The sequence below is a fragment of the Myodes glareolus genome, chromosome 3 (genome assembly GCF_982192425.1).
Source record: "Myodes glareolus chromosome 3, mMyoGla1.1, whole genome shotgun sequence".
NCBI lineage: Eukaryota > Metazoa > Chordata > Mammalia > Rodentia > Cricetidae > Myodes > Myodes glareolus.
Genome location: NC_142028.1, coordinates 35,555,828 through 35,780,505, shown reverse-complemented (window position 1 = coordinate 35,780,505; position 224,678 = coordinate 35,555,828). Strand labels below are relative to the sequence as shown.

The following is a 224,678-nucleotide window of genomic DNA, read 5'->3' as shown; positions in this document are numbered from 1 at the left end:
TAGACAGAGTTCTCAAGAGATGGAATGCATGGCAAAGAATCTAAGGAATGGTCAACGTCCTTAGGGAAATGCAAATTAAAACTTCTTTGAGATTTCCTCTTATCCCAATCACAGTGGCCAAGATCAATAAAACAAATGGCAACACGTGCCGCCGAGAATTCAGGGAGAGAGGAACGTTTATCTATTGCTGGGGGGAGTGAGAACATTTATGGCCTCTGCGGAAAGGAGTGCGGCAGATCCTCGGGAGGCTAGGAATAGATCTACTTCAAGATCCAGATCTACCACACTTGGGCATACAGCCAAGGGCTCTGCGTCTGCTGCAGAGATGCTCACTCAGTCATGTTCACTGCTGCTCTGCTCACAACAGCCAGAAACTGGAAACAGCCTGGATGTCTATAAACTGTATGAATGGATAACGAAAATGTAGTACATTTGCACAATGGAATATTATTCAGCTGTTAGGAAAAGTGAAATTATGAAATTTGCAGGTAAATGGATGAAGCTAGAAACAGTCATCCTGAATGAAGTAACCCAGACCCAAAAAAAGGACGAATATTGCCTCTTTTCTCTTATAGGTGGGTGCTAGTTTTAAGTTTTCCACATGGTGCTACAATCTGAATAACCACAGAAGTTAGCTACCTAGTAAGGGACCAGGGCAAAAGAGAGGCTTTCCCAAGGAAAGGCAAGTAAATACAATGTTCTAGAAAGAAATGGGGAAACTAGAAGAGGAGGATTAGCTAGGGAGAGGAATGGGGAGGACGGTAAAAACAGGGAGCACGGGATAGACAATTAACACCAAAGGCCGTCTGAAAAACCACATGGGAACCTGCCACTGCTTCCTCAAATAAATACATACATGCAACAAAGAACTCAAATAGCAGAGCGCACTCAAATAGTGCCCCAACTAGACAGCTTATACCACCAAGTAAAACCTTCAGGGTCATGAATGGGTCGCATATTGTTGCGTCATTGGCCAAAGGAATCCCATGGAACTCCTCAAACATCAAAGGCTATTGGTTGTTTTCCACAACCTGATGGTGAGGACCTTTTGCTGAGGACAACACATCACCAAACATGGAAAAGCTGAATTGGTACCCACCTAGAAGCTTCATCCCTACTAAGTAATGTTTGACCTCAGTTACCTTACATGCTACGGAGGAGAAAGGGAACCATCAATGTCAGGCAGCTATGAACCCTGTGATCTACTACAGTGACCTGTCTGCAAGATGCACTGGTACAATGGTGGTGCAAATGTTATGGGTGCAACTGGCCACTTTGTTTACATTTAAGACCCAGTCTATGACATGGAACCCATCCCTGGTGTTGCTAAAGTGGTCAAGAACCTGAGACTACCCAGGTGGTGGTGGCACACACCTTTAATCCCAGGGCTAGGGAGGCAGAAGCAGGTGGATCTCTCTGAGTTCAAGGCCAGCCTGGTCTACAAAGTGAGTTCCAGGACGGCTAGGGCTCCACGGAGAAACCTATTTTGAAAAAGTTAAAAAAAAAAATACTCTGAGACGAGAAAGGGCAAGGGCATGTAGGAAAACTTACCGTTATTCTACTACAGGAGAATAACAATAAAAGGACCCCTAATGACATACTGCTATTACCATAGACCAGGGCCTCGCCCAGGCCACACCACAGAAGCTTCTCTTAACACAGAGACCCACAGCTGGACAATAGTGAGAGACTCTGGAGCACTCAGTCCTAAACGGGATGTAGTCATCAAACCCCTCCCCGCAAGGCTCAGGAAGCTATGTGGAAGAGGAGGCAGAGAGATTGTAAAAGCCAGAGGGGAGGGATAATTCCAAGCAAACCCTGCCTTCCAGACAGAACAGTACTGATGCACACATGAACTCATAGAGACTGGAGCGCACACAAGATCGACACAGGTCCACGCTAGATAGGGGCCTAGCACTGAAAGAGGAAGTGGATCCAGGGTCCCGCCCCTAATCAGGAGACTACTTGAAACCGATACCTGTTGACAAAGGAAAAATCAATTTTCTCCAAAGGAGTCTCACTTAATATATCAACCACTCTCCAGGACAGGACATGGCCAGAAGCAGTTGACCAACACAAATGTCCCCCACGTTTTGTTTTGGGGTTTTCTTTGAGGGTTTATCTTTTTGTTTCATTTTGTTTTGTTTGATAATTTTGCCTTATTTTGATTGTTTGCTTTGACCTTATTTTGGGGGGTTGAGAGAAAGGGAGAGAGCGAATATGACGTTGGATGGGTAGGGAGGTGGGGAGAAATTGGAGGAAGGGAAATATGATTAAAATACGTTGTATGAAAAATTATAAGTAAAAATTTTCAAAAAAATTTAAATACATTGATTTGAGTTTTTAGGGGGCTGGGATGGTTCCACACGTGCCATGGCATATGCGTGGACATAGGAGGATAACTTGTGACAGTCAGCTCTTTCCTTCCACCACACATGGCCCTAAGATCAAACTCAGGTCATCAGGCGTGGCAGCAAATGCCTTTATCCACTGAGCCATCTTGCCAGCCTCCAGTAGGTCTTACAGCGAGGTCCCCAGAAGGCAGAGCCTGATATGGTCTGGTGGGTGGACTGGGGACTGGAGGAAGTGAAACAGCGAAACTAGAAGAGGTTGCTTTTGTCCGTGGAGGATGCTCCCCGCATCAATATCCATCCACTAGCCAAGGCTCATCCCCGGGCATCCTGTGTAAAAATCCACTGGGTACAGTGTCTGAGGATCAGAGTTGGGGGCAGGTTAGCTGAGGAGTTGAGATGGCAGAATCTGAAGGTGTCTGCTTCCAAGACCACTCACTCCATGATGCTATGGACTGACTTGTGTTTCCCTAACATTCCCATGTTGAAATCCTATCTCTCAGGGTGATTGCACCAGGAGGTAGGACCTTCAAGGAGACAATCAAGGTTAACTGGGGTCAAGAAGATGGTCTCAATCCAGAAAGAATGTGTCCTTACCAAAGGAGAGGACAGAAGCATGTGCACAGAGAAAGGTTAAAGGAGAGTACAGGGAGAAGCCAGTCAGCCATCAGCCATGGCCCTTGCAGGAGCCAGCCCTGCTGGCACTTTGGTCTTGGTCTTCAAGCCTCTTGAGCCAAGAAAAAGAAAAAAGTGGTCTGTGTTGTTTAAGCCACCCAGACTGTGGTGTTTTATGGTGGCCTTCACAGACTGGGACCCAAGGCTAATGGCAGGGGATCGCAGTTTCCCCACACCCACTGCGTGAGTGTCCTGGTCTGGCAGCTGGCCTCCTCAGCTCTAACACAGCAAAGTAAGCTGGGGTGCAGCTCAGTGGTATAGTGCTTTCCCAGCATGCAGGAAGTTCTGGGCTTGGCCCCCAGTGCCATAAAACAAACAAACCATAAACGAAACTTTTATGGCATAGGCTTGGAGGAAGTAGGGGTCTACCACTCCCTCCAAGTCTTCTTGGTTCCAGGGGCCAGCCTGCTTGCTGAGGGGTCAGTACAGGACCACATATAGCAGAAGCCACTGAACTCGTTGGCCACCACCTCTCAGAGATGGAATATATGGTAGGGATGTGTGCCCAGATGGCTTGGGTTACTACTAACTGAGCCAGCACAGAGCAATGCCTACGCCTCAAGAGCTTGAATTACATTTTGAAAGTCAATCAAGAGATTAAACGAGGAAGGTTCCAGTGACTGAACCTTGCATTAATCACAGATTGGGACCCAACCGTGCCCCAATTAGGGCCCCACAGAGGGAGTAACCTCCTTAATGCTTGGAAGTTGGGTATAAGAAGTCACAGGCCTCTTTGTCACTTGCCCTCCAGTGAGTGACATTTTGTTTGTTCTGCATCTGTTTTTGTTTTGTTTTGTTTTTTGTTTTTGTTTTTTTCCTCCTAGTAGTTGATACCAAGATTATCCAGTTTGGGACCACTCTCTGAGGCTCTGAGAGCTGGAGAAGCCCCCAGAGGGCATCAGACATCATGTGTAAGAAACTGAACTTCAGAGCAAGAAAAAAAATTTGATCCAAGGTCACCAGGGAAATTGTCGCATGCCCAGCACCTACTTTGGACAGGGTCTAGGATGGACTCTTCCATTCATACTGTTCCTATGGGCAAGGGAGAAGTGTGCTGCCCATGGCTCAGGCTTGTACTTGGGGACCCTCGACAGGAGCTCAGGCCTTCCTAGTAGAGAGCGGCACCAAATGAGAGAGATCACAGGTCCTGCGCCCCTACCCATGTCAGACCCTGGGTCACAGGCACTGTTTAGCAATTCGTTAGCAGAGCAACCCGCCTGGGACACAGGGCACATGGACACCAGCTCCTGGCCAGCTCCATACCCATTGCAAGAAGAGCAGCCACCATGTGAAGCAACGATTGCCACATGCACAGAACCCAGCGTCTTAAGATCAGGCCACAGGGACTCAGGGGACCCAAGGTCTGGCGCAAAGGCTCATATGACCAGGATCGGCATTGAGCAAGAGTTTGGGTCAAGGGTTTGCCAGTCAGAGGCTGCAGTAAACAGTACTGGGCTCCTTGGATACAGACAAAGCAAGCCTGGTCCATGGAGTAGCAGCCACAGCACATGGCAGTGGATCTATCGGATTCGATGGGTACACAGGCTTTCACATATTCCCAGCATTCCCAGGATGCATGAGATGTCATCACTTCCTCTTACAGCTGAGGAATCGAGGCCAGGCACAGGGCCTGGCAAGACAAGACCTCAGGTTACTAAATGCAGAGATAAGAGTTCAAGACTTTCTCCATAGTGGCTCCTGAGAAGATGGGATGGAGTGGAATGGGATCATCAGATTGCGTTCGCCCAGGGTCCTTATTACAGCCCCTCCAGGTTCTCAGCCTGGCCCAGGGGACAAATGGAGGACAGTCAAGCCTACGGTGTCATGCCCTATCCTACCCACTTGGCAGCCTAGTGACTTCAGCCAAGTCTTTTGACCTGCCCTTGACCTGAATGAATCATTTCCTCATACCTGGAGGAGGTACAAGCGCCACAGGGCTGCAGGCTGCCAGGAGAATACAGTCAGCCCATTGCTGCCCCTGGAAACCCTGTTGGAGACGCCAGAAATGGTTGTCTTCCCAAGGATACTTTTAAATATTTTTTAAAATCACAAAAATACTTTGAATATGTGTATAGTATATGTGTACGTATGTATATAGTATATTTTTACATATACATATGTATATCCCAGATACATTTTTTTGGAATACACATACGCTTTACACACAAATGCACTCAGTTAATTGGCATACTGATGGTCAGGTTTTTTACTATGTAAGACAATGTACATGTGTGCAGGTGCATGTATATGTGGACATATTCAGAGACCAGAGGACAACCTTGGATGCCATCTTCAGGAATGCCCCTCACCTCCTTCGACACATGATCTCTCACTGGCCTGGAGTGCACCAGTTTGGATAGACTGGTTGGCCAGCCAACCCCAAGGATCCGACATGCTCAGTGGCCTTTACATGGGTTCTGGGGCTTGAACTCAGGTCCTCATGCTTGTGAGCAAGTCTGTACCAGATGAACTATCTCCCTGGCCCTTATTGGTGATTTTAATCAACTCAGACTGCTGCTGTCCTGAGAGACCAGGATTCAGTGGCTCGATATAAGACCTACAGTCACAAATGAGTCGACAGTTTCACGAGTAGAGAACACAGTACAGTGTTCTGTTGCCATGACAAAGCCGAGTAATCACTGTACATGGAGGGAAGGTTCATGTGGGCTCACAGTTTCAGGTGTTGCAGCCTCTGTTTGGTTGCCCGCATTGCTTTTCAGCAGTAGTGGGGCAGAACATAATGGCGGGGATCAGGGGCTTGACTCACAGCATCCAGTAAGCAAGAGAGCAGGAGGAGAGGTTAAGATCCCACCGTCCCTAAGGATTTGCTCTTTTACTCATTGCTATGGCAGGATACCTGACAGAAGCATCTTAGGAGAAGACAACTTTCTCTTGACTCCCAGTTAGAGGTTAGAGTCCGTCATAGTGGGGCAGGCATGGCAGCAGACATGAGGCAGTTACTTCCTCTGCGTCTTTCGTCAGTGAGCAGTGAGGCTCAACTTGGGAGCTTCTTCTTTTATTCATTCTGGAACCCCAGCCTAGGAGATGGTGCCACCCACCTTTAGAGTGGTTAACCTAATCTAAATAATAATTTCTCACAGATGTGCCCAGATGTGTCTCTATGGTGATTCTAAATCCTGTCCAGTTGGCAATTATCAACTATCTCAGTCTCCCTGGGCATAAACCCAATGACCAAACTTGCTCCCACTAAACCACCCCTTAAAAGTTCCATTATTTCGCTAGAATATATAGTTATAGAAAAGCACTGGGAAGGCTAGAACAGGAGCATCAAGTGGAGAGAAGGAAGAAGGGGCTAAAGGAAGAAGGGATAAAGACTACCAGGAGGGATAACTTACACTAAGGGCTATATGAGGGGCTGTATAGAAACCCTCTACTGTGGAAGTGTCTTAAAATATATACACATATTAAATAAATCTAAATGGACTGTCAAATAGCAAGGGAGATAATATCCCAACTAAACATCTTCTGCCACCAAATGAAACATCCAGGGCCTGAAATGGGTTACATCTAATTGAGTTGTTGATCAAAGGGTCCCCATGGAAACCCCTAAACAACCCAGGATATTGCCCAGGCTATTGAAGGTACTCTGCATGCTACCAGAAGAGAAAGGTAGGCACCAGCCCAGCTACAGACCCTGTGATCTACGATGGTGTCCTGCCTGCATGATACACTACTGCAATAATGGCACAAACATTGTACAAGCAACCAACTACTATGTGCTTGGATTTAAGGCTTACTCCACGAAATGAAACCAATGACTGACATTGTAAAAGTGGACAAAACCCTGAGACTAGGCAGGGCAGTGGTGGCACATGCCTTTAATCCCAGCATTTGAGAGGCAAAGGCAGGCGGATCTATGTGAGTCTGAGGCCAGCCTGGCCTGCAAAGTGAGTTCCAGGACAGCCAGGGCTGTTACACAGAGAAACCCTGTCTTGGAAAACAAAACAAAAAACAACAATAATAACAAAACCTGAGACTAGAAAGGCCGTAGATTTAAGGGAAAACCAAATACTATTGTTCTGCTAAAGGAACATCGCAGTAAGATTAACTCCTAATGGCACACTGCTATGTACATGTATATGTATATGTGTATGTATATGTACATGTACATGTATATGTATATCAGTGTCTCACTGAGCCATCATCAGAGAAACTTCCCCTTGCAGGAGATGGGAACAAATTCAGAGACCCACAACTGGACAAGGTGCAGAGAGAGACTGGAGCACTCAGTCCTAAAGGGACGTCTTTATCCAGTCCCTCCCCTCAGGGCTCAGGGAACTATGCGGAAGAGGAACGGAAAGATTGTGAGAGCCAGAGGGTTTGGGTGACGTCAAGGAAACAGTGTCTTCCAGACGCAGGAGGACTGACGCACATCTGAACTCACAGAGACTGTGGCAGCGTGCGGTGCGCAGATCCTGCACAGCTTCAAGACAGACGGGTTCCAGCACCGAGAGGGGGAAGTGGATACAATCTCCCATCCCTAATAAAGAAGTTCTCTCCAATTGACAATTGCTTGCAAAGGAAAAAAAAACAGTTCTATACAACAGAGTTTCACTAGGAATTTAAACCATGCTTGAGGGCAGGCCCCATGCCCAGAATAGATGGCCAACACAAAACAAACTCAGCGGCATTTTTGTAGACTTTTTTTGTTTCATATTGCTTCATTTGGACAATTTTTATACAGAATTTTTTCTTGTATATTATGGTTTCTAATTTTGTGTTTTTATGGGTTTTGTTTTGTGTGTTTCTTGTGCTTCTTTTATTTTTTGATTCTGTTTTTTTTGTTGTTGTTATTGTTGTTGTTTTTTGATTTGCCCGTTTGTTTTCTAAAGGGAGAAAAAGAAGGCACAGAGTTGGATGGGTGGGAAAGTGGGAAGGGATCTGGGATGACCTGAAGGAGGGGAAACTGTAATCAGGATGTATTGTTGAATTTTCAATTAAAATAAAATATCATAATGAAACTCACAAGGGGGAAAAACGGGTCCATCATCTCTCAATGGCTCTGTCCTGGAGTCCAGCTTCAACACAAGGACCTCTGGGAAGATACCAGATCTAAACTGCATCAGTCACTGTCTTCCGAACTCATACATCTACCGAACATGGAGCCCCGCATATGCCATTGGATGTGTCAAAGCCCATTGTAAATGTCCCCACCTCACAGAAGCCACCCTTGGTTTATTATCTCCATTACCATGTTCTCAAGCCTGTGTCCTAGCATTGTGAGCCAACCTGCGCTGGGATATATCGGGCAAAGGGGAATCCAGTTTTGTGGCCAAGGAGAGCCCAGCCTCACCTCACACAGCTCTCGGCCTCGTTCTGACTGTGGCCCTGGACAGAAATCACAGCCTCTTGGCTGCTCCACATCCTTTATTGTAAAACAGGAATGGTGGCCCCCTTCCTCTCCAGGGGACTGGAAAGCTGGTGGGCTCTGAGAATCCACAGGCCCAAAGGAGGACAGAGGGCCTGGCCTCTCTGAGGTATCAATGCCTGCCATCAGTGCGTGGGGGCAGGGCTTGTCTATGCATGACCCCATCTGAGGCTGGTGACAGCTCCTGCCGAGGTGCTCACAGCTCCACCATCCTTACTGAGGGCTGAGCTAAAGCTCAGAGAAGTGATGTAACTAGCTGAAAGCTGCACAGCAAGGAAGAGGTGGAACTAGGATTCCAACCCCGGTCTGTCCGAAGAAGCTCATTTACATGCTGTCCACCAGTGCTATCACACTCATCTCTAAAATGCACAGCCTAGCATGGCAGAGATGCAATGATGCCTGTAGAATGACGGTCGCTAAGACACCCCTGTCCTGTAGGATGGCGGTCTCTGAGACACACACACACACACACACACACACACACACACACACACACCCTGTCCTGTAGGATAGCAGTTCCTGAGACACCCCATCCAGGAACCAAAACCTTCCAGCTGCACCCTTGCGCATAAACAGGAGCCCTTTTATCCAAGGTTTGATGCAGATGCCCACACTGGCAAACGTGGGTGCCTGCTGGAAATGGCTGCAGGGTGATTCTGTCATCTTCAGGCCTTTGCTTAGTTCTGAGACCTTATTTTTGTTTGGACTGGGAAAGGAGGCAGTGACTCCTCATGTCTCCTGTGAAAAATGGTTGCGTCTCTTCCCTTTACAATTCATCTTATTACAGGGAGGGGGAAAAGTCAAGAGAGAATAAACGAATCCATTGCAGCTCTTCATTTCAAACTGAGGAGAGGGGAACTAGAAATGAGCAGCCTGTAGACTGACCACCCAGAGACGGCGCCCTTCATAAAAGACACCCCAACATAACCTGTCTAAGTGGATACACACACATAATTTTAACCAAGATTCTGTTTGAAATTCCGCTCCATCCTCTGAAAATGCTTTAGTTCTTACACTCAGCTTTTCCTGTTTTGTTCTTTTTGAGACAGGGTCTTATGTAAACCAGGCTAGCTCCAAACTTGCTATGCAGCCAAGGATGACCTTGAACTCCCAATTTCCCCTGCTTCCATCTCCCACGTGTTAGAATTACACGTGTGGACCCCCACACCTGGCTTAAAATTTTTTATGTTAAGAATGCTTTCAGCCAGGTTTAATAGCACCCACCTGGGGGAGGGGCAGTGAGATGATTTCTGTTAGTTCAGTGCCAGCCTGGGCTACATAGACAGTCTCTGTCTCAATAATAATGATATAATAATAATAATAATAATAATAATAATAATAATAATAATAATAAAATCGCTGCTCATTTTAGACATAGCACACACTGAAGCCACCGGGAGGAGTGTACACTGTTGTGGCTGGTCTCAAGCGCGTCCTCCACAGTCAGGCCTGTGTCTATGCAATCAGAGAACACCCGAGCACAAAAATGAGCACATTAAAAGTTTGTCTTTCATGGGGAAAGATCTTCACTAACCCCACATCAGACAGAGGTCTGATCTCCAAAATATACAAAGAACTCAAGGAATTGAACACCAAAAGATCACAGAACTCAATAAAAAAAAATGGAGTACAGACCTAGACAGAGGAATTTAAAGTGGCTGAAAGACATTTAAGGAAATGATCAACATCCTTAGGCACCAGAGAAATGCAAATCAAAACAACTCTGAGATTCCATCTTACACCTGTAAGAATGGCCAAGATCAAAAACACTGATGACAACTTATGCTGGAGAGGTTGTGGGGTAAAGGGAACACTTCTGCATTGCTGGTGGGAATGCAAGCTGGTACAACCTCTTTGGATGTCAGTGTGGTAATTTCTCAGAAAATTAGGAAACAACCTTCCTCAAGACCCAGCAATACCACTTTTGGGCATATATCCAAAGGATGCTCAGTCGTGCCACAAGGACATGTGCTCAACTATGTTCATAGCAGCATTGTTTGTCATAGCCAGAACCTGGAAACAACCTAAATGCCCCTTGACCAAAGAATGGATAAGGAAAATGTGGTCCATTTACACAATGGAGTACTATACAGCAGAAAAAAATGATGACATCTTGAATTTTGCAGGAAAATGGATGGAGCTAGAAAACATTATTTTGAGTGAGGTAACCCAGACACAGAAAGACAGTTATCACATGTACTCACTCATAGGTGGTTTTTATTTTTTTCCTAATAAAACATTTATTTCAACATGCCCACTCATAATTAAGAACATTCTTCCTTTTGGAATATAACCTCATTTTTCACTTATCTGTCTGATATTTATTCGCTGGAGGAAAACCAATTGTTATGTACTTTAAATTACAAAAGAGAAATCTTAAAATCAGCAACATAAATATAGAGGTGGCAATAAATTTTAGAAAGTGCAGTATCTTATATTACTCTTTCAAAATTTAATGTATTTCAAATTTTTATTTGGATGATTTATTTTAGCACTTCCCCTTGTCTGTGCTGTAGAGGAAACTGGAAGGAAAATTCCTGATTGAGTGATCATAGGTGGTTTTTAAACACAAAGCAAAGAAAGCCAGCCTACAAACCACAATCTCAGAGAACTTGGACAACAATGAGGACCCTAAGAGAGACTTACATAGATCTAATCTACATGGGAAGTAGAAAGTAGAAAAAGACAAGATCTACTGAGTAAATTGGGAGCATGGGGGCTTTGGGAAAGGGTTGAAGCGGGGAGAGGAGAGGCAGAAAGGGGAGCAGAGAAAAATGTAGAGCTCAATAAAAATCAGTTTAAAAAAAGAGTTAGTCTGCCTCCTGAGTGCTGGGATTAAAGACGAGCGCCATAAAAAAAAAAAAGGAGTTAGTCTTTAAAAATGTATGTATGTGAGTCTGTGTGTGTCTATGTGTGTGCATCTGTGTGTTTGTGTCTGTGTGTGTGTCTGTGTGTCTGTGTCCATGTGTCTGTGTGTTTCTTCTAGCTTAGATGGGTATATATTTGGGGTGGGGCATCAGGAAGCTGAAAGAGGGTCTCAAGACCCTTCCCCCTGGCACTTGATCATGGCTGCCACTGGCAACTCAGTGACAGAGTTTTGTCCCTGGAGGTCACACCCAAGTGGGAAACAGCTCTTTTCCAGGGTCCCCAGACTCCAATGTCTATCCCAGGTCTGTGTCACCATCAGCAGCTCAGTAACTTTCAGGCCCATCCCATCCTTCCTCCCCAGGCTTTCTGTGCCATCCATTTCTGAGCTGCCTCCTAGAGCAGCCCACCTCTGTTGCCATGGAAGCAAAGGGGATGCTGGGAATTCTCCCTTTGGGAGAATTCTCCCACTTTCTTGGGCCTTTTACATTCATAAGAACAAGTCAGAAATTGCCAGGTTTGGTGTTATAGGCTAGACTCAGAAGCTGAAGACGGGAGCATTCCAATTCCTAATGCCAAGTTAATGAGTTCCTGTCTCGAACCATTTAAAAAGTGTTTAAAGGTCTGGGTGGGAGCTGAGAGACAAGTGTAAAACACTTGCTGTCCAAGTGGAAGGAACACGTTTAGATCCCCAGAAACCATGGAAAAGATGAGTAGGCCATGTAGCCTCCTGCAATCCCCATTCACAGAACAAGCTGGCTAGTCAGACTAGCAGACATCATGAGCTCTAAGTTCAATGAGAGAGCCTACCTCACCATAGGAGGTAAGAAGTGATGTATTAAAACATCAAGCATCAACCTCAGGCCTCTACACACATGTGCACATACATAGATGAACACCCATACACATGTAAATACACACACAGGAGGGATATAGAGGAGTGATAGAAAACCTACCTAGCATGCTGGAGGCTCTAAGATCAATCCCTAGTACAATTTTATGAGAGAGAGACTGAGAGAAGAGAGAGAGAGAGAGAGAGATCAGAATGAATGCACGCACTCTCCTGGCAAGAACATCAGCCTGCACTGAACCAGAGATGTCCACAGAGCTTCGTGATGCTCCCCTCCCTTCTCCACCCTCCTCAGTTACCAGTCATGGTCATCCCCTTCCTGTCACCCTTGCCCAACTCTTTTGAGACCTTACACTACAGGATGAAGGATCTTGGGGACCCCAGCGGGGACCTTAAGCCACTACTATCCACACTGGGCTGAGACATGTGGTGTGAAAGTGTCCCCAAAGGACCCTGCACTGTGAACTCCATCCCAGGACTGTGGTGTGGAGAGGCGAGGCTCATGCAAACACTGTACTCTGAGCCTAACAGCCACTACTATCTTCATCAGAGCAACCGTGAATCAGGCCTGTTGCCAATCCCTTATGGAATGGGTGATGAGACCGTAGTCTCAGGAGGTGTTAGGGAACATCGAAGGGGAAGGTTCACTGAAGGTTCCATCTATGCAGCTACAGCGACATGGTCAGTTATGCTGTGGGGAGACTTCAGAGTGATACGATTTTTCGGGGGCTCACCTATGCCCCTTTAAGTGACCATTTCACCTGAGCTCTGTAAACCCAGTGAGCTCATGGGGTTGCCAAGCTGGGCTTGATTGGAGCCATTGCTTTGGTCTGTCACTGGTGCCCTATCTGGGGTAAGAAGACGTTTGCTCATGTGTCAGCAGAGACAGTTCACACACAGGGACCTTTAGAAGTGATTTAGGTCATGAGGGCTCTATCCCAGCAAGGGTACTGAGTTTATTACTAATAGAAAGATGAACTTGCCCCTATGCCCCCTTTCCCTTTCCCTCTACCCATCCCTCCACCTCTCTCTTTCCAAGTGATATTCTCCATCATGTTATGGCATAGCACAAACCCTCATCTGGTTCACCCCTTAGATCTTGCATCCTCCAGCCTTCAGAACCTTCTGTTCTTCATAAGCAATCAAGCTTCGGCTATCCCATTGTAGCAAATGAAACCAAATTACAGCAGAGAGTATTAACATGCTACAGGACCGGGTCTGTGCCTGTCTCGGTCCTGACTGCGCAGAAGCAATCCTCCACTAAAAGCCGCACAGCCAAGTAGTGACCGTCTAACCCGACATCCCACCTCCACCAGCAGAGTGTGGAAGTCCCTGCTAGGATGGACCAACTGAGCCAGGGCAGCAAGGGTGCACTCGGTGTCTTTGGTTCCAACGGGATAATGGGTAAGCCGGGTGAGGCTGTGTGCTCCTTTTCCACATCACAACCACACTGAAGCACCTTCGGGGGCTCCTATGTCCTCCGTGATACTGTCAGAATGTCCCACTCTTCAAGACCCTCCCCATCTAACTTCAGCTGCCTCCTGCCTCACCTCTTGTCCCCCAAATTCCAGCCAAACAAAGCCTGACTCAGCTGTCCGTACCCGACTCATCATCCAAGACCAGAGTCCTCCTCATTTTCCCCATCTCACTTTGACTCCCATCCTCGGGAAAAGCAAAACCTCAGCTACCATAGGACTTGTTCTGACTCTAGACTGGGACCTCTTGGTGGTGCATTGCATTGGCTTTATTTCTATATTCTCAATGGCCCGAGTTCCCAAAGCACCAAGGAGGCAGCGTCTCTGCTTACAGTGAAGACCTAGCAACTGTGTCCAAACGTTTCATGAATTCAAGTTTGCAGGGCAGCGAAGGCAGAGTGCAACGTGAACTCACTCGAACGTGAGTGGCATAAGTGTTCCTCAGACACAATACCACCTCTGACCTCCCGGTGCAAGGAGGAGCCTTAGTCCACCTGGGGGTGTTTGGGGGGCACCCCTTCCAGATGAAGCACTCGCAGCATCTTTACTAAATTTTATTTTCTAGTCATCCGGAGTCATGGCAGCCACGTGAATAAGCTTTGGACAGAATGGCAAAGACAGCACACAGGCAGGTGGCCTCGTGATAAGTCCCTTCCTTCCTTCCTTCCTTTCTGAGTGTGTGGCCTCATCAAGCCTGTTGATGCTGATGCGGAGTGGGAGGGGAGCCCACCTCACAAGACTCCTCCTGTCTGGACAGGAGGGGAAGCAGCCCCCAGGTTGCTGAGGAGACGCGTGTGTTGTGGGCTCTTGGGAAACACTGGGGCCAGGGAGGAGGGAGCAGTCGGCCATCGCGGGCGCCTTAAGCAAGCTCCAGGCAGTTGCTCCATCCACAGAACAGGGCGATGAGGCCCCAGGGTGGGGCGTTGCATCATATTCTTAGAAAGCTGTCTCTGTACCCACATTTCCATCTGGGGCCTTGACAGGCTTTCTTTAATTGCTACTTTTTCACTTCCAAGTTTCTGAGGACAAATCTGGACACAGCTGTGGTGAAATTGACAGTTATTAGCCAACCTTCCCGGGCAGTTAATCAGAGCTGTGTATGGCTGCGACTCTTGTGGGTGATCTTTGGGGAATTCACACACTCTCCTCCGCAGAGGGGATGACTCTGGCCCTCAGAGAAACTGAGGCAAACAGGGAGATTAAGCAGTTTGCCCCTAGCCACACGGTGTGTATGCATGGTGGAGCCCGGAGTGGACTCTGCTTTGCTCTGAGACTGTTAACTGTCCTTTAGCTCTGCCCACCCAGAGAGACAGTGACCTGGCCTGTGGGGTCAGACTGTGATAGTGTTGGAGCAATGCTGTGGACCCCTTATTGTCAGAGGTGCCCTTTCTCTTCTCTCTCCAAGACTCAGTTTTCCCATCTGTAGAGTGGGAAGCTTGAACAAACCACTGGTTATCAAGTTTTGATTTTCCCTTGTGCTTTTATTTGCTAGGGGTGCAACCTAGGGCCCTGTTCACACTGAACCATGCTTTCTCACTGAGGAACAGACCTTCTCTCTCTCTCTCTCTCTCTCTCTCTCTCTCTCTCTCTCTCTCTCTCTCTCTGAGACAAAGTCTCTATATAGCCCTGAATGATCTGGAACTCACTGTGTGGACTACCTCAGACTTAAGAGCTCTGCCTGCCTCTGCCTCCTGAGTGCTGGGGTTAAAGGTATTTGCCACCACACTGGGCTCTGTCTTCACTTCCTAAACACCAGAATGTTTCACGCTAAAGTTGGCTGCAAACAGGCAGGAGGAAGCTCTGTGGGATGAGGAGACCTTCGCAGACAGGACTGTGGCAACAGCTGTGCAGTTCTGTGTGTTTTCTAATAGACTGTGCACTTACAATAAGGGAATTTTATGGTCTGTAAACTATACTCTAATCAGGCTATAAAGAACAAAAGGAATGCTCTTTGGAACACCAGTATTCAGCCCCCGGGCTCCAGGGATTCTTAAAAACCCAGTGGCTGCACCAAGGTGGATGGCCTCACTCCTGGCCCTTTCAGGGTGCTGAGAACGTAGACCAGAAGGTTCCACTTAGGCTCCCATCCCACCTTGTGCCACCTGCCCAGCTCCCTCCCAGCCCCAGAGGGAGCTGGAGGCTCTCGAGTCCTTGCTGGAAGAGAGAGCGACCGAAGGAAGAGCTCCTGTGGACCGTCCTCAGAAATAATTTTCAGTTTTGTTTTGTTTTATCGTGTGTGTGTGTGTGTGTGTGAGAGAGAGAGAGAGAGAGAGAGAGAGAGAGAGAGAGGCAGGCTAGAAGAGGGTATCAGATCCCCTGGAGCTGGAGTTACAGGTTAAGCTGTAACTTAAGCAGTTAAGTTAAGCAGTTAAGCTGCCAGATGTGAATTCTGGAAATCAAACCTAGGTCCTCCACAAGAACAGCCAGGGCTCTTAACCCCTGGGCCACCTCTCCAACCCTCCCTGTGGATCTTTTACCTGAGACAGTCTGGAAGTGGGTAGGTGTGTCCACGACTAACCCTCTGCTCCTTCCAGCATTGATCTAGTGATCTCCAGCAGGTGTGTGATAATGGGCTGTTGACTATAAAGCAGTGAGGGAGGGAGTGAATGACTGAATGAGTGAGTGAATGAATGAATGAGTGGATGATTGACTCAGTACCTCTCCTGAGACCGTAGAGAGAATGTATCTGCAAGTACGGGCACATTGGATGTTGCTCCAAACACCAGACTTGCAAGAAGCAGCCAGCTGAGCAGAGGGCATAATTCACTGGGAAGGTGACAAGATGAGCAACCAAAGCCAGGCCTTGGGGTGGCAGAGGGATCAGGTGACAAGGGCAACCGAAGTCATGCCTTGGGGTGCATCTAGGTCTAGTAACGACTTGCCTCTTGTTTCTTTTTCTTTTCCTTTCTTTTTAACCGTACAGGGGATCAAACTCAGGGCCTACATACTAGGCAAGCTCCCTGGCACTGAACTATGTCCCTGGCCCTCCCTTTGGGCAGCCACCTCAGGATTACAAGGCTCTAACCGTTTGGCAGTCTTGCATTATTCCCTTGAGGTACAAATTCTGAAAGGGCCTCTGATGGGCATCGTGTGAGCCCCAGACCCTCCCTTGGCCAAAACTCATTGGGTGCCTATCCTAACAGTCCTGTGAGGACAGCAACTAATGACAGGCTGAGGAGTGGGCCTCTGAGCCAAACATGGGCTCTGATTTTGCAAGAAAAGGAGAAAAATGCTGGGCAGATCAAAATAACTTGTCTCCTCTACCCACCCAGTGGAAAGTTCCACCGTGACAGAAGATGAGAGTGTCTAAATCAAGAGCAGGGGGTTCAAAATGCCAGGTAAGCTGGGGCCCCGAGCATGGGACACGCCTGGGGTCGCAGTCGGTGCAGGAGCAGATGGAACTGTAGACAGGCTAGAAATGGAAGCCAAAGAGAACTGGATGAACACATTTCTTCTCTCTCCCTTTATACTTCTTGACTAAGTTACTGACTTGATACCGACGGTCTCATCTACACCAGGGCTATTTCCTCCATCCTAAAACCTTTAGGAGCCCTGTGGCTTTGATGAAAAAGTGTCTGAGGGGATGGTCTGAGACAGGCACACTGACGGTGCTTACCCGTAAGCCCCAGTTTTAACTTAGATCAAGAGTGAATAGGAACTGGGTGGTGGTGGTGCACACCTTTAATCCCAGCACTTGGGAGGCAGAGACAGGCTGATCTCTGTGAGTTCAAAGCCATCCTGGACTATGGAGTGAGTTCCAGGACAGCCAGGACTACACAAAGAAACCCTGTCTTGAGGAGAGGGGGTGGGGGGAAGAAGAGTAAATAGGAATGGATGAAGTCGACAAACACCTCCATTGTGCATGCTACATATCTGTTTTTTGATCAGTCAAGGGTCCACAGGAGAAAACTGTTGACCCATTTGGTGGTGGAAACAACCGAGGTTGAAATGACTGACCCACTGATGAGAGGCAGGATTCAAATTTGAACCCAAGACTGACTAGCTCCAAAGACCCTGCTTTAGTCTCTGTAACTATTCTCAGACAGCGCCACCTCTCCAGACTTCCTCAGCTACAAACAACAAGGAACTGAGAGGACCAGCCCTCTGGGTAGATTGAGAAGGAACACTCTAGGTGGGGGCAGCCATCGTGGCCAGGTGGCGGGGTGAGGGTGTGTGTGTGTGTGTGTGTGTGTGTGTGATGTGGTCTTCACATCTGAAGACAACTGGCTAAAGAATCTCTTCAGCTAGAGAACCAACTCTCTGTGAGCTGGAGATGAGGCAGAGCCTGTGAGTCACCACCCTCTGTCTGCCACCTAAAGGAAAGAGATAACCCCTGCCTGGCCCCCCAACCCCTGCTCTCCACCCTTAGGAGTGTCTGTCTTAGGCCCGACACACTCGGAGTCAATCTGGAGTACGTGCTCAATCACACAGACTCCGCAAACAATGCAGGGAAATAAAGTTCTGACAGGAAACGTCATCATATTGACTCACGTCAGGCCCATCCATAAAACAACTGGGGTACCTGGGCCAGCTCAGGGCGCAGGCCTGGGCCTCTCTCCTGAGCCGGGAGGAAGTAGGTGCTGCTGCGGGAAGGACAGCTTCCCCTGCTCTCTGGTCGGGGCTCTGTATTATTCGTCAAAAGAGGAAAAAAAAATACTTTTTTTTTAAAAGAACGAGTCCCAGATCATTGTGGTCTCCATGCCTCGTCTCAGAGGCCTATTGCAAAAGCCCCTCTTCAGACCAAGGAGTTTTGCAAGCCATTTGCCCTGTTCAGGAGAGAAACACGGCCCTCTCCGGGGACCTGTGTCTTCATCTGTCCTCCTTGGCAAAGCGGGCCCTGCTGTGGCCTTGATCCAAGTCTATTCTCGGACACGAGAGGCTGCAGAACGCAGGACTGAAGTGCGCAATGCATGCAGTTACCTAGGACCTCGGATTCCTCATCTGCAGAGTGGGACTGAAGCAAGAGCCCAGGTGTAGATCGCTCGGCACCACGTGTCCTTTCCTGACCTTTCCTGAGCAGCAGCCTGGAAGCACAGCCTGGGTGGAAAGACTACCCAGCCTTTATCCAGAGAGCTTGGGCTAGTCCCTCTCTGCTGTGACCTCATCCGGCAGCAGTGGCCTGCCAGCCTCCCAGGCTGTGACAGGACTATAGGAAATGTCTGTCCCTCAGGCTCCGGACACTGACCTGGGAAGGATCTGAGGACCAAGGTGATATATCTGCCTACTGCCTTGGCACCCCTCAGTTGTGCAATGGTCCCTTTTCTGTCCTGAAATTCGAGCGACTGAGAGTTAAGGCAAGTCCGCGTCCCCTCTTGGTGGCTGAGAATTGAGCTGGTAGCTCTGGGTGGAAGACACTAGAAGTACAGCAGGTAACTTCATGTCCTTCGAGAGTGCAACCAGGCGCCTTCCAGGCCCCAGTCCTTGCACAGCTTTGGAATATCGCATGCCTCTGCCATGCCTAGCACTGGTTAGGCCTTTGTGTGATAACATGCTAACTCTGCTCTCGCCGTCGATTGCCACACGTGGAGGCCAAGGTTCCCTCTCAAGACCACGCTCTGAACAGGCCACTCCCCTGCTCCGGCACTCCCAAGTAATCTCCCAGACTCCTTGATTTAGCCGGCAAGTTTCCTTGAATCCTGGCCTCTACTGAGCTTACCAGCTTTCTGCCACTGTGCTACAGACTCATCCAAGCACCTGCAGGCCCCTAACCCTATCATGGTTCCCACCCGGTGCCTCATGATCTTTTCATCTTTCTGGAATATTCCATTGAACTTATATTTACCCCTCAAGACCAGCTCAAATGTTTCCCTTTCTATAAAGACAGCCCTAAACCATTGTCCAAAAATGTTACTTTCTCCTCTGTTTCCTCACATGCCCTGGGCATGGTCCCACCTCTTCTGCTGCCTTAGATTCACACCAGGAGTGCAATAGGGTAAGGCCTTGGTCTGCTTTATCACCAGCCTCCCAGCCTGCAGGTCAGCCTAGCGAGCAGAGGTATTGACTGGAGGGAGACAGGCCTGGAGAGGGTGTTTGCAGGCCTGGCGCTGACCTCCTTCTGAACTCCTCCTACAGGAAGTGGCAAACACTGATGCTCTCCAGTTTCTTCTTCAAAACCTTCTTCAGCACAGAACGCTAGCCTGAGGCTGGAATGTTCCTCAAAACCTAAGCAAGGTGTGTGAGGCTGGGGAAAGAGCTGTACACAGTTGAGGAGAGGCGAGGGGTGTCAGGACTCAGGCTGGGTTGCACCCTAACCTGTCCAGCTCTCAGGAGGCCGTGCTGCTCCTACACCCCTGCCTGGCATCTATAAGAGTGTGGCAGAAACTGACTTTCCAAAGTTAGGTGAGACTGTAGAGGTCAAAGGTTGTTCAGACTCCAGGGGCCATTTTCAAGCCTTCTGCTCTGGACTTTTTCTGTGTGGAGGCCAGAGGGTCAATCTTGAGTTTTGTTATTCAGGTGCTAGCTCCCCACCCCAACCCCTCCTCATCCTCATCCTCTTCCTCCTCTTCCTCCCCTTCTTCTGTGTCACCGGTGCTATCTGAACTGGAACTCACTCTGTAGACCAGGATGGCTGACCTGAAGCTCACAGAGATCTGCCTCCCTCTGCTTCAAACGTGCTGGAATTAAAGTCATGCCCTACCACCCCTGGTCATCTTTTTTTCTCTTCTTATTTTAGACTTCATCTCTGACTGGCCTGAAGGTCACTGCCGTGTAGGCAAAGCTGACTGACTGGCCAGAGAGCCCCAGGGATCCCCCTGTCTGTGCCTTCGGAGACCCTGGAGTTACAAATCTCCCCCACCGTGACCAGAGGGTTGTGATCCGGTCCTCTTCTGTGCAAGGCCAACACTGCTGACTGGACTGCCTTCCAGCCCTACTAGCTATCCCAGACACCTCACTGCCTCAGGCAGCGTTCCTTCCTACAACAGCAACCGGGCAAGCTGTCCCAGCATCAGGACTCTTGCAGAAGCTCAAAGGTACCGCCCCTGTCTATGGGCTGAGCCAGCGTCGCCTAGAAGCCCCATTAACTTGTTTGTCCACTGGGTCTGTGTGGCCAGCGCCCCATGCCAGCCGCTGCATGCCTGCATTTTAAAAGGTTTTAATGTGTCACTGTTTAACTCTTCCGGGGGAGATATTTTCTTGGCGATAGCGATATTTTGTAAATAATATACTTATTTGGTATCGGGACCGTGGGGAAAGGCAAGGTCAGTACGCAGCTCGCGAAGCTCCTCTGCAGCCCAGGTCGGGCAGGAGGGCAGAAGAAGGCTCCTGAGGCCTGAGGGTCTACAGTGGGTCCGACCAGGCAGTGTTTGGGACACGTCTACGGATCATGACCTGTTGAGGCAAGTGTGAAGACATATTAAAGGAAATCAAAAACAAGTGGCTGAGAAATTCCAGCTGTTGAAAAAAAAAACAAAGGCAGCCAGCCTAGGACTGTGCACTCGGCCTCCCCAGGAGACCTCCCCTCCCAACCCAAGCACACTTGACTTTGCTTCACCTGACTTTCCACCACTAATACACAATGAACTGCAGGTGTGGCCTTTGTTTCGTTGATTTTTTTTGTTTGGTTTTTCTGGGACAGGATCACACGGGAGTCTAGACTGGCCTCGAACTCAATATGCATTCAAGGATGGCCCTGGACCCCTAATCTTCCTGCCTACACCTCCCAAATCCTGGGATTGCAAGTATGCACTCCCATGCCAGGATAATGTGGTGGCGGGGATGGAGCTCAGGGCAAAGAACCCAGGGAATTTACTGTCTGGCTAGACCCAGGTGGGTGATCTCCACCTGGGAAAGTGGAGGACAAGAAAAAAAGCAGGGTTTCCCAAGATTCAGATAGCTGGGACTGGGCCCTTCAGTCTATGACTCTCCAAACATGCTACAGACTACAGATGAGGAGCCCATGGCAGCAGGACAAGGAACAGAGGCACAGAGCAATGACTAGAGGAGTGGAAGCAAGCAGTGGTGGGATGGTCCAGCGGGGGGGGGGGGGGGGGGGGGGGGCATCCAAGCAGCAGTTAGTTAGCACTGCTCCTCAACTGGGGGACGGGAGTTGACAACCACAGGGGATTTCTTTCCCACTCAGTAAATATTCAGAGCAGTAGTTTCACTCCTTGGTTGTTGATTTGGCTGCCTAGTGGCTTGCATGCTTGTTTGGTCGGTTGGCTTGTTGATAGACTAATGATTCAGTTGGTTGGTGGATTGGTTGGTTGGTTAATTGGTTAGTTGGTTGGTTAATTGGCTGGGGGTTTGGTTGGTTGGATGATTGATTGTTCAGTTGGTTAGGTATTCCATTGGTTAGTTAGTTGATCAGTTGGTTAATTAGTTGATGGATTGGTTATTCAGATCATTGGTTAGTTGGTAGGTTGAATGTTCCTTTAGTTGTTTGTTCAGTTGGTTGTCTAGTTGTTTAATTGGTTGATTGTACAGTTGGTTGGGTGGTTTGTCTATAGTTCAGCATGTTAGTTGGTTGGTTGGCTTATTAGTTGGTTTATAATTCAGTTAGTTGGTTGGTTGGTTAATTGGTTAGTTGGTTGGGTTAATTGGCTGGTTGGTTAATTGGCTGGTGGTTTGGTTGGTTGGATGGTTATTGATTGTTCAGTTGGTTATGTATTCCATTGGTTGGTTGGTTGATTGGTTGGTTAATTAGTTGATGGATTGGTTATTCAGTTCATTGGTTAGTTGGTGGGTTGGATGTTCCTTTAGTGTTTGTTCAATTGGTTGTCTAGTAGTTTAATTAGTTGATTGTACAATTGGTTGAGTGGTTTGTCTGTTGTTCATCAGGTTAGTTGGTTGGTTGATTGGTTAGTTGGTTTTGTGACTCAGCTAGTTGATTGGTTGGTGGGTGGGTGTATGGTTCATCTGGTTGGTTAGTTGGTTGGTTGGTTGGTTGGTGGGTGGGTGGGTGGGTTGGGGGGTTATCAGTATGGACAAATATTAGGTTCTGTTGCCTATTTGAAGTATTTTCTGTACTTAAGAAAATTCCATCAGAGGCTGGGATGTAGCTTAGTGGTGGGGCACTTGCCTAACATGTAAAAGACCATGGTGTCCATCTCCAGTACTACAGAGAGGAGGAGTGGCAAGAGTGGGGGAAATGGAGAGGGCCAGGGCAGCAGTTCCAGAACCAATCTGCTTCCCACTTACACAAAAGCATTAGTCCATTGCAGAGAGATTTATTCAGGCCCCCTCTTACAGCCCTGTATCCAGACCCCCTCTTACAGCCCTGTATCTGGGCCCCCTCTTACAGCCCTGTATCTGGGCCCCCTCTTACAGCCCTGTATCCGGGCCCCCTCTTACAGCCCTATGTAGGCCATTTGATGATCCTTGTTAAAGTCCATGTAATTTGTCCACAAAGGAGTTTCACTTTAGTGCCACAGTCATGGATGTGGTAGGGTGTTACCCACCAGGGACTGTGCACATCTCACACACACACGCACACACACACACACACACACACACACACACACACACACACAGGCAACTGGCTCCCCTGCCTCACCATGAACAGGCTGGAAGCACCTAGAAAGTTCTCAAGGTCTCTTGGGCTGCCAGCATGCCTCCCAGTCTCCATCAGATCTGGCCTTTGCCGATGGCTGGCGATAGGGCTCCTCCATGGGCCAACCTCCTCTGCCTTGCTTTTCAGCAAACATTCCAGGGGGGTTGATCAGCCTGTGGTTAATGCAGATTGTCATTCATTTCATCTGTATCACAGCCTGGAAGCAAAAAAGCAAAACAAACAGAAAGCTGTGGGGAAAAAAAAAGAACCTAAATTAAGTCATAAAGGCACAGAGTGTCTGGTTGAATTTGTGAAAACAGATTTGCTAATTCCTTTGTCCTCTATGCTGCTCAGGTGCCAGCATGGAGGCGGCATACTTTTCTGATAGGAAGACCAGGGCGGCTCCAGACTGTTTCTGCCTTCCTGAACTCTGCTGGGGTCCTCCATGGCTCTCTGGAAGGAAGGGGTTCAGTGGGCACAAAAGCCAATAGGGCCTAAACTTCCTGCGGATCCCAGGCTGCATGATCACAAGGCAGGCTCTTTGAAGAGAACCTTTCCACTCAGCAGAGCCCCAAGCTGATGGGGTACTGGGGAGCAATTTTGAGGATGCTCTGAGCCAGAGTAGGCCTAACAGAAGGCCTGCCTCTCCCCTGTCAGGAGCCAGGCCCTGTGCAGGCCGCTTACATTCTGTCCCTTTATCCTCAGAGCGAGCCAGGTGGGGTAGCGCTCCTCAGGTGGCCTTCTTTCTCTGCAGATTCTCCATGACTCAAAAACATTCAGGGCAAAGGATGGCACCTGTACTGAACATACACAGATGTTTTCCCACGTGGTTGTTCCCTAAGCACAGGAGATTGTTCATCCCTTCGACATGTGCACGCCATTCAGCATTTCATGTAACCAAGCAGATTTAAGGGTCTCAGGAAGAAGTTCACAGGTTCTGGGCAAATACACCCTAATGCTACACAACCGGTGTAGGAGTCCCAGAGATATGGGGGAGGGGAGGGCCTATCCTCATCGGTCAAATGAGCGACATGAAGCTTCAGCAAGTCACCCTGTTCTCAGGGTCACTGTGCCTGGGATCAGAGCTGGTTGTGAGTTATGTTAGTAGCAGCCAGGGGCCCAACTCTGAGGTGTGCTGGCAGTGGTCAAAGAACCCTCAGCCTTGGTATCCTGCTTCATCTTCCTGCACCGGGGTTTCTCTATGTCTCACCAGCCTGTTGGTACAAATGAGTCACCTAGCCAGCCAGAGCCCAGCCCCACCCCTGCCCCCACTCACCTGGTACTTTGGCACCCACCTCAGCACTTCAAAGAGCAGGAGTCCCTAAGTCCTTCATGGACTCTCCTTCTTCAAGGTTTACTCCGGAGAGGGTGCTGTCAAGGAATCTGGCAGAGGGGGCCTTCCGGGACCCACTAGAAGGAGGGAACCAGGGCTCTGGTAGCCATTTGTGTGAACAACCTCACTGCTACCCCCACCCTCTGGGACCTTTGCTTTTCTTATCTCTAGAGGAGAGGGGTCCTTTTGGGTCTCAGTATGTCCTCCGAACAGCTACAGACTGTGACATGGGTCCTCAGTGAGACATACTAATAGTTACACCACATAGCCAATGTGCAGTGGGAAAGGGAATAAGGCTATGGTGGGAAGGGACACTCCTGGCTGGGGGAGAAGCCTGTACCACCAGTCACACAGGACTTAACTGGCCAGGTTCTCTGCTCTGGGTTTTCACTAGCTCTACCCACTTGTTCCCCCAAGCCAAGTGGGGCAGGAACAAGCAAAAATGAGGCTCTGACCAAGCCACTGATCTGAAGTCACTAAGCTAATGAAGAGTGGGCTCCTGTAGAAGTAGATCTGAGGAACACTCTTGAATGTGGTCTTTCTGGGAGACCCAGCACTGAGGAATCAGCTCGGCTCAAGTGATCTCCAGTAGAAGCCCTTGCTACATTGACTGCAGTTCTTAGGACAGGATCTCCCCACCCACGCTGTCAGCAGCATAGGAATCCCCTCAGTTCCAGCAGGAACCCGGGGGAGGGGGGGGGGTACTTTCACTCTGGAGCTGGGGAAGCAGCTCCATTGGTAGAACACTTGCCTGGCATGTTCTGTTCCTAGCACTGCATAAAGTAGGTGTGGGATGCAAGCCTGTAATCCCAGAACACGGGAAGCAAAAGCGAAAAGTCAGAAGTTTGGGGCTGGAGAGATGGCTTAGTGGTTGAGAGCATTGACTGCTCTTTCAGAGGACCTTGGTTCAGGTCCCAGCGCCCACATGGCAGCTCACAACTGTCTGGAATTCTAGTTCCAGGGGATCTGACACCCATGGCAAAACATCAATGCACATATAAAATAAAAACAAATAAGTTTTTTTTTAAAAAAAAGACAGCATTCCACAGGATCAGTTTACTTTAAGAAAAGAAAGAAAGAAAGAAAGAAAGGAAGAAAGAAAGAAAGAAAGAAAGAAAGGAGGGAGGGAGGGAGGGAGGGAGGGAGGGAGGGAGGAAAGAAGGAAGGAAGGAAGGAAGAAAGGAAGAAATCAGAAGTGTAAGGACATCTGCACCTACTCAGGGAGTTGGAGCCAGCTTGGCTACATGAGACTATCTCAGAAAGAGGAGAGAGGGACAGAGGGACAGAGAGAGAGAGAATTAGCATCAGTGAGGTTGGGTAACCTTTCTATCCTGAGTGACCATTTCAGGGGGGACCAAAATGCCCCATCTCCTGCTTGTCTTGTAAGCTTTGCACACAGTAGGTGTTCAGTAAACATTTGGGAACAAATTCAGGAAGTGGTTCCTCTGGCTGTGCTGTGTATGCACATAAGTATGCATGCGTGTGTGCATGTGTATGTTCTTGTGTGGAGGTGTTGGCACACGTGTGCCTCAGTGTACATGTAGTGTATGTGTTCTTGTATAGGAGTGTTGGCACTTGTATGTCACAGTTCACATGTACTGTGCGTATCTGTGTGTGTGTTCTTGGATGTGAGTGTTGGCACATGTGTGCCACAGTGCACATATACTCATATGTACTGTGCGTATCTGTGTGTGTTCTTGCATGTGAGTGTTGGCACATGTGTGTCACAGTGCACATGTACTGTGCGTATCTGTTCTTGTATATGAGTGTTGGCACATGTGTACCACAGTGCACTTACAGAGGATGAACTTCAGGTGTTGGTCCCACTTTTCTACTTTGTTTGCGGCATAGACGGTCTCGTTGTTCTTGCACAAGCCAGACTAGCTGGCCTTCCATTCATTCCCCTGTCTCTGCTTCCCATCTCCTAGTAGTGAATGCTGGGATTGCCACCATCCAGGCTACTGCTTTTACGTGCATGCCGGGGACCTGAACTCAGCTCTTCAGTCTTGTGTACCTGCCCAGTGGGCCTTCTCCCCAGCCCCTTCTGCTGGTCTCCAGCAGATGTCAGTGTCTTGGATGATCCTGTAAAAGCCTAAAGAATTGCACTATAAGAGGCTGGGCCACCTGCCTGGCAGGCAAGGGGCCCTGGGTACCCTCCCCAGCACTGCAAACATACCTAAGGAAAGAAACCTAAAGAACATACATGATGAGACCCAATGTTCCAGGGCCTTGCAGGCAGCAAGAGTGTGCCCCTTAAACCTGCCTTTCTTTGCAGTATGTTTTGACTCCGAAAAATGTCTTGAGGCCAACTGTGGTGGCCCAAATCTTTAATCCCAGCACTGAGGCAAAAGCAAGCAGATCTCTGAGTTTTGAGACCAGCCTGGTCTACAAAGCAAGTTCCAGAACAGCCAGGACTACACAGAGAAACCTGTCTGGGGGTGGGGGGTGAGGGGTGGGGGAGAATTAAGAGTCTTGAGGCTGGAGAGATGGCTCAGGGGCTAAGAGCACACACTGCTTTTCCAGAAGACCTGCATTTTCTTCCTAGCGTATCAGGTGACTCACACCTGCCTGGAACTCCAGCTCCAGGTGCAGCTACCCTCCTCTGCCCCTCCCCCCACCATGCTGCACTCGCACGCCAGATGTATCTGCTTTATTTTTATTTTCTTTATTATTTTTTTTTAATTTTTTAAAATATTGTTTTAAAATAGAAGTTGCCAAGTGTGGTGGTGCACGCTTTTAATTCCAGCACTCAGGAAGCAAAGACAGGCGAAACTCTGTGTGTTTGAGGCCAGCCTGGTCTACAGAGCAAGTCCCAGGCTAGCCAAGGCTACCTGGTAAGACCCTGTCTCAAAACCAAGCAAATCAGTCTTTTCCGATTGAGGGGTTTGGAGACGATCCGAGCTGGAGTTTGAATTTACGTTTCCTCGAATCCCAGAGAGGAAGAACTTTTATGTTACACATTAGTCACTTCCATGGCTTCTTCTGGGGATTATCTGTTCCCAATTTACTAATTTACAGCGAAAAATGTCACTGCCAAAGGGACCGGATACATGTGTCCTGCTGCCAGCACTTGAGCTCCCTGTAGGCACAGCACAGACCACAAAAAGCCAAATCAAATCAGAGTGATGCTTGGTAGGCAAGAGGCTCAGGGTGGGGGTGGGGAGCTGGTGAGGAGACTCTAGTGGTCAATAGCACCGGAGACCTGCCTCTATCCGCTTTCTTGCGTGTCCAGCCTCTCTTCAGATGGACATTTGAGTATTAGAAATATGACTGTAGGTGCGTTCCTCTAAGCCCAGCACTAACTCCTCCTCTCTGAGCAGAACAGGTAGGTGTCCAAGGCCAGCCCAACCCCGGCTAAGTAAAGAGCCAGCCTGAGCTACACAGAACTCATCTCAGAATAAGGATCAATGAATACAACCGCACTCAGAGCAAGCCCCAGTTGTCCTAACTGCTCAAGAGACTGAGGCAGGAGGATGGCTTGAACCCAAGAGTTTGAGAACAGCCTGAACAACAGAGACAGAGAGGGACAGAGGAGGAGAGAGACGGAAGACGATGGCTCTCTCTGGTTGAACACACCCCCACCCATCCCCCTTTTATTCCCTTCTGGTTTTATTACTTAAAGACAGGTTCTCACTCTGTAGCCCCAGCTGGCCTGGAATTCATGTTGATCTAGCGTCTCTTCCAAGCCATGCACTTGACCTCTCAGAAGATAAACTGAGCCCTCTTTGCCTCCTCAGCTGCACACCCATTCCCAGATCATTTACAGAGCACAGCTGATACCTTTGGGGTGTCAGCCTTCCTGGTTGGTCACAATCAGAAGTAGTGTTGGGGTCTGTGACACCTGACGCCGTGTTCCTTGCACAGAACAACTGTGCTCAGCGCCTGTAGATTTCCTTTGCTTGGTCTCCAGACCGCTCTCTGACCTCTGCACGGTTAAGTAAGACTCACTGTGACTGAGGCCTTGAGCGTGCAAAGGGAGGGGGGAAGAATGAGAAGAGCCTGACCAGCGTAAAGTTCTGGGTTCAAATCCCAGCACCACAGCGAGGGGAGGAACCAGAGAGGGACTCTCGGAGGGGGTGAGTGTAAAGGACCGTTCATGGAAGTGGAAGGAAACAGGATGTGGGGTGGGCAAGCCTGGGGCCCTCTTGCCTGCAGCTCCTAACAGCCTCTTCCGCAGGGCCCTGGGCCCTCTGGCTTGTTCTCCACCCCAGGCCGCCACAGTCCAAACCAGTCTGAGTCACTCCGCCTCCAGCCTTCCAGGTGTGCTTTTGTGTAAAAATCCAAATTCCTAAGGACACCAGGTGAAGCCCTTCACAGAGTGGCCCCAACTGTTCCTTCCAGCTCAGAGACTTAGATTCCAGTTCTGGTCAGCCACAGCTTTGGTTATCAGATCCTTTTGGCCTGTCTGGGCCTGGCTCCTCATCTGTGGAAGAGGCGCTTTGGGTCCTCTGTCTTGCAGGGCTGTTGACTCTGTAAAGGGGTTTTCTAATAATGAACCACGCAAGCATTATAATAACAGGACAATGGCATCAATGGTGCTTATAAATACGATTACTCCTGGGCTGGCGGGAGGGCATCAGCGGATAAAGGCCCTTGCAGCCAAGCCTAACCATCTGGGTTCAATTCCTGCGAGATGTCCTCTGGCCTCCCACGTGAGCATCCCACACACACTCACAGATACATAAAGAAATGAAACTTTAAGATTTTAATATAATTATTTCTATTCGAATATAAATATAAAAACTAAAATCTTGAAGCTACTTGAAGCCCCAGTCAGGAAGCAAGGGTGGTAGCCATGACCTCTCTGGGCAGAATTTTAAAGCCCAAGATGAAGACGTGGTAGACTCTGTCACGCAAAGCCTTAAGGGGCTCTGACGAGGCCGTGCAGTAAGGTAAACACACACGACGACCAGGCCGGGTACAGCTCAGGTCTGAGCTGTGCTACCCTACAGCTGTGTGACCTACAGCAAGTTAGGGATCACCTACTGTCCCTGAGAGTTTCTGTGGAACATGGCAGGACTGGGAGGGTGTGACTATTGCAAGCCTCTTAGTCACGAGGATCACGAGCTGTATGGGAAGAGGGATTGGACAAGAGGTGGGTGCTGGCCCTCTGAGCCTCAGTTTTTTAATCTAACAATGCAAAAAGGGGAAACTGAGGCCTCCTGTGACAAGCATGCTGGGTGTTCCATGAGTGTTTGTATCTGTCCCAGCCTGACAAGGGGCATAGACACCAGCTCCATGGTCTTGGCAGAAAGCATGGCATTTGGCCCGCTCTGTAGACAGCTAAGGCAGGCGCTCAGAGAAGGAAAAGAGTCTGAGGAAGGTCCTGGAACACGTGACCGGCTGCTTCTCCCATCAGCAGCTCTTAAACAAACAGCATGCTTCCTCTGCTTGCAAGTCCTGGGGACCGCACATGAGGAATTTTTTTCTCTCCTCCTTTTTTTGCTGATTAAGTTCCCCCAAAACCCCCTTAAGAATTTTAATAAGAAATGCAAAAATCAACAAAAGTGCAGCAAAGCCTTTCCTGTTATTAAATAAGGGAAAGTAAATATTGCAGATCGGACATATTTCATAAGAGGATGTTATGTTTGGGTGGGAAAAAAATGACAGAGAAAAGAAAAGGCTAATTTGCTTTCTGGCAAATGTGTCTTTGCTGAAATTTGGTTTCAAATCTGATGACTGGGGCATTATCACCGGCTTTCCTGGAATTTAGGCCTTTGACATATGAGGTGTGTATGCTCCAAAAAGCAGGAAAACTGGGGTTTGGACTTCTGTCCTGTAAACACAGAAGAGAATTCTTTAGTCACCCAGGAAATTATGATCCTTCAGAGGCTACGTGGTCACAACAACCTGAAACAGAGAACAGTTGGACTTTTAAGACTGAGAGATGACATCCTAAACTGACAGCGGTACAGTCTCAGCACAGGGACGAGGACAGCTGCTGCTGCTGCTGCTGCTGCTGCTGCTGCTGCTGCTGCTGCTGCTGCTGCTGCTGCTGCTGCAGAACAAGGCTTTGAACTCTGCCTCTGCTTCTGCTTCTCTGTGTCACCTCAGGTAAAGTACACAGCTATTCTCCCTCTCGCTTTTCTCCTCTTTAAGATGGAGAAGGGTTCCTGGCAACGCAGCTTAGAGGGTGAGAAAGCTGACTGCTCTTGCTGAGGACCCGGGCTCAATTCCCAGTGCCCACACGGCAGCTCGCAGCCGTCTGTAACTCCAGTGCCAGGAGGCTCGAGCATTCTCTCCTGGCTCCACAGACACCGCATGCCTGTGGTGCACATACACACATGCAGGCAAACACCCATACACATAAAATAAACCAAACAAAACCCAAAAGAATGAAAATGAATGAGCTGAGTGAGCAAATGCCCTTTACTAAGAGCAGTGGGGTGAGCACACGGTGCTGTTCTGGTTGCTATGGAGGGACTCCTGGTGGAAGCAGCTTCCAGGAGGAAGGGTTTGTCTTTGCTCACAGTTTCAGGGATTGTGGTCAGGTCTGCGCTGGGTGCCTGCAGCTTCTCACACCACAGTAGAACAGAAGGCAGGAGCCTCATGAGCCACTTCTGCTAGCTATGCCACTCCCTAAAGTGCCATGGCCTCCCAAAACAGCCACTAGGCAGAGGCCGCATGCGCAAGTACATGAGCTAGAGCAGAACACTACACGGGCAAAGCCTAATATGCAAATGTACGGTCTAGAACAGAACACTATGCGGGCAAAGCCTAAGGGTAAGGAATAAAAGAGCAGAAAAAATAGGCTTCTGCAGGCAACATGCTCAGCTCACTATGACAACTGGAAAGGAGGGAAAATGTAAGAGAAAAAGGTCACACAGCCATGCACCTAAGAGTGGAATGCGCTCTGAGGCATGAAGAAGAGGTGACGATGCTGCTACGCATGCCTCAGCTATCCAACCTGCACACCTCGGCCGTCCGGTCTAGCCTGTTGCACGATAAAGCCATGCGCTCTAGCCTGCTACACATCAAAATACAACCTGCTGCCTCCATCTGCCATTGACCAAAGCATCTTTATGTGGCACCTGGGGTCACATGACTGCCTCTTTCTCTGTCCTGATCAGCAGAACACTGACACTGTGATTTGGCATGCTGGTTAGCACAGTCCTGGAAAACAAAAAGCAAAAGTGAAAAGTGAGTTTACTTTCTGGCTAGAGCACCTGGCACAAGAAAGCGGGTGCCGCCCTGCAAGGGCACGTGTTGAGAAATGGTCCGCGTGACCAGGGCTTCAGAGAAAATGGCCAAAGCAAAGGACAGCAGGCAACGGGGCCCAGGGTGTGGCGCTGCCAGCCAGCAGCTAACAAGATAGAACTATATGGTCCTGGCTTCCTCTGTCCTCTGTATGTCGTCCCTATCCCCGTCCCCGCCCCACTCCCTCCCCCGCCCAGGGTCCTGATGGTCTCACCAGCCACATCCATCTCCCCAGAAGGAGTGACAGAAGCAAGGGGGTGGGGGTACCTGGGCCCAGAAAATGCTTGGGAATGGGACCTCACCAACTACAAATCTCAAAATGTGTTTGTAGGACCAGAACTGGGGCTTGTCCTTCCCAGCTATCCTCAGGCCTCAGAACGCTGTTGCTGCCTTTAGCGCCCAGACAAGAAAGCCAGGTTTGGTGTCATCCTATTTGAATTTCCTTCCCTAAAGTATCCTTTGTATTTACATAAACAATAGAAAAAATACTACGGCAATCACTCGTATATCTATCACCTGGTTAATTGCGATGGTTTACGCTTGTTCTGTTTTTTATTTTAAGAAATAAAGTATTAGAAACAAAGTTTAAGTCCCTTTATCCACCGCCAAGTACCATAGAATACTGGGCATTGATATATGAACAAATCTTTTTATACATCCAGTGTGTAATGTTGTATGTTTTAGTTTTCAAAAATAAGATGTATATTATCTTGCTTTTATCATATATTTGAAATTTGTCTATCAATACATTTCTGTAGATACATATTAATAACAGTCAGTTTGGGTTTCTTTTTCCTGCTGCACAGTATTCTACTATATGTGTCTATGGTACATTTTTGAACGTGCCTTTCCTTCTAAGGAGGATCAATTAGGTTCTCTTTGTCTCTCTCTTTCTCTCTCTCTCTCTCTCTTCTCTCTTGGTTTTTTGTTGTTGTTGTTATTTTGTTTTGCTTTTCAAGACAGGGTTTATCTGTAGCTTTGGAGCCTCTCCTGAAACTAGTTCTTGTAGACCAGGTTGGCCTTGAACTCAAAAAGATCCATCTGTCTCTGCCTCCCAAGTGCTGGGGTTAAAGGTGTGTGCCACCACCACCAGCCGGTTGTCTCTCTTTTAAAAACAAACAAACAAAAAACCCTACATGTTACCCATTTTGATTTAAAGGAGTAAGAGGGCCGGAGAGATGTGTCAGCATGGGAGAGTTCTGGCTGTTCTTCCAAGGGACCTGAGTTACATTCCCAGCACCCACACCCAGTGGCTCAACTGCCTGTCACTCCAGCGCCAGTGGGTCCAATAGCCTGTTCTGGCTTCCCAAGCAGTTCAGCGAGTGCACACAGAGATGGCACTCACTGATCTGTCCTGCGGAGGACTGGAGTACAATTCCCGGCACCCACATAAAGCAGCTCACAATTGCCTGAAAGTCATACACAGACACATATGTAGACACAGTTTTAAAAAGGAAAACCTTTGTGTCTCTTTGGGTATGGACACACAAGTTTCTCTAAGAAACTGACCCCACAGTAAGAGATATTTGATTGTTAAATGAAGGCATGAGATAGGTAGGAGCAACAATTTTGGGATCCAGCACCCCCTCTAATGTGTCCCCACCTCTGTGTGACCTTGAACGAGTAATACGAGTGTTGCGATCTCTAACTCGGAGGCTCAGTGTCCCTCTAAAAAGCACCAGGAATGGTGGCTTATTTCCCTCAATAGTACTATGGTGGTTTGGGGTTATTTTGGTTTGGTTTTTGCTTTTCTGGCAACCACGATAGGCTGGAGGGTAGGCTGGATACCCTTTCCAACAAACCAGAACCTTGGGAACTCCGGGCTCACTGCTCGCCACAGGGCTCCACTTCCTAACTAGCAAGTTAAGGCGAACCTCTACTTTCCAGCTCGTGACATGGGCATGTGGCCAACACGTTTCCAGCTGCACAGGCCTACATGGGTCTCTCCTTTCCTAAGGCTCAACAGATTCTCCCTCAAAGCTGTGAAGGGGAGAAGGCTCGCCAGCAGGGTGAGGCTGGGCCACGTCCCGAGTTGGGTAGATTTGGTGATTGCCCGCAGCTCTGGCTGTTTGGGTTGTGGGTGGTGCTCAGCAGCAAGGGAGGCTTTCCGGAGTGAATGCCTCCATCTGGAATGGTCGAAATTTGCTGAAATACCGCCATCTGGTGGTCGCAACGCAACACTGCAGGGCCCGGCCTCCCAGAAAAACAATGGGGCGACAGGGGTGCCCAGCCCTGCTCAGAAATGCAGCCGGCTCCCCATTGTCTGCAGGGTAAAGTCCGAAAGCCAAGCCTGGAATTCAAGCGCCTCCACAATCGGCCCCGCCTTAACTATCCGGCTTTATCTCGGCTCCGACCTCCTGCCCTGGCCAGGTCCAGCTCCTCCCTGAACCTTCAAGTTGGGTTCAGCGTCTCACTAGGGCCAGCCCGGTGCCCAGACTGCCATCAGCCCAGCTTCTAGGCTACCTCTTCCAGGAAGCCTCCCTGATCCCTCAGTGCATCAAGGTCCCCTACTTCCCTTCCACCAACTCTTACACAGTCACTTTCAACACTGAATGCTGTGTGTTGGATGCTGGAGCCAAGTCCTAGTGATCCATGCGGCCATTGAGGTTGGGTGCCCATCTAACCTGCTCTGCTCCCAGTCACCTGCTACAGAGACAGAGGTGCTTGCACCCAATTTCCAGGCCTGCTATGACAACCACATAATAGTCCCAGGAGAGGTGACGAGGATGGCTAGAGAAAACACAGGACATCCAGTAGATCTTGAACTTCAGGTTAGAAAACGACTGAATCTAGACACCGTGAGGCGTGCGGGTAATCTGAGCATTTAAGACGCAACATCAGAAGTTTAAGGTTCTCCTCTGCTACGTGCAGAGTTTGAAGCCAGCAACACCAGACTGTTTCAAACTCCGTCCTCTGACAAAAGGAGGGGGCAACAACTTTCTTTCTTCTTTCTTTTTTTCAGTATATTTCAAAAATTACATGATGATTCCATTCATGGCTCACATTAAGGCTTAGAGACAGAAGCAGGTGGCTCTCTGAGTCCAAGGCCAGCCTGGTCAAAAGATCAAGGTCCAGGACAGCAGAGGCTACACAGAGAAGCCTTGTCAGAAATAAATAAATAAATAAATAAATATAATTTTAAAAAAAGACTTGGTGTCCATTTCCAGCTGTGTTTATGTTTATAGTATAGTAAACACTTGGCTTTTCTACTGTTAGAAGTGTTTGTTTTAGTCTATAAAAAATAGTTTGCCAGGGGCTGGAGGGATGGCTCAGAGGTTAAGAGCACTGACTGGTCTTCCATAGGTTCTGAGCTCAATTCCCAGCAACCACATGGTGGTTCAAAAATCATCTATAATAGGATCTGGTGCCCTCTTCAGGCATGCAGGCAATGAGGCAGAACAATGCATACATACAAATAAATAAATAAATAAATAAATAAATAAATAAATAAATAAATCTTAAAAGAGACTAGTTTGCCTACCAAGGACTAAGATTCCACAGATCTCCCTACCTGGTAAGACTTTTGTTTATGCAAAGCACTCCCCCACCCCACCCCACCTGTGACGCACACTATGCCACTTTGTGGCCTGCAGCTCCAAGCCCTTTCTTTCCTTGTCTTTGCCATGAAGTCTTTCAAAACTAACCAATAACAAAAGTCTGTGAGTTCAGACTCCAGCCAATGGGGCAGAGGCAGAGTCATCACCTGCTGTGAAGCTCCTGCTCCCACATGCTTGCTAGCCTAGTGTGGATCTCGACACACCCTTTGTGCCAAAAGGAATCGCACTGCCAAGCTACTTTCGCTTCATTCATGTGTCCCCCTTATGCGACACCTAGACAATTTTCTGTTTGTTTCCAGCACTACTCTGGAATTCTGAAATGTGTGTGTGTGTGGAGCGTGCGTGCGTGTGTGTGTGTGTGTGTGTGTGTGTGTGCGCGTGTGTGTGTGTGTCCTCAAAACGAAGGCCTCACCTTTGCAGTCCCTCACAGATTCACACACACCCATAGTCAGCCATGTGCACACGATTTCTTCGTACACTCCTGTGTTTTTCATTTGTGATTGGAGGGTTTCAAATGCCTCCAGCAGAGTGCTGAAGGGCCGCAGTGTTGCTCAGCCAGGAAAAGCGATTTGCTGAAGGAAACACGGCTCAGATAAGCCCCTGGCATGCATCAGTTACTTCACTGTTGGCCGCAAGTTCAGTGTTAATGAATCAACAGCAGATAATACAGAGGGTGGCTTTAAATAGAACCACCAGGACGAAACAGGGTGATATTGACCACAGGATGAAAAAGCTGTGATTACAGGCTGCCAGAAGCCAGCCCAGTGTTCTCCTGGGAGGAACAGGTCAATATTTGCTAACTTTATAGAATACACATGACTACCAAAAATAGAATCAACTACTACATAGTCAATACGAGTGTGTGTGCTGTGTTACATGTGTATAATACATTAACAGACACATACTGGAATATCATGGGTGAGTCTTTAAGGGATGTTTGGGGTTCTTGATTTCTTATTTTTTTAATTTTAGATTTACTTATTTTATGCATATGAGTGTTTTGCCTACATGTATGTCTGTGTACCACATGTGTGACGGGGGCCAGAAAAGGGCATCAGGTCCTCTAAAACTGAAGTTACAGATGGCTGTGAGCCACCATGTAAGTTCTGCAAACAGAACCCACATTCTCTAAAAGAGTACTCTTCAACATCAACCACCTCTTCAGCCCCTCTTGTTTTTGTTGGGTTTTGTTTGTTTGTTTGTTTGGTTGGTTGGTTGGTTGGTTGGTTGGTTTGGCTTTTCACAACAGGGTTTCTCAGTGTAGCCCTGGCTGTCCTGGAACTCACTCTCTAAACCAGGCTAACCTTAAACTCAAAAATCTGCCTGCCTCTGCCTCCCAAAGGAATGTTGTGATCAAAGGCTAGCACCACTACGCCTGCTTTGCATTGCTCTTTGCCTGGCCTTGAACTCACAGCCTCAAGGAATGCTAGCCCCTCTGCTTTCCCAGTAACTGTGGCTGTAAAATACTCTCCACCATGCCTGGGTAGGGGTTATTTTCATATACTTCACCAAGGAAATCAAAGTCGGGATGTGAAGAGTATGAAAGAAACAAGCTATAAAAGGTTGGAAGTTTGAGGAATAAGTTTTAGCTTGTTTGGCTTGTTTTTAATGGACCCCGAGGCCTCTGAATGCTGGGCAAATGGCTCTACCACTGAGTCACACTCCCGCCTGAGGAAAAGAAAATTTAAGACGTGATCTCACTATAGTCTTGGCTGAACTGAAACTTGCTAAGTAGACCAGGCTGGCCTTGAATTCACAGAGATTTGGCTACTAACCCTTACCAAGTGCTAGGAGTAAAGTCATGTGCCAAGGTCAAAAACACTGATGACAACTTATGCTGGAGAGGTTGTGGGGTAAAGGGAACACTTCTGCATTGCTGGTGGGAATGCAAGCTGGTACAACCTCTTTGGATGTCAGTGTGGCAATTTCTCAGAAAATTAGGAAACAACCTTAAGATCCAGTAATACCACTTTTGAGTATATATTCAAAGGATGCTCAATCGTGCCACAAGGACATGTGCTCAACTATGTTCATAGCAGCATTGTTTGTCATAGCCAGAACCTGGAAACAACCTAAATGCCCCTCAAACAAAGAATGGATAAGGAAAATGTGATCCATTTACACAATGGAGTACTACACAGCAGAAAAAATGATATCTTGAATTTTACAGGAAAATGGATGGAGCTAGAAAACATCATATTGAGTGAGGTAACCCAAACCCAGAAAGACAATTATCACATGTACTAACTCATAAGTGGTTTTTAAACATAAAGCAAAGAAAACCAGCCCACAAATCACAATCCCATAGAACCTAGACAACAATGAGGACCCTAAGAGAGACATACATGGATCTAATCTACATGAGTAGAAGAAAAAGACAAAATCTCCTGAGTAAATTGGGAGCATGGGGACCTTGGGAGAGAGTTAAAGGGGAGTGGAGAGGCAGGGAGGGGAGCAGAGAAAAAATGTAGAGCTCAACAAAAATCAATAATAATAATAAAAAGCATGCAACACACACCTGGCAGAGATTATCTTTTTACTGCTTGTATTCTTTGTTCTTGCTTTTTAAAATATCTTTTGTGTATTCTTTGACAATTTCATCCATGTATACAGTATACCTTGATTAAAGCCACCCCCAACTCTCCTCTCCCCCTCACACTCTCCCACATACCCCCTGCTCATTATCTTTTTTGGTAATCATCTGATCCAATTAGTGCCACCTGCTAGAATGCTAACTGATCCTCTGGGTCTGATCATGTCCAAGTCATGTGTAAGTAATCATGAATGCCATGGGCTCTGTCACGTCCAGAAGACAGCATTTCACAGCCCTCTTCCCCATCATCTGCTCCCCGCCCCCCTTCCCCATTGTTTCTTCTGCTTCGGCAGGCAGGAGTTAATACATATATCCCATTTAAGGCTGAGCCCTCGATAGCAACTTGTTCTCAGCATTTTGACCACTAACCACTGCCCACTGGAGAACGGCGCTTCTCTGACAATGGGTGAGGGCAGCACTAATCTGTGGGTGTAACCAAAATATGTAGTAGTTTGACATCCCCGTTTAACAAGACAGCCGTAGTAGGTTTCTCCTGAGGCCCTATGACCTCCTGGGACACAGGCTTTTGATCAGGTTTCCAGTACTAGGCATGAATTCTTTACTGTCAGTTGTCGCCATAACCCTCATGCCATTATTGCACCAGTGGGCACATCTTCCCTGGTAGGTCATTATTGTTACATGTAGGGTTCATTACTGACAGCCTGGGCTACACAGTGAGTTGCAGGCAAACCAAAGCTTATACCGTGAGATTTATATAGCCTTAAATGGGAAAATGGGGGGGGGTGTTTTGAGGGATTGTGAGGATCAAGGCAGGATATATGACCCTCGTAAACATCCTCCATTAGATTCAGCATGGTGGGGTGGGACAGAATGAACCAGCTGCAATACTGTGCGCAGGCGCGCTGCTCTAGGACGCGGCGGGTCGGTTCTGCGGCTGCGCAAACGACTGGTTTGTTTGGTTTTTTTTTTCTTTTGCGGCTTCATTGCTTGACGGCTGTAGCACCGCCCCCCAGGTTGCCCGGGTAACGGTGAGCGCGCGTGGTCGCGGAAGGTAAGGCTGACTGGAGACCGGGCGCCGGAGGCCTGACGGTCCCATGTGTCCCCGTGCCGAGCGTGTAAGCGGCCTCGGGCGCGAGTGGGGTGGGGGTCTGACTGTCACTCAGGCGCCCATGGGCACAGCATCCTGCGGGCAGCCGAGCACTCTGCTTGGCTGACAGGTTCCGGCTGCCCCGACCCAAGCTGGTCTGCCTTGGCCCTCAGCCCTGCACCTCAGCCCGGGAGCTGTGTGTGCAGTGAGGAACACAGACGCAAATGGGTTTTCAAATGATGAGGCGCCCACGAGGGCTGAGGATGAGGCTGAGTTGGCAGCGTGCTTCTATGCCCAGCACCGGATCAGATCGAGCGTGCTGGCCCACCTGTAACCGCAACGTTTGAGAGGTGGAGGCAAGAGGATCAACTGTTTTTAAGGCCACGTGTCAAGTGTGAAGTCAGTCTGGGCTACATGTGGCCTCGTCTCAGAAATGAAAACAAATAACTGATAAGAGATCACGGGTGAGGTTTGCTGTAAGGGAGGCTTGTTTGGCACCTGCTCCAAGAGTGTTGGAAAACTAAATGCTCTTTATTGCTTGTGCTTGGATTGACATTTTGGAGCATCTAAAAGGGGTCAGGCTGACCATTGGATGTGATGGTTCATGGATTTGGCCCCAGCACGTGGAAGGCTGAGGCAGAGAGATCATAATGAGTGTAAAGCTAACCAAAACTACGTAGCAACACCAAAACTTGTAAATGTAAGTTAGGCTAGCAGATCAGGGAGGGGAAGAATAAAGGACAGGCCTAGCTTTTGGTGGACAGAAATACGCTCTGTGGTGCTTTGGTGCCAGGCGTGCCCAGTTTTGGGAAGTGAAGAGGTAACAGTCTTCACAGGTACACTCAGCCCTGAGTCACTTTGATCACCTGTACAAGGGGAATAAGAATAATGCCAAGACTGGGACTGTGCCTCCTTCCATAGAGCGTTTTCTTTGAATGAACCAGGCCCTGGGTTCATGCCCCCAGCATTTAGAAAAAAGCAAATCACAGCCTTTGCATCCAGTCCTCCACACGACTGACCTGGTCGGCCCAAGACATTAAATGTGCCTTGGACACATTAATGATGTACACGGTAATGATGCCTCCTCTCTGCTTAGGTACCTACTTACTGCTTGGTTTTTTTGAGATAAGGTGTCCCTCTACCCAGGCTGACCTGGACTCAGAACAATCCTCCAGTCTTAGTCTGAACACTAGGATTACAGGCATGCCCCACCACATCAGGTCTTACCTTTGCATTCCCTAGTAACAGCATTGAGCAAATGGCTGACCTCGGCTTCTTTATGGAATAAGGACCGTTCTCCAGTGCCATTTGTGTGTGTATGGCCCCGTTGGTATCTGGAACCCTGAACCTGCTGACGATGGTTTCCATTTTTCCTTCACATCAGGGTGTTCTGCTGGCATGGCAACGAGAAGAGTTTCCCTCTCTTTTTTTTAAAGCTATTTTTATTTTGTCTGTGGGAGTATTTTGCCCACATATGTGTGCTGTGCACCACATGCAAGAACAGACCAGCTGCTTGTATTTTAACCTCAGTCAAGAAGCAGAGTGTGGCTTCTGGGTTCGCTTTCGCCTTTTTCTGTGCTCTGAGACCCCAGTCTGTGGATGGTGCCTCCCACATCCAGAGTTGGGCTTCCCATCTCAGCTCGTCTAACCTAGACATGCTCAGAGGCCTGCCCCTTCTGTAGAGTCTGTCAGACTGACAGTCGTCATATCTAGTTACAGTGCTCTCGGGTGAACAGCCCTTCAGCTCCCTTACCGTGCAATAGCCATGGTCATAAATGCTATTCAGCATTATACATGTCATGCACAGTAATGCTCAGGTATGTTCATTGAAAAGCCTAAGAACTTAACTTACTTTGGTGTGTTCCTGTGTGCAACACTGTCAGTTCTAAGAAGACACATCCTGGTGATTTCTTTCATAGACATATATACACACATATATGCTGACATGTATGTATGTGCCCTATGACGTGCAACACTTGAGTGTCTTCCTGAGGAGGCCAGAAGAGTGTGTCTGATCCCCTGTAACTGGAGTTTTAGGTGGGTGTAAGGTACCGTGTGCATGCTGGGAATTGAACCCAGGTCTTCTGGAAGAGCACCCAATGCTTTAACTGCTAAGAATCTTTCCACTCCCATGAATCTTTCCACTCCCGTGCATGGGTATCTTTGTTGCTCACTTGTTACTTGGTCTAACTTCCTAGGTCTGTTTCCCTCTCCTTATTGAGGTTTCTGGCTCTATGAGAAGTTCCATGAAGCCGTCATCATATCTTGACCAAGGCTTGTCATTTCTCTTATTATTATTTATTATTATTATTTTGCCAGTGTTTGTCTGCCTTTATGTCTTATCTCTGCACCACAAGCATGCAGTGCCCACAGAGACCAGAAGAGGGCATTAGGTCCTTGGGACTGGAGTTAAAGATGGCCAGGAGCTGCCATGTGAGTGCTGAGAATGGAACCTGAGTCCTCTAAAATCAGCTAGTGCTCCCGCCACATCATTTCTTTTTAATGGTCATGAAATGTTGAAGCCACCCCCTCCTCAGGCTCAACTCTCCCTTGCCTAATGGATGCTAGTTTGAGGTCAGGAGCACCCAGATCATCGTATTTTGTTCTTTGTGAGAGGTTATGTATGTGACCTTTAAGCTCCACATAACTTCTCAGTTTAACTAATGTGCAGACCTGACCCTAGATAGCTGCAGGTTCGAATCCCCCACCCGTCTGGTGACAGCATTTCTGTCAACTGGACTATACACATTTGTGTGGACTATGTGTGACTCAGTAGTGCTTCCTACTGTTAGCTATTACCTGGCAGCAGCTCTGTGTTACATCCAACTTGCTTTCGTGTGTGTTCCACACTTGTTTTATCTCCTTGGGTCAGTGTGAGACCCAGAATAGACAGGTGTTGCCTTCAGCTTCCTTGGCTCTTTCCGGGTAATTCCTTGCCTGGTTGGTGGCTGTGTGGCATCTCACACAGACCTAGTCCATAGTGAACAGATACATCGTATGCCTGAGCAGGACCCAGAGAGAGGACCTGAGCTCTGGCCCCACAGCCCCGTGCTTATCCAGCACACCCTTTAGAGGCCTCACTGACCCGAATGTTCCATTGGCTGTGACGTGACATTGCTGGCACTCACTTCATAACCATTATACCCAGTATTTGGGTAGTGCCACTGTGCCAAGCACTCTTGTAGTTGGCATTTTCTTTGGGCTGCCAACCAGGTCCCAAATAAAGACACAGAGACTTACTAATTATTATTGTTTTTGTTTGTTTGTTTTTCGAGACAGGGTTTCTCTGTAGCTTTGGAGGCTGTCCTGGAACTAGCTCTTGTAGACCAGGCTGGCCTTGAACTCACAGAGATCTGCCTGCCTCTGCCTCCCAAGTGCTGGGATTAAAGGCATGTGTCACCACCACCTGGTGAGACTTACTAATTATGAATGCTCAGCCTTAGCTTAGGCTTGTCCCTCTAGCTCTTTTAACTTAATTTAACCTGTTTCTGTCCCTCTACATTTTACATCAGGGCTTTTTATCTTTTTTTCATCTGTATGTCCTACGTCCCTGCTTCCTCTGTATCTGGCTGGCTGGCCCCTGGCATCTATCACTCTATCATCTCGTTTTCTTTCTTCTTAAGCCTAAATTCCTCCTGCTACTTACTTTCCCTGCCCAGAAGTTCCACCTATACCTCCTTATTTGCTATTGGCCGTTCATATTTTTATTAGACCAATCAGGTGCCTTAGGCAGGCAAGGTAAAACAACAACACATCTTTACATGGTTAAACAAATATACCACAGCACACTCTATGAGCCCTGACTGTAAGGCTGGTTTTCTCTCCTTTTACAGAGGAGCTAAATCCCCAAGAGGCTGGGGGAACTTTTGCCCAAGGTTTCACAACTAAGGGGCAGCAGCTTCCTGATTTTAGTGTGTACACTGCAGAAGCTAGCCCTAGGCAGATTACAGCACAGCCAGTCTGACTTCAGAATTGCTGCACACACCCACTGGCATTTGGTGGAACATAACTGGCCCTTAAATCACTCAGACCTCAAATCCCAGCACTTAGGAAGTAGAAGCAGATGGTCCAGAAGTTCATGAAACTTCACCTACATAGTGAATTCATCAGCCTGCATTACACAAGATCTTGTCTCAATTAAGCAAACAAATAAAAAAAAAATGAATAAGCAGAAAGCCCTGAGAAGTGACTGCCCCAGGTCTTACGAGTACCTTAAGGTCGGTCTTTGGAAGATGGAGGTCTAACTAGACTCACCCACTGAGGACACATTCTTGCTTGGTTTTAGCTTCACATCCCCAGTACCTCTGATTAGCAGTTCCTGGGAGTCTCTGAATGCCTCTTGATCAAGGAAAGGAAAGTATGTGTCCTTAAAGGCAAGAATCCTCAGGTGTGAGGTAGGCCTTGGTGCTGCCAGCTTCAGTTAAGGTGATGGCACTAGCTTCTTGGAGGTCTCAGGCTCTGGGATATCTGGGATACCCCAGGTGACCCATCTGTGCCGTCATGTCCTTGTCACATGGAGTCTTCTAGTTCGTTGTTTTACAGCTGCTCTGCCTTCCCCCAGAAACCACATGACCGGGTTCTGAGTGTGCTAGCCCTGTTGGTCCGTGGTTTTGACTGGTTCTCCTCTCCCCTCTAGAGGCCTATTACCCTTGAAGAATGGCAGAGGCAGTCTTCCGTGCCCCCAAGAGGAAAAGACGAGTATATGAGAGTTATGAGTCACCGCTGCCCATCCCCTTTGGTGAGGACCAAGGTTCCAGGAAGGAATTCCGAATATTCCGAGCTGAAATGATCAGCAACAACGTGGTAGTGAGGGGTGTGGAGGACATGCAGCAGCTGTATGGGAAGGTGAGCCACCCCTCCCAACCTCAGCTCTGAGGCTGAGGACTAGACACGCCTCGCCACAAACCCTCATCCCAACACCACGTAAGATGAAGCCATGTATATTAAAGACAAACAAGTCATTTACAGAAATGTAATGGGTAAAAACTGAAGATCACCCCCACCGACCTCTGTCCTTCACCAGTGGATTAGGGCCTGTGGGAAGTTCCCTAAGATCTCTGCTCTCTTTCCGTCCTGGGGACTTGTTGGATGAGGACAGTTTTGAACTTGAAGTGGTGGCTGGCTCCCCCCACCTTCTCCCAGTCCACTCCCCATATCCTTTTTATCACTGGGGCATTTTAAAATGCAGCCTTATGGAGAGACCACTCAGCAGTGAAGAGCAGAGATTCCTCTCCCAGAGGGCCTACATCCAATTCACAGCACCAGTCTGGCCTCTCACAGCCATCTGTAATTCCAGTCCAGATGGCCCAGTGCCCTCTCCTGGCCTCTGAAGGCAGCAGGCACACATGGTATAGACATACATCCAGATAAAACACCCATCCACATGAAATTTAAGGAATGGATTTTTTTGTTTGTTTTTGTTTTGGTGTTTTGTTTTGTTTTGTCTTTGTTTTTATTTTTTGAGACAGGGTTTCTCTGTGTAGTCCTGGCTATCCTGGAACCTGCTCTATAGGCCAGGCTGGCCCCAAACTCAGAGATCTGCCTGCCTCTGTCTCCCTAGTGCTGGGATTAAAGGTGTGCACCACCACCACCGCCTAGCAAAAGTAACTTTTTTAAGCAGCCCGCATGAGGTGTAGCTGATAGCCAAGAGTTCACCCCTCACAAGCATACCTTTCATAGTGACATTCTGAACCTATAGAGGGGCTCCCTATCACCACAGTCTAGTCTTAGTATTTGTGTGTTTGCTTTGGTGCTGGGGGTTGGCCCAAGGGCCTTGTATTCTATATCTGAGCTGTACCTGCCAGCCCCACTGTGGTCACTCATGCCTGTGACACCGAGCCCTGCTCGCAACCCAGGTCAGGACAACTGGTGGATACCCTGCCTCTCTTCCACCTTCTCTAGAGTTTGCAGTAAGGTCAATGGGCTCTGGTGCATTAAGGCCTGACTGGTCCCTGCCTGCCTTCAGCTCACTGCTGAGGCCTTTGTTCACAGTGTGCAAGGTGGGATGAGGCTTTTCCTAGGCTGGGTACTTTTTAATCATCTATTATAATTTGATTTTTTTCTGCTTGTTGATAGTCAAAAGCAGGGAAAGTGTGTAATTTGGAGGAATCAGCAGGAAAGAGAAGGATACTTCTAGTCCAGAGTAGGATGTAATCCAAGGCATACCTCCTGCCCCCACATCCAGTGCACTCCTGGCCACATGTGAGAAGAAGCTGCCTCTGCTGGCTCTGGTGCCTTCAGGATGCCAGACACAAGCCGAAGTGGTTCCCATTAGATGGGCGAGCTGGTACTGGAATCTGTGGGGCTTGGAGATGATCTATGAGTAAAGTACGTGAGGTCCTAAGTTCAGACCCCGGGTACCCATGGGAAACACTCAACATTGCTGGCATGCAGATATGTGCACGCGTGCACCTGCTCTTCCACGTGTGTACACATATACATGAACACCTTCATACACCACACATCACAGGGGTGGGAATGTATGCACATTAGAGAATCAAGGAAACATGGGGCTGTTGAATAGTCCTAACAACTGAGCATTGACCATGTTTTCTTCTTGGAAGGGTTACTTTGGAAAAGGCATTCTTTCAAGAAGCCGTCCTAATTTCACGATCTCCAATCCTAAGCTGGCTGCCAAATGGAAAGGTAAGCCCTGCAGCTTTCATTTGATGCTTACATGTCCTGGTGAGATGGTAGGTTCTGGAAGAGAGGCACACTGACAGTGCTCCTGCCTGGAAGGTCACCTACAAGAATTACAGCAAAACAGTTTGACTAAGAATGGCTCAGTACTTAGCCCAGGCTGGCCTTGAACTCAGGCTCTCCCAAGTACCAGCAGATCAGACAGAAAGATCCTTCTGGTTCTTGGAAATGTGTTTCACATTCCTTGGAATAGTCACAAGTCCTGCTCACACACACTGCCCTGATTTCCATCCTTTGCTCCTCAGAAGACGGGAAAGTGTTATTCTGGCTTTTTTGTTATGCCTTGCCTGGCAGGATGCTGTGAATGAAGTTCTGCCTGCCTGTGCTACTGTCAGAATGAGCCTGGGGTTTTATTTGCAGAGGTAGAATTTGCAATAGCCTAGGCGTTGTTGAACTTACTGTGGGCAGTTTGGTGAATAAAAATGCTTGCCACCAACCCTTATGACCTGAGTTAGATCTCTCGGGCCCTGTGTTAGTCAGGGTTCTATAGAGCAACAGAATTGATAGAATGAGTGTCTGTGTGTCTGTGTGTCTGTGTGTGTGTGTGTGTGTCTGTGTGTGTGTGTCTGTGTGTGTGTGTGAGAGAGAGAGATTGATTGATGCATATATATATATATATATGCATGTATATGAGTAAATATATTTTATATTTTCAATATATATATGGGATTTATTAGTGTGGCTTACAGGCTATGGTCCAGCTAATCCAACAGTGGCTGTCTGTCTCCTGACAGAAAGTCCAAGAATTCAGTAGTTCAGTTCACGATGCTAATGTCTCAGTCAGTCTTTAGTATACATGGGAATCCTAAGAAAGTGGTCTCCAGTGCCAGCAAAGGGACGCCTCAGCAGCAGGGTGGAGGAACTGCCAGTAAGAATGGGGGCTAGCAGGTGTAAAGCACAAGCTTCCTTCTTTCATGTCCTCTTTATGTGAGTGGCCACCAGAAGGTGTGGCCCAGATTTAGGGTGGGGGGTCTTCCCACCACAAATAATCCAGTCACGAAAATTCCCTCACCTGTGTGCCCAGCTGCTTGGGTTTTAGTTAATTCCAAAAATAGGCATCACAGACCCATATGGTGGAAGGAGTCATTACTGCAGGTTGTCCTGACCTCCACACGTGAAATGGCATGTACACACCTACACACACAAATAAATGGAGTTTAAAATTTAAAACTAATTATTGTACATGACTCCTTAATTTACAATTCTTTTCTTCTAATACATTTTCCAAGGCATCCTCATAATTAAATAATACCAGTAAGTTAAGACATAAAAGAATTGCCAGGCATAGTGGTATTTGCCTTTCATCCCAGCACTTGGGAGGCAAAGGCAAGTGGATTTCTGTGAGTTCATAGGTCAACCTGATCTCCATAGTGAGTTCCAGGACAGCCAGGGATACATAGTGAGACCATGTCTTGAAAGAGAAAAAAATAAATAGAATTTCTTTAAAGCTAACTTCAGTGATTCTCAACCCTCCTAAGGCTGCGACCCTTTAATACAGCTCCTCATGTTGTGGTGACCCCAACCATAAAATTATTTTGTTTCTTCTTCATAACTATAATTTTACTACTGTTATGAATCATAATGCAAGTATGTGATATACAGGATATCTGACATGTGACCCCCACAGGGGTCATGCCCCACAGATTGAGAACCACTGGTATTGCGGCTCAGACCTATAATCCCAGCAAGTAGGAAGCTGAGACAGGAGGATTACCAGCTAGAGACCTGTCTCAACAGGGAAAAAAAAATGAGGGGAAGGGCTGTAAAATGATTCATGTAAGAAAGTATAAAAATTACCCACACTGAGGTATTAATTCAGCACCTGGTCAGAATACCAAAAGCCTAACAGTGTGTTGAATTGGTGAGGCCATGGCAAACCTCCATCGCCACAGGTAGGGGTGTGCGTGTGTGCATATGTGTGTGCGTGCGTGCGCGCGTGTGTGTGTGTGTGTGTGTGAGCGCAGTCGCGCATTTATGTACTTCAGCACTTACAAAGGGAATTTAACCATACTTAGAAAAATTATATTTGTATTCTCCCTGTAACCCAGATTCATCTTAACAATACACTGGAACAAATAGGAAGAAAAGTATCGCAGACTGTTCTCTGAGACCCTGTTTGTAATACTTGAACAGATACAACCCAGTTGAGGGAGGAGGGTGATGATTGGAAGCACTAGTGTGTTCATGTAAAGAAATACATAAGCTGGGCAGTGGTGGTGCACACCTTTAATTCCAGCACTTGGAGGCAGAGGCAGGCAGATTTCTGAGTTCGGAGCCAAGCTTGGTCTACAAAGTGAATTTCAGGACAGCCAGGGCTGCACAGAGAAACCTGTCTTGACAAACCAAAAATAAAAAAGAAGAAAAAACAAAATGTAGATTAGAATAGGGTTGAGGGCTTACTGTGATGTTACTATATGAGAGGGTAAGGCTGTGAGCTATGGGTGATACAAAATGGAGACCTAAGAATATGTATTTGGGGGCTAAAGAGATGGCTAAGCCATCAAGAGCACTGACTGCTCCTGCAGAGGACATGGGTTCAGTTCCCAGCTCCCACATGGCAGCTCCCAATCGTCTGCAACACCAGCCCCAGGGGAGCCAGTGTCCTTTTCTGGGCTCTGCATGCACATGGCGCACAGGCATTCATGCAGACAAAACACTGATACACAATATTAAACAATTTTTAACGGCAATCCATACTTAGTGTTTTTGAAGATGAAAGGGTTTGAGGAGGTAGATATTATACTGGACTTAAAAATTACACAAATGCACATGTGTGGTTAGGTTACACATTGTTAGTACAACTTCTATGTTTTGTATCAGATGAAAAGTAAGGATAAGACCAAGCATGGCTGTGCAGTTCTGTAATCCTAGTATTTGGGAGGCTGCAAGGAGGATTGTGAATTGAAGGCAGCCTAGGCTACCTGCTAATGGACCCTGTCTAAATAAATAAATACTGGAATGAACACATAAGCCAGGTGTGGTGACACACACAGAAATCTTAGCGCTGGAGGCACTGAGACGGGATTATTGCTGTGATTTTGAGGCTACCGTCTTACATAGCAAGACCCTGTCACTCAGAGGTACAGGATTTGCCTAGTGTGGTGCAAAAGCAGTGTGGTGAAGCCCAGGAGTGAGGCCAAGCTCTGCCTTAGACAGCTCATCGATACATTGTATACTTCTGAAACTTAAGTGTTTCAAAGTAATTCTTCCTTTGTAGAAATATTAGGAGCTGGAAAGAGGCCTGGCCATTAAGAGCACTTTTGTTTCCCAGGACCTGAGTTTGGTTCCCTGCTCCCAACATTCTGAACTCCAGCTCCAGGAGATCAGACTCCCTCTTCTAGGTGCTCGCCCCCACACCCCAAGTCTCCCCACCACACACACAGTGCACATAAATAAAAATTTTAAAATCTTAAAGCCAGTCACAGTAGTGTACACCTTTAATCCCAGTACTCTGGAGGCAAAGACAGGATGAACTCTGTGAATTCAAGGCCAACCTGATCTACATAGAAAGTTCCAGGCCAACCAAGGCTACATAATGTGACTGTGCCTCAAGATAAATAAATAAATACTTCTTTTTGTTTGTTTGTTTTGGCTTTTTTGGGGGGGGGCTCTTTGTTTTTTCAAAACAGGGTTTCCCTATGTAACAACTCTGGGTGTCCTGAAACTCAATTTGTAGATCAGGCTGGCCTTGAACTCACAGAGATCCTCCTACTTCCACCTTCCAAGTACCAGGATTAAAGGTGTGTGCCACCACCACCCAGCAAGGTTTTTTTTCTTAAATTGGCTAGGTATATCCAGTTGGTTATATATACCGTGGTGATGCCTGTCAGTCACCTATTGTTCAACCCTCATGAAAGAGACTTTGACCATTTTCTCCTGTCAGAATGTCTCCACTTCGTATACTGCCCCTAGAATCCATCCCTCCTCCTCAGTAGACTCGTTGCTGCCTCCCTAAATTGAACAGCCTCCTGTCAAGCCTCCTTAACCTGCAGATGAGACTTATCTTAGTGTTCTATTTCTTTGAAGAGATGCCATGACCATAGCAACTCCTATAAAGGAAAACATTTAAATAGGGCTACCTTACAGTTCAGAGGTTTGGTCCATTGTCATTATGGCAGGGAGCATGCTGGCAGACATGCTGGAGAGGTAGCTAACAGTTCTACATCCAGCAGGGAGAGAGTCTGGGCTTGGAATGGGCTCTTTGAAACCTCAAAGCCAGCGACAAACTTTCTCTGCCACGCTTCCTAATCCTTTCTAATAGTGCCTCATCCTGGTGACCAAGTATTCAAATCTGTGAGCCTATGGGGCCATTCTCATTCAGACCACCACAGTGCTGAGTTTAAGAAAGGAGACAGCTTTCCTCAAGGCAGAAAGAGGGGGACCTAGGAGTAAAAGCAAGGCCGCTGAATGACTTGAAACACACTTTAGAAGAAAGGACTGGTCCTACGTGGCGCCCAGCAGTAGAGCTGGAGCCCCCAGCCCCATACCCCAAACTGCACCACCATCAAGGGTCTCTGCAGCCCTTCCTGCTAAGCTCATACACAGGGCCCAAGTGTTCTGGCGGATGAACGGTCCCCTCACATATCTATGCTTCTGAGCTGGGGCTAAAGCTCTGAGGGCCCATCTGAGCCAGCAGGAGGATGTGGGTGCAGGGGAGGGTGGCGGTCAGAACAAGCCGGCTGTGGCCAATACATATCACCATCCAAATGTGTGACTGGATCTCGAAATTACCTGTCTTCTTAAAGTGGGTTCTGTTCCCTCTAAGGAAGTCTGTCTGGCTAATAGAACGTCTCTCTGTTCCAGGTGTGCAGACAGACATGCCTATCATCACCTCAGAGAAGTAAGTGAGGGCGACCGTGGCTCTGGTGCAGCTGTGTTTTGGGGCTGGTGTTAAGATAGTCTGTGTGACACAACCTTGTCCCTTTGTTTTCTCCTGATAGAGGATAATACTTGAAAACCGAGACTGAACTTAATGTGGCTCAAATCCCATCTGAAATGTGTTGCTTATTCAGGTCACCCTCCCAAAACACCAACCGCTGTCGAGAATGTCTTATGAAGCCCAGAGACGCCGAGACTTGGGTTCTGAGTAGGCCTCCCACCCGTGTGGGCAGATGGTCCTGCCTTCTTGCTTGCTCTACACACTGTAGAACCAGAGGGTTTCACAGAAGTCCCCATCAGCCCCTCTTAGACATTCTGGAAGCATTTCCTCTGGCTCCTCAGGCACCTCTATGATGCCCATCTAATCCCAACGTACCCTTGGTCCTGCCCATGCATTACCTTTCCTGTTAATTTCTCCCCACTACAGTCCCCTCTACTGCCCACATGTTGGGTCTACAGCCCTTTTCTCTGTACTATCTCTCACTTACTTGGGTTTGAAGTCAGTTCCAGGATATCAAGGCCACACCTGGCGTCTCTGTAGCCTGGACTTAGTGATCCCTTGATAAAACTGGGCCTAAGTGATGGCTCATACCTGTAATCTCAGCACTGAGACATGATTGCTCTGAGTACAAGGCCAGCTTGGTCTACATAGTGAGTTCTAGTCCAGCCTGGGCTACAGGGTAAACCCCTTGTTTTGGTCAGGGTCACTATTGCTGTGATGAAACACCATGACCAAGCAGCTTGGGGAGGAAAGGGTTTATTTGGCTTACACTTCCACATTACTGTTCATCATGGAATGAAGTCAGGACAGAAACTCAAGCAGGAGGCAGGAGCTGATGCAGAGGCCTTGGAGGAGTGCTGCTTACTGGCTTGTTCCACATGGCTTTCTCAGCCTGCTTTCTTATAGAACCCAGGACCACCGGCCTAGGGATGGCACCACTCACAATAGACTAGGCCCTCCCCCATCAATCATTAATTAAGAAAATGCTCTACAGACTTGCCTACAGCCCTGTCTTATGGAGGCATTTTCTTAATTGAGGTTCCCCCCTCTCAGATGGTTCTAGCCTGTGTCAAATTGACATTTTATACTAGCCAACACATCCCTTTCTCATAAACAAAATAGGGGTCTATTCCTCCCAACTCTTATTGTTTATGCTCTAGTTCAGATCCCAGCCCCTCTGTAGAGCCTCACAATGGTAGACTCTCACAACCCTGTGCCCTGCTGGCAACAGAGTGTCAGGGAGACTTGTTCCCAGGTTAGGCTGGGAGTGGGACTTAGAACTTGGCAGAGCCCCCATCCCAAGAGGGCCACAGTACACAGGTCACTGTACTCAAAGCTAGGATTCAGAAACAAGACAGACTGAAGATCCCTCCTCATCAGTCTTGCTGTGTAGATGACGTGAGGTCAGCCTGTCTGAGGAAGTGAGTCCCACCTCCCCAAAGAGCACCACTCAGCAGCACTACAGTGTCTGCAGCATGAGGGCCCCGCAGTGTTTCCTCTTCTCATGTGTGTTACCTTCGGCTGCCAGCCCAAAGGATTGCAGACTCCGTGATGCAAAATAACAGAAGTGGGTCTTCAGTTCTAGAAGCCAACGACCAAAATGAAGGTTTTGGCAGGGCTACCTCCCTCTGGAGGGCACGGGAGGGCTTTTCCTGCTAATCGCGACTTACAATGATATCTGCAGTCCTCAGTCTTCTTGACCAGTCCCTGCTTCCAACAGTGTGTGTGTGTGTGTCCTTGACTGTCTATATTTCTTCCTTCTGTTAAGTACACCAGTCCAGATGACCTCATCTTAAATTGAAAAGATACACTAATGGACTAGCTTTCTCGTGACTAAGTGGGCTCAGCTCCAGAGTGAGAGGCATTGACACACGAGAACAATAAAGCAGCTATTCACGGCCCTGATGCTGGTGCATGTTTATAAGAGGTGCTGTGTACGTGATAGACGTCTCTCAGGTCTCCTAAGTCATCACCAGCCCGTGAATATCCAACCCCTCAGTCCCCTTGATGTCCATGTTCTGCAGGTGAGGAACTGAACCATAGGAAGTTAAGTTCCTCACTTGGTCACAGAGGTTGGAAGACTGTCACTCAAGGAAGTGATGATCAATTGAAGTAACATCTTGGCATCTGTTTTTGTTGTTTTTGGTTTTCCTGGGTTTCTCTGTATAACTTTGGAGTCTGTTCTGGAACTCGCTCTGTAGACCAGGCTGACTCCAAACTCAAAAAAATCTGCCTGCTTCTGCCTCCCAAGTGCTGGGATTCGAGATCAGAATTGGGCCTTCCAGAGCCAGCTCTGGAGTGGCCCAGATAATAGACAGGATGGTCGATCAGGAAGAGGAGGGTGTCTGGCCAGTGGAAGAGGCATGGTCAGGGCCTGGAGCCTGAGAGGTGTGGGGTTCATGCCACCTTGAGTGAGTTTGCTTCAAGTCCTAGCTGCGCCCCCTCCCTCTGCCCTTTTCCCTTCTGCTCCCTGACACCTAACTCTTCTCTGTTCCAGGAGACTTTTTAAGGAGTTCAGCCAATAGGAGGACATCACTCTGGGACCCACATGCCACACACCTAGGCTATTTGCTGTCTGTCTCTTTCATCTCTGGCCTTACTTGGGATTTCTTCTGCACAATCCTGTGGCCACTCATGTTGCAGTATTAGGTCATCTGAGAGAGGACAAGGTGGGAGTGCGGTGGTTGTGGCATGTGACAGAAGAGTCAGGTCCAGGGCCACGTGTAGGTTTTAATACATTGTGCACCGAGACAGACTGAGCTGTGTTTTATGCTACCCCTGAAGCCCTTGCAGTATGAAATCAGATGTGTAACTTCCTACCCAGGAAGTGTTGCACACTTCACAAGCCTCCTCTCAGTTCACCCTGTCACAACCCCCTAATGTGCCACCCTGAGTTTGTAGGTGGGTTCCTGAGCCTGAAAAGGGAGGGTCACACAGCATACATGAGTTCAGGCTAAATCTCAACGTGCAATAAATGAATAATGAATCCTCCATGTTTTGTACTGTAATTCTACAGGTTTTAGAGTAGTCTTGCCATGTTTCAGTCTTTAAATATAAGATTCAACCCAGCCTGGTGTAGCAGGCCCGTGATACCAGCTACCCAAGAAACTGAGGCAGAAGAATTGGCAAGTTCAAGTCCAGCCTGGGCAACTCAGAAAGACACTGTCTCCAAAAACAGTAAATAAATAAAAATAAAAAGAAGGTGGGGATAATGCCCAGTGGTAGAATACTTGCCCTTGCTTGTGGCCCTAGGTCCAATCCCCAGAACAGCAATAAATGAATGAGTCAAAGATTCAGTCCCAATGTACAGGGATGTACTGCTGTCCAGGGTGCCAGCCTCCAGCAGCACAGGGCCCTGGAAGGAACCCACGGAATTGGCGGCATAAGCTAAGACTTTTCTATCTGAGGGGTTAGGGAAAAAGACACACACTCCCTTGATGGCTTCCTTCTTTATTCTCTGTTCTCATGTTCTTTCCGTGTTCTTTCTCAGTTGTATGTAGCTTATATACCCCAACAAAGTTTTTCGGGCAATATGGGAATGACAATGTAGTTACATCCTATTTTTCAAGTAAATTATTATAATGTTAAACATTATGTATTACAGGTGAAAAATATGTTATCCCAAGATCCCACATACATTTATATCCAAGCAACTTGTTATAGGTTAACTATGTGGGCAAGCAAAGTGTTCTTCTCAGTTAGGTCTTTTACTGGCAGGCTGCATTTTGTAGTTACAAAGAAAGGGCCAATTATTTTATTACTTATCTTAAAAGATAATCTTAAAGGAATCCCAAATCTAAAGTTTTATATATGAAAAAGAATCAACCAGCTCCTCTTTAAATCTTTAGGGTACATACCCACCCATTAATAGTTTTTTATCAGGAGACTGAGGGCAGAAATGGGTATAAGGAATTAGTCATCACCTTTGGTCATCAGCCAGTCCTAGCAAGAAAGGCGCGTCAGCTAATGATAATTGGGCTGCTTTGTTCTCATTCCCTGGCCTTAACAGTTCCACATTCAGCTACGTGCCTTTCTAAAGTTTTCGATTGTCCTCTCGGGTTTTTTCACCTCAAAGCTTTCTGGCAAGAACATATTAGTCTGACTTTGTTATCTTCAAAGCTTTGTTTCAGCTGTGATGCACTGCGAAACCGAGCACATCTCCCAACATTAAGGTTAAAAGAATTTAAACTATCTGGGCTACTGGGACTCAGTTGCTAGTCTGTGCAGCTCCTTAGGTGAAACTCACAGGCCCTAGCTGTGCAACAGATCCTTGTATTTATTTTTATTCATCAAAACCCTGTATAGGCTACCATTATTATTATTATCAATTTAAACAGTGCAGCTTAGGAAGGGGTCATCTTGACAACCCACAGATAAAAATGCCCAGTAGAGTGGGATGTTTCCAAGAGATAAACTCACTATATTACAGGGAGTGGAGATCTCCCCACATCCACTCACACTAGATACCAGAGGAATATTGCAGTAACTAGCATGTAAAGGCACAGCAATGGGACAGCTCAGCCCTGGAGGAAAGGTGTCCTGACTACTGGGAAGCCAGGCTACCTGAAGCTGGGGTGCTGTGGGGGATGGTCTCCCCACAGGATATAGGGATCCTGCTCCTCTCCTGGGGAGCAGCTACAGCTGAGTTCTGCTCTGTTCCCTTACAGAAGCGTCCCAGCAGAGCTATCTGATTCTTCCCTGGCTAACACTCTGCTCCGGGAAACCCCCTGCAGAACTGTAGCATCTCCTCTGGGCTCCCCCTGCCAAAATGTAGCATCTTCTCCGGGCTCCGAAGGAAAAGTTGTTACTTTTCCTCCCCTGGCCTTGCTCAGACCTTAAGCAGGGTCCTAGCAAGGTTCTTCTGTTCAGCTCCTCCTTGCTGAGGCCCCCTAGGGAGGTCTGAGCAAGGTTTCTCAGCTCAGTCCCCTAAGGGACATCCCAGCCAGGTTCTTCTGCTTTGTACTGGCGAATGAAGGTCATCACCCAAGACTCTTTTGAGAAAGAGATATATTTGGGGAGGAGGAGTCCAGGAGAGTGGCTGCCTCTACCTACCACTTAAGGGCAGCTCTTAACTGAGGTGGTGGAGAGGCTTATATAGGGCTTTTTATGGGAGGAGTTTTTCCAGGGAGACAGGGGATTGGTCAGTTTAGCTGGTCAAGCAGAAATGGCTCTGATTTCATGGCCCAACTGTTTCTTTCACTGGTCCTTTTTAACTTTTTGACTTTAATCTTTGGACCAGGACTTATTTCTTTCACTGACTCTAATTCTAGGGAGAAAGTGTGTTTCTTTGACACTAGTTTCCGTGCCAGGGCACATGTCTTTAGTCCTGGGTTCAGGGATAAAAATGTTTCTTTCACTGGCTCTGGGTTCAGAGTCAGGGTGCTCAGGGATTGGTCAGTTTCCTGCTCCAGTTGTCCCTTTTACCCTACACCAACACCATAAACTTCAACTGCCACCTGCTGCTCCTCTGGCATGGCCACCAGCAGGGATATATGTTCATCTGTGTGTAGGAAGACCAATGTGAACAGCTTGGGGTTCTGATGAGCCAAGGGGAAGCATTCTTTCTGGGTACAAAAGGCAGTTTGCCTGCTGGATTGTATAGAGATGTGACAGTTCATGCACCCTGATATATCCAGGCATCTGAGCACACAGGTGTAATAAGGGGAGGAATGAAATTACGTGTGTCTTCTTGGGCAAGGGCAGAGCCATGGATGTTGGCTGCTGAGGTCAGCCTTCTGCTGGTCTTTGGTCTGCAGCAGGTTCTGATGTCACAGGAACACAGCCCAGCAATGTCCTGATAACAGCACTGTTGTCTTCACCATAGCCTTTGTACCTTGGCGAGTGCTCAGCCCTTGGAGTGTATAAATTTAATGTATTACTATACTCTCAAGATTCTGTGTGTGTGGTGGCGGCTAATCTTGAATGTCAGCTTGACATATGGGAAGAGGAAACCTCGGTTGATAGCTTCTGTCAGAATAGTCTACAGGGCATTTTCTCAACAGCTAACTGATGGAGGAGGGTCTAGACCACTGTGGGTGGTGCCATCCCTAGTCAGGTGGGCCTGAGCTGTGTAGGAAAGCTGGCTGACCATGAGCTAGAGAGTGAGCTGGTAAACAAAGTTGCTCCAACGCTTTTCCTTCCATTCCAGCCTCCGGGTCCTGCCTGGAGCTCCTGCCCCAGCTTCCTCATGGTGCCTGTAAGCTCTAAGGTGAAATAAACCCCATCCTCCCCAAGTTACCTTTGGTCAGAGTGTTTCATTCCAACAGAAAGCAAAGTCAAGCTGTATATAAGGCAAATCATTTTCCGTATCCAGTGATGTTCTTGGGTGCTGTGAAAACCATTGATTCAAATTCACTTTCCAATGCTATAAACAAAGGACCTTCCTTATACTATGAAAGGGGTGCCTTAAGGAACAATGTGATAACCAAGATTAAAAATAAGTCAAAATGGATCCCAGTATAAGGTGATATTTTCTCTGCCTTATTTACCAGCATCTCTTGGTTTTAAATTACATAAGTTTTCACTCTTTGTTAAGTGGGGATTGATTTTGTCAAAGTAAGCAAATGATATGAAAGGGCCAGTGATACATTCTTGTTGCTGCACAGTTAGATGTGGGAGAATGTGAAGGAGGCAAGCTCTGCCTGTGATCCACCGTTCAGGAAAACTCAACATCTTGGCAGGCCATCTTGTAGGCTTTTTGGTCATTTTGTTGTCTTAGAGTTGAGACGGGCGTGTTATTGCCGATGTTCCTGTTGGCAGGTATCAGCATCGAGTGGACTGGGCCATGGACTTCATGCGTAGACAGGGCCAGGATGAGAGCACTCTGCAGAAGATCCTCAGAGACTACACAGAACCACTGGAGCCCCCTTGCAGAAAGGGGAAAGAAGAGGCCCCACAGCATGATCCACTCAGCTCCGAGACGACCGCCTCCCTGGAAGGCAGAGTGGGAAAGGACAAACTCTCTATGACCCCTGGAGGCGCTGGACGATCAGATGGTGAGGGTCTCAGCACACACTCAGACTGCCTACAGGAGGGGCCTGGCCATGCCACACTCACTGTGGCTAGTCTATCTAGCCTTAATGGACATGTGATAGAGGGCACCACAGTTCTGCCCCAGGTCCCCTGCCAGGAAACCCTCCCTCCCCAGGGTGGCCTTTGGCCTGAAGACAGCAGCCAGGCAGCAGGAGAGCAAAGGGCTGCTCACGAGTATGTCCTCGTTGAGGAAGAGCTGTGTGATGTCCAGGAGGAGGAGGCCTCAGATGAGAAGGTATGTAGAACCAAGGGCCATGCTCCCTCATCTGGGCTTCAGTTACCATCAGCCAGTGTGAGAATGCTGCTGTCAGTCTTGGCTTTGTAAAGAGAGAGTCCGCGTCCATTGCAGTTCTCACTGTGCTGTGTTAAGGTCCCCCCCTCCCCGCTTTGCTATCTGTCACTGTTAGTCTCTCTGGCACAGACTTTGCTGTGACTGGATGCAGATAGGAAGGGTATAGCAATGAGGTCAGTGCTACCCACTGTTGCAGCGTCCTCCAGGACTTTTGGGGCATGTCCCCTGGAAATACAAGACTGTCCGTCATTTCTCCAGAGCCACCTGCTGCTGGCCAGCAGGAGATGTGTGCCCACTGGGCCCGCATGGCGCTGCTGAGGCCGCCACTGAAGCACAGCCCCCATTGCACAGCAGGTGTGAGGACAGTTTCCACTAAAATTTAAATTTAAATTTTTTTTTTTTTAGAACTTAGTTAAAACAAGTAATTCTCTGTGTCTTGTTTGGGAGAAGAAACACAGTGTAATTGCCAGATCTCGGGTATAGCTAAAAGAATGAAGATTTTGATACCTAAGAACAGGTACACAGCTTGGGAGTGGGAGACACTGTTCAGCAGTGGAGTTAGCACTTCTGTGGGACAATCCATGGGATAGTGTTAGCAACAGAAAAACCAGACCCTCCTTTTCCACGAAGGTTGTTTTACACAGCAGTGTGTCAGCATTGAGTGTATGAAGAAGTGTTTGTTTGTGGATTCAGTCTTTGTGACAGGTGGTGCTCACCTGTGTGCAGGTGGTTGATTCTCTTCCTTTCTTCCTTCCTTGTAGTTGCTGCAAAGAAAGAGACTGGTGTGCAGGAGAAACCCATACAGGATCTTTGAGTACCTGCAGCTCAGCCTAGAAGAGGTATGTATGTATCTCGCTGTCTCAGCCCTGGGTGAGTCTAGCCCTGTGTGTTGTGCACCTGAACCCTCCTCAGAGAGCAGTTCTACACAGAATGCTAAGTGTTGAAACACCTGCCGGGATGCTGTCCTCAGCTCTTCCATTGGCTCTGAGAGTGTGTTGGAGCTTGGCTGTAGCTCACAGAAATCACTGAAATAGTGTGTGAGAGCCCCAGGTTCAAACCCTCAGCCAGGAAAGAATAGGAGCATTGAGCATTTAAGGGGTTTATATGAGACTTCCCCTTCTTTCCTTTTCTCTCTTCTCCCCCTCTTTTTCTTCCTCCTCATAGCCCAGGCTAGCCTAAATTCACAGCCTTTCTGCCTTGGGTGTCCTGGGATTCGGGTATGTACCACCACACCCAACTTGAGCTCTTTTCTCATCAAGGTTTCAGAATATTGTCGGGTTTTTCTGTTGTTTGTTTGTTTTGAGGCAGGGTTTCACAGTATAGCTCTGGCTGCCCAAGAACTCATTATATAGACAGTTGTCCTCAAACACATAGATCCCCTTGACAGCCTCCTGAGTGCTGTGATTGAAGGTGTGCATTCATGCCCAGCTAATTTTCATCAACTTTTTAAAAATTTATCTTTATTAAGATCTAATTAGCATACATGTTTATTCATTTGAAGTATGTAACTCAGGCTGGCAACAAAGGTCATTGACCAAGTACCTGCCTGGTATTCACAAAGCCCTGGGTCAATCCCCAATACTGAAAAAATAAATAAATAAAAATACACAGTCTACCTGGTGTGGCCACATGTGCCTGTGGACCCTGTTACTTGGGAGGCTGAAGATGGGTGATCATTTGAGCCCAGAAATTCAAAGTCAGACTCTTTCAAAAAAAAAAAAAAAGTGAGAATTAGAGTTTTTTAAATTGCAGAACACACTGTTTTTAATATGCTCTGTGGATCTGATCACGTACTGCCTGCTGAGTGAGTTGGTTCTAGGCTTTTCCGTCTGCAGAATCACTTGGCGTGCTCCCCTCACTGAATTAGCTACATTCTGAAGTGTCCTCCAAAAAAACGACATCACACTGCCCCTCTGATGTCTTCCTCTAGCTTGTGATCCCACGCAGTTGGGACCCTCCCTTCTTGCTCCCATTCCTCTGCACACAACTATCTTTCTGCTGTTGGAGGCAGTGGGCCCTTCCTGGGCTTCTCAGGTAGCTCTGCAGCTCCGCAGCTAGTGATAGACATGTAGGTCTCTGGAGAGTGTTGTGTTCATCCCCAGTGGTCCCTCCAGGGCTGTGTCTGTAACCCTCCGTTCCCTGGTCCATGCTTCTCTCTTCCTTGCAGGAAGGCCAGTGATAGAAATCTGAATGGGGAGGGCTGTTGGGGACATCACCTTATCTTTTATTTTTTCACATGAGTCTGATGGTCTACCTTGAAATTCAGTAGCCACTGGCCTCATGTGACTGTTTCCATTTAAACTAATTAAACTTGAATAAGTTCAAATTTTCATTATCCAGTTGCCCCAGCCACATTCCTTCCTATCAGTCAGGCACATGTGACCTCTGTGCTGGATGCTGCATAGAACATTTCTAGTTTCTTGGACAGGAGAGGCTGGGGCGACAATGAAATGAGCCAGCATCATACTCCATCAATTTGAGTAGCTACAATTCCACCACAGAAATTTATGATCAGTTATATTACTATTAAAATACTGATCCTAACTATAAAATTACTTCCACCACAACCTTTTGATTTTTTTTCTTTTTTGAGACAGGGTTTCTCTATGTAACCCTAGCTGTCCTGGAACTCACTCTATAAACCAGGCTAGCCTCAAAGTCACAAGAGATTCACCTGCCTCTGCCTCCCGAGTGCTGTGATTAAAGGCATGCGCCACCACCGCCTGGCTTGAATGGCTTTTTTGAGAGCTCGGATTTTTCTCCTTTGCCATATTTAAGGCCAGCTTCACTGTGTATGCATGTAAGAACTTCCCCTGAGTGGCGCTGAGGGTCTGCTTGGTTCAGACCATGCTCGTGTACCAGCAGGAAAAAGAGAGGATCAGCTCTCCCTGGCGTTGGTCTTTAACTTCTTTAGGAAACATGAGAATCATGAGAAAGTGCTGCTGCTGCTGGGGCCGAACCAGGCCTTTGTGTAAGCTGGGCAAGAGGAGGAGGCACTGACCTACCCTAGCCCAAGAACAAAACAGTTGAAATGTTGTAAAAGACAAGGTTAGAATAGTTAAAAGTTTAAGAATGAAAAGATTGGCCCAAAGAGACTAAAGCAGACCACCTGTATGTAAGACGGGATGTCAGTATTCAGTGAAAATCTCATTTCCTGTCAGTGAAGAAAAGACAATGGATCCACAGTGTTTGGGCATCTCATTAACCATGTGGAAAGAGACCTGCAGTCCTGCTTCCTAGTGTATGCCAGAATACAGCTCAGGGCAGTTAAAGAGAGAGCTGCCCGGCATGGTGGCACATGCCTGTAAGTGGAGGCAAAAAGATCAGGAGTTGAAGGTCAGCTGTTTCACATGAATTTGGGTTTGTTTTTTTACTTTAAAATTTAAGTCAGCATACAAAGTATGCTTCATTATGTTCATACGTGTGTGTCAGTATATTTTATTTCTGTTCTAATCTCATTGCCCCCTTCACTCTACTACCCCGCCCTTTGTCCCCTTATTGAATCCCTTGCTGCCCTCAGATAAACACCCCCTGCACTCACCTGGATCCCATTACCTTCTTTTCTTTCCTGCCGCCCCCCAAGATCTTAGCTTCCTCTCACTCACCGCATCCTTTCTCTTGTTATGACTAACACACAAAAATGTAGATATAGAGTCTACATTTGATGGGGGGACCTGCAGAATTTGGACTTCTGAAGCAGGCTGATTTTGCTTCACATAATAATCTCCGTTTTTCTGCAAATGTATTGTTTCATTTTTATTTCTGGTCGAATGAAATCCCGTTGTTCGTGTGTACCGTATTGTTTGTGTGTACTGTATTGTTCGTGTGTGCCATGACTCCTTTATCCTTTGCACAGGGTAGTCATCCTTAGGTGGTGAGAGCAGCATTGTAAACCCTGTGCTTGACTGTTGGGAGAAGGGAAGCTGGTGGGGCCTTGGGGGAATGACGCCAGCAGGGCTGTGTCCCTCCCATTGTGGTCTTTTGTTCAGCCAGCATTTCCTATAGGAGGAGCCAAGACCTCCTTTGTGGTGGACAGGGCAGGGTAGGTGCTGGAGATAAGAGCAGGAAAAAGACCTCCCTCATCCTCCCTGTTCTGGGGATCTGCACAGTTGGGACAGGGGTAGGGAGCCCCTGTGCAGCGCCTACCCCATCTGCCTCACCTGCACCATCCGCTCCAGATACCGGGGTTGCACTGTGCTTGTTCCATTTCATGGAAGAGGGAACATCCACAGTGGTGCTCATTGGCCCATGATTATGTGGGCTCAGCTCCAGGGCTTCAAGAGGAAGTCACACATAATGAGAACAATGGAATAGTGTGTGTGCTGGTCTCAGTGTCTCTGCTAAGGACCGATTTGTATTATCTCGAGTCCTCATATAGCCCTAGATCCTGTTGTGAGCTCTCTGATGGGGAAGAAACTGAACCTCAGGTTGGTTAAGTTCCTTGCTCAAGATCAGTACTTGGACCTCAGCCCTCTGACTCTACAGCCTGAACTCTGAAGCATTTGCTGTGAACTGCCAATGATAAATGGCAATAAATAAGATAGCGGTGATTGGGATCATACCTCTGTGGCACGGCATTTGATTAGCGTGCCTGCAACCCCGGGTTTGCTCCCCGCCGTGTTAAAGATAGAAGTGAACTAATAGACAAAGATAAATGGTTCTGAGCAAGGTAGACCACACCTCTAATCCCAGCCCTGGGAGGCAGAAGCAGAGGAATGTCTGTGAAGTCCAGGTCAGCTTGATGTATATATCAAGTTCCAGGACAGACAGGGATACACAGTAAAACCCTGTCTCAAAAAACAGAAAAGATAAGTAGGGAGAAAATGCTGACCTCATCAACATAGCACACAAGAGGTAGCATTCCTTTGGTTTTCTGATAGTAACATTCCGGGATGTTTCCCTGAGAGGGTTATAGTGAAAGTCAGATATGGCATGTGTCAGGTGCCTCTCCTGGAAGGCATGCAGCTACGTGCGCATCTCTCACCCAGGATGCGACATCCTGGGTAGACTTGGCCCCAGTTTAGCTTCTGTTTCTCTCTGTTGGCCTGGCACGGAATGACAGGTGCGTTTGTTTGTTTGTTTGTCCTCTAAATTTAAAAAATGAGCTCCAGCGAAATTTGGTTTGACTGTTGCTTGTAGAATGGTGTAGCTTACTAAGGGGAAGCTTCCCCTCTGCTTGTTGAACGTAACAATTCTCTTTGAGTTCACGTTCAGAATCAGATATCACATTAACTTAATGCAAATGCAAAGCCCTTGTGCATGTCCCTCCTGGTGGGAGTTCTTGACTCTTCGGTAGCTTACATTCCCTCCCCCACAGCAAGTTTTCTTCTCTCTAAATTATTGACACCATCATAAATTACGAATTCACAGTGACTGCATCACCTGAGTGGCTTTTGCCTGTCCCTCTGTTGGACGCTGACAGCTGTAACACAGATAGCATCTTCCACAGCCGGCGTCTTCCCTGTCAGGCTCTTGAACCATGCTCATGGCTAACTACCATTTGGCTGATTCTCTGTGTGTGTGTGCTCTCTCTCTCTCTCTCTCTCTCTCTCTCTCTCTCTCTCTCTCTCTCTCTCTCTCTCTGTCTTCCATTTAGGAGTCTTGTGATCCTAAGATCCTAGGAGTCATGGCTACTCCATAGCTTTGGTAAGGTCTGCCTTTGAGAACTGGCTTTCCAGTGCTGTGGGCCCTGACCTGAGTAAGCCCTGTGATGGGAAAACTATCATCAGGATCACTTCCACCTGAGCACCCAAAAGGGGAAGCTTGCTGGTGATGCTAGCTTTGCAGAGATAAGGGTTAAGGGCACTGGCTCTTACCCTCAGGAGGACCTGAGCTCTGTTCCCAGTACCCACATGGTGGCTCCAGTTCCTGGAAATCTTATGCCCCCTTCTGGCCTCCTTGGATTCCTGGCACACATGTGATACACTTACATACATACATGCAGGCAAAATACCCATATGCATAAAATAACAATTGAAAATAAAAGCAATTTAAACCACCTCAATGGGGGCTGGAGAGATGGCTCAGTGGTTAAGAGCACTGACTGCTCTTCCAGAGGTCCTGAGTTCAATTCCCAGCAACCACATGGTGGCTCACAACCATCTGTAATGAGATTTGGTGCCCTCCTCTGACATGTGGGCATACATAGAGGCAGAATGTTGTATACATTATAAATAAATAAATCTTTAAAAAAAATAAAATAAACCACCTCAATGAAAGCTTGTACCCAGGTCTGCTAGACCTTACTCCATCTCCACTCTGATCCTCTGAGGCTGATCCTTTTTTTTTTTTTTTTCACCTTTCTGAACCAAGAAATACAAATTTGGCAAAATGAAGGGAACAGATTTATCTTTTCCATTGTGTTTCTGGTCACCTGGTCCATCCAAAAACTACAGTGTTCAGTAGTAATAAAGGTGAAGGCAAGGGTAAGGCCAACACGAGGTTGTGGGGCCTGTGGGGCTGTGGGTAGCACTGAGAGAACCAGACCAGCCTCAGGACAGGTGGGCCCTGGAAAGCAAGACAAGGCTGTGGGGCCTGTGGGGCCGTGGGCAGCAGAGAGAACCAGACCAGCCTCAGGACAGGTGGGCCCTGGAAAGCAAGACAAGGCTGTGGGACCTGTGGGGCCGTGGGCAGCAGAGAGAACCAGACCAGCCTCAGGACAGGTGGGCCCTGGAAAGCAAGCCCAGCAGGTGCAGAACACCCAGTGGATCTAACTGTCTGTGCCTAAGCCAAGGCAGGAACCCGGGTTCCTTTCCTTCTTTTAACACAGCATTGAACCCTCACCAAAGGAGAGCTAGACACTCTCACAGGCTGAGGGACAACATCAGGCTGCTCTGCCTGCTGTGATCTGGAGAAGACAGGCAGAAGAGTTGCTCGAGCCTGCGGTGAGGACAGGGCCTTTAACATGGTAGACAGCAAGAGTGGAAGGGCTGGGCGTGTTCCAGAGCAGGACTGAGACACCGTGCCTGCTCTGAACAGTATCTCTATGAGAATAACTGTTTCCCTGTGGCAGGTGTTTGACTCTTTCACTCTTTGCTCTTTGGGGCCACCACCCAGCTCCCAATGAGTGCACTGAGACTTATTATTACTTATAAATGCCCAGCCTTAGCTTGACTTCTTTCTAGCCAGCTTTTCTTAACTTAAATCATCCCATCTACCTTTTGCCTCTGGGCTTTTACCTTTCTCTGGTCTATATTCCTTCCTTTCCTTCTTACTCCATGGCTGGCTGGGTGGCTGCCCCTGACATCCTCCTCTCCTCCTTTTCTCTGTTCCTCCCTCTTCTCCTTCTCTTCTATTTATTTTCTCTGCCTGGCAGCCCTGTCTGGTTCTCTCTCCTGCCTCACTATTGACCAGTCAGCTCTTTATTAGACCAATCACGTGTTTTAGACAGGCAAAGTAACACAGCTTCGCAGAGTTAAACAAATACAACATTAGAATGTAACACATCATTGCATCATTAAACAAATATCCCACAGCATAAAGGAATGTAACACATTTAAAACCAATATTCCACAACATTTTCCAATGAGTGAGATTACTGGTGCTATTTCGCAATCACCGTGAGGTCTGGCTGTGATGGGCTCTGCCATGGTCTCACCAGAGGCTTTGGGCTTTTCTGCCCCTACCTGTGTCCTCCCCACCTAGCAGGAACATGAATGAGGCAGACAGCTTTTTGAGTTTAAGATCTAAGACCTCCAGACAGCATTGGAGAGCTGCAGCTGTGGAGAGCATCAGCCCAGTGGCTCTGGATGGTTCCGAGGAAGTCACTGAGGGGCTAAGGCCCTGCACCCTCTCATCTCTGGACACTTCTGCACCTTTCAGCTTTCTGGTCCCTTGTTGCTACATGTACCCCAGGTTAAGACAAGAGGGGACAGTGAGGAAAAGCCAAGTCCTGTTTGTACTCAAGGGCCCTCCTGCCCTGCACCTGGAGGCAGGGACTGTTTGTAATTATTTGTGGGCAGCGTGTCTCATGCCTTTTCAAACACTTTGATGTTAGGAAAGTCAGATTGGGATATAGTTTGGTAGGGTAGTTCAGCCATGCAGGAGGAGGTCCTCAGTCTGCAGCACTTCAGTCAGTGAACCACAAAGTACGCCAGTGTCACTAAAGCTGTCTTTTAGTGCTGCCCACCACCCCATCTCCTGGGCGCCTGAGACCTGAGGGCCGTAGTAAATCCTGACTGCCTGGGGCAAAAGCCACAACATGTAGCTGTTGGGACTGGATTAGCGTTTGGAAGCATGTTGGCTTCATCAGAAAGCTATTGTTATTTCTGTTGGGTGATGCTGGGGTGAACCATGGGCGTGCAAGGTAAGGTTGCTTACCTGCCCACCCTAAAAGACTGCTTCTAATGGGAGCTTTCCCTGCTCTGTTGTAGGCTTTCTTCCTGGCATACGCCCTGGGATGTTTAAGTATTTACTATGAAAAGGTAAGTTTCTGTATGCACATAATCTCACAGTTCCCCTGTTCAGTAGGTTGAGCCCCTTCCCATAGAGCTGTAGCACAAATGTGTCAACTTTGACTGGAAAAAAAGTAGGAATTATCTTTTTCCTATAAGTTTTGGGTTTGGAGCCTCAGCTGGAGCAGTTCAGGCACAAGCCAGGGTGAACCTTTTAGGGTATGTCTTTCTCAGAACCTGTGGGAAGTGCAAGGAGAAGGAAACCTGTGTCTGGATGGTACTAAAATCACCAGCAAAAAGCAAAGATCTGCAGGCCAGGAGCAGCTCAGGAGCAGAGTGCCTGCTTGGCATGTTTGAGGCCTTGTTCCATCCCCAGCACTGGGAGAATGATCAAGGTCACCGATGTGACTTTAAATTCAATGGTTTTTGTTTGTTTGGATTTTTTATATTTTGGTTTTGTTTTTGTTTAATTTTTATATGTATAGGCATTTTGCCTGCATGTTTGTGCAGCCCATTCGTGTTTGATCCTCGGAGTCCACAGAAGGCCTTGGTCTCCTGGAACTGGAGCACAGACAGTTGCGCTGCCGTGCAGATGCTGAGAATGGACCGTGCTCTTACTTACGGCAGAGCCATTTCTCCAGTCCCTTGCTTTTGTTTTTGAGTTGAGATCTCCCTCTGTAGCCTAGGCAGGCCTGAAACTCACTAAGTGCTGGAATTACCTGTGTGAGCCCAGCTTGCCTGTGCTGTTTCCGATCCTTTCTGCCTCTTAGTAGGAGTTGCATTAACAAGCTAACTGAGGCTCAGGAAAAATAAGTAACTTAGCCAAGGCCTCCTGGCTAGTGTGGTTAGAATCAGCTGGTTAACCCGTATCTGGGTGACTTCAAAATCTATGGTTTCACCTTGGCCAGGGTGTTGCCACTGCTGATCTCTAGGCAGATGAAGAAGGGGTGGCCTGTCACTGGACATCCTTTGTCCCTATTTTCCTTGATGTAATGCCTATTCAAAGTAGGTAAGATACAAGAAAGAAGGCAAACGGCAGAGAAAGTGCTTGTGTCTGCTTCTTAGGGAATCCCCAGGCACCCTGCTGGGACTCCATCTTCTTAGGGAAACTTAGTGAGGAATTGAAGCCACACATACAGGGACAAAAACTAACCCTAGGTGTTTATAAGAGCTATTTGTGACCTAGGGACAGAGTCCAGGGCCTTGTTGACGCTAAGCACATGCTCTACCAGTGAGCCATGGCCCAGCCATATTGAGCCTAGGCTACAAAGGGAGATCTCAACTCAAAAACAAAAGCAAGGGACTGGAGAAATGGCTCTGCCATAAGTAAGAGCACGGTCCATTCTCAGCATCCACACGGCAGCGCAACTGTCTGTGCTCCAGTTCCAGGAGACCAAGGCCTTCTGTGGACTCCGAGGACCAAACACGAATGGGCTGCACACCTATACACCTAAAAGTCAAACAAACAAAAAAAGCTTAGGCTGAGCTGAACTGAGCACTGAGTCTCACAGAATGACTGAGACCCAGCCAGCTAAAGGGTTAATTCTTTACCAAGCAATAGAATCAGGAAAGGCTTGCCAGGAGGTGGTGGAACACGCCTTTAATCCCAGCACTTGGGAGGCAGAGGCAGGCGGATCTCTGTGAGTTTGAGGCCAGTCTGGTCTACAACTGCTAATTCCAGGACGGGCTCCAAAGCTACAGAGAAACCCTGTCTCAAAAAACCAAAAAAAAAAAAAAAAAAAAGAATCAGGAAAGGCTCTTTTCAAACCCGTCCAGTTACTTGTGACTGTTTTCTGAAGGAACCTGAAAAGCATTCTTGTTCTGTTCAAGTCCCCTCTCTGGACACAGCTGGGTTATGCTACACCCTCAGGTGCCTGAACACAGCTGGGTTAGCACTGTACGGCTTGCTGTGCCCACAGCTGGGTTTTCAGACTGCGCCGTCAGGTGGCCATTCTCCTATCTGAAAGCTGAGATGGAGCCAGGAATTGTCTTTGGGTCTTGAATGAAAATTTCACTTACAGAATTATTTTTTACTCTCCCACACCTGGCCTGGCGTTGCAGTAGTTGCTTACTAAAGGGCAGTGTATGCTAACACACTCCAATGGGCCTGTTGTACTGGAGTTTAACATCACACGCTGGTTTCTTTGCCAGAATGTCATTACCCAGATCCCCACCTTTTTACATGGCCTCTGACCCCTTGACCTTTGAAAAGTTTTTGCACCCTATAAGCCTCTCCACCAATCCAAATCAGACCAAATCAACTTGAATTAGAAAAAGCCCAGATTTAATGGGTAAAACCCTAGATGGTTTTCAGAAGAGGTGAGTGAGAGCCTTGGGTGGGAGCTACATGGGTCGTTGGAGACTTTTCTGGTAGTCCATGGGAAGCAGATACGAGAAGACTGCAAGTTCAAGGCTAGCCTAGGCTACAGCTGTGAGACTCTGTCTCAAAAAAAAAAAAAAAACTGTCCCCACACCCACAAAAACAATTCTAATAATATGTGCACAGCTTTTTTAACTGCACATATGTAGGGCAGCTGGGCTGTAGCTCAGTGGTAGAACACTTGCCTAAGTGTGCACAAGACCTGTTTTGCATACCCAGCACTGAAGGGGGAAAAGTGTGATTAAATTAACATGACCCAAATTACCAAGGTTGCTCATGTTGCTTTCTCTTGCTTGAGATGGACCTCACAGTAGCACCTGTGTTACGAGGAGCCATACATAGTGGTTGCTGTCGCATAGTCAGTGTGGGTCAGGTCTCCTGAATGAAGCCCCTCTTGTTTGTCTCCATTGCTGCTGTGGTACCATGCTAATGTAGATGTGTGCTCGCTCACCGAGTGGGAGTGAAGACACACAAACTAATGTCTTTTTTTCAAACAACAACTTTAGGAGCCTTTAACAATAGTAAAGCTCTGGCGAGCCTTCACCGCGGTTCAGCCCACCTTCAGGACTACCTACATGGCCTACCACTACTTCCGAAGCAAAGGCTGGGTGCCCAAAGTGGGGCTCAAGTACGGAACAGATCTGTGTGAGTAGCTCTTGGTGTGTGTGTGGCAGATTCGAGAACAGGGTCAGCCTGTTTTGTCTGGGAGGTTGGGCTAGCTATCTGTGCTGTTGATGATTTGGATATGAATGCTGGGTATTTGGATGGGATGGGTTAAGTGCACAGAGTGAGAAGGCAGTGTGTTGGGGACTCTGCAAAGCAGACGCCGGCTTTTCTAATCTCAGACGAGAGTTCCGTTGTATTGCTGATTGCACCTCAGTCATGGTCTTGTGTGATTTTGGTCAGGCCTGCGTCCTTGCAGCTTCGCTTGCCTCATCCTCCAAATGAGAAGAGTCCTGGAGTTGCGATGATGGCCCCAGCTGTCGTTTATTGAACACACTCTCGGGTGTGTGCTGTACATCGTGTGACACTCATTCCTCATGGCAGCCTTTGCTGTCCTGTGTGCCCTGGTGTGCAGGCTCACGGGCACTTCACGTCACTGCCTCTGCGGGGGTCCCCTGGGGCTGTGAGCTTATGTGAGAGAGTTGTATCCGGGAAGGGCTTGCTGGGCAGAGCAAACAGTGAGAATAGAGGCGAAGGCCAGTCTCAGGAACTACACAGAGGCAAGAGTGTGGAGAACACGGGTCCTGAGGGTCAGGCTGGGCCCGGATCTGGGATTTGGAAAAATGAAAAGTCTTTGAAGTGACCTGGTCTAGTGGGACCCTCTGTGTGCTCACTTACCAGTGCCTGAAGAGGCCCGGAATGGAGGAGAAACTGGGTGGTGACGCTGGGCCTGACCACCCACCCGCAGAGCAGTGGCGCTGTGTAGAGGAACCTGGTGGCTTCTAGACCCTGGCTGGTATTTGTGCTGTGTTCAGTGTCTGGTGGAGGCTCAGCTTGAGAGTTCTCATCTGAAATGCTTGGCCACAGAAGCATTTTGGGTTTCAGGCACTTACAGGGCAAGGTTTCATGGCAAAGGACTTTAAGTTTAAACACAGACATCACTGTGGTTTGTGTCTACCTTGAACACTAGGCTGGACTTAATTAATATTCTTCGTCTTTTTAATGGTTTATGCATAAACATATCTTCATGTTGTGGAAGTTTCTAGTTGTGGCATATCAGCACTCAGCAAGCTTCAGACTGGAGACAGGGGTAGAACTGGTAAGCTTTGGCCTTTTGTGTCTGAGGCCCTGATTGTGATCACCAGCAAGGAAAAATTCAGATATCTGTGCCTCAGAGATTGGTGACGCTCTCTCTGTTTACAAGAGGGGACAGGCAGTCCTGGGGTACAGGAGCACTATGCCAGCCCCTGGGAGCTGTAGGTGATAGTGACCCTCTATCCAGCTCTAGAATCAGATAAGTCGCCAAATCCCATTTCCATACTGGTCATATGAATGAGTGTTTTCTGGGTCTTTTCATAAGCATTTGTGGGACTTGGATAAAGAATTCAAGGTATTTGAGAGACCTGAAAGTTACAGCCTTTCAGGTCATGAGGCCGTCACAGCTTGTTCCATATGTTTCTGCACCTTTTAGAATAACCCAAAAAAGCCAATGCAGTCTTTAGAATTCCTAATGCTGGGGCTGGAGAGGTGGCTCAGTGGTTCAGGGACCTGGGTTTGTTTCCCAGCACCCACACGGTGGATCACACCCATCTGTGACTCCAGTTCCAGAGAATCTTACTTCCTCTTGAGCCTCTGCTGGACACCAAGCATACGTGTGGTGCACAAAAACGCATGCAAGCAAAATATCCATATAATAAAAAATTAAAAATAAATCAAAATTGTAATGCTCTAAAGTAGATCGTGCTTAACCTGGTGCTACTAGAATTCTCTCCCAGATTGTGGCATAAGCATCATCCACCCCTGCTTGTGTCCTAGTGTCCCTGTGAGGAACCGAAGAACAATCTGCCAAAGCTCACTCTGGGGAGCAGTCAGTTGACTGGGGTTTTTTGTGGTTTTTTGTTGTTCTTGTTATAGGTGAGGGGCTACTTACAGTGCTGTGGGTGCTCCTTTCCCCCCAACAGGCCACACCTAGAAAGGATGAGGGTTCATCACGTAGACCCATAGATGGGCCCCACCCCACACTATACCCTAGTCTTCCCAGGCCTATATACACTAGTCCCTCCCCTAGGCCACATGTAATTAAGGCGGAGTTGCATACAGCAGGTGGTAGGGAGTGCTGGGTACTCAGGTGAGGGTCTCATGACCATCCCCACCCCTCCATGGTGGGCATAAACAGTCAACAAGCTTGACTGAGATCACCCATTTCCAAGGGGGCACAGCTGAACCCCCCAGAGGGTTGCCTGGCTCCGAGGATAGTCACTCACAACACCTGGAATTGTGGGATAGTCTTCAGGGTACCAGCAGCCCAGAAATCTCCTTCTGCACAGCAGCCGGTAGGTTGCTATGAGCCCATCCCTGTTTCTTCCACCCTGGATGACACACAGGCTGATGGGGTGAGCTGTGCTTGTTGCTGGAGGTATTAGTCCCAGATCATCTTTGAGCTGAGGATGGCCTTGTTTTGTTTCTTTTGACTTCCTCTCATCCTCACTGCTGTGATCACAGCCACTCCACCTACCTAACAGGTCTCCACCATTCTCATCCTGAGAGCGGAATAGGAGTTGAAGCAATCAGCCAGGCTGCCCAGTATGGTGAGAGGCAGCATGGATAACAGAGCTCCTGGGTTCACAGCTGGATCTACTTCTTATCGACTACGCAAGCTTATCTGGTTTCTTCATTCGCCTGAGCTCTGTCTTATCACCATCATGTGATGCTGAGGAAGCATCTTTGTAGAGCACTTCTGGAAAGGGCTGGCTGAGGCGTGTCCACGTGACTCATGACTTCCTCAAAGCATTGAGCCCCCCCCCCAAATGTGGGGTGAAGATACAAATTTGGTTCCAGACATGGATTCAGAGGGTAGAGAGAACCTTCATTTCTTGAAGCACCCTTGGATGCTTAATTTTTTGTTTGTGTCTTGAAATGGAGTTTCATCGTGTAACCCAGGCCTCTCTCACAGCTGAACTACCCTCCTGGCCCAGCTTCCCGCCTAGCTCGGATTACATGCGTGTGTCACTGTGCCCAACAATGCCCTCATTTTAGTCTCTTGGAAAGCAGTTCAGAGAGGTAATTGGTCTAAAGTCTCACATCCTGAGTTGTCAGAGATTAGGCAGGAAGCAATGGTCCTGGGTCCACCTTCATCCCATTGCTGTACCCCCAAAAGCAGAGAGTTGTTTGAATGTATTTGGATGTTTACTTGATGGGAACTGAGATGCGGAAACAGAAACACTGCATATAAGAAATGAGTACTCAAATGGCAGTGTGACCACAGAAAATAGACTAGAAAACAACAGCTAGGTGAAGGGGTTCTGCAGTGTTCTGGGGGTCCTGAACTGGTTCCAGGATCACTGTCTTCCAAAAGGAAATTGTAGCTATTGCTCAAGGGAAACGAACTTTCCTTGACCTTTCCTTTAATGGGGAGTAAAGGAGCAGCCAGTGTCACGGGGCTAGCATGTGGCAGCAATAGTGGCATAGCCGGAGGTTACTTACAGATTTTGGCCTTCGGTGCTTGGCCGTAGCATTCATTGTTTGTTTATTTAAGGCCTAGGGGCTTAGTATAGAGTTCCCTTTTATTTTACATGAAATCCCATAAACATCTCCAGTTAGCTCCAGATGAACTCTGACAGGTGCTCAGGGTCCCAGGCTTCTGGTTGCTGTCTTCAGCACAGGCTCTTAGGATCACTCACTAAGTGCTAAACTCATGGCACATGACACAGCACAGGCCAGGCTGGCTGCTCAGGAACTGCCTGGAGGAAGCGAGATGGCCATAGCGGGCAGCTAGCCAGTACCTGCCACCAAAGGGTCCCTGCAGAGGTGTACAGTCCTTAGGCCCAGACTCCTTCAATGAGAGACACTTTTTGATCAGTGCAGTCTGGCTTCACTCCTTCATGTGTAAGATCCCCACGAGAAAGGCAGTCTGGTCACTGGGCAGAGTGTGTGGTTATGGATCTTTTATAGCCTCTTGGCTGAATTTCTTTCTTATTTATTTTAGCTTTTATTTCTGTGTGTGCATGAGCTCAGGTTTGCAAGGGCACATGTGCCATGGTGTGGGCACAGTGTATGGGCACTCATACCAAGCATTTTTACCTGCTGAGACATTTTGCCAGCCCAAGCATGTGAGTGTGTGCAATACATGCATGTGACTGTAGTCAAGCATGCATCAGGAGGTCATAGGAGGGTGTCAGGTGGCTTCTTCTGTCATTCTTTGCCTTATTTCCTTGAGACAGGGTCTCCCAGTGAACCAGAACAGAAGCTCATTGTTTTGGCTGGTCTGGCCAGCAAGCTCACGAGATCCACCTCCCACCTCCCACACCCCACAGCACACCACACCCCAGCCCCTCCATCCCTGCTGCTGGGGTTACAGGCATGTATAACCATAACCTACCTTTATGTGGTGTTGGGGTTTGAAACTCAGGGTCCTCATACTCAAACAGTGCTCTTACCACTGAGCCATCTCCCCAGGACCTGGATTTCTACACTTAGGTAACCCAAAGGCTGAGAAGTGACCCTTGGCTTCCCCTAAAATAAGCTGGAAGTTTGCTCATCTGCTATGCTCACCTGCCACAGCAGAGGGGGCTACCCTCGCTCTGAGTTTGGTTGACTTGAAACAAATCACAAATACTGTACATTTTATGGACTTCATGGTTTTCCTACCATGTTACACACATGGAGAAAGACAAGACCCACTTGTGAGTAGGAGTATGGCCTGGGCAGAGTGAATCACTGGACTCAGTCCCAACACCTGAAGGAAGCCAAAAAAGAATGGCTTGTGTTTAACCTGGGAGCTGCTTATGGGGTGGACAAGGATGTCGAGGTTTGGCAGCGGATCTGACTGACTTCTTTGTTTCTGGGAAGGAGTTTGGATGTGAAGCCAGCTCGGGGGCAGAGAGCAGGGTGTCCTCGTGCAGAGAGCGGGGTGCTTGCCTCACTCTGGCCTGGCTGTGATGGGCTAATGTCTCCTTTCTCCCCTTTGCAGTGCTGTATCGGAAAGGCCCTCCGTTTTACCACGCAAGGTTTGGAAAATTTTTAAATTAATTGAAAAAACACAAGGAAATTTCTGGCTTCAAGTTTCATTTTCAATGTCTCAGAAACAATTAAAAGTCATATTCCTAGCCAGATGGTAGTGCCAGCGCACACCTTTAATCCCAGCACTCAGGAGGCAGAGGCAGGCAAATCTCTGAGTTCAAGACCAGCCTGATCTACAAAGGGAGTTCCAGGACAGCTGGGGCTGCACGGTGAAACCCTGTCTCAAAAACTAAAGACTAAAAACAGTGGTATTGCTAGAACTAGAGAGATGACTTAGTGGTTAAGAGCACTGGCTGCTTTTCCAGAGGATGCAGGTTCAGTTCTCAGCACCCACGTGGTATCTTTCAACAAGAGGACCCAATATCTTCTGTCATCCACAGGCACCAAGCATGAATGTGGTACACAAACACACGCAGGCAAACACCTATATTACTTTTTCAATAGTTTTTTTTTTATTTTAAGTACATTGGTGTTTTGCCTGCATATGTGTCTGCATAAGGGCATCAGATCCCCTGGAACAGGAGTTACAGACAGTTGTGAGCTGCCATGTGGGTGCTGGGAATTGAACCGCACCGGAGTACTATAGAAGAGCAACCAGTGCTCTTAACCACTGAGCAATCTCTCCAGCCCAAACATAATACTTATAAAAATAAAATATATTTCTTTAAAAAGTCATATTTTCGGCCAAGTGTGGTAGCTCATGTCTTTAACCCCAGCACTCTGAAGAGGAGGCAGGTGAAGCTCTATAAGTTTGAGGCCAACCTGGTCTGCATAGCAAGTTCCAGGCTAGCCAGGACTACAGAGTGAGACTCTGTTTTGCACTGTATACATTATGTATGTGTTAAACACCAGGTTAGTCTGTGTGCAGTCTTCAGAGCATTCAAGCAGTTGTATGAATTGATACTTTCACCTAGAAAGAAACACTTCTATTCCTGTCAGTAAGCATACGACCATCCTGGAGCGGGTAGCTTCCCATCCGGTTTGTCATTAGTAATTCTCTTTAATGGTCTGAGCTCTTAGCAACACTGAGAAATTCTTGTGTCTTGGTTTTAGTGGGACACACTGCTCTCTGAACAAGGTGATTTGGGGTTTCCCAGGATGCCTCTCTTGTCTCCTAGCTATTCTGTCATCGTTGAGCTTGTGGACGACAACTTCGAGGGCCCCGTCCGCAGGCCTTTCAGCTGGAAGTCGCTGGCTGCCTTGAGCAGAGTCTCGGGGAATGTCTCTAAGGTAACACGGCTTTAGCCTTGCCTGTCTTTTACCTAGTTCCTTTGTTTTTCTCTTAAACATAGAGAATTTTTTAAAACTGGAAATGGAGGAGATGGAGAGATGTTTCCATGGTTAAGAGCACTTGCTGCTCTTGCAGAGAACCTGAGTTCAGCCCAGCATCCACATCAGACAACTCACAAGCCCTGTAATTCCAGCTCCAGAGGATACAACACCCTCTTCTGGCCTCTGTTGGCACCTGCACTCACATGGCACACATATACAGAGGCACACTTACACATGAACAAAACTAAGGACTTGTTTCGTTTTGTTTGTTTTTTCAAGTTATTTGGGGCCCAGAGCTCACACTGCTCTTCATTCCAGAGAACTCACATCAGGCAACTCACAGCTGCCTGTAACTCCAGCTCCAGGAGATCCGGTGTCCTCTTCCAAACTCCACAGGCACCTGCATTCACATGCACGTACCTACACACAGACACAAAGATAGACACATAGTTAAAAATAAAATAACAAATAGTTGAACTATTTGTGCAACTGAGCATGGTGTATATGCCTGTAAGCCCAGCACTTGAAAACTGGAGACAAGAGGATCCTGGGTCTAAGTCAGCCTGTCTCCCTCATCTGAACACATATGTAGTGTGTGTGTGTTCCATCTTATCCGTGTAATCAGCCTGTCTACTTTGTCACATGTTCACACCCTCTTGACAATTGGAAAAGCCAGGTCTTTAGAGAAGAGCCAGATCCAGGCAGTGGGCAGTGGGCAGTGTGCTGCAGGTACACACCACAGTGTATGTATCCAGTGTACATAGAGATGGGCGCACACCACAGTGTGTGTATCCAGTGTACACAGGGACAGGCAGGGGTGCCTGTTCCTCTCCACACACTGGCACATGAGGTCTCTTTGTTTTCCTGCAGGAGCTGATGCTGTGCTACTTGATTAAGCCCTCTTCCATGACTAGCGAGGACATGGAGACCCCAGAATGCATGAAGAGGATTCAGGTTCAGGTGTGTGCATGCAGAACTAGGGCCACAGCCTCCCGAGAGTCTGCTCACACTGCATCTTCTGGAAGGATCTTTTCATGACAGAAAGCTTCTTCTGGCCCTCTAAACCTCACTCCCTTTCTTCCCCCTGAACCTGGTAGACTCCACCATTCCAGAGCACCAGGCTCTCTCTTGTTTTCCCCTCTCCTGCTGTAGCCAGGCCAGGTCCCCCAAGGTCCCGCACCCAGAGACTAGCCGTCTCTCCCTTCTCAAACTTCTTCAGTGTTGAGAGTGAAAACACAGGGCCTCGCACACACCAAGTGCCTGTTCTGCCACTGAGCCTCGCATGCCCACACATCTCACTCCCTTACTCCCGCATGGAGCCAGGCGCCTTCCCATACTGGCTGTTTTTCCTCTGCTAGTGCTGCCAACCAAGTTCATCATTGGGTCCCCGGTGCTTGTTGCTGTTTCTGTACCTTCCCCTTTGCCCGCTGCCCAGAAGACTTCCCACACCAACCAGTGTGGCCTTGTTTTCCTTCCCTCTGGAGGTTGCAGTTGCATCCTCCTTGGTCCCAGTCGGAGCCCCCCATCAGTCTCCAGGGCCCCAGTGCCACCTCCCTCCATTTGTTCTGATCTTCTCTAGGTTGGTGGTTCATAAAATGTCAACCAAAGTTCACCTCTCACTTCATGGCTGACCAACAAGTACCAGTGCCCCTCAGACCACCAGTCCTAGGGTCAGGCACTAGCCTTTGTCGCTGCTGTGTGCTGGGACACTAGTTCAGTGGTGACAGTGGACAGGTTCCTGTGTGAGGGTCATAGGGTCACATGCCTGGGACTCCCATTTCTTTTTCTGACGCCCAGCCCTCTTGCTTGGTTGCAGGAAGTGATTCTCAGTCGATGGGTTTCTTCACGAGAGAGAAGTGACCAAGATGAGCTTTGACCTTTCGACCTCAGAGTCCACAGTCCATGGGCAGCTCTGAACATGCATGCGTTATCAATCTTCCTGGAGAAGCATCCGCATGTTTAGGGGTCACAGCCTCATATTCTGTGGCTTTAAGTGGAAAATCTACTCCTGTGACTCAGCTCACCCAAGGACTTCAACCAGTAACCCAAATGATTGAAAATCAGTGATGGTCTGGAAGCCTTGAAAAACTGAATGACTGATGCATTCTCAATGAACTCGTTATTTAACATGTTTGCTTGCTGAACACAAAATTCTACAGTATTAGCTATTTAAAATGTGTCTTGTGCCGGGTGGTGGCACACGCCTTTAAATCCAGCACTCGGGAGGCAGAGGCAGGCGGATCTCTGTGAGTTGGAGGCCAGCCTGGTCTACAAGAGCTAGTTCCAGGACAGGCTCCAAAGCTATAAAGAAACCCTGTCTCGAAAAACCACAAAAAAAAAAAAAATGCATCTTGTACCAGGCCATGGTGTCGCACACCTATAATCCCAGCACTTGGGAAACAGAGGCAGACAGATCTCTGAGTTCAAGTCCAGCCTGGTCTACAAAGTGAGTTTGTTTTTGTTTTTTTTTAATGTGTCTTGCTTTTACTTTGAAGAACTTTTTATATAATAAAGATAAGCAGTGAAGCTTTTGGAAAGATAACGAATACAGTTTACATTTAGCAGAATATGACATTGATCCCCTTGTCCCGTGGGTTAGAGAGCAGAGAAGCTGAGGGGCATTCGGGCATCTTAGTCAATCTTTGTGTTTCTCTAGCAGAATACCTGATGATAGCACATAAAGAAAAAGGCTTATTTGGTTCGTCATTTTCGTGGCTGGAAAGTCCAAACAGCATGGCACAGGTCTGGCACTTGACGGCATTCTAATATTCTGGAGAAATGGAAAGGGGTATGAACCAAGACAAGACTTGGCTGTCGGGATACCAGTCTCTGGGGAGCTAACCCATCCTTTAAGAACTGCATTAATCCCTTACAAGGGTGAAGCTACGATTTGATTATCTCCCTTGAGGAACTTGGCCCCTCGGTGCTGTTAACAGTAAATTAAGCATCAGCAGGTTTTGGTATACTTTTACAATATTGCCTGCCAGGGGTGAGGACTTGAGGGTGGTCCTGCAAGGGGGTTTGAGCACCACACTGTGGGTTAGGGGAAATGGAAGAGAAGCGTCTGAGGCTCATCCAGGCCCATGTGAGCAGTTGATGATCCCAAAGTGGCCAGCTGAAACCATCAGTGACATTTCAAAAAGAAAACAGGCGTGTATGCTAATCGCTGTGACCTGTGGCCACCAGCTCCCTGACTCCATGCAGCCTGCTCATGGTGCCACATCCTTGTATGCATCTGTCTAGACCTCCTGCCTTCACACATGTGTGATCTGAAGAGCAGGTTCAGGAGTGCAGCACTTCCCTGCCCCGGACTCCCAGTGAGAGCACCAGTGGGCTGTACAGACGTGTTTGCTCCGAGTTCGTTTTGGTGACTTGGTGTGTGTGTGTGTGTGTGTGTGTGTGTGTGTGTGTGTGTGTGTGTGTGTGTGTGTCATTTTTACCATCATGTGCTTCCCCCTAGGCTCCTGAGTGGAGATTTTCTTGTTTTGAGTCATCAATTTTCAGAACTTTGAAAGTGAACCAAAAGCTTGAGGACCAACCACTTCACACTTCACTCAGTCCTGCTCAGTGCTTGGATGCCCTGCCGTCCGAGCTCTTCCAGGGATGCTGCATCCCGCGCTGTCACCCTGCCTCAGCCAATCTCAGGTGCCTTATCCACACGTGCCTCCAAGTATACAGGCTTCAGTAACCGGGTGGTATGGAAAGCCCAGGTACCACTTGGCACTGGAAGATGTGGGGGAGCATCCTGGACTGGGCACACTGGGCAACCGCCTGCAAAGAGAGGCATTGGGTTTGCTACCACTGTGAAGGGAAGGAGAAGGCAGCATTGCAGAGGTGCTGTCTTCTCACTTGGTTTGGTTGGAACTGCTGGGGATTCAAGCCTTGCCCATTCAGCGCTTACGGATGATAGGTCCCCAGCCCCAGAAGCAGCATCTCTACTCAAGCCTGTGTGGAAATGTTTCTTCTTTGCGTGGTGACTTGGCCATCGTATAGCAAGCCACGTGCTCTGCAGCGTTACCATAGAGCCCTTGGGGTGCTAGACTGAAATACCAGCCGGGGTGTTGATTCAATACTACCTGTGGCTTTCAGCCAAGAGTGTCAGCTTACCCTTGGATGAAACTAATGTGCAAGACGAGACATTTGTTTAAAAAACCCAAGTTCATCAAGATTAGAAGTCTGCCCTGTGACAAAGCCACCTTCAGGACTTTCCACAAGTGAGATGTCATAAGTTAACTCAGCAGAATTCCCTCCCCACACCTTCAGAGTCTCAGATTCACAGGAGTCTCTTCCAGGTGGGCATTTACACACAAATAAATGCTCAGGGTTGAAGATCAGGGGACTTGCAGGAGTCGCCTCACTCCTTCCATCAGGTGCCCCAGAGATCAAACTCGGGTCATAAAGATTAGCCACAAGTATTCTTGCCTATTGAAACCCACCAGCCTAAACTCAAGATGTTTAACACACCAGTTTATCTTAAGCATGTTGTTTTGAAGCTAGGCAGTGGTGGCGCACACCTTTAATCCCAGGAGGCAGAGGCAGGCAGATCTCTATGAGTTCAAGGCCAGCCTGGTCTAGTTCCAGGACAGGCTCCAAAGCTACAAAGAAACCCTGTCTTGAAAGAAAAAAAGAAGCATGTTGTTTTGTAAAGTACTAGAAGGTTGAAAAGCGGGTTGACCATTGTGCAAAATATAGGGATCTCTAGCCTAAGAACACATAATGGGGAGGAAAGCTTTGTAAACCTGCTAAAGTAATGGCTGGTGTGTGAATTTCTTTATGTGAAAAGCTTCTAGTAGCTTGAATAATTGGTGTCTTCATATGAATTTTTTTTTAAAAAAAAAATCTCTTTTTTATATTTATTTATTTATCATATATACAATTTTCTCAATATTCTGTCTGTGTGTATGTCTGCAGGCCAAAAGAGGGCTGTGAGGGTTGTGAGCCACCATGTGGTTGCGGGAATTGAACTCAGGACCTTTGAAAGAGCAAGCAATGCTCTTAACCACTGAGCCATCTCTCCAGCCACCTTCATATGAATTTTTGAGACACAGGATGCAGGGTTCTGCTAGGTTACTTGAGCTGGCCTCAACTTGTCCTCCTGATCAGCTTCCCCTCACCATGCTGGCTAAGTTTCCACACCGCATTTTATCAGCGATAGTTTGTCCTAAAGTCTGCCCGAGTGTCACACACACTACGTAAGTTCTGCCGCTGACATCCAGCCCCTTCTAACCTATTTCCATGGCATATTCTGATAAAATCGAATCAGAAGGTCTGAGTTCCCATTCTATGTCAGTACCACGGACGTGGGTAGCCTTGGACTTGCTATACAAGCACGAGGACCTGGATTTGAATCCCAGCAGCCAGGTGCACAGCCAGGCACGGCCCAGGAGAAGGGAGACAGGCAAATCTGGAGAGCTCTCTAGCTGGCCAGCAGAGCCCAAATGGTGAGCCTCCAGTTCAGTGAGAGAGTCTGGCTCCATCCCAGTCACCTCGGTTTCCAGTGAAGTCTTAACTGTTGTGTGGGATCTGTATGGGAAGCTTTGTTTTTCTTTAAAGTTCCTGAATTTATAAATGCAAATTTGGTGTGGAGGGACATCTACTCCCTCTACCCCACCCCTCAAATTACCTACCTATACTGTAGCATTCACCAGGCACCTCTGTAGAAACAAGTTGCTATCTTTATTGCTAGTGTGTATCATAAGGCATGGGGCACAGTGGACAAGAAAGGGTGGCGGAGAATGATACACACATGGGACACTGATAATCTTTTGTATGCTGACCAAAACAATAAATAAATAAAAAATAAGGTAGGGTCTAATCCAGTATGCTAAAAGACTCTCAAGAGCTCCTGGGGAAGCAGAGGCCATCTCCAGACCTAGAGTCTGTGGTGGCTCATGTGCACTGATTGCCAACAACATCTAGAACCACCTAGAAGACAAACCTCTGGCAGGAAAAGCCCATCCTAAGTAATAAACCACACAGTGCAAGGTCGGGTGTCCTGGACAGAATACAAAGGAGGAATCGAGCTGAGCACCAGGGTCCATCTCTCTGCTTCCTGACTGCGGGATTCAATGCATTCAGCTGCCTCAGTCCTGCCTCTGTGACTTCCCCACCATGATGGACTGTCCCCTCAAACCAAGAGCCAGAATAAACCCCTCCTCTGAGACTTTTGTCAGAGTAGGGAAATGATGAGGGGAATGGCTAATATAGGTGGTAATGAGATTCTCTTGTGTTCGCACAGCTCCAGGTCAGCAGACCAGGGCTGGTTCCCAAGAAAGCCACCCAACTGGGGAGCGAGTGTGATGAGACAGGAGACTAACTGGAGGTTTCTCTCCTGCCCACCAGTTCCCGCGTAAACACTCAGAGGCTTAATATTAATTACAAATTGTTTGGCCTGTTAGCTCAGACTTATTATTAGCTAGCTTATAACTTAACCCATTTCTGTTATTCTGTATTTTACCATGAGGCTCATGGATTGTTACCTCACATCTTGCTTGGTTTCTGGCGTCTCACAGACTCCACCTTCCCTTTATCTTTGCTTGGATTTCCCACCTGGCTCTATTCTGCCTGGCTATTGGCCAAATCAGCTTCTTTATCAATGGTAATAAAACATTCACAGCATACAGAGTGACATCCCACATCAGAAGAGGAATCTGTTTCAATGTGGTCAACACCAAGGACAGATATCTAGGATCTAAGTTTTACCTGTGAGGTGCTAAGGACAGTCTCAGGGTTGAGAAAGGGCCAGGTGTTCACAGAAGCCATCATACTGGGGGCCAGGTCAAGTTATCATTGCTTGAGGGGTGCAGTTTGGATGTCCCGTGATATGGTATTGTTGGGTGTCCTGTCAGTCATGGGGTGTTGACTATCTTATCAGTCATGGTTGCTGGCTGTTATGCCCAAATTCCAGAACCCAAATCACGACCACGAGATTCACTCCAATCCAAGAACAAAGAATCTTTACTCATGCCGGGTAGTGCATTCCTTTACTCCCAGCACTCGAGAGTCAGAGGCAGGTAGATCTCTGTGAGTTTGAGGCCAGCCTGGTCTACAAGAGCTAGTTCCAGGACAGGCTCCAAAGCTACAGAGAAACCCTGTCTCGAAAAACCAAAAAAAAAGTCTTTATTCACTAGTTAACTCAGGTCCCTCTGTCTTTCTGAAGTGACAGCAGCAGCAGCAACTACAGCTGCTGCAGCAACGGAACAAAGGAAAGGAACCAGGAGCAGCAAAAATTGGGGGTTTATATAGGGGTAAAGGCTCAGGGAATTCCAAGCCTCAAGCCTTGTGATTGGCTGCCCCCTAGTGGCGTGAGGGGGAATTTCAGTCTTCCAGGCTTGAGGTTGGCAGCCTACCCTCAGGATGGGCTTACCAGGCCTGAGGGGAATTCCCAACTGCCAGTAACTGCCTGGGACTTTGATTGGTCTTTTTACCCTGCTCAGGGATTGGTTGGTTTCTAGTTAGGGGAAGAAATGCTTCCATTTCTGGGGCCAAACTGTGTTTCTTTTTGTAGTTCTTTCTGCCTCTTTAACCCTAATTTTGGGGCCAAGGCAAGTTTCTTTGGTATGTCCCGAACCTAGGGACTTAGGGCATTTCTTTGGTCCTAGTTTTCAGACTTAGGGCTTTTCTTTGGCTCCCGGTTTGGGGACAAAGTGCCAACTCCCAAGGCTCCTGCCCCGTTTTCAGGTTGTGTTTCTTTCCCTGGGTCAGGGCTTAGATCCTAGCAGTTCGGGGACTGTGTGGGGGCTCCAGATCAGGTATTTTCTAGGGCCTATGTAACAGGAAGGCCATTTGTTTATCCTGGCTGCCCAGCTAGCTTAACCCTGAAATAACCACATAGACACTATTAATTAAATCACTGCTTGGCCCATTAGCTCTATTTTCTTATTGTTTAATTCTTACATCTTAATTTAACTCATTTCTATTCATCTGTGTATCGCCACTTGGCAGTGGCTTACCGGGTAAGATTCCCAGCATTTGTCTCTGGTGGATCCATGGTGTCTCTCTGACTCTGCTGTCTTCCTCCCAGAATTCAGTTCCATCTTCCCTACCTACCTAAGTTCTGCCCTATCAACAGGCCAAGGCAGTTTCTTTATTCACTAATGAAAGCAACACATAGACAGAGGACCTCCTACACCAGGACTGGGTCTCTCATTGGCTGTCTTGTCAGTGTTCATGGGGTGTTAGATGTCCTATCAGTCATGGGATATTGGGTGTTCTGTCAGTCATGAGGTGTTGGGTATGCTTTCATGGGGTACTGAGTGTTGGGTGTCCTGCTTTTAGTTTGTTCTCCCTAGAATTTGAGATCATCTAGGGAAGGAAAGAAACCCAAGGAGAGAACAGGTCAGAGAGAAATGAGGTCTGTTAGAGCAGTGGCTAGCTCCGTCAGAAGAGAGTGAAGGACAGTTTCAATGGTGCTTTCATTATACTTGGGCGTTTCGTCATTTTAATTTTGAATTATTATTTTATTTAATGTGTATGGGTATTTTGCCTGCATGTATGTCTGTCCACCTTGTGCCTGGTGCCCACATCAGCCCAAAGAGGGAGTTGTATCCCCAGGAACTGGAACAGGTGGTTGTGAGTTGCCATGCGGGAACTGGGAATTTACCAAGTCCTCTGCAAGAGGAACAAGTGCTCTTAGTGGCTGAGCCATCTCTCCAGACTGTGTTATATTTGTTTCTGTTTTGTTTTATTATTCTTGACAATCCAGAGGTTACTGTGCAAATAGATTTTCTACCATTTGGCTGTATCCACAGCCTTCCCGTGCAGACGTAAGTAAGACATGCTCGCTTACATCTCCAGAACCTGTGTCTCCCTCTCCTACTGTCAATACCCTCTCTGGTCCCTCTCTGGTCAGTCATTCTTTTCAGTCACTTCAAAAAGTAAATGTGTTCAGTTTAAACTAATTGATACAAAGTGTTTTCTTTGATCAGTGAATAAGGTTCTTCCACTGTGGTAGTAGCAGATTCTCAGCTTAAAAACACAACTGTTGGAGAAATTTAGTTGTAAGGAATGTTGTGGGCTGGAGAGATGGCTCAGAGGTTAAGAGCATTGCCTGCTCTTCCAAAGGTCTTGAGTTTAATTCCCAGCAACCACATGGTGGCTCACAGCCATCTGTAATGAGATCTGGTGCCCCCTTCTGGCCTGCAGGCATACACACAGACAGAATATTGTGTACATAATAAATAAATATTTTTAAAAAAAGAATGCTGCTGTTGTTTTTTAAACCCAGGGCAATTTAATTTTTTTCTTTTGTTTTCTTTTTGTTTTTTGTTTTGTTTTGTTGTTGTTTTGGTGTTTCAAAACAGAGTTTCTCTGTAGCTTTGGAGCCTGTCCTGGAACTAGCTCTTGTAGATCAGGCTGGCCTCAAACACAGAGATCCACCTGCCTCTGCTGGGATCAAAGGTGTGTGCCACCACTGCCCGGCTTTAACTTTTTTTATTTTTTTGGGAGTGTGGTACAGGGGGCTGAACCTAGGGTCTCTTACATGATAGATAGACAGGTGGTTCTTCCACTGAACTGTATACTCAGTGATTTTATTAGTTTTGTAAATTTTTATTAATTTTACAAGTTTTTATAATAATACTTAAAGGAAACTATACATCAGTTTTATTAGCCACAGTAAATTAATTACAGATAGAAATCTGCAGTACTATTTAAAGGTAGTAAACCTGAATGTCCTGTCCCAACCGCCCTCTCATGCAGCATTCAGCACAAACTGCCTAAGAGGGCATTGTCACTGGATCGGGGTGGTCAGCCACGTGGAAGCCCCTCTCCTGGATGGCCCTGTAGAGCGTGATGTACTTGGAGGCCAGACGCGTCCTCGGGATCACGTACTTCTCTGTGAACGCCCTCTTGTCCAGCTGTTCTTTGCCTTCCATGGCGAGGACACAGTTAATGAAGGCGAGGGCAAAGCTGGAGCAGTTGTGATGGTTTTCTTCATACCTTGAGAAAAGAGTGAGCCCCAGTGACGTGAGGCAGCCTCACTGCTCCTGGGCTGGCCTTGAACCCCTGCCGCAGCAGAGGCCTCCATGCTGGCCCCTGAGAATGTGCTCGATGGTAAAGGCACCTACCACCAAGCCTAACAATCTCCAGGTCTCACATAGAGGAGAGAACCAACTCTTCCAAGATGTCCTCTGAGCTCCACACATGTGCTGTGGCGCACACATTCAGAGGCACGCAAAATAAATGAATAAAATGTATTTCTTCAAAATTTTAAATGGAGACCAGGCACGGAGACTCGCATCTTTTACAAAACAAAGTTTCTTTGTGTAACAGTCCTGGCTGTCCTGGAACTCCCTTTGTAGACCAGGCTGGCCTAGAATTTACAGAGATTCACCTGCCTTTGCCTCCCGAGTGCTGGTATTAAAGGCATGTGCCACCACCACCCAGCAAGACATCTTTACTCCCAGAACTAAGGAGGCAGAGGCAGGCAGATCCTTGTGAGTTGGAAACCAGCCTGATCTACAGAATGGGTTCCAAGATAGCCAAGGTTATGCAGAGAAACATAATATGGATTTTCTGTGTATGTTTAAAAATACAGTCTCGTACCTGGGCATAGTGACATTCTTCTTTAATCCCAGTACTCTGGAGGTTGAGGCAGGAGAATGGTTATCCTGTTGCCAGCGTGGGCTACACAGTGAGACCTTGTCTTGGGAAAAAAAATTATTAAAAAAAAATTTACTACAGGATGGCTCGGCAGTTAAGAACACTGTCTGATCTTCAGGAGGACCCAGGTTCAGTTCCCAGCACCACACAGCTGTTTATGGCAGCTGAAAGTCCAGCTCTAGGGGACCCAACCCCTCATCGCTCCTTTTCAGGCACTGTGTGCGTATAGTGCACTTATACTCGGGCAAAACAGCCATATGCATTTAAAATAAACAAAAAATTTTAAATAAATCTTAAAAATAGCCAGGTGCTGATGACACACACCTTTAATCCCAGCACTCAGGAGGCAGAGGCAGGCGGATCTCTGTGAGTTCAAGGTCAGCCTGGTCTATAAGAGCTAGCTCCAAGACAGCTAGGGCTGTTGCACAGAGGAACTATCTCAAAAAAACAAAAGTAACAATAATAATAATAATAAATCCTAAAAATAGAAGCTTCCTCCCACATCTGTGAACTGACTAAGCAGACACAAAGTCCTCAGGGCACTGTCTGTGTGCAGTGACAGCCATCGCTTCGCCCTCCAGCGTTTGCCGCCCCTCTCCTCAGAAAACTTCCAGGGCTCCAGACCCTTGTCCGTTGCTTTTCTAATGATTGTGGCTTTATCTGGGCCCTGAGGGGCCTGTCCAGCCTTGTGCCCCTGTGGGAAGGCGGGTGACAGCAGGACATCAGGCTGCTGCTCACCTCTCCAAGGAGTGAAAGGCACAGATTGGGCGGGACGGAAGCCAGGCTAGAAACCCCAAGGCCCATCCCAAGAGCCCCACTTCCTCCAGCCAGACCCCACTTGCCCAAGTTCCACAGCTCCCTCTCAAGAGAGCGCCATCATCTGGACAACCAAGTATCCAATCACATGAATCTTGGAGGGACATTTTCTAATAACTGGATTTAACTGTTCTCTTAGATTGACAGTCTCAAGGCAGACGGACTGTACTTGACATACCACAGTGACTGCAGAGCAATAAGGATGCCATTTTCATGACAAGGGTTGGCAGTGGCTCGCCGTCTTTCTGGACACCTACCTGTGAGGCAGCCAGGCCGGCGAAGTGGAGAAGTCTTCCAGGTACGCATCCCACTGGTCCATGAGTCCGAACATGCTGGGCGGCACCAGTGGGACGCTGAGACTCTGCTCCCATCCTGCCTCGTCGCGCTGTATGCCATCTGCGTTGTAATTATACACGACTCCTGCAAACCCAAAGCAAAGGCACTCTGGCGGGTGCTCAGAAAGTGACAGTAGCCATAGATCCTGTCATCTGAGTCACGTTTGTCTACAGCTATCAGACAAGTCCATTTGAGGCAGTGGTTCTCACCCTTCCTAAGGCTGCACCCCTTTGATACAGTTCCTCATGTTGTGACGACCCCCAACCAGAAAGTTATTTTGTAGCTATTTCATAACTATAATTTTGCTACTGTTATAAAGCATAATGTAAATATCTGATGTTCAGTATATCTGTGACTCCCCAGTGGGGCACAACCCACAGATTGAGAACCCTGATCTAGCGAGCTCTAGAGGGTTTTTTTTCTTTAAAAAGTTTCTATTGTTGGGGTCAAACCCAGGGCCTCATGAAAGTAGGCAAGTGTCCCGCCACTCTGTCTCCCGGGAGTAGCTCAGTGGCCTCTAAGCTAAATCCTGCCCACCGACCATGGTGGGTCATTTGCTTTTGACCCAGACTCAGGCTCAGGCTAGGCCAGTGCTCTGACACGGCCACCCCAGTCCACTTTTCTAAAGCCAAAGACTGCAGACCTCATCAGTCACATTTTATTCTTCAAGCCTAGAGTACGGGGACCCAGCGTAGTGGGGAGACTCAGCATAGTAGGGGACTCAGCTTAGTGGGAGACTCAGCGTAGTGGGGAACTCAGGGTAGTGGGTTGTGAGAGTTGGGAACCAAAAGCCGATAGCAATTTGATTCAAACACAAGAACTGAGATCTTGGTCAACTCAACTTTTTTTTTTTTCCCCGAGATAGGGTTCCTCTGAAACAGTCTCGACTGTCCTGGAACTCACTCTGTAGACAAGGCTGACCTCAGACTTACAGGGATCTGCCCGCCTCTGCCTCCCAAGTGCTGGGACTAAAGGTGTGTGCCACCACCACCCTTCTCAACTCAACTTCTAACCATCTGTTTCTTTCTCTTTAAATTCAGCACAGAAGTGTGCAGGTTTGTGACGCTCTGAGAAAGCATTAGACCTTCCCAGGGGCCAGGGGTGTGGCTCAGCGGTGGCATGGGTTGATCAAGCAAGAGGCCCTGCCTGAGTTCCATCCCAGCACCACTACAGTGTCCCTAGTCTTCCAAATCCACAGACTGGAAGGAGCGCTGGCTTGCCAGTCACAGGACTTGCTTGGGTTGCAGTAGGAGATGCAAGGAAGGCAGAATGGTTTGCTGCTGCTGTGACATCATGCTGTCTGGAAACCCTCCTTTTCCCTTAATGGTGTTGTGGGGTTTTCTTAGGCTGAAAAAATGCAGGAAGTGCTCACCACGTGTGTTAGTGAGTCCAACGTGGAGGTCAGACTTTCCATCGTACTCCCTGAAACAGAGGGGTGATAGTTTGGTAAGAAGTCTTGCCACATAGCCCAGGCTGTCCCAGAGCTCAGGATCTTCCTGCCTCAGAGCCCAGGGCAGCTGCAACAGCAAATGTGCCATTGTGCCTAATAACAAGCTCTTCGTGCCACACTTGATTATGAAGCATGGGCATTTGAAAGAGCAGGGTGTGCACCCTACCCCACCCCACCCCTGTAGGCTGCACCAGGCCTCGCCATTGGTTGCAGGCTGGCTAAAGACTACAGCAGAAGCAGAACTCAGGACCCCCACGCCCCCCACAGTGTCTTATGGTGGAGGAACTTTCTACACCCCTCCGGGAGTTCACTCACTACCCCACCAGCTGAAGTGGGTGAGAGGGGCCTGGAGGCAGCTCAGAGACTCTCAGCCTTCTTCACCGCAGCTCAGCGCAGCCCGCGGCCCCTGCACCCCCTGCACTGCTGTTTCTTACCGTTACTCTGTTGGCTTGAGAGTTTTCTGGTTTGGGTTGCTTAGTTCTGGGGTCAAACCCAGGGCCTTACTCGTGTTCAGCATATGCCACCTCTGTCCTACACACACCCTTAAAATTGTTCTTTTTAGTTTGTTTTTGTTTCGGACAAAGGCACACCACGTAGCCCAAGCTGGCCTTGAACCTGTAACCCAGCATCAAATGTTCTGTTACTGAACATTAACAAAATAATAAACTTGTGGCACTTTCTGGCCTGTGTCTAAGGTACCATGATTAGGTTCTCACACCCTGCTCAGGAGGTCATTCCGAGGAGGGCACAGTCCTGGAGTTAGATCTCAGATCTGGATATCTAGTTCTTCAGTAAAGCACGCAACTCCAGCTTTATGATGGCCAAGAGTCCCCCCCAGGGACTGTTTTGACTTACAGAGACCTGGTGGGCTCAGAGGCTACAGTGAGCAGGAACGTGTCTGTAGCTATGCTGGCCTCGCCACGCTGGTCGCTCGGTGATCTTCATTCCCTAGCTCCATCTTAGCCAGATTGCCCTCCCTCCCATAAATTCTCAGGCGTGTGACAGTTAGCCAGGTGTTGACTCTGGGTCGTGTCGAGTCAGGCTGGCAACACAGGAAAGCATGAGGCTCTGCTCCCCTGGCTTGCTTTTAGAAGGGTCATTTCTGTGTCAGTTTGGCAAAACTGAGTTTTCTTTAGTTTGTTATACTGGAGACTGAAGTCTAACAAATTTTAATCACTTGATAAGTACAAAGGGTAATGTTGGTATATGTTGGTGGTCTGACCACCCTTCTCCTATAGCTCCTTTCCACAGATTATGGGAAGACCTCCTCTGCAGTTGTGGCAGAGCCCTTGACGTGGTGAGTGGAGCTCAGGCTGAGGCTTGGCACCTCCCACTGACCAGGCACCTTTGTGCAGTCTGCAGCCCGCACAGCCATAAGGAACAGGGCTGACCAACCTCATTCAGACCCTGGGGTCACTGCTCATTCTCCATTTGTCACAAGGTTTTTGTTTTTTATTTTTTTGTTTTGTTTGCTTGCTTTGGTTTGGTTTTTGGTTTTTCGAGACAGAGTTTCTCTGTGTAGCAGCTTTAGCTGTCCTGGAACTAGCTCTTATAGACTAAGCTGGGCTTGAACTCACAGAGATCTACCTGCCTCTGCCTCCCGAGTGCTGGAATTAAAGGCTTGTACTACCAGCTTTGTCACAAGTTTTGTGGGACTGAAGGCAGACTTGGAAACGTGGATGAAAGGGAAGAACTCGGTTTGGAGAATCCGGTGGGAGGGGCTGCCATGGTTTCTGCAAACACAGTATACAACCAGGGTCCACATCTCTTTTCTCATTCTGCCATGTCAGAAAGGACCATGCCCGTCAGTATTAGCATTTGCCAGAGAGTAAACAGGTTCTCATTACAACAAGAGAGGAGAGTGGAGCATCAGACTTCTTTGTCAATGATGTCATAACCTTTTTTGAGAACATGAGTCTGGAAAGGACCCTGTCATTAGGAGTCTAAGGAAGCTAGTACTGAGAGAGTCAGGAATTCAAGGCCAGCCTGAGCTACATAGCAAGTTAAAGGCCAGCCTGGGCTAAGTTACCAACAACTAAAAGTTAAAAGAAGATTTTGAAGCAGAACAGAGATGATGGAAGATGGAGATTTGGATCTCCCCAAAGGAAAGAGGAGCCCCAGGGAAGCTGAATATTTGAATAATGTCAAATATATTTTTATTAAAATATAATTGTATGAATTTAAAAATAACCTACTTATACGTGGATTTTCCTGGTTCTTTCTTAATATTGTAAGTTTTTAAGATTTATTTATGACTACAGGTGTTTTGCCTGAATATGTGTGTGTGTGTGTGTGTGTGTGCAGTGCCTACAGAAGCCAGACAAGAGTCGGATCCCCTGGGACTGGAGTTACAGGCGGTCATGAGACATCATGGAGGTGCTGGGAGCTGAACTTGGGTCCTCTGGAAGAGCAGTCAGCATTCTTTCAACAGCAGAACTGTCTCTCCAGCCTTAACATTTGGCTCCTGCTGTTGAGTTTTCAGAGTTAACACTAAATTAACTTTGCACTTCCAGGGGGAAAAAAAAGTATACTGGTTTTTTTTTTATTGGAATTTTTATTAATCTGCAAGTTTTAACTCTTGGAAGAGCTGCATGTCTGTGATCTTAGCACTCAAGACACTGAGGCATGAGGATCACATGTTCAAGACCACCCCAGTCAACATCGCAAGCTCCAGGCCAGTCTGTCACACAGCAAGGACCTGTCTGTCTCAAGGGAAAAGCTAAGGGCCGAGGAGCTAGAAGTACAGCTCAGCACTGGGCACTGGCACAGAACACAGGTTGTGTGAGGCTTTGGGTTTGACCTCTAGCGCTGTAGGGAAGAGGAAATACAAAGAAGGAAAAGGGGAGGAACCCTTAGACTTCACTGTTGATTGCATTCACCTCCATCAAGAACCGTGTCTCAGGGATTGTACTTTGCTCTGCACACTGTACCTGCTTGCCACCTAAGTATAAACTGTAAGCAGTGTTTCTCCGGTAACATACACTTCCAGGTTACCCCCAGTCAGTCGCTCAGCACACGCCTTTTTCCTAAAATCAGGTATCTTCATACACCACGCACGGTCTTTTGCATACTACATAAAAGTGTACACGAAACCCAGGACCTTCCCAAGGCAGGCAAGCCAAGCACCCTCACCCCGCATCACCCACTCCAATGGATAAACAGGCTTGAAGCTGAAGGCATAAGGACCATAGTCCATCCTAAGCAACCCACACACACTGCAGAGCCTGGCACATGTCCTCCAAAGCCGGTGTAAGGACTGACACACAGCAGGAAACACATGCACGGTACAACTCGAGCCACTGTACCTAAGGAACGTCCCTCTCGTGGGTTTCAGGAGGAAGGCGCATTTCTCTTGATGCCCATTGGAGAACGGGTCTGAGATGCTGATAGGTGCGTCCTCTATCCTGGTGGAGCCCACGTCTCCCTGGCACAGGGGGCAGCATTGGGGTACACTGAAACTGTAGATGGACCTCTCGCAGTGCCTGAACTTAATTAGAGGCTTTCCGGACCGTGCGAAGTGCATCCCTCTGATGCCTGGGCCACCAGCCCGGGTTTCTGGCCACTTCCTGTTCTTCGTCACACAGCTGGTAAACACACACCACCTGCGTAACCTGATCGACGGTGACATCATCATGGATGGAAGCTTCAAAAGCTAAGCCAGGTAGATTAAACAGTAACCAGGCTCTAGCCGCTGGGTTCTTAAAGAGCTAGTGTTCATTTGAGCTGCCTTACCGAGTTTCTTTGTAGACGCTGCACTTTCGTAGCCCCGCTTTCCCATGCAACCCGCCTCTCCGTCCTTCAACCTTTACGAATAGGACCAACAGGAGGCCCATTGCGACCTCCTTCCTGTTGGAAGAGATAAATTGTTAGAGTCCATTTCCAGTGTTCGGCGGCCTCAGGGTTCATCAGAGAGTCATCGGATAAACAGGGCGCTTCCTCCCTCTCCTCTGGCTGGCAGCCGGCACTGAGGAGACTGAGAACTCTGAAAGAAATCATGGGCAGTGTGCTGCCTGACTCAGTCCTCCTTCAGAAAAGGGACAGTCTCAAGCCCCAAATTATTCATTAGATAAGTCTTTGTGTCCTGAGCCAATTGAATGGGACTTGAGAGAGGAAGTAAGTCCTGACCTTAAGGAAAAGGGAGCAAGAATTCCTTGTGATTATGGGGACTTTAAAGCTACTGTCTTATGTCAAGTCAGCAGGAGGCCATTTTTGCCTTTTCCCTATGCTTAGTGTCCTGTCTCCAGAACGGTATATTAAAATCTGCTTTGTGGTGATGCACACCTTTAATCCTAGCTCTCGGGAGGCAAAGACAGGCAGCAGAAGACTAGCATGGTCTACAGAGTGAGTTCCAGGAAACACAGAAATCCTGGCTCAAAAAAAACAAAACAAAACAAAAAAAAAAACTGCTTTGTTTTCACTAGTCTCCTGAATCTGTTATCTTACTTCCTACACTTCCTTCCTCTCTCTTTCCCAGATAAACAAACTGTAATTTTTTCCCTAAAGGTGCATTTCCCCCAGACATATTCATCTTACAATGAATATAAGAACAAAAGCCAAACCAGTGTACATTAAATAATAGTAAAAAAAAAATGAAATCTGTCTCAGAAGGAAGGGGGCTCTTGCTGAGCACCCGTCCGAGAGACCAGCAGGACAAGATGCTCTCAAGGCCACCAACCAGGGTCCTGGCAGAGTGGCCACTTGATCTCAGCAGTCATCCTCAAGTACTTGAAATAGCTCAAGGGGGTTTTGTTGCTGTTGCTTTTCTTTCTTTTTTCCTTTAGCATTTAGAGTAGCCAGGCCTGTCTTGTAGCAGGCAGAGCTATGAGACAGAGGAGGAAGGATGTAGGGACCCAGGCATCGGCCTTGCTCCACACACAGCATTCACAGGTAATGGGTGCAGTGGCACCTGGAAGGTAAGGAAGGGAACTTGTTTCGAAGTTAGCCATCCTCCTCGGAGTTGTGTTCCTGGCTGTGTACCAAGGCCTTACAGAATGCTGCATTTTCATCAAACTCTATTGAGATGTGCCAGCTACAAACGACCTGTGTCCTTCTGTCACCAGCAGGGTGGGTCTGCCTGACCGCTGGTCGTGGAGCAGCTCCCTCACATACCCTCAGGAGAGGACTGGAGACAGCTGAGGAAGGCAGAGTTGTCTTTAAAGAAGTTAGGCGGCTGAGGCCTGCTGTTTTTTCTCGAAGTCCCTGTGGGCAGCCCTGTTGTTTCAGCTTTGAAGCTTGAAACCCACAGAGAAAGTCTCTCGGGAGTGTCGGCAGCAGATGCTTCCCTGAGCAGACTCCTCTAAGTCATCTTGCCTCTGGTTCTTTGTCAGTTTTCTCTAGAATGACCAGTTTGCAGGGGTTTTTTTTTTCTTTTTTCTTTTTTTCTTGGTTTTTTGAGACAGGGTTTCCCTGTGTAACAGTCCTAGCTGTCCTGGAACTAGCTCTTGTAGACCAGGCTGGCCTCGAACTCACAGGGATTCACCTGCCTCTGCCTCCTGAATGCTGGGATTAAAGGCGTGCACCACCACTGCCTGGTTCAGTTTTATTTCTTATTGTTTGCTTCCCAGTGCCTTCACCTTCAGATTTCAGTGACTCTTCCTCTTCTGCTGTGTGGTCTAGACTCTCCTCATCTTCATCTTCTAGACAGCTGCTCTCCTGGCAGGGGCCTGGAGTCTCTGTATAGGATGCTAAGGGAGGGTTAGAGTTTGCACAGGGAAGGACCAAATGTCTTCGATGCTGCCAGCCAAGGGAATGTCAGCCTGCCTGCTCATGGCAAGTGCAGAGGCCACACAATTCCTCTGGCACTTCTCAGACCACACTCAACTGGATGAGCTTGGCAGAGGGACAGCACAGTTTGCTTCCGTGGTAAAAGGAGAGAGCCACTATCTAAATCACTTACTGAGGGGCATGGTGAAGATGTGTAGTGATTTTTTGCCATTAACTGTCTTAGTAGAAGTTGATATTGATTTGAAGTTGCCCATTCCGCTGCCACCAAATGGTGCTGAAGAGAATGAAGTGAGACCCCTGTGTCCTAGTGACCCAAACGAACCGAATCCTGTATCAAAAGCAGGAAACCCACCTTCAAAGGAAGGAAATCCACTGAAAGCAGAGAAAAACGAGCCTGCACCTCGGCTTCTATTTCCTTGGAAAGCCCTTTGGCTCCCAAAAAAGTCATCAAATGGGTCTTCAAAGAAGTCAAATGAAAATGGGTCCCTTCCACCAAAAAATTCCCTGAAGACATCATCTGAATTTCAGAATGTGAAGCTGAACTCAAACGGACTGTCGAAATGACTTCCACCTCCTCCACCATTTAATCCTTCTTTGTTGTATTTGTCATAGATGTCCCTCTTTTTTGCATCTGATAACACCTTATATGTCTCAGCTATTTGCTTGAATTTAGGCTCTGTTTCTTCTTTATTTTCAGGATTTTTGTCCGGATGCCATTTAAGTGCCTGTTTCTGATACGCCTTTTTAATGTCCTCAGGTGAGGCATGTCTCTGCATGCCCAGAACTTCATAGTAAGCCATCATGTTTTAACAGACTGTTGAAACACATCCGGGGGTGGGGGGAATGTGGGAGGGAGTTGAGTAGCCGGTCTCCTCACTACTCTGGCACAGCTGCGCTGGCCTCTAAACCCTCTTATACTACTGAGTTACCTCTTTCGTGGCCTACTCCTGTCTAACTTTTTTCTTTTGAAGACAAGGTCTCAAGTAGCCCAGGTTAGCCCAGAATGAGCTTGGCCTCTGACTCCAACTCTAGAATGCTGAGATTATAGGAATTACAGGTGTGTAGCAGTATACTGACTAGTTTTCATGACAACTTCACACAAGTCAGAGTTATTTGGGAAGGGCAAACCTCAATTAAGAAAATGCCTCTGGGGGCTGGAGAGATGGCTCAGTGGTTAAGAGTACTCACTGCTCTTCCCAAGGTCCTGAGTTCAATTCCCAGCACCCACATGGCAGCTCACAACTTTCTGATGGATGCTGTATCTCATGTGCAGATGTAAGTGTATACAAAATACACTTAATCTACATAAATAAATAAGTAAGTCTAAGAAATGAGACCAAGTTTTTTTTTAAAAAAATGAAAGAAAGAAAGAAAGAAAGAAAGAAAGAAAGAAAGAAAGAAAGAAAGAAAGAAAATGCCTCTGACAGACTGGCCTGTGGACAAACCTACGGTGCATTTTCTTGATTGATAATTGATATGGGAGGACCCAGCTTACTGTGGGTGGTGCCTCCCCTGGGCTGGTGGTCCTGGGTGCTTTAAGAAAGCAGACTGAGCAAGCCGTGGGGAGCAAGTCAGTAAGCAGCACTCTCTACTGTCGTTGCTTCAGTTTCTACCTCTAGGCTCCTGCCTTGATTCCCTGCCCTGACAACAGTGATGAACTGTTGCATAGAACTGTAAGCTGAAATAAACCCTTTCCTCCCTCAAGATACTTGTGATCATACAAGGTTGTTTGCATGAACATGGAAGGGGTCATTTACTTGAGCAAGGGCAACTTGCTAGAGGCTGCATGTCCAAGGAATATGACTCCCCTCTCTCAGCAACCACTAATTGCTTAGGGCCCACTGTGAGGAAGGTGGATCCTTATGAGCCCTTCCCCCATCATTTGTGATGGAATGTGGATGAGCCCAACCTTTTTTTTTCCTTCCAGACAAAGTCTCACTATGAAGTCTTGGCTAGTCTGTGTAGACCAGGCTGGCCTCAAACTCAGAGATCTAACTACCTCTGCCTCCTGACTAAAGGATTAGCATTAAAGGCGTGCACCACCACACCTGGCCACAGGCCTAGTCTTGCGCAGACAGCCACACCTGCTGTGTATTCATGTGTCTAATACTATGGTGTGATCAGAAGATAGCATTACTTTTTTTGTTTATTTTTCTGAGACAGGGTTTCTCTGTAGCTTTGGAGCCTGCCCTGGAACTAGCTCTTGTAGACCAGGCTGGCCTCGAACTTGCAAAGATCTGCCTGCCTCTGCCTCCCGAGTTCTGGGAGTAAAGGCGTGCACCACCACCGCCCCGCAAGACAGCAATCCTTAGCACTCCTCCCACCTCCAGCTTTTACATTCTTTCTGCCTTTCTTTCCCTGATGTTCCCTGAGCCTTGCTTGCAGGGTTGGGTGTTGACACAGATGTTCTATTTACATGTTTAATGCACTGCACTACCTTTATACAAATGGAAAAAATAAGTATGTTTCCAGGCATTAATTTCTATGCAATGCCAATTCAACACAATAAACTGGGAGATAACTTTTTCAAAGCTGACAACACAACTATAGTTTGCAAGAGTCAAAATTATATATATATGTATATATATATGTGTGTGTGTGTATGTATATGTATGTATGTACATATTGCTTCAATTTCTGTCTTCAGGTTTCTGCCTTGAGTTATGCATGTGTGTGTTTTCATAAAAAGACCAGAGGGAGAGGGGCTATTTAGGTTGGATATGATCAAGATACATAATGAAATTGCTAAAAAAAAAATAAAATATTCTTATTAGAGGATGTCTCAGTGGTTAGGAGCACTGGCTTTTGCAGGGGACCAAAAGTTCAGTTCCCGGCACCTGCATGGCAGCTTACAACCGGCTGAAACTCCAGTTCCAGGTAATCTACTCCCTCATCTGGCCTGAGTCACTGCACCCACATGGTGCACGGCCATACATACCGGCAAAAAAACTCATACCATAAAATAAAAATAAACAATAAAACTACTTTTGAAAAACCCTAGGTAGTAACATCCCAGCAGATGACAGGCAAGTCTACGATGACAGACACGCTCCGCCCCATAGTCTTGAAAACGTGAGACCCGGAGAGCTAAGGAGTAGGGACCTTCCGGCTCCACGCCCCGGCGGAACTAATTGTGACGGTTAAGTTTCCGGCCGGCACCCTACAGGTGACGCACGCGCGGGGGTGGTGCGCGCTAGAGTGACGCAACTGCGCGCGCGGGCGGGGCCGGGCTGGGCCGCGGCGGCGGAGACCCTGAGACTTCAGCGCGACTCCAGCCCGTGTCCCCGCCGCCATGAGCACCAAGCAGGTTACCTGCAGGTGAGTGCGCTGCGCCGCGGGGCCTTGAGCGCTGCCGGACGGCCAGGGGGAGGTGAGGGGCCGAGCCCGACCGTGGCGGGCCGTGTACAGAGGGGAAAACACGCAGGACCCGAAGGCCGCGGAGAGGCTGGAGCGGCCAGAGCATCTGCAGCGGCGGCTTGCAGAGAGTGAGCCGGGGGGATTGCGGGGAAACCCGGGCCGGTCGCGTTCCTTATCCTGAGATGGTCGCTCATTTCGCGATGCGGGAAACCTAGACCACCGAGAGAGGTTAAAGCGAAACCCATTTAGGAGCAGAAAGACGTCATTGATGGATGGCTTGTTAGACGAGGTGAAGAACCAGAAAGCTATTCTTGTGACTGCTATTTTGAAATTAAAATAGTTGGGTTGAGTAGCAACGTCATAACTCGGTGACGAACTTGTGGCTGTTATTGGACTCTAGTCCGGTGGATTTGCATGCTTGGAAAGTGCAGCTAGTAAGCATCCCGAATGTGGAAATCCAAATTTTGAAATGCTTCAAAATTCCAAGCTTTTTAAGTGCCGACATGGTACTACAAGTGAAAAATTCCACACCATGAAATTTTGTTATATTAAAAACTGTATAAAATTTTCAGGATATGTATATACGATGAATTCCATGTTTAGACTCTTGTGCTATCCCCAAGACATGTAAATGAAAATACTCTAAAGTACAAAAAGAAAATTAAGACATGCCCGAGCATTTTTGATAGAGGAGCTTCAGCTTATAAAAATTTCAGTTGTTTTCCGTGAATTAAGAAACAGATGTGCCGGGTGGTGGTGTCACACGCCGTTAATCTCAGCATTTGGGAGGCAGAGGCAGGCGGATCTCTGTGTGTTCGAGGCCAGCCTGGTCTACAGAGTGCGTTCTAGCACTGGCTCTGTAGCTGCTGAGAAACCCGGTCTCAAAAAACAAAACAAAACAAAACAAAAAAAGACAGAATGAAAAGAAGCAGAGATGTAGTTTGGCTATGTGATAAACATTTCATTTACTTCCCTTGTTGCTTCTCATTACAACACCTTTATGAAGAGTTCTTTTTGAATTCGATATAAGGGTTAATTGAGCCAAATACCCAGGGCCCAGGTGGCTTATGTTAAGTAGTTATCAGAAAGTTGCAGTTGGTGTCTGTGTATTAGCTAGTTTTATGTTTTCTTGACACGAACCAGAGTCATTTGGGAAAAGGGAATTGATAAAATGCTCCTACCAGACTAGGCTGTGGTTCATTTTCTTGATTGATGATTGATGGGGGAGGGCCCAGCTTCCTATGGGTGGTGCCACCCCTGGATTAGTGGTCTTGGGTGTTGTAGGAAAGGCCGAGCAATCCAGTCAGCAGTGCCCCTCTGTGGCCTCATTGTTAGTTCCTATCTGGAGCCCTTCATTGATTTCCTTTAGTGATGAAAACGCTCTTCCCGAAGTTGATTTATCACAGCAACAGAGACTTTGAGACAGTCTGTCACAGTCCTTGTGGATCATTGGTACTAGAATGTTTCTGTTGAGGGTGAATGTACATGTATTTACCCCTTCTCTTTGCAGGAGGAAAATGTTCCTATCATAGTGTCCTACTTCTGATGCGGGCTATTTTGAAAATAACTTACTGGATTTTTGTTGTTTATTTGTTTGGTTGGTTTTTTTGAGACAGGGTTTGTCTGTGTAACAACCCTAGCTGTCCTGGAACTAGCTCTTGTAAACCAGGCTGGCCTTGAACTCACAGAGATCCTCCTGCCTCTACCTCCCAAGTGCTGGGATTAAAGGCTTGCGCCCGCACCACCACCACCTGGCCTTTGTTCTTTTTGGTTGGTTGCTTTGGGGGTTTTTTGTTCATTTGTTTTTGTTGTTTTCTGAGACAGAGTTTCTCTGTGTAACTTTGGAGCCTGTCCTGGAACTTGTTCTGTAGACCAGGTCGGCCTTGAACTCAGAGATCCTCCTGCCTCTGCCTCCCAAGTGCTGGAAATAAAGGCTGTGCCACAACCTCTCGGTGAAAATAACTTATAAAATTGCTCGCCTATGGTTTTGACAGTTGTTTGAGGCAGGGTCTCTATTGTAGCCCTGTCGGTCCTTGAACTTGCTGTGTAGATCAGGCTAGTCTTGAACTCAGATCTGCCGTTCTCTGCCCTCCCGTGCTAGGATTAAAGGTGTGTGCCACCACACCTGACTGCTTTATGGTTTAATTTCATCACTTACAGGCTTTCCTAAGATGTGTGACTACAAAAATCTTTATATAATTCTTAAGTCAAGCCATTTTGATTCCTTTTTGTTTTTTCTCTTTTGTACCTGGAGATAACCTGATCTAAAAACTCTGTCTTTTAGTAAGAGGGTCGGTCCTAAGGGCTGTTGCTGGGAAAGGATAGTTTCTGTTGAAGGGCTAACTGGTGTTTGCGGGTTTCTTTCTGCAGCCCTGTCAAGTCATAGAGAACGTGGTGCTGTATCGGCTGTGCTGTACCTGACAAGAGCAGCTTAATGAAGGAAGGGTATACTCATTCTGACACACAGGTTGAGGTTTCAGTTCCTGATGAAGGGGGAGTCATGTGATAGGAGGAGCATGAGAGAGTGGATCACATCACACCCAGAGAGCAATGGCTATTGGTGCTCCACTCACTCTTTCTTTTTAATTCAGTCTTGACCCAGCTTAAAGAATGTTACCACCACATTCATGGTGGATCTTCCCACCTCAGTTGACCTAATCTGGATGATCCCTCACAGACATGGCCAGAGACTTGTTTCTTCCATGATTTGCAGTCTGAGCTCTATCAATTGGACAGTGAAACAACCTCAGTATTGTCAGGTTTCCCTAAGCTTAGCTTCAGAGTGGTGTAGCTATGATGGCTAGCATTGAGTCTCATAGCTCATGCTCAGTTAAAGGATATTTCAGAGCTTTTGTTTGTTTCTGTTTTTCTTTATTATTTTTTACATAGCAATCTCAATTCACCTTCCCTCCTCTCCTCTCCTGCCACCTTCCCCCCACCTACCTCCCATCCACTCCTCAGAGAGGGTAAGCCCACCCCCCACCCCCAGAGGTCTTCTAAGTCTGTCCCATCACCTCATTGAGGCAGGACCAAGGCCTTCCCCCCGCCCCACCCTGTGCCTAGGCCAAGCAAAGTATCGCTTTGTAGAGAATGGTCTCCTCAAAGTCAGTTCATGCATTGGAGTTAGATCCTGGTCCCACTGCCAGTGGCCCCATATGCTGCCCAAGCCACTTCATTGTCACCTGTATTCAGGGAGCCTACTTTGGTCCTATACAGCGTATCCAGTTGTCAGTCTGGAGTCAGTGATCTCCCACTAGCTCGGGGTCAGCTGGTTCTGTGGGTTTCCCCATCATGGTCTTGACCCCTTTGTTCATATTATCGCTCCTCCCTCACTTCGATTGTACTCCGGTAGCTCGGCCCAGTGGTCAATTGTGGATCTCTGCATCTGCTTCCATCTGTATTTGAAAGAGAGGGTTCAAGCTTCTCTGGAGTTGTGGACTGTAGATTGGTAATCCTTTGCTTTATGTGTGGTATCCACTTATGCATAAGTATACACTGTATTTGTCTTTCTGGGTCCGGGTTACCTCACTCAGTATGTTTTTTTCTAGTTCCATCCATTTGCCTGGAAATTTAAAGATGTCATTGTTTTTTACTGTTGAGTTACTACTCCATCCACTGTGTAAATATACCACTTTTTTTTTTTAATCCATTCTTCGTTTGAAGAGCATCTAGGTTATTTCCAGGTTCTGGCAAGAATAATGTGGCTATGAACATAGTCCTTGTGGTATTATTGAGCATCCTTTGGGTATATACCCAAAAGTGAGTGGTATTGCTGGGTCTTGAGGTAGATTGATTCCTAATTTTCTGAGAAGCCGCTATACTGATTTCCACATTTGCTCTCCAACCAGCAATGGAGGAGTGTTCCCTGTACTCCACATCCTGTCCAGCATAAGCTGTCATCCGTGTTTTGGATCTTAGCCATTCTAATTGGTATAAGATGGTATCTCAGAGTTTTGATTTGCATTTTCCTGATGACTAGGGATGTTGAGCATTTCCTTAAGTGCCTTTTGGCCATTGGAGATTTTTCTGTTGAGAATTCTCTGTTTAGATCTGTACCCCATTTATTAATTGGATTATTTGGTAGTTTGATGTCAAGCTTCTGGAGTTCTTTGTATATTTTGGAGATTAGCCCTCTGTCCAGTGTGGAGCTGGTGAAGATCTTTTCCCATTCTGTAAGCTGCCGTTTTGTCTTGTTGACTGTGTGTCCTTTGCTTTACAGAATCTTCTTAGGAGGTCCCATTATTAATTGTTGCTCTCAGTGTCTGTGCTACTGGTGTTATATTTAGGAAGTGGTCTCCTGTGCCAATGCGTTCAAAGTTGCTTTTCACTTTCTTTTCTTTGTGGTTCAGTGTGGATGGATTTATGTTGAGGTCTTTGATCCATTTGAACTTGAGTTTTGTGCATAGTGATAGATAGGGGCCTATTTGGATTCTTCCACATTTCAACATCCAGTTATACCAGCACCATTTGTTGAAGATGCTTTCTGTTTTCCACTTTAGATTTTTAGCTTCTTTGTCAAAAATCAGGTGTTCATAGGTGTGTGGGTTAATATCAAGGTCTTCAGTTTGATTCCATTGGTCCACCTGTCTTTTTATGCCAATGCCAAGTTGATTTCATTAATGTAACTCTATCATAGAACTTGAAGTCAAGGATGGTGATGCCTCAAGATGTTCCTTTATTGTACAGGGTTGTTTTGGCTATCTGGTTTTTTTTTTTTCTCCATGTAAAATTTACTATTGTTCTTTCAAGATTTGAAAAATTGTGCTGGGATTTTGATGGGTATTGCATTGAATCTGTAGATGGCTTTTGGTAAGATTGTCATTTTTACTATGTTAATCTATCCATGAGCATGAGAGATCTTTCCATTTTTCTGATATCCTCTTCAGTTTCGTTCTTCAAAGACTTAAAGTTCTTGTCATACAGGTCTTTCATTTGATTAGTTAGAGTTACCCCTTGATATTTTACATTATTTGTGGCTATTGTGAAGGATGGTGTTTCACTAATTTCTTTCTCAACCCGTTTATTATTTGTATATAGGAGGGCTCCTGATTTTTTTGAGTTAATCTTATATCATTACTGAAGGTGTTTATCAGCTATAGGAGATCCCTCATAGAATTTTTGGGATCATATATATACTATTGTGTCATCAACAAATAGCAAAAGTTTGACTTTTTTCCTTTCCAGTTTGTATGCCCTTGATCTCCTTTTGTTGCCTTATTGCTGTAACTAGAACTTCGAGTGCTATATTAAATAAATGTGAAGAGAGTGGACAGCCTTATCTTGTTGCTAATTTTAGTGAAATCACTTTGAGTTTCTCTCTATTTAGTTTGATGTTGGCTTGCTGTATATTGCCTTTATTATGTTTAGGAATGTTTCTTGTATCTCTGTTCTCTCCAAGACCTTTATCACAAAGGGATGTTGGATTCTGTCAAAGGCTTTTTCCAGCATCTAAGGAGATGATCATGTGGTTTTTTATTTCAGTTGTTTATATGGTGGATTACATTGGCAGATTTTCATGTTGACCCATCCTTGCATCTCGGAATGAAGCCAACTTGATCAAAGTGGATGATGTTTCTGATGTGTTCTTGGATTCGGTTTGCCAGTATTTTATTGAATATTTTTGCATCAATGTTCATCAGGGAGATTGGTCTATAATTCTCTTTCTTAGCTGTGTCTTCATGTGATTTGGGTATCAGGATAATTGTAGTCTCATATAAAGAGTTTGACAATGTTCCTTCTGCTTCTATTGTGTGGAACAATTTGAGGAGTATCAGTATACTCCTATACTTCTTTGAAATTTCTGGTAGAATTCTGCACAGAAACAATTTGACCCTGGGCCTTTTTGATTGGGAGGCTTTTGATGATTGTTTCTATTTCCTTTTGAGTTATATATCTATTTAATTTGTTTATTTGGTCTTGATTTAATTTGGCATGTGGAACTTATCCAGAAAATTCTCAATTTCCTTTAAAATTTCTAATTTTGTGGAGTACAGGTTTTTGAAGTATGACCTGATGATTCTCTGGATTTCCTCCATGTTGTATTCCCTTTTTCATTTCTGCTTTTGTTGTTTGGATATTCTATCTCAGCCTTTTTTTAGTTTGGATAACGGTTTGTCAGTCTTGTTGATTTTTCTTGAAGAGCCTGCTTTTTTTCTCATTGATTCTTTGTATTGTTTTCTTTGTTTCTATTTTATTGCCTTCAGCCCTCAATTTGATTATTTCTCACCATCTGCTTCTTCTGGATGAGTATGCTTCTTTTTGTTCTATAGCTTTTAGGTGTTTTGTTACCTTGTTAGTGTGGAATTTTTCCAGTTTTTTATTTTCAGTTCATCTTATTTTTTTCTTTTTAAAAAATTGTTTTTATTGAACTGTATATTTTTCTCTGCACCTCTCTCTCCCCCTCCCCTTCTATCCTCTCCCATGATCCCCATACTCCCAATTTACCCACGAGATCTTGTCTTTTTCTACTTCCCATGTAGATTAGGTCCATGTATGTCTGTCTCTCTTAGGGTCCTCTTTGTTGTCTGTGTTCTCTGGGATTGTGAATTGTAGGCTGGTTTTTCTTTGCTTTATGTCTAAAAGCAACTTATGAGTGAGTACGTATAATATTTGTCTTGCTGGGTCTGAGTTGCCTCGCTCAATATGTTTTCTAGATCCATCTATTTGCCCACAAATTTCAATGACATTTTTTTCCACTGTGTAGTACTCCACTGTGTAAATGTACCACATTTTCCTTATCCATTCCTTCCAGACTCAAGAGGAAGTAGACTTAATATCAACCACACCATGGCGCAGTTGAGACACAGTGAGAAATTCTTATGTCAGTGTAGGGACTCGGACTGTACCAGCAGCTTCTAGAAGCCAAAAACTGTTCTTAGGCCAGCTCCAGAGGTATCAGTCTCAGACCTGACTCCTTTCCATGGCCTTACTTGCTCTCTGTGCCCCGTCCCTGCCTGCTAATAATGAAGCCCAGGGCCTCTGAATGCCATGGACTCTCCATGAGCTTCGTCTTCAAGCCTCCATTCTTTTCCTTTTTGTTTCAAATCAGCCTTCTAGCAAGCTGCTAAGCACTGTCTGCTTTGGGACATGCTTCCTTGGAAATCTGGGGAAATTTTCATGTTTCTTAGAAAAGTCCAGACAGCTTTCAATTTCTGATCTTGGTGGACTCTGATTCTGATGGTGAGATTGCTATTGCTTTCATCAGATTCAGGGGACAGGGTAGGTGGGCCTAGCCAACTCTCCTGCTTTTGTGGAGGTAGCAGGTGAAGATACAAACTTGCTTCGTAACCAGGAGTGGGGATCTTCAGCAACCTGCCAGCCCCATCACTCTCCTCTGATCCACTGTCCCTACCATGGGGAAGGCCAGGTGCTGGACTGTGCACTTTGCTCTTTGCCTTCCTGGCTTAGCCACAGTGCCACCTCTCCCAACTCTAACCCTAACCCATTGCTTTTGCCAACACTGTCAATGTGGACGTGCTCAGGGATCTAGTCTTTGGGCTTTAGGACTGTGAGGAGTAGGAGGAGACAGGCATATTCTAATTAGTGTTTTTGGGTGGCGTGGACAGGCATGGACAGAGCAAGTTGTGGATCCGCTTGCCTCCCTGAGCTCAGCTCTCCCATTTTCCTCCTGGCTTGTAAAATGTTCCTCTCACAAGTTTAGGCAAAGATGGAGCATAGTCACTGATCCTCCTTTCTATGTTTCCTCACCTCATGTATTCCTCAGGTTGTTAGTGTGGGACGTGAGGATCCTCTACCCAAAGGTTAATTCCAGAGGGTTCTTTACCAAAGGGAAGGCCGCAAGGTAAACCAGGCAGGCCAGTAGCAGCACTGCTGGCCCAGGATCAATTCAGTCAGCTCAGGATCAGATCTGCTGGTCCACTTTGGCTGGTAAGGGTAATTTCTTGTGTGTGTGTGTGTGTGTGTGTGTGTGTGTGTGTTTATGTATTTATTCTACAAGGTGTTATTTGTAGTCAGTCTGGCATTTAGCCATGGCATCTTCCTCTTCAGCATCTCAAGTGCCCAACCCATGTGTTCTTATGTAAATTTTAAAATATTCTTTTCCAATAAATCTGCTATAGAAAAGCATTTCTGAGCCTTTGGTAAAGGGATATTTTACCTTCTTCAGGCAGTGCACACCTGCAGGCTGCTGACCCCAGTATGGGCTGTTCTGCAATCTCCAGAAAACCTGGCCTGAGCAGCAGTGTTAGAGCTGAGACTAAGGTGGCCTGGTGAGCACTGGTAGATGGTTCCCAGTTCAGGCTCTCAGCAGGCCTGCCCACACCTCACCTCACTGCTCTTTCTTTCTGGCCCATTGTCTGCCATGCAGCATGATCTAGTCTCCTTCTCTGCTGGCTGGCTGCGTCTCCTGTCTGTGCCTCCCCAGCACTCAGCCTGCGCTCGGAAGGTCACATCGGTGGGACTTTCCCAGTCCTTTTTAGACCTTAATAAGAGCTGCACTCTGGGAAGCCTGAATAAGACTGAACTGAATAGCTTACAGTGCACCCAGTCATTTATGAGCAACACCAATGTACTGTTACTACAGTGGAAACATTGTAGAAACCAGCTATTGTTTCACAGCAGAAACATTGTAGAAAACAACTATTGTTTCACAGCAGTAACATTGTAGAAACCAGCTATTGTTTCACAGCAGAAACATTGTAGAAAACAACTATTGTTTCACAGCAGTAACATTGTAGAAACCAGCTATTGTTTCACAGTAGAAAAGTTGGGAAGTGTGGGTGCTGAAATAAGGAGAACACATGATGGCCTAGATTCCACCAGCCTACTGTAGGTCTCACCAGCTTTTAAAGTTTTCATCCTTTATATATCGAGATATTGAGTTTATTCTCCCCTTTCACTTCCCACCCTCCCCCCTCCTTTTTTGTTTTTGTTTTTGAGACAGGTTATACTCTGAAGCTTTTACTAGCTCTTGTAGACGAGGCTGGCCCTGAACTCACAAAGATCCACCTGCCTCTGTTTCCCGAGTGCTCGGAGTGCTCGGACTAAAAGCGTGCACCACCAATGCCCGGCTCTCCACCCTCTTTTTTTTAATTGATATTTATTGAGCTCTACATTTTTCTCTGCTCCCTCCCTGCCTCTCCTCTCCCTCCTTTAACTCTCCCTCAAGGCCCCCATGCTCCCAATATACACAGGAGATCTTGTCTTTTTCTACTTTCTACTTTCCATGTGAGTCTCTCTTAGTGCCCTCATTGTTGTCTAAGTTCTCTGGCATTGTGGTTTGTAGGCTGGCTTTCTTTGCTTTATATTTAAAAACCACCAATGAGTAAGTATATGTGATAATTGTCTTTCTGTGTCTGGGTTACCTCACTCAAAATAATGTTTTCTAGGGCTGGAGAGGTGGCTCAGAGGTTAAGAGCACTGACTGTTCTTCCAAAGGTCCTGAGTTCAATTCCCAGCAACCACATGGTGGCTCACAACCATCTATAATGAGATCTGTTGCCTTCTCCTGGTATGCAGGCAGAACAATGTATACACAGTAAATAAATGAATCTTTAAAAAAAATTAATGTTGTGTAAATGTACTACATTTTCCTTATCCGTTCTTCAGTTGAGGTGCATTTAGGTTGTTTCCAGGTTCAGGCTATGACAAACAAAGCTGCTGTGAACATAGTTGAGCACATGTCCTTGTGGCACGATTGAGCATCCTTTGGATATATACCTAAAAGTGGTATTACTGGGTCTTGAGGAAGGTTGTTTCCTAATTTTCTGAGAAATCTCCACACTGATATCCAAAGGGGTTGTACTAGCTTGCTTTCCTACCAGCAATGCAGAAGTGTTCCCTTTTCCCCACAACCTCTCCAACATAAGTTGTCATCAGTGTTTTTGATCTTGGCCATTCTTTCAGATGTAAGATGGAATCTCAGAGTTGTTTTGATTTGCATTTCTCTGGTTCCTAAGGATGTTGAACATTTCCTTAAGTGTCTTTCAGCCATTTTAGATTCCTCTGTCTAGGTCTGTACTCCATTTTTTTTAAATTGGATTATGTGATCTTTTGGTGTCCAATTTCTTGGGTTCTTTGTATATTTTGGAGATCAGACATCTGTCTGATGTGGGGTTAGTGAAGATCTTTTCCCATTCTGTAGGCTGTCATTTTGTCTTGTTGACCGTGTCCTTTGCTTTACAGAAACGTTTCAGTTTTAGGAGGTCCCATTTATTAATTGTTTCTCTCAGTGTCTGTGCTTTTGGGGTTATATTTAGGAAGTGGTTCCCTGTGCCAATGCGTTCAAGTGTACTTCCCACTTTCTCTTTTATGAGGTTCAGTGTGGCTGGCTTTATGTTGAGGTCTTTGATCCATTTGGACTTGAGTTTTGTGCATGGTGATAGATATGGGTCTATTTTCATTCATCTACATGTTGATATCCAGTTATGCCAGCACCACTTGTTAAATATGTTTTCTTTTTTCCATTTGATACTTTTTGCTTCCTTGTCAAAAATCAGTTGTTCGAAGATGTGTGGATTGATATCCGGTTCTTCTATTCAGTTCCATTGGTCCTCCTGTCTGTTCTTATGCCAGTACCAGGCTGTTTTCAGTACTGTAGCTCTGTAGTAGAGTTTGAAGTCAGGGATTGTGATGACTCCAGAAGTTCTTTTGTTGTTCGGGATTGTTTTGACTATCCTGGGTTTTTTGCTTTTCCATATGAAGTTAAGTACCGTTCTTTCGAGGTCTTTGAAGAATTTTGCTGGGATTTGATGGGCATTGCATTGAATCTGTTCCACCCTCTTTTTTTAACCCTTCTGTGAGTACCCCTTATCGTAGACAGTTCAATACTTCCAAGGATTACTAGTTTTAGCATACTAGTGTATGTTTATATTTTTAAACAAAATGAGATCCCGTGTATGGCAAATTTTCTTTTTCTTTCTTTTTTTCTTTTTGAGACAACATTTCTCTGTGTAAAAGCTCTGACTGTCCTGGAACTCGCTTTGTAGACCAGGCCGGCCTCAAACTCACAAAGATCTCCCTGCCTGAGCCTCCCAAGTGCTGGACTTAAAGGCATGTGCCACCACTGCCTGGCGGTATATGACAATTTTTAAAGACTGTTGTATGTCCTGCTTGTTGTTTTTTGTTTTGTTTTGTTTTTTTGTCAACTTAACTAAAACTAGAGTTACATGTTCTTTAAAGTGGCCATTAGGTTAGCCTGTAGGCAAGCCTGTTGCTGTTTTTTCTTGATTAGTAACTAATGTGGAGAGTCCAGTTCATTGTGTGCAGTGCCACCGCTGGGCAGTGTAAGAAAACAAGCGGAGCAGGCCAGTCATCAGCGTTTCTGCCTTGAGTTCCCCTCACTGGTGGACTGTGACCTGAGAATTGAAGCTGAAATAAGTTCTTTCTTCTTCACATTGCTTTTGCTCATGGTGTTCATCATCGGAGTAGAGACTCTAAAAACATATGCTAAAGTGAATCTAGATAGCTTAGACTTTGCCAGGGCATGCATGTCACAGTTCTGTGACCTTGGTACCTTCACAGTTGTGTAAGCAATCTCGAGGGCTCAGCCTGTGAGACAAAAATACCGTGTTGAACTCCAGTCTCCCCCTTAATTGCCAGCAGTCTCTCCTTTCTCCCTTGGTGAACTTAATTGTTCAGAGACCTCACGTGTATCTGTTGTGTCACTTAGCACTCATGGAGTTTTGAGTGGGGAATGTTTTCCCTTTTAAGGCTGAATAATATTCCATTATAGGTACATTCTGCTTTTGTGGGGTTTGTGCATGGATGATTATTACTATTATTAATTTCTTTTTTGTTTGATTTTGGGGTTTTGTTGTTGTTTGCGTGCTTTTGGTTTTTCGAAACAGGGTTTCTCTGTAATAGTCCTGGAACTCTTTTTGTAGATCAGGCTGGCCTCAAGCTCACAGAGATTAGAGTGCTGGGATCCAAGGTGTGCACTATCACACCCAAATTTTGTTTAGTCTTTTTGAGACAAGTTTTACTGTGTGGCCCTGGCTGATCTGGAACTTGCTATGTAGACCAGACTGGCCTTGACTCATAGAAATTAGCCTACTTCTGCCTTCTGAGTACTACTGATCTTAAAGGTATGAGCCAGTATGTCTGGCTGTATACAGTTTTATAATTTATAGGTGGAGTTTTTCTGTCCTCACCACCTGTTCCCAAATAATAAACAGCAGCTTCCCAAATAACTGATTTGGAGACTTAATATACATTATAAATGCTCAGTCAATAGCTTAGGCTTGTTACTAACTAGCTCTTACAACTTAATCCATTTCTATTCATCTATGCTCCAGCGCTCATATCCTGTTTTATGTGTCCGACTGACTGGTCAACACCTCTGACTCCGCCCTTCCTCGTCCCATCATTCTCAGTTTGACTTTCTCACCTAACTTCATCCTGTTCAGCTATTGGCCAGTCAGCTTGTTAAGTGTTAAGTAAACTAACATACATACATACATATATATATATATATATATATATATATATATATATATATCATAGCAACATATATCCACATAGTGTACAGAAGGATTATTTTACAGCACTAATCTGTACTTTTCAGCTGTATTCAATTTCTGTGTCAATTAATTTTCTTTACTTGGAACTTAGGGTATGTATGGGTCATCATGGACTCCCTGTGTAGCCAAGGGTGACCTTGAACTGCTCCACCTCCAGAGCTGACATTACCTCAAGTACTGCCACTCCCAGTGATGCTCCTTCTGCATAGTGGGTGAACACACTGCCAGCCCAGTTACATCACCAGCCTCAATAAATGCTCATTTTACCAGTTACCAGACCATGGCCTAGTTCATACTCAAGACATCAGTGGGTTGTCTCGAAGAATGTCTTTTATATCTTTTACCATATTTTGAAGTCTGGTGACCAGATGTGATGACCACCTGGTTACCAACCATACCCCTTGTGTTCTGCTTGCTTGTCTAGCCATTCCCCCCACCCCGCTTTTAAAGGTTTATTGAGCTGTAACTTACAGAAACTTGTTAGAAGTGTGTCAAAGTTATTTATTATGAATATAGTGTTCTGCCTGCATGCCTGGAGGCCAGATGAGGACACGCCAGATCTTATTATAGATGATTCTAGGCCACCTTGTGAATGCAGGAAGAGCAGCCAGTGCTGTTAACCTCTGAGCCATCTCTCCAGCCCTGGTTTTTGTTTTGTTCTGTTTTTTAGTTTTGTCAGTAGTTAAGTTTGAATATATGTTGTTAATGTCCACCGTCCCAGAACTATCCCTTGTGCCCAGTGTACACTCTGGATCTCCTTTTCTTTTTACTTCTATTTATATGTGTATATTGTATGTGATCTGCCTGTATGTATGACTATGCACCATATGCATGCAGTGTCTGAGGAAGCCAGAAGAGTGTGTCAGTCCCCCTGGAACTGTAATGCCATGTCAGTGTTGGGTGGAATCAAACCCAAGTCCTCTGGAAGAGCAGCCAGAGTTCTTAACCACTGAGCTATCTCTCTAGACCGGTGATTCTCAACCTGCCTACCAATGCATCCTTTAATACAGTTCCTCATGTTGTGGTGACCTGAACCATAAAATTATTTTGTTGCTACTTCATAACTATAATTTTACTACTGCTAACAAATCATAATGTAAGTATCTGATATATTGGATATCTGATGATGTGACCCTCAAAAAGGGTCATGACCCACAGGTTGAGAATCACTGCTCTAGACCTTCTATTTGTTTTTTCGAGACAGGTTTTCTCTGTGTAGCCCTGACTGACATGGAACTCACTGTAGATCAGGCTGGCCTTAAGCACACAGAGATCCCCTTGCCTCTGCCTCCCTAGTGCTGGGATTAAAATTGTTCGCCTCCACCATCCAACTGTTTTTCTTTAAGTCAAGATCTTGTGTCTAAGCTGATTTCAAATTTGTTATGTTGCTAAGGATGATCTTCAATTTCTGATCCTCCTGGCTCTTCTGAGTGCTGGGACTATAGGCATGTACAACATCTGATTTATTCTGTGCTGGGAGTGGAACTCGTGGCTTAGAACATGTTAGGCAAGCATCCTACAAACAGAGCTAAATCCCCAGCGTCCTAAAGAGTAATAAGATTTCAGACGTGTGCCACCATGTCCAGCATCACGTATGTTGTTTGATGCCACCCTGTCTTTGGGGCTGATTGCAACAACTTCATGAAGCCATAGGTGGTGTTTCTCTACATTTACAGGTGAATCAGCAAGGATAGGGAAGAGCCCAATCAGTCCTCTTCTAACTCCCAGAGCTCTGGGAGTGTGGGGAGGGTGGGTTTTCCTAACATGTTTTCCCAGTTGTGAAACTTATATCTCATATATTTAACATAAATCAAGAGCTTATCCATATAGAAGGGTTTTTGAAATATATTTTCTATGTATGAATGCTTACATGCATGTATTTTTATGCATCACACACATGCAGTGATGAAAGAAACCAGAGGAGGGCATCAGATTCAGATAGTTGTTAGCTAAGATATGGGTGCTGGCAACAGAGACTGAATCCTCTACAACAATAGCAAGTGCTAGTAGCCACTAAATCATTTCTCCAGCCTCTAATATAGAAACTTTTGAGATCGTTTTTCTTCTGAAGTGCTAGTCTTGGGACATTGTGGTGCATGGAAAATCACTTTGTTTAGAATCAAGGAAAATGAACACAGTATGGGTGGGGTGGTATGTTAGTTCTTGAGAATGCTGCTTTCCCCCAAGGCATGACTCAGCTGTTCTTTGTTTGTCTCCTCAGGTATTTTATGCATGGCGTGTGTCGCGAAGGCAGCCAGTGCCTGTTCTCACATGACTTGGCGAATAGCAAGCCATCCACCATCTGCAAATACTACCAGAAGGGCTACTGCGCCTATGGTGCACGCTGCAGGCAAGGCTGCCACGACTGTGGCTACTGAAGTGAAGCTGTGTGTGGAGAATGGGGCTTGTGTTTGGTTTTGTTGGCAGTTTTATACCTCCCAGGCTGACTTTAAACTTGCTATGTAGCCAAGGCTGGCTTTGAGCTTCTGCTCTAACCCCAGTGGTGGGAACACAGGTGTATGCTATATACATACTTCCTGAGTGTGGTCTTAATGAAGGGAAGTTTTAAACTTAAAATTGTACTTAGCATATTAATAATTGGTATTTTTCTTTTAAACCCTATATAACACACCATAGACTTTCCCATTGCCACCAGTGTTGGAGGAGGCCACTTGTTGGTTCCGGGCTGCTCAGCCCCAAAATAATCACACAGAAACTCTGTTATTTAAAATATTGCTTGGCCTACTAGCTCTATTTTCTTATTTGCTAACTCTTAAATCTTTTTTTATATACTTTTTTTATTGATATTTATTAAGCTCTACATTTTTCTCTGCTTCCCTTCATGCCTCTCCCCTCCCCCCTTCAACCCTCCCCCAAGGTCCCCATGCTCCCAATTTACTCAGGAGATTTTGTCTTTTTCTACCAAACAAACAAACAAACAAAAAATAGCTCTTAACATCTTAATTTAACCCGTGCATCACCACAAGGTCGTGGCCTATCAGCAAAGTTTCAGCACATCTGTCTCCGGCAGCGGCTCATGGCGTCTCCTCAGACTCTGCCTCCTTTCTCCCAGCATTGAGTTTTGTTTTCCCCGCCCAGCTATTTCTGCCCTGCTCTGCTATAGGCTCAAAGCAGTCCTTTATTAACCAGTGGTATTCACAGCATACAGAGACTCCCACATCACACCAGCCCATCTCCTCATTATGATTTTTTTTGTGTGTCATAAAGTGGCATGCCATTTATTTTAAAGCCATTTCCAGTTCATGCTTGAATGATTCTGGTGTGGAGGCTAATGGTGGCATTCATGCATACACAGCCCATGTTGCTCCGCGCGGGACAACACTGAGATGCTCCCTGCTTTGAAGAACAGACCCCAGTTAGTCCTTGCTGTGTGCAGAACTCTAGAGCTTGAGTCAGCCACCTGCTCTTCCCCACCCCATCCACCCACCCCAGTCAATATATCCTGGAGTTCCTACCCAAAACTCCCCCTGGTAGTAAAGGTGTCAAAGGCTCTCTGTGGGTGACCTGTACAGTGTGGATTCCTGTCAGTCTTAATGGGACACTTAGCTGTGGGTATAGGTTAAATGACTCCAGAAGACTTTTCTAGTTAAGAGTACAGAGATAGACCCTTGTCCACCTCAGTGAGTCCAGCTGTTGGTGGCTGGGAGTATAGGTAGTGTTTATGTGTGTGTGTGGGGGGGGGCAGGTGTTTGGACCTGCGTGACCATGATACATTGTTGTGTCTTGTTCAGATATGACCATACGAAGCCCCCAGCTACAGCAGGTGGAGCTGTAGGCCCTGCACCTCACTCTGTGCCCTCCTCGAGCTTGCCCAATCCTCACCCTTCTCCTGACATCGCCACATCTGTCATGAGAACACATTTGCATGAACCAGGGAAGCGGGAGAAGAAGATGCTGGTGCTCAGAGACCGCAGTGAGTGAATGCAGCATGTGTGGCTTAGTGCTGCTTCCTGGCCTCCTCATCAGTAAGCCCCTGGCACCCCAGGACGCAGAGTTGATCTGAAAACAGGCTGCAGAGGTTCAGGGGTGCATCTCCACAGCTGTGCTGAGCTCCACTTTGGGCCCAGCAGAGTGTCAGAGTGGTCTTTTCTCGCCATGAAATTGCCTCTTACAGGGGTCACCCACTGATGAGAAGCTGTTCATTTTGAAGCTGGCTGGGTCTTTTTGATTTGCTTGGTTTTGGTCTTTTGAGATGGGGTTTCTCTCTATGGCCCTGGTGGTCCTGGAACACTCTTTGTAGACTAGGCTGGACTTGAACTTAGAGATCTACCTGCCCTCCTGAGGGTTGGGATTAAAGCTATGCCAGACTGAAGCTGGCATTTTGTGCGAGGGGACATGTCACTTTCTTCTTGTTTGATGTCATGTCCTGGTAGTGACTGCTTTAGGAACTTTAGGAGCATCTTCAGTCACAGGGCAAGGAAGGGGTCTGGGTCGAGACCAGGTTTGTGAGAAAGAAGTTGTCAAGTGGTAAAGGCTTTAGTGCTGCTGGGCCTCAGGAAAGTTTCCTAGCTCTTGGGCTTGTTCCCCTCGGGATCTCATGTTTTGGGGTTTAAGCATTAAATGGTCTGTATGTTGACATCTTTGCATTCTGTATGAAAAGACCCCATTCTCTTTTGTTCTGGATGGCCATCCCTTGACTGCCTGGGCCATCTCCCAGCCTCTGCACTGTTGTTCTGTGGTCTGCTTTTCTCTAACTGTTCCTAATTTGGGCTAGTACCGACATGAAAGATGGGCCCGTTCTCATGTGTGTGTATGTGTGCGTTTTGTGTTGAGATCTCACTGGCCTGGCTGAAGACAAGACTCTCCCGAGCACAGTGAATAATCCAGGTGGCTGCAGTGACCCTCAGACCAGCCCAGAGACGAAGCCCCATTCCTACCTAGATGCCATCAGGAGTGGCCTGGACGACTTGGAGGCCAGCAGCTCCTATAGCAGTGAGCAGCAGTTGTGCCCCTATGCTGCTGCTGGGGAGTGCCGGTTTGGAGATGCCTGTGTCTACCTGCATGGGGACATGTGTGAGATCTGCAGGCTTCAAGTCCTACACCCCTTTGACCCAGAACAAAGGAAAGCTCATGAGAAGGTAACTTGAAAACCTTAGCATGAACTCATTTTAAGAAACCTGAATGTACCATGGGACAGAGTCAGGAGTCTCATAGCTACCTTTCTGCCAGAATGCCTGTGTTGTGTATCTGACTTATTTTTTTACTGTTTCCAAGTTCTTTTCCTGTTGCCGTTTTATCAGTTTTTGATTATTTAGGACAAAGAAGAATAAGTATTAGAAATACAAAGTTCAGGATGGCTCAGCAATTAAGAATACTTGCTGCTCTTGCAGAAGACCAGCAATGGCTTCCCAGCGCCCACTGCTGACATCCTCTTCTCACTTCCACAAGAACCTCATGCACATACACATGTGCACATGCACATGCACACACACGAGTAATAGTGATGAGATAAATCATTAAGCTTTAAGAAATGCAAAGTAGTGCTGGAGATATGGCTCAGCAGTTAAGAGGACTGGCTGCTCTTCCGGAGGATCCGGGTTCAATTCCCAGCACCCACGTGGCAGCTCATAACTGCCTGTAACTCCAGTTACAGGGAATCTGACACTCTCACACAGATATACATGCAGGCAAACATGGAAGCACATGAAATAAAAATTAAAAATAAATAAAAATAATTTTGTTTTGTTTTGCTTTTCGAGACAGGGTTTCTCTGTAGCTTTGGAGCCTGTCCTGGAACTTGTTCTTGTAGACCAGGCTGGCCTTGAACTCACAAAGATCTGCCTGCCTCTGCCTCCTGAGTGCTGGGATTAAAGGCGTGTGCCACCACCACCCAGCTGAAAAATAATTTTTTAAAAAGAAGTTTCAATGTGTTCATTTCACAGAACATTGAGTACATTCTTTGAGAAAACTAAAAGTAAAAGAAATGCAAAGTATAGGAAGCAATCCCACCTCAGGAGCGCACATGCCTCTGCTCGCCCTCTGTACCACGTTTCTCACATCCTTCCTCCCTAGGTTTACACATCTCTGTGGTGGGGCTCCAGGCAGCCAATATTTTGGAAACTTTGAAAAACCTTTATTGTGGACTTTTCTTTTAATTGTGTGTGTCTGTGTGTTTGTGTGTGTGTGCACAAGCATGTGAGTACCTATAGGGGTGAGAGAGGTGTAGAAATCTTGAACTGGAGTTAGAGGCACTTGTTGAACCTGCCCAATGAGAGTAGGAACCCAAATGCAAGTCCTTTGGAAGAGCAGCAACAGCTCTTAACTGCTGTGCCATCTCTTTAGTCCCTTTTATCATGGACTCTTGGAGCCAAGTGTTGAAAGGTTGTTAATGTCCCTGGTATCTAGAGGCTGTCTCACATTAGGCTGTGCTCATTCCAGGGTTACAGTGTTAGAGTCTAGGTCATCTCTTCTAAGGACTTTGTAATTACCCAGTGGGATAAAATGGTCGTGGCCTCTCTTGACAAGAGGAGGCCTATGTCCCAGGAGGGCTGTTAATGCACATGCCAGCAGATAGCATTCCTGGCAATCCAGCCTCTATGGGGCAGTGGGGTAGCAAGCTGTGGAACTCAGGTTGGATCTGTTCTTTATTTGTGTGCAGAGGGCACTGCTGTGCACACTCACTCAAAGCAGGGGTCTGGGTCTTCACATATGCCTTCATTCAGTTGAATTCACTCAGCTCAGTCACAGTTACTTGACATTTACAGGATTGGTATGGCATAGAATAGGCATGACATCCAGAAGAGCCAGGAGACTTGTGACCCAGTGCTCATGAATTCTGCAATTCCCACAGTGATCTAAGTGTTGTAGAACTCCATGGCTGTTAAGCTGGTTGTGATCATATCCTACTAGGGAATTAGGGACAAAGACAAGGTGGTTTGAGGTTCACTTTGTGGTCAGATCTTTGTGTGCTGAATCCAGGGACTGTGGGTACTGTTTTTACACAGTCCTGTGACTATGTAACTGAGCAACTCCTGGGTTCCTCCCTGTCGTCCTCAGATGTGTATGTCGACGTTTGAACACGAGATGGAAAAGGCTTTTGCCTTCCAGGCAAGCCAGGACAAAGTGTGCAGCATCTGTATGGAGGTGATCTTGGAGAAGGCATCTGCTTCTGAGAGGAGGTTTGGCATTCTCTCCAGCTGCAGCCACACCTACTGCCTGTCCTGCATCCGCCAGTGGAGATGCGCAAAGCAGTTTGAAAACCCAATCATAAAGTGAGTGCAGCTGGGTTTCTCTGTGGGCATGGGGGCTGGTGCCCTCTAGAACTCAGGCCCCAGCTGTGTGAGCTTGTACAAGTCAACCTTCTTGAGCCCATCTGCCTGTCTTAAGTGATAACCTCTCCTATCTCTCCATGTTGGGGAATTTGCAAAACTGTCAGTTGTTGCTGGCTGGGTTCTGTCTTGTAGACCTGGTGGACTCAGGACAGTCATTGTGTTTGCTTTAGGCTAGTTGCCTTGTAACATTTTTGTGCTTTGGGGCTTTTTACCTTAATAACAGGGTTGATTCTCCCTTGGGATATGGCTCCCATCCACTTCCTAATACTTGGTGCACGTTGTTGGGGAAATTGCATGTGTGCAGCAGCTTTACTGAGAGTACAGCCCTGCAGTGCCCAGTACTTTCTAGTTGCTGCTGACATGAAGCCTAGTTTTAGAAACTTCATCATCCCCAACCTGAACTGCCACCTACCCATTCCTGTTGTCTTCTGTCAGGCAGCCTCCAACCTAGGTTCTTTCTCTACAAATCCCTTACACTGCCTCTCATTATAAATGACCTTTGCCTTAGCAAATGTTCCCAGGGCCACCCCGATGAGCATGCTGTGGGTGAGTTCTCTGAGAACAGCTTGTAACCTGCTCACCAGCTAGTGAACACTCGATGTACAAGTTTGGATCCCAGGAGCTTCACGGTAGCTTGGCCTCTAACTGAAGCCATTTCCTACTCTTACCTGCAGATAAAGATTCCAGTTTCTTTACATCCTCTCCAACACTTACTTGCCTTTATTTCTAATCTGAGGTGTTTTAGGAGTAAAGTGTATCTTACTGTCATCTTGTCTTCGGTAGTCACTGAGGATAATGAGTATTGTTCTGTGTGCTTACTGGCTATCCCAGATGAATGCTCCAATCTCTGTTTCTTTCTTTTTTTTCCTCCTTTGTTTTTTTTTGTTGTTGTTGTTGTTTGTTTGTTTGTTTGTTTGTTTTTCGAGACAGGGTTTTTCTGTGGCTTTTGGAGCCTGTCCTGGAACTAGCTCTTGTAGACCAGGTTGGCCTCGAACTCATAACGATGACCTGCCTCTGCCTCCTGAGTGCTGGGATTAAAGGTGTGCGCCACCACTGCCCAGCCTCAAATCTCTGGGTTTTTTGTTTTGTGTTTTTTTTTTTTTTTTTTGTCGAATGCTTTCATCAGCACAAGCTGCTCTTAGATAATGGTGCTTATGTCTCTGGCCATTCATTTGAGCAAGGAGTTTCAGAGTGGAATGTGCAAAGGATTCATGATTTATTTTCTCCCTTACAAACCTGATTTGTTTGTTCCTCAGGTCTTGTCCAGAGTGCCGTGTGATATCAGAGTTTGTAATTCCAAGTGTGTACTGGGTAGAAGACCAGAATAAAAAGAATGAATTGATTGAAGCTTTCAAACAGGGAATGGGGTAAGTGCCTTGATTTTATTGGGAATTCTGGTACCTCCATGGCTGGGTGTGGTTTGAGCTTCTGTCATCTTCAGGTTTCCCAAGAATGTGGACCCGGTGGGTGGATATCAGAGCTTCTTACTCCTGTCAGGTACTTTGCTGGACTCTGGGCTACAGAGCTGAGCAAATCCTTGAAGCACACAAGTTCTAAGATGAGCCCTGGTGCCTGGCGCCTGGTGCTGAGGTTAATTTGGCACCTCTGATTGTCCAAGCACTGAACAAGTACCTGTTGAGGATCTGCCATCTCACAGGCCTTGTCCATTGCAGGGGACACATGCCTCAAGCTGACAGTGCCAGCTTCACACAGCACACACCTTAGGAAAGGAAAATACTGAGCAGTCAAGTGAATAAAGCAAAGACGCCCTGCCTTAATTGAAGTGCAGATGAGAAGTGACCCCGCATTCTTGTCATGGCAGCACATTTTGTTGCCTGGGCTAACCCCTGTCTTCGGCCTCAGCTGCCCCAGTGATAGGATTACAGGCATGTACAACCATGCCTGGCTTCTTTTTAAAAGAAGGAATATTCTGTAATTCCTATTGCCTTACATCTGTCCTTTGTCATCACTACCATTTGTGATATGAATAATATGTGTTCTGTTTACATTATTACAAAGCCCATATGGCAACATCAGATTTGCCATATAAAGCTCACTTTTAAAGTTTTTTGCTTAAATAACATTTTTTTTGTTTATTCTTCATACCAACCAGTTTTCCCTCATTCTCCTCCCATCCCCTCCCCCTCCCCTTACCCATCTACCCTGTCCCCATCTGCTCCTTTGTTTTTCTTTTGTTGTTTTTATTGAGACCTACTCTGACTGTGTAGCCGTGGCTGACCTAGAACTCAGATCCACCTGCCTTTGTCACCCCAGAACTAGAATCAAAGGCTTACACCATGACTAGCCAAAAATTACCTTTTTTCCTTGCTTTTTACCTGTTATTTGTTTTGCAAGTTTTTATATTTATCTAATTACTATAGCTTAACTGTAGCACAATTAATAAAAACCCAGAAACAGATATTGGGATTCAACCTGAAGACCAGAAAAGCAAAGCAGCCAGTCACTGGCTCTCACCTCTACCTCAGTCAAAATTGGTGATCCTGCCTCCAGGAATCTCAGAATGAGACTGAGCTGAGAGCTGTCTCCTCCCATCTTATATTTCTCTCTAGTGCTGGGATTAAAGGTGTGCACCCACCACAACCGTCTGGTTTCTATGGCAGACTAGTGTGGCTACTGGGATTAAAGGTGTGTGTAACCACTACCTGGTCTGTAAGACTGACCAGGGTGGCTGTTTTACTCTCTGATCTTCAGGCAAGCTTTATTAAAATACAAATGAAATACCACTGTATTTAATATTTACCCACTTTACCATTTTCCCCTGTGTCATATGATTGTCCATCCACAAGAGGGCAGATGCAGCAGGACAGAGCTGGCTGGGCTTAGAAAGTTGCTTTGCTGTTTAGAAGGCCTTTCAGTACTGTTGACCTTGCCTGGCTGTGGCTGTGTGTCTCTTTGGATGTTCTTGAGCACTCTCCAGAACATGAACTTCTGCCAAGTGCCACCAGGGAAGAGAGATGAGTGAGGTAGGTCATCGCTCATCAAAGTGTGACAGGCCAGTGTGATGGCAGATTTCTTCATTAGTGCCTTATGTCAACAGAAGAAGCCCTTGGGTGCAAGAAGAAAGCCATGTGGAGCCCTGAATACCATGTCCTTGTGGGCTAGGCATCACAGCTCCACTGGAGACTTACTAGTGGTAATGGGGGGATGTCAAGGAAGACATGACTGTACCTGGTAATGGGACAGTGAAAACTAGAGGGCCAGTGGGTTTGAGATTTTTGTCAATAGCTTAGATGGATGTGAGAGCAGAGAACACCAAGTGAGGTAACCAAGGTGGAGCTTTTGACTTTTGTAGGCAGATAGATAGGGCTGGAGGAGAAAAGGGAAAGCCATGTGAAAGTGGAGCCTAGGGACGGCAGGTTTTTGGTTTGTGGGTTGGTTGGTTTTGTTTCTTTTTGGTTTTTGTTTGTTTGGTTGGTTTTGTTTTTGAGACAGGGTTTCTGTGTAGCCCTGGCTGTCCTGGAACTAGTTCTGTAGACCAGGCTGGCTGGCAACAAACGCAGAGATCCAAACTCATAGAGATCCTCATGCCTCTGCCTCATGAGTGCTGGGATTAAAGGTGTGCACCACCATCATCCAAGGGATTTGTTTTGATATGGGCCCTGACTGGCTGTAGCTTTTTATAGACTAGGCTGGCCTCAAAACTCGTGGAGACCTTCCTGCTTCTGTTTCCTGAGATTTGGGATTACAGATGTAGGCCACCATGCCCACTGAGAAGGCAGTTCTAAAGCTACTGAAAGACCCTGAGAGACCTTAGTGTCCAAGCTTTTTATAAAAAAATAAAATCCCACAGCAGTGAAGGCAGCCAAAGGGACAAAGAAGAGTTAGCATAGGTTCTAAAAGTAGAAGGCACCTGTAGCTTTAGCATCTAAGACATGCTTTACTAGGCTGCCTCTTGCTGTGACAGGATTCCTGACCAGGAGGAAAGAACTAAATTCACTTGGAGACTTGAGCAAAGCATGCAAATCAGCTTCAGACCTCAGCACCTGAAGCAGCTAAGCGTCACTTGGCCCAGGTGCAGAGGCACTGGAGCTGCTGGGATTGGGAGAAGGGCTGCCCATGCTTCTGAGCACTGCGGCCTCCATGCAGTGCATCCCAGCAGCTTTGCCCAGCTGTGATTTCAACAGCCCACTTCACTTCTACTAGCCTAGGTTTGCCCAGTGTCACAGGTGGGGCTGCAGGAAGACTGCAGCTGAATTTCAGTTTTCCACCAGCCTCCAATTCGTTCATTCATTTATTTTGTGTGTGTGCTTTTCAGGAAAAAGGCATGTAAATACTTTGAACAAGGCAAGGGGACCTGTCCCTTTGGAAGCAAGTGCCTTTACCGCCATGCTTACCCTGATGGGCGGCTGGCAGAGCCAGAGAAACCTCGGAAGCAGCTGAGTTCTGAAGGCACTGTGAGGGTAAGCTGGTTAGGGAAGCTTTGGGATAATTTTGGTTACTGCCCAGACCCCTCCTGATAGCTTTGGCAGCAGAGCAGTGGGATCAACAAAAGCAAAGCAAGCTGGCACTCAAAGTTTGCTGTCATCTCCACTGACCCAGGTGTGTTTTTTGGCTGTTTTTGCAGTTCTTCAACTCAGTGCGGCTTTGGGATTTTATCGAGAACCGAGAAACCCAGCAGGTCCCCAGCACAGAGGATGTCGACGTGACGGAGCTCGGAGACCTCTTCATGCACCTTTCTGGAGTAGAACCATCAGAGACCTAGACTCAGTGCTGACACCTTCATTTTGGGCTCTGCAGTCACAGCTTTCCAAGGCAGGTTGCAGAAGCCCGTCACTGACACAAGGTGGCGTACCTGGATGTGAGTGTGGTTGCGAATCCCCTTGGTCTCTTCATGCTCCACTTTCACAGCACTGGTGAAGGGAAGGACGTAAGATAACCAGGTCCATGGAATCACTACGTTTAGAGTTGAGCTCTTAGTTGTTGTACCTCTAGCCCCTTTCTCGGGGACCAGCTATGTGGTCCAGCTGTTTTAATTGATTGCTTTTAAATGAAACCCAACTGCCATCTTTTCTTTTGTGACTTTCTTCCTTAAGCAACAGTAAACTTGGAGCTGCTCATAAAGGAGCAGATCAGTTTCTCTTAATCAAGGTGTCGCCAGCCCTGTAGAGTGCTCCTCTGCAGTGACCATCTCATCTCTAATGTAATGTGCTGTGAGCCTTGGAATTTATGCAGCTCTGTAGAACACATGGTCACCATGGTCGTGTTGGTGCTGCACCATAGCATAGTCTGCTACTGCTCTGAGGATGGTCAAGCTTGATTAGTTCCCTCCAGAGCCCCAAGTCAGCGGGGATGTGCACTTGACAGTTAAAGGGTGGGTCCTGTAGTCCAAGGAGTCTTATCTATAAAGGTCTCCAGGGAAACTCCATCACCATCTTCCCCTTGTAGTGAGAGCATAAGACACTGAGGTGTCACACTCAAACTGCCCCTTCTCTCCTGTAAAGTAGGCTCGACACTGTTTTTGTGGTCCTGACCCAATAGTCACTCATATCTGAGAGGACATGAGGCCAAAACAGCCTGTAAATGTAGTGTGTATAACGCTATAATTCAGAGCAAGTTTGTTCTAAGCCTGAATTTATTTTTGTAAAAAGTCCTGTAGATATCAAATATTTTATAAATGTGCTCACTCCTTAATGGTGTGGCTATGCTCCTTATACCTGTGTGCTTTTTGCTTGGCTGTTCATGTAAATGCAGAGAAGGCTCACACAGCACAGACCCTCAAACAAGAAACAAGTAGGTGTCCATGCTGTGAAATCAGTATTACTTTTGAAGGAGTCAGTAGCCATTAAACCTAAATTTAATTTATTTTATTAAAATAACATAATTGAGGAACCATCAGATAACTGTATCTTGTCAGGCGCAATAAAAACAAAATTAAGACCCCAAATCATTAAGAAAACCTGTATTCCTGGCTTTCTTACAGACAAGGATGTAACTAGAGATAGGCTGGGCTTCAGCCCACCCCATAGGGGCAGCTCCTGGAAGACAGATTTCAGCGTGTGGGAGGCTACCCGAAGGTGGAGCACCGCTCTTGGAAAGCTGTCCACACAGAACACCTTAGACACAATTCACAAAGTGAAGTTCTGTAGTACCAAAGCAGGCTCCCCCAGGTGGCCAGGACTCCATGTGCAAAACTGGCACTGGCACTGCACCACTGTCCGTGCCCTGCAGCAGATGGGCTCAGCAAGCCAAGTTCCCGACTGCACGTCCCTGCAGCAGCCAGAGTGCGAGCCACTTTGACTTCTCTCCAAGGCCATTTTCTTGCCCTAAAAATACTCAGCTGACTTGTATACCTCTGGATCAGAGCAGACTAGCATGGTGGACAGCTTCCTTTCCCAGGGCAGGAGGGGTAGAAAAGAAGGCAACATGAAGTTAAGGCCCTGTGAGTAGTCTAGGTCCTTAGCAGCAGCTTCTCTGAAAACATGCATTCTGCCCCCAAGGAAACAAAGTGATGCCTGCTGACTCTTCTTCCCCTGGTGGCCTAAGAACAGCTACATCAGCTAGAAGACCGGTAGCCTTGGCGATGTGGTCAGCGTGCAAGCATTGATGTCCTCGGTGTGGGCCGCCCGATGCAGAGAGGGCTCAGAGGCGCTCCTGTTGATTTTCGGCAGAGAGTGCTGAAGCAGCTCAATGGAAGACAGGATCTGAAACACGGCCCCAATGTGCTCTGGTTAGTTGGACTTGGTATCCCCAACCATACCTTTCAGTCAAGTGTCCAAACACACAAACTCATAAGGTTCCCCACCACATCTGCATCCTCAGAATACAATCATATTTGAACTACTGAGCTAACCTGGGGAAACAGAGGTCTCTCTTCTTTTACTTTCTTCACACAGTCGGCTACCAACCTCTTCATTGCCTTGGGGCAGTTCTTGTAGAGCCTGCTAAGATCTGGGGAAGCATATCCACGGCCCACCATGAAGATGATCTAAAGAAGGAAACAGTTGAGCAAACAAGTTTGAACACTGAAACTAACAGCCCCTTGCTGCTTTGCCAGGCCCTGTGCAGATCACCTGATCTCGGTTGTTGATGTGTGAGTAGGGAAGCTCCCCGGTCATCAGTTCATACAGCACAATGCCATAGGAGTAGACATCAGACTGGAAGCTGAACGGGTTGTTATCCTGCATTCGGATTACCTCTGGAGCCTATGAGGACAAAGTATGTTAGTCCCTGGGTGATGGGCTCCAGAGACATTCAGGAACCAACTAGTCAGTGGGGAGTCCAGGCCTTAGCTCAGGGTAGCTCTTCCCCAAAGACTAAACCCCCGGACTCTGGCCTCTGTTGCCTTAAGCTGATCAACCAAATTCCCAAAATTGCATAAATGCTGTCAAGTATGCACCCAGTTCTGGGCTGGCACATGCATCGTACTTAGGAAGTTGTGTGGGGCCAGCTTCCTCACCATCCACAGTACAGAGCCAGTGGGCTGTTCAACCTGCTGAGAACCACTCCAGCGTGACTTCACTGTTGCCAAACCAAAATCTCCAATTTTCACCGTGAGGCCTTCATGGAGAAATATATCTCAATGCTTGTTAAGGAGACTGACAGTTTAGCATTCATTCTACCTCCTTCACCTCACTACTAAATCAAATTCTGAAATTATCTTCCAGGAGGCAGGACCCCAGACTGCTCACCTGCCTATATGCGGCACTCACCACCAAATGTTTCCTTTAAAATACCTGCTGGGACTGGTCTACTTGTGACTTCAATCAGCTCACTTCTGGGTAATGGTAATTTTGGTCTAACTTTGTGACCTGCTGGTCCAAAGGAGTTCAAACCTTACATCTGTGCTAATATCTTAGAGCATTGCTTAGCTGCTAAAAAACAAAACTCCTACTTCAGGAAAGTGTAACAAAGTGGTCATGGCCACTAATCTAGCATGCAGCACACCATATACCGTCTCACAGCATAAAAGGTTCACAGTTATGAGGAAAAAGGAATACAGTTTCTACCTGTACATTCAAGGACAACATGTAGCAATTTCAAATCTTGAACAGTGGAGAAAAGGAAACAATCTGAATTGACTCCAATTCCAGGGGACCCACAAGACGCATTATGGCCCTTAAAATAGGGGTTTGCGGAGGTCAGGAGATTAGTGGAGTTTTGGCTAAAGTAGTCACAGTAGTTCCAGTCCCAGAATGTATAATGAGGGCAGATGTACTATCCCAATTGCCAGAGTTCTCACAATGGTTCCCTGACTGCAGTGAGGGCTGTTAAGGTTGGAAAGACTACTTAGAAACTTTCAGAGTTGGCCTTTGCCAGGAAAAATAGCCAAAAAACAATGTCACATCCCTGGAATTTTATAGTTACTATACAAGGTGTGGGGTCTTTATTTCAGTTAACACACTTCTTGGTTTCTTGGTACATGATGTGCAGCTACTGATCTAGCATTTTCTTGGTATCTGTCCAAGGACCACCAGCAAGACCAACAATATACCTTTACAGTTTTACCACAAGGATGTTTTAGCTCTCCTGCCTGTGTCCCACCACACACCACATTGATCTACTGTATGAATGGCTGAGCAGGAGGCAGCAACCACTTTGGACTTGCTGGTAGCACATCCCAGCAGTGCATCAGAAGGTGGGAAATAAATCCAAAACCTTGAAAATCTGACTTGTAGTTACTTTCTCATCTGTATGTACAGCAGTATCTCAAGCAGACTTTGTATAGTTCACCCAGACTGAGTTTAAGTTTTGTATCTCAACTCTAAAAGGAATTGTTTCCAGATCACTGTTGGGGAAAAAAGACTTTAAGGAAGTCTTGTGGACACAGTCACTGGAGGCTGCAGTAGGCCCATGCGTTTTCCTTTAGAAGTTCTCCCTGGCACTGTGAACCATATGTGAGAAAAGGGATTCTTTGGGTTCCTAAGCTGAAACTTGATACCAAAGGATACTGTTGGATTTCATGTCTCTGTGGATGATGTTCTTTGCATGCAAATAGCTGTGAGGGAGAAAAATCAATCAGTTAACTATTAGGCAGCCAGAAGCCTGTCTTCCCAGCCGAAGCCTGTCACCTGTAGAAAGGGTACAGACAGTGTAAATGCACTGACAGCGTCATTCAAAAGTGGCTATGACTGCCTCATTGCCCATCAGCTAACTGGGTTTGCCCTGCATACTGAAACTTGGATAGGGTTTGCAAACAAAAAAATAAGATGCCATATTTTTAACCACACATTTCATCCAAAGACAGCTGACTGTCAGGAGCTGTAGATGGCTACTATAAACTGGGTATTTTGCCGTGTGGTGAGAATTTAATAGGATGGCCGCACTATGAGTGATACAGGGCTCTCGCAGAACACCCAGGTTCAGTTTCAATTCCCAACACCCACATCAGGCAGCTCATGAATGACTCGAGCTCCAGGACCACCCAACTCCTGAGTACTGGCACTCATGCACCCATCTACACACAGACCCACACAAATATACACAATTTTTTAATTGACAAAAGTACTGGTGAGCAGAGGGCGTTCCTGTTGCCTGGGCCCAAGGTTCCTACAGACAGTGGCTAGGCCTGGCTGATGAGGAATGGGAGCTTCAGAGTTCCCATGCATCATCCAGTGTCGAAGAGCCCACCCAGGTGCCACTCACTCCAGCTCCCACAAGGACTCACCAAACTGTCTACTTACTCCATTCCCTGAGCTGTCTGTCGGGCAATGTCAATTAGCTGGAACATCTGGAATTTGGTCTCCTGGACATGCAGATGTTTATAGAGACTGCTGCCTTCACACCACTGGGTCACAATGGCCAGGTTGTCCTTTGTCATGTACCCCATGAACAGCAGGATATTAACATGTCGTGTTTTGCTGGGGGAAGGGGAAGCAGGGAAAGCACGACTATGAGAGCACTGCCTGCAGTCAGCTGAAGCCCACCCTTCATTCACCTCCGTGCTGGCCTGGCCTACAGAGGATGCTCTCTGCACAGGACTTCTCATCTATGGAATCCACCCCTGTCCAGCTCATCCCTACAAACTTAAGAGTGATTCAGTAAGCAGGGCTAGTTAGGGCATGGGCTCCAGGGCAAAGCAGACTAGCTATAAAAAGATGCCTGGAAAAACAATTCCCCTACCACCAGCCAAACCCCACACAGCTGGACTGTTGAGTATTGATTACAGAGATGAGGTGTGCCCATGCGTAGGGCTCTTCTGGCTTCCAGCACATAATGCTGGAAGGAAATAGAGTTCCTGCCTCCTTAAAGGAGCATCCCTCAGAATCCACAGCAGGTGCTGACCTGCACAGCCAGGCCCTACCCAACCCTGCTGCTTCCAGGGGTGGGCTCACCGCAAGACAGCCACCTCGTTCCTGAAGGCCTGGAGCTGCTCTGGGGTTGGGTCAACCACCTTTAGGATCTTTACTGCAACATCTCCTGCAAATTAATTTGTAGTTAGTTACGCTCAGTAAATAGACTATTTTTCAAATACATTAGGATTTATGTGTATCCTACCTTTTTTTTTGAGTCAGGACTAGACTAGGGTCAGCCCCTACTGAGCCCCTTTCTACCTCACTGACATTACACGACAATATAACCAGAGCTGAATTTTTATCTAAGTGCTGGGGATTGAAATTGGATCCTCATGCTTTGATGGCAAGCTCTTTTTACCAACTGAGTTACCTCCCAGCCTTTCAAAAAAAAAAAAAATAATCCCTAATTCTAAGGAATATAGGGAGGCACTTTTCAAGGAACACGTGTGTCTGCAGGTAGAACAAATCTGCCAGCTAATCATGGCTATTCATCCCCACACTGGCCACAAAGGCCTTCAAGGAGCTTGTATCCACATGATGCTGGGAGCACCAAGGTAGGGCCATATGGGATAGCTCTACAACCTTAAGTTTATGAGGATGAAATCAGTGCCAGGGCTGTGAGCGGCACACCAAGTACAAACTGACGAGGAAGCAGGCCCTTGAGCAAGCTCAGAGAGGGTCCTTTACCAGTAGGAGCAATGGGAATACTGAACCCTTGCTGTGTCACAGCCTGCACACACACCTGATGTAAAAGAAGAAGTAGAGGAGAGGTCAGTAAATTAGTCTTGTGTCCAGGACCAAATTTAAAAAAAAAAAAAAAAGAAGAAGAGGAAGAAAAATGTGCTGGAGCCAGGAAGGGCAGGGAGCTAGATGGGTCCATAATACTGTCTCACTTGCAATACTGACAACCACCAAGGCAGCAATCCAGGCAACCTCCCTACAGTTTCAGAAACACCCAGGAGACAACATGCTTTTGGGGATAGTTGGAAATCACATTCAAATATGTTTTATATATTAGATATATTAACAAGAATATTAAAAATTTCTTGAAATCCTTTAAGGACTTTAGAGGCAGCATTTCTGTGTAGTCCCAGCTATCCTAGAACTCACTCTGTAGACCAAACTGGCCTTGAACACAGAAATTCACCTGCCTCTGCCTCCTGTGTGCTGGGATTAAAGGCGTGTGCCATCACCACCCAGCTCTAATTTTTATAAGTCTGTTCACTCTGAAAACTGAGGTAGGTGGCCAACCTAAGCCATATCAAGATCTTGTCTCAAAAAAGTCAAGTTAACCAAGGTACCCATGATCAAAGTCTGAGTCAGCTGAGAGCACCCCGGTAATGGGTAGGCCCTCAACCTGAGGAATGTGGTCATGAGGCAGTCTGTTCTTGACAGGTTCCTGTGAGGCTCCAGTCTGACTTCTTGTGAGTTACAGCTTTATCTTCTATAGCTGGCCTGGTAACTGGCATTCCCCAGCACCAAAGACACAGGCTGGATGTGGGAAGTCCTTCTATATATGTGTTGCTTTTATTGGTTGATGAATAAAGCTTTTTGGACCAAAAAGCCGGGAACTCAGAACAGAAATATAAAGAGAAGGAAGGCAGAGTCAGACGCCATGTAGCTGCCTGAAGGAGGACACCGGACCGGAACCTTAGTGATAGGCCATAATCTCATGGTGATTAATTAAAAAAAAGGGTTAATTTAAGATACAAGAGCTAGCTAAAAATACACCTGAGCCATCAGCCAAACAGTGTTGTAATTAATAGTTTTTGTGTGATTATTCGGGTTTGGGCAGCTGGGAAATGAACCTGCAGTCTCTGACTACACAGGCTGCTGGATCTGTGTAGCACATCTGCGTAGAGGAGATGCAGTGCTGAAGTCACCTGTCCAGCAAGCACACAGACCCTAAGCCACGTGTGCCCTAGTGGCAGGTCCCAGTGGCTGAGGAAGGGGGATTCCTGTATGGCTGTGGCAACTTACAGAATGTGAATGTGCCAGAGGACGCTGGCAGTTCCTGCTCTTTGTACCTGTTCTAAGGTCCCTTCAGCTGCTGGTGTCTAGGGTGTTCTCCACCAAAGCAGCAAACACCTGCTCAGTGAAGAAGCATGTCCCATGAGCAGAACTGGCTTAGTTAGAAAAAATAGCAGCAATGACACCTACCTGACTACAGGGCTAATATTTGGTCACTGGTTTCTCAGCATCACTAGAACTTTATTATACGCACTAAAGGCAGGTTAGAATGCTGTGAAATTTCAGGATTGATTTGATTGCCAGATGTAATCAAATCCCCATAAAGAAGGCCACTGTGAACCAGGAAGGCCCTAGCCCTCTGCTAAATCCTGAAGCTGGAGATAGATCCCAAACTCACCGTGCCACTTGCCCTTGTACACAGTGCCAAAGGAGCCTGACCCAATCCGAGTGGACAGCATCACCTCACTGGCTTCTATTTCCCAGTAATAGCTTGAATCTCTCTGTCCACGAGGCCTCTGAAACAAGTGGAAATCATTCACAACCCACAGAATGCCAACAGCCTGCTGGGAGCAGGACTATCAAAGGAAGGGTCATCCCACCCCATCAGTCCTTTAAAGATGGACACTGAAACTGCAGCTACAATTCTGTCCTTGAGGAGATGCCAGTTTACTGAGCTGTAGCTAAATGGCAATCTATAGAATGTGAACATGCCAGGGGATACTGGCAGTCATTTTCCTTCAATGTATTTTATTGGGTTCCCACCCCCAAATATGTTAAGTGCATTCTGATTTCCAAGAGTTTATCTTTACTGAACCCTGAAGGACAGGAGGTATTATTGGCCATACTCACAATTTTGTTTTTTTCCTGGGTCCCAGATCCTGGTGCCCGTTCTCTTTGTGCTGGTACAGGGGTTTTAGGCTGTGACCAGCCTGTTGGGCTCAGGTTGTTGGGGCTGCTGGACAGGGCTGAAGGTGAGGCTTAATAGACAAGACAAACAGAATCCACACGTAGATAAGCCAACAGAAGATCACAGCAGAGAGAAAAAGCCCATTACTGATCACTAAATGACTGGGGTAAAGTACCTGATTCACTGTGACTTCGAATTGCATCCTGAAACAGAAAATAAAAGCTGATCAGATACACTAGAAAAGGCCTTTTTTCTTAGGGGGAGAGGGCGTAGGAACAAAGCACTTATTAATTAACCCTCTAAAATACAAAGTATACTTCTATACTCCTAATTTCCTGGTTTACCTAATACCCAAAGCTTATTTTTCCAAGATTGCTTTCTATTAAATACTATGTGAAATGAGTTTAACTTTTCATTCAAACCACATTATTACTCAGAAACGAACCTTTGGCAAAGTTACTGTCAACTGGCATCTCCCGCACAGACTCAGGATCCTGCTCTACTGAGGCTTACTCAGAGACAGAGATCCAGTAACAGGCTCATTTTTATTTCAGTAAGAGTAAGGACAAAATGGACCAAAGCTGGATTCAATACAGGTAAGTACTACTTGAAGCCTCAGTTATAGGAACTGAAAAAGACATGAACCCCAGTGCCTGAATCCTGTGTTTACATCTTAAAACCCACATGGACAGGAAAGGAGACTCCATGGTAGCAGAAATGACCATCACATAGCTCTCAGCCTCAGCTCCTTTAGCATAAGATACTACTTCAAACCTACTTCCATTGGACATTTAAGATTTTATTTTTGATTTGTGTGTATGTAAGAATGCAAGTGCCCTAGGGGGCAAAAGACTATGGGATTCTCTGGAGCTGGAGTTACAGGCAGCTATGCCCTTCCTGACATGTGCTTGGACTTGAACTTGGGTCCTCAGGAGCAGCAAGTACTCTTAACTACCCAACTATCTATACAGCCCTCTATGAGACATTTCTAAATTTTAATTTTTCTTTAGGTTGGAATGTATAATATATATATATAAACCACTTGACTCTCATCACTTCAGAAAGTGTCTTTCTAGAAAGTCATCTGCATTTCTCTTTGTAATACCACAACAAACAACATGAAGCTATTACTGCAATGTTCCCACTCAATTTTTTAAGGCTTTTTTTTTTCATTTAATGTGTATGGGTGTTTTGCTTGCATGTATATGTGCAAACCATATTTGTGCAGTTCCCTTGATGGCCAGAAGAGGATGTTACATCCTCTGGAGCTGAAGTTATAGACAGCAGTAAGACTGTGTGTGGATGTTGGTACCTGAACCAAGGTCCTGTGAAGAACAAATGCTCTTAACTGCTGGGCCATCACTCCATCCATATTTTTTGTTCATTTGTTTTTGATATAGTCTCATTGTATAGCACAGGCTGGTTCTGAACTTGCCATTCTTCTGCCTCAGCCTTGCTAGTGCTGTGATTACAGGCATGTGCCACCATGCCTGACTTTTAAAGATACCTTTTCAAGAGTAAAAAAGCAACAAACCAAACTACTGTGTTCTCTCTCTCTCTCTCTCTCTCTCTCTCTCCTTCCCTCCCTCTTTTCTCTCTCTCTCTCTCTCTCTCTCTCTCTCTCTCTCTCTCTCTCTCTCTCACACACACACACACACACACACACACACACACACACACACACCGGACCTGTTTCAGGTATCCATCCTATTCAAGTATCTTTAACAATATAGAGTAAAGCCTCCTAGTTCTGATTCATGAGCCTGGCCTGTCTGTAAAACATCCACAGAGGTGCTTAAGAATCTGGATCCTTGGGCTGGAGAGATGGCTCAGTGGTTAAGAGCACTTACTGCTCTTCCAGAGGTCCTGAGTTCAATTCCCAGCAACCACATGGTGGCTCACAACCATCTGTAATGAGATCTGGTGCCCTCTTCTGGCATGTGGGCATACATGGAGGCAGATTTATAAATAAATCTTTAAAAAAAAAAAAGAATTTGGATCCTTGGCCCTCAGAAGAGGTCTTGGTTGCTGAAGGGCCTGCCATGTAAGCAGAGTGGTGGCACATACTTATGACCCCTGCACTGGGGAGGTGAGGACAGGAGGATCCTGAAGGTTCACTGACTGGTCATGCTAGCCTAACCAGCAAGCTCCAGGTTCAATGAGAGCCTTATTCAAAACACAGAATGTAAAGGCAATTGTGGAAGATACCTGATATCAACCTCTGGCCTCCAGACACCTGCACACACAAAAATACAGAAGTTTACCCTACAACTCAAACTAGGGCTGATGATATGTGTCTGTGAGGGAAAGGTGGAAAAGCCTGGATATCTGTATAAATAAGTATAACAGGATAGCAGCCAATGGGAGAAACATTAGCCATTCAAACAATGTCTTCTGGGTTGGTTGGTTTTTTTTTTTTTTTTTTTTTTGGTTTGTTGTTTTTGTTTTCCAAGGCAAGGTTTTGTGTACCTCTGACTGTCTTAGAACTCACTTTGTAGATCAAGCTGGCCTCGAGAGATCCATCTGTGTCTGCCTCCCAAGTGCTGGGATTAAAGATGTGCACCACCACCGCCCAGACCTCTTCTGTTATTTTTATTGATTAAAACTATATTCCAGAGTACAACAGGACAGTTTTTCTTAATGTCTCTTACCTTTTTTTCCCTCTACCATGTATTTTATTTGGTGGTAATTACTATAATTGGATCACATAATCACATGATAAATTTTTATGTGTTCCTAGATTTAAGTGCTATAACTGGTGTAAGCCAAACATCATTCAGTCTAAAATGCTGAATTGTTATTGGAAAAAGAAAGAAAAGAGAGAGGAAAGAAGGGGAGGGGAGGGAAGGGGAGGGAAGGGGAGGGGAGGGGGGAAGGGGAGGGGAAGGGGAAGAAGGGGAAGGAAAGGAAGAAAAAGGAAAGGAAGAAAAGCCAGGCATGGTGGCACACGCCTTTAACTCAGCACTTGGGAGGCAGAGACAGGTGGATCTCTGTGAGTTCGAGGCCAGCCTGGTCTACAAAGTGAGTTCCAAAACAGCCAGAACTGTTACACAGAGAAAGTCTGTCTTGGAAAACAAAAATAAAAACACCAAAAAGGGGGGAAAAAGAGGCCAAGAATCAAATTTTCTTTTGAGGCACAAACAGAATTAAAATAAAATACTTGTGCCACTTATGTTAGAAAATGGAGAATTTTCACTTTGAGTATATTAACAATTTATACGGAAATAAAACAAAGAAAATAATTTATAATTGTATTTAAGTATATAGGACCAATCATTATGATAAAGTCCATAGCTTACACTGGACAAGATAAGAGGTTAAAGGTGATTTGTAACTACAGAGAAATTGCACCTAATATGGCAGGTGTCAAGGAACAAAGACGAGAAAGCATAGTTACATGATCATGTCTGTTGTGTCTTTTTTATTTGATTTTGAAACATGATCGCACTGTGTAGCCCAGACTGGTCCTGAATAAGGTCTTCCAGAGTACTGGAATTCTAGGCATGTGCCAGGATGCCAGACTTTCTGATAGGCTTTCTGATAGGCTGGCTTTTCTAGGTCACATCAACCAAATGGGTGAGATGCTTTGGTTTCTAATGTCTGAACTCAGTACTGTGTTACTATCAGTCCATCATTGTCTTTAGAGACAACTGACTTTTTAAAAACTATTTCAATGCCCTTGCCTTAGAGAATCTACCCTGAGAAATTCACCTAGCAGTAGCAACTCATATAGTGTTTGTTTTATTCATAAATACTCTATATAAAAGAAAGAAAACATGGCAAAAGTCTGAGTAGCACTATAAAAGAACGTATCTATTATCTCCCATGATAGCCTACCATCTGACAGACTGTCCTATTAAACACAAGAAGCAAAGGCATGTAGAAAATACCTACTCTTCCCCTCAGACAAAACCGTCTGGAGCACGGCCTGGGAGAGGCATTCAGGCTGTTATTCTAGTCCAAAGCAATGAGAAATAAAGAAGAATAAAGAACAAAGGAAGCATTTAAAGTGTAGTCAGTCGATTTTAAAGATGAGCTAGAAAGCAAACCAAACAAACAGAGCACACAAGAAAAGAAAAGGCAGTTTGCGAAAACTGACTGGCAAGGTCACATTTGCACTTAGATCCTAGAGCTTTACAGTCCTCTAGAGCATCTGTTATTTTTACAACGCCCCTCATCACATGAAGCTGCTCTGCACATATCTGTACCAGCTTAAAGAACTCGCATCCAAAGCTGGGACACAGAGCACAATGGTTAGCGTGGACTTTTGTTTCCCCACTGGAATGATACACTGGCCTTGTTATGAAGTCAGTCTATGGATATACCAGATTTAAAAATAAGTTCAAGGGCCTGAGAAAATACTGCAATATTCCTGAGCAGCTTCTGTGCTCCCAATGTTAACTACTGCTGTTGATCACCATCCCCAAGGGGCCCTATTACCTCAATCATCCTGCTGTCCACAGGCAAGGTGGTGCTGACCATGTGGACATTGGGAGTGGACGTTGACCTCTGCCTCTGGGAGAGGGAACCTTCAGAGGAAGGGCTGGAGGTGTTGAAAGTAAAGGCATGAGGTGTGGAGTATCTGTGCTGGGAACTAGGCATGGAGAAGAAAGAGAGTCTCATGATTGGCACTCAGGCCTCCACACTGGCAAAGTCTTTTCAACTGCCTACCTCATTAAGACCCTTTAAGGCAAACCTGACCCATATAACCTGTGATGCGATGTTTCACTCATTCAGTATGCACTATTTAAAAACTCTGTCTAGGTTCTTTTTGTGTGCAAATTTTTAAAAATGAAAAATAAACATGCTTGTCATTGCCTGTGAAAAGGGGAATCCATCATATAAGTTCTCCTTGGTGGTAAGTCACTCTTCAGAATACTTCAGAGTTTTACAATGTCTCTAAGAACAGGTAAGTATTTGCTAAACTACTACCTAATGCTAACTGGACTCTGCCCAATTTAAGTGAAGAAAAAAAAAGGACTGAGAATTTCTCTCTGTAGCCAGCACACAACAAAGTGTATATTCCATATTAGACCTACAACCCCGACCTATGAAATGACAGTTCCAGCCTAGAGCACACATTAGCAAGTATGGGATGAGGGATGGAATGTTAGCTCAGTGGTAGAAGGAATGTCATCCTAGCCTATGTAAGGCTCCAGGTCTGAGCTCCAGTATCTTGAAACAAGTAACAGCTTCCATGGCTAATGTATAACTCCATTGCACGGCACAAGCCTTAGATGAGGCCCTGAACTCCACCCCAACTCCAACAAAACAAATTAAAACATCTGTTCTGTAAACTTAATTTAAGGTTTGTTCAGGTCATATTCATATGAACTCAAGGGATAAAGACTGGCTTTTCTAAAGGATTCAGTTCTGTCTATGACCACACCACCCTGAATGTGCCTGGCCTTGCTTAAAGAGAGTTGTTCCCTCACTGAATGCCACCTTGCACTAGAAATTCTGCATTTAGGCTTTCAGAATCTAGTTTCTTCTTCATGGCAAGTAGTTTTTTTTTGCTTAAATGTAGTTTTCAAATTACCAAAAAGAATTCATCCAAGTCAGACACAAATGCATTTCAGTACAAATTCCTTGTTCTAAGATAGTGGACAAGGAATTTTACAGTTTTTACAGGGGTCATTAAATACTAACTGATTAACTATAAGTTAAAAGTCAGATATTTTAGATAAAAATGTAATTTGATTTTAGGTTCTAAATTCTTGTGTGTCACTGAACTCTGAATGTTAAAGCTAGAAAACAGCAATGACAGGTTAAATGCAAACTTAAAAGCTTAACAGAAAAGGGACCTATTTCTATCTACTTGGATTGTAGGCCATGGTAAACATTTTAGAAGTAAAGTCTGGGGATGAAGAGATGGCTCAGTGATTAAGAGCACTGCCTGCTCTTCTAAAGGTCCTGAGTTCAATTCCCAGCAACCACATGATAGCTCACAACCATCTGTTATGAGATCTGGTGCCCTCTTCTGGCCTGCAGGCATGCATGCAGGCAGAATACTATATACACAATAAATAAATCATAAAGATTTTTTTTTAAAAAGTAAAGTCTAGTGTTCTTCTTAGTCACTATACTCATTTTGGAGACCTTTCCCTAGATGCTTAATTCCACACAAATGGAAGAAGGCAGGATCTCAAGCTTTTCATAAATATGGTGTGAGACTGAGGGTTGTGTTGTAACAGAAGGGCCTACAGTCAAAATCACTTTTCAGAATGTAAGTTCCATGGAACCACAGAGAGAAAGGTCTCCACTTGATGTTCCACAGAGGCAGCAAAGGGTCTGCAGATACCAGGACATCAAGAGGGACTTCTTTGTATTTAGGCTCCCAACTCACCCTACCCAGTGTAACTTTCCAAAAGAGTGCAAAGTAAAACATTACCTAGCAGGCATCCGGGAAACAGACTCTCGCATCCGACGCATTGTCAAAGAAGGCAGTGCTGGTACTCCACTATCACCAACAGTGGAATTTGGAAACAGCCTGAATAAAACATGGAAAGACTGGTTTACAGATTTTTGTCCTCTTTCAGAGAATCCAGCCCCTTCCCTGCAAACCCAGAGCTACATCCCAACTTCTCTTTTTTCATGTTTCTCAAGTGCTTTAGACACATGTTGGAAGAGACTACCAACACAAAGGACTAGATTACAGACTGAGTGACATCAACTGGTCAATGAACATGTGTCCTGCTAGGATGCATATCTAGAAAAGTCTGTTCCTGCCCAGCTATCTCAGAGTAATGTTCTCCTAAGTGATAGTGCAATACAAGCACATGCCTTTCTGCTATTCAAATTCTCTGAGAACCAACAGGTGACTTCTATGGGAGCCAAACAGTTCCTTCCCATTGTGAGTAAAGACAGTGTTCCTCTCATTTTCCTAACATGCTCCAATAAGGGTGAAACTAACCCTGTACTCAATACAAGTTTTTAAAGGGCTTTAATAAGTGTAATCTTAAATTTACAATTATTTAAACCATTTTTTCTCTGTGAAATATATGTTGGTACCTCAATTTTTTTAATATCCAGAATGTCTGAGGCACAAACACATTGCTCCCTGTGTAAGGGGAAGGAAATAGCAAGAGCTCTACTTTCTGCTTTCTTGGGACAGCTCACAACCCAGTTGAGGAAAAAAAATAAAAAAGCCCTTTGATTTCCATGTCCCTGTGTTCTTTTCCTTGACAAATTCCTGTCAGTAACTATTTGCCAGACAATGGTTCCTACCTGTTTGTGGTGTCAGCTCAGCTAGGCTAGCTGGCCAGCAAAGTCCCAAGGACAGACCTGTCTCCACCTTCCCAAGTCTAAGATTACACACACACGGTGTGGGCCCAGCTTTTATGTCACTGCTGGTGATCAAACTCAACCCTCACGCTTAAAATAAACACTTCACCAACTGAGTCATCTGCCAGCTCCCTACCTGTTTGTTTTACAAACCAGTTAGGGTGCCCTACTAAAACTAGCTAATTTTAGAACTATGGTGTTTCTAAAGTAGATAGTTTCTGAATCACAGAATTATTTAACAAACCTAAAACTCAGACTTTTCAATAAAAATGTATAATGAGCATCCTCAAAAGCATTTCTGTGCCTGACCCTGAATTTTTACAAGGAAAAAAACAAATGCCTTACAAAAGCTGTCTGATATTACTCCAGTCCACACACATAGTGGGTACTTTGGTGCTACAGTGCTCATGAAACTTGTAGCCACACGTCTGACATCGAAATCCGTTTAGCAGGAACTTTTGACAGATGTCACAGAATGCAAGCTTTAGGAACGTTTTCCGTGCCTGTGACAAGAAAGCAGGTACAGAATTACAATAACACAAGTCAAGAACCAACAAGGTGCTTTCTCCACTGGCCTCACAAGAGTCTCCCACAGTGAAGAATCATACTTCCAACACTGTCAAATTCAGAAACGGAAGGCAAAGGGACCTCTGTTAATGGGTTCTAAACTGCCCACTGTACACAACCACATAGGGAGAACTGAAAGCAACTAACAATGCACATGTCTAGTGCTTCTCGGAAAGGTCAACCATGCACAGCCAAGAGCCAAAATGGCAGAAAAAGATGGGCACTGAAACTTACAAAGTTGTGAGTTGTGAGTGGAACATGATCCAAGAAATCCACTTGCAGTTCTTCTCCAATCAGAGAGGCGGCATCGGTGTTCCAATCTAAGCGTGCTTTCTTACTAAAAATTATCCAAAGCATAATATAAGGGAACAGCAGATAAGGCTCAGGACTGTTTACTGCATGCTGTCTAAGCACACCTGACAGGTGCTCTGGTCCCACCCTAAAAATAAGCCAATTGGGGCCCTGAAGAGAAACTGTTCACAGAGTGACAGGCCTGCTGGACTCCAAAATTTACACTCTTAGAACAAAGCTCCCTTTGAACAATGACATAAAACAAGCTCATGACAAGGGTAACTATGTCTTTAAGGGGACTATAATATTAAAATCCTACTAAAATCCCAAGATCCCATAAAGTGAGGTACAGTCACTACAGTGCTCGAAGTTTGGTTTAGTTTGTTTGTTTGTTTTTATTCTCTGAGACAGGGTTTATCCTTAGTTTTAGAGCCTGTCCTGGAACTAGCTCTTATAGACCAGGCTGGCCTTGAACTCAGAGATACACCTGCCTCTGCCTACCAAGTGCTGGGATTAAAGGTGTGCGCCACCACCCAGATTCCAGTGCTCAAGTTTAGTGTTCAACAGCCACTTCAATCTGAATGTATATAAACATAATGCAAACAGAGATGCCTTTCCCATTAGTTACTAACTCAAAGTTGTTTGTAGAGTTTATAAAAATAAAGGCTATAGACAAAATGGTCTTTAAAATTAACTGACAATGCTGTTTCTTTGCCCAGAACAAGCAGATAGGACATCATAGCAATTTAAGGAAAACCTGTCTTGTTTAGTTAATCTCCCATTTGTAGAGGATGAACATTCCCAGTCAAGAAGGAGTGTAACATATTTAACATCTCTATCACCTGCCAGAAGCCAACAAGCCACTCTTCTGGTTACCCAACAGGCAACAATCCGTTCCTTAAGGTAGGGAGATGGTATCTGACAAGAGTACTGCTGTGTCCTAAGGAAGACCAGGAAGGCAGTCCCACTCTCTGCACAGGCAGTAGGAGCTATCTGCCCTAAAGAAAACTGAGATCAGTTCCCAGTCACACAGCTTTGAAGAAGAGTGGACCAAGCCCCTGTCTCAGAAGCTCCCTAGACATAAAAGGAAGTCTATGGATCAGCTTGGGGACCAACATGGGAATAAAGCCAGCTAAAAGTGATGACGTGTTGAAGATCAGAAAATTAACTGCTGACTAAGCAGAGAAAGAGACAGGTGGAGGGTAAGCTCTCCAGCTGGGGAACTAAGAACCACAAAGAGAACAAGCAGGAAGTTAATAACAGAAGTACTGCTTTCCAAAGAGGGCAAAGTCAAAGGTTTCCCCAGGTTTGGCTGACAAAGTATGAATGACAAGAGCATCTCTATAGGACTGCAGTAAGTGGTATATGTAGCAAGATCACCTGAGATGTTATTCTTCAAGTTCCATCTACCTTGTTTTTTAAGACAAGTTCTCTCACCAATCTGGAGCTCAACAATTAGGGTAAAGGGGTCAGCAAGCTTCAGGGACCTAACTGCCTGTCTCTGCCACAGGTGCTGACCATGCCCAAGGTTTATGTTAATTCTGGCAACCAGTTGGCAAGGAAAGCACTATACTGATTGGGGTATTTCTTCAGGTCAAAGATAGTATTCTTTAAAAAGAAAAAAATATGTATATTTGGTGTGTCTCTGAGTGCATGTATATGCACCATGTGTGTGAAGGTGCTCCTGGAGGCCAAAAAAGGGCATCAGATCCCCTGGAACTGAAGCTCCAATCAGTTGTGAAGCACCTGATTTGAGTACTGGGAACTGTACCTGAGTTCTCTGCAAGAGCAGCAAGCACTCTTAATGAGCCATCCCTCCAGCTTAACTATAAAAAACAATGTAAACATTTTCAGAGTACGCACTCTGTGTGGCAAATACTAGGAACATTCTTTCACTCAAAAATATGCCTTCTAACAATTCTACTTCCATCACTGAGCACGCTATTAGCATCTCCTGTGCATTATAGTTTGCAAGACCATGTTCAGGCAATAATTTCAAGTTCTCAGCAGCAAATTTTTTTGAATTGATACTTTAAAGTGTAAAGTATACACTAATAATCCCTGGGAATCTAATACAAAGCATTTGTGAAGCAAGTTATTTGAAGCTATGAAATCCTTACTGTTCTAAATGGTGCTGACTGATTTGCACTTACCCTTTGTGTTCCTGAAGAAGTCTGAACACTGCACAACACTCCGGCTGCAGGCCTCTCACTTTGAGAGCTTTCATAAGGCAGTCGTGCAAGCTCATTCCATTGCGCACATTGACCTGCAAAAAGATAACTTTTAGTACCAACACAGGCTATGGAGCCACTTGCAAGAATGAGCACTGAAATACACACACCCGTCTGTAAAATGGTATAGATTTATGACAGACTATTTGCAATGGTATTCAGCAGTGAGTGCAAGCAAGTGCACACAGACCATGAGTCTGGGACACATTATGCATCTCCTGTATTATTATCCCCAGAACAGTAGTTAACTAGAGGAAAATACTTTTATTAGAACAATACAAAGAATAAGACTATTTTAAAAGTGGGGAAACCAATACATGTTTATTACATTGTATGACTTGGAAAGATGTATGTCTTGCTATTAACAACAAAGTTGGTATTTGGGAGCCAGTGAGATGACTCAGCAGGGAAAGACACTTGTTGCCAAGCCTGACAATCAAAGTTCCATTCATGGGACCAATATGATGGAAGAAGATACAGACTCCCAGAATTACTCATCCTCTGACCTCCACAACTACACCATGGAACAGGCATATGGACACAACACACACACACAAATAAATTTTAATTAAGTGTGTGTGTGTGGGGGGGTGTAACATCTCTAATTACCTTTACTTGTAAGTGTACGCATGAGTGCGAGCATCACCAGAAGGGAAACAAATGTGAGATAAACCTCTATAATAAAATCTTGCCTATCTTCCTAACAAATTTCAAGTAGTGAGATGAGTAGGAAATGGAAGAGCAGAGCTCCTGCTTGACGTTAGTGACAGACACCAATATGCACCAGACACACTGGGCAGTATGTGCTCCACACAGTGCCCTAATCCACACTTTAGAAGTTTCGTTGCTACTTGGAGCCGCAAAGCAAAGTACTTGTACCTACAGCATTAAAATATTGAATAATCTCTTAAAGAGTTTAGATATTTTAGCTTCAAAGCCTAGGAAATTAATTTAAAAAAAAAAAGTAAAAAAGTGGGTCGAGTCAGCAGAGCCAGCAAGAAGAACAGGACAATTTGAAGTGGCTCTGAACTGCCTGCATGGCACCATACCCTGGCTGACTGTATAATCAGGTCGGAAGCAATCTCAGCCTTCCTTGGCCATTCTCTTTCTAGCTGATTTCAGATGGTGCTGTCTTAAGAAGCAAGGCAAGGATGTCTGACCTCAAAACAGACCACAACATCTGAATACAAAGTAGAGACAAAACTAGTAGGAAGGAGCGAGACAGAACCTAAACAATGACAACTCGTGTTTAAGTTTTTCACATGGTCTTATTTTTATATTGCCAATCACTAACAGGGAGTTAGCTGGCCATTCACCAGTCTTTGAAGAGTACAGATAGGCCAGCAAAGAGAACTACAACCAAGTCTGAAGGTGTAGGGCAGATAATCCAGGTGTAACAAAGGTCAGGGAGGAAATTCTCCTAAATGATCGATTATGTCAGAGGAAAGCAAAAGATTTTTCCAAGCTGTAAGAGCTCCTCCTTGGCTGTGGATGAGTTCAACTGATTCTCCAGGTTAATGAATTTTCTTTATCACAGGAAAACGAAGGGGAAGAACTGGGGAGCTAGAGAGGGGCAGAGGTCACCCAGTCCTTATAAATCTTGTTGCCTATTTAAAAATAAATACTATTAACATCTTTTAGGTTCCTTACAGCTGGCATGGTGGCTTGTATCTATTTCCAGTATTCCAGAGACTGAAGCAGATGGTTATTTTGAGCTTAAGCTCAGCATGGACTGCAGTGTTAGACCGTGTCTAAAGAAAAAAAGTTTCTTGCACATACCAAACTAGTTCAGGCACATGTTATCTGAGATTTGTATCAAAACAAATAAAAAGGTGTGGGTGGAAACAGACATACAGAACTGCTATGATCAGCTAAGGGTAAGTCAGGTGATGAACATAGCAGAACTGTTGTTGTCTCCCTACTTTCACAGATACTTACCCTTATAGCATCTTACTAATGTCCAGCAAAACAAGGCAGGCATGCCTGCACTAGAGATTTGAGGGGAGAAAATAGCAAAGAGTGCTAAACTCACACACTAATAGACTCATGACCTGTATCTATGCTGCAAGCATGGCTTTCAAGACTGTAAAGTGATGTGAGGTTATTTTATTACCTCTATTAGAAGTCACAGGTTCTGAGAGCTAGACGACTCTTTAACGGTCCTCTACTCTACTAACATTCTCACATGCAGACAGCATTGGAGCAGCCAAGGGGGTTGTGAAATAGATTCCCTAGCCTCCTGTACTAACACATCCAAGGAGTCTGCTTCCGGAACCCTGAGGTAGAGTCCAGGAACCCATGTCTATGCCTGTCTATCAGGTGGTTGTAGGGGCAGCAGTTCTCAGCTCTGGTCACTCACCTGTCCAGTAACAATGAGAAGCAGTGGCAGCAGCCAGAGAGATGTGCATGTTTAGAAAACAAAATGACAAGGAACATTTAAAGACTAATAATTATTCTTCTAAAATCATTTCAGGCAGACACATCCTCCAACTGTTTCTTCTACCCCCACGGATGCATGCTGAAAGTAGTTAAGTGATGCTTCACTGAGCTGTATGGAGAGAAATCCTGGCTTCCAAGTGTAGAGCCACCCTAGGATAGGGAGAGTGCTGGCTGCCTGAGGGTGCTGGCTGCCAAAAGACACCTTCCATCACTGGTTTCCCAGAGAAAGGTGGTCCATATTTGCCAAAGAAATAGAAGAAAGTAACACCCTTTATAAGCTTTTTATAAGCTGCAGGAGATGTCAAACTCCCATCCACCTGCTATGCTCCAACAAAGGCTGCCAAGAACTATCAGATGAATAAACGACTCAGAAATACTATTAGCTGCACTAATGAGTAGCTACTCTTAAAAGTATACTCCTTGGGCCGGAAAAGTTAGAGAGGCTCAAATACTAGGTAACTAACTTGTCTAGATGATGCAACTAACAAAAGACAAGAGAGGAACTTATTTTTGCATCCAACTGTGGGAAACAACCATGTTGTGGAATATTAATATAAGATATATTACATTCATTTATGCTGTGGAATATTTGCTTGATGATGCAAAAATGTGTTGCATTCTTCTATGTTGTATTTGTTTAACTCTGTAAAGCTGTGCTACTGTGCCTGGGAAAACATTGCTCTAATAAAAAGCTGAATGGCAATAGCGAGGCAGGAGAGAGGGATAGGTGGGGCTGACAGGTAGAGAGAATAAATAGGAGAAAGAAGAGCTAGAAGTGAAAAAAGGAGAAGGAGAGGAGGATGCCATGGACCAGCCATGGAGTAAGAAAGAAAGACATATAGTATAAAGAAAGGTAAAAAAGCCCAGAGGCAAAATGTCAAAGAAAAAAAAGAATAATTTAACTTACGTTAGAAAAACTAACTAGAAACAAGCCAAGCTAAGGCTGAGCATTTATAAGCAAGAATAAGTCTCCAAGTATTTACTTGGGAGCTGGGTAGTGGGCCCCGAAAGAGTTGGAAGAAAGAAAGAGAGACAGAGAGAGAGAGAGAGAGAGAGAGAGAGAGAGAGAGAGAGAGATATCAACTGCACAACCAATGTGCTATCTAAGTTTCTAGTTAAAGCAATACTAACTAGTGAAGATTTTTTTTCTCCTAAAAAAAAAAAATGCTGAAAAAGCTGTTGGCAATTAGAAATTACTGCAGGTTGGCAGAAACATGGCAGATTGATATGTTCAAAAGAACTTTATTAGTTATGAGCTCACAGCTACAGCCAGCCCCAATAAGCCCTAAAGGGGGAAGGGATTAGGAGAATTGGAATATTGTACTACAGATAGTACAACACGGGAGAGGAAAAGGGTGCCTTCAATCAGGAAGAACAAAGGCCACAGTTCCAGGTTCTTACAGGCTGAGGAAAGCAGGAGGTTCCATGTGACCTAGCCAACAGGGCCCTGTCCTGACGGGAAAACTCCAGACAAGAGTAAACTTTAAACAGTTCTGAGTCCAGAGGAGGTGACAAAAGCTAGAAGGTCTATGATGTAATACTGGCTCTACAAATTCCGAAATAGCTGATCTGTGAATCTGGAGTGCAGAGTAGAAAAGAAAGTAGAGAAAGAGTCTTAGGTTCAAGAACCAGTCTGAAAGGAGAAGCACCAGCCAGCATAGCCAACCAGCACAAACACTTTGTCCCTACTCTTATGAAAGCTACTCAGCAGCTTTCCTTTTTTTTACTTTTTTTTTTTTTACTTTTTACTTTTTATTTTGAATCTCACTAAGTTGCCCATGCTAGCCCTGAAAACACTGAGTAACCCACATAAGCCTTAAACTGAAGATCATCCTACCTCAGCTTCCCAAGAATCAAATAGTCCTGAATTGCCAGGCCCAGTTTTATTTTGATAGCCATATTGAAATTTTTTGTTTTTAGGGGAAGAAACAAAATAATACTTTAGTTGTCTTGTGAGTTTTGCCATCAGTTTGAAAGGAGTAGGGGGCACCACTTAAGATCCAGCATCACAAATGAAGGCTCCTTCAGTTTGCATAAGAAGTATGAGAAAGGGCTGGAGAGGTGGTGTAGTGGTCAAGAGCACTTGCTCTTGCAAAGGACCCAGGTTGTGCTGCCAGTATCAACGCCCTCTTCTGGCACTGCATACACATGGCACACTGACATATACTCGGGTACAAGCACCCACAGACATAAAATAAATAATGATGAAAGAATTAACTAGCAAAACCTGAGAGGGGACTATTAGAAGAAAACCAAGAAAGCTCTGGCTGACCTCCTATCAGAAATATCCCCTCTTCCTCTCCCTAAAATAAGGATCCAGAAAACAAGCCTTTGTGGGCAATGTTAGGTCAGAGTAGGGAGTGTGAACAGAACAGTGATTTAATAAAAATAAATCTGCATTTGGGAGAAAAAATAAATAATAGAGACCCCAAGTGACAAGGAGATTCCCATCTATAAACTGGACAGACAATACAGCCCACTTTCCACAGGCAGGAGAGCTACATTTTCTAGGGTCACATACCACTGTCCTCTGCTTATTCGGCAAGAAAACTCGGATAGTGTTGCTTGTCTTAGAAGAATCCGTGAGTTTGCCGTCATCTGAGGCCCGGCGCTGATAGCCAAACTGCTGAACGATTGTGGGGGAGATACAGCTGGAGCCATCAAACACCGCATCTTTGAGTCCAAAACCATTGCTGATCGTCTTCCAAGCTCCCTGTATGTGCTCCATTGATGCAGTTTAAAAAATACTTAAACCTGAAAGACAAATAATTATAATTCTAGAAGAAAGTACTTAACTCAGGAATACAATATAAATAAAAGTTGTAAAAACTATGGTGTGTGGATTTTCATAATCTGTGAAGTTAATCAGGAAAAAATGTACACAGTGGTATATTTCCATAAAATAGAGAAAAAGAACCAAAAACCAAAGCCAACCTAGAACATAAGCCAGGATTGTCTGGCTTCTAGTCCCTACTTTTTCATCTGTATTTTTCTCCTTTGATTACAATACGTGAGTATGCTGAGTCATCACCTCTGCTTATAAGCAATATATTTAAGACTATGAGAATTATGTACCAGGGTGGGGAATCCTGCCTCCAATAGAGGAGTAGCAAACTTAATTCCCAAGATGCATTATAGATACCATATATATTTATTTTTATGCATAAACTATCTCACTCAATTTATGTAAATTTTTTTAGATTTTTAATCGTTTCTTCCTTCTCTTTAAATCAGAGAAATCATCCAGCTGCCCTCCCCCCAAAAAACTCCCAGAGTATGGGTAAAATGACCAGATTCCATATGTATTTACAAAGTCCATGAATTTTCCACTATAACACTCAGGGTTCAGTTTGGGTGCAAAAGCAAAGCTGAAAACCAGTCATTTAACCCAACACAATCCAATGGTTTTTAGTTTTTAGTTTAGTCAGGCATAGGACTAATTAAAGCCCACACAACTGGCTTACAGTCAGAAAGCAGGCAGCATAAATGGTTCTCCAGAAAACTATGAGGTTAACAAAGAAATCTCCCTTCAAACCTTAAGTCAGAAACTTGTTTTGTCTATCTAGCAACAGCTAGTACTCACCAAGAGCCTCTATTGTGAGGCAGTGTACAAAGCATGTATGCAACACATACATATATGCACACACACGCATACGCATGCACACACACAACACACCCCATTCCTATTATCTGCCTTAACCCTCACAGTTAGATACTAAATAGAAATGATATTCCCACCAGGCAGTGGTGCCACTCGCCTTTAATCCCAGCACTTGGGAGGCAGGAACAGGCGGATCCATGTGAGTTCAAGGCCAGCCTGGTCTACAGAGCAAGTGCCAGGACAGGCTCCAAAGCTATAACAGAAAAACTGTCTCGAAAAACCAAAAAAGAAAGAAAGAAGGAAGGAAGGAAGAAAGGAAGGAAGGAAGGAAGGAAGGAAGGAAGGAAGGAAGGAAGGAAAGAGAAAAAACAAAAAAGAAATGATATTCCCTAAACTTATTAACCAGGCTTCAGAACATGGCAGTAATCCCAGCACTTAGGAAGTAGTAGGGCAGATCTCTGTGTGAGGCCAGCATGGTCTACATACCTATCCTGGACAGCCAGGGCTACATGGTGAAACCTTGTCTTAAAAACAGAACAAAAAAACCTCACCAGAACATGCCTGCACTACTCATACCTCAGAACGTATTGCCTTCACCAAGAAGGTCGAAAACCCCAGAAAGACAAGATGGCCTTTTTCACTACCTGTCTCCACCAAGGCTGCCTTCTAAAGAATTTTATCTGACACTCCAGCCAAAATTGCCTGTTTCCTTCCCCCAGCAAACAAACCTGATTAATTCTCGGGGTGATGCTTACAATATAGATTGTGTACAAATATCTGCTCTGCGAGCAGAGCTCACTATCATACCCTACTACTTGGAGCAGTGCCTGCACCACAAAGGCACTCAACCCAAAGCGTTGTGTAAGTCTATGAGCTTTCAGGTATTCCATTGCTATGTTATATTGAACTGTCATTCTTCTCACAATAACTGTTAATATATGACCTTATATGTGATTTGATTTTAAAGTGGAAGGGGCTTTACTCACAAATCACATCACAGTTAACTACAATTCCTTGGCCATTTTGAATCAACCAAAGTCAACTGTCAACTGAAACTGAAAACTAATAAAGCCAGGCATGGTAGTGTTTGCCTTTAATCCCAGCACAGGAAGGCAGAGGCAGGCAGATCTCTTTAAGTAGGCCAGCCTGATCTATGTAGGAGTTCCAGGACAGCCAGGGCTCTATAGAGACCCCATCTCAAAAAAAAGCAAAAAGAAAAGAAAATCTAATTAAACAGTAGTGATTCTAAATCCGTAACATATTAAGTATTAAAATTTATTAAGAAAACTGTTATAAAATATAACACAAAATTATAATCACACACAAATTCCATTTTAAAAAACATAAATATTGGGTAGAAGAGATGGCTCTTGAACGGGACCCCAGTTCAATTCCCATGTTGTGAGGTACTTTAGTCTGCTGCCATCTGAAGCACAGATTACTAGGACAATAAAATTATCTACAAATCTTCCCTTTCGGCCATTACTGGAGTTGAATTCTCTTGTGACTTCTGACCTTACCTTCTCACACTTCAAAGAGCATTATGTCTTCTCCTTTTTCCAATTAAATATGTACCTGCCCCAAGAGGAAAAGTTCAGGTTGTACAAGGACACTAGATGGCAAAGTAGCCCAGGGTTTGCAGGAAGAGTCCAACTACTCTATACAGATGCAGCAGGAAAGGCTAATGGCACAACTATCACGTGGGCAGTCACCCCAGGCTAAAGCTGGACAAAGGGTGCAAAAGAAAAAGCCTAGAATAGAAAAACAAAGCCTGGAAAGGAGAGGACAAGTGAGATGGAGAAACAGAGTAACCTCATGTACAAATATCACTAAAAACTGGGTAAACGAAAAACTATAAAGACTCTTTCTTACATCTTAAACCTGGGCTTTCAGTGATTTTTATGCTAAGTTTTCAGATTGTTTAACTGACTAGTCACTAGACATCTACTTTTTGTCATCTCTGGCGGGGGGGGGGCAGGGATAATACAAAAAATGAAAAATGTGCTACTTCATCTTTCTCAGAGTAGCAAATGCTTCTCAAGTTTACAGAGGATAAAGATGCAGACTGATGAAGATAACCAACACTAGGGGGTGTAACATTTCTTTCCTTCCACCCACCCAGCACACTCTGGATCCAGGGCTTCCAATGCATTAGGAAAGCACTCTATCATCAGGCCACATCCCAGTCCTTAACCTTCCTAAGAATCCCAGGCCTATTTTCTAGTATCAAATTTGAGACTACTTCATATTTATACAAGTCTTTTTAAAACAGAACTAGAAATGGCTCAGTGAAGAGTATTTGTTGCAGAGGATCCAGATTCTGTTCCCATCCACCCATACAGCGGTTCATAACAACATGCAATTCTAGTTCCAAGGGATCCAAGCACAAATGTGGTATAGATATATGTGCAGGCAAACACTGTATACATTTTTAAAAAATCAAAGAAAGAACAAACTCATTCAAAAACCTAAATCCCAAAGAATCCCTGAACCCCATAATAAGAAGCCTTGTCCAGAGCAGAGCACGGTGCCACAGGCCTGTAATTCCATTCTTGGAAGGTAAGGCAGGAGGATCAAAGCATCCTCAGCTACACAGGAAATTCAAGGATGCCTGTGATACAAAATCAGCTAAAATGAATGAGTGAATAAATGAATGAATGAATGCCAGAAAAAGAAAAAGAACACATGAGGTCAGGTGGTAGTACAGACAGGCCTATATATGCTCAGCACTCCAGAGACAAAGCAGGAAGCTGAAGAGTTCAAGGCCAGCCTGAGCTAATATAATAAAACCCTGTCTCAAAACTAGGCCATAGCAGGAGGCATGTAGAGAAAGCCCTGATTCTAGACCAGCATAGACTACAAAGACAGATCAGGCCCTAATTTAGCAGGCCCAGGACTTAGGCCTAGATTCTTCGTGATGGTACACTAGCAGGAGGTCTCTAGACGGGACAAATCCAGACACTGGGCAATCAAGGCCATTCTGAAGGGGACATTAACCCAATCAATACTGTAAAAACCAGCAGTCTCCTCCCCAGCTCAGTAACCAGACTCACAGAACATAGAGCTTCCCCATCCTAACACAAAGTTCAAACTCACAGAGATCTACCTGCTTCTACCTCCTGAGTGCTGGGATTAAAGGCTACCACCAGCAGCAGCTGAGAAAGGTTTCTCTAACATTCACGATTAATTAAGTTTCAGTTTTACTGTCCATGGTCCCTTTCTGAAGAACCTCATTATTTACAGAAGTCAAGAGAGAAAATGAACAGGACATCGAATACAGGAAAGAAAGCAAAGGAAATCCCCAGTAGGCCAGAGGAGGGGAATTCCTGGATGACACATGTGTGTCCGACACAGAAACCCCTAACAACCTGAGTCTGGAAATATCAAACTACCACTAGCAATACTTACCTACACAAGAGCTTTTTTCTTTTCTTCTAAGGAAAAAGAGAAAGAGCAAATAACCCACATAATAAGTTTCTGTGCACCTATGGCCCTGCTGACGCAAACACAGCTCTTCTCAAAAGGAATGAAAAAGAATTCTGAGCCAAAAATGAGTGGCAGCAGTCCAAAATGACATGACTCACCAAGGAGGTGGCTGCAGGAGAAAGAAGACATTTGTCATAGCACTTACCAAGTACAACGGCAGGGGACATGGCAGGGGGAGACAAAGAAGGGGGAGCTCTGCTACAGGCTCCAGATGTCACCCAAACTACACTTAATTTGGGGATGGGTGGAGTCTAGTGATCCATTCAGAGAACAGTTCAGAGGTTTACCTGATACCAAAACTATTTGGCCAAATACATGTGTGGGCAATAAATGGCTATTAAGGGAACCAAAGGTAGCCCAAGATAATTCACTCAGGATCTGCCACATTCTAACTCTCCACAATTAAAGAAGTTCTAAGCCAGCCTTCTAGACTCTTTCACACAGGTACACTTTTTGTTTTGCTTTGGTTTTCTGGGAACTTCAGGTTACAGCCCTTTAACCTTACTTACAGAGAAAGCAGTAAAGCCTGTGCTGGGTTCTGAGAGCTTCCTGCTGGCTGAATATGAGTGACATAATCCAACAGGGCAGAACTTCACAAAACACAGGACACACATCACTCTGGTTTACAAGATGACTTTAGGGGATACGGGGCATGGCACTGACTACAACTCAAAGACCCCAACAGAAGCATGAGGGGGAGAAAGCCTCAGCTGGCTAGAAGATGTTTACTTGTATGGCTTTAATACTTTCTAATCTCTTTCCAGCTCAAAGCCATGGAGAGACCAGACAGCAAACTAAAGAAGCATTGCTACCTTTTTTTACAGACAGTACAGAAAATCTAGAATTATGTGCGACTCTCCTAGCAGTTCCGTTCAATTTTCACATTCTTACAAGTGCTTATAACATTGTTGTTCCTTGATTTTACATAAAAGAAATAAATCTAAATTGTGAACCAGGGCCAGTGAAGTGGCTCAGTGGGTAAAAATCATTTGTCATGTAAGCCTGAGTTTAATATTCAGAACCTGCAGTGGAAGGTGACAACTGACTCATAAGTTGTCCTCTGACTTCCACATTTGAGCCATAGCAAACACATGTACACACTTATACATCATAAACACACAATAATCATAAATAAAATTTTTAAAAATAGTGTGGGCCAGTGAGATGGCTCAGTGGGTAAAGACACTTGTCACCAAGCCTACCCTGAGTTTGATCTGCTGGACTCACATGTTGGAAGGTAAGACCTAGCACCAAGTTGTCCTATGATCATCACATGTGTGTGCCCCATGGCACATATATATGCATGTGTGTGCATGCACACACACACACATCATAGAATATTAATTTAAAATGTGTTACATGTGTCTATGATGTGGAATATTTGTTTAATGATGCAAAGAAGTGTTGCGTTCTTTTATGTTGCATTTGTTTAACTCTGTAAAGCTACGTCACTGAGTCTGTCTAAAACACCTGATGGTCTAATAAAGAGCTAAAAGGCCAATAGCAAAGCACAAGAAAGGAGGGGCTGGCAGGCAGAGAGAATAAATAGAAGAAAAAGGAATTGGGAGGCAAGAGAGATCAAGGTGTAAGAAAAGAAGGGGCCAGACACCTTGCTATACAGCAAGCGACAGAGTAAGAAGTAAAGAAAGGTATACAGGAGAGAGAAAGGTAATAGCCCAGAAGCCAAAGATAGGTGGGCTCATTTAAGAAAAGCTGACTAGAAACAAGCCAAGCTAAGTCTGGGTGTTCATAGGTAAGAAAAAGTCTCCATGTGTGTTTATTTGGCAGGACTCCAAAGAGTAAAAAGTAACAAACAACCAGAAATTCACACTCTCACACAAAATCAAGCAATAAATGCTGTGGGACAATGGTCTTTTATCCTGTTACTTGTATTATTTTTAATAACATGCTGATTGGCCAGTAGCCAGGTAGTAAGTATAGGCAGGGCAACCAGGCAGGAAGTAGAGGTAGAGCACCCAGACACAGAGGAAGCCAAACACAGAGCAAGCAAGATGTGACTGCCTTGCCGAAAAAGGTACCAAGCCACATGGCAAACACAGACAAGAATTATGAGCTAATATAAGTTATGAGAGTTAATAAGAAGCCTGAGCTAATAGGTCAATCAGTTTATAATTAATGTAGACCTCTGTGTATTTCTTTGGGACTGAAAGACTGCAGAACTGGGCAGGACTGAAACCCCAGTCAACAAACAAACAAACATAAAAATTTAAATTTAAAGAGGTATTACTGTTACTGGGTGCTGTGATGTACACTTTTAGTGCAACAGCTCTCTACTGTTAGGTGAGGAAAACAAAGGCTAAAGTTAATGGAACACTATGCTAGCAGAAATAGTGTCCTTTACATAAAATGGCTTTGTCCTTCACTGTGCCTGGTGCCTAGGGAGGCTAGAAGAGGACACTGGAGCCCCTGGAACTAGGGACTGAGAACCACAGCCCAGTCCTCCGCAAGACCAGTCAGTGCTTTTAACTTCTTAACCTCTGAGTCAAAACTCCAGCCCCACTCCCAGGCTTTTAAACAAACCTAAAAATCATAAAATTCTAGCAACCAGATCTAAAGCCTGTCTGTTCATTTCCACTCTTCTGCACCTCCAGTAGTCTCTCTCTCTCTAAATAAAGCGCCTAGAAGTGCCTTGCCTGCACCCTCTCTCCTGCTTCAAAGCAGACAGGGTCATTTCAAGAATTATATAGCTTCCCCCACCCCACCCCCCCTTTTTTTCCAGACAGGGCACCTCATTGTATAAAGCCTCAAACTGGAGCTTCTCTGGCCTACACCTCTCAGAAGCAGGGATCACCTGACTGTTCACAGTCTACACTTCTCTTCAGTATACATAAACAAACAGCCATGTTCACTTAGCAGCCATTTTCCTCACCCTCTAGTCTCAATCTTGACAAGACTCCAAGCTGGAACTTGATCTGAAATTGAGACACTGGGCATTAGGTTCAAAAAACCTAAAACAGACACACTCATGAGCATGCTGGGCCATACATATCAAAAGCAACACACAGGTCTGCTATTAAAAAGGCAATACTCTCCACATTTGATCAGTCCCTATTACAGGCATTTATTAGGGTTTCTACTGCTGTAATAAAACATCATGAACAAAAGCAACTTGGGGAGGAAAGAGTTTTTCATCTTACAGCTTGTATTCCATTATCCAGAAAGTAAGGGCAAGAACTTGAGACAGGAACAAAAAGCAAAGCCAAGAAGGAGTGCTGCTTACTGGCTTGCTCCTCCTGGCTTGCTTTGTTATACATCCCAAGACCACCTGCCCAGGGGTGGCACTACCCAGGGTCATCCCACAATCAATTACTAAGAAAATGACCCACAGGCTAGTGTATAAGCCAATCAATTGTGGCCCCCTATTCTGAGATTTAGCTTGTGTCAAGGTGACAAAAACAAGCAAAAAAGAAAAAGAAAAATCAAACACTAGACCAAACTCTCAGGTCAATTTCTTTTGTAGAAAAATGACAAACTGATCCTAAAATTTACATGGAAACACAAAAGACCCAGGGAAGTCAAAACAATCTCATTTTGGTTTGATTTTTGACTCAGAACTTTGACTAGCCTAGAACTTTCAGTGTAACATGAGCTGACCTTGATTGAACCACCTGTAACTCCAGGTGGACCCAAAATTCTCTTCTGGCCTAAGAGTGCTTGTATTGCAAAGACAAACACATACATTCTCATAAAATAATAAACGTTTTAGCTGGGCAGTGGTGGTGCACACCTTTAATTCCAGTATTTGGGAAGCAGAGGCAGGTGGATCTCTGATTCGAGGCCAGCCAGGTCTACAAGAGCTAGTTCTAGGACAGGCTCCAAAGCTACAGAGAAACCCTGTCTCAAAGAGAAACACTGTCTCAAATTAATAATAATAATAATTAATAATAATAATAATAAACCTTTAAAAGTGATTAACTTTTTATTTCATGTATCTTTAATTTACTTATTTACATTTATGTCTGTACAACATGTGCGCATGCCTGGTGCCTGTAGAGGGCACAAGAGGTTATCAGATCCCTGGAACTGGAGTTACAGGTGGTTTTAAATCACCCAGTATGGGTGCTGAAACAAACCCAAGTCCTCTAGAAGATCAGACATTGTTCTTAACTGCTGAGCCATCTCTACAGCCCTAACTTCTTTTTTTAAAGACAAGGTTGCCAGGCAGTGGTGGCACGTGCCTTTAATCCCAGCATTAAGGAGGCAGAGGCAGGTAGATCTCTGTGAGTTCAAAGCCAGCCTAGTCCAGCAATGTTACACAGAGAAATCCTTTCTAACAAAAAAGTCAGGGCGTCTCTATGTAATTCTGGCTGGTCTGGAACTTGCAAAGTAGGAGAGTGGTCTGGCTGCCTGCCTCTACTTCTCAAGTGCTGGGATTACAGGTTTGTACTACCACACCGAGCAAATTTCATTCTACATATATTTTGCCACCATTTTTTTAACATTACAGTTAACTGAACCTATTATGCCTTTTTTGAAAGGCATGCTGATCATTAAAAATGAAACATTACTAAAGTTACTGATACTTAAGTTTAGATTTCCTGGAAGAGCTATACATCTCCAGTACCTCCGTGGGAATAAGGATAGGTAGTCCTACTCTCAGAATAGAGGTTCAAGAAATCTGGAAACTTCAATTAAAAGAAAAAAATCAATAAACAACATAAACTTAATAAAATTATTCTTTTACCTTCCAAAAGCCAATTCAGAACAATTTTTTAACCAGCTAAAATTGTGGGACTTCCAAGGAATCTTTAAACTTTTTTTTATTTTATATCTAGAAGGCAAGGTGCATGCATGTGAGTACAGGTGTCTGTGGAGGCCAGAGATATTAGATCCCCTGGTGTTGGGCTTACAGGTGATTGTGAGGTAACCCTTATGGGTGCTGGGAACTGAACTCAGGTCCTCTGCAAAAACAAGTCATCTGAAGTGCTAAGTCATAGAACCAGCCCAAGTGGTTTTAATAACCTTAGGACATTAGAATGTCCATAGTAGCATTATTCCAAATAGCCAAAAGGGGAAATAACCCAAATGTTCATTAAGTGGCAAACAGAGAAGAGGCATTATCTAAGCAACAACTGGCTATACTTGATTATAAAAAGTAATGAACAGATTCAACGCAATGCCAATCAAAATTCTTCAAAGACCTTGAAAGAAGGGTACTCAACTTCATATGGAAAAGCAAAAAACCCAGGATAGTCAAAACAATTCTGTACAATAAAAGAACTTCTGGAGGCATCACAATCCCTGACTTCAAAGTCTACTACAGAGCTACTGCTGAAAACAGCCTGGTATTAGCATAAGAACTGAATAGAAGACCCAGATATCAATCCACACATCTTCGAACAACTGATTTTTGACAAGGAAGCAAAAAGTATCAAATGGAAAAAAGAAAACATATTTAACAAATAGTGCTGGCAGAACTGGATATCAATATGTAGAAGAATGAAAATAGACCCATATCTATCACCATGCACAAAACTCAAGTCCAAATGGATCAAAGACCTCAACATAAAGCCAGCCACACTGAACCTCATAAAAGAGAAAGTGGGAAGTACTTTTGAACGCATTGACATAGGGGACCATTTCCTAAATATAACCCCAAAAGCACAGACACTGAGAGAAACAATTAATAAATGGGACCTCCTAAAACTGAAAAGCTTCTGTAAAGCAAAGGACACGGTCAACAAGACAAAATGACAGCCTACAGAATGGGAAAAGATCTTCACTAACCCCACATCAGACAGAGGTCTGATCTCCAAAATATACAAAGAACTCAAGAAATTGGACACCAAAAGATCACATAATCCAATAAAAAAAATGGAGTACAGACCTAGACAGAGGAATCTAAAATGGCTAAAAGATACTTAAGGAAATGTTCAACATCCTTAGTCATCAGAGAAATGCAAATCAAAACAACTCTGAGGTTCCATCTTACACCTGTAAAGATGGCCAAGATCAAAAACACTGATGACAACTTATGCTGGAGAGGTTGTGGGGAAAAGGGAACACTTCTGCATTGCTGGTAGAAATGCAAGCTGGTACAACCCCTTTGGATGTCAGTGTAGCAATTTCTCAGAAAATTAGGAACCAACCTTCCTCAAGACCCAGTAATATCACTTTTGGGTATATATATATAAAGGATGCTCAATCGTGCCACAAGGACATGTGCTCAACTATATTCATAGCAACTTCGTTTGTCATAGCCAGAACCTGGAAACAACCTAAATGCCCCTTGATCAAAGAATGGATAAGGAAAATGTGGTACATTTACACAATGGAGTACTACACAGCAGAAAAAAAAAAACCCAACATCTTGAACTTTGCAGGAAAATGGATGGAGCTGGAAAACATTGAGTGAGGTAACCCAGACATAGAAAGACAATTATCACATGTACTCACTCATAGGTGGTTTTTAAACATAAAGCAAAGAAAGCCAGCCTACAAACCACAATGCCAGAGAACTTAGACACTAAGAGAGACTTACATAGATATAATCTATATGGGAAGTAGAAAGTAGAAAAAGACAAGATCTCCTGAGTAAACTGAGAGCATTGGGACCTTGGGAAAGGGTTGAAAGGGGAAGGGGGAAGGGTTGAAAAGGGGAGGAGAAAAGCAGGGAGGGGAGCAGAGAAAAATGTAGAGCGCAATAAATATCAATAAAAAAAAGCAAAAAAAAAAGTAACGAGGAGTTGGAGGGTAGGACCAAAATATATATGCGTATGATATTGTCAAAGATTAAATAAAAAGAGACGGGCGGAAGTGGTGAATGCCTAGCACTTGACTTGGGAGGCAGAGGCAGGTGGATCCCAGGAGTTCCAGATCAACCTGGTCTACAGGACTGTTGCACAGAGAAACCCGTCTTCAAAAACAAACAAAAACAAAAAGATTAAATAAAAAGTATTTTTAAAAAAGAAACAAAAATTAAAAAAAATAAATGCTAGTAGGAGTCCCTTATCATGTGCGTGCATATTCCAAGACCCCCAGTGGATGTGGAATATGAATGAGCTCTTGTCTACTCCCCCATGGCCAGCTTGTCATGCAGGATAGCAGCAACCATGAGGCACAACAGCAAAACTAGCAAGGATCTCTTATTCCTTCACAGTTTCAAATAGTCTCCTTCAACTTGCACGCTCCCTTTTCTTAGGTCCCTTGTAGCTTCTTTTTAGCATATCTTCTTGCAAATGGGACATTCTTAAGTAAAATAACGGTAATGTGAGTGCCAGCCTGTAATACCACAAGGAGGTCTGATAACAAGTACATGACTGGAGGGTAGCATAAGGAACACAGGTATGCCAGACAAAAAGATGACTCACATACCAGGAAGGACAGGAAACAATGGTTTGAGGTTTCACCATGCTACTGCAAATGGCACACAATTTAAAAGTCAAGAATTTTCACTTCTGACTGTCCAGCTTATATTTTAAGACCACACCTAACAGGTAACTGATACTGGGAGAAGCAAAACTGAAGACACGAGTGAAGTCCATTTTCTGTTGTTACAACAGAACATCTGAGACGTAACTGGTAAAGAAGCTTATTTTGGCTCATGGTCTGGAGGCTGGAAAGTCCTAGAGTATGTCAGCAGTGTCTCCTCGGGACCTTTGCTTCAGCTCCTGGCCAAAGGCAGAAGGAAAGCAGTATATGCCAGAGACAAAGCACAGGCACTTCATGCTTTAAAAGTCACTCTTGAGGGGCTGGAGGCCTCAACCCCTCTGGCTGTTCTTTTAGAGGATATGGGTTTGGTTCCCGGAACCCAAATGGCACCTAACAACCACCTGTAACTCCTGTTCTAGTGGATCTGATGCTTCTTTCCAGCTCCCATGGGCACTAGGCATGTACATGGTGCACACACATAAATAAAAAAAATAATAAAATAATTATTTTTTAAACATGTTTATACCAGGGTTGATCACAACAGTCAGAACAGCACAACAATGAAGAAGAGGAGAACATAGCTACTGCTGACCCTGTTAGCAGAGGCTTCAGCAAGAACTAAAATAATTCTTAAAAGTCACTCTCATGGTAATTAATCCAGACCAGCAAAAGAATACTCCTAAAAATGGCATTAACCCTTCTTAATAACCTAATCAACTCTTAAAGGTCCCACCCCCCAATACTAAGCCAGTAGCAATTACATTTCAACATGAGTTTTGGCTGGCTGGGTCAAACCACATCCAGAGAACAGTGAGGGAGATAGTACTGCACATGTGAAAACACAGGGGAACTTTAGACACTGTGCTAAGCCAAAATCCAAATACTGGCTCTGTTCATACAAAAGTCCCCAAATGGGCAAATTCACACATAATGTGTCTACAGTACCTGCTTCTCAGGAAGATAAGGACAAGACAGTCTGGAAGCCATTAGTGTAAAACCAGCTAGACACAGGAAAAAAGAGGGGGAGAAGGGGAACTGTTAATGGGGAACAAAGCCAGGCAGTGGTGGCAAACACCTTTAATCCCAGCACTCAGGAGGCAGAGGCAGGTGGGTCTCTGAGTTCAAGGCCAGCCTTGCCTACAGAACAAATTCCAGGACAGCCAAGGCTACAAAGAGAAACCCTGTCTTGAAAAACTTAAAAAAGGAAAGAAAGGAAGGGAGGGAAGAAGGGAGGGAAGGAGGGAGGGAGGGGTGAGAAGGAGGAAAGAAAGGAGGGAGAAGAGAAGCAAAAAGTAAAAGGCAGATTAGTGACAGTCTAATGCTATTTTTAGAGTGATAAAACTGGAACAATAGCTAATGAGTTAAGTATGACACCTTCTCTTCCACAGGAACCAAGTTTTAGTTCCAGCCTTTGCTAGACCAGCCCACAACTACCTTTTCTGGACTCTAAGAACATACATAGGGACACACACATACCACCTACAATACAATAATTTAAAACTGTTTTCTTGTGGAATTGCTTCTCTGGAAAGCATTTGTCACTGGAACCATGGAAATCAAAAGTTCTGGGGTGGGAAGAACAATAGAGTGGGTACAAGTGATTTGATCAGGGAAATAGGAAGAGGGGGCTCAATTAGAAAAGGGAGAGATAAATACAGGAGGGAGAAGGGTAAAATAACAGTTAAAATGCCTGAAAAAAATGATAAGAAATCACACTATTAACTACCTTTTAAAAAAAACTATAAAACATGTGTGTGTGTGTATTTGTTTTAAATGAAAATATCTCATCTAGCCTGACAATGTTCCCTCCAAGAGTCAAAGACCACCTAACAAAAAAAAAACCCAAATTAAGCATGAGAAGTCTTTTTTTGAATTGTTTGTCAGGGTTGTCCAATAGATTTTCAAAATATTATAGATTATGGCCTTTGGTTGCACACCCCTACCCCAGGGGTGAAAATTAAGTTCCTACTGCTGAAGGCATCACACACTTTCGATATAGGGCCCAGAGACCCTTGAGCTGGAGTTGGCCTAAATGCTTCCTACCTGACAACTACCTTTCATGGCACCAGAAGATGGATCTCTCTGAGTCTGAGGCCAGTCTGGTCTATAAAGCAAATTCCAGGACACACCAGAGCTATTACACACAGAACCCTTGCCTCCAAAATCAAAAGAAGGCAAGCACTCTAGCAACTGAGCTACGTTCCTGGCCGTTAAGATATTCTTTTTTGGTTTTTTTTTGTTTGTTTGGTTGGTTGGTTAGTTGACTGGTCTCACTATGTAGCTCTGGCTATCCTGGAACTCAATATGTAGATCAAGCTAACCTCTGAACTCACAAAAATCTACCTTTCTCTGCTTCCCAAGTGCTGAGATCAAAGGTGTGTACCAACACATCTGGCCTAAAGATATTCTTTTTTTTTAATGACTATTTTTATGTTTGATTATGTGTTGGGAAAAGGACAGAGAAAAAAAGCAAGGAAAGAAATATCTTGATAGAGAATTAACGAGAAACCTGGCACTAGGAAAATTTCCAAGAATACACGAGGATGAGCCTAGATAAAACTCTAAACAATAGTGGAAGGGGAACTGAACTGGCCTTCCCCTGTAATCAGATTGAAGACTACTGTAATTGTCAAATCTTCATCTAGTAACTAACAGAAGAAGATGCAGAGATCCACAACTAACCAAGCTTCCGGAGTACAGCCAAAGGAGAGGAGGAGAGCGATAATATAAGCAAAGGCATCAAGACCATGATGGGGAAACCCACAGAAACAACTGACACAAGGTAGTGAGAGCTCACCAACTCCAGACTTACTGCGGCAGAACCTACACAGAGCAGAACTAGACCCCCTGAATGCAGGTGACAGTGGGTGGATTGGGCAGTTTATGAAGCCACTGGCAGTGGGTCCAGGATCTATCCCTAATACACAAACTGGCGTTTTGGAGCCCATTTCCTATGGAGAGATAGCTTGCTCAGCCTAGACACAGGGGGGAGGGCCTTGGTCAGACCTCAATATGGTGATGGGACAGACTTTGTTGACTTCTCATGGGAGGCCATACCCTCTCTGAGGAGCAGATGTGGGATGGGTTGAGGGGAAGGTGGGAGGAGTGAGATGAGGGGCGGGAAGAACTGGGATTTAAAAAAGATATAAAAATGGTTGTTTTTTTTTAAAAAAAAATTTGACTATGTGTATGTGTGTACCATACCCATAATGGCCAGAAGGAGGAGTCAGATTCCCTGGAGCTGGAGTTACAGATGGTTGTGTGCTACCATGTGGGTTCTAGGAACCAAACTCAGGTTCTCTGCAAGAGCAGCTGGTGCTCTAACCACTGAACTGCTTCTCCAACCCCCAATATTCTTAACTATACTTAAAAATCCCAGTTTCAGAGAATGTGGTAATATACTATGTGGCTAATATTGATTGTAGAAAATCTTCATCAATGGAGAGAAACTCAGAACTGTAGAAAACAATTTATTTAGTTCTCCTTTCCATTCTCTCACAATACTGATAGAATTAATCAAGAGAAAGCCAAGCATGGTGGTGTGTGTCTTTAATCCCAGAAGAGGCAGGCAAGTATCTGATTTAGACCAGATTGGTCTACACAAGTTCCAGACCAGCCAGAGCTACATAGTGAAACCCTGTCCAAGTCATTATCATCATTGTCCATCATCATCATCAACGACAATATAAAGCAAGTATGGTGTAGTAGTTCCTTCTGTTTGTGTGCTGCTTTCTTTGGATAATGAATAAAGAAACTGCCTTGACCTAGTTGATAGGGCGGAACTTAGGGAGAAGAATTCTGGGAGGAAGAAAGCAGAGTGAGAGAACCGCCATGGAGTCTCCAGAATCAGACATGCTGAATCTTTCCCAGTAAGACACGACCTCGTGGTGATATACAGATTAATAGAAATGGGTTAAGTCAAGATGTGAGAGTTAGCCAATAAGAGGCTAGGGATAATGGGCCAGGCAGTGATTTAATTAATACAATTTCTGTGTGGTAATTTCGGGTGTAAGCTAGCCGGATGGTCGGGACAAACAAAGGGCCACCATCCTTGTGCAACACAAGTATTATTATCTCTTTTTTAGTTGAAGAAAAAGTAAAATTTATGGCTAGGAAATAGCTCTGTGGTAAAGTGCTTGCCTAACATGGTTAAGGCCCAAGTTTAATCCTCTGCACCTGAAAAGAAAAAGTGAAGTTTTAAAGAATAGGTAACAGCTTAAGAGTTAAGAATCAGTGAAACCCAGTACTATGCACAATGAATGTATGTCAACTTAAAACAAACAAAACAAAACAGGTCCTCAGGTTTTAAATTACAGCTGTATTGTAATACTGATTTAAATTATATCAATTTGGACTTGAGGTAATTATTATGTATTGTTAGTATCATACTACTTGGGGACATATGAAAGAAAGGAGAATACAGACTATGCCTTACATATCATTAGCAATTTGCAGTTGTCTTCTAATTCAAAAAACCGTCACTTCTTTTCTAAGTGATTAAGGATTGACTTTAAATTAGTGGTCTTCAAGCAGTCATAGTCCCAATGATTTTTCTAACTTGGTCCTTCCTTCTTCTTAGCCATTAAGTAATAAAAGATAGATTAAAATTATGAACTTCTGTTCATGTAGCTAACAATCTGCAAATCTAGTGAAGATATAATACAAATTTATATTAAGTCATACATGAAAACTGGGTTGTCATTTTTTTTTTAACCTTCATTCCCAAGAACTTTTTCCTCAGTGGTGGTAATAAATATAGGCTGGGTAAAATAAAATCCCATGTAATTATAAAACTGCTAAACTATACACTATGATTAGTTCATGTTAGTCGAGTAACTAGTAAATGCTAGCCAAGACAAAGCAATTCGTATTCATTGGAATAACTGGGCACTGCCCTAAAGTTACAGTTGTGCTATAATATTATCTGCTGTAAGGAGTTTCTCCTTGGCTTGAAAGCAGGAGAAAGAGTGAGGTAACACAGCTAAGTCAACACCTGGCAGAAACACTCTTATTATCCATACTGACATCTAGGTTTAAGACTTACTTGTCTTACTGTCTCTTCTACTTGGCATGTACACATCTAGTGTTGTCACCATGCTGTGCCCACAACCCAGAGGCAGATGGATCTTTGTGAGTCCGAGGCCAGCCTGGTCTACAAGGGCTGGTTCTAGGACAGGCTCCAAAGCTACACAGGAACCCTGTCTCAAAAAACAAAAACTATGAAGGAGATGAACACACTCCTAACAATAACCAACCGATGTAACTTTCAAAATATCTCTCTGTCTCAATTTATCATTTCCTCAAAAATCTTTTAATTTCCTAGTAATGAAGAAATAAAAATAATTTAGTATCAAGAGAAAATAAGTTGGGAGGTGGTGGCGCAGCGCACACCTTTAGTCCCAGCACTTGGGAGACTCTGAGTTTGAGTTCAGTCTGATCTACAAAGTGACTTTCAGGATAGCCAGAACTGTTAAATAGAGAAATTCTGTCTCAAAGAAATAAAGACAGAGAGAGAGAGAGAGAGAGAGAGAGAGAAAGCCAGGTTGGGCACTCAGGAGGCAGAAGCAGGTAGAGCTCTTTGAGCTCAAGGCCATTTTGGTCCGCACAGTAAGTTCCAGGTTCAGGCTATAAAATTCAAAAATAATAAACAAACAAACCACTAGGGGCTAGAGAACTGGCTTAGGGTTTAAAAGCATTGCTGCTCTTCCAAAGGACCAGTGGTCAATTCTCAGCACCCTCATGGCCGCTCACAACTGTCTATAACTCTAGTTCCATGGGATCTGACACCCTCTTCTGGCCTCTCTGGGCACGATACACACTTGTGATGCACAGACATACATACAAATAAACACGCACACATCAAACAAAATAAACATTTTAAAAAAATACTGTGAGGAATAAGTTCTCCCACTCCATCCCCAAATTAAACTGGCAACAGCAGGAGGCTGAAGCAGGAGAATCTTGAATTTAAGGCCCATCTGTGCTACATAGCCAGACCCCCTCTCAAAAAAGGTTCTAAGAAAGGGCTGAAGAAATGGTTCTCGTTAAGAGCACTGTTTCTCTGAATGATCTGAGTTCAATTCCCAGAACCCACTGTTCATTACCACCTGTAACCCCAGCTCAAGGGGAATCCAACACCTCTAGCCTTTGCAGACACCTGAACTCACGGGAACATAACACACACACACACAAAAAAAAAAAAAAAAAAAAATTAAAGTTAAAAATAAATTAGTTTTAGCTTTTTTAATTTTATTTAAAAAAAAGAAAATGAATTATCTGTTCATTTTACATACCAATACAATTCCCACTCTGTCTCCTCCTTCCATTCCCTCCACATTCCCCTCCACACACACCCCCATCCACTCCTCAGAGAGGGTAAAGCACACTGCTCTGGGGAAGGTCCAAGGCCCTCCCTACTACATCAAGACTGAGCAAGGCATCCATCCAAAGAGAACCCATTTCTAAAAAACAAGTACAAGCAGTAGGAATAAATCCTGGTGCCAGTGCTAGTGGCCCCTCAGTCTGCCCCAGCCATACTAGTAATTAGTTTGAAAATGCCAATGCAATTGAGCATATAACACGGGGGGGGGGGGGGTGCTCACAAATAAAGTTTCTGCTAAACAAACATGAGCTGCTCTGATCCTCATCTCATCACCTCAGCTAGAAAATAGCAATGGTCTAGTTTGCACAAGGCTTATGCTACAGTTTCCCAACCAGTCCAAAAGGGCAGTCTCCTGTACTGCAAAGTGGTCAGTATGTGTCAATATTTTGAGTTTCCTCATCTCTCTTTCTCAATTTCTGGCCACAAACTGGTGACTTCATCAGATGACTGGACAACACAGACTTGCATAAAGAAATGAACCACTCTATCCTTCTAAATGTTAGCAAGTATGAGCTACTCAAGTACCAGAAGTAGATTTTATTGTTTTAAAGTATGATTGATTTTAAAATACAAACTGAGAATGAACTAGTTCAGAAACAATCGTTTCCACAATGAAAAATGCCTGGGACCAATTTCATTTTAACTCTCACCAGACAATGAGTTTTTCATTATCCTCTTTAAATCTTTTTAATTGTTTTGGTTAGCTGGTTAGCTGGCTCATCTAGGGTCTCACTATGTAGGTCAGGCTGATCTTGAACTAGTGATCCTTCTGTCTCAGAATCAATTAGGATTGATTATCAAGGGTACAGCCCAATGTCTGGTTTTCTTTGAATTGTTTTTAACTCAGCTCCAAATCAGTCATTACTTCTTCATTTATTTAGGTAGTAACAAATAGTTTTGTTTTGTTTTTCAAGACAGGGTTTCTCTGTGTAGCCCTGGTTGTCCTGGAAATCCCTCTGTAGATTAGGCTGGCCTCAAACTCAAGAGATCCACCTGTCTCTGCCTCCCAAGTGTCGGGATTAAAGGTAAAAGGCATGTGTCACCACCATCCAGCGTAACTGATCATTTTTAAATGAACAATCCATTTACTAAGTACAACATTAACACAATATCAAACTATACAATATGAAAATAAAGTATAGAGATGCTAAGTCTGGTACCTACAGTAAGGAGCTAAAATGACTATGTCTGAAGAGAAGGAGAAGCAGCAAAAGCGACTGTTATCTCATCTTGCTTGAAGCTCACCACATGGGAACACTAACGACTTAATTTTGTGTCACACTGTATTTCACATAAAAATTATAAATTTTTGCGGCAAACCTTACATACACAATAAGTAGTTCAAAAAATTAGCCTTTTTGCCAGGCAGTGGTGACACATGCCTTTAATCCCAGCACTTGGGAGGCAGAGGCAGGTGGACTTTGTGGGTTCGAGGCCAGCCTAGTCTACAGAGGAAGTTCCAGGACAGCCAAGATTACAAAGAGAAACCCTGTCTTGAAAAACGAAAAATAAAATAAAAATAAAAAACAGCTGGGTAGTGTGGTGCATACTTTTAATCCCAGCATTTAGAAGGCAGAGGCAGGTGGATCTCAGAGTTCCAGGCCAACCAAGGTTACACAGAGAAACCCTATCTAAAAAACCTGAAGGGTGAGTGGGGGCAATTATCCTTTTGCCAGGATGTGGTAATGCACACCTTTAGTTCCAGTGCTCAGTAGATCTCTGAGTTTAAAGCCAGTCTTGTCTGCACTGCACAATCTGAGCCAGCAAGATGGCTCTACGAGTAAACGAACTTGCTGCCAAGTCTGACAACCCAAGTTTAGTCCCCAGGTTCAACATCATAAAATAAGAAAACTGCCTCCTGCAAACTGTCCTACATAATAATGTGTTTTTTAAAAAAATTGTTTTGCCTTTCTCATGAAGGTGCTATCATATCATACTTGTAATCCTAGAACTCAGGATGCTGAGGAAAGAAGGAGAGTTTGAAATTGAGAGTTTGAGGCCAGCCTGGACTACTTAGTCAGAACTTTGTGTCAGTTTGAAGGAAAAGAAAGAAACTGTAATGGTTTGGATATGAATTATGCTTCTGCCTTGGCTGAAAGGCTCTTTAGTGAAAGTTTGGTTCACAGCTAGTGATGTTCTTTTGAGAGATTCTTTTAACTTTAAGGAGTAGGTCACCAAGGGCACATCCTTAGGAGCTGTATCATCCTCAGGGCCCCTCTTTCTGTTTCCTGTCTATCACAAATTCAGTAGCCTCTCCCATATGGTCCCACCATCATGACATTCTTCCTCACCACAGAGTACATAAATCAACAGAACTATAATGTAACTATAATGTAACATGGGAAATCCCAACACTCCAAAGGTAGAGGCCAGAGGATTAGGAATTCAGGTCATCCTCAGCTACACAGAGTTGCAGACCAACCAGAGATAATGTCTCAAAAAATTCACATACAAATTTAGTGTTGGTAGGCATGATGGCATAATACTTAGAATCCCAGCACTCAAGAGACTAAGACATGAAAGTGACTGTGAATTCAGCCTGTGATTTCTTAACAAGACCTTGTTTTAAAAACAAAACATGACTTGGCCTACAGGAGTTTCAGAACAGCCAGAGCTACAGAGATACCCTGTCTCAAAACAAAAAAAAAAGGGGGGGGGGGAGAAAAAAAAACAAAAAAAATTGGTCAGTACATGGCTCAGCAGATAAAGGCATTTGCCACAATATCTGATGACCTCAGTTTGATACTGGGGACCCACCTGGCAAGAAAATGTACTCCTGCAAATTGTCCTGTGACAAATATAACTGTGAAACAGCAAGTAGGTGTTGGGATTTAAATTCACATTCTCACACAACCTTCAGGCTCTCAAATAAAATTGTTTCCTCACAAATATCAATAAACAAACATGAAGCTGAAATCAGCCATTGGAGTTTATTGTCTAACAAGATGAGGAGCTCACAAGTGGCTAAACAAGAGGCCACAGAAAGAATGCAGAAGATTAAGGATGGTAAATAACAGTAACAGGAGCAAAAGGTCAGGGAGTGACTCTCAGAGGAGCAAGAACAAACAGTAAATTCTGTTAATCTCCTCCACCAGACAAAACCCTTCAAGGTAAAAACTTGCATTCCCAGGGTGATGGTGGTGTACACCTTTAATCCAAGCACTAGGGAGGCAGAGGCAAGCAGATAGGTTTACAGAGCAAGTTCCAGAATAGGCCCCAAAGCTACAGAGAATCTCTGAAGGGGGGAGGGGGGAATAAAACAAACAACAACCAAAAAAAAAAAAAACTTGCATTCATCACCCTGTACCCTTCTCAGTGAGTGCCTGCACCTACGAGGTACTTTAAAAAACAGCTTTTAGGGCTAGCAAGTGGTTCAGTGGTTAAGGGTGCTTGCCTGATGATCTAAGTTCAATTCCCAGGACTCACATTGAAGGAAAGAATAGATTCCTTCCTCTGACCTTCATTCATGTGTGTTAGAGGGATGGGTAAATGATTAAGAGTACTTAGCATTAACCTGAGTCAATCCCAGCATCTGTGTCAGCCAACAACTACCTATAACTCCAGCTCCAGGGGGATCCAATGATTCTGGGACTCTTTAGGCATCTGTATACACATGCATATACTCTCACAGGCACATGCATGCAAGTAACTAAATCTTAAAATAATAACAATGACAACTTTTAGTAGGATGATAACAAATATCTGTAATCTTTGCATGTAGGAGGCTGAAGTAGGATTAGATCAAAGTTAGAGTTGGCTATGCAGTAAACTCAAAGTCCTGTGGACTATGTAAAACCCTGTTTCAAAATTTTTCAAATTTAGCAGCTAAAGAGATGACTCCATAGTAAAGAGCCTTTAATGTTCTTACAAAGAACCCAGGTTCAATTGACAGCACATACATAGTTGGGTTGTTATGGGTTCATCCATAACTCCAGTTCCAGAGAATTCAACAGGAACATGCATGGTACACATACATGCCTGCAGGTAAAATGTTAATACATGCAAAAATAAATAAATCTAAATTTTTTAATTAAATAAATAAATTTAATTTAAAATGACTTTTAGGGGCTGAAGAGATGGCTCAGAGGTTAAGAGCATTGCCTGCTCTTCCAAAGGTCCTGAGTTCAATTCCCAGCAACCATATGGTGGCTCACAACCATCTGTGATGGGATCTGGTGCCCTCTTCTAGCCTGCAGGCATACACACACAGACAGAATATTGTATACATAACAAATAAATATTTTTAAAAAATGACTTTTAGCCAGGCGGTGGTAGCACACACCTTTAATCCCAGTACTCAGGAGGCAGAGGCAGACGAAGTGAGTTCAAGACCAGTCTGGTCTGCAGAGTGAGTTCCAGGACAGGCTCCAAAACTACACAGAGAAACTCTGTCTTGAAAAACAAGACAAAAAAAAAAAATGACTTTTAAATTTGGGGTAGAAGGTCCTGGGTTTGATCCTTAGCACCACATAAACTGGGTGTGAGGGCTCAAATCTGTAATCCCAGCAATTGAAAGGTAGAGGAAGATCAGAAGCTCAAGGCCATTCTTGGATGCACAGCAAGTTCAAGGGAATAAAGACTTAAAAGAGAATAATGAAACAGGAAGGGTTAAACAGAGAACAGGGTAGAGAAGGAAACATGGGAAAGGCCTGAAACATGGGAAAGACCTTTCAGAAAAGACCTAGTTAGTACTATAGGAATTTTCTAAAATATCTATATCTACAGAGAGAGAGAAAAAAAATGGAGAATATGTGTTAAATGTCCCTAATAGACACCAGAAGTTAACTAATAAAAAATAAAAATAAAAATCCCAGGGCCAGAAAAGGTTACTTGTTTTGGAACTGTCAGCTAATGAGGGCCCACAGAACCTCCCACCCCCAAACACTATAGGATATTGTCATTGCTCTTGGATATCCTCTAGAACTTGAAAGTGAGAACTTACTGCTGAAGACACCATATACTTGAGCCATAAGATATGGCAAAATCAAGATGATATGGAGCTAGAAGCTTCATCCCTATTGGCTAGCTTTCAAAGGGCTGGAGGGTGCTATGCATGGTACTGAAGGAGAAAAACAATCATCAATCATACACAGCTACAATAATGAGCAGCCTTGGCAAGCAAGACGTGCAGCACACTGTGCAATGGTGGCACAAACAGCATGTGAGTTACCAACTTTCTGATTGGATTTAAATCACAATCCACAGTATAAAACCAATACCTGATACCATTATCAAACCAAGAACCTTATGATTAGATAGATTATAGACCCTAGGGGAAAATTTACTACTATTATGCTGCTAAATGAACACAGTATAAACTGATTCCTAGTGATTTATTGTTTCACCCATAAAGCAATGTATCTATCTCTCAATTCTCATCTGAGAAGCTTTTATTTGCAGTGATCACAGTGATTTACAATGACCTACAACTGGCCAAGATGCGCGCAGAGACTGCAGAATGCTCAGTCCTAAAGGGAACACACATACTACACCTCCAAGGTTCAAGGATGATTGAGGAACAGGGGGGCAGCAAACAGTCTAAGTGCCAGAGGCAATGGATGACTACAAGGAAACCATCTTCTGGACACGACAGGGCAGTTGCACATTAGAACTCACAAAGTTGGGACAATATGTACAAAACCTTTGCAAACTCAAGCCAGATCAAATAAATCCCACCATGGAGAAAGGAATTGAGCACACAATCCCACCCCTAGCTGGGGAGCTATTGGCAATTGTCAGCTACTAGGAAAGGGAGAAAGTTTTCTGAAAGAGTGTAGGCCTGGGTGAATCAACCATTCTCCAGTAGAAGACCACACACCCAAAAATATTTGGGCAGCACAAATTGGTCTTGAAAGATTGTTTTGTTTTTGTTTGTTTTTTTGTTTGGGTTAGTTTGGTTTGGTTTTTGAGACAGGGTTTCTCTGTATAGACAAGGCTGTCCTGGAATTTGCTCTGAAGACCAGGCTATCCTGAAACGCAGTGGTCCACCTGTCTTTGCCTCTGAGTACTGAAATTGAAGACATGCACAACCACCCGGTGATTAAAAAAAGGGAAAAAAAAATGACACAAAGTTGGATGGGTAGAGAAGGAGAGGTGGATCTGGGAAGAGTTGGAGAAAGGGGTGAATACAATCAAAACATACATGAAATTCTCAAAGAAATAATAAAAGCCAGGTATGATTTACATGCCTATAATCCCAACACCCAGAAGGCTTAGGCAATAAGATTGAGGGCTAGCCTGTCTAAAAACAATAAACACGAGACAAAAAGTCATCATGGATATAACTATTAACCACTCTGACTCTCCCAACACTGATATACTGGGTTGAAGAAAGCCAAAGAGACTGGCAGTGTTAATGACAGAGTTTGCCTAGTCCACTTAAAGCCCTAGATTTAATCCTCAGCACTGTACCCAGAAAAACAGGAAAAAAAAAAAAAAAAGATGTTTTGCCCAAACATCAAGTCTCCATATAGAAAGTCAAGGAAATCAGAGAACTTATACTTCATTGTAGTTTGAAAAGAAACAGAGAGGCAAACATCTTGACTCATCTAGTCAGTATGCTTACTCTTGCTATTGGATGACAATAAATTATATATAATAGTTAGAAGAAAATGAAGCCTGCACACCTTTAATCCCAGCACTTGGGAGGCAGAGGCAGGCAGACCTGTGAGTTCAGGGTCTACATAACGAGTTCCAGGACAAACAGCGCCGTGGAGAGAGACCCTGTCTCAAAAAAAAAAAAAAAGGTTCAGATGATACTACACAGCACAGATCACAACACTTCTCTGAAGGAATGTGCCATACAAGAGTTCACTTAAAACATTCTCATTGCCTGCTGTTTCCCATTTGTTATCCAAAAATGTAAACATTGCTAAATCACAAGGATTTGCAAATTCTAAAATAGCTCTTTAGGATTGTTAATTCCCCACCCAGCTAAATCCTTTAAAACCTAGTCTAAAAATAAAACCGTGTCAAGTGTTCTTCAAAATATACTATGTATACTGATTGGAATGTGATGCTAATTAACATACTGTGAGCAATTAAAAAAAACTTCAAATAGCCTGTGCCAAGCTAAATAACAAAGAAATACCATCCACTTGACAATTTTCTTCAGCTAAACTGAGATTCTGGGAGTAATTTCAGAGGTCAAACATCTGAAATTCACTAGGTGTTGCAGCAGACAACTGTAATCCCCAATCTCCTGGCTGAAGCAGGAGGATCACAAATTTGAGGCCAGCCTTGGCTAGATACATGTATTTAATACAAGCCTGCATTTAATTTATTTTTATTTTGTGTGTATGGGTGTTTGACCTGTTATATGTCTGGGAACCATGTGGTGCCTGGTGCCCACGAGAACAGAAGAGGGTGTCAGATATTCTGGAACTGGAATTACAGACAGTTGTGAGGCCCCACATGGGTGCTTAGACTCAAACCTGAGTCCTCTGCAAGAGCCACAAGTGCTCTTCACCACTGAGCCATCTCTCCAGCCCTGAGAATATGTATCTAAAAAAACAAGTGGACTGGAACAATGGCTCATCAGTTAAGAGTGCTTTCTGCTCTTGCGGAAAATCTGGTTTGGTTTCCAGAACCCACACGATGGCTCACAACTATTTGTAATTCAAACTCCAGAGGATCTGATGCCCTCTTCTGACCTCCACTGACACTACACACTATACACTCAGCCACACAAAAATATAGGTACAATTAAAAAAAAAAAGCCAATCACCACAACAAAAACCACTAAGGGGCTGGAGAAATGACTCAGCAGTTAAGGGTACTGGCTGTTCTTGCAAAAGACCTAGGTTCAGTTCCCAGCATCCACCCACATGCTGGCGCACAACTGTCTGTAACCTCAGTTCCAGGTGATAATACCCTCTTCTGACCTCCAAGACACCAGGCACATACCTTGTTCACAGACATAAATGCAGGCAAAATACCCATACATGTACAGTTAAAAAAATAAAATTAAGTCACTGAGAGCTATACAAATAATTCTGGGAGCAAATAAGTAACAGAATGACTCAAACACTACAAAAAGTAAAGGTGTCAATTTTAATGTGTAATTAAGGACTTTTTACTCACAACTTTGAAGGCCAAACTAAAACACTCAGACATTATTATTATAAGATTACAGACATAGTTTAGATCTCATTATTATCAATGAAATCTTGACATAAATATTTAGTGTTATATTTTGAACCCACTGGATGAACAATTAGCAACTTCATCTATATGTGCACAAAACAGAAAAAAAAAACCCTCAACAACCTCTTCCTAAACAACCTACTCCTTTAATCTCAGCACAACGGAGGCAGAATCAGGCAGATCTCTGTTGAGTTAAAAGCCAACCTGGTCTACATAGTGAGCTACATCCAAGGGTTACACAGTGAGAACCTGCCTTTAAAAAAAAAAAATAGCCAGGCAGTAGTGGAGCACATCTTTAATCCCCGGCATTGAGGGGGCAGAGACAGGCGGATCTCAGTGAGTTTGAGATCAGCCTGGTCTACAGAGTGAGTTCCAGGACAGCCAGGGCTAACCAGAGAAACCCTGTCTCGAAAAAACTAAAAGGAAAACAACAACAACAACAAAAAGAACCCAATATTCCTGATTTTTTTTCAGAGGTGGGAAACTGATTTTTATGGTCTATATATAACTTTAGAAAAATGACACAACAAAATTTTCGAGTCAAAGCTTGGTTTTATGATTTCATAAACCCTTCACTGTTCCATTTGTTCACTGTCTTTTGGAAACAGTATTTAAATTCTCTTCTGCAAGTCAACATTACGGCATGCTGCTTGGCTAACAAGCTCCTCCCAAGATCAGGATTATTACTATTATACCAAAGCATTCTCTCATGTAATATTTTTCCCAATTTTTAAGAAGTAGGTGACTAACAAAGTTTTGTCTGAAATTTAAACATTAAGTAATCATACATTTATTAACAGACTTCCTAAAAGAGCAATTTGAAGTTAGCATTATAGTTACATTTTAATTACTTCCAAAGGTGTGAAGTTGTTTAATATTCAGAGCAAAAGTGCTGTGAGGCTAAAGTAACTGGGTTCAGAGTAGTTGTAAGGCAATAGCATTCGTATGTTTTGGATACTTTCTGTCATAAATGAAAGGTTTTAATACAGTTCTCAGTCCTTTTTCTACTAGGGCAAATCCCTTCAACTGCATTCAAAAGCCTTTCAGTCAAGCCTACTTCACAGGCACACAAGGTCTTTTCTACTATTGAGGAGACCTTAACAAAGCTGCCTGATCCCACTTCAGGGCACAATCACAGACCTGCAGACCTGATGATAAGCCTTCAGAACAGAAACATCAGCAGGTTTATTTTTCCAAGTATCAGCTAGGTCAAATTGCTGCTGGATTTTAAACAGCTTACTTAGCCCTTGAAGAGATAAGAGTAAAACAAGTCCAAAGAATTTCAGTGGTTTTCAGTGGTACACAACACCAAAGGTTTTGAAACTGCCCCTGAAGTCTCTTTATATATGAGTAGCCACTTCAGCATAAGCCTTAATCGAAGTAGCCATTTAAGAATAATGTTCATTGGGTTGGAGATTTTCACAATGCCTGCAACCTGGGGACTCGGTCCAAAGAAAACACTGCACTGTATAAATAGGGTTAATTAAAAATACTTTCATGCTATACTTTTTCAGGTGCTTTCCATAATCTGCCAATTTTGTATGTTTAGGAACATGTTTTACATGTTCAGCAGAGATTTAAAACCCAGAATTAGGAAAGAATACTACGTTTATGAAGTCAACATTTTTTACATGCACGTATAACCTTAGAAAAACTTGCAAGAATATCTCGAACTAGGAGTCCAATCCATTAACCAAGTGAACAAGCACTAAACATTTTGTATCAAATACTAAAACTGGTTAGCTAGACTTAACAAAGTAAATCTTTTCAATTGTATCAACTTCACTACCATTGGGGGAGAGGGCAAAGTAGCCAACAGTTAAAAATTAGCAACATGAAGCTAATTAATACAAACTAAATGAACTAGTTCACCACCATCCATCACACTGACCCTTCACAAGCTATCAGCTTTTCTTTTGGACCCTGATGTCTCACTAGCTCGTTCCTGCACCCCACATTTACTAGCTGCTCCCCAAACTCATCCCAACTCCTGGAGGCCATGCCCCTGCGCGCCTTGTAGCCAGCTGATCCCTCCGCTGACAATGCCCTCCCCTCTGCCTCACCTAGCGAACAAAGTTCTTCCAAACTCGGCGAGAAGCAAGCAAGGAACATCGGGGCTTCTCTACCCTCCGTGCGCACTTAACTGTTCTAAATCCCAAGTAACACTTGAGAAACCAACCCTTATCACTGCGCATTGTTTTCACGCCCCGGGAGCCAGAGCACCGGGGGCAGCGTCTCCACAGACCCCACAGGACGCAATGCAGGCATCCAGACGTGCCCTGAATTCATTCCCCGTTCTCTACACAGACCCGACCCCCTCCCCAGGTCCCGACGAGATCCCAAAGTCCACCCACTAACAAAGAATGAAAACCAGAGGCACACCCTGGGCCCCGGAGAGAGAACAATGAATGAACACGGTCGACTCGCCTCCCGTGATGTTCCAACTCCTCTCTCTGCATCCACTGGCTCTGCAGAGCCTGGACGGCTGTCGACTCACACAAAAGGCATCCCGGCTCCCGATCTCGAGCATCCTGGGCCTCCCATTAGGAAGCCCGGACCAAGTCCCCACGCCTTAGTGGCGGGGCACTGACCCGTTTCTCGCTGCCTTCCTCGATTCCCTCGTCTTCCCTAAAAGGGTGTCACTTGAGCGAAGCAGCCCGAGAGGAGGTGCAAGGCCGGGCTCCCCCCACTTATGCAGCTCGAGAGAAAAAGAACAAGCCCATCCCAGTGACAACACAGGCACCGGGCAGCTCTGGGCGGATTTTTCCCCCATTGCCAAAATATGAGGAATGCGCGCTGGGCACCGGGGTGGCGCTGGCACGTTTCCGAAAAACACTGGGAAATCTGAGCAGGGGTGTGGAAACTGGCTCGCCGGCCATGACACTCGGCCCGCGCCCGGCCCGCCACCCGGGTGACAGCGGCCTGCCGGGTCCTTCGCCCCTCAGTCGCGCAGTCAGCTCCGCGGCCTACCTGAGGGAGCCGGGCCACGCCAGGTCCCGTCGTGCGGCGGCGGCGGAGGTTGAACGAAGGGGATGCGGTCACATTCGGCGCGTCCCCAGTCCGGGGGACGGGGCCCCGGGCAGGCCCCGCATCGCTGCACTAGCGCCCCGCGCCTCAGGGCACGCGCCCCAAAGCCCGGCCAGCTGGCCCGTCCGAGGGCCCGCGGAGAGCGGCAGAGAAGTCTTCCCGCCTCAAGCTCGCTCGGTTCTAACTCCCGCCATCTAAGATGGCGGCGCAAGCACCCGCAATGAAGACGCTCTCCGGCCGCCCCGGCGAGCGAGCCCTGCGCTCGACGCTCGTCTTCGCGACCTGCGGCGCCGCGGGCTCCACCGCCTCTGCGCGAGCTCTCGAGCTCGGGTGTCCGTTTGAAACTTGGCTCGGGGATCTATCGCTCGGGCCTGGAACGTGGCCCCGCCTCCGGGGGCGTGGCCTCGCGATACCGCGGCCGCCATTTCGGGGCTGAGCCTGGGGTGTCTATGGGTGACGGCGTCTGGCCAGAGGCGAGTGGTCGTGGTCGCTGCCCGGGTCCGGCCACCCGCTAGGCCCTCGGAGGACCAGACGAGCCTGGTGACACTCGGCACGGAGCCCAGCTTGAGCGCTTCCTCTCCGAAGTTGACACCCGTGGAGAATGGCGGCTTACGGGTTTTGTGGGAAAACCCTCATACTGTATTAAACCTCGGGTTCCGCATTTGTAAATCGAGGTTTTACTGTCGTTCATCGGATTGACCAAAAACTAAAAGTTTGGTGTTACACATCGTAGCCCCAGCGTTTGGGAAGTGAAGGCAAGAGAATCAGGAGTTCACGTTCATGCTGAACTACATGGGACTCTGTCTCCAAAAAAAAAAAAAAAAATGGCAAGAAGATAGATCTTTTGATTGATGGGCCGGTATGGCCCACGGTGCGCCTTCGTACAGTCTGGTTAGGTAGACACCTGGAGGGCACTGTGACATCGTCAACGTTATTTTCTCTCTCTCTCTCTCTCTCTCTCTCTCTCTCTCTCTCTCTCTCTCTCTTTCTCTCTCTCTCTCTCCTCTTTCTCCCCTCTCTCTTTGTTCCCCTTGAAATAGGGACTCACTTTTAATCCGGACCTGGCCTCCGCCTCTCTTCTCCTGCCTCTTTGTAACTGTTTCCAAAGTAGCCATTTTGTGACCTGCGAGGTGGCTCTCAGAGAGTAAAATGTTTGCAGAATAAAACCTGATGATCTGAATTAAGTCCTCTGAGCCCTGAATGATGAGGAACCTGCCTAACTCCATTTTAAAGGCACCAGCTATTTATAGCTATTATGCTATATTATTAAAAATAGGTTTCTATTTACTGTGGGACTTCAGTAGCTCAGTTTCTGGAACCTGACCTTCCCTAACCCATGACCTTGATTTTTTTTTTTTTTTGAGAACACCGTGACCCTGACCGTTCCTAATCACATGGTGGGTAATCATATATTTTTTTAAGTGTTTTTTTTTATTGCACCATGGTCTCCCTTTTGTAAAACTATGCCTGACTTTACTCCTTATAAGGGGCCCAAAAGGTGGATTGGGAGCTGCTGCCTTTAACCCAACTTAGGAGGCAGTCGCTGGCCAGCTAGCTCCTGGGTACACCCCATTAAAAATCAAGCTTGCCTCAAATTGGGTTCAAATTGCGGTAGTGGTATTATTCTCACCATTGAAACTAACAATGGAAGGAGAGAGCAGACTCCCAAGAGTTGTCGTCTGACCTTGAGTACCCTGTGGTACATGTGCAACCTGCGGCCACACTTACAAACAAACATTATACAATATTTTTTAAATAACCATTTCTAAGTAAACATCTATTGGCATCTAGTATATTCATGGTGTTGTGTGACCACAACTTTAGTTCCAAAACATTTTCATTACTCTGAAATAAAACTGCCCACTAAGCAATGTCTCACAAGGCTCCCACCCAGTGACAACCACCAATATTCATTTTGCTACTACAGACTTAACTTTTTCTAGGTTATCTTATGTGCATGGATATTTATAGCGTGTGAGGCCTTTTAAGACTTAATTCTTTCACTTAGTCTGTTTTCAAGTTCATCTGTGTTACATGTGTGCCAACGCTTCATTCATCTTTAGTGTTAAACTCTTTCATCATAAGTTTATACCAGATCTTCTGTACCTGGGAGAACCGTGGGTATTTAGGCTTTTCCATCTTTCGACTATTGTATTGGTTACTTTTCTGGTTTCTGTGACGAAATACTGAACAAATACAGGGTAAGAAAGGAAGAGACCTGAAGAGACAGTCCAGTGGTTAGAGCACCAGCTGCTCTTGCAGAGGACTCAGGTTCAATTCTCAACACCCTCAAGATGGTCACAACCACCCGTAAGTTCAGTTGCAGAGGATCCGATGCCTTTTTTCTGATATCTTTGGGCACCAGACACATAATGCATAGATATTCATGCAAGCAAAACGTTCTTACATATAAATAGATAAAAATAGTAATAATAAAAGAAAGGAAGGGCTTATTTTGGCTGACAGTTCAAGGACACAGTCCATTGTGGTGGGAAAGCTCTGGCTGCTGGTTGTGTCCTGACCACAGTCAGAATACAGGTGAAGGCAAGCCCCTGATCACTGTTGGTTCTAAGGCAAAGGCTCTCTGTAACAGCCCCTGGTGTCCTGGAACTCCCTCTGTAGCCTGGGCTGGCCTCGAACTCACAGAGATCCACCTGCCTCTGCCTCCTGAGTGCTGGGATTAAAAGTGTGCGCCACCACCACCCAGCCCTCACTTTTTGTTTATTTTTATTCAGTCTGAGACCCCCCCACACCCAACATGAAATGCTGTCACTTTTAGAATGGATTTTCCAACATCCGTTAACCCACTCTAGACACTCCCTCCCAGACAGTCCCAGAGATGTGCCTCCTAGATGATTCCGGAGCGGTGGTCCTCAAACTTCCTAATGCTTCAACCCCTTAGTACAGTTCCTCGGGTTGTGGTGACCCCCAAGCATAAAACTATTTTTTTTCTACTTAATAACTGTAATCTTGCTACTGTTACTAACTTTAATGTGTTTTCCAGTGATCTTAGATGACCCCTTGAGGGGTCACAACTCACAGGTTGAGAACCCCTGGAGCCTGTAAAGTTGGCAGTCATTAGTAATCATTACAATATATGTTTAGGTTCCTTTATTTTCTTGGTTTGACTTGGTTTTGATTTGGTTTTTGAGACAAGCTTTCACTTTGTGGCCCTGGCAGGCCTGGACCTCACTGTGTAAACCTAGCCAACCTGGAACTCCTAGCGATTTATCAGCCTCTGCCTCTGAAGTGCTAGAATTAAAGGAATGCTTCTGGCTACTTGTTTTGTTTAATATTTTTAATTACGTGTGTACACCAAGAGGGGCAGCATGTACATGTCAGTGCAGGTGTCCCTGGGATCTAGAAGAGGACGTTGAATTCCTTGGAACCAGATTGACAGGTGGTGTGAGCCGCCCAATGGGAGTTGTATAGATGGGTACTAGGAGTAGAACTCAGTTCCTGTGCATGAGAAGCACATGCCTTAGCCACTGAACCATCCCCCAAGTTCTCCTTTTTTATTTTCTGGAGGAGATATCTAAGAGTGGGGTTTGGGGAAACACTCTGCACCCTGCTGGGTTGCATGTCCCCACCCTGAAGACCAAGCTTGTTGGTAGGCATGCTAGAGTTAGTTAGGAAAGACACACAAGAGGCTCTGGGGTGGGGGTGGGGCAGGGACTGGTAAACAGTTTGAATAAGTGGTGTCAGGAGGGAAAGAATGAAGATGTCACAGAAGGTGAGAGCAAAGGCAGAAGCAGACTTGGCCACTGTTAGAATGTTCCCAGCTTCAGAAGTGGCAACACTGTGTATAGATGTGAAAACTGATAGGTATACTTTTCTTATTTTTTATAGCTCAGTAAAATTTCTTTTAGAAGATGCTTCAAGCTTTAAGCCTGGTAACAAAAGCACATTTTTGAGGGTCTGGAGAGCTGGCTCAGTGGTAAAGAGCGTTTGCTGTTCTTGGAAAGGATCTGAACTCTTTTCCCTGTACCTACATGGTGGATCATAACCATCCATAACTTCAGTTCTAGGGGATCCAACACCCACTTTTGACCTTCTTAGGGACCATACACATAAAACTGAGAAATTTAATACAAAAAGTTATTTTTGAGACAAAAGAAAAAGAAAATAGTATCTGTCTTTCATAAGCCTTGTCATTTATCATTCATTTTCCCATACTCTCCAACACACGGCCGTTGAAAGGCCTCATTTTCAAGTGAGGATCCTTTAGAGACTATAAATAATGAATGCAAGGATGAAGATGGTAAATGTAGGGTAGAGATCTGGCCCCCTTCATTTGTCCTTGCCTCATTCAGTTAAAGATCCATGTAAAATCCAGCCATGATCGTGCAAACCTATAATCCCACACTAAGGAAGCTGAGGCAGGAAAACTGAAAGTTCAGGCCAGCCCAGGGTACATAAAGAAAACCTGTCTTAAACATGTATGTAATGTCAGGTATATGCCATGCCAGGCCCTGTGTTAGTTAGCATTGGGCCCATAGCAATGAGCAGGCCAAAGTCCCTCAAGGGGGCTAAGGCAACAAAATAGCACCAAACAAGCGAGTCGTGTGCCTGTGAGATTGAAGTTGGCGAGGAAGATGCTGCGGATGAGAGGATGGGATTCAGGAGAGGTGAGGTTGGTCTCCCTTAGATGGTAGCTCAGATAGGCACTGAGGATGAAAAGAGGCCAGGGAAAAAGCACTGTGAGCAATTGAAAGGGTATGTGCAAGGGCCGCGATGGGAGACTGGAGAAAGGCAAGCATGTTGACAGAAGGAGCCAGGAGGAGATGGAGCTAGCAAGGTGAGGACAGACGACAGAGTCATAGCCAGTCTGACACCCACGCCCTGGCCCTTCCTTGCCATCTTGCCTCTCCAGTGAGTTTAATTTTAGTCACAAATGAGTTTGGAGTGTGGGCCCTGCCTGGGCTGGGTGCTGGGAGAGAGACAGCCATGTAAATAAACAGTTACCCCACCAGGTGAGTGTGAGGGCACCCAGAGGAGGAAGGGAGGGATGGCCTCTGCCACAGTGGGTCAGGAAAGCCTCCACAGGGGCGAGGCTCATCAGAGGATGAGTCGGAATTTTCCAGAGAGAAGGGCAAGAGGCCAAGCAGAACAATCAAGAGCATAGAGTGTGACTGGCTAACACGGTGTATTGGGGAGCAGCACACCACACCATCATCTGGTGGGAGATCACCTCTCAGGGCAGGGAATAAAGAAAAGGAAAGCAGAAGTTTGGAGGGGCAGACGTCTGGTCTAGTATCAATTCCCCCCAGGGCCAGGACATGCAATCCTCTGTGCTGTGTGGTATGTCTTGCAGGAAAGCCTACCACAGTCACCTGGGAGAGCAGAGTGCCAGCATGCAGCGCAGAAGCAGCCTGGTTCTTTGCGAACTCACCTACGGTCTCTGGGCTGGGTAAAATGGTCACAGCCATACCCACCATCAAAAAGAGAAAACAAAGATGTCACCTCTCTATGGGGAAAGTGAAGTTACTTTGAGTCCTAGGTGGCAGGAACTATGGCTGCAGCCATCTTTGGAAAATAGAGTCAGCCATATATATGAACTGCATCTTAATAAATTCATTATCTTGGAAAAGGCATTGCAAGGGGCTGGGAAGAGAGCTCGTCAGTTAAATACCCTTGCTACTCTTCCAGAGAGCCTGGATTTGATTCCAACACCCACATGGAAGTTAACAATCCACTGTAACTCCAGTTCTGGGGGCTTGACGTCGTCTTCTGGCCTCTATGGGCACTGCACACAGTGGTGCACATACATATGCCCATACACATAAAAATAAATACAGTCTTCCCCAAAAAAACTTTTAAAAAGCATCAAAACTAGCCAGGCGGTGGTAGCACATGCCTTTAATCCCAGCACTCGGGAAGCAGAGGCAGGCAGAACTCTGTGAATTCGAGGCCAGCCTGGTCTACAAGAGCTAAGTCCAGGACAGGCTTGATAGCTACAACGAAAACCTGTCTTAAAAAAAAAAAAAAAAAAAACAAGGAAAAAGGTATCAAAACTGTCCTTAACTTGCACGGGAAGATTGTGAGTCTAAAGTATTGCTTTGCTGAGTATAATGGCTGACCACATCGCCCTTGGACTGAAGGGAGAGCTCAGGGTTATGTGCCCATTCAACATGAGCACCACAAAGGAAAAAAAGCCCAAACCAAAAGCACATAAAGTACATGGTCATCATCATTTTATGCCTGCTACTTACAATTCAAACATGAGACCAGAAAAAAAAATACAGTACAATAAAAATTATACCACGCATTGCAAAAAAGCAGGAGAACTACGTGTCTTAGACCTCCCTCAGCACCTGGAATGAGTAGCGCTGAGGCGGTGCCTAATCTGCACTTCTTTTTATTAGCAAAATGCTAACAGAACAAGGCTCATTGGATGACTAAGCCTTTGGGTGGCAAAACCTTCCTTTCAAGTTCTGCCACTGTCGCTGTTATCCAGGTCTACAGTGCTGGTTTCCCTCATTAGCTCACACTGACTCTTCCCATGCAGGGACAAAAGCCAGAAAGTCAGGACAGAGAACCGCTGGTGTTGATGTATGCGAAAATTGCACAGACAATCAAACTTTCTTCTTTGGAGGTTAGGGGTGGAGGATTTTTTGAGATAAGGACCCATGTAGTCCAACTGGCTATACAGAAAACTGAGGCCTTGAATAGTGAATCTGTTCTCCACTTCTCAGGTTCTGGGATTACAGACATGCACCAGTAGACTGGTTTTTTTTCTTTTCTTCTTTCTTTCTTTTCTTTCTTTTCCTTTCTTTCTTTCTTTCTTTCTTTCTTTCTTTCTTTCTTTCTTTTCTCCTTTGAGATAGGATTTCACTATGTAGCAGTCCTAGCTGAGCTGGAACTTGCTTTGTAGACCAGGCTGGCCTCGAACTCAGAGAGATCCGCCTGCCTCTGCCTCCTGAGTGCTGGGATTAAAGGCATGCACCACCACCACCAGGATCTTTTCTTTTTAAAGGATATATTTATTTACGTTCAATGTGTATGTATATGCTCCTGCACCATGGGAGTCCCTGGTGCCCAAGGAGGCTAGCCGAAGGCAACAGATCCCCTGGGACTGGATTTATAAGCAGCTGTGAGCTGCCATGTGGGTGCTGGGAAAGGAGCAGGGTCCTCGGAAAGACTTCTTAATCCCTGAGCCACTCTTAAGCCCTTTTCCTTCAGATCTTGTTTTTTTAGAGGTGGGTGCGTGTCATGGAATATTACTTTAACTAGGCAAAGAAGTTATATTTGTTTATGCTGTATTTATTTAACAATGTAAAGATGTGTTACTTTTGTTTAATTATGTAACAATGTGTTGCTGTTTCACCTTGCCTGCCTAAGGCACCTGATTGGTCTGATAAAAAGCTGACCGACCAGTAGGTAGGCAGTAGAAGGATAGGCAGCACTGGCAGGCAGAGAGAATAAGTAGGAGAAGAGGGGAGAGAACGAGGGAGAAAAAGGGAGACACCCAGGACCAGGCAGCCAGCCAGGCACCCACCAAACAGAAAGACGTGGAGAAATCAGTGAAGGTAGGGCACACAGAATGAAAGAAAGGTAAAAAGTCTCAGGGCAAAACAAGAGAAACAGGTAAAATTAACTTATAGGAGTTAGTGGGACAAGCATAAAATAAAGTTGAGCATTCATAATTAATATTAAGTGTCCATGTCATGATTTGGGAGCTGATTGGTGGCCCAAAAGAAAGCCTGTTAGAGGAATGGGGTTGCTTCTGTCTATGTAAGTTAAACTGGAACAGGCATTTGCTGAGCAAGAACTGCATGCTGGCGGGCATAGGCTGAACTAGCAGCTGGAGATGCTGAGATGCCCAGCATCTCATGTGCAGAAAGAAAAAACAAATAACAACAACAAAATAGAAAACAAAAGAATTCCAGGCCTGAACAAAGAACCCAACCATGAAAGTTTTGGCTAGATGTTGTGTCACATTGTCATACGCTTAAAATCTCAGCACTAGCCAGGCAGAAGTGGGAGAATCAGGAGTTCAAGGCCATCCTGAGCAATGCAGTGAGATCCTGGCTAAAAAGAAAGGGGGAAGGAGAGGGAGAAGAGAAATGAAAAAAACTTTTAAATTAAGAAAGAAAGAGGGAGGAACGGGCTAGGAATGTAGTTCAATTGGAATGCTTGTCTAATGTACACAAAGTCTTGGTTTTGATTCCTAGAACTTGGCATGACTAAAAAAAATCCCAATTGGTCCTGAGCCCAGTGGTAGTACACTTGCCCTAACATGTGTAAGACCCAGGGTTCAGTCTCCAGCAATACACACACACACACACACACACACACACACACACACACACACACACAAAGAGAGAGAGAGAGAGAGAGAGAGAGAGAGAGAGAGAATACGATTGTAGGACCAATGGGTAAAGACACTTGCTGCCAGGGCTGTCAACCTGGGTCTGATTCCAGGGACCTCTGTGGTGGAAGGAGAGAACTGGCCCCCACAGGCTGGCCTCTGACAACCACCACCACTGTTGCCCCACAACAAAAGAAGGAAAGAAAATACCAAGATACTCTAAATAAATTCAAAAGAAAGATCGCTGAAAGCCCCAAGGCTGAGGGGCAAATGAAGTGTGCCTGCTAGTTTCTGCTTTTTAAAACAATAAAGAGCCTTCAAAGCTGGGAACTGAGAGAATCTTAGAATACTTCACTGTGAGCATCGTAGGCAGATGGATCAGCTGACCTGAAAGCTGGTCCAGGGTTCAGCAAGAGCCCTGGCCCTTTTAATCCAGATGGGCCTTCCAGGTCTTTTATAAGCTCCTATGACCTTGACAAAGACCTAACCCACGGAGTTCTGGTTTCCTTATCTGTGGCAGAGGGAATTAAATGTGATAAGACACACAGAGGCCTGTTTCTCCTGAGAGTCCCACAGCTGCTCCTCTCCGGCCTTCTCAAATAACTTGTCCATATTTCAGATTTTTTTTTCTGTGTAGAAACAAGATAGAAAAGCTGAGTAACTGTACTAACTGGCATAAAGCTTTTGATGGCCTTTGATCTGTGTTGCTAACCTGTCTCCTTAAGGCATAGAGCTGAATCGCCACCAGCAGCAATGAGACCGCCAATCTCAAGACACTTGGCAGCACAAAATATTAGAAATGTTTCCTATTGGTGATTAAAAAATGGAAAATTCTTTATCATGTTTAAGTTGTAAGTCTTGATTACTCATGGGAGTGAGCATTTTCCCACGCACATGTTCCCTGTTCAGGATTTATCTGTTTATGACCTTCACCCATTGAAGCATTGCTGGGTTATTTTTTCTTATCAATATGTGCGAAATACTTTGTGTGATAACACAGTTAACTTCTTTGTAGCAAACGTTTCTTCTGGTCTTTGGTTTGCCCTTTCCATTGTCAGCTGTTTCATACTTGGTGACTTTGTTGGGACAGTTATTACTGCATGAAGGCAGAGGTTTTGAAGAGGTCTGTGCAGGGGATTTAAGCACAGGGCCTTGCATAGATTAAGCACACTCCACCACTAAGCTAAATTTCCAGTTCTGGGGAATTAAAAACAATTGTATTAGTACATTTATTTGTGCGTGTGCGTGGGATGTGCACGCACCTCAGTGTGCCTTTGTGCGTCAGCATGTCTGTGGAGGTCAGAGGACAACTCTTGTGACTTGATTCTCTCCTTCCACCTTCTGAGTTTCAGGGATCAAACTCGGGTCCTTAGGCAAGTGTCTTCACTCACTGAACCTTTGGTCACTATCGTCATTGTCTTCTTTCTCCTCCTCCTCCTTCTTTTCTATTTATTTTGAGGGCTGGAGGCAGTTAAGAGTACCTAGTGTTCTACATAGGACCCAGTTTCAATTCCCAGCACCCACATGGTGGTTCTCAACCATCTGTATCTCCAGTTCCAGGGGATCTAATACCATCTTCTGGCCTCTGTAGGCATGAGGCTTGCATGTAGCACACAGACAAACATGCAGGTAAAACACTCATGCACATAAAATGAAAAAACAATTTTCTTAGACAAAGTCTAATTATAGTTTTCTGACTGGCTGGAACTTTTTAAGTATACCAGGCTGGCCTCAAACTCACAGAAATCCACCTGCTTGCACCTCTGGAGTACTGAACTCATACATAATTAAAATAATTTTAAGATTAACTTTCAAGATATCTTAAATACAACCAAAAGCCAAATTGAAATTTTTAAAAAGCCAAATTTTTAAAAATTGCAACGTACATAGGAGGGAGATATTATAATCAAGAATGGGTTTGGAGGGCTGGAACAATAGCTCATCAGATATGAGTATTGGTCGCTCTTGCAGAAGACTCAGATTCAATTCCCAGCACCCACATGGGGGCTCACAATCATTTATTTGTGATGTGAAATCATCCATTTCAGGGGATCCAACACTTCTGACTTCCTCAGGTACCAGGTATACACATGATGCACAGACATACATGCAAATAAAACACAAATGCTCAGAAAATAAATAAATAAGGTTTTCCTAGCTCGAAGCGCATCCATTCCACCCAGAATGTGCTGACCCCTGCAGTGTGCTCATCTCAGTTGCATAGTTTCTGGTAGTGAGCTACTGCATTCTAGCTCTTCTAAGTTTGTAAGTTTGAGAGCAGCCATATTGAATTTTTAGCACAGCCAGGAATACATAGTGAGGCCCTGTCTCAGAAAACAAAGCAACAGCAGTTTAATCCTATAGGAAGAATTCATTCCTTAAATAGAAAAAGAGCTCCAAATATCAGTCAGAAACCAGAAACCCACTAGAAAAAAAATAGTAAAAGGAAGCAGGACTGGCTGGAGGTGTACCTCACTGGCAGAGAGCTTTCTGTACTGGCATCTCGAGATCTGAGTTCAGTGCCCGTTGCTGTGACAGACAGGAAAGGTCATCAATATGAATAGATGAAAGCGGAAGGGAGCCTTAAATCTCAAAACTGAAAATATCGGAATCATCATAATAGGAGAAAACACACTGTAAGATCCTGAGGTCATACCCATTCCTCCCCTGAGTCAAAGTCAATAAAACATTTGTGTTTTTAGTGCTGGAGGTAGAACCCTTGATCTGAGGAGCTGGGCAAGTGCTTTCCTACTGACCCCCATGTCCATCTCTTTAAAGAACTCTTTTTTGTTGCTGCTTATTTATTCATTTACTTTTATGTCTATGTGTATTTGCCTGTATGTGTATACACCACATGTGTGCAGTACCTGAGGAGGTCAGAAGAGGGCATCAGATTCCCTGTAACTGGAATTACAGACAGTTGTGAGTCACCATGTGCATGCTAGAAGCCAAACCCAGGTCCTCTAAGAAGTTCTTACCTGCTGAGCCATCCATCATTCTAGCTCCATTGCTATTTGTCCTTTGCTTCTTTTTATGCTGAGTCTCAAGTAGCTCAGGCTGGCCTTGAACTCCTCCTAATCATCCTGCTTCCACCTCCCAGTGCTGAGTTTACAAGCTTGTACCACTACATCCTGCTGTTCTGGGTGTGCATGCTTTTTTTGGTTTGGTGCTTTGTTTTGTTTTGTTTTGTTTTTTTCAAGACAAGGTTTCTCTGTGTAACAGAGTTGTCCTGGAACTAGCTCTTGTAGACCAGGCTGACCTTGAACTCATAGAGCTCTGTCAACTCTGCCTCCTGAGTTCTGGGATTAAAGGTATGCACCACCACCACCCAGTCCTAGTGTACATTCTTGCCTGGGAAACGCAGAAGATTAAAACCAAAGAGTGCGACTGACCCCGTAAGACTCTTTAGGGTGCTAGGTTGTTACAACTGTCCTGACTCTGTTTGTTCTGTTGTGGAAGGGTCAAGAAACCAGCTATAATTAAGAAAGGACCAATAGTGTGTGGTTAGCCACGTGTGATTTTGGTTTTGAGTCCTGGTTCTGTCACCTGCTACCTTATGATGATGGGTGAAGTGTTAACCTCTTTTTTGTTTTTGTTTATTTGGGACAGGGTCTCCTGTGGCCCAGGCTGGCTTCTAATTCCCTACATAGCTAAGTATGACCTTGAATCCCTGATCTCCCTATCTTCACCTCCCAAGTACGGAGATTACAGTCTTAGGGCACCACACCAAACTAAACAGTTAACCTCTGAGCCTCAATTTTCCCATGTGTGAGAGGAGGATAATACAGTGCCTGTTTCATTGGGTTGCTATGGTAACTAGATAAGTTTATATAAGCAAAATATTGAAAACAATACCTGGCACATAATACCATACCATTGTTGTTGTTGTTATTTACTAGTCTTACCACAAGCTGACCCTAAAGTTTAGATAGAGAGAGAAAACACCAGCTCATCTAACCGGGAATCCAGGGAGCCACCCTGTTTGAACTAGAATCTTTAAAACATGCTGTCTTCGCCAATCCTCCAGCATTGTTCTAAGCGTGGTTTTATTATTTCCATTTTACCAAAAGAAAAAAGCAAAAGGTCAGAGAGGTGAAGTTACCTTCTACATCACACAGCCCAGGCAGCCCAGGACCAAGACTGAGAGCCAGGTCTGGGCAGGCATGAGGCCTTCCAACAAAGATTATCCTTTCTGCATCCAGGAACCTCTCTTGTCCACTGAGGCTGGAAAAACCCAGTCCAGTACTAGATACTGGGCCCCAGCTGGAACGCCTGCCAGGCTGCTATGCAGTCATGTGATCAGCTGATTCATAGAGAAGTTGGGGAACATTCCTTCACCCCAGTCTCATCCTGAAGTTGAATTCCTCAGGCCTGAGAGGCACCTTCACCCCTAAGAAATTGACTGGTCAGGAGCAGGGCACATATGGATGCTCAAACCTGCCTGACCTGAGGCTGGGCTTTCCTCTGCTTGGGGTGCAGGTCTGAGGCCCCTCAACACACCCACAAAATGTGCAGTGACCTGTTTCTAAACAGATCTCATTTGGGCCGTGACTTTGAACGCGTGCCAACAGGCACCAACCAAAAATAGACAGCTTACTGCGCTGTTATTTTCATGGCTTAAAAAAAAAAAACCTGCAGAACACAGCGAGTATTTTTATCCCAGGCCTCGCTTAGAATAGCGACGCCTATTTACTGGGAGGGTGGAGACTGCGGTTGGTTTCAGGCTGGGACTGTGGGGCCGCGTGGATGAGCACATGAGGATCCTCTGCCTCCCAGGGACAGGCCCCAAGCCTGCAGCACCTATGGCCTTTGCCCCCAGATGAATAGTGACCCTGGTGGTATGCCCTACATTTTGAACAATTCCAAACCCTCTGGCCTGATCCCAAGCTTGGATTCCATGCCGGTGGCATCAGCCCTCCAGATCACTGCATTTATTCTCTCGTTCCTTGAGAAAGAGTCTCAGATAGCCCAGGCTGGCCTGAAACTACTGATTCCCCTGCCTCCAGCAGGGCCGAGAGTACAGGTAGGCTCTACTGCTGACCTACACAGGGGTAACTCTCCTCCCTCACAAGCATGGACCAACACGTCCATCTCACACGTATTTTTTTTTAAACTACCAGAAAAATAAAGATTAATTTATTTTGACAAAAATAAATAAGAGAAAGCTTGCATTCCCCTGGAGTAAGCAGTGCGTTGCAGCAATCAACACCACACATTGGGCTGCCTAAGTCCAGGCCCTGCCACTTCCCATCTGTGTGGCCCTGAGTCATGTGTTCAATGACTTGATGCCTCCCTTCCCTCTCTCCTGGACTGGAGGCTAAAAATAGCTTTGACCTCACAGGACAGACACGAGGCCTTATATGCAGAGTGATGGAAACAGTGGCTGACAGGCAGTGTGGATTCTGTAAAAGCCTGGCCTCACTGAACCCTCTCAGACCAGGGAAGGCAGGGAGAGGTGCAGGTCAGGGCCTCAGGCACCAGCTATTAGGGAGGGGAGGGGAGGCCCGTGACCTTAAACCTTTAAAGGTCTCACTGTAGCTCAAACTGAGGGAGAACACTAAGCGGGAGGCAAAGGGCCCTTGAGCTTCAGCCACATACTCACATCCTGTTCGACTCTCCCAGTCTCAGGACCCCTGACAGCCACGAGCTGATGAGAAGGCACACAGTGTCCAGACACTTGCCGCTAAACAGCGGTGGTGCTAGGCAATCTGGTGGGAATTTGCTTCTTCGTTTTACAGATGAGTTTACTGAGGTTGGGAGATGAGTAGGGAGTTCCTCAAGGTCACATAGTGTCATGATATTTCATGAAGGGGACACAGAGTCAAATCAGGGAATTGAAGCCAGGACCTTGTGAATGCCAGGCTAGGGCTCTACCATTGAGACACGTTGGGCGGCATTCCCCCATGTGATTTTTAGTGCTACCTAGGGTTGGCAGACTGTGATCTCACTCGAAGTGACTTATTTATTTATTTTTCACCAAATACCACATTCCTTGCCAGAATGTGAAGAATTGGTTGTCAAGAGGCTGAGGCAGGCAGATCTCTGTGAGTCTGAAACCAACCAACTCTACATGAGTTCCAGGCCAACCAGGTTTATATAGTGAATTCCTATTGTATAAAGAGAAGGAGAGGAGGGAGGCAGGGGGATTGGGAAAAGAAACGAAAAAGGTCAGGGCCTGTCCTTATAGGATCCATGCTTCTGCAAGGGAAGGGAAACGCTCCCTACCCCTCTGAGTCCACACAGTAAGCCAGCCGTGGACAGGGAAAGCCAGCAAATGGGTCAACCAGTGTGTAAGCATATGGTATACCTGGGGCATCACAGGGCCGGAAATGACTGTCCAAACCCAGCGAAATCTAAACACCTCCATACACCCATTGCTGGGCGAACAGAGAGACCAATGTAAACTCTAGGAAATGAGCTGGTGGTTTCTGAGCGAGCACAGAAGTACAGCTTCTGTATTTGGATGCCAGTCATCCTGAGTGTGCACAGAAGAAACACCCCAAACTTTGTCTCTTTAGACTTTCTGAACAAAAACCTCCCTGACTGAACCAAGAGTACAGATGTTACACGTCTTCTCCTGCAATCTCACCCACCAAAGAAGATGAACTCACCCTAGGGATGGAGACAGGAGGCTGACTCCAGCCCAGATTGTCAATAGGCAGTACATATTCAGACCTTGTCTCAAAAACAACCCAAACGAATAAAAACGTAATACCTAGGGGCTAGAATATTTCAGGAATTACCAGTGACTACTGCTCTTCTAGAGGATCTGGGTTCAGTTCCGAGCACCCACATGGGCAGCTTACAGTTCCCTGTAACTCTAGTTCCAGGAATTCCAACGCCCTCTTCAGGTCTCAATGGGAACTGTACTCATGTGCACATACTCACACATAGACACACACACATATATACATAATTAAAAACTAGATAAAAATTTTTAAAATAATATCTAAGTATTTCTTAGGTTCATTTAAATCATTAAATCAAATATTTTCTAGTCTTCATCTAGGGCCTGCTTTTGTTGTTTATCTCAATCTCTTTCTTCCTGTCTCTTGTTCCAAGACAAAGAAGAACTGTTACTCAGCCTGGCTGTGTGCAGGCTCACTGATGTCCTCGTGATCTCAAATACTGCAAAGCCTTGGGAAGACGGTTCTAAACAGAACATCTTGAGTTAATCGAAGTGTGTTGTGAAATGTTTGCTATGGTTCCCTAAATAACCAGTGTTGGCAGGGAACAGTAAATTTGCATGAACCACTACAAAAAAAAATGCTGGTTCAGAGAGAAAAAAAACATGTCAAGTTCCTATTGTGGGATTCAGCATGGAACACAGGTAAGTGGCTCAAACCAGAAAGACAAGAGGTTGACACCTTCTCAAGGAGAATTGTAGGTCACACCTAGGCCAGAGCTTTTGCAAAACCTGTCCTCAATCTTCCTACCTACTTATAGAATTCACCAGGAGAGAGCACAGTAAATCTGAGCAGAAAGGGAGAGGCCCTGTGACCCACTGTCCCCACTAAACTCAGGCTTCCGTGTCTCCATCAATGTATCAGCCATGTACGTGAGCCATGTTGGGCATTCTCGGTCAGTTAAGGCACAAATGCCTACTGTCCCCACCAACATGTCCTGAAGCTGAGCCCAGGCTATCTGCAGACACCTCAGTGATCATCATCATACCCACTGAAGCTTGCTGACCTGGTCCCTAAGTGTCCATGTACATACATTGTACAGCCCAGAGGCCGGAAGGTCCCAGCTCAGGAAGTGATATTAAGTATAGCTTTTTTATTTTTACTTTTTAACAGGACAGGGGTTGCTATCCAACCCTGGTTAACCTTGAACTTGTGGCAATCCTCCTGATTTAGCATCTCACTTCCTAGGATGACAGAGGTGAGCTGTCACTCCAGACTAAGTACAGCTGTGTTGGAGTTGGTCCTAGTGACTGCCTTAGTTAGACTTTCTTCTGCTGTGAGGAGACACAGTGACCATGACAACTCTTATAAAGAAAAGCATTTAACTCAGGTAGCGGCTTACAGCTACAGATGTTTAGTGCATTATCATCATGGTCAGAGCATGGCAGCTGGGAGTATGGGGCATGCAAGCAGACATGGTGCTGGAGAAGTCTACATCTTTCATGCAAAGGTAACAGGAAGTGAACTGTCTCACTGGGTGTGGCTTGAGAATATATGAGACCTCAAAGTCTGCCTCCACAGTGACACACTTCCTCCAAGCAGACCACACCTGCTCCAACAAGGCCACGCCTCCTAATAGTGCCACTCCCTTTAGGGCCATTTTCTTTAAACCACCACAATGCTATACATAAGAAACACACGGATTTTTTTTCTCTAACTATATTAACTTGGACTATAAGGAGTGGGACCATTTTAAAAATATTTTTTTATGTTTACATTTTTATTCATCTTTTATCTAATTTTTTTTTCATTTTAAAGGTTTTTTTAGAGTTATTTTATTTTCTGTGTATGAGGGTATGCTTGCATGTATGTATTTGCAACATATGTGTGGTACTTAGGGAGGTCAGAAAATCCTCTGTAAGGACAACAGATGCTCTAGAACCATCTCTCCAGACTCTATAATTTTACTTTATTTTAATTTACATGTATGAGTGTTTGGCCTGCACTTGCATGACTGGTACCCACAGAGGTCAAAAGGGTGTCATATCTCCTGGAACTGGAGTTCCAGTCAGATGTAAGCTACCTTGTGGATGCTTGGAATGGAACCGAGGTCCTCTGTAAGAAGGAAGATCCAAAGCCTAGAACCAACTAGAGCCACCCACAGAAAGGGGGCCAGAACTCAAACAGATGTGTATTTCTGTACCAGGAACTGAACTTATGGAGTTCCAGAATCACTGTGAAGACATGAAGACTCCACCCTCATGCCCTTTTACTTAATCCGCTATCTGATTGTATTTATTTAATTTGTTTGTGTATATATGTATGTGCAGGTGTGCCCAGCACACAGCCTGAGAATGTAGCTCACTTGGTAGAGTGCTTGTTTGGCAACCATAAAGCCCTAGGTTCAAGTCTCAGCACTACATAAACCTTTAAAAATAACAAAACAAAACATGCCGGGTGGTGGTGGTGCATGCCTTTCGTCCCATCACTCGGGAGGCAGAGACAGGCGGATCTCTGTGAGTTCGAGGCCAGCCTGGTCTACAGAGAGAGTTCCAGGACAGGCTCCAAAGCTACAGAGAAACCGCACATGCCAGGCTGTCCTAGCACTGGTCCACACCCTCACCTGCTCTGCCATGTTGAATGACAGCAGACATCACGAGCATTACATAGTGGTATTGTCAGCACCTGGGGTTCAGGCTTAGCTCTCCACTGGACACCCTCAACAGTCCAATGGAGACCTTTTAGGGTCTTTAACTCAGGTCAAACAGGGGTCACTGGCTTCTACAACATAGAAAGATTTCCAGGACTAACCAGTTTCTGAAGTAGAGTTGAGGTTAAATACAGCTGTGCTACAGGATGCTGTAGATCAGCAGGCAAAGGCGCTGGCTGCCAAGCCTGATGACCAGAGTTCAATCCCCAGGACCTGCATGGTGGAAGGAGAGAATGAACTCCTGAAAGTTGCTCTCTGACCGTCTATGTATGCCTTTGCCCATCTGCACATACACAAATAAATATAGTGAAAAATTAATTGACATAGGCTTAGGTATAAAGGTTAAGAGAAAGTGGTAATCAGAAAGAAACACAGAATGAGTTGAAAAGCTTGGATGTGGGCTCCACAGAGACGAGCCTCTGAGCACAAGATATATTGACCATGGGTGCAGCTCCGAATGGCTGCTTGTTGTTCTTATAATAGTTATATATAGGAATTTCATGGGTTTGAAGTTTCTGACTAGATGAGCAGTGGTGGTGCACACCTTTAATCCCAGCACTCAGGAGGCAGAGGCAGATGAATCCCTGAGTTCTAGGCCAGCCTGGTCTATAAAGCAAGTTCCAAGACAATCTGGACCACACAGAGAAACCACAGAAGGAAGGAAGGAAGGAAGGAAGGAAGGAAGGAAGGAAGGAAGGAAGGAAGGAAGGAAAGAAGGAAGGAAGGAAAAGAAAGAGAGAGAGATAGAGACAAAGGAAGAAAGGAAGGAAAAAAGAAAAAAAAGAACAGAAGGAAGAAACCTAAATAAGGAGGCAGACATTTAAATTCTTGCACTTGAGAAGTAGAGGCAAGTGATTTCTATGATTTCCAGGCCAGCCAGGGCTACGTAGAGACACTTGTCCCAAACAGGCAAAGAAAGAAAGGTAAATGAGGTTCCCAGGTGGTTCCAGAGGGGACGGTCCCAGTTGATAAGGTAAGTCCAGTTCCCAAGGACACAGGAACGTTGGATATCTTTACTGCAAACACAATTAGGTTTTTGTTTGAGATTCTCAGGCCTAGCAGGGAAAGGAATGAAGCCCCACCCAAGGTCACATAGACCCAGCCTGGGTCGTTGCTACTTTACATAAAATATCTGTATGCCAAGGGAACATTCCTGTGTGAACAGCCTTTACAGCAAACATTGCTTGTGTTGGAATCCTTGCTTCTCTGCAGGAGGCAGGCTCCAGGCAGACTCTGGTGTGAGGGGTTCCCTTCCCTTCCTGTGTCCTCATAACTTTCCTGACTTCTGTCTGGACTTAAATAGGTGGGGTCTGAGAACTTGTCATTTCGGCTTACAGACCTTTCACCCCAGAGCCTCAGCAACAGTAAATGAGAAACTTGACTTTAAGCCCAGGTCTAAGACTGAACTCAGCTGACATTTTGGGGGCTATGGAAGGTGGCAGAATAGCTGGTTTTGCACACAAGTGATGCAGGTGCCTTGGCAGGTCAACAGAGGGTATTATTTTCCCCTGGAGCTGGACTTATAGGTGTTTTGTATGCTACCTGAAGTGGGTGCTGGTAACTGAACATGGGGTGGGGGGTGAAGAGCAGGAAAGTGCCTTTAACTACTGAGCCACAAAAGTAGACAGTGGTGACTTGTCTCCAAAGATGATCCTCAGAGAGTTATTTATGCCTCTTGGTGCTCATGCTTTTGGGTAGATTTCTCCCAAGTGGGACCTAGGATAGTCCTAGGGCTTGCTTTAACCAATAGGAGTTGGAAGTAATGCCGGCAAGCTCTGGGTTGATATTGAAGAGAGTTTTAGAATATTATTCTAATTATGTAAAGATGTAATACATTGTTTATGTTGCAGAATATTGCTTTAGCTATGTGAAGGTGTATTACATGTGTTTATGCTGTGTTGCTGCATTTGCTTAATAATGGAAGGATGTGTGCTGAATTATGTAAAGATGTGCTGCATTTGTTTCACCTTGCCTGCCTATGGAACCTGATTGGCCTAATAGAGAATTGACTGGCCAATAGCTAGTCAGAGAAAGGATAGGTGGGGCTGGAAGGCAGAGAGAATAAACGGGAGGAGAAATCTAGGTTTGAGAGAGGAAAGAGAAAAGAATGAGAGAAGAAGAGAATGAGGGAGACACCCAGGGCAAGAAGTCAAGAAGGCACCAGTCAGTCAGACATAGAAGCAGTAAAAGTAAGATATACAGTAGTAAGAAAGGTAAGAGACCCTGAGACAATAGGTAGATTAAGAGAAACAGGTTAATTTAAAAGAGCTAGCCAGTAACATGCCTAAGCTAGGCTGAGCATTCAAAACTAATGAGTCTCTGTGTCATTATTTGGAAGGTGGGTGGTGGCCTGGTATAGAAGAGCACCTAGCAGGGTCAGTTGAGGGAACTCTGAACCACCTTGAACCAAGAAAGACCAGATAGAAAGCTTTGAGGGGAGAAGAGAAGACTGAAACAAAACTTCTAAAGAAAGCCCAGAGGAGTCTTAGACATTGTGGTAGTTTGAGTAGATATGACCCTCATGGACTCATGTGTTTGAATGCTTAGCCCATAGGGTGTGGCACTATTAGGAGGTGTGGCCTTGTTGGAGTAGGTGTGACTTTGTTGGAGGAAGTGTGTTGCCCTGAGGGCAGGCTTTGAGGTCTTATATGCTCAAACTATTTCCAGTGTGGCACAGTCTCTTTCTATAGTTCTGCTGCCTGCAGATCAAGATGAAGAACTCTCAGCTCCTTTTCCAGCACAATGTCTACCTGCATGCCGCCATGTTTCCCGCCATGATGATAATGGACTAAGTCTCTGAAACTTAAGCCAGCCCCAACTAAGTGCTTTACTTTATAAGAGCTGGTGTGGTCACAGTGTCTGTTCACAGCAATAGAAACCCTAAGACAGCATCCCACCATCCCAAGCTGCCAACTACTTGGAGGTTGCCCCACAGACAGACAGCCGCAGAGCACAGTTGGCCCCAGTCAACCTACAGAGCTTCGAGAAAAAAATAAAATGAAGGTATTTATTGTTGTTATTCTAACTCTTCGAAGTAGGTTCTCCTGTAGCCCAGGCTGGCTTTGAACTCCTGATCCTCCAGCCTCCCTATCTATCCTAACTGCTGGAATTATAGGCACGCATCAAACACCAGCATGTTCCAATGCTGTTTTTTTTTTTATTGTTGTTTGACATTTTGTTTTGTTTGTGCATAGATGTTTGTTGGGGAAGGGCGGTGTGTCACTCCACAGGGAAGGCCTGTGGAGTTTAGATGACAACTGAACTGATGGGACCTGGCTCTCTCTTTCTTGTGGGAGTTGGTTCTTTTTCTACACTGTGGGTTCCTGGACTAAATTCAGGTCATCAGACCTGGTAGCAAACTTCCTTAGCTGCTGATCCATCTTCTGGCACAAATGATGGGTTTTTGTTTGGTTTGGTTGGTTGTTTTTTTGGATTTTCTTAATTTTTTTTTGAAGACACAATTTCTCTGTATAATCCTGACTGTCCTTGAACTCACTCTGTAGACCAGGCTGACCTTGAACTCACAGAGCTCTGCCTCCCAAGTGCTGGGATTAAAGGCATGTGCCACCATGCCCAGGCTTGTTTTTGCTTTTGAAACTGGGTCTTGTTCTGTTGCCTTGGATGACTTGGAACCTACTACAGGCTGGCCTCTAACTCAACAAGTGCTGGGACCAAAGGCCTGTGCCATTATGCCCAACAATTCTGGTAATTTTTAAAATTTTTTTTTTTAAGATTTAATTTTAATGGGGTTGGAGCGATGTCTCAATGGTTAAGAGCACTGGCTGTTCTTCAGAGGAAAGTTCGACTCCCAGCCCCCACGTGGCAGCTCATATTTGTCTGTAACTCCAGTTCCAGGGCATCTGACACCCTCACACAGACTATACATGCAGGCAAAACACCAATGCACATAAAATTTTTTTAAAAAAGAAAAAAACCTTACTTTTATGCTTATGGGTTTTTCCTGTGTGTAAGCCTGTGCACCTCATACATGCACAGTGCCCATGAAAGTCAGAAGAGGACACTGCATCCCCTGGAACTGGAGTCACACATGGTTGTGAACCACTGTGTGGGTGATGGAAACTGAACCTGGGTCCTCTGTAAGACCATTCAAGTGCCCTTAACCACTGATCCATCTCTCCAGCCCCAATTCTGGCAATTTGAAGCCATTAAGGTGTGTAATATGTTTGTTATGCAGCAATAAATAACTACAACACTACTGGCCAAATTTATTCAGAGCCCTTAGAACAAAGAGACCCACTAAAAGTGTCCTGCAGTCAGCTTGAGGCCAGTGTGGGCCAGAGAGGGAAACTGTGCCTCAAATATGAAGCAAGACCATAACTTCAGCTAAGGGCTAAGAGAGCTTCTCAGGCTGAGATAAAGAGAGTCAAGGACTTACGGCTGAGGACTCCCAGCGTCTAACCAACAGCTCTGCAAAGCAGACAGAGAGGGACGACGGAGAGGTGGGAGCAACCTGACAGTGCAAGGCAGGAAGACCAAGACAGAAGTTGTAGGAAATGTGAGCAATCAAATCTTTCCTCAGAGCTCAGAAGTCCAGTCACAGGGGGATTGGGGTCATTAGTCAAGGTGTGTGGCCGCTGAGAGTCCATCATAGGAGGATTAAGGACATTCATCAAGGCTTGTGGTCTCTGAGAATCCATTTCAGTTTTCCTTCCTTCCTTCCTTCTTTTTCTTTAAAGATTTTTAAAAATAAATCTATCACTCTCTTTCTCTACCTCTCTCTCTCTCTCTCTCTCTCTCTCTCTCTGTGTGTGTGTGTGTGTGTGTGTGTGAGAGAGAGAGAGAGAGAGACAGAGACAGAGACAGATAGAGAGAGAGGCAGAGAGACAGAGAGAGAGGCAGAGACAGAGAGAGAGGCAGAGACAGAGAAAGAGACAGAGAGAAAGAGAATGCCACCCATGTGCAGGTGCCGCAGGAGTTCAGAAGGGGTGTCACATTCCTGAAGGTGGAATTATAGGCAGTTGTGAGCTGCCTATTGTAGATGTGAGGAACTGACCTCTGGTCACCTATAAGCACTTAATCATTGAATCATCTTTCCAGACTCTTCTAATTCTTTTTAACTATATTTTAAATGTAAGGTTTTTTGTTTTGTTTTGTTTTTCAAAGGGGATTGTTTTTTTGTTTTTGTTTTGTTTTGAAATTAGCTTGGTGGTACATGCATTCAACCCCAGTACTCTGGAGGAAGAGACAGGCAGATCTCTATGAATTTGAGGCCAGCTTGGTCTACATAGCAAGTTCCAGGCCAACCAGAGCTATAGGGTGAGAGACTCTGCCTCAAACAAACAAGCAACTAAATAGTAAATGTACTTTTAAAGATTTATTCATTAATTATGTATATAGTGTCCTACCTGCGTGTCAGAAGAGGGCATAAAATCTTGTTGTAGATGGTTGTGAGCCATCTACATGTAGTTGCTGGGAATTGAACTCTGGAAGAACAGTCAGTGCTCTTAAGCTCTGATCCATTGCTCCAGTCTCCAACAAATGCAATTTTTAAAAAGAGATTTATTTTTTTTATTTTCTGTGTATGAGTGTTTTGTCTACATGTATGGATGTGAACTATGTGTGTGCCTGGTACCAACAAAGACCAGAAGTGGATGCCAGATCCCATGGAATTGTTTCAGATGGTTGGCAAGTTACCATGTGGGTGCTGGGTATCAAACACAGGTCCTCTGCAAGTGCAGTCAGTGCTATTCACCACTGAGTCATCTCTCCAGCCCTTATTTATTTTTAATGTGTGTGTGTGTGTGTGTGTGTGTGTGTGGTGTGTGCATGTGCACGCGCATGTGCGCACATTTATATAGTGCCCACTGAGGACAGAAGAGAGTATCAGATCTCCTGGAGATGCAGTTGCAGATAGTTATGAGCCGCCCAGTGTGGGAACCAAACTCGGGTCCTCAAAAGAGCAGCGTGGGCTCCTAACCTCTGAGCCAACTCTCCGGTCTCCCATTTCCATTTTCCTTGGGATCACCCCTGAATTCACCCCCCTGTCAGCCGGCCTGAAACGAGACGGTCTATAAGACGGGGACTGCAAGAGTGCCAGGGCTGTTTCCAAAGAGAGAGTCTGAAAACACAGACGTTCAGCATCATGACTCACTCCAGAAGTGGAAGTTAATGCTACCACCAGGCTGGCTCTGCAAGGCTGTGGGTTCAATCCCCAGCACTAAATTTAAAAAAAAAAAAAAATGATACAAAAACAAACAAAGCTACACAAATTGCTACAATGTTTCATTTGACACCCACAGCACGGCTATAAAGGAAAAAGAGCAATCTCGGCACTTCCTAAGGATGCTGAGCAAGTGGGACTCTTCCATTGTAGTACGAGGGTAGCATGGTACCACTCTCTAGGGAACAGTCTGACACCCGTCAGTCTGGTTGAAGATGCTTACTGGGTTCGTCAGGTTCCCTGAGAAGCTGACTCCATACACGAGGTTGAAATGTCTTAGCTACATTTCTGCTTTGGTAAAACACCACGACCAAAGCCAGCTTATAGAAGGAAAAGTTTACTTAGCTTATTGTTACAGAGGGATGAGTCCATTGTGGCAGGGAGATAGACAGCAAGCAGCAGTCCTGGTGACTGGAGCAGCAAGCTGGAAGAGTACATCTTGAATCACAAACTGAAGCAGACAGAGTTAACTGGGAATGGCAGGAGACTTTGAAAGCCCACCCCCAAGTGACAACTTTCCTTCAGCAAGGCCACACCTCCTAAACCTGCCCAGTTTACCACTGGGCAGCACTACCAGTTGGGGGTCTGTGAGTAACCACTGAGTTTCTCTCCAGCCCCATGGGATTATCTCTTAAATAATTATTTATTATTACTACGTGTGTGTATAATGTGTGTGGCACCAGTGTGTCATAGCGCACATGCATAAGACAGGAGAGTCAGCTTTCTCCTTTCCCCATGGACTCTGGGGATCATGCCGGTCACTGCTTTTTATTTTATTTTTTTTTAATATTTATTTATTTATTTATTTATTATGTATACAGTATTCTGTCTGCTTGTATGCCTACAGGCCAGAAGAGGGCACCAGACATCATTACAGATGGTTGTGAGCCACCATGTGGTTGCTGGGAATTGAACTCTGGACCTTTGGAAGAGCAGGCAATGCTCTTAACCACTGAGCCATCTCTCCAGCCCGGCCAGTGCTTTTTATACACTGGCCTTTTCGTTTGCTGGTCTTGGCCTCTCCATCCTCCCAACTCAACTCCCTGCAGGCCTGAGCCACCGTGCCTAGAGAGAGCAGTCTTAGGAAAAACCTAAGTCCAGGCAATCAAAGGCGTAGGGTCTGATGGCCACTCCAGGAGGCCCCAGGATAGCACACCCCTTCAACATGTCATCATGGCCTCTAGAAAAAGACACACCCAGTGGGAAGGGGAAAACGATGGGTACAGAGTGGCAGGTAGCCTTCCTCAGCTCTCTGTTGGTCATGTCGTTTGGACAGAAAATAGAATTCTCAAGGGATTTCTAGGCTGAAAAAGACAAAAAATTAAAAATCCCGGAGATGAACAGGAGTCTGGGTCTCCTTGTTCTTGCCACAGTTGCCTCTGTGTCCGGGGAGAGCTGAAGTGGCTCTGCAGGGAAGGGGAGGAAGGCACAGAACCTTTGGCTGAGCTGGCCTGGACGGCTTCCAGACACTGATAGGGAAAGCCTTGAGGCAGGCAGGGTCACGTTGGGAAGCACTGAGCACAGCTGCTGAACTGATTACACGCACTGAAGAAAGAAGGGGCACGACCAGGGAATGACCAGGGAGAGAACCGCACTGCATACCCTTCCTCCATCCTTTCTGTATCTGTCGGTTGGAGGGCGATGGCTGACTTCCAGATGGGCTGGGGAAAATGCCTAGAAAAGGAAAGAAAAGAAAAGAAAAGAAGAGAAGAGAAGAGAAGAGAAGAGAAGAGAAGAGAAGAGAAGAGAAAAGAAAAGAAAAGAAAAGAAAAGAAAAGAAAAGAAAAGAAACAAAGGTAAGCAAAAGTGCCCGCAGGCCCTTGAGTCGCTGAGATACAGGCTGCAGTTCCAGAGTTCCAGGCCAGCGGCTCCTGGGCCCGAGTCCATGAGTCATCTGCAAACCATTGGACCACCTCAGCTGCCTGAGGTATGCTATGATATTATCTGAGATCAAATCTTTAGATTGTCTCCTAATTTGGTCCTCTGTTTCTGTGATAAAGAGCGCGACCAAAAGCAACTGGGAGTGGTAAAGATTCCATTTAGCCCTACAAATTCCAATCACAGTCCACCGCTGAGGGAAAAGTCAGGGCAGGAACTCAAGTAGGAGCCGAGGCAGGAACCATGGAGGAGGAAACATGCTTGCTGATCTGTTCTCCAAGGCTTACTCAGGCTGCTTTCGTACACAACCTGCCCCGGACTAGCACTGCCTACACCGCCCACATCAATCATTAATCAAGAAGATGCCCTACGGACATGCCACGGGTCAGTCTGATGGAGGCAGTTTCTCAGTGGAGGTCCCTCTTCCCAGGTGACTCTAGTTTGTGACGTGTTGATATAAGCCAGCACAGATTGGCTAAGGCCCTGCAGCTGGAAAGATAAACCCAACCTCAAATATACGTGAGTCCTGTCTAGATGACTCACTTCTCCTTCTGGGTTAGAACGATGTCTGTCATTACTTTGTCACCAGGTGCTGTGGACTTCCTTGCAGGGTGGTGGCCATACCGAGAGATCCTTCTCTATGTTTGTCAATGGAAAATCAGACATTCCCAGTGGCAGAACCTAGACCGTGGCTAGTGAACTCAAAACCGCTAACTCTGCCATGTGGTTCCTTTGTTCATGAGCCCAATGATGTGGCTAGTGACAGAGGCCAACTCGAGCACAGCCTGACTCATTAAATCAGCTTGCTTAGGTGGTACCAACCAATGACAGATGCTTCCTGGTGGCACAGACATGGGATGCCAACATTCTCACACTTTGTCTTAGTCCATGGTCTATTGCTATGGCAGAATTCCATGCACTGAGTAATTTATAAAGGAGTTCTGCTCAAAGTGACAGGGGCTGGGAAGCCCAAGAGCACAATGCTGGCATCCAGCATACAGCCTTACAACTGAGCAGGAGAAGGAGGGAGGGCCAAGGAGAGGGTGAGGCCAGAGCAGGCTATTTACAACAACCTTCTCTGGAAAAAACCAAGCACTCAGACAACAGCGTTAATCCATTCACGAGATTCCATTCTCACAACTCAATCACCTTCCACCAGGAGCCCCCTCCCCGAGTTTGGGGGACATGCTCAAACTAGAGCAAACCCACTCTAGGTCTGCACACACCCCTTTTTCCAGACCTCCTCATCTCTAATCCTATTATATTTCTCCTTTGCTTTTGGTTTTGATTTTTGTTTTTATTTTTTCAAGACAGGGTTTCTCTGTGTAGCTTTGGAGCCTGTCCTGGCACTCACTCTGTAAACCAGATTGACCTCGAACTCATAGAGATCCTCCTGCCTCTGCCTCCCAAGTGCTAGGATTAAAGGGACGTATCATCACCACCTGGCTTTTTTGGGGGAGGTAGTAATCTCTCTTAACTATGGAGCCATCTTCCCAGCATTGCGAAGTTTCTCTACTGCAATGGTTTATGCTGCAGTGGTGTAGGAGAATTGTCTGTATTCTGTCAATCATATTTTAATAAAACGCTGATTGGCCAGGCAGGCAGTATAGGCGGGAAAGCCAGACAGGAAGTAGGGGTGGAGCAAAGAGACTGGGAGTATTCTGGGACACAGGAAGCTCTCTTGCCACTCCTGCGCAGACCACTGAAGAGGCAACATGTAACTTGCCCAGCTGAGAAAGGTACGGAGCCATGTGCTAACATAGATAATGATAATGGATTAATGTAAGTTACAAGGACTAATAAGGAGCCTGATCTGATGGGCCAATCAGTTTATAACCTTATGGAGTCCTGTGTGTAATTTCTCTTTGGGATTTGCCGGCTGTTGGGGTACCGGGCAGGACGGAAACCCCAACAAGCCGGCCCTCATGTTACACTGCAGACTGAATGGCCTTGTTCAGAATCCAAGGGGTCTAGATATTGTCTTTCATACCACAGATCTCACTGTGACAAAATTTTTGACAAAATCAACTTAGGAGAAGAAAGATTTATCTCAGCTCACTGTTTCAGAGGGTTCCAGTCCATCACAACTGGGAAGGGAATAAGGATCGGTTCAACTGCGGTGGCAGGAGCCTGTGTCTAAGGTTACTCACATCACAGTGGACCAGGAGACAAAAAGCCATGCCAGAACCAGAGGAGAAGCTATAACCTTCAAAGGCAAGACCTACCCAGCCTGACCTTCTTCTATCAGTGAGGACCCACACCCTACCAGTTCCACAACCTCCCAAAGAAACAAATGGGGGCCGTGGGGGACATTCCAGGTTCACTGCTCCACTCTCATAATTCAGGGTCATCCCGATCTGATGGATTGAGGGGAGAGCTGCTCATATCAAAGTCTGCAGAGCTGCAGAGCACATTTGCTCTGGGGCTTCCTCAAAACTTTATTGCTCAGAAAATTAATTAAAGGAAGAAATCAACCCTCAGTATGCATGGGACTGCCTCCAGGGTTTTCAGGGCAGTTCAAAGCCTTCTTTAGTCAAGTGTTTGCATGTCACCTGGGCATATATTCTCATCGGCTTCAAATCATTAGATGGTTATATAATCCATGCAATGTGAGCGATATATGAATAGTTATTATGCTGACTTGTTTGGGGCACTGGAATAAGGAAAAAAATGTGCACCTGTTTCATACAGACCCAGGCTAGCCTTGAACTCACAACAGTCCTGCTTCAGATTCCTGAGTGCTAGGACTGTAGGCATAGCTGCCACACGTGACTAGATACAAACATTACCTTCCCAGTGTTTCCATCTGCAGGTCATTGAATTCAAGAATGTAGAGCTCACAGATGTGAAAGGCTGGTGGCATTCCTTAGAATGATGTGTGCTAATGCTGACTGGGCCCAAAAGAGGTTCAGGGGAACTGTGCTTCCTTCCAAGGGAGGTACAGGAATGGTCACTGACCCTTTACTTCAGAGAGGACACCCTGTCTTCTCCATGTTCACAAGCATCTGTTGTGCCTTTAAGTTAACTATTTATTCACATTTTTTGAGACAGGATCTTTCTATGTAGCCCTGGCTGTCTTGGAATGCTCTATGTAGACCGGACTGGCCTTGGACTTACAAGGATCCACCTACTTCTTTCTCCTAAATACTGGGATTAAAGATATTAAGTACACTTGGATTGTACTTAAAATATTTTTATTTTTATGTCTGAGTGTTTGCCTGTGTATGTATGTGTGATGTGTGTGCATGTCTGAAGTGTCTGTAAAGGCCAGAAAAAAACCTTTCTGGCCCCCTGGAACTGGAATTAAATGTGGCTGGGAGCCACCATGTGAGTGCTGGGAACTGAACTTGGTCCTCTGAAAGAACAGCCAGTGCTCTTAACTGCTGGGCCATCTCTCTAACACCCCTCTGCCTAATTTCTTAAAAACAGTAAATTGGTACTGGCGAGGTGGCTCATCAGTTGAGAGTGTATATAACTCTTCGAGAAGACCCAGTCTGGTTCTCAGCACTCACTTTGTGAGCGAGCTTGTGACCCCTGTAATCCATCTGCAGGGGATCTGACACTGTCTTTTGTCCTCCGTGGACACCCTCTCTCTCTCTCTCTCTCTCTCTCTCTCTCTCACACACACACACACACACACACACACACACACACACACACACAGACAAATGCTGTGGGACAATGGTCTTGTACTTTGTAAAGATTTGTCACTTGTACTAGTTTGATAAAATGCTGATTGGCCAGTAACCAGACAGGAAGTACAGGTGGGGCAACCAGAACAGGAGAATTCTGGGAAAAGGAAAGGCTCAGTCTGCAGTCGTCACCCAGATGCAGAGGACACAAGATGAGAATGCCTCACTGATAAAAGGTACCAAGCCACGTGGCTAACACAGACAAGAATTATATAAGATAAAAAAATTAGTTAATAAGAAAGTCTGAGCTAATAGGTCAACCAGTTTATAATTAATGTAGGCTTCTGTGTGCTTCTTTGGTACTGAACAGCTGTGAGACCCGGCAAGACAGAAATCTCTGTCAACAGACAAACACATAAAAATACAAATGCATAAATATTCCTTAAAAGTGAGAAGTCAAACTCAATATAGAAAGTATTAACTTTTACTCCTGCAGCGTTTGGACAGGCTTTCTCTCCCAAGCTATATGACCGTACATTTCATCATTTCATCTGTTTCCAGGATTGTAATGAAAAGGAGAAAAAAGGTAGGGGGAGCTCAACAAAGGGTGGGGGGACAAGTTGTACTCAAAATTAAACACCCCCTCCCATAAGAACCAGAGCATACTGAGGGTACTGGAGGCTCCTCCCCCAATCCCAGACAGAATCTCCCTGTGTATACACAGCCCAGGCAAGCCTGGAACTCACTATGTAACCCAGGCTGGACTTGAACTCCAAATCCTCCTGACTTAGCCTTTCCAGCTGTAATACTCTGTTGGTATTACAGGTGAGCACCACCACCTTCAGCTCAGAGATACACAAATGTACCAATAAGGGAGCAGTCTCTGGCAGCATTCTCAGACAAATCACCTCCCAGGTTTCAGTTTCCTCATCTGTACAATGGGCAGAATAATAGCACCTACCCCCCACATCTTGCTCAACTTTGGATCCCCAAAGTACTTAACACAAAGTTCGCTTTGACAAGTACAGTGTTAATTAATTAATGGCTTTTGAGTATTAAATGACATGACACACTCAGCTCACAGTGCACAGCAATCATTATATTCTAGGGCCTGGAAAAAAAAATTGCCATCTTTCACACCCCTGAAAGGTCTCATTTATATACTTATAAACCCAGGCTGACCTGGAAGTCACTATGTAGCCCAGGCTGGCCTCAGATTGGCAGTAACCCTTCTACTCCCCAGACTCCCTCATTCTGGGCTCACAGCATGTGCCACCACACCCAGCACACACCTGTCTTCTGACTCAACAACTCCTCTTATAGAATTGGAAACAATACTAATAATTTAGGTAATTAAGGGAATAAATGAGCAATTATGATAATCTTACTCTGGTGATTGGTAATTAAGGACACAACAACAATTTAGATGTAAGGACACCGCTGGAAAGGCGTGCAGCTATCCTTTGAGGGGTGAGGAGCCTATGTGTGCAGTACACTGAAACTCACAAATGTACAAGGGGGTAGGGTGTCTTATGTAGCCCAGGCTGGCTCCAGCCATATATAGATGAGGATGACCCTAAACTTCTGATCCTCTGGCCTCCCCCTTTTGAGCGCCGGGATTACAGGTGTGCACCGTAACAACCAGCTCTATTCAGTGCTTCCCGAAGGCACAAAAGACGAAAGACGCTGGTCTACATCCTCAGCCCACAGAGAGACTCTATGGGTGACACACTAAGGTAATGGTCCTCAAAGTCCATCCAGAGAATAGCAGTAGCAAAGCTACTTGGGGATGTGTTAAAAATATACGTTGTTCAAAATTAAGTTTTGTGTGTTTAATATGTGTGTATATACATGCTCATGAATGCATAGCTCTGCCAAGAGTCCAGAAACCAATGTCGAGCATCTTTCTTTATCACTCCAAAGACGAAGGTCTCTTACTGAGTTGGAGCTCATTGATTTATCTAGGCTGGGTAGCTGGTGAACATCTTTCTGTCCTGCATCCCCAGTGCTGGGATAGCAGTGGTCAGAATCACACGTTGCCTTACATGAGCACTGGGGATGCAGGTGCTGCCTTTGTGTTTGCAGAGTAAGCACATTACTGACTGAGCCATCTCTGCATCGCCCTTCATTTGTTTGTGTTTCTTTTGACAGAGGGCCTCACTATTTAGCCCAGGCTGGAATGACAGGCAGTATGTAGCTCAGACTGGCCTCAAGTTTGCAGAACTTCTCCTATCTCAGCCTCTCCAGTAGTTGAATAATAGACATAAGCCACCACATCCAGTTTAAGACTTGTGAAAGTCTTAAGAGCAGTGAAATTGTCCTTTGACCTCTGTGGCAAGTGCACACACACAAATACATAAATACACACATAAATAAACAAATAAATGTTAAAGGCTTTCTTTTAATAAGGTGATTGTGAGGACCACAAGCCCTAAAGTGGTCTTAGTGTTTCTAAAGTGTTTCCTTATCAAGGGGCGTATTAATTTTTTTTTTCTCAAGACGGGGTTTCTCTGTGTAGCCCTGGCTGTCCTGGAATTCACTCTATAGACCAGGCTGGTCTCAAACAAACTCACAGAGATCCGCCTGCCTCTGCCTTCCAAGTGCTGGAGTTAAAGGTGTGTGCCATCACCACCCGGTGAGTACGTTTTTCTGTTTGTTCGGTTGGTTGGTTGGGTTTGTTTGTTTGATACTAGCTCTGTAGACCAGGATAGCCTCAAACTCACAGAGATCTATCTGCTCTGTCTCCCGAGTGCTGGAATTAAAGACGTGCACTGCCACTGCTCACCCAGTGAGTATGATCATTTTTAATATTCTTGTTTTAATGTTCTTAATCTTCCCAACTTTATTGGCACAAGCATGCCTTATCAATTGAGAGAGAAAATGTTTGACAAACTAGGTGTAGTAGTGGGCACCTATAATCCCAGCACTCAGAAGGCTGAGACAGAAGGGTTGCTAATTTGAGGCCATCTAGATTATCTCAAAATAAGACAAAGACTGGTGTGGTAGCTCAGTGGGTAAAGGTGTTCACTGCTAAGGCTGAAGACCTGCGTTCAATCCCCAAGTCCCCCACGGAGAAAGAAGAGAACTGACGTCATGGTGTCCTTTGTCTTAGTTAGGGTTCGTATTGCTGTGAAGAGACACCATGACCACAACTCTTATAAAGGAAAACATTTAGTAAGGGTGGCTTACATTTTCAGAGGTTTAGTCCATTATCACCATGGTATGACATGGTGTCATGCAGGCAGACATGGTGCTGGAGAAGGAACTAAGGGTTCAACATCTGGATCCTCAGGTAGCAGGAAGGCAATTCTACACTGGATGTGGCTTGAGCACCTGAGACCTCAAAGCTAGGCCCCCATGGTAACACTTCCTCCAACAAGGCCACACCTCCTAATAGTGCCACTCCTACGGCGGCCCGGCCGTTTTTGTTTAAACCACCACATCCTCCAACCTCCACACATGCACCAGGGCATGGGCACCCATTGTCACAATAAAGAATACATGTAAATACGGGTCAGGCAGTGATGGCACATGCCTTTAATCCCAGGACTCGGTAGGCAGAAGACGGCGGATAACTGAGTTTGAGGCCAGCCTGGTCTACAGAGCTAGTTCCAGGACAGCTAGGGTAAGAGCAGTCAGTGCTCTTAACCACTGAGCCATCTCTACAGCCTTTTTTTTTAAGGCAGGTAGATCTCTGAGTTCAAGGCCAGCCTGGTCTATAGAGTGAGTTCCAGGTTAGTCATGGCTATACAAAAAAACCCTGTCTCAAAAAAATCAAAATGGAAAAAACATTTTTTTAATGTGTATAGATATTTTACCTGAACCACGTACATGTTTGGTGCCACAGAGGACAGAAGAGGATGTCACATCCCTGGGGGAGGAGAGTTATGGGTTTGTGACCGATCACATGGTGCTAGAAATTGAACCCGGAGCTTCATGAATGCTAGGCAAATCGTTTACCTACTGAACTACATCCTCATCCCCCAAAATAACTTAAAAACATTCTCTTTAATTTTTAAAGGTTGATTTTTATTTTTCTGTCTATATGTATGGCATGTGTGTTCAGGTACCCACAGAGGCCAGAAGAGGGTGTTGGAACTCCAGGGCTGGAGTTATAGGTAGTTGTGAGCTGTCCAGTGTGGCTGCTGGGAACTGACCTCAGGTTCTGCAGAAATAGTTATGCACTCTTAGGTCTCACCGAGATGTCTCTCCTCCTGTGAGGTCATTCCTTAAAGGAGGCATTAGTGATACCTGATGAACTGTTTCCCCTACTGCCCTTTCTCCTCGTTGTTAGGGGAAATCATAAATAATGCTGGCACCAATATTGTCATGTGTACCTCTTGCCAAATTTCAAATTCTGTCTGAAGTTAAGGTTCAGTACAGCTGCTGGATCAGAGGGAAACGGATGTCTGGAGACACAGTCTCCTGAAGTCCAGCTGGCTTCAAATTTGATTTGATGCTGAGGGTAGCCTTGAACCTCTGACCCTCCTGTCTCTACCTACCAAGTGCTGGGATCATCAGCACACATCACCACACTGTCTGAGGATGGTTTTCTCACAGTGAAGCTCCCGACAGGACTGCTAGTCGCCAGTCACCTCCCTAGAGCAACAAGCTATGGCTTCAAGCTGTTTTCTTCATTTGTTGGAGAAAATATTACATCCCTGATGTGTTCATTTTTAATTATCTGGTTACTAGAGACAACAAACAGCTTCAACCCTTTAAAGTAAACTTTTAAAATAACAGCGATGATGATAATGATAATAATGATTGGCTGGGTGGTAGTGGTACACCTTAAATTCCAGCACTCAAGAGACAGAAGCAGGCAGATCTCTGTGAGTTCAAGGCCAACCTGGTCTACACGGTGTGTTCCAGGCCAGTCAGCGCTACAAAGTGAGACCTTGTCTCAAAAACTAAATTAGATTAAAAATAAATTTTAAAATGTGCTTTTCTCTCTCTCTCTTACAAATTTATTTTGCTTTTAGTTACATGTACACCAACATGTGTGGGGATAGAGAGAGCGTATGCAGGACGTGCACGCAGGGCCCTCAGAGGCCTGAAAAGGGCGTCCCATCCCCGGAGCCCGAGTGTGAACTGTGCTGTGAGGGTGCTGGGAATCCAATCGCTGTCCTGGGCAAGAGCAACAATCCCTTAACCTTGAGTAAGCAGAGTCTCAATTTATTTCTCCATTTGTTCGCCAGATTTCTGTTGCTTTGACAAATTCTGAGAGAATCAAATTAAAAAGAGGAAAGCTTCATTCTAGATCCTGGTTTCAGACGTTTGGGTTTGTGGTGAGGCCAAACACCGAAGCTAAAGTCAGACAAAGCAACCCGCCAGTCTCACCAGGAGTGGTGAGCAGAGCCGGTGCAAAAGAGAGGCAGGAAATGGCTGGTGCTGAGTAGCAGACTCCTCAGGATCCAAACTTTCCCTCTAAGGTGGGGGGCCCACGGGAGACCTTGGCGGTAAACAAAAGGCCACACTCTGGGAAAACGGAAACTTACAAGATTCTGGAAGGCCCCTCCCCAGCTTTCCAGAAGGAATTAGGAATAGGCAGCTGTTGGAGAAGACTGAGCAGCCCAGCTGCAGAGGGGAGATATCGCGGATCTGTCAGCTGCCTGCATGTTGTGCAGAAAGCTCCAGGCTTGCAGCTTTTGTGAGCCGTCACTCTGTTGGGTTTTCTGGTGATGCAGCTGTTTTTGAATCACACCTGCTTCTGTTGAGTAACCCCTCACCCATACTCCTGTTAGTAAGTCCAATAAAAACTCATTAGTTAATCATGTTGGACCTTGGTATGGATGTTATTTGGATCTGTAATGGGGTTCCCTTTCAGGGAGAGTAGGGGTGTGTGTGTGTGTGTGTGTGTGTGTGTGTGTGTATAATAAGTGCGCTGTATCTGCCACAGGACAACTGGTCCTTCTAGTCCCTTCAAGGACTTGCACTCAATGACGGAACATCTATCCAAGTAGACCCCGCCTCTTAAAGGTCCCAGCACCTCCTGACAGTGCCACAGAGCCAGCCAAACTGTAGCAAAGCCTAAGCAATACCATAACACTCTGCCTGGAGAGCCCAATCCCAGCCTCTTCCCAGGATTCTTCCTGTGTTTGTTATTACTACTCCACAAGATTTACCTAATACTTACCTAAATTTACCTAATCCTTACCTGTGAAAATAATCTTTATCAACAAACCTGAGAGGATCATTGCTACCCAAATCTTTCTATTTCTTACACCCGAAAGTCCCAGCACGCTCGAGGCAAACTCCCCCCAATGCCTTATTTCCCTCTCCTTTAGAGGGAAACACCAGGGGAGTGGAGTCTCACAGAAAAGGTCGGGAAGAAAAGAGAACTAGGGCGCAGCCCCTCGGCCCGATTTATCTCCACAAAAGGTATTTCCCACAAAAGGTCAAGAACACTCAAGACTCAACAAAAGTCTCCAGGTGCAGGAGCAAGTCCTGCCCCAAGCAGGTGCAGAGCTGAAACCCATAATCTGAGTCTCAGAAATTTCCTGCTCAGTGTTTTTCTCCGTTGCTAGGGAACCTGGTTTCCTTAGCGGCTCACTGGTTAGCACCCCCTCTTGTGTCCACAAAGAGCAATAACCTCTACAATTGAGCAAAGCGAATGGATTCAAACTTCCTTCCCACTTTCCACCTGCCCTCCTCCCTCCTCCTCTTCACTCCTCCTCCCCAAATAAAATTTAATACATGGTTTAAATATTTTTGCGTTTAGTGCTGGGATCCAGCTCAGGTCTCTATGTATACTAGACAACATCCCCAGCCTTATTATGTTTTTCAAAGATTTTATTTTTAATTATGGGTGTGCCAATATGTGTGCACGTGGATGCATGTGGCCTCAGAGACCAGATGTGTTGGAACTCTCTGGAGCTGAAGTTATAGGTGTCTATGAACTGCCCAATGCAGGTGTGGGGAACACCTGGGTCCCCTGGAAACAAAATGCACGTTTAACTGCTGCTGACCCACCTCTCCAGTCCCAGCCCTTCAATTTTATTTTTTTTTCCAGTTCTACACACAATTCTAGTTTATTATGGCAAAGGTGAAAACACCACCTTCTCCACAACAGCAACCAGTAAAATTTATCCCAAAAATAACTCGGTACAAAACAGGTCTGTTTCAGAATTTAAAAAAAAAAAAAAAAGAAAAAAGCCTTTACATGAGTTTTTAGATCCTATTTTAAAACAGGAGAAAAAAAAGAAACAAAAACAAATCCACCATTGTCTGCACAGTCCAGTTGCCAACCCTCCCTCTCTAGGGATCTCGGATGAAGCTTCTGGGTTCTGTTACTTGTGTGGATTTGCTTGGCTGTTTAACTGGTGTCCATCCTGGCATTGTAAGCATCCAGCTGTGCGTCCAGCTCCTCCGCAGAGAGCTGCTGCTTTGAGTTCCTGCCGGTACCTCTACCTCTTCCCCGGCTGCCTCCACGGGTTCCTCTCCGGGTGCCACCACCACCAAAACTACCAGAGCCACGGTTTCTTGTCATGCCACCTCTGTTTATGCTCTGTGCTGGTCTTCTTTGCGTGTCGATCTGTGATGTGACAAGCTGGATGTTCATGGGACGGCCATCCAAAAGGACACCATTGTATTGTTTCATAGCCTTCAAGGCATCTGCCTTCCGTTCAAAGTGCACATCTGCTGTCCCTAAACTTCGTCCAGAGCGATCGTAGTGCACGGCTGCTTTCTTCAATGTTCCAAACTCGGCAAAGAGTTCCTGGATATCCGCGTCTGACACTCCGAAGTCCAGGTTTGACACCAGCAGCTTCCCACCCGTCTCCACGCCGGCGCCACCCCCGAAGCCGCTGTCGAAGAGGTCGTGCTGCCGCTTGTCGGGAAGTTGTTTCGGTCTGCTGTAGGGTGCCGGCCGGTTCCTGCCGCCGCCGCCCGCGGCGCCGCGAGTGATGGCGGGCCGGTTCCTCATAGGCCCGCCGCCTCGATTCACCCGCGCGGCGGCCTGCACCGCGCCGCCGCGGCCGCCCTGGGAGCCGGCCCTGCCGCGACCCCGGCCTCCGCCGCGACCGCCTCGCTGGCTCCGGTTCAGCTTAATGATGTCGTCCAAAGACATATCCATTTTGTCGGCCATGGCGGGCGCGGAATCGGGCCCAGCCCTTCAATTTTACTGTGGAATGTAATATATAGAAAAGAATCCAGAAGTTTGGCATGGCACTTACCTTTAACCCCAGGACCAAGGTTGTTGAGGCAAGAGAATTAGGATTTGAGGACAGCCTGGGTTACCGGTAGCGACTGTATCTTAAAAACTAAAGAAATGAGTCAGTCCCTTAGACAACACCTGCCCAGGCAATTATACATCTCTCCCTAGCTGTAGGTGTGTGCCTGAATCTCTTTACTTTGGGTTTAATTATCAGAGCAAGTATCTTTAAACAAGCTAGCCTCTGTTTGGGAAGTTTATATAAATACTGACATATATCTTCAGTCAACATCATGTTTATAGGCTCTGAAGAGAAGGTTCAGACATTGAGAGCAATTAGTAATCTTGCAGAGGTCCAAAGTTCAGTTCCCAGCACCTGCGTGGTGGCTCACTACTGCCTACAACTCCAGCCCCAGGGGTTCTGACTCCCTCTTCTCGCCTCTGAAGGTACCAGGCACTCATGTGCACATACCCACACTAAGACACATACACATAGTTAAAAATTAAAAAAATCTGGCCAGGCAGTGGTGACACATGCTGTTAATTCCAGCACTCGGGAGGCAGAGGCAGGCAGATCTCTGTGAGTTTGAGGCCAGCCTGGTCTACAAGAGCTAGTTCCAGGACAGGCTCCAAAGCTAAAGAGAAACCCTGTATTGAAAAACAAATATATATATGATCTAACAGGTCATGTTTGTGAGGTTCGTCAATGCTATTGCATGAAAATGTGTTTCCTCATTTTCTTTTGAAATTAATTTCTCATTAGTGGATGGGTGTATGGTGTGGGGGTTGTGGTGTATATACCACAGGTCACACAGGGAAGTCAGAGGACAAGTCTATGGGGCTGATTCTCTCCTTCCTCTTTGTAGTTCCTGGGGTGGAACTCAGTTTGCCATGCATGGGATGTGCATTTTCTTAAATGCTAAGTCATCTACTGGTCCTGATCATTTATCTTCATTGCTGTGTTGCATATTTCAGTATATGGTGGTACAATTTCTCCTTCATTTGGACTACTTCCAGGTCGGGGGTGTCTTGTACAGCACTGCTGTGAACACTCTAACCATCCCTATGCTGTGTTGCAGAAAGGCATGCCTTTCTTACAGATGTGTTTGCAACAGTGGGTCTCTGCCTTTACTAGATAATGTCAGAGAGTTTTCCAAAGTGCCTAAACAAATGCCTGTGTGTTCCTGCCCAGCAGCGTGCTTATTCTCGCTGCTCCATTCAGTAACAGTTTGTGTAACCAGACACTAATTGCCACCTGACTGGTTGATGGGTAGGGTAGCCCATTGTCATCGTCATTTTGGTGATCTTTTTTACTTAATTTTATTTTCGAGACAGGGTTTCTCAGTAGCTGTGGAGCCGGTGCTGGAACTTGCTCTGTAGACCAGGCTGGTCTCGAACTCACAGAGATCCACCTGCCTCTGCCTCTGCCTCCTGAGCGCTGGGATGAAAGGTGTGCACCACCACCACCCAGCTTGGTGATCCCTTATAATAAAGTATATTAAGCATGCTGTTGGGTGTTATCAGTGACTTGGCTTTCATCTGAATTGAAATGTCTATCAAGAGGTTGGTAGTTCAACTCAGTGGCAGCGCGATTGCCTAGCAAGTGCAAGGACCTGTAGTCAGTCAGTCAGCTACCAGCTCTGCAAAGAAAGGGCAAAACCACGCACACAAAATAAAACAAGAAAAAATGTAGTCCCAGCACTCTGGAGGCAGAGGCAGGCAGATCTCTGAGAAGAGGCCAGCCTCGTCCACATAATAAGAACTCGTCTCAAAAAAGGAGCTTATTAATCTTTTGTTGCTGCTCTTTGTGGATTTTTTGCTTATTTGACATTTTTGGTTTAGTTAACATGGGTGTGCGTGGTGGTGGTGGTGGTGCTTGCATGTGTGTGTGTGTGTGTGTGTGTGTGCTGCCTGTGTGTACATATGTGTGTATGTATGTGTGGTGGTACCTGTGCGTACATGTGTGTGTGTGGTGGTACCTGTGCGTACATGTGTGTGTGTGTGTGTGTGTGTGTGTAGTGGTACCTGTGTGTGCTGCATGTGGGGTGAGAGGCTGAGCGACTTCCTTTATTGTTTTCTTTTTTAATTATTTATTTTTATATCATGTGCATTCATGTTTTTGCCTACATATATGTCTGTATGAGGATGTTGGGTACCCTGGAACTGGAGTCACAGACAGCTATGAGCTGCCATGTGGGTGCTGGAATTGAACCTGGGTCTCTGGAAGAGCAGCTAGTGTTCTTAATCACTGAGCCATCTTCCCAGCCCCTCCTCTATTGCTTTCTACTGTTTTTTGTTTGCTTGTTTCTGACAGGGTCTCTCTATAGCTCTAACTGGCTTGGAACTCCCAGAGATCTGCCTGCCTCTGCCTCTGAAGTCCTTGATTCAAAGGTGTGTGTGCCCCACTTCATCCCCTCATTTTTTGAGACAGGTTCTATCACTAACCCTGTAGCTCCCTGATGTGGCTGACCTGCCTGGCCAGCATCACCAAGTATCCTCCTGCCTCTGCCTCCCAGCACTAAAATCACAAGCCCCACGGCCATGTCAGCTTTATCAGTTTTAAAAGATTTGCTGGGTGCTTTAGACTTTCTATTACTATAATGAACCACCACGTGTCTTAGGGTCCCTGTTGCTGTGAAGAGACGCCATGACGATGTCAACTCTTGTAAAGGAAAACATTTAATTGAAGCTGACTTACAGTTTCAGAGGTTTTGTCAGTTATTGTCATGATGCATGGCAGAATGCAGGTAGGCAGGGTGTTGGAGAAGGAACTAAGACTTCTACATCTTGGCCTGCAGGCAACAGGAAATGCACTGTAACCCTGGGTGTAGTTTGAGCATATTTGAGTCCTCAAAGCCCACCTCCATAGTGACACACTTCCTCCAAGAAAGTCACACCAATTCCAACAAGGCCACACCTTCTAACAGTGCCTCTCCCTATAGGCCAAGCATTCAAACACCTGAGTCTATGAGGGCCATATCTATTCAAACCATGATACTGTGACCAAAAAAAAAAAAAAAAAAAAAAAAAAAAAAAAACTGAAGAGGAAAGGATTTATTTCAGTTTACACTTCCATATCACTGTTTGTAATTGAAGGAAGTCAGGGCAGGAACTCAAACAGGGCAGAAATCTGGAGGCAGGAGCTGATGCAGAGGCCATAGAGGGGTGCTGTTTACTGGCTTGCTTCCCATGGCTTGTTCAGTCTGCTTTCTTATAGAACCCAGAACTACCAGCCTAGGGATGGCACCACCCACAATTGATCGGACCCTCCCCCATTGATCACAAATTAAGAACCTGCCTGACTGGCAGTGATGGTGATGGTGCCTTTAATCCCGGCACTCAGAAGGCAGAGATTGGTGGATCTCTGTGTGTTCAAGGCCAGCCTGGTGTACAGAGTGAATTCCAGGACAGCCAGGGCTACACACTGAGAAACCTTGTCTCAAAACCAACCAAATAAATAAAATGCCCTACAGCCAGGTCTCATGGAGGCATTTTCTCATTTGTGGTTCACTCCCTTTCAGATCACTCTTGCTCAGATAACTCTCGCTTGGGTCAAGTTGACAAAAGACCAGCCAACATACTGAGTGTGGTGGCATGTACCTTTAATTGAAGCACTCAGGGGGCAGAGGCAGGTGGATCTCTTGAGTTCAAGACTAGTTTGATCTATATAGTGAGTTCCAGGACAGCCAGGACTATATAACAGAGAGATCTGTCTTTTAAAAAAAGTTGTTTCTTTTTAAATTTATGTGTATCTGTGTGTCTGTATGTTAGATCCCGCCTTCCAGAGAATATCCACACCGAATCCAGGCGCACACTTTCCCGAACTCGGGCCCACGAGAATGGACAATTGTCCTGAGGGTTAAAAGAGACACACACAAAAAGAGACCTTTGCTCATTTACCAGAGTAAATGGCCACTTTATTAAACTCAAGTCGGGTATTTATACCAGTGGGCAACCAGGATCAAAAAGGGCAAGGCCTCCTCCCAACAAAAGCAGGAAGGAGAATAAAGGCCCCAGTAAAGGAAAACTCCTCCCACCCAGAGGGGGCTAGGGAACTGGCCTCTGAGGGAGTTTTTCCCCAGGCAGGTGGTCGAGGGTACAAGGCAATGTCAGACAGGTTAGATGGGCCTTGGCGCCTGAGCTTCTTTGAGGCAGGTTGAGAAATTACTATTTTAAAGTAAAATAGATCCCTCAGGCTAATGTACCAGGCTGTAGCAGAACCAAGGACGAAACTAGCAGGAAGCTTAGCTGGTTAGCATAAACATTATTTGCATCCAGTATTTTGGTCTCAAGGATCAGGGAGGACAGGGTCCCACAAGTCCCCCTTTTATATAAAATATGATGACTAGCACCTTGTCTTAGGTGGTGATGGCCAGGCAGACTCTTTACCCGTCGTGGAAAAAGTATTCCAGGTCAAAATACCTTTCTGTCTTAGGTCAGAGTCTCCTCCCATTCAATCCTTACCCGTCTTTGGTTACTAGTCATACATTGAGTCCAGCCAGATTATGCTGAAAGATATTTTGAGGCGAATGCCAAAAGGACTTGACCTGAGTAGTCCTGACTCCAGCTTCATGAGATCATGAATGTCATGCTCCAGCATATACAAGCATTCCCAAAGGAGATTGTGCTTTGGCACAATCCTGAAAACTCTGCTCAGAATAGAGCCCCTTTAAGTAAGGTCTCAATAGCACTGGTGTAAGGTCCCTGGAAAGCTAACTAGAATAAATGACAGCCAATTAGTAAATTTTGTATTTCAGGGACCATGAAAAACAGTAAAAATCCTATTCTGTGACCAGCAAAGGTCAAAAAACCATATCCAATCTGTCAAGATTAAAATCAGTGTCCAATTCTTAATTTGAACAACCATGGCATTTTGCAACCTGCCTTGAAGATACCCATAGTGCTCAGCAGAAATAGCTGACAGGATAAGAAAAACTGATAGCAAGCAATAACTGACAAATCAAGGGGAAATCCAGCAGTACAGCAATTGTACAGCAATAACAATATAGCAATGTACAGCAATAACAGTACAACAATAACTGATAGAACAAGGGTAGGAGCTGGATCATTTTTCAGGAACCCGCCAGCTCCGCAGCAATCAGGTCAGATAGCTCCATAGCAGAGGCTTTGTCCTCAGGCCTCTGGACAGATGAATCCACAGCATGAACAGTACCCAGATGCATGTCAGCATTCCTAGAAAAAACATAAACAAAACTCTTCTCCCAAATTAACATTTAAGAGTACTAAAAAACTCAGTGTAAAAATTCAGCACAGTCAATACTGGAAGTAGGCTGGTCCTGAACTTAGAGACCTGTAGGTCTCTGCTCCAAAGAGCAAATTCTATTGGCCTGTGCCATAGCAACCGGCCTAAATATAGGGCTGAATCAACCTCAAAACATTTTTTTTTTTATTGGCCTGCACCATCATAGCAGGTCTTGAACTGGGCTGAATGGTCAGCTCCAAAACATCTTTTAGAATCAGTTCCGCCTGGAACTTTTCCAGGGGCAGAAAATAATTATCTGATCCAGTACGTGAGCATTCACACAACTGGATAGAATTATAAAAATTATCTTTATGGGGGCACATTGCCTCCCGCTAAAATTAGAGAAATAATTATTAGGATCGACATACCTGGCTATAGATTTGGAAAATCTTTATCAGTCATCAATCCATATAAAAAACATTAGGACTCCATAAATTAGTCCTCCAAAGAGCAATTAATAAAATTAAAATATATGCAACAAATCTAAATTGAAAACTCTCAAAAGACAAACTTAAAATGACTGAAAGACATTTTAAAAAATCTTTAATTGTAACATCTTTAATCATTGGAGAAGTGTGAATCAAAATAACTCTTGAGACTATCTTATCCCTTAAACATGATTAAGATCAAATACTGTTTATAACTTGTACTTAAGAGAAACTCCTCCACCACTGGTGGAAATGCAAATTGGCACAGTTTGGATTTTTAGAAAATTAGGCAACAAACCATCCCAAGATTTAGCTAACTTCTTTTGGGTCTGTAAAACCTTTGAATCTATCACAGTCTCCACTTAAAACTGCTGAAGCTGCGCTGCACAGCGGGGGGCGGGACACAGACCCCTCCGCTCCGTTTGCAAACTGTCACCTGAGTTTAGGCGGGCGGATTTTAACTATTCTTTGCACCACCAAGGCCTGGCTATTGTCGCTTTTTTGCGGGCTGCCTCTGTTGTCCAGGCAAGCCCTCCAAGCCAGCTCAGATGCCAGAACAGCACCGAGCCCTGTGCTGTCCTGTACCTTCCTCCCGTAGCCCCCCCGCCCGGGAGGTGCCGGAGTTTGCGAGGCGCCTAGCGCGCCCGCCACTCACCGAGCCAGCCTATGCGCCACTGCCTTTCTGCGTCTGGTCAGCGCGGCCGTGCCTCCGGACGAGTTTGCACCCGCGGCTGAGTGTACTGGCACACCGCTGCGTTTACCCTCCTTGGCCTGCCTGTAATGGCCCCGCCACTCACAAGCAGGGCCTGGTGGCCGCCTGCACTTCTCCCTACACCATACAGCAGCCTGTTTCTCTGCTCCTAAGTGCACCTTGTAGAACCTCAGCCACAGTGAGTGACCAAGTGCGGTCCTGTAACCTGCATTCAAACATGCATGGGAGCTTTCTAGTCTCCCTGAAAGACAAGCTCTGTGAAGCTGTTCTTTTGTTACTCAAAAACTCTTAATAGAACTTACAAATATATTTTTAATCCTCTCTCAGCCCAAGGCCCGCAGTTCCATGGGCCCTCGGCTATATTATTTGCTAGTCACCAGCTACGTTTGGCCCTGTTGCCTTGGGAACGAATTCCCGCCGGGAGCTAACTGCACCCAGCCTGTGCTCTTAGGCAAAGATTAAAGTTCCCTGCATGTGAGAGCCAGGGACTGAGTTTTAAATTAGTCTAAGCAGTCTCTAGTGCAGTGTCATCTTATCCTGGTGCCTAGTCTCTTTATGAAATTTAGCAGCTGATTTGCCCACTGGCCTTCAGCTCCGGATCAGACCTTTCAGCACCCATACTTCACACATCAAGCTATTCACCCCCATCACATGTGCACAATTGCACACTATAAAACTGGCCAGATTCCGGATCGTGGGGTGACCCTCACCTCTATTGGGGTTCTCGTGGTGGATCCACTGACGGCAGGACGCAGTTCTTCAGTTCTTCAAGCCCACCCAGGGACGCCATCTGGTCTCATGGAGGCATTTTCTCATTTGTGGTTCACTCCCTTTCAGATCACTCTTGCTCAGATAACTCTCGCTTGGGTCAAGTTGACAAAAGACCAGCCAACATACTGAGTGTGGTGGCATGTACCTTTAATTGAAGCACTCAGGGGGCAGAGGCAGGTGGATCTCTTGAGTTCAAGACTAGTTTGATCTATATAGTGAGTTCCAGGACAGCCAGGACTATATAACAGAGAGATCTGGCTTTTAAAAAAAGTTGTTTCTTTTTAAATTTATGTGTATCTGTGTGTCTGTATGTTAGATCCCGCCTTCCAGAGAATATCCACACCGAATCCAGGCGCACACTTTCCCGAACTCGGGCCCACGAGAATGGACAATTGTCCTGAGGGTTAAAAGAGACACACACAAAAAGAGACCTTTGCTCATTTACCAGAGTAAATGGCCACTTTATTAAACTCAAGTCGGGTATTTATACCAGTGGGCAACCAGGATCAAAAAGGGCAAGGCCTCCTCCCAACAAAAGCAGGAAGGAGAATAAAGGCCCCAGTAAAGGAAAACTCCTCCCACCCAGAGGGGGCTAGGGAACTGGCCTCTGAGGGAGTTTTTCCCCAGGCAGGTGGTCGAGGGTACAAGGCAATGTCAGACAGGTTAGATGGGCCTTGGCGCCTGAGCTTCTTTGAGGCAGGTTGAGAAATTACCATTTTAAAGTAAAATAGATCCCTCAGGCTAATGTACCAGGCTGTAGCAGAACCAAGGACGAAACTAGCAGGAAGCTTAGCTGGTTAGCATAAACATTATTTGCATCCAGTATTTTGGTCTCAAGGATCAGGGAGGACAGGGTCCCACATCTGTATGAGTTTATGTGCGCCGCATGTGTGCAGATATCTGAGAAGGCCAGAGGGTATCCGTTCCCTCAGAAGAGGAATTACAAGTGTTCGTGAGCCACCATATAGTTGTTAGGGATCAAACTCAGGCCCTCTGTAAGAACAGTGATCACTCTTAATTGCTGGGTCATCTCTCCAGCCCTGCCTTTTAATGAAGGTTCTAGGATTGAATCCAAGGCCTTATGTATTTGGCAAGCCCTTCAAAGATTGAAACTTCTCTGCAGCCCCTGACTTGGGTTTTTTAAAGACTGGGCTTTCCTCTGCAAGTCTGAGATGACTTGGAAGTTACTGCATAGCCCAGGCTGGCCTTGAACACACAGTGACTCTCTTGCCTCAGACTCTTGCATTCTGGGATCATACTCAGGAGCCACCATGATCATTTCCTTCTCTGACAGAGTCTCACTATGCAGCCCAGGCTAGCCTTGAACTTGCAATATTCTCCTGCCGTGGCCTTCCAGTAGTTGGGATTACAGACATGAGCCACCATCCTGGGTAGTGTGTTCTGCAGAAGACATGCTGCCTTGGTTTGTAAGCTGCAGCAGTAACAGCAATCTATCTCGTGTGACACTAGGAAATGGAACTCTCATGCATGCTAGGCAAATCCAAAGGACACAAAATTAAAAGTTCTCAGGTGTCTGGAGAGGTGGCTCATTGCTATAGAGCAGACTACTCTTTCAGAGGACCTAGAATGATTCCCAGACCCCACATGACAGCTCACACCATCTGTAATTCCAATTCTGAGGCATTCAACACCCTCTTAAGGCCTCCCCAGGCTCCATGGATGCAATCGGTTCACAGACACATATGTAGGCAACCTTGACCAGATCTTTGCCCTGGCCTGAAGCCGCCTCTCTGCTATAATCTCCTTATGGGGGAGGGAGGATAAATTGGACAGTTATGAGCTACTCCAACCCTTGTAGTAGCACACACCCCATCGCCATTTATTCAGTTAATCGATCTATTTGCCAGGGTCTGCCTATGCTGAGTTCTGAGACCAGAAGCAGGCTAATACCTACTGGTTAATTGCTATGCTTTAGACTAGACCCAGGATTCAGTCAAACTAGCCAAAGGGGGAGAGACTGGGATGGAGCTCTCCCCTCAACCCCAAGGAACATTTGTTAACATCTGGAGACATTTTTCATTGCCATAGCTATGATCAGGGGATTGCTGTATCATCTGATTGACAGCAAGGAGGAATGCTGGGAATCCCTAAACAAGCACAGAATAGCATATGCTGGAACTCAGAATGCCTGAGAGAGTTTTCGCTGTGGTGGGAAGAGAGATCTCAGACCTGATCCTTCTGCCTGCACTTCTGGAGTGCTGGGTTTACAGGTATAAACCCCTAGTTGTTGGTGTCGGTTACTGTGTCATAAACAACAAAAAATGAACAAAGACAGCCTATTCTGCTACCCTAGATCCTTCCAGAAACCGACACCAGGGTGAGATTTTAAAGGGAAAGTCTGGGTGGGAGGGCATCTAAAGAGGGAGCTGGGAAAGTTGAAGGCGGCCATGGAAGTCCCCAGGTGCGGGGAAAGAGGGAAGAGTGGGTGGGAGAAGTCTCTGCTTGCCGCCTACGGTGGGTGTGTCCACCTGCCATGTTGGGAAGTATCTGAGCTAAACTGACTGTCGGAGGTGCCTGTGTCTCCAGGCATGAGTCTGCTTCAGTGTTCTTCTGATAGGAAAGTATAGTCATGGTCAATTATGATCAGGTCATAACTGGAGATGTGTCTACCGCTCCAGACTCTTGTCCCCACAGCCAGAGGGAAGCCAGAGAGATCTTTCTAAAGTCATCTTGCTATGCCACCCTCTGCCCACCGGTAGGCTCTCTGGGTTCCGTTGTCTGAAGATTTCCCCACCTCCCAGGAGTACCACCAAGGGGACCACGCATTTAACACCCAGCCTTTGGAAAACAGCAACATCTGAACTGGGTCCCTTTCAGGAGACAGGGACAAATAACTGCCACTGCTCAGGGCTCGACCTTTCTCTCAGTGCAAGCTTGTTTGCATGGTCTCAGAATGCACTCAGTACCCCTTTGACCTGTGTGAGAACAACAGCAGAAGTCTGAAGTCCAGGGTCCAGGATGGCCAAGGACCAAAGCCCCTGCATTTTCCAGTCCTGTCTACCCAGCTCAGGATTCAATGCTTTATTTTTAGACCCCACTTTGAACTGGGGCGCCTAGAATCCACAGTCTGAGATGTAGCCAGAGCCCAGGCCCTGACTTGAACTCCAATAGTACGCAATAGTACACAATAGTAGAGAATCTTCAGTGTAAGCGCTAGGCTGGGCCCTAGGACGCAGCACACTGTGCCAACAGACTATTGGCAGAGCAGGGAGATCTGGGACAAAAAGGATGTCAACAACCTGTCTCACCTGATCCCCTCTCAGACAACAGTGGTCCCAAAGGCCAAGTGACTAGCAACAGAGTCGGCTGAAACTGTGCCCCTCAAATGTGTCTAGGATGCCAAGGATTGAAATGACCATGTCCTCGATCTTGCTCTGGTTCTCTCTTCCATTCTGTTCTTCCTTCCCCTCCCAGCTCCAGCTTAACACTGTAGCAGCTTCATGCCCACGGGGCTTACAACCTGAGGGTCATGTCCAGTTTTTATGGCCACTAATAATTTGATATTTTAGTTAGGTTAGTAGTGGTGCACACCTTTATTCCCAGCACTCAGGAGGCAGAGACAGGGAATCTCTGAGTTCAAGGCCAGCCTGGTCTATGGAGTGAGTTCCAGGACAGCTAGGGCTACACAGAAAAATCTTGTCTCAAAAATACAAAAAACAAACCTAAAAAATTTTGAGATTTTAAAAAGCCATGGTAAATTATAGATTCTGCCATTTTAATGTTTTTGTTTTGAGTGCTAGGTATTCAAATACAGGACTTCTTTTTTTAAAATGACTTATGTATTATTCATATATTTATGCTCATTGGTGTTTTTTCTGTATGTATGTCTGTGTGAGGGGGTTGGATCCCCTGGAGCTGAAGTTACAGACAGTTGTAAGCTTCCATGTGGGTTCTGGGAAATGAACCTAGATCCTCTGGAAGAACAATCACTGCTCTTAACCACTGAGCCATCTCTCCAGCCCCCAAATCCAGTACCTCTTGTATGCAAACATTCAACTGTTGGTCTGTAATTTTAACCCCTTAAAGTATTTTGTTTGTTTTGTTGAGACAAGGTCTTACTCTATAGCCCTGGCTGGCCTAAAACTTACAGAGCTGTGTCTGCTTCTGCCTCCTAAGTGCTGGGACTAAAGGTGTATGCCATACCTGGTCTCTCAAATTTTTTTCTTCTTAAATTTTAAGTTTTTTGCTTCTACATGGGCGTGCAAGTGTATTTATGTGTGGCACAGTTATGTATGGCAGTTCAAAGCCAGCCACTGTGTTTTTAGGGACAGAGTGTCTTACCAAGACAGGGGTCTGGCTGGTTACCTAGCTGGACAGTAAGCCCCAGAGATCCACCTGTCTCTGCCTTCCACCCCAGTCTGGCACTATTTGACACACCTCATTTTTTTATGTTGGTGCTTGGAATTGAACTTTGGTCCTCACGGTCTCCTGGGAATTGAACTTGGGTCCTGGTGGTTACCTGGGGAGCACTTTACTGACTGGCACATCTCTCCAGCCCCTACAATTTAT

At 45.6% G+C, this 224,678-nt stretch overlaps 4 protein-coding genes, 1 long non-coding RNA gene and 2 pseudogenes across 14 annotated transcripts; 3 read left to right on the top strand and 4 right to left on the bottom strand.

Moving 5' to 3' along the window:
- The first annotated feature begins 16,215 nt into the window (after positions 1-16,215).
- LOC146895246 (uncharacterized) lies at positions 16,216-21,131 on the top strand. 2 transcript variants are annotated; one of them, XR_015000977.2, is made up of 2 exons: positions 16,216-16,943; positions 20,279-21,131. It is a non-coding gene; the product is annotated as an uncharacterized LOC146895246 (long non-coding RNA). The 2 variants fall into 2 exon arrangements; XR_015000976.2 differs by lacking the exon at positions 16,216-16,943 and adding an exon at positions 18,987-19,776.
- Positions 21,132-38,711: 17,580 nt separating this feature from the next.
- Positions 38,712-77,994, top strand: Tsen2 (tRNA splicing endonuclease subunit 2). 4 transcript variants are annotated; one of them, XM_085686887.2, is made up of 12 exons: positions 38,712-38,787; positions 43,460-43,668; positions 45,387-45,468; positions 50,326-50,362; positions 57,161-57,668; positions 58,487-58,564; positions 66,098-66,148; positions 69,005-69,143; positions 74,131-74,167; positions 75,299-75,410; positions 76,323-76,412; positions 77,269-77,994. In XM_085686887.2, the coding sequence occupies exons 2-12, from the start codon at positions 43,480-43,482 to the stop codon at positions 77,326-77,328; spliced, it is 1,383 nt and encodes a 460-aa protein (XP_085543013.2). In that variant the 5' UTR covers positions 38,712-38,787; positions 43,460-43,479; the 3' UTR covers positions 77,329-77,994. The 4 variants fall into 4 exon arrangements, with proteins under 4 accessions (XP_085543013.2, XP_085543015.2, XP_085543016.2 ...); XM_085686889.2 differs by having other exon boundaries at positions 38,781-38,851; XM_085686890.2 differs by lacking the exon at positions 38,712-38,787 and adding an exon at positions 38,879-39,287.
- Positions 74,610-92,625, bottom strand: Mkrn2os (MKRN2 opposite strand). Of its 2 annotated transcripts, none has more exons than XM_085686894.2 (4): positions 91,962-92,625; positions 88,579-88,628; positions 87,128-87,290; positions 74,610-75,872 (listed from the first exon to the last, which is right to left on the bottom strand). In XM_085686894.2, the coding sequence occupies exons 1-4, from the start codon at positions 92,288-92,290 to the stop codon at positions 75,776-75,778; spliced, it is 639 nt and encodes a 212-aa protein (XP_085543020.1). In that variant the 5' UTR covers positions 92,291-92,625; the 3' UTR covers positions 74,610-75,775. The 2 variants fall into 2 exon arrangements, with proteins under 2 accessions (XP_085543020.1, XP_085543018.1); XM_085686892.2 differs by lacking the exon at positions 74,610-75,872 and adding an exon at positions 84,953-85,391 and having other exon boundaries at positions 91,962-92,602.
- Positions 92,626-94,506: 1,881 nt separating this feature from the next.
- On the bottom strand, positions 94,507-95,205 carry LOC146895249 (dnaJ homolog subfamily B member 6 pseudogene; annotated as a pseudogene).
- Positions 95,206-97,569: 2,364 nt separating this feature from the next.
- Positions 97,570-123,160, top strand: Mkrn2 (makorin ring finger protein 2). The gene is made up of 8 exons (XM_085686900.2): positions 97,570-97,698; positions 112,438-112,566; positions 113,969-114,150; positions 115,011-115,315; positions 117,234-117,448; positions 118,765-118,875; positions 121,785-121,929; positions 122,094-123,160. The coding sequence occupies exons 1-8, from the start codon at positions 97,673-97,675 to the stop codon at positions 122,229-122,231; spliced, it is 1,251 nt and encodes a 416-aa protein (XP_085543026.1). The 5' UTR covers positions 97,570-97,672; the 3' UTR covers positions 122,232-123,160.
- Positions 123,161-123,318: 158 nt separating this feature from the next.
- Raf1 (Raf-1 proto-oncogene, serine/threonine kinase) lies at positions 123,319-175,566 on the bottom strand. Of its 5 annotated transcripts, none has more exons than XM_085686895.2 (18): positions 175,428-175,566; positions 145,973-146,205; positions 140,935-141,047; positions 138,725-138,827; positions 138,269-138,426; positions 137,031-137,129; positions 135,080-135,233; positions 134,534-134,593; positions 130,815-130,842; positions 130,582-130,709; positions 130,130-130,247; positions 127,801-127,885; positions 127,150-127,326; positions 126,418-126,464; positions 124,926-125,044; positions 124,540-124,671; positions 124,320-124,454; positions 123,319-124,170 (listed from the first exon to the last, which is right to left on the bottom strand). In XM_085686895.2, the coding sequence occupies exons 2-18, from the start codon at positions 146,177-146,179 to the stop codon at positions 124,027-124,029; spliced, it is 2,007 nt and encodes a 668-aa protein (XP_085543021.1). In that variant the 5' UTR covers positions 146,180-146,205; positions 175,428-175,566; the 3' UTR covers positions 123,319-124,026. The 5 variants fall into 5 exon arrangements, with proteins under 5 accessions (XP_085543021.1, XP_085543022.1, XP_085543023.1 ...); XM_085686896.2 differs by lacking the exon at positions 175,428-175,566 and adding an exon at positions 174,885-175,029; XM_085686897.2 differs by lacking the exon at positions 134,534-134,593.
- Positions 175,567-211,834: 36,268 nt separating this feature from the next.
- On the bottom strand, positions 211,835-212,922 carry LOC148122642 (THO complex subunit 4 pseudogene; annotated as a pseudogene).
- Between the last annotated feature and the right edge of the window lie 11,756 nt (positions 212,923-224,678).

What these genes read in the sequence shown, in the direction of transcription:
- Tsen2 (XM_085686887.2), top strand. Translation starts at nt 43,480, where the DNA reads ATGGCAGAGGCAGTCTTCCGTGCCCCCAAGAGGAAAAGACGAGTATAT. An exon ending in TGCAGCAGCTGTATGGGAAG is followed by an intron (nt 43,669 to 45,386) that starts GTGAGCCACCCC and finishes TCTTCTTGGAAG; the next exon opens with GGTTACTTTGGAAAAGGCAT. An exon ending in CCTATCATCACCTCAGAGAA is followed by an intron (nt 50,363 to 57,160) that starts GTAAGTGAGGGC and finishes TCCTGTTGGCAG; the next exon opens with GTATCAGCATCGAGTGGACT.
- Mkrn2os (XM_085686892.2), bottom strand. Translation starts at nt 92,290, where the DNA reads ATGATGATGTCACCGTCGATCAGGTTACGCAGGTGGTGTGTGTTTACC. An exon ending in TGGACTCACTAACACACGTG is followed by an intron (nt 87,291 to 88,578) that starts GTGAGCACTTCC and finishes TTGGGTTTGCAG; the next exon opens with GAGTCGTGTATAATTACAAC. An exon ending in CCGGCCTGGCTGCCTCACAG is followed by an intron (nt 85,392 to 87,127) that starts GTAGGTGTCCAG and finishes TCTTTTCTCAAG; the next exon opens with GTATGAAGAAAACCATCACA.
- Mkrn2 (XM_085686900.2), top strand. Translation starts at nt 97,673, where the DNA reads ATGAGCACCAAGCAGGTTACCTGCAG. An exon ending in GCCTATGGTGCACGCTGCAG is followed by an intron (nt 112,567 to 113,968) that starts GCAAGGCTGCCA and finishes TGTCTTGTTCAG; the next exon opens with ATATGACCATACGAAGCCCC. An exon ending in GCTGGTGCTCAGAGACCGCA is followed by an intron (nt 114,151 to 115,010) that starts GTGAGTGAATGC and finishes TTTTGTGTTGAG; the next exon opens with ATCTCACTGGCCTGGCTGAA.
- Raf1 (XM_085686895.2), bottom strand. Translation starts at nt 146,179, where the DNA reads ATGGAGCACATACAGGGAGCTTGGAAGACGATCAGCAATGGTTTTGGA. An exon ending in GTACAAGGGCAAGTGGCACG is followed by an intron (nt 127,886 to 130,129) that starts GTGAGTTTGGGA and finishes ATTAATTTGCAG; the next exon opens with GAGATGTTGCAGTAAAGATC. An exon ending in CAGAGACATGAAATCCAACA is followed by an intron (nt 125,045 to 126,417) that starts GTATCCTTTGGT and finishes ACAAGCATTGAG; the next exon opens with ATATATTTCTCCATGAAGGC.